The sequence below is a fragment of the Trachurus japonicus genome, chromosome 22 (assembly GCF_045865225.1).
Source record: "Trachurus japonicus isolate A0001 chromosome 22, Traja_1.0".
NCBI lineage: Eukaryota > Metazoa > Chordata > Actinopteri > Carangiformes > Carangidae > Trachurus > Trachurus japonicus.
Window position 1 is genome coordinate 4930507 of NC_140928.1, and position 288358 is coordinate 5218864.

At 40.1% G+C, this 288358-nt stretch overlaps 13 protein-coding genes across 27 annotated transcripts; 7 read left to right on the plus strand and 6 right to left on the minus strand.

Moving 5' to 3' along the window:
- Positions 1-1291: 1291 nt before the first annotated feature.
- On the minus strand, positions 1292-17150 carry LOC146963299 (protein LBH). The gene is made up of 4 exons (XM_085766655.1): positions 16894-17150; positions 7983-8061; positions 6642-6834; positions 1292-2261 (listed from the first exon to the last, which is right to left on the minus strand). Exons 2-4 carry the CDS (start codon positions 8058-8060, stop codon positions 2194-2196), a joined length of 339 nt encoding a protein of 112 aa, XP_085622781.1. The 5' UTR covers position 8061; positions 16894-17150; the 3' UTR covers positions 1292-2193.
- A 922-nt stretch (positions 17151-18072) lies between these two features.
- Positions 18073-44084, minus strand: LOC146963300 (uncharacterized). Of its 2 annotated transcripts, none has more exons than XM_085766654.1 (7): positions 44027-44084; positions 34019-34068; positions 32739-32843; positions 31659-31772; positions 31387-31540; positions 30593-30750; positions 18073-30502 (listed from the first exon to the last, which is right to left on the minus strand). In XM_085766654.1, exons 1-7 carry the CDS (start codon positions 44082-44084, stop codon positions 19034-19036), a joined length of 12108 nt encoding a protein of 4035 aa, XP_085622780.1. In that variant the 3' UTR covers positions 18073-19033. The 2 variants fall into 2 exon arrangements, with proteins under 2 accessions (XP_085622780.1, XP_085622779.1); XM_085766653.1 differs by lacking the exon at positions 44027-44084 and having other exon boundaries at positions 19248-19533; positions 19673-30502; positions 34019-34118.
- Positions 44085-63761: 19677 nt separating this feature from the next.
- Positions 63762-67774, minus strand: LOC146963301 (uncharacterized). Its single transcript, XM_085767918.1, has 2 exons — positions 67636-67774; positions 63762-65451 (listed from the first exon to the last, which is right to left on the minus strand). Exon 2 carries the CDS (start codon positions 65445-65447, stop codon positions 64548-64550), a length of 900 nt encoding a protein of 299 aa, XP_085624044.1. The 5' UTR covers positions 65448-65451; positions 67636-67774; the 3' UTR covers positions 63762-64547.
- A 9451-nt stretch (positions 67775-77225) lies between these two features.
- cdca4 (cell division cycle associated 4) lies at positions 77226-83014 on the minus strand. Of its 2 annotated transcripts, XM_085767189.1 has the most exons (3): positions 82869-83005; positions 78897-79034; positions 77226-78540 (listed from the first exon to the last, which is right to left on the minus strand). In XM_085767189.1, the coding sequence occupies exon 3, from the start codon at positions 78529-78531 to the stop codon at positions 77467-77469; it is 1065 nt and encodes a 354-aa protein (XP_085623315.1). In that variant the 5' UTR covers positions 78532-78540; positions 78897-79034; positions 82869-83005; the 3' UTR covers positions 77226-77466. The 2 variants fall into 2 exon arrangements, with proteins under 2 accessions (XP_085623315.1, XP_085623314.1); XM_085767188.1 differs by lacking the exon at positions 78897-79034 and having other exon boundaries at positions 77228-78540; positions 82869-83014.
- Positions 83015-89284: 6270 nt separating this feature from the next.
- Positions 89285-96646, plus strand: LOC146963303 (activator of 90 kDa heat shock protein ATPase homolog 1-like). Of its 2 annotated transcripts, none has more exons than XM_085767064.1 (9): positions 89285-89543; positions 91015-91205; positions 91303-91385; positions 91490-91607; positions 92662-92753; positions 92867-92995; positions 94017-94118; positions 94601-94652; positions 95500-96646. In XM_085767064.1, the coding sequence occupies exons 1-9, from the start codon at positions 89464-89466 to the stop codon at positions 95670-95672; spliced, it is 1020 nt and encodes a 339-aa protein (XP_085623190.1). In that variant the 5' UTR covers positions 89285-89463; the 3' UTR covers positions 95673-96646. The 2 variants fall into 2 exon arrangements, with proteins under 2 accessions (XP_085623190.1, XP_085623191.1); XM_085767065.1 differs by having other exon boundaries at positions 91015-91202; positions 91300-91385.
- Positions 96647-96897: 251 nt separating this feature from the next.
- On the minus strand, positions 96898-99827 carry LOC146963304 (dr1-associated corepressor). Of its 2 annotated transcripts, XR_015034709.1 has the most exons (7): positions 99622-99755; positions 98958-99030; positions 98359-98452; positions 97942-98064; positions 97751-97847; positions 97022-97441; positions 96898-96982 (listed from the first exon to the last, which is right to left on the minus strand). XR_015034709.1 is itself a non-coding variant. In XM_085767066.1 (6 exons), exons 1-6 carry the CDS (start codon positions 99646-99648, stop codon positions 97415-97417), a joined length of 456 nt encoding a protein of 151 aa, XP_085623192.1. In that variant the 5' UTR covers positions 99649-99827; the 3' UTR covers positions 97304-97414. The 2 variants fall into 2 exon arrangements, 1 of the variants encoding a protein (XP_085623192.1); XM_085767066.1 differs by lacking the exon at positions 96898-96982 and having other exon boundaries at positions 97304-97441; positions 99607-99827.
- A 933-nt stretch (positions 99828-100760) lies between these two features.
- LOC146963305 (phospholipase B1, membrane-associated-like) lies at positions 100761-110365 on the plus strand. Its single transcript, XM_085767434.1, has 16 exons — positions 100761-100889; positions 101011-101051; positions 101911-102001; positions 102273-102331; positions 102783-102850; positions 103522-103565; positions 103765-103885; positions 104945-104996; positions 105097-105177; positions 105815-105880; positions 106562-106653; positions 108070-108151; positions 108530-108631; positions 109375-109470; positions 109634-109705; positions 109799-110365. Exons 1-16 carry the CDS (start codon positions 100835-100837, stop codon positions 109916-109918), a joined length of 1242 nt encoding a protein of 413 aa, XP_085623560.1. The 5' UTR covers positions 100761-100834; the 3' UTR covers positions 109919-110365.
- Positions 110366-112802: 2437 nt separating this feature from the next.
- Positions 112803-151730, plus strand: larp1b (La ribonucleoprotein 1B). The gene is made up of 20 exons (XM_085767437.1): positions 112803-113774; positions 116846-116910; positions 119392-119448; positions 120145-120400; positions 121712-121924; positions 123244-123369; positions 123592-123760; positions 128360-128504; positions 129987-130164; positions 131294-131496; positions 132953-133075; positions 135464-135823; positions 141119-141233; positions 142693-142862; positions 143461-143567; positions 144714-144874; positions 144988-145132; positions 146335-146444; positions 148334-148461; positions 150008-151730. Exons 1-20 carry the CDS (start codon positions 113297-113299, stop codon positions 150293-150295), a joined length of 3597 nt encoding a protein of 1198 aa, XP_085623563.1. The 5' UTR covers positions 112803-113296; the 3' UTR covers positions 150296-151730.
- Positions 151731-154408: 2678 nt separating this feature from the next.
- pgrmc2 (progesterone receptor membrane component 2) lies at positions 154409-164290 on the plus strand. The gene is made up of 3 exons (XM_085767630.1): positions 154409-154805; positions 158562-158717; positions 161319-164290. Exons 1-3 carry the CDS (start codon positions 154424-154426, stop codon positions 161414-161416), a joined length of 636 nt encoding a protein of 211 aa, XP_085623756.1. The 5' UTR covers positions 154409-154423; the 3' UTR covers positions 161417-164290.
- Positions 164291-165557: 1267 nt separating this feature from the next.
- asmt2 (acetylserotonin O-methyltransferase 2) lies at positions 165558-173861 on the plus strand. Its single transcript, XM_085766967.1, has 8 exons — positions 165558-166036; positions 168246-168420; positions 169735-169864; positions 170688-170756; positions 170844-170962; positions 171457-171594; positions 172590-172712; positions 173610-173861. Exons 1-8 carry the CDS (start codon positions 165956-165958, stop codon positions 173819-173821), a joined length of 1047 nt encoding a protein of 348 aa, XP_085623093.1. The 5' UTR covers positions 165558-165955; the 3' UTR covers positions 173822-173861.
- A 4741-nt stretch (positions 173862-178602) lies between these two features.
- jade1 (jade family PHD finger 1) lies at positions 178603-204063 on the plus strand. 2 transcript variants are annotated; one of them, XM_085767212.1, is made up of 13 exons: positions 178603-178789; positions 181306-181388; positions 181768-181905; positions 182695-182762; positions 184959-185116; positions 186306-186490; positions 191110-191321; positions 192034-192201; positions 193094-193210; positions 194944-195312; positions 196913-197257; positions 198328-198445; positions 202363-204063. In XM_085767212.1, exons 2-13 carry the CDS (start codon positions 181340-181342, stop codon positions 203427-203429), a joined length of 2994 nt encoding a protein of 997 aa, XP_085623338.1. In that variant the 5' UTR covers positions 178603-178789; positions 181306-181339; the 3' UTR covers positions 203430-204063. The 2 variants fall into 2 exon arrangements, with proteins under 2 accessions (XP_085623338.1, XP_085623339.1); XM_085767213.1 differs by lacking the exon at positions 181768-181905 and having other exon boundaries at positions 178634-178789.
- Positions 204064-209744: 5681 nt separating this feature from the next.
- Positions 209745-233725, minus strand: nsd2 (nuclear receptor binding SET domain protein 2). Of its 3 annotated transcripts, none has more exons than XM_085767406.1 (23): positions 233557-233725; positions 231118-231803; positions 230264-230438; positions 229948-230114; positions 228807-229046; positions 226828-227056; positions 226234-226296; positions 225774-225886; positions 225562-225670; positions 225344-225462; positions 224199-224288; positions 223258-223384; positions 222933-223133; positions 221249-221428; positions 218002-218158; positions 216961-217163; positions 216185-216288; positions 215806-216078; positions 214639-214755; positions 213190-213331; positions 212993-213099; positions 210785-210983; positions 209745-210165 (listed from the first exon to the last, which is right to left on the minus strand). In XM_085767406.1, the coding sequence occupies exons 2-23, from the start codon at positions 231772-231774 to the stop codon at positions 209834-209836; spliced, it is 4104 nt and encodes a 1367-aa protein (XP_085623532.1). In that variant the 5' UTR covers positions 231775-231803; positions 233557-233725; the 3' UTR covers positions 209745-209833. The 3 variants fall into 3 exon arrangements, with proteins under 3 accessions (XP_085623532.1, XP_085623533.1, XP_085623534.1); XM_085767407.1 differs by having other exon boundaries at positions 229948-230111; positions 233557-233710; XM_085767408.1 differs by lacking the exon at positions 233557-233725 and adding an exon at positions 232349-232825 and having other exon boundaries at positions 229948-230111.
- Positions 233726-237390: 3665 nt separating this feature from the next.
- Positions 237391-267165, plus strand: letm1 (leucine zipper-EF-hand containing transmembrane protein 1). 8 transcript variants are annotated; one of them, XM_085768495.1, is made up of 16 exons: positions 237391-237781; positions 245400-245457; positions 246560-247055; positions 252204-252347; positions 253053-253190; positions 253862-254065; positions 254754-254873; positions 255772-255903; positions 256993-257151; positions 257256-257375; positions 258544-258576; positions 260542-260676; positions 262504-262697; positions 264256-264288; positions 265528-265684; positions 266916-267165. In XM_085768495.1, exons 1-16 carry the CDS (start codon positions 237697-237699, stop codon positions 267066-267068), a joined length of 2361 nt encoding a protein of 786 aa, XP_085624621.1. In that variant the 5' UTR covers positions 237391-237696; the 3' UTR covers positions 267069-267165. The 8 variants fall into 8 exon arrangements, with proteins under 8 accessions (XP_085624621.1, XP_085624622.1, XP_085624624.1 ...); XM_085768496.1 differs by having other exon boundaries at positions 265546-265684; XM_085768498.1 differs by lacking the exon at positions 264256-264288.
- Positions 267166-288358: the final 21193 nt, after the last annotated feature.

Here is a 288358-nt window from a genome sequence, read left to right on the forward strand (position 1 = left end):
AGGCGGAGGCGGCGCGAATGGAGCATCTGGAGCGATGAGACGCGGCGCGAATGAAGCGGCGCGTCTGAAGCGGCGCGAATAAAGTTGAAAATATTGAACTTTTCAGGCGGCATCGCACCGTGACATCCAATCAGCGACGAGTTCAAGCCGACGACGTCACTTCTCTGTACGGTTGTTTACACTCAGAACAACATGAAGGAGAAGCTAATTGTATATGAGCTGTGTGTGGGCACCGCTGCCGTCTTCTACACAGAGTGGACAAAAAAAACAAGAACAACACACACACACACACACACACACACACAGTGAACCCAGACACGACGGCGGGTGGTTTTCCGGTGTTTCTGAGACTTGTACAGCAGTAGTACAGTGCAGCAACGGTGGTGATATCAGCCACGATCGACGTGGAAAGAGAGCAGGTTGAGATCACCGGTTTTCAAATGAACGGGCGGAGCGTCTAGCGCGAATGACGCGAATGATCCAAAATGACCAAGCGGCGCGATGGAAGCGTCTGGCGCGATTATATTCGCGTCTATCGCGTCCGGTGTGAACGCCGCTTTATGGTTATTTCATATGTCTTCATGGACATTGTTTATTAATCACTTTGTGGATATTTCATGTGTTTTTGTGGATATTTTTATATCTATCGAAGGTTTTTTGTGTCACTTAAAGGTCGTTTTACATTTTGCAGTGATAATTTTTAAATCTCTTTGTGGACATTTTTGTCACTTTGAGATTGTTTTGTGTTTCTTTCTGGTCATTTTGTGTTTTTGTCACGTTCATTTAATATCTCAAAGTGACATTTTTGTCACTTTGGGGATGTTTAGTGTCTTGTTGAGGTAATTTAACGCCTATTTTTGGTTATTTTGAGATCTCTTTGTGGAAGTTTTGTGTCTCTTTGTGGTAATTTTTGTCCATTAACTCTTGTGTCTCTTTAGTTTCATATGTTTGTGGACATTTAGTGTCTGTCTGGTTGTTTTTTTTGACTCTGTATTGTTTTATTTTTCATCTCTTTGTGGGTCAGTTGTATTTTATTTTGAAAGTCTCAGCTGTTTATTAACATGTTACAAGTTAGACCACCATACAGTTAAAAATGCAGTGATGATGATTTCCCACCATTATCATCATAATAAAAACCTTCACATGGACCAGAACAAAACAACAAGGACAAAGAATTAACGAGCGTTGTACGAACTTTGAAAAGGTTTATTACTTGTGCAATAATTTAGGCTTCCAGTATTTTTTTAAAAATATGTCTGTGACAAGCGACATCAACATCTAAAATACTCTGTTTCTTTTTTTTTCTTTTTTTTTTTACTTGTGCGGTCTGTATAACAAAGTGGACGACCTTAATTAACATATTGCTCCAATATGTGAAGTAAAACAGAACACAGTCACATTCCCTTTAACACCTACTGCTGCATGAAGACACCGCTCACATGTTAATAGAATATATTAAAGAATAAAACATCGAATAAAGTGATGGGTTCGCTCTTCATCAAACGCTGCTGTTCAACACATCGTAGCTCTACATCGTTATATCAAAGTGAACAAGTGAGACCAAGATCACCAAACTACAGCAGTGAGCACTCGACAAACAGTGATGTCATTTACATCTAAAAGTCAATGTAAAAACTGTGCACAAAATACAGTAGCTACCATTAGTAGTAGTAGTAGTAAATATGGCACACATGAGCTAAATACTTTTAAGACAGCATTTAGGAACATCTGTCCGGATCAGATGTGCAGACGATACTGTGGGCATCTGGACGGCGACGGCTTGGAGCCAGAGAGAGAAAGAAAAAGGGAAAACGACTTAAAAATATCAAATTAAAAATGTGGTTTTGGATTTAAATCACAAAACTGGAATGTCATGGGGAAATTCTCAAGTTAAAAACATTACGGCTCATATCGGGTTGTGTTTTTTTGTTCATTTGAAGGTTGTACAAACTTCTGTGCTTTTATTTAGAAGGTGTCGACTCCTATCCACTCGGGCTCCAAGCCGCCGTCAGCTGGGGTTTGGGAATCTTTTGTTTTTCTACCCTCACTCCTCCGTCTCTGTGATCTCTCTATCAACAATGTGCTCTTCTTCTACAGGACTCTCTTTCTTTCTTTCTTTCTTTTTTTCTAACTCATCCATGTCTGGACGCACTCACAGGTAAACAGTGGATTTCTCAGGGAGGAAACTTCGGCTCAGTTGGAGTCCTGCGTCTCCGACTCTGAAGCCTCCTCGTCCATGTCGACGCCCGACTGCTCCTCATCTGGAAGAAAAAGGAGAGTTCAAAGTTCAAACAGTCTTTATTTTCTTTAGGAGACGCTGGATTAATCAACAACTTCTAGTATTAGTAAGACAAAACATTCACTGACCGTCAAAGTTACCAAAAGTTTTTCCCGAACCTTGACCTTTTATTGGTTTTAATGGACCCCAGGAAGAGTAGCTGCCACCAGGTGTAGCAGCTAATGGGGATCTTAAAGGGACAACGAGGAGTTTTGGAAAGCGAAGTGTTTTCACACTACATTTACCATGAGCCACCGCGCGCACGGTGAAATTCTTTGACCGGCGCAAGACGGACGTCTTGCCAAGAATGTTTTCATTCATCAAGAATTAAAGTCAGAGGTTCGAAGACGATCAGATAGGGGAGAGCCGGGTCGATTGATACACTTTTCATTTAAACGTCTTTTTCAAAGATGACGTTATGTACACAAACATTTTTATCATGTGATCAACAACTCACATGTGTATTCTCTTAGTTACAAGTGTAATTTAACACATATGTTGGATGATCGCGCTGTTTTATAACTTTGAACGTAAGTTGAAATTTGTCTCAAACGCCCCACCTATGCGGGTCGTTTGAGACACAGAGGAGGGACGGTTGAAACAGCATGTTTTAAACAGAAACTACTGACATTACTCTAGTTTTTATGCAGCATATCGGACAACATACTAGTGTACTAGTTATTGCCAAAATGTCACATAATTTCTCACAATATAAATAGGTCAAATAAATATTTTTGTCCCGTGCGGAATTGTCAAGATCCGCATTTCGATTAAACTCGCCTTTCTTCTTTTGTACGAGTTGTTGGACAACTGCATTTTCATTTCATTTACTTATTTCCCTGTCCTAAGTCATGTTTATGGATACACAGTTGAACATATTGTCATTTTACCCTCGGCATTTTCCCCTCACTTTGCTGAATATCTGTTGATTCATGTCATAAACACGAACATTAAAAAATATGTGGTGTTTATTAAAAATACATGTTGTTCATTCAAATAGGTTGTTGTTTATTGCAAAACAATTAGGCTATTGATTTGGTGATTTATATACAGATATTGATCGCGCAGTGTGACCACAGTCACTACGCACGGTGGCGTGAGGGACATTTGAAACAGCTGTATCAATCGTCCCTGCAGCGACTACTGACAATAAAACCTGTTTTGCCTCTAAACTTCAAAACTATGACATTTCATAATTTAGGACCTGTTTATGTACGAATTCATCTGTTGTTAGGTCATATTATTATTGCATGAAACACACAATACAACTTTTGATCACAAAAAAACTACCGCACGTAACATTTTACTTTCCGTAGTCAAAAACCGGTTCGCGCTAATAACTTTTGAATGGCGTGACGTAATTTCACAAGCTTTCCCAGGATTGGTCGGTGTTGAGTGCTGAACATAGTGACAAAATCTGACGGCTCAAGCTTGTGTGGTTTTCGAGGAAATCGCTGTGTATCAATCGTCCCGTGTATCAATCGACCCGGCTCTCCCCTAGGCTACCGTCGTAGTTCCAACCACAAACGGTGATTCGGCGGCGTTATTCTCATGACTCGCCGGGCAGCGTCCGCGAAACCGAAAGTAAGGAAAACTGGTCGGCTCGACCAGCATTTCCACCACCACTAATAATAACAAAATAACGATAGAGACAAAACGATATATTTATCGAAAATGGAGCCATTAACAAGTGGGCTAACGTAGATTCATCCACATTAACATGAGACTTTTTTTATTGTCGCAGAATTTTTGGTTCTGCCGATGGAGAAACTCCTCGTTGTCCCTTTAATAAAATCAAATCAAATTTAAAGGTTGAGTCTGGAGTTTTGTGCCCAAAAATAAACACTAGACTTATACAAATGAAATCCGTCCTAATCATCACCTATGGGCTTCTAGTCCTGTGTGGTGGGGGCTGTGTCTGAAGCGCCCCCCTGCCTGTATTTTGGTCTTTTGCTTTGTTTTGTTGTGCACAAGGACGTTTCTGGGCGGAGAGCGAGAGAGTCTGTGTTTTCTCTCCAGCCAATGACAGAGCTCAGGTGAAGCTACGTGCAGCAGAGTAGGAGGCTCAGAGCTGCTAGCTACACTAGCTGTCTCTGATGTTAGCGAGTGCCAGCACGTCTCTCTCTCTCTCAGCAGCAGCAGTCAGGACCGCAAAGAAAAAGAAATACAGTCTGAGTGAAGCGCTGGAGCCGCGGACCGATTCCCGACTGTCACCGACAACTAAAGCCTCGACCGGTAACAAGTATTAGGACTGTTGTGGTGAGCTAGCTCGATGCTAACTTCGGCTAGCGGTAGGGGTTAGCATCCGCCGCTAACACCGTTTTCCCAGCTCACCACAACAACATAACACGGAGGCTCCCGGCGCTTCACTCGGACTGTATTTCCTTTCCTTTGCGGTTCTGAGGCAGGAGGCTACACAGCTTAGCCCGAGAGGCGGGGCCGAGTTTCAATGTTTTGTTTACAAACTGCAACCAATAAAACTCCAGACTCTACCTTTAAATTCATATATTTATTTTTGGCTAAAAGCATCTTTTAAACATTTGGTAAATAAAAAAGTAACTAAGATATCTGCTTCCATGTGAGTCCTTTCATGGTTTTATTTGCCTTAACTGTCGCTGTCATTGTTGGACTTTAAAGCAGATTTTCATAACAAGAGTTTCTTAAATCAAATAAATCAAGTAGATGAACATAAAACTGAACAGCAGAGTAAAATAATATACACATTATGATGAAAAAATGTTTATATATTTGAACTTTATCCAAGCATGAAACACAAAAGTTTCACAAAAGTGAGCGTGAGGAGGCCGACGTCGCCTGAATGCAACACAAAGACCCACCGGGATCAGACAGACAGAAAATAAAACTTCAGATCTTTGGCTCTTCGGTTCATCTCATGTTTAGTTGAAGTGAAACCAGATAAAAACACTGAGACAGAGACGAGCAGCTAATTAAAGTAAAAAAAGAAAAGAAAAAAGAAACAACTGAAATCTGAGTGAAGAAGCAGGAAGTCGCTGCCTCCACCCACAGGGTCACTGAACGGTTTAATGAGCAGGAAAACGATGCCTTCACTGACACCAGAACTTAAGTCTCTTCTCTTTGTTTCAGCTTTTGGTTGAGTCCTATTTGTTTTTTATTTTATTATTTTATCCCCATTATTGTCTCTACATTTCAGTTTAAACCTTTTACTTTAGATGTTTTTATGCTTCCAAAACTTTTCTTTTGCGCATTTGAATGCGTGTTTTGTTTTATCCAGTTATTGTTGCTCCCATTGAAGCTGCTATTAGTGCACATGTTGACCCAACAGTTGATTAATCTCAGAGTTTCAGATGTTTATGTCCAATGTCCTGCAGGTTTTAAAGGGATAGTTCAACATTTTGCCTATATTTAGCCTACACTCTCAGCCAAGACCTTCAAAATAAAATACAACTGACCCACAAAGAGATGAAAAATAAAACAACACAGAGTCTAAAAAACAACCAAACTGTCCACAAACACATGAAACTAAAGCGACACAAGAGTTAATGGACAAAAATCACCACAAAGACACAGAAAAGATACGTTAGCCTATATGTCCACAAACAGACACAAAACTTCCACAAAGACATGTCAAATAACTAACCAAAAATAGGTGTTAAAATGGCCAGAGAGAGACACAAAACAATCTCCAAGTGACATGATTATTTCATAGAGTGGTGAATGTGCAGGGGGACCTGTAGCATCATGTGAGCTAAAGGTTTTCAATCTTATTCTGGAGCGTTTTTCACTGAATTGCTTAAAATCCTCTTCATACTCCGACTGCAACCAATTAATTAAATGCTTTTTTCACAAAAATGAAAAAAAAAGTCAGTCGCCTGTGGGACGGACGAGTTTGTAAAAACCAACGAACCATCCACTCATGTTGAACGCCACGTTAATAGTCAATTGGATCGTGATGTGTCAATCAAACCAGGGTTCACACTCTTTTCCTAAAATCTGTTTCCAGGACATTTTTCAGCTGCTACTGTTCAGAGTTTTTGCTTCATGTGTCGTAATGTTACATGATTATCTCAATCTTGGAGTTGTTGGATTGTGTATTTGATGAGTTTGATGACCTGTACCGTTCACCTCCATTGTGTTCACTGAGCAGCTCACGTTTCTGCCCCGCCGATCTCAAAACAACATGCACCGATAATTAAAGGTAACGAACCTACTGCTATGGCTATAGGGATTATAGTGAGAGGAGGATCTGCCAAAATGTTGAACTACAGTCAATGTTGAACTATCCTTTTAACCCATCCATCACATGCTGGTTGTCCTGAACCTGAAGGCATCACTCAACCTTTTCCACTGTGGCCTCAGACTGAAGACAGTGACTCCTCCTCACCTGCAGTCTGCTCCTCCTCCTCCTCCTCCTCCTCTTCGCTCTGTCGCTCCGTCTGAGCGTCCGCGGAGCTCGGCTCGTCCGGCGGCCAGCGGAGCTCCCCGCTTTCCACCTCGGCTCCGTCCGTTGGCTCCACCACGATGGAGGGAAGCCTCTTGGACAGCTTGGGATACCGCTCATGGGTGTCTGGAAAGAGCTGGTGGCAGGAGCTCATGTAAGGTAAAAAACAACAAACAACAAAAATGTGGTGACAACTGGGATTAGTGTATCAGATGAAAGCTGCAGCGGATCAGCAGCTGGGAGGGAAGATAAGATAAAACGTGCACATGCTTGTCACTCTGATATTTTACATTTCTAATTATCTCATGTCTAGACACAGCAGTGATCTAGGCTGGAGTTTAGAAAACCAGTTTGATACTGGTCTTGAAATATTGGATCTTGCCTCAAATGTGTTTAATAATATTTCTTCTGCATTTATTTAAACTCATCAAATACACAATCCAACAACTCCAAAACGCTCTGGTGGACAAGTTGTGACCTGCACATTCACCACGCTATGAGATAATTAGAGAACGAGAGTTGTTTTAGAGGTAAATGCAGAGACTGCTTGATGAAAAACTGTCCCTGAACAACGCGCATCAGCGGTTTAGCATGAATTTACCTCTAAAACAACTCTGTCTGGTAACGTTGTGTTATATTATCTCATAGCGTGGTGAATGTGCAGGTCACAACTTATCCATTGGAGTTGTTGGATTGTGTATTTGATGAGTTTGATGAGGGAAACCAAGAAATCCCATTAGCCTCCGTAGAGTAGTGTAGCTCTGAGCAGCTCGCGGCTCTGCTCCGCCGCTCTAAAAATAGCTTGCACCGACAATTAAAGGTAATGAACCTACTGCTATGACTGTAGGGATTATGGCAATGGGCCAATTTACCAAAATGTTGAGCTATCCCTTTAAGCCTGAATACACAGTTTGCAAAAGTTAAATGTGGTTTAATTTTCACAGTGATATTTTTGGAAGAGATTGATCAATAAAGTTTTGAGAAGATATACACTTTATCTATCAAGAATAAACAAAAACATATTTTATTCCAACATTATGGGCAACAGTCAATGTATTATGTTTATATAATAAATGTTTCACAGTAGACGATCGATCACTCGTCTCAGCAGCAGAAAAACACTCATTTACTCACAGCAGGAACCAGTCCAACTTATTATAATAATAATAAACCTCAGTTGCTTAGTCAACCTCCAGTTTTACTCTCACTCGCGCTCCAGTCCTGACTCACTAATATTTGAAGGTTGAAATAATCTATAACACACACACACAGCTGTAAGGATACTGTGTCCTGGTCTCCTCCTGCTCCTCCTCCACTGAAGTCCTCCGTCCCCGGCTCCAGAGAGTTCATCACCTCGGTCATCCTGGGAAAAAAACAAACAAAAACACCACCAATCAATAATAATAAGTCAATACAGTGTTCCTTATTGCTCCTATTGGCTTCATTTCACCTGAACATCTGGATTAGATGCATTAGGGCATCAGGATGTTATTCATTGTTTTGTACTATCATTGGCACCGTTATTGATGTATTTCTTACACTTAACATTTTCATTTACATCAGAGTTTCAGTTTCTCTCTCTCTCTCTCTCTTTCTCTCTGTGTCGAGTCCTCGTTAAACATCTGCAGCGACGATATTTTTGAATACTCTGAATCCTGCATTATTTGTTGTGTGCTGTGTTTCCTGGTGAGCTGCTGCTGCTGCTGCTGCTGCTGCTGCTGCTGCTGCTGCTGCTGCTGCTGCCGGGTTTTTTTCTAGATCAGAGACACAGAAACAGTGTGAAACCATTTGCAGGAATCGTGCACTGATGAGCCGAAGCATTACGGCCGCTCCACAGATGAGGCAAATAACAGTGATTATCGAGGTTGTTATGGTCTGTTTCACTGGGTCGCTGGTCTCAGTGGGATGTGAGTAGCTGGTGTTGACAGGAGGATTGTAACTGTGGATGCGATGTGTTAATGCCACAGGGCTCCTGCTCGGGCCTCTGCAGGTTTGAGCTGCTCACCTCATCAGTGGATGTTGTTACCTGCACAGGATCCTTGTGCAACGATATCTCATCTAGTGTTAGGGTTGCCATATGTCTGGCTTTAGGTTGAACAGTCCGAAATTTAAATTGATTAAAATACAAGTGGACTGCTGCTGCACACACACACAGACGCTGCAGACAAGTCCCCAAAAGACCCAATCACTGCAGAAATACTTTTAAATACAATTGGAGTAGTTTAATATTCACCAGTTGCATTTCTTTTGTTTGTTTACATCAAACAAGTTATTTATGCTTGTTTAAGGAATAGTTCACCAAATTTCAAGTCATTATTGACTCACCCTCATGCTGATGAATACTCCCGAGTAGTTTTTTATTCCTCAAAGTGCATCTGGAGACCCGGGAGGCCGGTTCGTAGTCCAACGAAAACTTTATATGAGAAACGTAGGGCCCAACACAAAAACATCAATAAAACTACACAAAAACCTTGTAATATTCCTCCACACTGCTCGTCCGCTGTAATCCAAGTGTCCTGAAGGGATATAGTCCAGAGTTTACTCGAAACAACGTAATTTAGGACATTTTTACAGCTTAAACAGTCCTGAATTGCGCTCTGATGTTCACGCGCCCCACCCAAACTCAATACAGGACCATACAGTTTTCGTTGGACTAGGAACCGGCCTCCCGGGTCTCCAGATGCACTTTGAGGAATAAAAAACCTACTCCAGAGTATTCATCAGCATGAGGGTGAGTCAATAATGACTGAATTAAATTTTTTGGTGAACCCTAACCCTAACCCAAAAAAATAATTGTTGACATGTTTTAGTCAGGAAATATCGGAGCAAACAAATCTGAAGAAGAGTCTGAGCAGGTTCATGATTAGTCTAAGATACACTGAAATAAAGTTCAAGTTCAATATTCACCAGTACTGTAACTTCATTATACAGGCAGCAGCATGGACTCAGCTTTCTTAGAAACAAGTTGACTTGTTGAACTCATATCCACACATCAGTTATGGAGCAATATGGCCTTTAATTTGGAATCAAATTTGGGTCCGATGATGAATCTAAGTCCAATATCTCCTCTCTTTTAGCTCTGATTTTCGTCTCCACCACCTCCATTGACCATATTCACAGCGTCGCCATCTTTCCTCGGGAGTCTGATAAAACTGCTTTCCTTTCATCGCTTCCCGGTTGATACAGATTTGAGGAAAGCATGGGTTGTTAACGTCCGAAGGGAGATCGTACCATATTTCAAAGTAAAACAACATTTAGGTTAAACTGATTTGAATTAAGTTAGCTGCAACTGCTAACGTTAACGGTAACGTTATGTGACGGCGTTGAATCTTTCCATCCCGAATGACGACGTAAGCAAAGATGGCGACGCTGTGAATATGGCTAATAGCTGCTAAACACTGCACTATGTTCACCAGCTGCTCTCTGACTGGTTCTGCTGCTGAATAGGAAGTTGGAACCAGACAAAAAAACCTGAATTAGAAAAGCTTCCAGGTAGTTTTTACACTTACAAGGAATTTTATTCTATGCACTTGTGCAGAGAACAAGAAAAAGTACAAAAAAATACAAAAACAACTGAATATAAACGACAAAATAAAGAGTAAGCTGTAGTAAAGTAAGTAGTAAAGCTCCACTAACAGTGACCCCCCTTTCACCTCTGTCACTGTCGTATTGATTATACGACAACAGCTTTAACTGATGTTAATAAGCTCATCCTTTATCGTCCTGTATCTGAACACCTGTTCGTTGTGCATTATCATCAACCTACTTAAAGTCACAGCAGACACAGAATTATGATGATGATGAATTATATTGATTAGATCTGTTTGAAAAGCAGCTGTGACACCATCAGCCCCGATGCTCGCTCGCGTGCGATCAGAAACGCCACTTTCCATACAATCAGAAACAGGCGGCAGTTGCTGTTGCCATGGGGACGGGCGATTGAGATTTTCATGCCTCTGATTGTCTGAATAGTGCACTTTTGCCTGAGAGCTGATTTTTTTTTTTAGTAGCTATTCATGTGTGTGTGCGCCGTTACGCAGCAATTACCGCCGCCAGGACGGGTCGGTGGGGGCCGCGTTGTTGTTGTGAGACTCCTCTGTGAAACCTGGTATTGCTGCTGCCCTTCATCCTCGCAGCGAAGAGACAATACGGCCTTTTTATTCCTCATCAGAGGCCGGCATTGTCCCCCCCACCCCCCCACCGGAGGGGATCTGTGCGGCCACTCAGCTCGGTCTTACATCCGTCCGTCCGGCTGCTGCTCTGAAGGTACAGCGACAGGAGGAGACGAGGCCCTACACAGGATTTCAGTCTGAGCTGCTTTTGGTTTTCAGAGAAGTGAATTCACTCTGCTGCGGTGACGTGAAGCGTGACAGACACAAGAATTTAAATGTTGATGCCAGGCGTGACGCTTCACTCAAGTCTTGTCCTCCCCCCCTACTCCCCACCTGAATTATAATAATAACAATAATAATGGTTTATTTGAGCCATTAGGTATGAACAAGGTCCTCAGTGGTTGCTTGGCCAGTTTTAGTTGTGGCAAGATGAAGCAGCAGGTGTTTCCACTTGTGACCAAATGTTTCACATCTTGTGCTTTGAAGGGACTACGAGGAGTTTAGGAAAGCGAAGTGTTTTCACACTACATTTCCCATGAGCCTTCCCAGCGTGCACGGTGAAATTCTTGGACCGGCGCAAGATGGACGAAAGCGAAAACATTTGCCAAGAATGTTTTCATTCATCAAGAATGAAAGGAGGTTGGAAGATACGTCGTAGTTCCAGCGATTCGGTGGTTATTCTCATGACCCGCTGGGCAGCGTACGGGAAACTGAAAGTAGGAAATGCTGGCAAGCCGACCACTAAATAATAATATCAAAATAACTATAAAGACAAAACAATATATTTATCGAAAATGGACCCATTAACAAGTGGTAACGTAGATTCATCCACATTAATATGAGACTCTTTTAGAACCCAAAGGCAAACTCCTCGGGGTCTCTTTAAAATATCAAATGTTAAGGCTGGGGTAGGCAGAGTTTATTTTTAAAAACAAAATAGCCTATTCACTTTTTTTTTTTTTTTTAAGAAAATTGTGTCTTCGCATTCAGCTATCAGTAAGGAAAGGTCTGTGTGTTTGGGGCGATCACAGTGAGGTCTGACTGAGGTTGCGATAAATTTCTAGCCTAGAGACGCATTTTATTTTAAATTATTCTCACCTGTTTAATCAAATGCCATTTAAATTAAAAGTCCATGCTCCTTGACTCATTAGTTCTTACCCAATCAAGGCTGTAAATCAGTTAAAATCTAAATGTATCTTGATGAATAACTGTTTTCAAATCCTATTAAATTTTTTGACCTTTAGAAAATGTCCAAATTGATGATGCCAGGAGTCATTTTAAGACACTTGTTCCTACTCAGTTAGATGCAACATGATAAATTAATCTATATCTGATGTTTCCTTCTCTTTTATCTCCGTCTTTGGTCTCCACCAGGAAGTGGACGGTGAGTTATTAATGTTTTTAGAAGCTGCTGTAGCTGACAACAACACCAGCTGTAAAGGTCCGACCCTTTTGAACTCGCAAGTCGGATTTCCCAGTCGGCTAGGTGATCATAAACGCCTCCTGAAGTCGAACTTCAGTGGCTGCCAGGCATGGATGTATTATATTAACTGGATACCGGACCGGAAAATGGCCGCCGTTCATTTCAATGAAAGTTGCTCGCCTGGCGCATACGCCGAAAAAGTTTCTGACTTCCGGGTTTACTTCCGCGTTATCGGGCCCATAGAGCATGCGCAGTTGAGTCACCCCCCATAATGCTCTGCGGTCTCCCATCATGCCCTGGGGCAATGAGAACGAGCAACCGCCGTTCTAGTTTTGGCGCTGCGCGTTCATGTATGTGTTACTTGTGGATTTAAGGAATGAGTATTAAGACTTTTACAGGACTCACACAGACTTTAAAACAAAGATAATGATTTCAAATGTAAGACGGCCGATCGTAGGTTTACTACGGTCGTTTATATGATCGTTAAATCGTTTTGACAGTTAATTAATATACGATGTTACACTGAAAACGAGTTAGTCCGAACCTGTAAGCTTAAATCACAATGGAAAATAAATCATAATTAACTGTATTTTTGTTAAACATGACAGATGACCCCAGAACACCTCAAATAATGTAATGAGGGCTTTACTCTTACCTTTTTTATATATTTAACTTGCTGCACAGTTCACCAGTTGTTACAGGACGTTGGTGGAGGTATTTAAACTTAGTCACACGTGTTTTGTTTTTATCAACCACACTGTGATTAAAGAAAGTTAGAGCTCTTTGGCAAATGCATCTTCCTTTTAATAATTGTCTGTACTGGCTGTGTTCATAGTTTCATCATCATCATCATCATCATTAAGCCTTCAGGTGGATGAGACTCTTTGTAATTCAACAGTTTAACCTTACAATATTTCCACAACACGCAGAATATCAGTGTCCACTAAATACAGCTGTTACAGAACCAGACATTTGAATTAAACACGATGCCCCAGACACAGTTGATGTTGGATTTGGTAGAAGAAGAAAAAAGTCACAAGCATGTTTGTTTTTTTCCGAACAATTTAATAAGATGATTATAAGTTTAAGTGATCATTTAGCATACTGACACTGAACAAACACACACTGACGACGGTGAGGAGGAGGAGGAGGAGGAGGAGGAGGATGAGGAGGAGGACGTCCATGGTTCTTCCTCCGGCCCCGGTGGAAGACGGGGAGCAGCTGCACCGTCAGGACACACACACGACACACCGACCATGGAGGAGATGTCTCGGTTTACATTTTACCACCGTGGCATTAATTAAGCCGTAAAATAAATTAACGTGGACGTTGTGAACGGAGCAACAGGTGTTGAACATCAGCCGCGATGAGACACTGTTGACACACACAAATACAGACACATACAGACATCATTTGACACACACAGACACATACAGACAGCATAAATGACTTATCAAGCTAAAATTACTGAAAAATATGGGTTTTACAGGAGCAGCAATGTAAAACAGTCCGGTTTCACGTCAGTAAATGCAGTCATTACGAGGCGATCTCATCAATTAAAACGTTACGTTTAAGAATACGAGTTGACAAGAGACTAATAACAGACATTAATATCATAAAGTTGATGTGACCAAACAAAAACTCACCTTTGAGCCGTGTTTTCCACTTTTCTGAGTGATTTTAGCTCCGGACAGAGTCTCATTAGTTTCAGGCATCCTCGGTCCAGAGACACACACGACCGCGCACTGCTGGTGCACGGACACAGCCGTGACGTCACGGCCAGAAATGAGACTTTTCTGTGGCTTTTCTGGCCGTTAGAAAACATTTTGACGGATAAAAAGTCCATGACTTAAAAATATAGAATACAAAGATTAGTAATTAACGGAGGTTACAGCCGGAGGTGTCCTGTGAACAGTTTTACAGGCTTCTCTTTTACTATTGCGGTCTATGGGAAAAATCCTTTTTGGGCCCCATGGGATTTTTTGTTGCAGTACCACGGGTGGCCACTGGGAAAAATCGGCGTGCCTGCTGAGAGGATTACAGGGGGGCTGCTGCCAGGTTACAATCCAAGATGGCCACCCCGTGTGACAACAGTGAGTAAAAGATGAAGAATACACTATTTATCAGCCACTTAGTCTTGTTTTAGTGTCATTAAATTAGTCTTACCAACAGTATTGTGCAACTTAAACCTGTAGACATGTTGTTATGTTGCTCTCAAATGCAAACTATCACGTAGTGTGTTGTTATCGACTGGTGTTAGCTAACAATGCTAACAACATTAGCTAACAAAAGGGTTGCTTTTCTGACTTGTTACTAACTTGTAATTGGAATAAAACCAACTAAAGTTCTCTAATCAACACCTTGTACCTATATTTTGTATAATATGTTTAAAAAGCAATGAGTAAATTCAATAGTTGCTGCTTTACTAACTCTTGGCTGGAGGCTACAACTTCTCCAACAATTTCCCACAGAGACATAAAAAAAGGAAGAAAAAAAACATAGCTACCATGGCACAGTGTTATTTTTACACTCTGGTTTTTGTGGTTGTGCAGTTTTTTTTTTTTTTTTTACCCCCACAGGTTGAAAATCTTCCTTTGAGCAGAAGTAGCAACTGAACTTTCACAGTAACTGGAAACTACAACTTTCAGTCTAAATCGAGTAGAAAAAAAAATAGCCTACTAGTGAAGTGAAAGTGTCTCAGAGGAGTTTGAAATGTGCTGCAAGAAACTGCTGGTTTCATTGTTTTGTTTTTTCTACAGACAGAAAACTGAAAAGCAGCAGCTAACAAACCCCTGAGTCAACAACAACCACTTCTACCATCAAACATCAAAACTGTCATGTTATTCTGACATATTAGGACAAATCACCAAGACAAATTTGACTAACATTAGGCCTAGTTTAAATTGGCTGCCATGCAAAGGACAAGTTATTTTTGTTGTTCTTTTTTCCCTTATGTGACAGTAAAGTGAATTTCACTGAGCTCTGGAGAAGAAGTCACACGAACAACAGGTGTTGTTATTGTTAATTGATTGATTGATTGGTTGATTGGTTGATGCAGCTGTTGTCTTTGCTTGTGCTTTTGCAGTTGCAGCGTGTTGAACCCTCAGGGCCACCATAAACATTGAGTTTTTATGATTCAACAAGGATTTTTCATTCAATTTTTCCACATTTCCATGAGAAACAGTCGGTAGATTAATCGACGATGTAGTTATAATTAGCTGCAGATCTAAAAAAGACAACTGGAGCCAAAAATCCACAGAATCACCCTGTTGCACTGTGAAATCACTCTAGACTTGAGTTTGGAGCCAGATTCTTGCATCTACTACGGTTTTATAAAAACAAACCACAAACCAAACCTCCATTAAAGCTCCGAGCTGTTTCCTCTCCCTCGCTGAAGGACGTACATCTGCTGTGACCTCACACATTATAAAATTCCTCCTCTCTCCTCTTCTCTGTCCATCATGATGACATACATCATGGTAGAGAGGAGACTATCCATTTAAAGGCACAGCAGAAAATAAAAAATAAAAAAAGCTCCACTGTTTCATTTTGTGCAGCTTCAGTTTTTTGGACTGACCACCGCTGCTGCTCCCTCTCCCCTCTTATCGCCCCTGCTTCACTTCAAACACTTTTTTCCATCTCTGTTACTAAATCAGACCCAGCAGCAACAGCACCACCACCACCACTACCACCTCCTCAAATACAGGAGCCTCAGATAAACCCAGGAAGTTTTTACTGCCCAAGGACATAAAAAAAAAAAATCCTATTTATAGCCAAAAATAGTGATATTCTTCTTCAGGAGAAGAATATTTTACAAGGCTGCTCTACTGCTGTTCGATTTCTCATTTGCTTGTTGCCCTGATTTACATTTCCTGTTCTATTTTTGACTCTTTAATGCCACACAAACTTATATTTCATGCACCTTTTTTTTAATATACACATGTGAATGCCAATAATTGTATAATCAAATGGTGCAGCTTTGGAGCAGAGGTTCACCTGCCTGGTGGTGCACAACAGGTAGGCACTATAAATAGATTTAAATACCGGTGTATAGAAAACATATCAGCTTCTGCTACACCTACACTTACACACTACAGTGCACTGGCTGATCTGAGCTCTACAGTGCAACACCAAACCCACACACTCAGACCATTAGCAGCAGCTGATGAAATGAAATCACAATAAAAAACAACATTTAAATAAATTCCCTTGAACCTCTGAGGTGCAGTTTTTAAAAATGTTAAACTCATTAGTGGTTTGAGCTTGGCTTACTTATATACACTGCTCAAAAAATAGAGGGAACACTTAAACAACACATCTTAGATCTCAATTAATGAAATATTGTAGTTTAAAATCGTTATTCAATATATAGTAGAGTGTGTTGAGAACAACATAACATAAAAATGATCAATGTAAATCAAAATGATCATCCCAGGTTGATTTCACACGGATGTGATATACTTGGAGTTACAATGTGTTGTTTAAGTGTTCCCTTTATTTTTTTGAGCAGTGTATATAGGCTATAGCTATATAAATAAAAAATATGAGTAAAGGCAGCTTTTAGTTAAGAGTTAGAGGAGAAGAGTAGGAGTCTCAGTGTTTGCAGAGTGGGTCAAATACATTTAAAAAAGAAAAAAAAAGCGAATAAAAAGCTCCGTACCTGTCAGCGAGCTGATCCAGTGTCTCAGAGCAGGAAGGTCTCCGTCCTCCGCTGCTTCATCACACTGATGCTGCTGCTGCTGCTGCTGCTGCTGCTGGTGGTGGTGATGATGATGATGGTGGTGATGATGATGGTGACGATGATGCGGGCTGTTGTGGGCGACAGGCGGCGGGGCGCGCGGGGCTACCGGTGAAGTTGCCGCTCACAGCAAAGTGTTCAGAGCGTGCGCAGTGGCGCGGGACCCGTGCTGCCTTCAACGACTGTCGGAAACTTTTCGATTAAGAAGGGGATGGGGGGTGGGGGGGGTGGGGTAGTGTGCCCCAACGTTTTACAGAGATGTAAACACTTCCTAAATGTTTACAACATAATGTACTTGTTCATTATATTCTATAAACTTAATCATACCCATGTGCAATTATCGGATAAAATTGAATTGAAAAATAATTCAACCTGTAGCTACAAACTGACCGTAAATGGCATGTAAATAGTGTAGTGTTTATTATTGACAATGTATATTTTTTATTCCCCATGTTCATTTTTGAATATGAAATGTTGTAATTATACCATCATGTTAATATTATTAGTAGGCTAGTAACTGTAGAAATAGTAATGATCAAATATACTGATGTAGTCGTTTTTCTGCATTGTCCATAGGTTTTGAGCTCACTAAATAAAACAATTGGCACTTATAAGGACCATTGAAAACAAAGTGGAACTCACTGTCTTCTTCCTCCTGATTGGTAAACAGGTCAGTTTAAACAGTAACTGCAAGTGAAACTGTTCAAAGGTTTCATGCACTTTTAGATGGTTATTAATCATCAATACCACAATGAAGTCGTCTGATTGGTCCTAAATTTAGCTGAAGTCATTAAGAACCATCGACTCTTGGAAAGCTCTACTTGGATAGAGAAATACCGGTGAAGTGTGTCTCCCTCTAGTGTGCAAATACATGCAGTGTTACATATGTCAATCTTGTGTTGTCAGGAAATGATCAATTCATGTTGAATATTTTTCTACATACAGTAGTATCCCATATTTGCTTTTGGTAGCACTGATCAATATGTGAATTTGACTTATTAACATGAATGAAATGAATCAGACTAAACACACAACAACAACAACACCACTATAGTCAAAGTGAGGTCACACACCAAACAGCTTTAAGATTTCTTCTTTTTTTTTGCATATAATATTTATTTATTTATTTATTGTGTATATCTTTGCAAACACATTGAGTTAAAGCCTATTAGAATACAAACAGGAGCAGTAATCAAATAAATCTCCAGAGGTCATTAAAAGCTATTTACACGGCCAGTTAAATATTCCCACTTTGTACAGTGATATTGAGGAGAAAAAAAATAACGATGTAATAATCTTATTGTAGCAAATTAGGCTCTAAGTAGCAAAGTATTACTGAAAAATATAGTTGTTGAAGCAGTACATTTGCTGTTTGATCATAAGCGTTTCATCTCAGCTTTGCATTGCTATTGTTTCTTTACATTTTAGCTCAACAGGAACATCTTAGTGTTACATGTACATATTAATTTGTGACATATACTGCGCTGTTATTTTGAAGGAGTTCTCTACTGTCAACTTTACAGTGAAATTACAGTAAAAATATTTTTGGAATGTCAGTAACATTGATTGTTTTTTGCACCAACCACCGTTTTTGAATCAAAATGCAGCTGGTTGTTATCCTCAGATTAATAAGAGCACAAGTTATTTGGATCAAAATTGTACATTTAAAAACTACGAAACGACAAAGATATTGATAAGTTTCGACAGGCAAAAGACATGGCTTACTTTAGTTCTGTACCATAAGCAAAGATATCTGTTGAAGCCCTGACATAATTTGCAGTAAGGGCACTCGGTTACACAACTTATTAACAACTTGATCACATTGTCAGCATCAATTACATTAATCTCTCTCCTTATTGGATAATGACATGCAACCAGATATCAAAGTTAACCCCTTAAGATCAACAAATTCTTTCCTGATTGATAAGTTAAACTATCTTCATCCAGTTGCCAACATGATTTCTCTTTTTCTTTCCTTTCACATGACTACAACCGGTGAAATTCGTAACCCACCAGCCAGCGATTGTACTGCATCTTTAAACATAATTTACATCAAGTTATTTCACTTCTCGGCTCCATCAAAGAACCTCATTTTCTCAGAGTGCACAGAGTCTTTCAGGCGTTGTATGGATGAGGCTGTCTCACCTGAGATTGGCTCAGAAGAGCGTGTAATTTGTTTAGTTATAACTACTGTTTCTTTGCTCTCAATTCTCTCAGTTGATGTTTCCCTTGTGAAATACCTCCCAAAAATCGACTTCTTGCTGCTCTGTGACTCTTGAACAGTCGATGATGCAGCTTTGTTGGCCTCCGATTCTACAGTAAGGCCTCCACCTGATTGGACTTGCACAGCAGTCACTATCTTGGCGTGCTGTGCCTCTGGGGTTGCTTGTATATTTGATGTTATTACGTGTATTTTCCCCGACTCCAGTCGGAGCGTGTCCTCTGATGAAGATGAAACTCCAGACGACAGTATGGTGATTTTCTCAGGCAAGTTGGGCTCAACCGAGATCAGTCCAGTGCTTGTTGTGGAGGTGATGATTTCTCTGTGTATCTCCCCAAACCCTGAAGAAACATCAGGACCAGTGTATTTAACAGTAACTTTGGTTGGAGAAGATAAGGACAGACCAACATGTTCACTTGTCATTGCAGAGCTAATATCAGCAAAGGCGTCAGATGACTGGACAGAGCAGGTGGGGCTTACCTCATCACCCGTTTCCCCCACTGGGCTCTTTTCATCCTTCTGCTCGTCTTTCTCGGGAGTCTTTGCAGGTTCTGATGGGGAGGAGAGTCCAAACCTGGGGAATTTAAACCAACCTGTCCTCTCAGGACTTTTAATAGTATCCTGCTTTGTGTCTTTCGTTTCTAATTGCTTTCCACCGGGCTCACCTGTTTCCTGAAGATTTTCTTCTACTTTTGGAACATCAAATTCAACATCAATGTTTTTCAGGATCTCGCCAAATGATGTCAAAGTTAGCTTTGGTGATTTAGTCTCTTCTTGTGGGTCAACTTCAGTTTGTAGCTGATCATCTTTGGTTTCATCTTCAGCAGGGACATTTTCATCTTCAGCTTTGGCTCTTGAAAAACTCAGCTTAGGCATTTTAAAAGATGGCATTTTGAATTTACTTGGAGATTGCTGACCCACACTATCAGTCTCAGTCGTTGGTGGTTCAGAATCTAATGTTGCTGTGTTGGACGTGTCAGTTTTAATATCAATACTTGGACCTTTGATGTTGACTGCAACAACCTCTTTAGGTGCCTCAGTTTCAACTTTGTCTGCATCAGGTGCCTCTACGGTGACATCGTAGGACGCACTTCCTAATTTTGGCATTTTCAGTGTTGGCATTTTAAATTTTAATGGTGACCCTCCACCATCTTTCATCTTTACTTCAGTCTCCACACTAGCTGAGGATTCCTTGACTTGAACTTCAGGAAGTTTGACTTCTGCTTTAACTTCTGGCAGTGTAGCATCTCCATCTTTCATTGATGCATTTAAATCAACTTCAGGTCCTTTTGCTTTTGGTAGTGTAATGCCAAACTTTGGCAATTTAAATTTGCTTCCTTGAGTATCATGTTCAGCTTCAACCTCAGGAGCTTTAACCTCCACTGCAGGTTGTTTGACTTTTACTTCTCCCCCTGGAAGAGAAACATCGACCTGTAGAGGCTCAGCACTGACTTCTGGTACTGTTGCACTTGTCTTTGAAAAAGAAAATTTAGGTAATGAAAATCTTGGTTTTTTCAAGTTTGCATCAAGTTCTGCAGCAGATGGTTCCTCCACTGAAATAACTCCTGATGGTCCTTTAACTTCAACATTAGGTAGAGAGACCTCTGCTTTGGCCTCTGGTAATGTAACCTCAGCATTTGGTGTTTCAATGTCGACATCAACATCAGGGGTTTTACCACCTGTTCTTGAAAATGAAAATTTAGGAAATGTCCAGTTTGATCGTTTCATCTTGCTATCAACCTCAGCTGTAGGGGTATCAGGCACTGAACTGGCACCTTCAGGTTCTTTGACTTCACCACTAGGCAGTGTGGCTTCAACTTTAGCTTCTGGTAGTGTCACATCTACACCTGTTTTCGGCATTGTGATTCCAAACTTTGGCATTTTAAACTTGCTTCCTGACCCCTCTACAGACAGGCCTTCCGTGTCAATGCTGGGGCCTGTGACATCAACTGTAACTCCCTCTTTAGGTACTTTGTCCACATCAGGTACTTGCACATCGACCTTTGGAGTAGCAGATCCGAATTTAGGTAATGTGAATGTTGGCATTTTAAGTTTTGATGGTGATACTTCCACATTACCTGTTTGAGCCTCAATTTCTACTTTGGCAGATGGCTGTTTTGTTTTAACATCTGGAAGTTGAACTTCACCTTTGACTTTTGGAGGTGTAACATCTATATCTTTCTTTGACAAGCTTAAATCAATTTCAGGTGCTTTAACTTTGGGCATTGTAATGCCAAACTTTGGCATTTTAAACTTGCTACCTGATCCCTCTACAGACAGACCTTCTGTGTCAATGCTGGGGGTTGTGACATCCACTGTAGCTCCCTCTTTTGGTACTTGGACTTTTGTGCCATCAATTTTGATGTCTTTGTCCACATCAGGTACTTGCACATCAACCTTTGGAGTAGAAGTTCCAAATCTTGGTAATGTGAATGTTGGCATTTTTAACTTGGATGGCGAAGCTTCCACATTACCTGTTTGAACTTCAATCTCAGGAGCCTTAATTTCCACTTTGGCTGATGGTTGTTTTGTTTTTACATCAGGAAGTTGAACCTCACCTTTGACTTTTGGAGGTGTGACATCTATATCTTTCTTTGACAAGCTTAAATCAATTTCGGGTCCTTTAACTTTTGGCATTGTGATTCCAAACTTTGGCATTTTAAACTTGCTTTCATGTCCATCTGTTTCTACACCACCTTCTGGTTGCTTAACCTGTACTTCAGGTGGTTTTACTTCCAAATTTACTTCTGGAAGAGAAACATCAGCTTCTGGGAGATTGGCATCAGCTTCAAGTTCCTTTGCACCCTGCTTTGAAAATGAAAACTTTGGCAATGAAAACCTTGGCTTTTTCAGTTTGGCATCTTCGATTTCAATATCTGGAGGATGTATTTCTGCTTTGACCTCTGGTAGGGTAACATCAACTTTTGGGGTATCGAGGTTGACATCACCCTCTGGGCTTTTAACGCTTGTCTTTGAAAATGAGAATTTTGGCAAAGTCCAGCTCTTTTTTGCATTTGCATCAACTTCAGCCAGTGGTGCCTCTGGTGTTTTGATTTGAACATCAGGAAGTTTGACTTCAGCTTTGGCTTCAGGCAATTTTAAATCTGCTCCATCCACCTTGATGTCTCTGTCCACCTCAGGTCCTTCCACACTGATCTGAGTGGTAGCTCCAAACTTTGGTAATTTGAATGTTGGCATTTTAAACTTTGATGGTGATCCTTCAATATTAGTTGCCTGAACATCAATTCCAGAAGCTTTCATTTCCACTTTAGCAGAAGGTTCTTTTAGTTCAACATCAGGAAGCTGAACATCAGCTTTGACCTCTGGCAGTGTCACATCTACATCTTTCTTTGATAAACTTAAATCAACTTCAGGCCCTTTGACATGAGGCGCTGAAAAGCCGAGACTTGGTAGTTTAAACTTACTCCCTTTTCCCGCGTGCTCAATTCCTGTAGATTTCATATCTATTGATGGGCCTTCACTGTCAATGGTAACTGCAAGAACCTCTTCATCTCCGTCGATTTTAATTTCTTTGTCCATCTCGGGTACTGTACCAACTCCAAACTTAGGTAATTTTATGGTTGGCATCTTAAATTTTGATGGTGATCCTCCTGTATCCTTTCCCACAACTTTAATCTCAGGAGCTTTGACTTCTACTTCAGCAGAGGGTTCTTTTACTTCAACATCAGGAACTTTGATTTTGGCTTTGACTTCTGGTAGTGTCACATCTACATCTTTCTTGGATAAACTTAAATCAATCTCAGGCCCTGTGACCTTTGGCATTGTGATTCCAAATTTTGGCATTTTAAACTTGCTTCCTTGCTCGTCAATGTCTGCTTCAACCTCTGGTGGTTTCACTTCCACTTCCCCTCCTTTCACTTCCACCTTTGGAATTTCAACAGTGATATCCTGGGGACCAACAGCAACCTCTGGAGCCTTAACATTTGGTTTTGAAAAAGAGAACTTGGGCAGTGAAAACCTTGGCTTTTTAAGTTTTGCATCCACTTCAACACCTGCTGGTTGCTCTATCACAACCCCAGATGGCTCTTTGACTTCAACCTCTGGCAGACAGACCTCTGCTTTAACTTCTGGTACATCAACATCTGTTTGTGGTGCAGATATGTGCATGTCAGTTCCATCAATTTGTATTTCTTTGTCTGTATCAGGTACTTCAGCAGTGATGTTTGGAGCGGCAACTCCGAATCTGGGGAATTTGAATGATGGCAGTTTAAATTTTGATGGTGATTCTTTCACACTGCTTAACTGTGCTTCAATCTCAGGAGCTTTTACTTCCATTTTAACAGAAGACTCTTTTACTTCAACTTCAGGGAGGTTGATTTCTGCTTTGCCCTCTGGTAGTGTGACTTCAACATCTTTCTTTGATAAGCTGAAATCAATTTCAGGTCCTTTTACTTTTGGCATTGACATTCCAATCTTAGGCATCTTAAACTTGCCTCCTTGTCCTTCAAGTTCACCTTCAGACTGCAACTCCAGCTCAGGTTGTTTAACTTCAATCCTTGCTTCTGGAATTGAAACATCTATTTTTCCAAGATTAACATCAACTTCAGGACCTTCTGGGAGTTTAACATCAGCCTTGCCCTCTGGTAATTTGACAGTTACATCTTTCTTGGACAAGGTTAAATCAATCTCAGGACCTTGTACTTTTGGCAATGATATTCCAAACTTTGGCATTTTAAACTTGCCTCCTTTTCCCTCAACTTCTGTTCCTGCCATTTTCACATCAAGAGATGGACCCTTGATATCAATATTTGTGCTGTCTTTAGCTCCATCAACCTTTATGTCTTTGTCGAAATCAGGTACCTCTGCACTAACATTTGGAGTTGCAGCTCCAAATTTAGGTAATTTGAATGTTGGCAGTTTGAATTTTGATGGTGATCCCTCCACATGACCTTCCAAAGTCCCAGAACCTTTAATTTCCACTTTAGCTGAAGGGTCTTTGAATTCAACATCAGGTAGTTTGGCGTCAGCTTCTGGAAGTGTAACATCTATGTCTTTCTTTGATAAGCTTAAATCGATTCCAGGTCCTTTAACTTTTGGCATTGTGATTCCAAACTTGGGCATTTTAAACTTGCTTCCTTGCCCATCAATTTCTGCTTCACACTCCAATGATTTCACATCCACAACAGTCTTAGGAACTTCTGGTATTTCAGCCTCAACTTTTGCCTCGGGCAGTGTCACATCTGCATCCTTCTTTGTGAAGCTTAAGTCGATTTGAGGTCCTTTTACTTTTGGCATAGAGATTCCAAACTTTGGCATTTTGAACTTGCCTCCTTGTCCTTCAAGGTCAACATCAGTTTGCAGCTGTCTGATTTGCATCTCAGGATTTTTAACTTCCACTTCTGCCTCAGGTATCAACACTTCTGCCTTTCCAAGGCTGACATCAATTTTAGGGGCTTCTGGGAGTGTGATCTCAGCTTTGGCGTCTGGGAATTTGACATCTGTATGTTTCTTTGATAAGCTCAAATCTATGTCAGGCCCTTTTACTTTTGGCATAGAGAACCCAAAATTTGGCATTGTAAATTTTGATGGTGATCCCTCTGGAATGTCAATCTCAGGGGCTTTAACTTCCACTTCAGCATCTGGGAGTTTCACATCAGTTTTAGCCTCTGGTAGGCTGGCATCCACATCTTTCTTTGACAAGCTTAAATCAAATTCAGGCCCTTTTAACTTTGGCATTTTAATTCCAAATTTTGGCATTTTGAACTTTCCTCCTTGGCCATCAAGTTTACCTTCAGTCTCCAGTGCCTGAATTTCCACTTCAGGTTTTTCAACCTCCAATTTTGCCTCTGGAATTGAAAACTCTACTTTTCCTAGATCAGTTTCTGGAAGTTTGACATCAGCTTTAGTCTCTGGTAATTCCAAATCTACCCCTTTCTTCGGTAAGCTTAAATCAATTTCAGGCCCCTTTATCTTCGGCATTTTAATACCGAACTTTGGCATTTTAAACTTTCCACCATGTCCATCCATTTCTGCCTCATACTCAGGTGATTTTATTTCCACAGCTGTTTTAGGAAGTTTGACTTCAGCTTCCAGCTCTGGAGCATCAATCTTAGTGTCTGGAATGGAAACATCTCCTTTACCAAGATTGACCTCTGGAAGTCTGACATCAATTTTAGCCTCAGGTAATGTTACATCAACATCTTTCTTTGACAGGCTTGAATCAATTTTAGGTCCTTTCACCTTTGGCATAGAGAACCCAAAATGTGGCATTTTAAACTTGCTTCCTTTTCCGTCCTGCTCATTTACTGTGGTTTTCAAATCAACTGAAGGTCCCTCGATGTCAATACTGGGTGCTGAAATGGTAATTCCAGACCCCTCATCTGGGATGTTAATGTCAGCTTCATCGATTTTGATATCTTTGTCGACATCAGGTACTTCTACTGAAGCTTTTTGAGTACTCATTCCAAATTTGGGTAGTTTGAATGACGGCATCTTAAATTTCGATGGTGAGCTTTCAACATCCTGTTGGTGAACTGCAATCTCTGGAGCTTTGACCTCTACTTTAACAACAGGTTCTGAGACATCAAGAAGTTTGACATCTGCTTCAGGTAATGTCACATCTACATCTTTCTTTGATAAGCTCAAATCCATTTCAGGACCTTTTACTTTTGGCAGCGATATTCCAAATTTTGGCATTTTGAACTTGCTACCTTTCCCATCAAGTTCAGCTGCTGTTGTTTTCACATCAAGGGATGGACCTTCAATATCAACGCTTGGTGCGGTAATATCAACTGCAACACCTTCAGGTGATTTCAGCTGTGTTTCAGGAATTTGAACATCTTTGGTTTTGCCAGATACTTCAACGTTCACACTTCGAGTTGAAGCTCCAAATTTGGGTAGTTTGAAAGATGGCATTTTAAATTTCGATGGGGATCCTTCGATGTCCTTTTCTGCACCTTTAATCTCTGGAATTTTGACATCCACTTTGGCAGATGGATCTTTTAATTCCACATCGGGGAGTTTGACTTCTGCTTCAGCCTGTGGTAGTGTCAAATCTACTTCTTTCTTTTGGGAACTGAAGTCAATTTCAGGCCCTTTTACTTTTGGCATTGTGATACCGAACTTTGGCATCTTGAACTTGCCTCCATGTCCATCAAGTTCAACTTCAGTCTCAAGCCCTTTAATTTCAAACTCAGGTTTTTCAACTTCCACGGCTGGCTTTGGAATAGAAACATCTACATTTCCAACACTGGCATCAACCTCAGGGGCTGTAGGAAGTTTCCTCTCCACTTTGACTTCTGGTAGTGTAACATCTACATCTTTCTTGGATAAGCTTAAATCAAATTCAGGCCCTTTCATTTTGGGCATTTTGATTCCAAACTTTGGCATCTTGAACTTGCTTCCTTGTCCATCAATTTCAACTTCAGTGTGCAAAGGTTTTATTTCCAATTCAGGTCTTTCAACTTCCACCACTGGCTTTGAAATGGAAACATCTACACCACCAAGACTGGCATCAATCTCAGGGGCAGTAGGAAGTTTCCCCTCAGCTTTGACTTCTGGTAGTGTAACATCTACATCTTTCTTCGACAAACTTAAATCAAATTCAGGTCCTTTTATTTTTGGCATTTTGATACCAAGCCTTGGCATTTTGAACTTGCTTCCTTGTCCATCAATTTCAGCTTCAGCCTGCAAATGTTTCAGCTCGGGTTTTTTAATATCCACCTTTTGCTCTGGAATAGAAACATCTATGCTTCCAAGAGTAACATCAGCCACAGGAGCATCTGGCAGTTTGACTTCAGCTTTAGCCTCTGGTAGAGTGACATCAACATCTTTCCTTGATAAGCTTAGATCAAATTCGGGCCCTTTTAACTTTGGCATTGTGATGCCAAGTTTTGGCATTTTAAACTTGCTTCCTTGTCCTTCAAATTCAACGTCAGTCTGCAGAGGTTTGATTTCCAATTCAGGCTTTTTGACATCCATCCTCTGCACTGGAATAGAAACATCTACGCCGCCAACACTGGCATCTATCTCAGGGGCATCTGGGAGTTTCCCCTCAGCTTTGACTTCTGGTAGCGTAAAATCAACATCTTTCTTGGACAAGCTAACATCAAATTCAGGTCCTTTTATTTTTGGCATTTTGATACCAAGCTTTGGCATTTTAAACTTGCTTCCTTGTCCATCAATTTCAGCTTTAGCATGCAACGGTTTAATTTCCAGCTCAGGTTTTTCAATGTCCACCTTTGGTTCTGCAATAGAAACATCTAAGCTTCCAACACTGGCATCAATCTCAGGTGCATCTGGGAGTTTCCCCTCAGCTTTGGTCTCTGGTAGTGTAACATGTACATCTTTCTTGGACAAGCTTACATCAAAGTCGGGCCCCTTAAACTTTGGCATCTTAATTCCAAACTTTGGCATCTTGAATTTGCTTCCTTGTCCATCAATTTCAACTTCAGTCTGCAGAGGTTTCACTTCCAGCTCTGGTTTTTCAACCTCTATTTTTTTCTCTGGAATAGAAACGTCTATGTGCCCACGAGTAATGTCAACCTCGGGGGCATCTGGGACTTTGACTCCAGCTTTAGCTTCTGGTAGAGTGACATCAATGTCTCTTTTTGATAAGCTGAAGTCAATTTCAGGTCCTTTAACCTTTGGCATTGTAATACCCAATTTTGGCATTTTAAACTTGCTTCCTTGTCCATCAAGTTCAACCCCAGTCTGCAGAGGTTTAATTTCCAGTCCAGGCGTTTTGACTTCCATCCTTTGCACTGGAAGAGAAACATCTACACTTCCAAGACTGGCATCAATCTCGGGGACTTGAGGGAGTTTCCCATCAGCTTTAGATTCTGGCAGTGTAACATCTCCACTTTTCTTGGACAAGCGTAAATCAATTTCAGGTCCTTTTATTTTTGGCATTTTAATACCAAGCTTTGGTATCTTGAATTTGCTTCCTTGTCCATCAAGTTCACCTTCAATCTGCAATGGTTTAATTTCCACCTCAGGTTTGTCTATTGCCACCTTTGGCTCTGGAACAGAAACATCTACATTTCCAAGAGTAATGTCAGTGTCCATGGCTTCTGGAATTTTGACCTCAACTTTAGCCTCTGGTAGAATGACATCTTTTTTAGACAGGCTTGCATCAATTTTAGGTCCTTTCACCTTTGGCATGGATATGCCAAGAGTTGGTATTTTAAACTTGCTACCTTTTTCCTCACTTTCAAGTATTTTTACATGTGCTCCATCAATATTTACATCCATGTCTGCATCGGGCACATTTAAACTGATGTGTGGAGTAAATCCTTCACCCCTAATCTCTGGAGAGGAGATGTCAGCCTTTGGCTTTGTAGCATCAATATCAACACCAAATCCTGTCAGTCTAATGCCACCATCCTTTTTGGTTGATATAACACCTGCAGAATCAATGTATTCAATGTTATCAACTCCGGGGATTTTGATATCAGTTATGACTCCTTCAATCTTCCCCTCGCTTTTCTTTGTTTCAGTTTTTGATATCACATCTTGGAGCAGTATGGTCCTCTCTCCTTTAACTGTAGAACCTTTTTGCTCAGAGGTATAGTGTCTTGGGAAGTCAATTCCAATGTCAGGGATTTTTATGTCTGGTTTTGAAATCCCAAAGCTAGACGCTGTTATCTTTGTCTTCTTCTTCTGCGCCTGAGGCATTGCTCCTTCTTGTGCACTTTCTTTGCCAGGTATTATAATATCTTCTCGTTTATAGGCCTCAGTTTTCATCTCTTTGTCACTGTGTTTTGGCTGAGTTTTGAGTTCTATTTCAGGTCTTTTCAAATCTACCGTGGTCTCAGTTAAAAGTTCATGTGAGGTCAAATCAGCAGTGATCTTTGGGAGCTTGATTGTGGTCTTTGAGAGTTCTGAAGAGGCATTTATATCAAACTCACTGAAGTGTGCTTCATGTTTTGCTTTGGTATCCACCACTTTAGTAGGTGTTTTCACTGTTATTCTTTGTGCATTTGCATCTATCAAAGTAATTTCTTCAGGAATAGGCATTCCAGATGTGTCAACCTTTGGCACTTTAAAACCAGGTAATTTAGAAACGGCCTCTTTCACGCTGTTAACATCAATTGACATTTGTACAGTTTCAGATAGACTGTCTTCATCATGTCCTGTCACAGTAGCTTTTGGTCCTTTAATCCGTTTGACTGTAGTCTTTACAGACTTGTCCTCCATACCTGGAATCTCAATCTCTTCACGTTTGGGAAGTTGTGTTCTTGAAAGATTGCCTTTTGACAGTTTGTCGTAAGGATCCCCTTTTGCCTCTGTACTTTTAGTTGGGCATTCTTCAACTTGTTGTTGTATAGTTTCCTCAGTTGTGATGTCAGTCAAGCCTACTTTAGGCAGTTTGAATATTAAACCTGTCTTTTTTTCTTGCTTTTGTTTGGTGTCCTTGCTTTTCTTTGGTTTTTCTTCGCCTTTCTTTGGCGATTTCTGTACAAGTGTGATATCAGAAGTATTAAGTTCGACCTTGGGCAAAGTCAGTGTCATCTCACTGCTGATTATTTGGGTGTTGGCATCAAGTGGTACCTGATCTCCTTGTACTTCTGTGCGAGACGCAACAGCTATGGTGACATCAGACTTTTCGTTTTCAGGCTTATCTGGTGCTTCAATACTTGCCCCCAGCGTTTTTAGCCTTTTTGGTGACGCTTTTGCTTTTGCGTCTTTCTTGTGTGATTTATCTTTCCCCAAAAGTTTCATTTTTAATTCAGATCTTTCTTTCTTCTTCTTCTTGTCACCGGGGGACTTGATTTCAGGTGGGCTTTCTTGATTTGCCAAAGCCACAGTTATATCTGCTGTTTTCAAAGTGTTGTCTATACTGATGAGTTCGACCTTGTGTTGGCCAGTTTCAGGTTCAGTCATTTTTTGATCATTTTGCTCAGGTCTTAAATCTTCCACTCCTTTCACATCCTCTGTCAAATGGATATCAGGCGCGTCTCCTGAGAGGCTTTCAAGGCATTCAGGTGAAAGCATGTCAGATGCCGTCTGGTAATTGTCACCACTTGTCTGCCCAGTTGTTGGTACATCCGTGTCCTGATCTTCAGATGAACTTATGCGGCCTCTCTTTGTCAGAACAGAAAGCTTCATTTTGTGCCTCTTCTTGCCTTTGAGAGCATCCTGAGTTTTTATAGGTGACTCTGTGTCACTCGTGGTCGGACTAAGCTCCAGCTTCCTCTGCTCATCAGCCTCTGAGGAACTGTGAGACCTTGTAAAGCGAGATTTCCGTCCTTTTCCAAAGGAGGGAAACTTTGGCCATGAAATGCGAGCATCCCCACGCCTTTTGGTTTTTCCTTGCTCCCTCATCTCTGCAGGATAAATGTCATCTTCCTGTTGAGCAACAGAAAATGCAAAACATCAGTTTTAGCCAAAACATTCCCCATTGCAAAGAGTCTGAACAGACAACTTAAAAATAGTTACAGGAATAATGTCAGAATCGATGGCTCCTTCAGTCTCTGCGTCTTGCTTGCGTTTCAGGCAGAGCTTCACTTTGTAAGCCTGAGCGTGCTCCAGAATCTGAATGGCATCCTCATATGACACGTTGTCAAAATACACAGTGGCACTCAGGACCTGATCACCTGTAGAAATACAAAAATAATATTTCAGAGGCACTTAGAGGAGAAAGATTATCTGTAGATGAAACAAGATCAAGGTAAGTGATCAAGTGGCATTCGTCTGTGAAAATGGAAATAACAAATAAAGTATTTATTTATTTGGATCCCCATTAGCCTCTACTAAAGTACTAAGTGCTCTTTCTACATTACATCATTGTTCAAAACAATAATATAAATTTTAAATCGATACCATAGGTAGTAAGAAAACAACAAGAACATACATAGTAAAAAATAATATCAATAATAATAATAATCACAATAATTAAACCCCAACAGTCCATAAAAGCTTTGATACGCAGCTACAGAAAAAATAGTGAGTACCAGTGACTGATGCAAGATGAATACAATGAGGTAAAAAATAGAAAATGAAAATTGAAGCATTAGTCATCATATAAATATATATTAATGTCCTATTCATAGAAGGACTGGTCTTCTGCGTCATTAGATATTTAGTATGATCAGCCATTAGACTAGAAAATACAAAAGTGTTTGAAGTACAGTAGAGATCTTTTTGAAATCTCAAATTGGCAAAAATATAATGCAGGACTTTTTAATCCCACATCTCTCACTCTGATTAGTAATTTTTTGTTTTTATCTCACCTTCTTTCAGTTTCAGACTCTTTGAGGCCGGTGACTCAGGAACCACTTGCTTGATGAAGATCCCCTCCTTCCCTCCTCCGCCATAAATGAGCCCCTCTGCACATCCATCTTTGGCTGTTTTCACAATCACCCCAGACTCAGGGCTGTGAACTTCCTGTCAACACATCAAAAATAAAGCATGCAATCATTTCACCTTCGGCTGTGCAGCGAAGCTCCACCTGGCACTGATTCACAGATACGGTACAGACGAAGAGAAGCTGCGAACGTCTCACCTTCAGTTTACTCATCTTTGGAGTTGAACGCTTTTCAAACATGGATCCAAGCCCAGACTTTTTAGATTTCTTTCCACTCCCACTTTTGTGTTGTGGGTCATGCTCTGCTTCACACTGGGAGGAAAACACAAAGAAAAAATCTTGAAAGTCTGACTACACCTCATATTTCTAAACAGATCAACATGCCCGTCTTGCAAAGCTTCAGCTGTAACAGGTGTTTCATCACATCCCACAGGATTTGCAAGTATTTACACAGACGGGGAAGAGGGCTAACATGTGGTGCATACGCTGCACATGCATTCATACATGGGAGTAGCCCAGTCTATTGCAAACAGTAACAGTAAACAAACCAGAGATCCCGTCTTACAACACACACTCTGCAGAACATCTGATAAGTTCACATGGACAAATTGCTGATGAATTATACACTCACAAAACCAATTTGTCATCTCACTGTGTTTATTTAATTCCCATTAGCTCCAGCAATGTTGATATTTCAATGCATTTATTTTCCCCCATTGATTCAGGCAACTTATAGTATTTGTCAAACTAGATCAAAACTAAATCTGTAATCTGTCCAAGTTGCAAATGTTGAGGGGAAAAGAAAAAATAATGGTAGTAATTCTTACTTTGATGGCATTAATTAATAAATCAACAAGCTGTGAGCCAAGAAAACCTTTTCCTCTATTAAACACTTTAAAGGTGCTGACATTTAATATGTATTTTACACTTAATTAGATATCTCCGTCAACACCTGTCATCAAATACAACCCCTTATACTTTGATTTGAGCTCCATGTGAGTACAGATAAGACAGATACACAAGCTCTCTGCTCTTGGTCACAAGCTTATCCCTCTAATTTTATTTATCCACAGAGCAAAGTTGTGTTGAGTCGCAAATAGGCAGCTGAATGACTCAGTTTGTTTTCAAGTGTTTACGTAACCAGCTCGAAGGATTTCTTCAGTGTTATGTCAAGAAGAAACTCCGATACAGACAGAGATAAAAACTTAATTTGTCCTGTTTAGAGTTTAACTGTATATCCAGGTGCTGCAGGTGCATGTTTAGTGCTCTGCTCTGTACCTCCAGGTCACTGTCGGTGTATTTTTCAGGAAACTCCTCGACGGGCGACGATCCCTGAGGGCGCGGTCTCTCTCCCTCTGTGAACTGAGACGGCTCGTCACATATCTGCAAGGACACGAGGTCGGTCCAACACAGAAACAGTCACATGGGGACATTTGTTGAACTTTCCTGAACTCCATTATCTTGTCTTGTGTAAAAAAAAAAAAAAAAGGAACTAAACAAAACTAAATTAAAACTTGTTTGGAGAAATAATAAGTGTGATCACACCTCGTTCAGCCAAACACAGCTCTGTCTGTTTGCCTTTTGATAAATGTCACATTATTGCTGATGCTGGACGATGCGTCGGTCCAACACTTTAACACACTGAAACATAATTACATCTATTGTCATAAAGTTTGTCACATAAATCCCTGAGGATGAATCCTAATGACTGAGAACTTCAACTTTCTATTCAGTTTATTAAGCATTAGCATGTTTCAAATGCATTAGTAAACCAGGAAGTGAAAGCATGTTTGACCTAGCTGCACCTGTTAACACTGAAATTTCTTTAACTTGTTTTTAAAGGGACGAAACAGTCCAGTGTTTGACTCGGCTTTTATTTTCCAGATTACTGGGATTTGATACCAAACTATCCGCTTCAGCCAGTTACTACTCTGCTTGTTAAATGTTCCAAATCAATTACAAAAAGTAAAGAGAAGCAGCTTTTTGTAACTTTGAAACAGCTCCTATTTTGAATTGATTCAACCTCCACAAAATCATTCTTTTAATGGTTTATATCCTAATATCACACTTTTACACTCACCATTTGTTGTTTTTTACCTTCTTTTTGGAGTTAACGATTTTACTGTTGTAGCTATTTCATGCATTTAATGTGAAATTTCTGTTTTTTGTTCATATTTTATCACTGTTATTATTATTTGTCTTCATGTAAAGCACTTTGCTGCATTTAATATTACAAACTATCATTATTATTTTTAGTAGTCCTATCAAATAATAATTTGACATGCATACATTTATATATGAAATATAAAAACCTTAAAATATGTCAGAACTTGTAAATTGATCATTGTTGATCTCTAGGGGAAACAAATGTTAAATACAACAAACTAACACATTTTATATATTAAAAATACATGTTATACAATAATAATAAACAATTTTATGATGCTAACTATGTCAACACATCTAGACAGGTAGATCCTTTTATTTTATTGGCAGATTTGACTCCATTTTTCAGCAAAGTGAAGCCACTCGGAGGTGAGGATTTAAAGTGAACTCACTGAGTCGTCCTCGGCCGGTCGGTCCTCTGGTCCTCGCAGCCTTCGACCGGCTCCTGTAGAAAACAGACAAAAAAGCTAAAATACCAAAATAACATCTGACTTGACTCCATAGCTGCTTATTTTAGTCAATAACAGTGGCTCATTCCTCCACGTTCTGCACACACAAGTGAATAACTTAATCTCAAAACTATGTTGCACGGTGATGCACGGCTAAATGGAAAAATTGCATTAGGTAATTTTAGCCATAGCAGCCACAGAAGTGCTGAGTCTCAAAGTCTCTGGTGCTCACTGTAACTGCAGCCAAATGATGCAGGTTTTCACAATGTGTTTACAAACACATCTTAACATGCATTCAGATAGATTAAATATGTAACCACTTCATTATATTTTAGTGAATTAAACAGGATTATCTCAAACTAGGCCCGATGTTTCAGCTCGGATGTTTATCAGTAAACCGAGCCTTCCACCCTGCCCGACTCCCTCTCTCTGTTGTTTTGAGGCTCAGAGAGACACCGGAGCCGATGATGAGACTATTTAGAGGTTCTTCCTGGCAGTAACTCCCTCAGGGAACCGCCGCCTCCTTCGTCTGTTAAGTGCTGCACCGTTATCGACCCACAGACTCTGCAGACCCTGAAGGCCACAGCAGCAGCAGCCGCCGCCGACGATGATGAAGAGGGAAAGTCTGACTCCAAGTGAATCTGGTTAGTCAGATTAGTGTTATTACTCATAACTCACCTCTATTTCATTTTAATCTATTTTAAAGGGATAGTTCACCCAAAATTGAAATTTCACTCATTATCTACTCCCCCTCATGTGGACTAAGGGCTGGGAGAAGTTTCAGAGTCCTCCGTGGCTTCTCTGAGTTACAGGGGGTCTCGGCGTAGCAGTGCATGTCCATATAGGCTAATGGTTGTGAATGGATACCACTTTTCTTCGTCCAAAAAGACACACCAAAAAACATCCAAATACCTCCATAGTGCTCGTCTGTAATGTCCCTCTTGTATTGAAGCCCCGACATGAGAAATTGTTCCACCGGTCAGTGCAAATCACGCGAGATTTGCAATGACAAAGGAAGAGCAGTGAACTGAGACACTGGGAGCTTCCGCTACAAACAAGCTTAAAACATAGACTTATTTAATTTTTTTCTGAACAATTTTTAATGTTGGGGCTTCAATACAAGACGGACATTACATACGAGCAGCATGGAGGTATTTGGATGTTTTTTGGTGTGTCTTTTTGGACGAAGAAAAGTGGTATCCATTCACAACCGTCATATGGACATGCACTGCTGCACGAAGCCCCGCTGTAACTCAGAGAAGGCACGGAGGACTCTGAAAATTCTCCCAGCCCTTAGTCGACATGAGGGTGAGTAGATAATGAGTGAAATTTGAATTTTGGGTGAACTATCCCTTTAAACTAAGACTCTATTCAAAGCCATTTCAATGTCTGACAGTCAAACACTTGGAACAAACTCTACACCTGATAGATCGCTGTAAAACAAAACTTGACAGCCTTTCTTTTATCCTAATTAGTAATTTGATAAATGAATGTCATCAAGAGCCCAGCTGATGAACAGATGTTGTGCTGTCGCTGCAAATTAGGTCATTACTGAATGAAGAGTAGACACGGTCGCGCACATCCAGTTCGTCAACGTCTGATGAAGACTGATGTGTGCGGTCTCCTCTTTTTGCTTTTCCTGTCATTACTGAATGAAAAAGCTGTTCACAGTCAACACTCAAATTCAAATTATTTACATTGCCGATAAAAAAAAACAATGTCCCAAGCAGCTGATTAATCTTTGCTCTGTTGTGAGATAAAGGGAGCTGATAGGCTGAGGTCGTGACCTTTGTAGCTAAAGCAGGAACCTCCTGCATAAAATTAAGCACATAATGCTTGTGTCAAGTCAACATGTGATATGGAAGTTGTAATTACAAGTGTTTATACATGTTATAATACTATTTCCTGTTTTCCTGTTGTTAAAATCAACAAATGTGAATCAAAATACTAACAAGAAGTAAAAAACTGAAGTGAAAACTCATCATATTCCTGCAAATCTTCAAATTAAAATTACATAACAATCCTCCAGTGCCAATAAAACAACTGTAATAGACACTTTCTGTCACTAGTTGCATGTATAGTAGCTATAGTAGTAAGTTAACCCTCTGTGATGACACTCCACCTACTGCCTCACAGTAATATGTGTCATGTGAAGAAGAGCTTGTGTAAGTGCATTAGAAGACAGTTAAGGAAAGAGACTGATGCTATAAAACCTCCTACTGTATCAGGGTGTGTCACCACCGCAACGATTGATCACTGCAGAATAGATGATCAAATTACTTATTATATAGCTCCATAAAAAATAAAGAAATAAATATATATCTAAAGTCACAACCTGCTGTGTCATCGCAGACTCACATTCCCCTGACGCCACCATTAGAAGTAATAATAATAATATAAGACAAAGAGGGAGGAAGCCACCACAGTCTGGACATGTTGTCTTCACAGATACTTTTAAACTAAGACCGTCCTGCTTTTTAAAACTAGGTTTGACTGTAAGAAATAATTTTAAAAAAAGATAACTTTGGACATTTAGAAGATGAGCTCTGAGTCGAACACCTCACCTACCTGTCGCCTGCTGCCGCTGCTGCTGCTGCTGCTGTTTGTTTAACTCTGGGAAATGAAGCGAGGTGTTAACGACACGTTGTCCAAACTGCCCTTAAACATTCCTGGTGTGAGTGTGTGACTGAGCCAAAGTGACTTAAAGTGATTTGTTCAGCCACCGATGGACGGAGGAGGAAGAAGAGGAGGAGGAGGAGGAGGCGGGACGCGACTCAGCTGTAGTCCTTCGTACCTTTTTAGTGTCACTCCCAAATTGAGTTAAGTGTTTTCTAAAGGGGCCTCGCAGTCACTTAACTCTTTGCACGACTGATTCCTTAGAATAAAACAATTCCTTTAGAATAAACTGACTCTCAGGAAAGTCTCATGAATGGATCAGAGAAGTTGGTAACACGTTATAATAAGTACACACTGTTAAGCATTAATTAAGATTTAAATACTGAATTCATCATTTATAACACATGAATACTCATTAGTATGTAGTTTATAGTTTAAAATGTTTTACCCATCATTGATAAGCACTAACTGTATTTATAAACTACATACTAGTGAGTATTCATGTCTTATAAATGAAGAATTCAGTATTTATTAATGCTTAACTAATGCTTAAAGGGATAGTTCAACATTTTGTCAAATTGGCCCATTGCCATAATCCCTATAGTCATAGCAGTAGGTTTGTTACCTTTAATTGTCGGTGCAAGCTGTTTTTAGAATGGCAGAGCAGAGCTGCAGAGCTGCAGAGCTGCTCAGAGCTACGATACGGAGGCTAATGGGATTTCTTGGTTTCCCTCATCAAACTCATCAAATACACAATCCAACAACTCCAAAACGCTCTGGTGGACAAGTTGTGACCTGCACATTCACCACGCTATGAGATAATAACAGAACGTTACCAGACAGAGTTGTTTTAGAGGGAAATTCATGCAAAACCGCTCATGCACGTTGCCTTCAGTGACAGTTTTTCAGCAAGCAGTCTCTGTATTTCCCTCTAAAACAACTCCGTCTCGTAACGTTCTGTTATTATCTCATAGCGTGGTGAATGTGCAGGTCACAACTTGTCCACCAGAGCGTTTTGGAGTTGTTGGATTGTGTATGTGATGAGTTTGATGAGGGAAACCAAGAAATCCCACTAGCCTCCGTAGCGTAGCTCTGAGCAGCTCGCAGCTCTGCTCCGCCGTTCTAAAAATAGCTTGCACCGACAATTAAAGGTAACGAACCTACTGCTATGACTATAGGGATTATGGCATTGGGCCAATTTGCCAAAATGTTGAACTATCCCTTTAACAGGATTTTGCAAAATGCTATTCAGCTAATTATCACTGGGCTCGGAGCAGCAGGGTCGGTGGTCGTTGGTCGCCAGTGGCCGAGAGCTCGTCCTGGATCTGGATCATTTTACTGTAAATTAGATTTTATTTTTTTGTTTTGTTCTATTGTATTGTTTGACTGAGGCTGTGGCAGCGCCCTGTGTTCTCTGAGAGCCCTTTTTTCTAATTTCTAATGCAATAAAAACTTGAACTGATTTGATATAAAATAATTTACGATTTAAGGTCATTCAAGATTATTTCTCGTCTCCTCCTCTCCTGAATGAAATACAGTTTCTCCAGGTTTAAACAGCAACTGAAGTATCTAAAACAATAACAAACTGTTTAAATATTAAAAATGTAAAGAGTAAAAATAAAGTGTCATAAAAACTGAAAAGAGAATCAGTGCATATAATTGAATTACTTTGATTTACAGAAATAAATTAAGCTCTGTTGATTAGCTGATTGAGCACAATCGAAAGTAATCAGTGCCTAATTAAGCAATGACAAGTATTTCAAAATAAAAGCCCTTTGCAAATTAACAACCGATTAATAAACACAAACAAAAACACACAGCTGCACAACATCTGTTGGATGGTTTGCATGAATATTTTGTACAGATGTTTTCATGATCCCCAGAGGATGACTTTAGCTCTAGCGCCGCCATGAGGTTGATCAATTTTATAATTTTGACTGAAATATCTCGACATTTATTATATATTTCAATTTAATTACACATTCTTGTTCCCCGGTGGATAAATATCAGTAATAACTTTGTTGATCCCTGAAGTTTTTACTTGGGTTTTATGACAAAATATCCTCAAAAAAATCAAGATCAAGATCAAGCTGAACATTTACTGTCTTCACAAGTTTCCTCATAGTCAAGTTTCAGAGGAATTCCTTTCACAGCTTGTTCTGCATCTGTCAATTGAACGGCAGATTAACCGGACTAAAATAGTACATTTTTATCATTTTTTCTAAAGTTATTATTATCAGTAATTATTCACTTTAGAGGCCCGCACAAACCGGGACATTCACTATTGTGTCGTGGCCGTGTGTGTGTGTGTGTGTGTGTGCAGTGAAGTGGAGCTCAGTGTTTCTACAGGAAGTGAAGCCGGACAGAATTAGGTGGATTCATTGAATTAACCGCGGCGGCGAAGGAAGGGTCCCTCAAGGCTAAAAACTGTCATGTGCCGCGTCTCAAGTCCCACACAGCAGCAGCCATGAAGCCATGAAGCTGCTGTTCAGTAAATGTTCAATAAAAGACAAAGCTATTACAACTTCAGAGGAGTGTTTAGTGTACAGTATTTAGAAAGTCAACAGTAACAGCTGTCAATCTAAACTTGTTTAGATTGACAGTATTTCGTTTTTTCATGTCTGTCCATTACGGCATTACTTTCTTATTTATTTTTTACATGTCCGAAATAATCTTCTAATTGCTGACTGACTGACTGACTGACTAAGTAGCTAATTAACTAACTAAATAAGTAACTAACTAACTAACTAACTGACTAACTAATGGAATAATCTGGAGAATGATTTAAAAACATGCAGGACCATAATCTCTCTTTAAAAAAAAAAAAACTCAAATTAGGATGATCAATTCATATAAATTAGAGTAATGAACTGTGATGCCTGCTATGCTGTAGAGCTGGGTGGGGGGGGGGTTCTCTCTTTTCTCTATATATTTTTTTCTTTTCCTCTTTTTTTGACTCTGTTATTTGCTGATAAAAGAAACAAGCAGATTGCATAGTTTTTAATATAACTTGATTTATAATAAGCAAAGCTTCAGACTACACTTTTTCGGTCCAAATGTCTACTGTACACTTTCTTTATTTACTTATTGTTTTTACTTTGATTTGCATATTTTCTGTTAATCTAAACTAAACTAAACTAAAAAGTCAGTGAGTCTCCACTTCACTTCATGATGCATTTCTGATCTTATTTATTTCCCACCTCGTTCAGGCGGATGTCCAGTTATTACTCCGGCCCTGAACTGAACTACACACAAACTCCCTTCTCAAATATTTGTCATGTGGGCGTTGCAATCGGCCGTGATAACGAACTCTCACCGCCGATTAAATCTGTCAAAAAAGAAAAAAAAGAAAAACTAAATCACTTGTAGATCTACAGTATTTACCTTAAGAGTGTGACTCATTATAGATTAGGTTATTATTTGCTGCTGCCTCATCACGCTCTGCTCGGACTCATGGGCGGTGATATTATTCCTGCAGATATATGAGGAGTGCTGCAAAGATCCTGCATGATTCATATTTTTGGGTGCAGCAGCAGCAGCAGCAGCAGCAGTTTTGGGTTTGGGTGTGGCTCGTCCCCTCGGTGCTTCTGGTCTAATGTGACGATGAATTAGGTTTTACGACCTGCAGCAGCGGAGCGGCTGATGATGCAGGTACTTAAACGCCTCAGTGCCGGCACTTTTCTTTTTTTTCCAGAGACAGCGAATGCCTCATCATCATCATCGTCATGGTGCTCGTTTCTTTCCCCCATGCAGCGGCCAATGATTTAATCAAATCACATAATAATAATTTAAAAAATACAGAATATATAAAGTTTTAAACCCTCCTGTTGTCCTTCTGGGTCAAATTGGCCCAGTCTGTTCCCTTCCTCCATCCTTCCTTCCTTCTTACAGTCCTTTTTCCTTCCTTCCTTCCTTCTTTCCTTCCTTCCTTCCTTTCTCCCTTCCTTCTTTCCACAATCCTTTTTTCCTTCCTTCCTTCTTTCCACAGTCCTTTTTTCCTTCCTTCCTTCCTTCCTTCCTTCTTTCCAGTCCTTTTTTCCTTCCTTCCTTCCTTCCTTCTTCTTCCTTCCTGTTTTGATCCAACTGACCTGATCCGTTCCCTATCCCTCCATCTTTCTTTCCTTCCCTTTTCCCTTCCTTCTTTCCTCCCTTTTTTCCCTTCTTCCTGCTTTGAACAAATCTATTCCCTCCCTCCTCTTTCTTCCTTTTTCCCTTCCTTCTTTCCTCCCATCTTTCCCTTCCTTCCTTCCTTCCTTCCTTCCTTCCTTCCTTCCTTCCTTCCTTCCTTCCTTCCTTCCTTCCTTCCTTCCTTCCTTCTTCCTTCCTGTTTTGATCCAACTGACCTGATCTGTTCCCTATCCCTACTTTCCCTTCTTCCTTCCTTGAACAAATCTATTCCCTCCATCTTTCTTTCCTTCCTTTTTCCCTTCCTTCTTTCCACAATAATTTTTCCCTCTCTGTCTTCCTTCCTTCCTTCCTTCCTTCCCTTCGTCCTTACTTCTTCCCTCCTTTTTGACCCAATTGACGCAATCTGTTCCCACCCTCCTTCTATCTTTCCTTCCTTTTTCCCTTCCTTCTTTCCACAATTATTTTTCCCTCCCTGCCTTCCTTCCTTCTTTCATTCCTTCCTTCCTTCCTTCCTTCCTTCCATCCCTTCATCCATACTTCTTCCTTCCTTTTTGACCCAATCTGTTCCCTCCCTCTTTCTATCTTTCCTTCCTTTTTCCCTTCCTTCTTTCCACAATTATTTTTCCCTCCCTGCCTTCCTTCTTTCCTTCCTTCCTTCTTTCCTTCCTTCCTTCCTTGACCCAGGAGGAGAGCAGGAGGGTTAAGTGTAATTTTGCTGTCTGTCCTCAGCTCATCTCTTACGTAACCACCTCTCCTGCTCTAGTTTGTATTTCCTGTTGAAAAGCACCTACAAGCCCCCTCCTCCCCCTCCCTCCCTCCTCCCCTCCACCTCCTCCTCCCCTCTTCACTAAACTAATATAAAGTAATACAGCTCATTATTTGTGCTCTCGGATTTGGATTCTGCTCATTTTTGTGTGTGTGCGACGGAGACGGAGACACAAGCTCCTTTCACTGGAGCCTAGTTTGTTTGTTTGCATCCAAATTATAATAAGATTTGAGAGACGAACGGGAGGGGGGAGGGGGGGTAAGGGTTGGTGGGGGTTGGGGGGGTGGGAGGCAGAAAAAAAAAAAAAAAAAACTAAATTAGATTTTCTGCATGGATTATATGAACATGAGACCGTAAAGGCGCATGGTTTCAATCTATTAATCTGCTGCGAACTCACAGAGTTTCATCACAGCGCTGGAATTCGTGTCTTAATCTGCAGGATATTCCCACGACACGCACGATTACACCGCAAACACACAACACGCACTATCACAACCAGGTCACAGACCCACACACCGGAGGTCACCTATCAATTAAATAGGAAGTTGATTAAACTGTATTGATGTATGATGCATTGACAGCCAAAAATATGTACATTTTTCCATTTAATTCACTTGTAATTTCTGAGAATTAATGGAAAGTAGCTGTTAGTTTGTGTTCAGTCTGTTGTTTAATGGTCTAAAATAAGTTTATCTTCCTGTCAGATAAGATTGGCACCAACATGAGGACACGAAACAGGAGAAACGTAGTTAAAGCATTGAGCTTTTAGATCGTCTAGGGGACAAACTGACGTCAAAATCCTCACTCAAAACGAACAAAAAGAGAAATTCTGCAACAACAAACTTCTCAGATGGAGACTTGGTGAGTGAAAGCAGCCGTTCAAGCTCTGTGATATCGATTTAAGATCAGGATTTGTCCGACTGAGGCTGATGGATCGTTAATGGATCAGGATTGTCTGCTCCGTCCGTCTGTCCGTCTGTCTCTCTGTCTCACTTCCTCACAGTAAACCAACCTTTACCTCTCTCTCTCTCTTCTCATCACTCTCTCTTTCTCTGACCTTGAGCGAACACAAAAACCCTCTCAACCTCCTCAGGTTTAATTAGAAGTAGCAGCAACAGCAGCAGCAGAGATAAAACGAAGTAGAGGTGCATTGTGGGAAACGAGACGGACAGAGGACTCCACACAGAAACAGAACCAGTGTTATTTTTAAATGAATAATTTACCACATGGCAGAAATCAGCCTATTTCTTTCTCCTTTTTTTACTGCCCCATGCAGACAATAACATGGTATAATAAAACACAGTGTGATGATGTAGCTACACAAACGCAGCAGTAAATCCATAAACTTTATATCATTGTAAACAGAGACACACCTGCACTTAAAACGCAACGACTTTCATCAGAAATCGTTGCTCGTGCGTCATAAAAACGTCCATGAGAAGCAAAAACAGGGACAAACTACACAAACTACACAACTACACATCGTTTTAAAACCAGAAAAGCTTCTTACATAAGAACACAATCACGCATCTTCACAGATTTCACAGACTTTCATCATAATAAACAATAAAACATCTATTTTTTTCCAGTTTTTCCACTGCCTGCATCATTAATAATCAATGTCGCACAAACTGCGTTAACTGTGTAACTGTGTGTCCAATGTGGTTTGTTTACATGGTGTGTAAACATTAACGTTTAAATGATGCAAACGCGTCATCAGGACCCGTCTGACGTGACGCCGGCTGAAGACAGAATGAATTTGCACCGACTAATTTTCCATCTGACGCCTTTTTTAAACGCTGCATTTGTGATGATCAATCTGGGATCAATCAAAGCTGCACGGTGCATGTGATGCTGCAGCTTCCTAAACCTCAACACAGGTGGTTCTTCTTTTTCTGTCACATTTAAACCTACAGCTGTACAGTAGCTGTTGCACCTATAGACCTACATCTGGGGACAGTAGTTTAGTTCCCGTTTCATCATCATCTTTCAGCCTCAGGACGCGAACGTGACTCCTTTTGCTGCTATTTCTGACTTACTTCCTCATTTCTGCTTCACTGGGCTGCCACGGTAACTGAGTGTGAGTGTGTTTGACTTTCAAAAACCAGAGAAAAAGAGGGGGGGGAGAAGTGCAGAGCTGCTTCAACATCCTTCCCCCTGCCAGTGATGATGATGACAACATCATCCCCCCCCCCAAAAAAAAACACTCTGCAGACACAGACACACCCAGCTCACTCAGTCAGTCTCTCACTGCAGCTCAGCATCAGCACCATCATCCGCCTCAAACACACTCAAACTCCGTCACCGCTGCTCTACTGAACCCTGCTGCTCAATCTGGGAATTGCTCTGGGAAACACACACACTCATATAAACATACATAGAGAGCGTAAGAGAGAGAAGGAGAGAGAGGGAAGAGACAGAGAGAAGAGAGAGATGCCCACCCGTCCCTGAGGAGGCTGCGTGCCAGTTGGGGAAGGCCAGGTGGAAACAGTCGCACATGATGGCAGCGGTGGAGGAGACGGAGGAGACGGAGATGAAGTCCTAGGCCGGGATGGAGGTGAAGGAGGAGGAGGAGGAGGAGGGTTAAGCAGGTGCTGCTGCTGCTGCTTCTTCGTCTTCTTCTTCCTCCCCCGGTGCGTCCTGGATCGAGGGATGAGTTGCAGAATAAACCAGAGAAGAGAGTGAATGAGAGCGAGAGCAAGTAAGTGAGAGTGAGAGTGAGAGCGAGCTCGCTGCTGCCTCAGAGCTGTCCACCGACTGAAGGAAACTCCCTCGCCTGCCCCGTAAACATGGACCTCCAGTGCAGCACACTAACTTAATTATGGGAGGAGCTGCCCCCCCCTCCTCCCTCTTTCCTTCCCTCCTTCCTCCTCCTCTTCTTCGTCCTCCTCCTCCTCCTCCTCCTCTGTTCAGTCTCATTGATCAGCCCTAATCGGACAAGGACAACCACGATGTCAGCTTCTGGCTCCAGCAGTGAAGTGAGTGAGGAGAGGAGAGGGAGGAGAGGGAGGAAGAAGGGGGGTGAGGAAACAGTTTACTGACATGGAGCCATAACTCAATTTGACGCTGTGTATACTTAGTTTAAAACCCCTCATTGTGCACAGAGAGGGGGGGAGGAGAGGGCAAGATGATGAAGATTTCAGCTGATTTCAGTTCGGAGGAAACCGAGGAAAATCAAAACACAACAGCCACAGAGTTCAGTTTTACAGTCAGGACACAAACAGACGAATATCATATTATATCATCCCTGAAAAATGCCATTTTCCCTTTCCGATTTTGTGATATTTTGCTTCCTAAACATGTCTTCTTTCAATCTAGTGGCAATAAAACGTCAATAACACACAATTAGTTCTTTATTTTTATTTCATTTTGCCTGATTGTGTGACAGTCAATACTGTGTTTCAGTCAGTGCAGTAATCAGTTGTGTTTAGTTTCTCGTTACTACACTAGTGTATGTGTGTAGTTCTGTTCATTTCACATGAATAACTTCATGCTGTGTTGTTCAGTCATCAGTCATGTGTTGAGGATGTCTATTACTAATGGTTTGATTAGGTTTTGTGTTTGTAAATAGCAGTTTACAGAACTTTCAGGCCGTTTTCTCAAAAATGAGTTTTCCTTATACACCAAGATATGAAATACACATTTCCTTAGTACCTAGACTCACCAAACTTTCCACATTTCTTCCTATCTATATCTTGCTTCTTTTTACAGATGGGTTTGTTGATATATCATTCATAGCCGGGTTTAAAGTACATTTTATACCAAAAACATGGTGAAAATCGATTTTTTTTTTCATGACTGTAGACTGTATTTCTTGATGTATGGGCTGATAAAAGGATGTAGTCACAATCCCTTCTGTAAAAGGTAAAACGTTTCTTGTGGAACGTATCAACAAAATGAAACCAAGCTTTTGAATCTGGCATCATCCAAATTCAGAAAACTTGCAATACATTTTTTCTTAGTTTTTATGTACATAACAAACTGGGAAAGTTTCATAGTGATTTCTATTGAAATATTTTTTTTGCCTATTTACTTATAGGCTGTCTCGCAAAACATCCAAATCCAAATATTCTACGATTCCAGCTCTGAATTTGATGATCAGCTGCTTTTTTGGAGTCGTTATTTGGACATTTGAATACGTCTCCATCTAGAATGGGAAACTGATGCTAAAACCGCAGATTGATTTGATAAATGAAAAAAATCTTTGGTTCCATCGCGGCCACAGACAAAAAGGCAGATTCTGTGAAGATAAAGCCGAGTGTGAGTGAGTCATGATTCGCTCTGTGGGGAAACTCTCTTTGGTCACACTTTGGTGGTGGTGTTGTCACGGCTACAGTCATCGTGTAGCCCGTTAACTTTTACAGTGCGAGGCGTCCATGTCTCTGCACTGTGACCACATGTAGCTAAAAGCACCAACAGTGAGTTTGTTTGTGTTCACATGGCAAAAAGTCAAGAAAAGTGGTTGAAAAATGGAGCGTTATGAATTATAGATAGATACCAATGTGGGAACAGAACAAATATGGGCCACAAAAAAAAAAAAAGACATCAGTCTGTTCAGTTTCCTCTGTTTTTATGTTATTTATAAAGTTAATATTTTGTGGTTTTGGACAGAATAAGAGTTTTAAAGAAGTCGGTTTGAGCTGTCAACTTAGAAACTGCAGGTTAACTGATAGCCTAATAAAATAAGCAGTCAAAAAAAAACTGGTCATTTTCTAAAATCGTTTCTGTGAGCGTAAAATAATCTGTCGATGAACTGATATTGAAAATGATCATTTGTTCCAGCCTCATCCATGGTTACTGAAGTTCATCTGAGTTTCTGATGGCGGAGCCGACAGGGAACTTGGAAATTCAAATTTCCTGTTTCTACTTGAATGCAACATTTAGTAGCCTAACCCTTAGCTCAACATCCAAGATGGCCGCTCCATACATCAACAATGAGTAGAAAGTTGAACATTACAGTGTTTACCCCCCGACTTAGTCTTGTTTTTATGTAATAAAATTAGTCAAACAGACTTTATTAGTATCATAATTGACATTGTGTCATACACAAACTGTCACGTAGTCTAGTTTTTATCGGCTGGTGTTAGCTGACAATGCTAACAACAACATTAGCTAACAAAAGGAATTGATTTTCCAACTTGTTACCAACTTCTAATTCGGATGTGATGTAATTCTCGATTCAAACTTCTGAGGTAAATGTGTTGGAAGTTTTATGCGTTAGGCTACTTCCCAACCAAAACAAATTCTGTTTCTAAGTCACATGACGACAATCTAACCAATCACAGGCGAGATGAGCTGAAGTGTTAGATTGATTGATTGATTGTTTTTATTTCGTATGAATGACAGACATACGAAAAGGATAGGTAAGAAGCCAAGGCTTATGAGGAACCTAGATTCAGGATGTTAGCTAGGCTATCTGTTTTTTAAAGACACAAATGTAAAAATGTAAACTTCTAAATGTGTATTTATGTAATTATATGTATTATAAGTATTAATATAAGTAGGCTTATATAGATAATTAACTGTATAAACACTAACATAGGGCCTACAACATGCACCAGTGTCCAAACTTTAAAAGAAGTGAGAAACACTCAGTGTCATGGCTGCAGCTGCAGTGTTAACATTGATTTAAGGTGGATGATTCCTTCAACAGGCCAAGTGGCTGTTTTGCACACATCCCCTCCGTCAGCATCAGGGTTTATTAGAAAATCTATGAGGACGTTTTTTTCCTGCACGTCGACCGATATCCCACAAATCTGAGCAAATCATCACAGCCTCCACCCTCCACCTCCTGTGTTGTGTTTGATGGTCAGTGCTAAGTGATATTTGGACCTGAGAGTGAAGCTTGCAGTGCATTAGCCCCACTGGAGCGAGCACACAGATCAATACCACAAAATTGCACGGCAGCAGCAGCAGCATCGCGGTGACAGGAAGGAAGCGCAGCCAGGTATCAGGTGGCCTCTGTCGTCTCGGACTTGTGTTTGTGTTGTTTCCTGCTCTGTGCACAATGTTTAGGCTATATACATGTGTGTGTACAGAGCAGGTATAAAAACACAAGTGAGTGATGTGGAGGATGGGTGTGTCCCACTGCAGCAGCAGCAGCACACACACACACAGAAATAACATCATCAGGTATCAGGACAAATATTTTTAGCCACATTCTCAAACTCTGGTCAGTTGACGTCTCGTTCCTCCACTCGGTTGTGCAGCGATTCAATCTGATAAAACAAACTGAAGACTCATTTAATTTCGAGGAAATAATTAGTTAGTTTACCTCATTAGACGTCGCATTTAAACTTCATTTAAATTCATTTAAAGATCAAGTTTCCCCTTTTTTTTCAGCCTTTGTGATTCTATAAAACGTTCTTTCCCAGAATCTGCATTCAAGTCTGGACTGGTCCAGACAGATGAGATAATCTCTTTACATCTTTTCTCTTTTTTTTCATCTTCTTCTTCCTCTTATTCTTGGCTTTGAGCAGCCAAAGTGACACAGCATTTAGTCCTGGCTCAAGTTCAAAAAAACATTTCCAAACCTAAATCAATTTCTATCCACAGAGACGGAGAAAAAAAAACCACTGGCCCACAGGCTCAGTGGGCTGTTTCCTCTCCGCCACTTGTCCCAAACACCACGTTCATGCTTCCTGTTCTTTTTTATTTTTCCTGATCATATATGTGTGAAATTAGATTTGTGAAGCACTGGTGGTGAGAAAGTGTGTAACACGAGAAGGCGAGAAGATGAAACGATACGAGTCAGAACAACGCAGACATCAGGTCCAAAGACTCAGAAGGAGACGGATTCTGCTGCTCTGAGGTCTGTTGTTTATCCGTCTCAGGTAACATGTCAGACTGTGACCTTCATGAAGTTTTATTGTCCGTCTGCTTCAGAGTCTGTGTCATTTTTAAACTCGATGGCATGAGGTGCAAAAATGTTTGCATGCAACTGTCTATAATAGCCTACTGTTCAATGTTTCATGAAGATAATCGGCAAATATGGCAGAGTAAATGTATGGTTTGACTCTTTGTAATTCAACAACAACAGCACAAGTCAAACCTCTCAGTCTGGCAAACAATATAATCAATATTAATTGTTTTTATAGACACTTATTTCAGTAAACATAAAAGCTGCTTTAATAGTTTACAGTCACACTGTCACTTTCAAATATCCTCCAGGAAGGTTTTTAAAAACTTTGATTTTACCTGTGTGCTAAGGGCTGGTCTTCAGACATCAAACTGTTTTAGCCGCTGGTTTAGTTTGAGCTATTTATAACTTATTAAACCTTTTTTCATCTATACATCCCCATAAATAGAACATCCAACATCTCACTTACTTTTAATTTACTGTATATTTAATTTCATAGCAGGTTAAAGTCCACATACAAGACTTGACTGTGATTAGCTGGACTGTTTGTGGAAACTCCTCTGTGCTTTGTTGGAAGGCACTAATATTTGTGTGACATTGAATTTAGGCCCATTGATCAGTTGCATCCTGTTTGCATTACTGTACTTTAAGTCACTGTGTTTACAGCCACATCCGAACCTAATAGAATTTGTCAGTGAGTGTGCACAGTCACAGGGTAAGAAGGGCCACAACTACCACAATGGTTTCCAAGTGCCGATATATACATCAAAAAACAACTAAAACCAATATTTTACATAACAATTCAGTTCTGTTTTCAATGTAAAATCCTCTATTTCCTCCTTACAGCAGCAAATAGCCATAGCCAGAGATAAGCTAGTGAACAGAGAGCAACATTTAGCAGCTAATGAGCCAAATATTTCTCTTTTAGGAGCTGGTGGAGACCAAACACTGGGCTAAAAGAGAGGAAACATTTGAATTAGAATCATCATGTATTTAGGTACTCTGCAAAATTTTATGTTTTTGTGTATTTGAAGCTAAAAGTCAGTTCTTTTAATCTAATCAAGTGCACAAAACACATTTTTATTGAGAAAATAAATGAAAAATCACAGAATTAGCAAACAAAAAGGAAGAAAAAAGTCTTGCATATTATTTCCATACAAACTTGAACATGTTGACAAATCTTTGCTAAGACAAAATGATAATGTTCATCACCATCATGTTAAACCCAGTCATTCGATCATGTAAAAGATTAAGATCAGGTAAAAGTAACACAACTATTTGCGTTAAAAACAGACTTTCCGTGTTCCACGTCTACATGAAAATAGCATCATATTTTCCTGTTTTGGTGACAACAGTGTTTTTAGCTTATAGTGGCGGCGTCGATCGATCTGTTGCAGTTAAGCTGCCGTGAAAATGTCTGGAAAGGTGAGCGGCGCGGTGAGAAGGACGAGTACACTGCAGTTCCCAGAGGAATCGGACCTGCGGAGCGTTCCGCACAAACACGGTGTGAAAAGCAGACCTGGTGATTCCAAAGTGGGAACAGCGTCACAAGACACCGAGGCCTTGCCTTGTAAATGCACATTCACATACACAACACACAACACAGGCATGCAAAGACATACCACAGGCTTATTATTAGGATCTTTATGCTTTAAGTTTCTATAGGAATGTGTGTGGATAAGGCTGTAAGCGAGATATACGTGCCACCAGAGTGTGATTTTAATTCAAAAGAGTGAGGGAAAAACTATGGTTGACCTCAGTTGTGTGCATCAAAGAGCAAAAAAAACAAAAAACACGTTCATTACAGATGAAAGGTCTCAACATTGAGAGAGTGGATTGTCTGGCTTTTCATCTTTTGAGAGAAACACACCGCGGCTATTTTTGGATGCGTCACCGTTAAATGTGGTGAAAATGTTCGTGTTTCCCTCTCTGAGAAACTGTGACTCTTAACCTTGAAACTGACATTAGCATGTAGCTCAAAGCGCTGTTCTCATGTGTCACTGAGCTGCTAATGAAGGTGGAGGCTGTTTTTTTTACTTTAACTGACACAACGAAACAGCACAGCATGTTAAAAATACAGAGATAAAAACCAAGGTAATTAGCTATTCTTTGCTGATGATGTGACACTCTGTTTTACAAAGTTGAATCTGTGTAAGTGTAAATTTCAGCTTCACTGCAGTTTTAATAAGACTTTTATTTTATCACCTTGACAGCAATGTTTTCTTTGCAGTGCAATGCATGATGACCATGCAATGTGGGATACTATGGGTCTGCTGTATAGAGTATAATCACTAGTGGCTCTCACAGCATGTGCAAGATTTGCTGCGAGATGTTCTTCCGTGTTTAAATCATACATCCAATCGTTTACAACGACGAACTAACATCTCGCAGCAAATCTCACGCATGTGGCGGCTTCAGGACACTTGGGTCAGTACGGACGAGCAGTATGGAGGTATCTGGATGTTTCATAGTGTGTGTTTTGGACAAGTCAAAAGTGAACTCTATCCGCCGCCATTATATGAAAATCTATTGCCAGCCGGACCCCCCCTGGAACTCCAAAAGCGTTTTGGTGACTCTGAAAGTTCTCCAAACCCTTCCTTGGCATGACGGTGAGTAGATGATTGGTGAATTATCGATTTTGGGTGAAGTATCCCTTTAAATATAATATATGGTGGTACATATAGCTCCATAAAGTGGACTATGTGGAGACTATATTGCCTGCTACGTTGTACCTAGAGTAGAGAACGCACTATCACTAGAACCGCCAAGACGGTCTCACAGACCGTTTGCGTTTTTCTTATGTAAATTACTTTGTTTACATTAAACCTACAGGTCTTCCAATCCGTGACTTTTCCTAAATATATGTGTTTAAGGGTTTCTGAAGCTTACAACTTATTAAAATGAAACACACTCGATTTCTGAGCAATTATAGCCTACCTCGGACCGCCAGCAGCGGTCCCACAGACCGCTGCATATAAACGGCAGTTATAGATCGCTGTGTCCAGCTGTGATCACACAGCAATTATTACATTGTTTCCATTTTCCGTTATCGCGCTTCTTTTTTTCACTTATTGTTTTCCTATGTGGCTATATTTATTTTTATATGAGGAGAGAGAGAGAGAGAGCGAGAGCACGAACGAGACACCGGGTGTATATGGGCAATAACTGAAACAGGCCGGTTAGAAAAGAAAAAGGAAAATCAGAGAATACAGGATATGTCCAGGAGACTCATCGGGACGTGAGGGAGGGGGGATCGGTTGGTGGCTCAGGTAGTGATGAGGAAATTGTAAGCTGCATCTGTCAGATATATGCATCTGTCAGCTGTCAGCTCCGTGCAGATGTAACGGAGGTGCGCGGACTGTCTGTGTAACGGAGGTGCGCGGAGCTCCGTTACACAGACACTTCACAAACTTTATTTTGTGGGCTCAGGACAGACTAGATCATGATTAGTCTGTGTTAGATATAAAGCGCCATATATATAGCCTACTCACTCTCGTTTATAATGATTATTGAATTATAACGTAACAATAGCCTAATTATCTCGGCTGCAGCTGTCCAGTCCGGTAATAACGGGTTTCTGTGGGCGTGGAGCCTAAACTACGTAATATCCAGGTAGAACAACTGTAAAACACTGGAGTTGATAACAAACTGACCTAGAAAAAATAAAAATCCAGTGAACAGCGACATCGTCTCTTGACATGAAAGCAGCACACGTGTCCAGATGCGTCACTTTCAGCTGTAGGCAGAAGTGTGTGCTGTAGGTGCAACAAGCGGTGCTGTAACATCACTCAGTCTAACCCCCCAACCACATCCAATCAAGACCCCAACACAACATAATATGAAGAAGGACTAACACTACTAAAAATTAAATCTTATTTTTTCCACTTACAGAACTGTTTGCGACTGGAAACAATGTAATTACACGTGACGGTCTGGGAGACCGCTGTGGCGTTTTAAGGGGGATTAGAATGTTGGCGGTTCTAGTGCTATAGGCTATATTGTCTCATATACTGGTCTATTTAGTTATGGACAATGTAGTCGCATACAGTGGATATGTATAGGTCTATTTAGTGCCATATAGTGGACTATAGGGACTATGTAGTCCCAATATAGCGAACTATATAGTCGCATACAGTTGACTAGATAGTGAACTATATGATCCACTATACTGTATAGTGAACTTTATAGGGACTAATAGGGTGTAGAGAGAGTTCATTAGTCTATGATTGACAGTCACCATCAGTTGGCACCGCCCTCAAGAACAAGCATGATGGAGTTTTCGAGTGTCTTTATCTTAGTCATTACTCTTTTTTTTTTATAGATGGAGGATTTAGTGTCAAAGGACGAAGTTACTATGGAACTGGAATGTGTTTGAAAAGCACCAGCACAAACAGTCCCACCAGCATGAAATACCAATGTTCTCATCTTTATATGCTAGTCATACCCACGTATCGTCATTCATTTGAGATATGTTGATTGCGGTCATGTTGCAGCCCTCTGGTTCCATGTTTTTTACCAAAGCTCATTGGTCTCAGCTGTGTTGAAATGCCAGCGGTGGTGGTGAGTTGTGTAACAGGGGGGGGTTGAATATCTCCGCTGGTGATTCTGATGATCGTCACGCTCTCCGCTCAGCAGCGTTGGAAATGGATTAGGTCTTTATGCATGCAGCATGATTTCATTCTCCATGGGCATGAAAACTCACCAAAGGTGGACACACAGGAGATCAAATCATTGAAAAACGGTGCAGAGACTGAGTGGCTTTACATAATCTGAGCTGCAGTGATTATTTAAAAGAGAGAAGAAAAAGAACACAGATTTATCTCTCTTCTGTGTGTGAATGTTCATCACATGGTTTTTTTGTTCTTTGTTTTATTTCCTGTTGCTCACAGACAGTAAAACATGATCAGTATGTGGGTAATGTAAGGACAACCGTGACGTATGCATGTGGTAATATGGATATAGCATGGACATTAGCCAGAGGCCATATGTGGTTGCACTGAGTTTACTTCTGACTTCTGTTTTTCTTCATGTTTATTTCAGATTTAAAGAGATAGTTAGGGATAGTTCAACATTTTGGCAAATTGGCCCATTGCCATAATCCCTATAGTCATAGCCGTAGGTTTGTTACCTTTAATTGTCGGTGCAAGCTATTTTTAGAACGGCGGAGCAGAGCCGCGAGCTGCTCATGAGATTTCTTGGTTTCAAACTCATCAAACTCATCAAATACACAATCTAACAACTCCAAAACGCTCTGGTGGACAAGTTGTGACCTGCACATTCACCACGCTATGAGATAATAACGCAATGTTACCAGACAGAGTTGTTTTAGAGGTAAATGCAGAGACTGCTTGCTGAAAAACTGCCCCCGACGGGAACGCACATCAGCGGTTTTGCATGAATTTACCTCTAAAACAACTCTGTCTGGTAACGTTCTGTTATTATCTCATAGCGTGGTGAATGTGCAGGTCACAACTAGTCCACCAGAGTGTTTTGGAGTTGTTGGATTGTGTATTTGATGAGTTTGATGAGGGAAACCTAGAAATCCCATTAGCCTCCGTAGCGTAGCTCTGAGCAGCTCGCGGCTCTGCTCTGCCGTTCTAAAAACAGCTTGCACCGACAATTAAAGGTAACAAACCTACTCCTAAAACTATAAGGATTATAGCAATGGGCCAATTTGCCAAAATGTTGAACTATCCCTTTAAGAGCAACATTTTGCAAAGTGACAGACGTGGACTGGAGACAAGTGATGGTAAAGACGTTACACCTTCAATCAGTGCATCAGCGTGTGAAGGCAGGTAACCGCAGATAAGTCAAACATCCAGACGTGTTTCGTTTTTACAGTCGAGGTTTGTTGTATTGTCTCTGCAGATTGGTTTTGTTGTTTTAACAGTGCAAAACAGTCGTTACATGGGTTTCAACAGCAGCCAGAGGCTTTGTGTGTTTCACAACCTGCTAATGAGCGATTAACTGCACCTAAACATGTTATGTGCTTGTTCCACACTGACTCCCTCCCTGAACTTCCGCCGTCGACTGTCACTTAGCGGTTTAATATCCTGCTACAGGTTTTAAATCAGAGCAGAGCGACCTGCCTGCCAACACTGACTGAGGCCCTTTTTTGCTAATTAACAAGTTGAAGGAATTATGGATCATTGCATTCATCATCTTAACATCATATCCTCGTATAATCAACTTTATACCTTCAGCCACTTTTCTGGCTCTGATCAGCATTCCTCATTGTATTTGTTCAGACTTTCCCATCACAACCACACATGTTTCACCACTGAGTGTGTCGGTGCATTTCTCATCTGCATAATACAATTTGTATCTTCGTCAGATAGAATAACTTGATACGATGCAATTCATTTTATCAAAATCCAAAAATTGCAAGTACCAAGACTTTAACAGTAAAAACTAATCTAAGCGCACTCAGTCAAGTACTTACATCAAATGCCAAACACTTTTTCCACAGTAGTAATTTTTTGGATAAACCTTATTCTGAAGATTTTCTTGTCTTTTAAAGGCCTACATATGTTAACATTTGCATTGCTGGGAGGGGTTAATATGAAATATAGTTGTTTTTCCAACATCTCACTGATTTAACTGGAGAATAGTTTTGTGTTTGAACATTTAAAAATCTTTTTTTTTTGCAGTAAGTGAGGTTTTGATCAAAGTTTTTTAAGATTAAGATTCAACAACTTTGCAGGTTTCGATTAGGTAACATGAGCACATTTCTTTCTTTTTGCACATGTGAGTTAATGTAAAGAGAAATGCATGAACTGTTCTGAGAAATGCATGCAGTAAGGCGTGATGTTTTTCTGATATGAGAATTGCATCAAAGTGATAAAAAAAACTGTGATAAAAGATAAGAAGGAAGACGAGTATGACGTGTTGGAGGGTATAGACTGTAGGGACGAAACTAATGGAAACAAACAAGGCATTAAAGTTCCTCTTACGCTCTTCTGCTTCCTATATCTCTGTATATCTGCTGCGTTGAGCTGCTATATTCAATTATCCGCACAGGGGTAAATAAAGTGGTATTGATTTGGATTGAATCTAAATGAAATGCTTGACCGAAAAGCCTATAACTAATACCTATAATCAATTTAATCACAGCATACGAGTCAAAAATCCGTCCCTCTGTCATGTGATGGCCACATGATGGACCGCCATGCGTGTTAGCGAGCTCACGTCTGCCATATGCATGTGTCTCATCTACATGCGACCAGTGGCAGACATGACTAATAGTTTCTACTCTGCCTTTAATTACCCACATTTATAATTCATTTGGGAGAAAATTAGATTGAACCATGCAAACAGCAGCAGCAGCAGCAGCAGCCACGTGGTGCACTGTCACTCTTGTTGAGGGGCCATCGGCTCGACCACAGTCTGTTTTCTGACGCTCTATAAACTTAAAGGGAGAGTTCACCCAAAATTCAAATTTCACTCATTATCTACTCACCCTCATGTCGACTAAGGGCTGGGAGAAGTTTCAGAGTCCTCCGTGGCTTCTCTGAGTTACAGGGGGTCTTGGCGTAGCAGTGCATGTCCATATAACGGTTGCAAATGCTCTGAAACTTCTCCCAGCCTTGGGTGAAGTATCCCTTTAAATTACTCATTGATTAATCACATATTAATTAATAGTGAAAACTATAGATGGCAGACGAGGCACCAAACATGACAAGAGATGTAATTTTTCCACATTTAATCTGTTTCTCTGCGATTGAGAGAGACCAAGTTTAGAAATTATCTCATCTCTCCAACGTCCTATTATTATATTTTGAGTCGACGACGGGGTCACGGGAGGTCAGAGATTTTTCCAAGAAGGCCTCGTCGTCACAGATATGATTAATGGATTAATCTCGTATTTGATAGTTTAATCCACTGCAGATCATCTTGCGATTAGATCACGACAGCTGAGACGCTTGTCATCATGTTGATGTTGTGATTCAGTGGCTTTTATTACATTTCTTCAGTTGGCCGTCCTCCATCTTTGGTCTCCACTTTCATCTCCACCCCAGATACTCACCTGTTAGGTTTCATTGTTGTTTCTTTCAGTAGGGGTTGCATGACTTCAGATTTTTTAAAGTCGACTCTAATGTTATGAAAGTCGAGTCGACGTGGACCAGTCGCTGATGACGTCATTCATATTTTTCCTGTCATAAATGAAATCACAGGAGGAGGGAAACGCTTTGCAACAATCTGTATTCGCTGACAGACGCTCATGTACAGAACATACATTGGTAACATACACTCCTATATAAGTGCAAAAGAAAATATTGTAGCTACTGTCCGTTAAACAATTAGGGAGGAAAACGACACACAGGCCTCGTCACCATCACAGTCATTTCAGTCACAGTTTTTGTTTTTCGATCCTGGTTGGTTGTTGGTTGCAGCATTTTATATAATAACAGGCAAAAGTTATATTAAGACTTAAAACTTTATAACTATACACCATTAATCATGAATGCCTAATTCATAATTTATAAAGCATTCTTCCTACATTGATACTTAGTATGTAATTTGTAAACAGTTGTAAATGTTTTATAACTGAATCATTAAACTCATTTAAAATGTGTTAGGTACATTATTGTTTTTCAGAGTTATATCAACTACAAACCAGGTGTCAGTGGTTCATAAGATCATTTAAAAAGTGTCTATTTAGATGAACATTTATTTATGCTGTACTTATGTTTACAATGATTTAGACATGAAGTAATAGTCAGTGAGAGTGTTAATATGCATTATATTATAGATGAGCTTATTAATCCATGATTAAATAGTTATAACTGTTACTTTTCAATGAATATGCTTAATTATGATTATTATGATAATTATTAGTTCTTATCTCATTTATTTTTTTATTCGGAGTGATGTTGAAAATAGAATTACTACTGTTGTGCCATATTTTTCATCGCGTTGTCAAAAAAATGATCTCGTTTGCCAAAACAGTAATTTCTAAAACAAAATGCGATTACTCCCACAATTCCTCACAGTTAGTTACTGTAGTTTTCAGTCAGTGGGAGAGATAAAAGTTTGGCAGCAGCTGTTTGGAAATGACCTCGTCTCAAACTTCCCCTTCTTCCTCCTCCTCCTCCTCCTCCTCCTCCTCCTCCTCTTCCTCTCAATTAGCATCTCCACGTGGTCGTAAGGTCACAGCCTTTCCAAGAACGCCTCTCCACACTGTCCATCCCTCCATCCGTCCGTCCATCTTACAGTCAGTCAGTGTGTGTCCACTCATGAAAAACAACATACCAGCAGTTAATTCGTGTCCCTGTGAAGAATGAATGATGCCGGGTCAAATCCATTTCCTCCAACCAGCCGAGCCGAGTTGAACGCCGGAGCTCAGGTCACGTCTCTGTCTCTGGGACCTGCGCCTGAACCTCCACGCTGTCTGGAGAAGGAGCTTGAGAAGAATCGCTCAACAGATAATCTATCAGACGGGGAGGAATGTGTTTCTCTCTCTGGGTTGTTGTCGTTGAGACACATTTCCACTGTCTTCATCACACACAGCTGAGACGTTATAGTAACTCACTCAGTCCTTTTTTAAAAACCATACAAGGATGAACTGACTTGAATTTGGCCGCAAAGAAGTTAGTAAAAGATCAAGGTCACTGTGATCCCTATCTTAAAGGGATAGTTCAACATTTTGTCAAATTGGCCCATTGCCATAATCCCTATAGTCATAGCAGTAGGTTCGTTACCTTTAATTGTCGGTGCAAGCTATTTTTTAGAACGGCGGAGCAGAGCCGCGAGCTGCTCAGAGCTACGCTACAGAGGCTCATGGGATTTCTTGGTTTCCCTCATCAAACTCATCAAATACACAATCCAACAACTCCAAAACGCTCTGGTGGACAAGTTGTGACCTGCACATTCACCACGCTATGAGATAATAACAGAACGTTACCAGACAGAGTTGTTTTAGAGGGAAATTCATGCAAAACCTCTGATGCGCGTTGCCTTCAGGGACAGTTTTTCAGCAAGCAGTCTCTGTATTTCCCTCTAAAACAACTCTGTCTGGTAACGTTCTGTTATTATCTCATAGCGTGGTGAATGTGCAGGTCACAACTTGTCCACCAGAGCGTTTTGGAGTTGTTGGATTGTGTATTTGATGAGTTTGATGAGGGAAACCAAGAAATCCCATGAGCCTCCGTAGCGTAGCTCTGAGCAGCTCACGGCTCTGCTCTGCCGTTCTAAAAATAGCTTGCACCGACAATTAAAGGTAACGAACCTACTGCTATGACTATAGGGATTATGGCAATGGGCCAATTTGCCAAAATGTTTAACTATCCCTTTAAATCAATTGGGGGCCTGGGGGTTTTGTCCAACACAGTGTGAACCAGGATCTAAATACTGAAGTTGAGTCTCTCAGCTGCAGCACTGCTTTATATTAATATATAATATTTAAAACGTAATATTATTTGGTTTAATTGTTTTGAATGCTGTTGTTCTGTTGTTTTACCATTTCTATGCACTTTATTATGCACAAACACGATTATACTGTATACAAATATATATAATAATATATAGAAAATATTAATAATTATTATCATTATTTATCAGTTATCAGCTCCCACAACTTGTATAACTTCACACATAGAGACAGATCTCACACCAGTAAACACACTAAAACATTTTTCTGTCTCGGTGTTGATTAGTTTTTCCACCAGTTTTTTCCCCCAACATTTCAGTAATTTCATGTGGGGAAAACAACATGTTGCTATGGTAACCAAACAGAAAGCCGTGGCTGCTGCTGTCCGCTCATCCTGCAGCTGAAAGTTTTATTATCGATGCATAAAGAGAAAGATATAATATACTAACTGACCTCATTACTGTAATATCAATAAATGTGATTATTATGGATGAAAAACAGAAACATGCGCGTTTTAATTTACTGTAAAAAAAATATGTTTGTTTTATTTTCTCCAGTGGATCCGTCTCTGTCCATCCATCCAGTTAGTCCACGCCATTGTTTAGCTACAGCAGAGGATGTTTGTTCAGTGTGTGTGTGTGTGTGTGTGTGTGTGTGTGTGTGTGTGTGTGCTGAGTCAGCCTGGTAGACGGAGGCTTCCTGAGCCAAAGCTCAGCTGCAGAGAAACATTAAACCCAGACTAATGCACTGCAGATGGATAGATGGATAGATAGATAGATAGATAGATAGACAGATAGATAGATAGATAGATAGATAGATAGATAGATAGATAGATAGATAGATAGATAGATAGATAGATAGATAGATAGATAGATAGATAGATAGATAGATAGATAGATAGATAGATAGATCTGCTCTCTTCACATGTTTAAATAGCAGCAGTCTTTCTTCTTCCTCCTTCACGTGTTGCTCCTCCTCATGTCTCAGACCACTCCCTGGATTCCTGCTACAGATTCTCTCACAACAACGTCCACTGCAACTGTCTCACTCTGTTTCACTCTGTCTCTGTTTCTGTCTCACTCTCTGTCTCTGTTTCTGTCTTGTTCTCTCACTCTGTCTTATATATTGTCTCACTCTCTGCATCACTTTCTGCATCTGTCTCACACTCTCACTCAGTACGTTTACATGACGCTTGAGAAAACCGAATCCCTACGTCACCACATTCACGCGCATCCCTTGGCTGCACACACAGAGAGGACCGCCCCTTTATGCCGTTCTCTCTCCTCATTGGATAAAGGTTGTAGGATACAAGGAAAGTTTTCTCCTCGGCTTACAGCAGAGCAGAGTGACTGACAGACCCGTGTTTCAGACCAAACACTCTATATAAGTGATTGCTGTCGGAAGATAGAACTATTTAAGACTTATATTAACACAAATATTCCACTTACTTCTGCATCCTATTCTATTTATTTACCTTATCTTTTATATTATTGTGTGTACTGTGTTTTTGTGGACTGTGCAAGCTGCTGAAATCAATTGCCCCTGGTGGGATTAATAAAGTTGTTTGAAGTTGAAGTTGAAGTTTAACTCTATGTAAATGTTTTAATACAATTTGTATACATCTGCAAAAACCAATAAGAAAAAGGGAACAGAAAACACCATTTCAGTTTCATTGATTGACATTTAATCAGATTTAATCCATTTGAGGAGTTTTTTGTTTTTGTTGTTAAAGCAAAACTGACACTGAAACAAAAACTCCAAGTCCAAGTTTGACTAAGTGTTTTTTTATTTGATTGTTTCTACTGCAGTGTTTCTCTGACTGTTCACTCTCAGGTTGAGGATTTTTAATATAAGTTGGAAATGTCTCAATTGATATGTTTTTTTCTTTCTCTCTTTAATTTGTCTGATGATCCTGAGTGTTCACTTCACATGTGGAGGTGCAGATGAAACCTGCTGCTCTCTTACGTGACTGGGATCGTTTCCATTGAACCCAGTGACACATCCTCAGAAACCTTCTCCACAACAACTACACAACAACCTCCTCCTCTGGTATTTATTTATTTCTTATATTTATTTATTTATTTATTTATTCATGTATTTCTTTTATTTTTTTACCCAAAAGCACAGATGTCGTCTTTTGTGCAGCAGGACGGATCCGGTTCCTGCATCTGACGCCAGCTGTTAGTGATGAAGCTGAGAAACACCAGACAACAACAACTACAACAACACCAACAACAGACACTACTGTGTACACACACACACACACACACACACACACTGAATATGCAACGTCATGCTCCCCATCTGCACACATCTGCTTCTCCACCACGTGGCCACCAGAGGGCGCGCGTGTCCTTCATTTCCCCTCCTTCAGCCTCAGCACGAGGGGGAAAAATAATTAAAGGGCGCTGCTTCCCTGAGTTGTGACTTACAGGCTGTTTACTGCCTAAAGCACACTCTACCTTTCAAATAATATAGATTTTTTCATTAAAAGGATTCATATAATGTTGAAACTTTAACATGAGGCAAGAATTAGTCAAATCTAAGGGGAGTGTTTCCACCTTGCAGGCAACGCTCAGGGTGTAAAAAGCCCATAAAAGAGAAAAACAGTCCTACCATAAACCACATGCAGTCGGTCATGTATTGACCAAGAGCTCATTGTGTATGCATGGCTGCTGTGTAGTAAGGCACCGTAATTATCAGCTTCATGATCTGCGGACGACGTAGCGTATGAATCTTTTGTCAACATCTGTGTGTGGTGTTGTTGTGTAACCAGGTTTGATTTACAGTTAAAGACAGGAATAAAACACACAAACACACTGATTTTTTTTTTAAACTTGTATTATTGAATAAAATCTATAAAATATTCCACAAAAAATACATTACATTATCAATTATCATCTTATTACCCAGCAATCTCATCATCATCATCATTATCATCCTTCAGTTACATTTATATCAGGATCAGCATCATACAACAAAAACAACAACACAGTTTGTGCTTTATAGACCCTGCAGCTGACAGACAGACAGACAGACAGACAGACAGACAGACACTCTTCCATACAATTATAAATAACACTGCAGCTTTTTCTGGTTTATTATTGTCGTCGGTCAGTCCCGTCTGATAGATTGTAGTAAAAGTGGAAGATAAAAAACAAACAAGAGAAAGAAAAAAGAAAAGACAGAAAAAGGGGAGGTGTTGTACTTGTTTGTTATATTATTTCACATGTGGATGTCTGTGCAGCAGAGCCATTACAGGAGCAAAAACAAGTTGTTGTTGAAGCAGCAGCAGCAGCAGCAGCAGCCGTGCCGTGCGCTCCTCTCGTACACCTCATGTGATTGGTCCGTGGTCTGAGTCTGGGCAAAACAAGCTCTGAAAAAACAAACTCCTCCTACTGAACGAGTGACGCAAGCTGCTTCCTCCCACCCCTCCTCCTCCTCTTCCTCCTCCTGCTGCTGCTGCCTCCACCTCCTCCTCCTCCTCTTTTTTTTCCCTCCCGGCTCTGGCTGCTGCCACCTCCTCCCTCAGCTAGTTCACTGTCAGCCTGTCAGGATGCATTAAGCTCATATGCCAGTGGTTGTTCACTGAGCGCAGAAGAGGAAAAGAAGAACAAGAAGAAAAGAGGAAAAAAAAAAAAGGCCAAGAGAAGACGAAGAAACGATGACGACGGTTCTGTGCTTGTATACGTACGTAACACCAACAACACCTTGCGATCTTTCTTCTTTTCTTATCAGTGAAGCTCAAACTGGGCCACAAACACACAAACACCTCGACCTGGGTTCAATCAGTAGTAAGGCACGTTCACGTCCACACGAGAAAGACAGAGCGAGAGAAAGAGAGACGAGACGTGGAGATGAGGACGGATCGCTTTGGCTCCGTTGGATCAAGAAAAAAGAACAAAATTGAAATTAAATGAAATTAAAGGAGACGTGAGTGTTGTTTTCTTTTTTTCTATCAGTAACAAGGAAAATGTCTGTGGCTCAAACAAACAGGAGTGTCCAAGTTCACTGACGACAAACAGAGGAGGTAGAAACAGGAGTAAAAACCACAGATAATAGTGAAGGTCGAGCCGCGGGTTTTGACTTCTTCCAATATGGGACAGGGACAAGAACACATATAGAAAGAAGAAAAAGAAGAAGTAGAAGTAGAAGAATCCCAACATTGCAGTAAAAACTCACACCATCAAAGGCCATAAAAATAGAAATACATAGGCGTCTGTTGTCGTTTACAATTCTTGGGACATGGCAAGTGTTGCGTCCTCAGTCAGAGAGAACCAGACTTGGATTTTTTTTTTTTACATTTACTGCTTTGAAATACATTGTTCTGTGCTGCGTTCAGGTCACGCCGGATTCACTGTAAATAAAAAATACAAAGCTGCCGAGGAGGAAATAAAATAACTGTTGCGTTGTGTGTGTGTGTTTTTTGTTGGGTCGACGTAAAAAAACAAAAAAACAAAATAAAGAACAAACAAAAGCACAAGTAAAATATCTGCTGCAGTTTGTGGTTGATTTTTCATTCATAAATAATAATAATAATAATAATAATAATAATAATAACATAATAATAATAGATAAAAGGCAGTTCCAACAGGTTCAACAGTTTTCTCTCTAGATGTTGTCCCATGCAGTCGTAACGTGAGTGTGTGGTGTTCAAGTCCCGTTGGGGATTTGGAGCTGTCTTCTTTGGCCAGTAAAACAAAAAATAATAATAATAATAATTCAGTGGCCACACAAGCCGGTAATTTCAAAAAAGATCCTACACGGTCAGCGCAGTGATAATAAAAAGGGAAACCCAGGCCTTTGCCCTCTCCCGGAGCACAACCTCGTAAGTAATTGAAGGGATTTCAATTAATAATCAACCCAGCAGCTCAGGTTCCTCCTGTTCCTGAGCCGTGGATTCACTCCGAGGCCGGAAACACACCTGAGATCTTTAAGGCTCCACCTGTTTGTTTTGTTTTTTTTGCTTTTTGTGGGAAGTTTTAACAGGTTTTTTTTTTCAGTTTTTTAACTGAAATGTCGTCAAGTCGTCGTGACGTCCTATCGAAGTCTGTTACGACACGACGAGTTGCTGTTGCGACACGCCCGAGTGAAGCAACGTGACTGATGCTCTGTGTTACTACACATCATTCACAGGTGACTCAAGACCAAACCCCCCTGTTCTTCTACTACTACTACGTGATGAACGTCCACAGTCAAAACTGCAGATAAAACAGATATTCTCATTGATTGGTTGATTCATTCATTCATTCATTCATTAATCTGCCAATTAATCTCATGATTTGGTCTTTAAAATATTAGAAAATACATTAAAAAACATTAAAAGAAAAGCAGCAATTTGTCTTTTGTGTTTTTTAAAGATATAATCTGCATTTTTTTCTTCACAGACGACACAACTTATTGATTGATTATTGAAACTGCTGCTGTTCTCTGTTCCTGTCGTATTGTCTTACCACAAAACCAACGTAAAACTGTTTCAAAAGTAGATTTTTTTGCTGGATTCTTCTTCCACTACGACAAATATTTCATGTTTTCGTGGTTTCTTCTCAATGAGGTAAGAATTAGTGTTGTATTCTGTTTAAAATCAAATGATTTTAGTCAGATGGAGCCTTAAAATATCAAAGTTCTTCGGCCTTAAACTTTGTCTTTGCTCCGACTCCGACTCTGAATCCAGATCCTCGTTGAACCAAGTGCAGTAAAAAAATAAAATAAAATAAACGTCTTGTGCGACCGATCAGGACTTCACCAGAATCTCCATGATGTGGTCGAGCTCGTTCAGGTCCATGAGACACGACTGGAGCGTCGCCGGCGAGCCGTGGCCGTGGCCGGGCGGCGGACGCATCTTCACGTCCTCGTCCGTCCAGAGCGAGACGCTGACGCCGGCGGGCCACAGCGAGCCCGACGGCGCCCACGGCGACGGCGGCAGGTCGGACGTCTCGTACATCGACGTGTCAATGTCCTCGAAGATGTCGTCCAGGGCGAGGTCGCTGAGGTAGCCCATGGCGTTTACTGCATCGCTAAAAGTGGTCGCCGTGGCGGCAGCGAGCGGCGGTTTCTGCTGCTCCGGCGTCGGCGTTATCGGCGTCGTCGGCGTCTCCTGAGACGGGAACTCTGGCGGCGACAGCGGCGGCGACAGAGTCAAACCGTCGCCGTCGCCGTCCGCACAGCCGGGGCACGTGACCGGCATGTCATCCCTGAAGTCGTCCCGGAGCAGACGGGAGTCGGGGTGAACGCCGTTGAGGAGCACGCCGCCGCCGGGGCCGCAGGTCGCCGCGGCGCCGCCGTCGCTGCTCCTCATGTCCTCGTGGATCCGGCGCAGCGTGTTGATGAGCAGCACCGAGCGGCGGAGGCTCAGCTCCACGCCGGCCTGGTAGCGCTGCAGCTTCTCCAGACACAGACCCAGGACCCGCTGCCGCTGCTGCAGGTGGTGGCTCATCTCACACCTGGACGGAGCCGCGAGGAACCCGCTGCCGTCCTGCTCCTCCTGCTCCTCCTCCTCCTGCTCTCGGACCTCCTCCCCATTCTGCTCCTTCTCGCCCGGGGCGGCAGCGGCGGCGGCGGCGGCAGCGGGAAGCTCCTCAGCCTCCAGCTCCTCCAGACAGCTCCACTTTCGCTTCACACCGCGACCCAACATCGACCTTCAGCAGCAGAGAGAGAGAGATGAAGAGTTCATTAGTTATGTTGTGATAAAACACAAAAAGATCGAAGAGTTTAGAGACAAAACCAATAAAAAACCTGATCGATTAAAGGGATAGTTTAACATTTTACCTTTAATTGTCGGTGCAAGCTGTTTTTAGAACGGCGGAGCAGAGCCGTGAGCTGCTCAGAGCTACGCTACGGAGGCTCATGGGATTTCTTGGTTTCCCTCATCAAACTCATCAAATACACAATCCAACAACTCCAAAACGCTCTGGTGGACAAGTTGTGACCTGCACATTCACCACGCTATGAGATAATAATGAAACGTTACCAGACAGAGTTGTTTTAGAGGGAAATTCATGCAAAACCGCTGATGCGCGTTCCCGTCGGGAGCAGTTTTTCATCAACAGTCTCTGTATTTCCCTCTAAAACAACTCTGTCTGGTAACGTTGTGTTATTATCTCATAGCGTGGTGAATGTGCAGGTCACAACTTGTCCACCAGAGCGTTTTGGAGTTGTTGGATTGTGCATTTGATGAGTTTGAGGAGGGAAACCAAGAAATCCCATTAGCCTCCGTAGCGTAGCTCTGAGCAGCTCGCGGCTCTGCTCCGCCGTTCTAAAAATAGCTTGCACCAACAATTAAAGGTAACGAACCTACTGCTATGACTATAGAGATTATGGCAACGGGCCAATTTGCCAAAATGCTGAACTATCCCTTTAATCACCAGATCGATCATTGAGCTTGATCAATCACAATACTGTCGGACTGTGACAGTGAGTCATTATTAATTAGACACTTTTCACTTTTTTCTACTGATTTCAATTAATTTTATTTACATTTTCCATGAGTTTCCTGCAGCGCTGCACTGAGGACAATTGGAATAATCCATAATCAATCAGTTCATTATTATTTTTTCCCTCTACAGATTTGCAACAAGTATTTGAACCAAAATTGAGGGATTACTGCAGAAAATATGTGTTTATGTATCATTTATTAACTGGTTATCTGTATATATTTTACTCTCCCACATTGGTATCAGCCCTACAACCAATTAATTAAGTAGTCCTAGTAGACTAATCAATAATACCAAAAATACTGTTTCATGGGTTTGATACAACTGTGTGTGTGCAGGTGTCGACTGTAGCCTACAATGTGTATATGTATTGGTACTTTAATATTGATCACTGGAGAGCAGCCTCCAGCTAAAACAGAGACACACACACACACAAACACATCAACAAATTGAAAATTTCATCGTTTTGCTTTTTATAAACACATCATAAACCACTTATAATCAGAATTTTGCCATTTCATTTTGCACAAGTTGATTAATTGACTCATTGATTGATCGTTTCAGCTCTGACAGACACCGATCGGAGACTCTCTGTCTCTGCTACACTGGTTATAAATGAGAAACTAACTTTTTACAGTGTGTTTGTGTGTGTGTGTGTGTGTGTGTGTGTGTGTGTGTGTGTGTGTGTGTGTGTGTGTGTGTGTGTGTGTGTGTGTGTGTGATCCCTGCAACCTGTGTAGTAAAACCTGCATCCAGTTTATGTAAGAGCACCGAGCCTGCAAACATGGCTACTTCACTTTTCCATCCACTTTCACTTCCTGGGCAAAAAAAACTACAAAACACAAAGTCGTCCTGATATTAGAAATAGAGTTACACACTAAAACTGCATGAGTAGGCTTATACTAGGTGTGTGTTGTTGGGTTTCTTTTTTCATTTCAGACATATGACAAGAGAATATTTCAGCTGTCATGACTCAGTGTGAGACAACTCTGCAGCCTCAAACGCCTCACTCATCCACACACACATTAAACACCATGTTACAAACAAACCTCCTTCTTCTTATAAAACACTAAACCTTTGATTTGATAAGAGTTTGACCCCTGAACGAGGAAATTAAAGCTGCTTGTTGTTATTTAGTCATATCTACGAGTAAACAACTTATTGGTGCGATTATTTTTCTTTAAATCAATAAAAACAATACAATAATTATTCACCTTTATTTTACTTATTTAACCGAGGAGAAACCCCCCCTCCTCAGATCATCAACAACAACCCCCACTCACCCCTGCCTTGACTTCACTGAGCCGGGTTAACAAACACCAAGTTGAACAAGGAAATATTCAGAGAATCATAATAAAGTTGATGATAGATCATTTAAAAAATAACAACCTTACGTGTCCTTGGAAAGTGTCATGAGCCGGAGAAAACCGTCGTGTTTTCGGGGGCTGCTGGTTCTGGTTCTTGACGCCGCGTTCCTCCGCTGTCGAAGCCCAGGAATATGAGGAATGTTCAGCCAGTCGTCGGTCCTCAGCGGCGGAGGAGGGGGGCGGAGCTCCGGAGCGGCAGAGGTGGCCGCTGATTGGTCCGCTCGGCTACGGAGCAGCAGCGCGGCCGCTGATTGGTCCGTTCGGCCGGTGATCAAGCCTCCGCCTGCGCCACTCACGGGGCAGCGAATGTGCGGCGGTCTGTTCCGGCGGTGCGTTCAGGGGCGGCTCGGAGAAAAACACCCAACAACGATTCACCGAGCACACGTGAGCGGTTGCAAAGTGGTTGTAACGAATGAATCGATCGGGATTTTATGGATTTGATTGGAACCAAATTTGATTGGAACCAATCAAATCCATTTGATTCATCGAGAAATGGTTATAAATTTGCGGTAATGTGCAGTGCAGCCTTCCAGATCATAGTCCTGGTGAGCCACAGAGCTCCAGTTTTAGTTAATTACCTCACTAATCTCATCCTAACTAACTATCTAACTGACCACCAAACTAACTACCCTCCTAACTGACCTCCCAACTAACCAAGTAACTAACTAAATGACCTCCTAACTACTTAACTGACCTCCTAACTATCTAACTAACGTCCTACCTAACTGTCTAACTAACTACACCTCCTAACTAGCCTACCTACAGTATCTAACCTCCTAATTATCTACCTACCTAACTAACCTCCTAGAGAAAAATTTTTACTACAGAAAAATACCCAACAGCGACTTACCGAGCAGACGTGAGCGGTTGCAAAGTGGTTATAAAGAATGAATCAATCGGGTTTTAATGGATTTGATTGACCAAAAGCTGGATTATGAATAATTACTAGTTTATGTACAAGGATTAATCGAGAAATTGTTATAAATTTGTGGTAATGTGCAGTGCAGCCTCCAGCTCATAGTCCTGGTGAGCCACAGAGCTCCACCACTACTTACTAACTACTAACCTCCTATCTAACTGTCTAACTAACCACCAATCTACCTAACCTCCTAACTAACTACCCACCTAACTAACTAACCTCCTAACTGTCTAACTAACCTCCTACCTACCTACCTAACTAACTGACCTCACCTCCTAACTACCTACAATACCTATCTAACCTCCTAACTAACTACCTACCTAACTAACTAAGCCCCTAACTACCTAACCTCCTAACTATCTACCTACCTAACTAACCTCCTAACTAACTACAGAGAAAAATACAGCTGAGTTCAGGGGCGGCTCGGAGAAAAACACCCAACAACGATTTACTGATCACATGTGAGCGGTTGCAAAGTGGTTATAAAGAATGAATCGATCGGGATTTTATGGATTTGATTGGAACCAAAAACTGGATTATGAATAACTACTAGTTTATGTACGATGATTCATCGAGAAATGGTGATAAATTTGCAGTAATGTAATGTGCAGTGCAGCCTCCAGCTCATAGTCCTGGTGAGCCACAGAGCTCCAGTTTTAGTTAACTACCTCACTAATCTCATCCTAACTAACTATCTAACTGACCACCAAACTAACTACCCTCCTAACTGACCTCCCAACTAACCAAGTAACTAAATTACCTCCTAACTAACTAACTAAATGACCTCCTAACTACTTAACTGACCTCCTCTAACTAACTACTAACCTCCTATCTAACTAACCTCCTAACTAACTACCTACCTACCTGTCTAACTAACCACCTATCTAACTAACCTCCTACCTACCTAACTAATTGACCTCACCTCCTAACTACCTACAGTACCCATCTAACCTGCTAACTAACTAACTAACCTCCTAACTATCTAACTAACACCCTGACTAACTATCTATGTAACTACACCCTAACTACCTAACCTCCTAACTAACTACAGAGAAAAATACCCAACAACGATTTACCGAGCACACATGAGCGGTTGCGATCAGGAATTTATGGATTTGATTGGAACCAAAGATGGATTATGAATAACTACAAGTGTATGTACGAGGATTCATCGAGAAATGGTTGTAAATGTGCTGTAATGTGCAGTGCAGCCTTCAGCTCATGGTCCTGGTGTCCTGGAGGGCCCTGGTGTGAAAATGTGGCTCAGTTTTGAATCTGTAATGAGCTCATTTGTTCTAAATTAATGTTTTATTAGATTATTTAATCTTATTTTTCCTGTCTCAATTCATTAGCATCATGAACGTTAGCATTAAAGGGTCAGATCTCATGCATCCATATGAACAATACTGTGACTTTTTTATGTTGAGTAAGTATACACCAACCTGATGAAACTCTTAAACTTGGTATATAAAAATGTATTGACTCCCTTTACTTGATTATTGTTTTTTATTGTTTAAAACCCAGCCATCTCATGATAATAGTGATGGTCACTCTTATGTCTCTTATGAGTGACAACATTAGAAATATTATTAATGCTCAAACTAAAACTGACACTTTCATTCACTGGTGCAGTTCACAATAACACCAGAAACAGTTGTTATTTGAGTAAATACTCAAATAATGCACTGAAATACATTTTTTTAAATGTTGTACTTGTGTATTCAAATTTTATGTTACTTAAAGGGACAACGAGGAGTTTTGGAAAAGCTAAGCTTTTTCACACTACATTTATGAGTCTCCGCGCGCACCGTGAAATTCTTTGACCGGCGCAAGACGGACTCATGTTTTCATTCATCAAGAATTAAAGTCAGAGGTTCGAAGACGATCACATACCGTCGTAGTTCCGACCATAAACGGCGATTCGGCGGCCTTATTCTCATGACTCGCCACGAAACCGAAAGTAAAGAAAGCTGGTCGGCTTGACCAGCATCTCCGCCACCACTAATAATAACAAAATAACGATAGAGACAAAATGATATATTTATTTAAAATGGAGCCATTAACAAGTGTGGGTAGTGTAGATTCATCCACATTAACGTGAGACTTTTTTTTATAACCAAATAGAAACTCCTCGTTGTCCCTTTAACACTTTTTTTTTTTTTTTTTTTTAAGTATATTTTTCGGCTTTTTGCCTTTATTTGATAGTGATGACAGTAGAGATAGACAGGAAATGGGGAGGCAGAGAGAGGGGGAATGACACGCAGGAAAGGTCTGCCCGACGCGGGATTCGAACCGGGGACGCCTGCCGCGAGGACTGTAGCTTCAACATGGGGCGGCCGCTCTACCCACTGCGCCACGCACCGCCCCGTCCCTTTAACACTTTAAACATTACATATATTTCACATACGATTTGATTTTAAAACACTACATTACAAACATAATGATATTAAACCATTAATTACCAGCCTGTTGGACTTCTAAACTATCAAAGTGTGTATAAAAATATTAGTATTAAGGAGATTTTCTGAAAAAACAAGTAGTTTTTACTGGTACTAATAAATGTAATAGATATTGGAGGCCATAATTTCAGTATTGAAGATTTTATTCACAGCTGTATATTAGTTTGACAGACCACAAACCATGTTACATTTACAGACAATCAAAGGCCTTTTTGAGGGGAGCAGAGATAAAACTGGATTAACTAACAGCTTCTAAGGCCCTGGCACTGTAGTAGCAGTGGTTGGACCTTTAACCTTTTTAACCTACATGGAAACAGAGGAAAACCAAGACAAGATTATTCTGTTAACAGAGGCCAAGGTCTGATTATTCTGATTAACGACTTATTTCCCCCAAAATAAACGTTGACGATTGAAAAAAAAAAACAGGATTTAAACATGAAAGCAACATCCCACAAACATCAGTACATCCACATTGGAAATATCTAGAAGTCAGTCCCTGTGAAAAGCTGCCGTGAGCCCCTGAACGCAGCATTTTAAAGGGACAGATGACTCAGAAAGAGGAGGAGGAGGAGGATGATGGGGGAGGACGTGAACGGAAAGACGAGGCCCAGCACCAAATAAGGAAACCCTTCATTCACGTTTTTCCGCCTCTTCCTCCTGAACCTGTCACAGCGAAACTTCCACTTCTTCTTTCCTCTTTTTTTTCTTCTTTTTTTTTTAACAAACATTAAATAAACACCACTGGTTTGTCTGATGACCTACATTTAGTAGAGATGACAGAAAAATACATCTTTAAAAAACACAAACTGCAAACTTTCACATTAAAAAACACAATTTTACAACATTTAAACTTTGTTAAACAAACAGAATTGAAACATCTGAGTTTATTTTGTATTTTTATTTTACATTATTTCCAACCACAATGTTAAATTTGACTGTGACAAATAGTTCTCTTCACGTTCAGTCCTCAAGTGTAAGAGCGGCCCCTGAAGGCAGCACGAGACCAGTGGCCTGTAAGAAATTATTAACCCTGAACTCACTCACGTTTTTAAATTCTGTGTTGCAGCTTCCTGACGACAAAACCAACTAAACACACGATTAAGTCTCAGTTAAACACATGCATTATGAGTAATAGTATCTTGCATATTGTACAACACACATAAACTTCATGGTGTTTGCTCACAAACCTGAACACACACACATAGCTACACACTTTGTAAACTTAATTCACTCTGCACCTCTGCAAACTTATGCACAGATCCTCCTTCTCCACTGCTGCTTTTTAAGACTCGACCGTCTCTTTCTCCGATGACTCGCTTTTTCCTCCGGCTGCCTTCCTTCTTTCTTTCTTTCTTTTTTTTTTTTTTTTGCTGACTCACCAAGAGGCCATTAATCTTTAACTATAGACTAACCAAGACTAGGCACGAGGCCAACATGCAGAGTAAGCTGCAATTTTATGCACAGATAGCTCCTGACAGCTTCAGAACAAGACTTCTGTTTTGTTTTAATTGCTGCATGTTTGAGAATATATATTTAAAAAATACAGGCCTCTCTCTTCATTTGACTGAATGGTGGCATTCATTATTAATGGGGACATTTAAAGAGGGCTCAGGTCGGACGTCTGCATCGTGTCGTCGTAGCTGCAGAAAACAAACAATAGTCCTGTTCTAGTGAACCGAGTGTCTCTCTGCAAGTCGTCTGCAGGACGGATCTGAACATGTGAGACAGCACGTGAGGACAAAGCTCCCACTGCTGCTCAGTCACATCGAATTCATTTTCAGCTTGTTCTTCTTTTTTTTCTTTTTTACATTACATTTCATTTCATTACACTACATTACAACGAACACTCAGCAAGACAGAGAGAGAGAGAGACAGGATTCACCTCCTTATTCAGAGGGAGGACAGGTTTTTGCACGTACAGTGAAACAGCAGCTTCACATCTGTGTCATCCGTCTGTGACACAGTTGTAGGTCAGAATGGTTTACTGATTATATGGTCCGATGTTTCCCTGATCAATACAGAAGTTTGGTCTAAAACTATTTCATTCATATTTTTTAAGTTAAGTTTAGCCTATATACTATATTTGACTTAAATCATTAACAACCAGTGATTTTTGGACAAGAGATGGGATCCAGTTAGTGTTTTCTTCCTCCAACTACTAACTAACATGAATATCTAGGTCGTCACACATCTTCTCCTTGTGAGCCACAGAGCTCCAGGTTTAGTTAGCTGCCTCACTTATCTCATCCTAACTATCTAACTAACTACCCTCCTGACTGACCTCCTAACTAAATGACCCCCTAACTACTTAACTAACATCCTAATTATCTAACTAACCTCCTAATTAACTATCCAACTAACCTCCTAACTAACTAACCTACATACCCAACCTCCTAACTAACTAACTACCTACCTACCTAACCTCCTAACTACATAACTAACCTCCCAACCAACCTACCTCCTAACTACCTAACTAACCTCCTACCTACCTACCTAACCTCCTACCTAACTAACCAGCCTCCTAACTACCTACCTATCTAACCTAACCTCTTAACTACCTAACCAACCTCCTTCCTAACTACCTACCTACCTGACTAACTGACCTACCTCCCATCTACCCAACCTCCTATCTACCTACCTAACCTCCTAACTACCTAACCAACCTCCAACCTCCTAACTACCTACCTAACTAACCTACCTCCTAACTTGAGTATCCAGGATCTCCTTCTGAGCCACAGAGCTCCTGTTTTAGTTAACCTCCCCACTAACCTCCTAACTATCTAACTAACCTCCTAACTAACTACATAGGCTACCTACCTACCTACCTAACCTCCTAACTAACCACCTACCTACCTAACTAACCTCCTAACTACCTACCTAACCTCCTAAATACCTAACCTCCTAACTAACTACCTAACTACTACCTAACCCTCCTAACTAACTAACTTCCTAACTAACCTCCTAAATACCTAACCTCCTAACTAACTCCATAACTAACTAACCAACCTCCTAACTAACTATCTAACTAACCTCATAACTAACTACCTAACTACCTACCTAACTAACTAACTAACTCCATAGGTAAGTAACTAACCAACCTCCTAATTACCTAACTAACCTCCTAACTAACTACCTAACTAACCTCCTAAATACCTAACCTCCTAACTAACTAACCTAACCTCCTAACTACCTAACTAACCTCCTAACTACCTAAATATCTATCTAACTAACTACCTACCTACCTAACTAACCCACCTCCTCACTAGAGTGTCCAGGCCGTCACACGTCTCCTCCGTCTGAACCTCGGAGCTCAGTGTTTCCAGTCGTTTCCAGTCGACTATTACAAACCCATCAGTGAGTCACTCACTCTTGTTGCTCGGGGCAACAAGCTGCTTCGTTACAACAAACACGGTCACTGTAGTTTCTTTATTTAAAAAACAAACCCAGCTCATCACAACAACAGAACAACAGTGCTTACTGATGGAAATACAACTAAAAACTACAACTACCAGCTGTTTAATGACAAGTTAATTTTTTTAAATAAACTTTTACCCATTTAAAAACCACTTAGTGACGTATATATTCATGTCTGTCACCTACTGTGTCTTCTACAGAAATGACTCAACCCGGCTGCTACACATCCTCACATGTTGTTGGTTTCAGTTTTGTTTTTTTAACGTGTCACTATAAAGAAACGTAAAGTGTGTGTGTGTGTGTGTGACAGCTGTAAAGGTCAGTGGTAGTCTACCTTTGGATTTGCAGTAAACAGCAGTAAAAGTATGGCAATATGTTAACGGCTGCTGTTAGCATGTTTCTATGGCAACAACGGTAGTTAACAGATGTTTACAACCTCCTCTCTGTTCTCTGGAGTCAAAAGTGCTGAGTAATAATGGCCAGAGGTGTTTTTTGGCAGAACACTGTGTCACAGTGAAGTTGACCTTTTGATCTTTTGGGTATAAAATGTTGTTGCTGGTGTCAAATAGTGTCACAATGAGACTGTGTTTTCTGAGCTCGCACTGACTTTGACCCCATTGGTGACAATTAGGGCAGCAACTAACAATTATTTTCATTATCGACCAATCTGTTGAGTATTTAAACGGTTAATCGATTAGTTCTTTGGTCAATAAAATGTTGAAAAAAAATGTTGAAAAATGTCCATCAGTGGTTCCCAAACCACAAGATGACATCTTCAAATGTCTTGTTTTGTCCACAAACCAAAGAGAGACTCAGTTCATTGTGATAAAGGAACAAAAAAGCAGAAATATTCACATTTAAGAAGTACTTTTTTCTTTAAAAAACGACTTAAACCAATTATTCAATTATCAAAATAGTTGACGATCAATTTAATAATAGACTATTCTTTAATTAATCAATTAATTGTTGCAGCTCTATTAACAATTTTAAATAAAATTCCCTTAAAAATAAAATGTGATTAATTTTTTAAAACATATATAAACATTTATAGCAGAAAAAAAAGATACAAATGACACAATCAATAGTTGCACCTTTTATTATAAAAAATATTTACAAAGATGCTACAATGTTTTTTTTCCTTAATATAAAAAAATGCATACATTTTACAACGGTAATTAGTCTTTGAAGTTCTAGCTCCCATTCAGACCAGAGTGACATCCTTCAGGAGTGTTGCGGTAAGGTATCAAGCGTGTCGTAATACTGTATTTTAGTCAATACATTTTGTTTTTGCCTGAGATAAATTTCTTCATCACGATGATAAGGAACAATTTTGAAAAAATGCATTTGATTTTTCCACATCTTTAGGAGAAAAGGCAACTGTTTGCATAAAAGGAATTAAAGGACATTTGAGTCATATACAATCATTTTTGAAACATGTATGACAGAGCTGCATAGTGATTTGAATAGTAACCCGGTTGTTATCATCATTATTATTACTAATGATAATAATAATAACAAAAACAAAAAAAAAGTGTGAGGAATAAATAGGTACTGCATTCAAAAACGGAGGGCAAAAATTTGGATAAATATAATTTCATAGGGCCAAATGGAGTTGATATGGCGTTGTCTGTACCTAGATATAATAAATACAATAAATAAAAAACAATAAATTAGATGGGTTAACAGGAAAAGGACTCTTCATTTGTTGATCTAACAAATGAGAGAAAGAAATATGGCTTCTTGATGCAGTTATCACCCCGGGGTTTCTCCAAATGCTTCGGAAAAAAGAAAAAAACAAAAAAAGAAAAGCTGCTTATTATCATTATTATTATTGTTGTTGATGTTATTAGATCTGTAAAGAAGAAAAAGAAGAAGTAGGGCAGGAAAATTCACTCGGACAGATTTTGTCTCACTGGTTTCTGTAAAAACGCACCAGAAACGAGACAAATCTTTAACCAGCGTCCTTGTTATTGTTGTTTGTAGTAACGTCCCTGCCCCGGTGTAAAGCTTTAGAGAAAATAAATGAATGAACAGCGCCTTTAAAAGTGTGACGGTGCCCGACATGACACCTGTTACAGTCGACTTGTTTTTACCAAACCATGGGAAGACACTGTCTCGAGTCTGGCTACATTAAAATTTTTAAAAATCGCCTGGGAGGGGGGAGAAAAAAAAATTATAATAATAATAATAATATCAAATGATACTTGCAAAAAATCCCCCCCAGCTGTATAATGCAAAAAATATATTTCTATATACACATACGTACATATACATATATTCCATTCATAATTGCTCAAATCTTTAGGAAAATATGCATTGATTCATAGATTTGGATTTACAATTTGTTCTGGTTTTCTGATGCATGTAGTGTGAAGAATTGTTCCTCAGTCCATGTAACAATAAATAGAGATGGACAAAATGGCAGAGAGAGATAGAGAGAGAGAAAGAGAGAGAGATAGAGAGGATAAAGAGAGAGAAAGAGAGAGCGACCAGGAGGAGCTAGTACGACAGAATGGATGACAGACGTAAACATGGAAAGTACGTAAATAAGAATGCATCATGGTATAGGTAATTATCTTTGCCTTCTCACGGATCACGTCGGGTTTTTTCGGGGGGGGATTTCAGCGACAAAAGTTGGGAAACTAACTGCTTCGCCTTTGAATTTATTGACCCCACCCCCCCATTCAATGCTCAAATTGCCAATTAGTTAATTTTCTGAATATAAAAAGACGAAGCTCCCGACTACAGCTGCCGACTACGTGGCCCGTTAAGAGTACGACGACTAACTCTACACCTCAAAACAGCCGATCCCCCCTCAAAAAAAAAAAAAGAAGAAAAATCTACTCGGCTTTGCTGTTAATTTCCCAAAATTGCCACCACCCGTGCCCCAAAAAAAATAAACTCTCCGACAATGTCCGTGCGTAACAAAACGCCACATTACAGAACATGCACGGTGTGTGAACTGTGCATAGTCTGGACACGAGTCTGTGGGATGATCAGTTCAGTTCAGGCCGGAGGAGGAGGAGGAGCAGGAGGAATGGGAATGGGAATGTTCTGGGTTTCAGGATCCCACGATGATCTCCATGATGTGGTCCAGTTCGTTCAGGTCCGACCGGCAGCTCGAGCTGGAGCTGAGGGCCGTCGGCGCGTGCGAGGAGAGGCTCTCCAGCAGGTCGTACGGCCCCATCTTGGGCGCCGTCGACGACTGCATGCCCGTCAGCACCGTGTCGAGGTCGTAGTAGGACGGGTCCACGTCGGAAAACAGCTCCTCCAGCGCCGGGTCGGGCGGCGGCGGCGCCGGGTGCTTGATCTCAAAGGTCCCAAAAACCTGCTCGCCGCCTGTCCTCGAGTCCGCCGCCGCTACGACCGCCGCCGCGCTCAGGTGGTCCCGCTCGGCCTCCTCGCTCTCCGACACGCACTCCTCGCTGTCCTCCTCGTCCTCCTCCTCCTCCTCTTCGCACTCGCCGTCCTCTTCCTCCTCCTCCTCCTCCTCCTCCTCCTCCCAGCACGGGCCCATGCCGAATGGCCCGGCAAGGTACGAGGCGGCGGCGGCGGCGACGGAGGAGGAAAGCTGCGGCGACACGGGCGACAAGGTCGACATGGTGACCTCGGTCTCGACGTCGCCGTCCATCACCACCTCCTCCTCCGAGTGGTAGCCTCCTTCCTCCAGCCCGACCACGACCGAGCTGAACGGCGGCTTGGGGCTCTGGCCGGCCGCCGCCGCGTCCGTCTGCCGGCACAGCACCTCGGTGGCCACCAGGCGGTCGGCGGGACACTGCGCCGCCGCCAGCGCCTGCGTCATGATCTGCCAGGTGCCGTCCTGGGTCATCTCCTCCTGGATCTGCCGCACCGTGTTAGCGATGAGCACCGAGCGGCACAGGTTGGGCTCCACCAGCATGTGGCAGAGCTGCAGCTTGATCAGCGACATGTCAAGCAGCGACTGCCGCTGAAGGCTGTACGACGACGACAGCGTCCGAGCCGCCGCCGCAGCCGCCACCGCCGCCGCAGATGCAGTCGCGGATGCAGATGCGGACGATGATCCCGCCTGGCCCTGGTCGCCGCCGCTGGAGACCGCCGGCTCTTCCCCGGAGTCTGAGAACTTGCGCTTGGTGCCCTTCGGGAACATGTTGTCTCTCTGTGGTGGCGGCGGCGAGGAGAGGAGACAGAAACACAAAGTCACAACACGGCCGACGGCAAAACACTGGTGAGCAGCATCAAACAAATGTATCACAACAACACTAAGACAAACACACAAAATGCCTACTGTTCTGAATCTCGCTAGCTAAGTCGTGGTGAGGAGAGTTAAGTGCCATGTAATTAATAATGTATACATGTGTGATGTAATGAGGCTATGTGAGTGCGGACATGAGGGAGCTACGTAGCGCTACAATCTGCTGCACAAACTCTACTACAGGCCTAAACTCTCTGTGAATGACAGTAAACAGTAAATTGTTTGTTGTAGTTGGTGTTTTTTTCTTAAAGTTTCTATACCTTTCCTGTTGAGAGGCACAGGCAATAGAAATGCAGCTCGGTCCCGGCTGCAACGCTTCAAGTACTTTTGTACGAGCGACAAGCAGCTTTTGTTCAGCACCATTTCTGCCCATTTTAGGCCAGTCTGAGGCAAGACTCCTGCTGGGCGGAACAACCACACTTTTAACAGACCACTGAGCCACCGAAAATAGCATGGTTACCAACTAAATGCGGACGCTGCATCAAAGTAAGCACAGACTAGAGAGACCTTTTGTCAGAAAACAAAAAAACAGCACTCAAGTTACATGATCAGTGCACTTCAATATATATACTCTTTTCCCCCACACTTCCACTTCCACTGCCACCTGTGATCAAGAAAATTAAAAAATAATAATCTAAATCAATCAATAAGGTGCTTTTAAGGAGTAAAAAAGTGATAAGAATGTGAAAAATAAGAAGCATAATTCACAATATTCACATTTACACCATGAACCGCTAATATTTACAAGGGGTGTCAGGTTTCCTGGTCTACACACACACACACTTATGTACACACACAGACACACCGTAGGCCACGCTTCAAAACTAGTAGAACAAGATTTTCACTTTCTCTTCACTGAGGAGGGGAAGGAAGAAAAAAAAGTAGAGTCAACTTCCTTATCACACACACACACCACTTTGAATACACAGATGTCTTACAGGAACAAAACAACACTGCTGCTGACATTATAGGCCGTCTGAGTCCGAGTCCACCCACCCACCACCCGAAATGAATGAGATACAAGTAGAAGAGGAGACTGAGCTCTGAACAGCAGCTTGTGGCATTTAATTTTCCATCAGACAGTAAAAAAAAAAAAAAAATAGAGCGCAGTGTCCGGCTGTGTCTCCTCAATGTAAAACCTGTGGGCAGGGCATTTTGGGTGAAAAAGATTTCCACTTGCTTCAAAATTTCTATTTGTGATACAGCTTTTTTTTTTTGTTTCATTATAATAAAAACATATCACAAAAACCAAACCAACCTTACAATGGAAATATAATATTCACACAGGGTCAAATAAACAACAGCAAAAGCAGCAGCAGCGGAGAGTTGTTGACAATTTCACACAAACTGCCCCCACTACTTCTGTGGAAACTGAAATGAAACTAAATTCACTCAGACACTGCGGTTATTGTCAAAAAATCATCATCATCATCTGCAAAAAACAACAGCAACAACAAGGCAGAAATTGTTTTTTTCCAACAACAACAACAACAACTAAAGGGGCCCTGTAATCTGTATAAATTCATATAGCATTTTTTACAATAATACATTAACTCGGGGGGATGTAAAGCAAAAAATAAAAAATAAAGTGTTTACAGCCACAAACTGTGATGACAAAACACCACACACTTCATGACATTTAATCAACATGTGATTGATCAATGCTGGATCAAAGCAGAAACTGATTATACATCTGTTCTTCAATAGAGGGAGGTACTGTGCTTCTTTTTAAACACATCAAAAACGCAGCATTAAAGGAGAAAAATGACACCTACTGTCGTGAACTAAAATCAGCTCCACATTTATTTTATTTTTTTCCAATAAAGACCATCGTTACCAACAAATACCACAAAAACAAAGACTTGATCTAAACTGGAGTCTGGCGGTCCCTGAGTCCTCGCTTTTCGCTTGCATAGAATAACATTTCCTGACAGTGGGACAGAATAAAGGAAACAAAAAAAAAGTCATTTATGAAGGTGTCTGTCTGGCTGCAGATCTAAAATACAAAGAAAGATCAATTATGGGCAAGTGTTGTCCTCTGATATATGTTGTCTGTCCCCCTGTTAAATAAGAGACACTAGAGAGCACTATCTCCCTGAAGGAAAAACAACAACGTGTGATAGATGGATAAAGAAAAAAGAAAAAATAGAGGATCAGATACAACCAGGGAGACCTACGACCTGAGAGAGAGCACACTGCACAGAGAAGAGAAAACAGTTTGGGACATGAGAACTTGTTTCACATGTATATATCTATGTAAATGTGTTTTTTGAACACTATATATTTTAGCATTTTGGGGTTGAATCTCAGGGATTTTATTTGAATTAAGTTAACGGTAAATCTTAATTTTACAGGTATACGTTTTCTCTAAAAGACCAAGTTCAGATTGGAAATGGTTTAAAGCTTAAATCACTGTAATTAAGCACCTGTAGCAGACTCATGTTACATCCTACAACAATACTATTCTTAGTTAATGCCTTTAAAGTGATATTTAAAGGGATAAAGCTAGTGATTGATTGACAAATACACCCTTTTCCAGCTAGAAATATTTTTTAAAAACCAAGAATCTGTTATTTTTCTTTGGGTTTAATCAATGGAAACTGAATATCTGTATTTTTTTGGCAGATGGTCTGGCAGAGTAAAACATCTGTGATCACCTTGGCCCCAGGGAAGCTGCAATAGTCAATGTATCACTGTTTCCTGACATTTAAATATCTTAAAAAAAACACCCAAAAGGAATCACCAGGTTAATCAATGGTGGAAATGATGTGCAAAGTCCCTTAATTTCCAATGAATTAGTCATTTCCAGCGGAAAAAATAACTGATAGACACAGTAAATGAACCTCTTTTTAGACAAAACATTAAAAACTTGAACAAATTAACACCAATAAACGGCAACTCAATGAGAATTTAACCTGTTTTACGTTTTTGTCTATTAGAAAATTACCTGTGCTTTTTTTAGGACCCAGGTTAACATAATCACAGACTCATTTTAGCGCATTTCCTGTCTGTTTTAGGTGCTTTAAATGCCATGCTTGAGCTTTAAATCATTTCCAGTACAATTAAAACCAACCCCAAGGTTCATTTTAACACTACACGGAAACAGTAAAATTTAGTCACGAGATTTAATCAGAAAATGCTGACATATATATGGTGTTCAAAAAAACTTGTCTGTAATAAATCAGGAAATAAGAAATCAAGTGCAGAGAAACAAAAATGAAACTGGTTGAACAGGACTTCACTTAGATTCCTACTAATACACATTGATTATTATTATTTATAAATATGTATATAATGTGGATATGTGTTTATGTCAGAAACAGTGTTTGGTGTTTAACATTAAGGCTAAATAAACCAAGCACTTGTCTTGTTCTATGCTAGGAGCCAGAAGCCAAACAAAATGCAGCCTCGCTTTACGTCAATGGCTCCTAGCATGGCCCATCCCCCACTGCTCACACTCAAAGCCCCAGCACTTCCACATAGCTCGCCGTACTAAATTAATAATTTAACTTCTACATTCAATAAATACATATATATATTATTATTATTATATTCATTGTTTTGGTTTTTTTAATCCCCACCAAAAACATACTGTTTCCGCTAACTTTAAAGGGGCCGTGATAGTAGAGCAGCTCGGAGCCGTGACTTGCCGCATGCTTTGTCTTTTCAGCATCAGAGGCCATTTTGTGCTAGTTGCTAACGGCTAACTAGCAGGCTAACAGCTAGATAGCCGTTAGCCTGCTAACGTAGCTGCCGTTAGCTGCCGCATCAACGGGCAACTCCGTTAGCAGGCTAGCAGCTAACTAGCCGGCTAACCGTGCTAAAGCGCTGTTCAGTGAAACGGAAAAACGATGCAACAAAACAAACCAAAACGCTTGGCATCGTTTCACTTTTATTTTTTTCACTTTGGCTATTTCCTTTTTTATTTCCACCACCGACCCCCCCACCACCACTACCACCCCTCCTTCCCTCTCTCCCTCCCTCTCTATTTCGCCATCACCAAAAAGGAAAGAATGCTAGCAGGCTAATTAGCCAACAAAAAAAAGCGCCCACCCATCCTCCTCCGCGGTCCTTCCTCCTTTTCTAAGCCGAAAAACAAGAGAGTTTTCGCCGCGGCTCGGCTGTTAACTTCCCCCCCCCCCTCCTCTCTCTCCCTCCTCCTCCTTCTTCCTCCTTCCTCCTCGTCAAATACAAAAAAGGTTAAAACGACTGATCAGTGTGGCCGTACTCACCTCGTGTTTGTGTTATTTTATTCCCGTCTCCTCGCTCATAGGATCGACGGCGGCAGGGAAAAAAGCGGAGATCAGGTTCAGATGAGATCATTCATGCCACGGCTTCAAAAAAAACTGAACTACCTCCTCTGTCCTGCTGCTGCTGCTGCTGCTGCTGCGGAGCGGACAGGAGGGGGAGGAGGGGAGCGGAGAGGACGGGAGGGAGGGGGGAGGGGAGCCGACAACAGCCGAGCCAGGCAGCCATATGCCCGGGATTCCTCTCTAATGATTTCTCCCTCCTGCTTTTATAATGCTTTTAATGTGGCAAACAAGTGAAAGCCCGTGGAGATGTATGGTATGGAGGCAGCAACAACAACAATTTATTTAGAATAAATGAATTAATAAAATAAAAAAGAAAATGTGATTTAATTAGAGATGGCGTCAGGAACAACAATTTTTATAAAAAATAAAAAGAGAAAGTGATTAAATTAGCTCACATAAGCCTTACATGAATGACATTTATATGACTGACATTAACCAAATAAGATATGAATAATGATAATGGTGATAATAATAAAGTCGTGGAGGAATTATTTATTCTTATTTTATAGAAAACGCAGGTATAAGTGGTATTAATGTGAAGTGACGTAAAATTGTAAACATTGTAGGCTACAATAGTATAATATTGTCAGTCCAATTCTTATTGAAGTTGTGTACATATTATGTACAAAAAAGCAGAATAATCTTTGAGCAGCCCCTCCTTTTTAGTAGGTTATGATTGGGGGATTGCACTTACATAATATTGTTTTTTAACGTTCGTTTATGGTGTTGTTTTTAATGTTTCTGTATGAGCCTGTATCTATCTATCTATCTATCTATCTATCTATCTATCTATCTATCTATCTATCTATCTATCTATCTATCTATCTATCATAGCCTATGTACCTTCAAACATGAGAATTTTTTTAATAAACATTAAGTTTAGCTTATTATGCACTGTCAAAGATCAATATTTCAAAATTTGTATGTAAAGTACACGGTTTCCCATAAAGTTGAAATAATGACACATTCCTCTTTTTATTATTTCTCTTATAAAGCTTAATTGTGGTTGAATTTCCACAGTGATATGTTTGGAAAAGATTGATCAATAAAGTTTTGAGAAGGTATACACTTTATCTATCATGAATAAATCACGTTGTCACAATCATTTCATGAGAAGAGGTTAAAAAAAAGTGTATTTTTCCAACCTTATGGACAACCGTGTAGTAATACAGATAGTACAAGTACAAATATATTAGAATCCAAATATACTTTCAGTACCAAATGTGAGAGTACTCATACAGAATGACCTGTTTCAGAATAATATGTGTTCAGTCTGTTATATTTTGTTGGATTTATGTATAATTCAACATTGCAGCAGCTGAATAACAAAAACCCACTGACTGTAACACCAAAATCAATATACATCCACGCCATTAAAGACATTACAAACCCTATTGTGTGTGGTTATTGTGCTGTACTATTGGTAGTGCTGCTATTACAGCATTTTAATAGATATTTTATTATGATTTTAATATATTTTGTCTGCTGCAGACGCTTTTGTTGTTGCTGTGATTGAGATGAGATGGGATTGATTTTAATACATTTAGCCTAGATAGTTTAAACAAGCATATCCCTGTTAGTTTCTCATTGAAAAGCCGTCACACTTACTGTAGTTACGCTGTTTACAAGAAAAATCTCATTTATTTGACCCTGTATGTAGCATTAATGAGTCAACAGTGAATAATATTGGGGCAGGTGCACTTTACTTGGGTATTTTTTATGTTACGCTACTTTAGACTTTTGATATATTTTACTTTTTCCAGATTTCTGTGATTTGAACAGATCAACTGAGGAGAAGTTTCCTCTAAACTTCTCAGATAGCAACAACAACTTTCTGAGGCACAGGGATTAAAATTTCCCCCAAAATTTCATGAAAAACTTAAAGATTATAGAAACTTTTAGCATGAAAAAGAGCAGAGAGGACATTTGTGTTGCTTCGGACTAAAGGATCTGTACAGCCTTATCAGTATCTTAGATTAAGATCTGCATAAACTACACATTATTGATATAATCTATCCATATGTGGCGACACACAGGTTAAAAGTACACATGGTTTTCACCGTCAGAATATGGGTCAGAGCTTCCAGATGACGTCTGAGGTTTAGCTGAGTTCACATCATGTTCAGGTCTCAGTCGTTGTCGTCAGCAGGTGTGAGTGTGGTTCACAAAAAAAAAAGTTTCTTCTCATTCATGAAACCACAGCCACATAAACATCAGGAAATCCCCAGTGTAACATGGTCATATGTTCGACTCACATACACTGAGAAAATCAACTTTACAATCCTCTGATAACAATTTGTTTATGAAAAGAGCAAAAGCAAAAAAGCTTACTCAAGGCACTCCGACCGAGCCAAGGAATTTCTTTAAAAAGCCTTTATTTTAATTAGGGCATATCTCTTATTAAAATATGAGATGCCGACCGGTTTCGACCAGGCGGTCTTCTTCAGGGCATGTAGAAGTGATAATCAGAGTCAGGTGCACTGATTGCTTTTGTAAGTCGCAACAATTTGTTTATGTTTTTTTCTTCTTACCTTTCTTATCATACAAATTTTGGGTAATGATTTTTATTGATAACAAGATTTTAAAGTGTCAATAACAGATACAGTAGATGTATTGAGATCTATGAGTTGTGGGACCGCCTACACACCATGTTAATGTCAATTTATGTTATTTACTATGATGTTTTTAATGCCTGATGTTAATTGGATGTTGATTATAAACCAAAATACACAGTTTATGTCTTAATGACACGTCACCCTTTTAATCTGGCTATAATTATCAGTGTTGCTGATACTTATAATCGCTGCCATGGAGTTTTTTTGTGATTAGTTTAACATACTCTACCTTCCTATCGATGATATGTTTCAAAAACTTGTTCGTGAAATACATTTTTGCATTGTCAGCCTCAGAGTTTGCACTGAACAACACAGTCGAGTCTCTCCCTTCATTTCCCTGCTCACTGTCTATGTAAATTCTTAGGGTTACGTATTTGTTCATCGTAGGTTATATGTAAATGTGTTGGTCATGTCACTATAACAGTGTAACCTGCTGTGTTTTTAATTGATTTATCTGACAACGTTTATATCCTTATCACTGCAGTAGCACTATCTGGATCCGATACAAATGCATTCTTTTAATATTTCCATTTTACAACCTCTTGTACTGCAAGTTTTGGTTTCTGCATTTCTTATTGGGTTTTTCAGCTCTGGGATGATTTGCTTTTAATCCCACTAACCTTGTTTCAACATCTTCAAAGTCTACATGAGCTGGTCACAATAGAAATGCACAATTCTTAAACTAATCTCACTATTTTGACAAAGATTACATGTTAATATGTTTCTATATGGTCAGTTACCCTCGTTGCAACCTCAATATTCAACTTTCTTTCTAAATCCAGTTGTAAATATGCTCAGTTTGCAGTTTCTTAGACACACTTCTATAAAACTACTGAACGTCCTGCAATAAATCCTCCATTCATTAAGTTATAATGCTCAGTTTAAATTGTTAAGAAAGTTTTTGTTATTGATACAGAATTGTTCTCCTTTAGGTGGACAAGAAAAATGCTTGAAACACTTGTTGGTGCACATACTGTCCATACCACTGCTGCGTGTTAGTGTTCACTTACTTCTTCAAAACTGAATTAGTCTGTAAAAGCATTGACTTGCATAACAAAGGGCTTTTATAGGTATTTATTTGTGTGTCCCGGTTCAGGTCATATCATCCTCACTCCTTTTCATTCCTCAGCTGGTATGACAGAGAATCATAAAGTGGAATTCATTATTTATTATATTTACTTGACATCAGGAAATAGTACAATATGCAGGAGTATAGTATGAATATTGGGAAATTCTTGTCTATTATTTTACTTGATTGATTGATTGATTGATTGATTGATTGATTGATTGATTGATTGATTGATTGATTGATTGATTGATTGATTGATTGATTGATTGATTGATTGATTGATTTGTTTAAGTGCATGCACATTACTGTGCCCAGCCCACATGGGGTAAGAAGACACTAGATAAGATGGGTCGGGTCCGGGCTAATTTTAGGCAAATTTAGGCAATTCTGAGCAACAAACAGGAGAATAGGAAGACAAGACAGTTGACCTTATAATGTTCAATTTGCACCAGTGGAAGATTGAACCCACAACCTCTGGAACCAAAGACCGTTGTCTATCGCACTGAGCTAATTGACAAGTGGCATTGCAACAGTGGCTTCACAAATTGAGTAAGCCATTCACTATCGTGCAGGCAGATTTGACACCACAGTAAAAAGAAAAATCAGTTTTTGAGGTAAAATAATGATATGTATTTGTCAAACATCTACTGTGACTCTAAGATGTTAGGAGCCTTCGCACATGGTCCAGTCCAAGCTATTTGGATTTTTAAATTTAGAGGCTTACTGTGATGCCACCATCAGTACAACTGTCTTGTATTTCATGTTGAGGACATCTGACATTTTGATCTGTCATCATCATCATCACCCTTGCTGGGTCTCAAACTCACAATCTCTGACACCAAGAACCAGCTCCTAACTCGCTGAGCTAATTAGCTGTTAGTGAGACCTGCTGTGTAGCTTCATTTATCCACTCAGGGAGTCAGTGCCCGGGCAGCTGTTGTGATGAAATGGTCAAAATGTCAGAAATTCAGTCATCTAAACAAAAATCTGAAAATACATAAATTGCATCTTGACAGCATGGAAATGTTGGTGATTTGTTTTTAATGATACGTGTTTTGCTTCATAAGAGAAAATATGATGTTTAAAAATTCCAGTCTCACATTGACTGCAGTTGTTCCCATGAGAGCAGAATTCAAAATGTTCTCAAAAATTCAGTTTTTGAGTTAAAATTCTGATATTTGCCAAACTTCATCAACCATGACTCCAAAATATTGTCATTTTTTTTCAGGAAGATTGAAAATGTATTTAGCAAGAATTTGATGGTATATGTTTACAGTACTGTTTACAGTCAAACGTTTTCATGCACTGTAGGCTCAATTTTTGCTTAATCAAAAATCCGAGAAACAAGTTTTGTGGAGGACAGTCTGGAGATGCTCTCTAGCAAGTTTGGTGACAATTGAGCAAAAATTGTGGGAGGAGATACATTTTAAAAGTTTAGACTTCATAATTTGTAATGAGTTTAAGTGGACAAAAGTTTCAGCAGTATTGAGGCGACATTTTGGTGAAGTTTCAAAACTTTAGCATCTACCGTTGGTTTGGTAGGAATTTTTAAAGTTTTTTAATTTAAACGCTTATTGTGCCCCCCCTAGGAGGGGGAGGCACATGTCCTTGGAGTTGAGTTAATCTGGCATGGGCTTGGATGTTTTTGTAAAGTTTGGTGAGTTTTCGCCCATGGGAAGTATGACTTCCTTGGAAGAAGAAAGAAAGAAGAAGAAGAAGAAGAAGAAGAATTCCTAGGAATACAATAGTGTCAATACATATTCAAAGATGGCTAACAAGTCTATTGTGTGTGCAACAAAAAATTCTGCTTTTACAGGCAGTTTTTCAAAATAACCAAAACAATAAGGATATATATCCACGCTAAAAAACAACAACAAACAATTTGATTACGTAATGTCGAAACTCTGACTCTGAAACACTTCTTAAATCCTTTGTTGTATCTTAGAAATGTAATTATTATTTTTTTTAATCTACAGTATATATCGATAGATAGATAGATAGATAGATAGATAGATAGATAGATAGATAGATAGATAGATAGATAGATAGATAGATAGATAGATAGATAGATAGATAGATAGATAGATAGATTTGGAATAGAATTGGACTTGCAATATTATACTATTGTACAATATTTACAATTTTACGTCACTTAGTACGACTTATACAGTAGTTGACTACAGTAGTTACATGTTTTCTTTACTGTAATATAAGAATAAATAATTCCTCCACCACTTTATCAAACTATTATTATTTTTTTTAATATAAATTGTGTGTGTGTGTATCTATCTATATCTACATATCTATCTATATATAGATGGACTGATATGTGCCACACACATTTATATATTTATATAATGTGTCTATACACTCATACACAGATAGATAGATAGATAGATAGATAGATAGATAGATAGATAGATAGATAGATAGATAGATAGATAGATAGATAGATAGATAGATAGATAGATAGATAGATAGATAGATAGGTTACATTTGGCCTCCCCTCTTGACGCGGAACTACTTTTCTGAATAGGAAGAAAAGGAAGGAAGGAGGGACATTTTTCTTTGTAACCCTCCTCCTTACACTTAGGTTCCGTTTCCAGCACTTTCCGTCGGCCGGACGACATTCCGAGGAGCACCGCTCCGCCGAGCAGCGGCCAGAAGAGGCTTCTAGAAACAACGTGCACCAACCACCGGCGGCGGCGGCGGGGGGACCGACTCAGACAGTCAGCCAGTCAGTCACCGGCAAACACACACACACGCCAAGAAAACCCCTCCATCCCAGAACTTTTTTTTTTAATTAATTAACATTTAGCTGGCTAAATAAATGGCGAAGTGGGGAGAAGGGGACCCTCGTTGGATTGTGGAGGAGAGAGCCGACGCGACTAATGTCAACAACTGGCACTGGTGAGGAGCTGCTAATGCTAATGCTAATGCTAACGCTGCTGTGCTGCTGCTGTGGTGGAAGGACGTTAGTTAGCTCGCTAATGCTAATGTGCTAACATCACAGACAAACACACGCGGCTCATATTACTTTACCATAATGCGGCTGTAATTTTTGGATTTTGTCCACAGACACGAGTCCGTGTGACTTGTTGAGTATTTTTTCAACTAATAGTGTCACATTTGAGGTAATTAATCCGAGCTAACCACCAGTTAGCTTCACTCGCTGCTGCTGCTGCTGCTGTAGCTTCAAATGAATGCGTGCTGTTGGCAATTTAGCAGGGATTTCACAACATCCTGTGCCACTTAATCAGCTAAAACACGTGTATTTCACTGTATTTATATGTAAAATAGTATGTCCAATGTTATTGTGGTTAGTAGTAGTAGCAGGAGTAGGGTTTCGGGGGCTAATTGTGTTACACCTGTTTAGAAAACACGTGAGGGAGCCCCACTTACAACGTGACTATAGATTTTATCGTTTAGTTTAGTTTTGCAGCAGTTCCCTTGAGTTGAAGAATCAGATTTAGGTCTTTTGGCAGCTGTTTCTGTCTCTTTGTGCTTTAAACGTGGACACACATTCAGGTTGCTGCACTGTCTCCATACTGAGCTGTAGACACTTTACTTGAATTGCTCTAACAGTGCGGTTGGTGCACAACAATAACAATGCAAATCAAGTCTGTAAAAGCATTGATTTCAGTTTAATTAAAGCTTTTTAATGGATTGGTTTCACTTGCATATGTGTTGTAGGGTAGTGCCAAATATAAAATGTTTCTAGATGGGATTGGAGGTCTCTACTACAATTAGATCAACCATAAATAGACAACTTGCTCATCCATCCATTCATATCCTGCTCTATATCCAGGTCCAGATCGGACACAGACACAGACAACAGTGATGAAAGATGAATAAATTAGTCTAAATCACCAGTTGTGCTTATTGGCCATATCATCTCCACTGTTTTTCATTTATAATTTTCATTCTTTTGCTTTTATGACTGTGAAACAAGAAGTAAATTATAGTTTACATGCTAATAAAAAGTTATGTTGAAAGTCTTGGGGAAAAAACCTGCTGTCAAGAAATTGATTCGTTCACCTGAAAGATTCAGTGATAACTCAAAAAAAAAAAGTGTAGGTCACCAAGGAGCTAATATAAATAAATGAATACATTTTGCTTTGTAGGATTTAACCTGTTCTTTATAAATGAATGTTATCTAGGATCCATCTGTTGTCAGATTAGATTGTGATCATCATTGTTTAGTTAATGAAACCAACCACCAGATCTAAATATGATCAGTGTAACTGATAAATAACACACGATACTCACTGAAATGATTGTTTCCATAGCACAATGAAAATCTATAAAAACCAAAGTCACAGCTGATTTTCTTTCTGGTAAAGTCTCAACAAGTTGTGTATTTTTATTTTTTACTCCTCAGGACTGAACGAGATGCAACAAACTGGTCGTCGGACAAATTAAAAGCGCTGCTCATGGGGTTGAGCGTGGAGAACGAGGAAGGCTCGTGTGAAGTGACTGAAGTGAGCAAGTTGGAAGGAGAAGCGTCGATTAACAACCGCAAAGGAAAACTTATTTTCTTCTATGAATGGAACGTGAAAGCTGCTTGGACTGGTGAGCGGGAGAAGTTTGGTTTAGATTGTATTTAATAAATATAATTGATGATTCTGCTAACAGTGACCGTGACTCCCTTTGTGTTTGTTTTTACCAGGAACATCTAAATCAGGAGTCAAATATAAAGGAACACTTGAAGTCCCGAACCTGTCTGATGAAAACGACATGGAGGATCTCGATGTGAGTTTGTGCGCTCGACTCCACACATAAACACACACGTGCAGAGGTGGTAACAGAAGCAGAAGCGTTGAGCTGAGGTCTGTCCTGTGATTGTTTTTCTGCAGATCTCTGTATCGTTGAACAAAGACGAACCCGAAACGCCGCTGACCAGCCTGATGAGGACAAAAGGAGCCGAGAAAGTGCGCGAAGCCCTGGGGAGCTACGTGGGCTTCTTGAAAACAGGTGAGTGAAACCGGAGGAGATTTTAAAGTTCAATCAGACAAAGAGAGACGAGTTCAAAACAAACAGCTACATTCAGAGATGAGTTGTGTTAACCTGTAATAAATACGATCATAAAAATGACCAGTTCACGTCTTTAACAGCGTCTCTCTTAAGTTATAATCAATAGTTGTTTTTTGTAGTTTGTAGTGATAAAACTGAACAATATTTTTCTTTTTATTGGCAACACACACAATACTGAATCATTACATGTCTGTTTTTATCATATGTACAAGAAAAACAAGAGCTTAGGTGAAGATATAAAACCTACAGGTTCAAATCAGTTTCCATTAGACTCATCAACATTGTTTCTGTCTTTTACTCCACCTGTTCAATCTGCAATTACATCAGTTGAGTCACTACAGGAAAAAAGCATAAAGAAAAACTAGAGAAAATAAAAAAGAACTAGTTAAAAACTTGTTAAATTCTTAAAGTGGTTTAAAATAACATCAACCGTAAGAAAAACTAAAATCTTTTAATATAGATTTCTTTTATATTCTTCTTCCCTATTAGTTACTTTTGCAGGCGTCAGTTTCTGGCACCAAAGTGTCCAGTAGATTTTATGTGTTACTAAGACAATTGAACACATTTCCAGAAGCAAAAAACCATAATAGATGTAAAATGTAAATATGGAACATGAACACTTTTATTTTTAATTCAAAGAACTGTAATTTTGAAGATGTTAAAATGATCTTTTGAACAGACGATGGCATAGTCTGTATTTTATGTATCGACGTATGAGACACTTTACATTACTCAGTGTATCATCCACCTATAGAGAGTATCATACGTTTGATATCTGATATAATGTATTTGCACATGGCTTCTAAGTCATGCAACAGTGTTTTCTGTAGTTAAACCATTGCTTTTATTTTTTTTATTTCAGATTCTCAACAACTTCCTGTTTAGATTTTTGTAACTGACCTGTTTGTCTTTGTCTTTAAAGCAGCACTGTTGAACTCTGTGAAGCTCAGTAATAATGAAGTTAGTGAATGTTTTTCCTGTTCTTTGCCCTCAGAGTTCACACAGGGAATGATCCTGCCCACGGCCAACGGTGTGGCCAAGCAGCAGTCGACCTCTCAGTCCAAAGCCAAGCAGGACAAAACTCAGGTTTGTGCCGACACACGACAGAAAAAAGCTCCAGTCACACAATCACTGACTTTTTTTTATTTCATAGCAGCAGATCTTTTCCTCACCAGACGTTTGTTGTTGTTGTTGGACAGATTTCCTCCTCAGGCAGCATCACCGCTCCGGCCAACACCGGCGTCAAGATCCCCACCTGTAAATTCAGCATGAGGGAAAAGTTCCAAACCTCACCGGCCGATCTCTACCGGGTGTTCCTCAACCAGGAGGTCAGCTCACCGCTTCACTAGTGTTGTTTTTGGCGGCCTGTTTTAATTTTAGTCTTGTCTTTGTGCCAAACTGTCATTTTAGTTTTAGTCACATTCATACTCTTTTTTTTTTGCCCAGTCAAGTTTCAGTGGATTAAAACTCTTTTAGTCTTGTTTTAGTCAGAATAATCCTTTTAGTCAATGATTTTAATCTTTTTCTAGTGATGTAATTATATTAAACCTAGTCAATATTGTATAATTAAATAACCTAGTCTAGTAATTATGGACGAAACCACATTTTCCTTTTAGTCAAACCCATTTCACAATTCAAACATAGTTATATTATTGTTACCTAACCTTATAGACTCAAAAATACATCCATTCCAGACATGGAAAATGCTGCTTAACATATTTATTTTCAGTTCTCACGCACTATTATTTAGCAGATATTTTGGAGAAACCCACTTTACTCTATCTCTCGCTTCAAGAATCAATGAAACAAAACAAATATAACTCAAAGAATCAAATATATACAAGTGTATATATACATTTATACTGTATACTCTGTGTGTGTGTATGCGTGCTGATGAAGTGTTCTCTCTCTCTCTTATACACAGATTGGGTGTCATTAGGCAGTTGCTTGTTATATACAGTATATAATGAAAAATATCTATACACATAGTTCATATTAAATTGCTGCCTAGGAAACAGAAATACTGCAAAATAATAATAATAACGCCACTAAACATTATAACGTTATTTCATTTTGTCTCGTTTCGGTCAACGAAAAGTAAGAGACATTTTAGCAGTTTTTATTTCTAAACCACATTTAGTCTCGTTTTTATTCGTCAGCAATATTGCATTATATATTTCATTATAGTTATCGTCACATGACCACCATTTACGTTGCGTCTCGTCTGGTTTTTTTCATGTGATAAAGGTTCATTGACGACGATAAAGCAACACTACTCTTCATCTGGCTGCGGTTCTGCTTCATGTTCAAATGACGTTTATCTTTAACGTGTTATTGTTCTATGTGCAGATGGTTCAGGCGTTCACACACGCTCCGGCCTCCGTGGACGGAGAGAGAGGAGGAAAGTTTCGTCTGCTGGAGGGAAATGTTTTCGGTGAATTCACAGAGCTGGTGAGACGACGTTTCTCCTCTTTAAACCTGAGAATCATGTTAAATATTTAAACACTGTAGCATCAAAGATGATTATTCATATTAGTTGTTTTTATTCTGAATTAAGTTATGAAATATGTTAAATTTAGTTGTGTTTTGAACCCGTCCAAACAAATTTCCCTGCAGCTATTTTCATTTTAGTTTTACTTATTTTTATTTGCACATTATATAACCTGCATAAACAATGAAAATAATGAAATTAAACATTGTGCAGGAGAGGTGGAAGCCAAAAAAGGCTTATGAAAATACCTCCCCTATGTAAAAACAACAACAGCAGTGGTCTTCAAAGTAAGAAGATATTGAAAACGGAGCAGATTGTTTAAGTTTATTCTTCTGCCTGCTCCGTTTCATTCAGGATTTAGTTTGTTTTGTTTGATAAATGAATGAAATAAACTTGTATATAAACTAAAAATCTCTTCTTTTTTTTCTTTTTTAACCACCAGATTCCTGATGAGAAAATAGTGATGAAGTGGAGGTTTAACAACTGGCCCTGTGGTAGGTTCATCTCCTGGTTTTATATATGTAGTTTTCAAACATGTGTGAGATTGTTTATGCTCAGAATGTGAAGAGCTGAAATGACAAATTAATATTTTAGATTATTTGCTCAATATATTTGCACGTTATTTGCTTTAAAGGGATAGTTCAACATTTTGGCAAATTGGCCCATTGCCATAATCCCTATAGTCATAGCAGTAGGTTTGTTACCTTTAATTGTCGGTGCAAGCTATTTTTAGAACGGCGGAGCAGAGCCGCGAGCTGCTCAGAGCTACGCTACGGAGGCTCATGGGATTTCTTGGTTTCCCTCATCAAACTCATCAAATACACAATCCAACAACTCCAAAACGCTCTGGTGGACAAGTTGTGACCTGCACATTCACCACGCTATGAGATAATAACAGAACGTTACCAGACAGAGTTGTTTTAGAGGGAAATGCAGAGACTGCTTGTTGAAAAACTGTCCCTGAAGGCAACGTGCCATCAGCGGTTTTGCATGAATTTACCTCTAAAACAACTCTGTCTGGTAACGTTCTGTTATTATCTCATAGCGTGGTGAATGTGCAGGTCACAACTTGTCCACCAGAGCGTTTTGGAGTTGTTGGATTGTGTATTTGATGATAAAATACACATCTTTAATGGTCCTTTTTTAATTATTTAAATATATTTGTTTTATATATTAATTATTTGATAAGACAGTGTGTTATTGTTGTGCACTTGATGATTCATGAGTCGAGAATCAAACCATTTTAAATAAGCAGTTTGGTTGTTTTTTTTTTGTTTTAAAAACTGAAATGAAACTGTCTTTTTTTTTGTTCTAATAAAGTTTTTCTTGAACTCCACACAGAGCACTACGCGACCATCTCCATGAACTTCTTGGACCGGAGCAGCGAGACGGAGCTGAAGGTCGAGTGTCGAGGCGTCCCCGACAACGAGGAGGAGCGGACGAAAGAGGGCTGGAAGAGATACTACTTCGAAGCTATTAAACAGACATTTGGCTACGGAGCGCGACTCTACTGAAGACGGTGTGTCGCTGTAGTAACTGTTTCTCTTTTTCGGATTTTTTTTTTTTTTTCATTTTTTTCTCGATTTTTAAACTTCCTGTCCTTCGATATCTTTCTCTCTCTGATACGAGACGTCCCGTTGTGTATAAAAACTCATAGCAGCGAGTTAAAAGAAAGAGATGAATTAAGGTGAGGCCGACCTGTCACCTGTCTGTGTGTAAAACGTGTAAATGTTTTCATTTCTCTACATATTTAAATCTCGTTTCTTCGCCCCGTCAGTATTCGAGTCAAGTTTTTCCACAGGAGCGTCGACGACGGACCGTGCCTCTGGGACTCTGGATGAAAAAACACGCGAGTTTAATGAACCACTAATGCAAAATTGGCCTTTTTACTTCTATAAATATTGTAATTATTTGCAAGAGTTAAAAATAAATGTTGCTTTTTCTTTTTATTTGAAAAAAAAAAAGAAATTCAGTTGCTTGCTTTTTTTTCTTTTTTTTTGGAAAATGAATGTTTATTTTTTACTTATTTTACTCTTTTAAGTGTAACTGTAGTGACGCTTTCAGCCTAGATGCATGTTTCCATTTCAGACGAAAAGGAGAAAAGAAAAGAAAAAAAAAATCACCACTGGACTTGAACGTCTCAGCAGATACTGTACGTTCAGATGCTTTCAATGACACGTTGATCTCACGCACATTAAGAAGCCGTCGTCTGTCGGGGGGGGGTCAGATCAGAGCAGCTCGGACCTTCAGGCAAACGTCTGTCAGTGTTTCAATTATTATAAAACCAGTTTGAGTCTCTTATGCAGGTAGCTATAGCGTAGCAACTTAAAGAGAGATGGTTTTTTTTGCTATATTTGGCTTCAAACTGTAAATTTCGAGTAAAAAAAAAAAGAAAAAGCTTTTAGAACAAAATGCATCTATTTATTCCTCATTTCATCCCCTCACGATGTAAAAAGATTAGTTTCTTGGAATAAACCAGTCCCCATACGTTCTGCTCTCGATTTGTTTTTATTTATATTATGTGAGCACAACTTTTAACTTCCTTCATTAAACCTGTCAAGCAGAAGTCTGGAATTGAACTTATTTATTTATTCACATGTTATTATTTATTTTCACATTTCATATGCAGGTATGTGTTTTTTTTTTTTTTTTTTAACCTGTGTTTTAAAACATTAATTTACAAGTGCTTTAAAAATGAAACCACAGACGAATCTATTCAGCTGAGGAAGCACTTTCTTTTTTCACAGATGGCTGCAGGTCACATTTTCACATCTTCCCTGTCCAGAAAACTAAATTTAATTTAATAAAGTTGAAAAAAAAAAAACTGAATTGTACCTATATTACAAGCCTGTAGTCACATCACAAACAAAAAAAAGAAAATAACAGACTTAGTCGTTACATTACTAGATCAAAACAAAACCTGTTAAATGTGCTTTATAAATAAAAAAGTTGAACAAAAATTTCCTGATCAACCAAAAACATTTAAACTTTATAATTAAACTTCTTTTTTCAGTGCAAACTTACAGCATCCTTCATGTTACTTAACGTCCTAAAACACGAAGATAAAGAGGATAAGAACAAAAAGCTACGTCTCTTCTTTCTTTTTTTTCCCAAGAAAAACAAAAAAATATGAATTTTAAACAACACATAACTTAAATATTTTCCTATTCTGTAATAGTGAATCAATTTTTTTCTGAAATAAGGTAATAAAATAAACAAACTTTCAACAAAAAGGACTTCACATCAGTTGATTCAGTCACAAACAGATGTAAAGCTCCGACTCCTGAAACAGAAAGAAAACAGAACAAAAAATAATAAAATTGGGAAACGAGTAATAAAAATGATCCTGTGAGTTTAATAAACTTCTAATAACTGAGGTTATTAACTGTAATATTAAACTTTCAATCCACATTAACTTGTGTAATTAAATTAACATTTCAGCCTCATGAGGTCACTGTTGTAACTCAACACCCTCCAACAACAAGAACATATTTTATTTCTAACCTAATTAAAGGAGGTAAAATAATAATATTAAAGTTCTTGTTTTATCTGTGTAAAGAGATATAAACTTAATTTGAGTGTTTTCACGTACGCTGGAGTCGGAGTCGTTGTCCAGTGAGTTGCAACTCCTTCGCGGCGCCGTCTCCACGTCAGTCGACTTTTTAACAGAGAGTTCATGACACCTCGACCTGGAAAACACAACGATGAGTTCAATTGTTCAGATAATCATTTATCATTTTTTAACCTAAAGGGAGAAAATAACCCGAGTGTTTCAGTCCCTACCTGTATAACGGCCACATACTGATACTCATGCCTCTGTTGTCCTTCTGGGCTGCCGTAGACGTCGCTCGCTCCACCAGGTCCTTCAGGAAGTGGAAGAGCCTCTCTGACTCTATGCACTGCTTCCTAAACAATAACAGAATCAATGCATTTCCACTTCTCACATCAATGTAAAACAATTTCAGGAAAAAAAACATGACTTTATATATATTTTTTACTTACTTTACTAAGTAAATGGACATTATGTGCATGCAAACTTCATTTAACCTAATAATTTCATACCAAATAATCACTATACTATGAAGAGAAGTGTGAAATGACTTTTGTGTACCATTATTTTGGCATACAGACAGTGAATGCATCATGTCTGGTTCATACAGTGTGGTGCCTGTGTGAAGGTGGAGCAGCAGAGCTACTTACATGTGAGCCACAGACACGACGGCGCTGCGTTTGGACTGAGTTATCAGACAGGTTTTGGTCAACAGAGACTTCAGGAACATCTCCAACGCCCGCGCTGATCTCTGTGGTTCAGGACTCATCATTCTGGTACATTTCATTAAATTATTTACATGTTGCATGGTTGTGAATTAATGCAAGATGTAGAAGTTAACAGTGTATTAAGCTGATATGGACTACAAGCATAAGTTCTATTGAAAAATATGCTTCCAAAAGGTATATTCAACCTTAACTCTAATGCACACTTTCATTGTAATGTTTTTAATTGTTGCTGCCAACAGCACATCTGAGTTTAATTCTCTAAAAACAACATAAATATGTGACATCTACCTCTAGAAATTTTCAAAAAAAATTCAAAATTCAAAAGTCCAACTTCCATCTTGGTTTTTGAACTGGTCTGTCTCCCAGATGTTGCATACCAGAAATTAAGAGGGGCCAGACCATGGATGTACATAGGTCGGTATTAATGACTACAACTCCCAGAATGCCTTGTCAGCGCTGCACTACTACAGTCCTGCACTTAAGCTGCAGGTTTTGTTTTTTTTTGTTTTAAAAATGGATACAGATGATCACAGGAACCGCCATCGCGATCCTCCCCACCTCTGTGTCCTTCTGCATGATCTTTTTGACACGATTCTGGGAACGAAAACAACAGATTTCACTCCAACACACCAGAGGCATTTCCAAATTAAGATGCTGCATTCAGGTGCTCCTCGTAAACTCGTACCTCGTTGAGCTAAAGCACAGTTTTTAACAGTGTAGGAAACTAAAATAAAACTAAAATCTTGTAAGGCCGAGTGGTCATACTCGGAACTCGGAAAAAACAGTTCTTAACTTTACTTTCTCTTTCTACTTGTGAAATCGTAGCTTTGTAAGCAAACTTCCAACACCCGAAAAAAAATGTATATGTCACATATGTAGTTTTGTTCTGTAACGCACAACAAACATGGTTCTTTCTTCTTTCGTTATTCTGATTTAACTTCATTGAATGTCTCTGAACAACGTCAAACTTTAACAATGTTGACAAAAACATAGATATAACGCGATGTTTACCCTCACTGTCATCGATATCCAGACTTTCCGAGCGTCCCTGAACGCATTCCTACGCTCCACGCTTTACGTGAGTGGAGTTAGCTGTTAGCTGTTAGCATGTAGCCCGCGATGTGGCTTGTTATCGGCTTTATTTCACAGAAAAATAACATTTTTACTCACCGGGGGGAACCGTACATTATATCTCCTCTTCTGTCCGGGCATTTTACTCGCTTTAATCCGCGCCGCTTTATCACATTTTTCATGTTTTTACCGCAAAACGCCGCGGAGTCCATTTGTTTACCTTGAGCAGGAGGAAGACACCTGAAAAAGTGACGTAGGGGGGGAAAAAACGCACCTGACTGAGGTCAACGCGCGTGACCCCGGCGAGCACGTAAAATGACCTTGCACTGTGATAATTAACAACAATGCAAATAAAATAATATTTAAGGCACATTAAAGTACTTTTTTTTTACAGTCTTTTATTTGTCTGACAACCTCAAATAGTGAAACAGTGGAAACAAATGTGATCTATTATACAAATAAAATGACTTATAACAGTGTACACACACAAAAATAAGGACAAGAAACTGTCCAAGACCCAATGTTTTATGTGCCCACATAAAAAAAAGGTCAACATTATAATCCCAGGCTGAACTTTATTTCAGTTGATCTTTTATTCCCATATTATTTCTATTAGGACTTGCCAGTGCACATAAAAATGTATGCCTACTTTATTCAAATAAATCTGTAAGTCTGTGTGAGTTATTCAGATCGTTAAGTTGGAATTTAGTTATCACACAAAATGAGACCTAACATGCTGATGTGTTGAGAAATAAACAAGCCAAACGAAAATTAATATAAAACGGTAGACTACGAACTTTAAAATGACTTTGCATTGGGTTACCAATAGTTTTTTTTTAAATAGAATAAACTTAAGTTGCACCAGTTTTAATTAATCTTACTCATCCAAGTCCAAAGTCAACCATTTATTTACCTGAGCAGTAAACAAACAGGTAACAACAGGTTTATAACACATTATAAAGCAGTCATAGACAGAGATATTTGTTAATGTGCAGTGTTTATTAATAATCATAACATCTCATTTGAATTATTAGTGTTAATAAACCATTTATTACACATTTATATGGTGTTGATAACGACTAATTTCTGTATCATGTATCATGTTTGACATCTTAATTTGAACTCGACGTGTTTACGATCATCAATCGATTATAGATTACTTTATATCACCGTGTGTGGTAAGCTCTGGCGTCGATAATGGATGCAAAGGTCAGAGATAAGATTTGCCATTTTTCATTTCAAAGGTTGGTCGCACTAATAAAGCTCCAGAGCAGCAGGAAAAAACCCTGTCTCATTATTTCTCTTTTTCTCATTGGGAGACGGAAACATGCTGCTCTGTGCTGCGTTCGCTGTCTGTGTGTTTGCCACATGTCATGTCAGTGGTAGGTGATAAATCACGCTGTACTTTTTGTATTTAATGTGAAATTCACTGCAGCTCTTTTAATTCATGTTTTATAGTTTCTACAGGATCTGAACAAATATATTTCTTCTTTTCTGTTGCAGGCGACACATTAAAAGGAGAAGAACAAGACATTTTCAACCAGGTAGCCTATCGTCTCTGTCTCCAAGACATTAAACACATCACAACTGAACCATTTTAAATCACTGCACCTGTTTATACTCTCACAAATTAAGATCAATATTGTCAGTGGATGTTTTAAATACATGTAAAACAGTAGGTTCGTTACCTTTAATTGTCGGTGCAAGCTGTTTTTATAACGGCGGAGCAGAGTCGCGAGCTGCTCAGAGCTACACTACGGAGGCTCATGGGATTTCTTGGTTTCCCTCATCAAACTCATCAAATACACAATCCAACAACTCCACAACGCTCTGGTGGACAAGTTGTGACCTGCACATTCACCACGCTATGAGATAATAACAGAACGTTACCAGACAGAGTTGTTTTAGAGGTAAATACAGAGACTGTTTGCTGAAAAACCGTCCCTGAAGGCAACGTGCACCAGCGGTTTTGCATGAATTTCCCTCTAAAACAACTCTGTCTGGTAACGTTCTGTTATTATCTCATAGCGTGGTGAATGTGCAGGTCACAACTTGTCCACCAGAGCATTTTGGAGTTGTTGGATTGTGTATTTGATGAGTTTGATGAGGGAAACCAAGAAATCCCATGAGCCTCCGTAGCGTAGCTCTGAGCAGCTCACGGCTCTGCTCCACCGTTCTAAAAATAGCTTGCACCGACAATTAAAGGTAACGAACCTACTGCTATGACTATAGGGATTATGGCAATGGGCCAATTTGCCAAAATGTTGAACTATCCCTTTAACACCATCACATCAGGATCATAACATGTTTTAATAAACATATAAATCACACACTCAAAGTTTGGCCTTTGAACGCCTCATTAATGATGTGAATGTGCTTTGGTTGGTTTATGTTTTTCTGCAGGATGTTTTCGGGGCAGATTTCCTTCAGCGTGATCGACATCCTCTGTTTCACTGTCCTGACATGAGCCCGTCTCCAACCGTCCCCACATCAGGTCTCTGTCATGAGCTTTTAAAGACGCATTAAAGGCAGAAAAGTTAAATTCATCAGGAGAAAAGAGGCACAATGTTTATTGTTGTCCGTGGCCATTAGAGGAAAAAGAAATACCAAGAAAGATAAAGAAATGCTGCAAGTCTGAGAGTTTTTTGAAGCAAAATGAGACAATAAAACTTTAAAATAATATAGAAAATATAAATGCATACAATTTGCATTAAATATATACGTATACTTCTGGCTATTAACTGTTGTTTTTTCTTCTGTTTTAGTTGAACATGTCAGAGCTGCAGACGTGAAAGTCATCGCTGCTCTGGGCGACTCTTTAACTGTGAGTGAGCTGGTGTTAAACTATTAAAACTTTATTTGTCTCCTTGTTGATTTAATTGAAAACTTTATTAGTTTACACTGGCAGAGAATCACTAAGTTCTTTGGGTTTTTTTATTGGCAGATAAAAAGTAAAATAATCCGTTAAGTGTTTAAAACTCAGTTGTTATAATCTAAAGTGTTGTTTCAGTTGCGTTTTATTTTGAAAAGTCCTTTTCATTAATATATGTTTGTGTTTTATGGCTGTTTTTTACACGTTGCTGTTTTTCTTTATTAAATCTTAAACCATCAGTGAAAACAAACGGAGTTAAGTCTCTGTGGTTCTGTTCTGTTTCAGTATTTTACTGATGCTGAAATAATCTTGTTTTAATTCAACACTGCTTTATTATCTGTGTGACTGCAAAACATATTAATATTGTAACAGATTTTATTTTGGTGAAATGTTTTTGTTGCAGACAGCGATCGGTGCCAATGGATCAACAATTTTGGCGATACCTTTTGAATTTCGTCAAGTGTCGTGGAGGTAAATGAGCCTTGCCTTTCACCATTAAAGGGATACTACACCCAAAATCAATAATTCACCAATTTTCTACCCACCGTCATGCATCAAGGAAGGGTTTGGACGAACTTTCAGAGTCATCAAAACGCTTTTGGCTGGCAACGGGTTTTCATATGATGGCGGCGTAACAGAGCCACTGGGAGCTACTACTACAACAAGGATAAAAACAGAGATCAAATTAAGTTTTTTCAGAACAACTTTTCCATGTGGCGGCTTCAGGACACTTGGGTCAGTACAGACGAGCAGTATGGAGGTATCTGGATGTTTCATAGTGTGTGTTTTGGACGATTCAAAAGTGAACTCTATCCGCCACCATTATTTAAAAAAAAGCGTTTTGATGACGCTGACAGTTCTCCAAACCCTTCCTTGGAATGACGGTGAGTAGATGATTGGTGGATTATTGATTTTGGGCGAAGTATCCCTTTAAATTACTGACATTAAATTAGTGATATCACTATATGACCATAACCTGTTTATTCAGTGATCCTGTTTAACTTTATCTAGGCTAATCTAATCAGTCACATGACGACTTCTCATTGGCCCAATTACATAGATTGGGCCAATAATACTGTTATTATTGTCATAGCAACCTGTTGCGTGTTTTTACTGTGTCTCTTCTTTTTCTTCCTCTGTAGCATCGGAGGTTACGGCACCTTTCAGAACGTCATCACTCTGGCAAGTACGTTTGAGTTCACTGCAGCTTATAATAAAAACTTAGCCAGTTGCTGTAGTGTGTTAGCTTCTCCTTTCTTATGAGGGTTTGTGGGAAATGATTCTTTATCTGAGACTAAATCTACAAGTAAAAACTCTTTATCCCAACAACAATCTGTGTCATTATACAACATTTTAACGATGTTATCATCTGTGTCTGTCTGTAGACATCTTTAAACTCTTCAATCCCAGCCTGCTCGGTCCGGCCCCAGTGATGACGTTCCACAATCGACCCACGACCGTCAACGAGACGGGTTTTAACTTCGCCGTCACCGGACACAACACGCTGTGAGACCGACGATGTGGACACACTTCACTGTTTCACTTTGACTCTGTGTTTTGGGGGGTTTTTTTGCACTCTGCATTTTCTCTCGATGTGTTTCTCTTTCATTGCGACTCTCACTGTTGAGGTTTCAGAGCAGAGTTCACAGCAGCAAAAACTAAACTAAACTAATTAATGCAACTGTAGCACTAACTAGCTACATGCGAATAACCAAGCTACTTCAGAAGCAGAGCAGATATGATCTAAAATGTGTTTTATAATAATGCACATAAAACAATAATCATTTTTCTCACATTACTCTAAATGGTTTGTTCCTTTAAAGTTTGTTGGCGACCCTCTAATGTCCTCTTGTGGCCCCCCAGGGGACCTCGGCCCCCACTTTGAACATCTCTATGGTAGAAAATCAACTGTGCAGAGCTTTTTTTTCCTTTTCTTTTTCCTTTATTTGTTCGAGAGGGACAGTGTACATTAATGAACATTTTAAAAAGATAAAATGTAAATGCACCCAATTATAGCCAATAGGTGTAGCTGTAACTTAGTAACTCATTTTCCAAAGCGCATAATGTTTTTTTTTGTTTGCTTTTTTATTTTCTTTCTTTTTTCACCAAACCAAAACCAAATTATTTTCTATTTTCTTTTTTCTTTTCTTCTCTTATTAAGGAAATGGAAATATGAATAATAAGGAGGCAGCAACATACAAACAATCAGCATCACAAAGGAGGGCAGAAACAAAACAAAACAGCATAAAACCACAGAAAAGAAGAGTTCATTTGCAAAAGCAGATAACTAAGATGATAAATAAGACTAACAAAACAGACGTAGCTCAAAAAAGTAAATCTTTATTGAAAACAACACTATGCAACGAAAAATTCAAAAGCATCAGCTCATCTTTTTCAAAATGGCATTTATCTGCTTTTGCAAATGAACTCTTTGTATCCAAACAACAAACTAACATGTTTGTGCCACAACTTCAATAAGTTTAAATAATAAAATGATGAAAGCTGAATTTGATTAGAAACAAACATGAAGCTGTTTGATTGATCCCAACGTTTGTTCTCCTGCAGGAACGTCTCAGATCAGATACGACACATGATCGACACCTTCAGATCTTTTCCAGTGAGTCTCTTATCTGGTTTTAAATCATCATGTGCAGCAGCTGCAGTGAAACCAGAGTGACCCACATCTGCTGCTTCCTCTTCTTCCTCTTGTTCTTCAGGGTCTGAACTTCCAGGAGGACTGGAAGGTGGTGACGATGCTGATCGGCATGAACGACATCTGTGACTACTGCAAAGACAAGGTGAGGAAGGAGGAGGAGGAGCCAGGCTTTTATTTTGAAATCTGCATCTGTTGCATGTGTGCGCTGCATTTCAAGATGAGACATTTTAATTTGTTACTTGTTGACGTCCGGTGGTTTTAACTTCGTGGGTGTGTCGGCGCTGCATGACATGACGCTGCTGGTTCAAGGTGTAAACAAAAGACAGTCCACACCCAGACACACCCTGCAGCTGTGCCAGATGTGGTCAAACAGAAACTCTGCAGGAGGATCGACTTTAAAGGGATAGTTCAACATTTTGGCAAATTGGCCCATTGCCCTAATCCCTATAGTCATAGCAGTAGGTTTGTTACCTTTAATTGTCGGTGCAAGCTGTTTTTAGAACGGCGGAGCAGAGCCGCAAGCTGCTCAGAGCTATGCTACGGAGGCTCATGGGATTTCTTGGTTTCCCTCATCAAACTCATCAAATACACAATCCAACAACTCCACAACGCTCTGGTGGACAAGTTGTGACCTGCACATTCACCACGCTATGAGATAATAACAGAACGTTACCAGACAGAGTTGTTTTAGAGGTAAATTCATGCAAAACTGCTGATGCGCGTTGCCTTCAGGGACAGTTTTTCAGCAAGAAGTCTCTGTATTTTTATTCTCTCCACAGAGTTTGTTTTCTCCCGACAGCTTCATCCAACACATGACAGAAGCTCTGGACCTGATGATGAACGAGGTAAAAATAAATTAAAATGAAATTAAACAAGGTCAGAAATAATAAGACTACAAAATAAAATTATATATGATGAACTTCATGTATTAGTTCCCTTTTTCATCTTGTTTTAGTGCACTGCTGTTTTATTCAGCTGCACACATCTGTTTACTTTTTGTGCTTTTATTTGATTTAATTCTCTCTTTTTTTTATCTCACTTATATTATTTCTGTCTGGTTTAATTGCATCATTACATCATCTTATATCTCCTCCTCTTGTCATGTTCTTGTCCTGTCTGTGGCTTTTTGGCTTTTTTTTATGAGTTTTGTTTTGCTGCTGTTTGACTTCTCTGGCTCTTTATCACCTTTGTATTTAAAGGTGCTTGAATTACTATTATCATGCGGGTTGTTCAGTACTCTTTACGTTTGTGTCTGAACCAGGTTTCATGACGGTGTTTGTGCAGGAATTTCAGTCTCAGTTGCTGAAATGTAAAACAAAAAAAATCTAAAAATAAATGGAGAGTTTCTTTTTTTCTTACACAACTGTGGGTCTGTTCATTCAACCTGTTCCTCAGATAAAACACGCACGTCAGCCTCGGTGTGTGACTTTTAAAGAGCCACAAACGGCAGCATGACCCAAACTCCTGAATGTGGTTTTCTTTTTCTTTATCTGATTCTTGTTAATCTTCTTTTTTTGTGGTTTCAGATTCCCAGGACCATCGTGAACGTGGTGCAGATTCTTCCCATGAAACCTCTGAGAGAAGTTCAGAGGCCGACACTCGGCTGCCAGCTCCAGAAGTACACGCAACATTTTTATTTGATAACATTAAACCTATCGGTATAGGGATAGTTCAACATTTTGGCAAATTGGCCCATTGCCATGATCCCTATAGTCATAGCAGTAGGTTCGTTACCTTTAATTGTCGGTGCAAGCTATTTTTAGAATGACGGAGCAGAGCCGCGAGCTGCTCAGAGCTACGCTATGAGATGCAAAACCGCTGATGCGCGTTGCCTTCAGGGACAGTTTTTCATCAAGCAGTCTCTGTATTTCCCTCTAAAACAACTCTGTCTGGTAACGTTGTGTTATTATCTCATAGCGTGGTGAATGTGCAGGTCACAACTTGTCCACCAGAGCGTTGTGGAGTTGTTGGATTTTGTATTTGATGAGTTTGATGAGGGAAACCAAGAAATCCCATGAGCCTCCGTAGCGTAGCTCTGAGCAGCTCGCGGCTCTGCTCCGCCGTTCTAAAAATAGCTTGCACTGAGAATTAAAGGTAACGAACCTACTGCTATGACTATAGGGATTATAGCAATGGGCCAATTTGCCAAAATGTTGAACTATCCCTTTAAAAAGAGATATGACATCACAACATACAGTATTTAAATTTCATATAATCTGCTAATTAATCCCCAAATCTAAAAACTAATTGTTGATAATATACTGTAATATTTCATTTTAAATACTGTGTAGTGTTTCAGGATATATAAATACTATAGTACTACATCATATTAGTGTAGTATTTCATCATACATACTGTATTTCATCATGTTTACTGTAGGATTACATCATGGTTGCACTGCGGTATTTCATCATAGTACTTCACAAAATATGTTACTGTAGTATTACCGGTACATCATTAACTAGTGTATTTCATCATATATGTAATGTAATATACCATTATTTATAGTATACTGCAGTATTTCAACATGTTAACTGTAGGATTACATCATATAGTGTAGGATTGCACTGCAGTATTTCATCATAGTAGGCCTACTTCACTAAATATTTTACTGTAGTATTACCGGTACATCATATTTCATCATATACATACTGTATTTCATTCATTACTGTAGTATTACATAATATTTACTGGAGTTTTCATCACATAATGTAATGTATCATTATATATAGTATACTGCAGTATTTCTTCATGTAAACTGTAGTATTTCTTCATATATACTGTAATATATCATCATATTTACGAGTGCTTTGTCATATTAATATAGTATTACATGATATTTACTGTAGTATTTAACCATATTCCTGTTATATATCATATTTTATCATTATTATATCATAAACTGCTGTGTATATTGTCAGTGCTGTAGTGAGTACCTGTGTGTACGTACAGGTCTGATGAGATTAGGAGTCACAATTGATCTGATAATCTCATTATGTGTTAATCTGATAATCTGATAATCTGACAATCTCAGGAGTTTCTGCTCTTGTCTCGTTCTACCTGAAGAAAACTCCACTGAGCTGCAGGAGCTCGTCCAGATTAACTATGAGTTCCAGGTGTGTGTGTGTGTGTGTGTGTTTTAAAACATTGAACCTGATCGATATAATCTGATCGTAATCTATCTGTAAATATAGTGAAAAGAATCCAACATGTCAATGAAAAAAGCAGAAGATCTTCTCCTGCTGAGGCTAAAAATACCAAATCCTTTTTTTGCATGTCAGGTTGAAAATGACTAATCACTGCAGCTCCAACTAAAACAGAAAGTCTGTGGTTTCTCATTTGCATCTTTTATTTGGCCGATTGAAGAGTTCGTTATTCTCTGCAGCTGAGATGCATCAGTGCATGTTTCATCAATGTGTGTGCAGCAACATTTAACACAGAAATTATTAACATTTATTAATTAACATTTATAATTTAACGTGTCTTGTTCACAGAGGAGATTAGAGAAGCTTCTGCACAGCGATCGTTTCTTCAGAAAGGACTTTGCCGTTGTTCTTCAGCCGTATCTAAAGAACGCAAACCCACCCAGGCTTCCTGTAACTCACACACACACACACACACATGCAATGTCTCATTTTAATGTTTTAATCTTAAAGGGATAGTTCAACAATTTGGCAAATTGGCCCATTGCCATGATCCCTATAGTCATAGCAGTAGGTTTGTTACCTTTAATTGTCGGTGCAAGCTATTTTTAGAACAGCGGAGCAGAGCCGTGAGCTGCTCAGAGCTACGCTACGGAGGCTCATGGGATTTCTTAGTTTCATTCATAAAACTCATCAAATACACAATCCAACAACTCCACAACGCTCTGGTGGACAAGTTGTGACCTGCACATTCACCACGCTATGAGATAATAACAGAATGTTACCAGACGGAGTTGTTTTAGAGGGAAATTCATGCAAAACCGCTGATGTGCATTGCCTTCAGGGACAGTTTTTCATCAAGCAGTCTCTGCATTTACCTCTAAAACAACTCTGTCTTGTAACGTTCTGTTATTATCTCTTAGCGTGGTGAATGTGCAGGTCACAACTTGTCCACCAGAGCATTTTGGAGTTGTTGGATTGTGTATTTGATGAGTTTGATGAGGGAAACCAGGAAATCCCATGAGCCTCCGTAGCGTAGCTCTGAGCAGCTCACGGCTCTGCTCCGCTTAAAATAGCTTGTACTGACAATTAAAGGTAACGAACCTACTGCTATGAGTATGGGGATTATGGAAATGGGCCAATTTGCTAAAAATGTTGAACTATCCCTTTAATATTTTCCCCCCTCTTAACTGCAGAACGGGACGATCGACTTGAGCTTCTTCACAGCAGACTGTTTCCATTTCAGAGTGAAGGGACATGAGGAGCTGGCGAAGGGACTGTGGAACAACATGGTGAAGTTTTAGAGGTTTAAAGTTGTAATTATAACGATTAGGTAGCTGTTAATTACATGGTAGTGGGGTAAAGCTGTGGGTTATATAGATCTCGGCCTACAACGACTTAAAACCTCCATGTGAGGTCTATATCACTGTGAATGAATCAGGATGTTTCTCTCAGTTCCAGCCTGAAGGAGCGAAGCAGCTGATCAAGACGTTTGACGAACCGGTGAAACTGATCTGTCCATCCAAGGTACGAACGACACTTATAAGATTTTAAAATGTGAATGTGTCTCTTTATGAATCACTGTGTTTCTGAGCTTGTCGTTGTCTCACGTTTCTGCAGGAGCATCCGTTCATCTACACCAAACCTCGAGCTGCATCGTCTGCAGTGAAACATCTGGAACATCTGTCCTTGATGCTCATGTCTCTGCTGTCTGTGTCTGTCCCATTGCATTTACTGTAATTCTAATCCAATGTACGTACACCCAATGTAAACTCAGTGTAAAGATTACATAACTCACACATATTCTGTGTTTGTTTGTACCCACTCTTTCAGAATAAAATGTATCCTTCCTCTTTCAAAATAAAACATATTCATCCAATGTCTCGATTGAATCGTGGCTGCAGCATTTATAGAAGAATTACAGACATTAAACTCTGATTTTGTCCCTTTGTGTCCTGCAGATGTGGTTGTTGTGTCTGTGTCTGTTATTATTTTGACTTGACGTGAGCAAAGGAAATGGTTTTTAATCATATTCATGTACAGGCCATCAAGCCAGTATGGTGCATTAACTCACTGCATTATTAATGTCACAACCTCCTTTGTTACATGGACCAGTCTTGCAGCATTCTTGTAACATTGCTGTTTCTTTACTCTTGTGCTTGTGCATTTGTTTCTTGAGAACTGAATTGAATGAATGAATTCCCACAACCAAAACACAGAGACGACAGGACAAAGCAAATAAAAAACTGATGAAATTTGCATCTGCAAATAAAAACTAAAAAGAATGCATTTTTGTAAGAAAGTGAAAGAAAAGATTATCTCATAGCATGGTGAATGTGCAGGTCACAACTTGTCCACCAGAGCGTTGTGGAGTTGTTGGATTGTGTATTTGATGAGTTTGATGAGGGACAGGGGACCTGTACTGTTCACCTCCATTGTGTTCACTGAGCAGCTCACATCTCTGCCCCGCTGATCTCAAAACAACATGCACCGATAATTAAAGGCAATGAACCTACTCCTGTGACTAGGGATTATGGTATGGAGGCCCATTTCCGGAGAAAAATGTAATAACTCCAAATAATGAGATACTTTCTTCTATTTTGACTTGGTATCTCATTTTGAGAAAGTTTCTCATTTTCATTCATTCATTACTGTTCTGTACTGTACTGTACTGTGAATCATTATTTTGATTTGGTTTCTCATTATTTTTGAGTTACCAGATCTTGTATTTTTGTTGCTCATTTGCATATTCAAATTCATTTTCAAAGAAACTTGTAATACAAAAAATGTTACATTTCATGAATACTTTCATTGTGTGAAGTTTCATTGTGATAGCAGTAAAGAAAAAAAAATCCCCATTGGGGTGTATTGTTTTCTGGCCTTATTGGCCCCATAGACTTTATGTAAATCAATCTTGGATTGATGAGAATTAAACATATTTCCCCAACTAGGATTTCTTAGGACTTTTAGTATGTTGTTCTGGACACCTCATAGAAATGGTGTATGGTGAAAAACATTCTGTTACAATTAGTTCTATTTTTGGGTCCAAAATTAGCTAGATTGCCTGGACTATTAAATTCCTATTAAAATGTGTGTTTTTAAAAGTAGTAAATCATGGTATAAAATTCTGGTTAAAATGTTTATTAAAAACTAAAAATATTTAAAATCATGTAGGTTTAGAAATAGTTAAAAATGTAATGTATTTTAAAAGACTTTAAAAGGTTAAAAAGCTAAAAGTATGGATTGTGTGTGTTTAAAGCTGCTAAGGTTAAAGTGATAAAAATGTCTTTATTTCATTTTGTGTGCTTTAAATATGTTTTTTCCCCCTATATATTCTCAAGATTAATTTCTAGTAGTTTAAGATTAAGTTTAAAATTAATTATTTGATCTTGTGTTATGTTGATTTGTTATTGGGGTATATTTTCTTGATCTATTTGTGTTTGTGTTTAAGGTTTTTCACCTGCTTTTGGCCATGATGGCAACTTTTCAATATAAAAGAAAGAAAAGAAAGAATTGATTCCTGGTCATTGAGTGAAGTCCAGTTGAAATCTTCTGAAGCAAACTGCCCTTGCTTGCTTCCATATTATGGCAATAGGGGGAATTTGCCAAAAAAATGCCGAACTATCCCTTTAAAAGGTTAAAAAGCTAGAAGTATGGAGTTTAAAGCTGCTGGTTAAAGGTTAAAATTATCATTGAATAGTGATAAAAATGTCTTTATTTCATTTTGTGTGCTTTAAATATGGTTATTTTTCCTACATATTCTGAAGATTAATTTCTAGTAGTTTAAGATTAAGTTTAAAATTAATTATTTGATCTTGTGTTATGTTGATTTGTTATTGGGGTATATTTTCTTAATCTAGCCTATTTGTGTTTGTGTTTAAGGTTTTTCACCTGCCTTTTGGCCATGACAACTTTTCAAAATAAAAGAAAGAAAAGAAAGAATTGATTCTTGGTCATTGAGTGAAGTCCAGTTGAAATCTTCTGAAGCAAACTGCCCTTGCTTGCTTCCATATTATGGCAATAGGGGGAATTTGCCAAAAAAATGCTGAACTATCCTTTTTTTTTTTTTGAACAAATGTCTTTATTGATATTTCAAGCTTTACATACTTAAACACACTTACAGAATTGTTCTTGTTAAAAGCTTTAAATTCTTTTGTTCCATATCTGAGTAAAAAAGTAGAAAAAGCCAAAAATAGGAACAGCATGAACAGAGAACCTATCGGCAAGGTGATTCCATATTCTTATGACAGTGTCAGAGGTCTGAAAGTTAAAATAAATGGTTGAATAGATAATAGAAATATTGATAATTATGTAAAAGTCAAATTGAGTAGAATTTCCATGGTGATTGATACTCATGAAATGAAATAATATAGAAACAGAAATACACCCTTTTACTTTTGAGGGTCCAGGCCTGTAGGTGTCTATGCTGAATCATCTAGGTGTCCTGTAATGTTAGTAGTCCAAAGTAAGTAATTAGTGGATTCCACCTCGTCTTGAATAGGGCCATGTCAAGGTTGAACTATCCCTTTAACGTGGTGTTTGTGGTGCAGTAGCACACCGCGGCCGCTGGGGGCAGCAGCGGCTTCTGTTTACAGGAGCAGCAGCAGCTTCAGGCTGCATGAGCTCGTAGCTGCCTGGTAGCGTGGAGTCAGAGAGAGGAGGAGGTCGGTGCAGGACTTAGTTAGTTAGTTACTTTAACACTAAAGTTGTTAGGAAAAAAAACTCGCAACAAGGTGAAGAAGCCGTTCAACTCGCGTGGTTTTCAGACGGTGACAGCCTTCACAGAGACGCGGCGGTTACGAAAGGAAGAGTCGACAGGGCCGTTAGTAACGTTTACATTTAGCTCGTGTGCTAACGGTTAGCCTAACGTTAGCTTCGGTTGGTTAGCTGTGGGGCTAGCGAGGTCCCCTAAAAAAAAAAAAAAAAAAAAAAAAGTTGGAAGTTGTTTACCTCAAGTTGTAGTGGATGTGGTCACCTCACCCTCGCTTTGAGGTGTTCTCTCTCTCTTTTTTATTTTCTTTCATTTTTTAAGCGTTTTTTTTTTTAGGTTTAGTAGAGAAAGGACCAACGATTCACACTGGATTTAACACCGTGCGCTGTTAGTAGGAAACTAGCAGGATGTCCACAGAGGTTGAGACGAGCAGTCAGAGTTTGACAGCGGTGGAGGTGGAGGTAGAGGTAGAGGAGGTGGTGGAGAGGAAGAAAAAGAACCACCAAAACAAGTCCGAGACCGGGCAGAAAGAGCAGAAAGAGCAGGAACAGGGGCAGAAAGTGTCAGAAGACGGGAAGAAATGCAAAGAAAACGATAAAGAAAACGACCAAAGCAGCAGCAGCGGTGGTGGCAGCAGCGGTGTTGGTGGCAGCAGCAGCGACTCTACTACGGCGGTGGAGGCGGTGAAGAGGAAAGTGGTGGAGGCTCCTCCGCCGAAAGTCAACCCGTGGACCAAGAGGACCACGGGCAGAGTACCGATCAACAACAACAGCAATAGCAATAGCAGCAGCAATAATACCACCAGCAGCAGCAGCAGCAACCACCACAACAACAGCCACAACATCAGCAGCAGCAACAGCACCACCACCACCACCCAGGAGAAAGGTGAGCTTCAGATATATATATATATATGTGTGTGTGTGTTTTTATCATCACTTTTTTTAGTAAACTTTTTCGAGCTGAGCTGAGCACGCTGTTGCAGCAGCTTTGACAGCTTCACCTACTTAAAAAACCCCCACTGCTGGTCCCAACAAGGCCCTGTCAGACAATCCAGTCCAGACCCTCCCATCTGGGTTTATTCAGACCTGAATGAAGTGCATATTAAAGTTGAATGTCAGAGGTGTTGGTGGTGGCATAGCATATACAGTATTTGCTGTCCTGCACCCCCCACACCCCCCCTCTCCTCCATATCCCATCCCATCATATCCCATCCCCCCTCTCATCTCTCTCTTGCTGTGCTCGGATTGCTCCGCAGCACCACGTGTTGATTGCTGACAACTGCTACTTCTTTAGCCTGTAACTTAGCTTTCTACCCACACGGGCTGTGGAAATGACAGTGACACACACGGAGCTAGGCTCAATCTGGGCTTTAAAAAAAACAAAAAAGTCACAAAAGCCTTAGTGCAGATTTTAGAAGTTGTTTGTGAAATGAGGCTAAAGAGAGCCGAGCCGAGCCAGGCTAACTCTTGCTGCTGCTCTTGCTGCCTAAAAGCACGTTTTGCATGTCCAATGGCCTGGCAGCCTGCAGTTCCTCCCACCGAGCTGCTGCTGCTCCTCACTACTGTCACTACAAGTGAAAGCTCAAGTATGTAGGTGAACCAGGTGACAGGTGGAGGAGCTGGAGTAGAAATGTGTTTTTACAGTAAAGGATTTAAAACCATGAAGGTTTTGTAGTTTTGTGGCCCTCAGAGTTCAAATTAACCACTTAAATGACCAGATTGACAGCTACAAAATCCAAACTTTTCAATTTTAAAGAATCTTTTTCTCTCAATTTTTTAAATCATGTGTTAAATTCAGCTAATAAGGGTTCAGAATTAATCTTTATACCTATTACTAATTGATTCCTATGTGTGAAAATGATCGAAAACTGAAACATGTTCAGTTCCCACGGTTTTAAAACACAGGAAAGTGACAAAATCCTTGTTTTTTTTTAGTTGTAGCCATTAGCCAGTAGTTGACAACAAGGTGGAGGAGTGTGTGTTTAAACCATGAAGGTTTTTGTAGTTTTGTGGCCTCTCAGAGTTCAAATTAACCCCTTAAATGTCCAGATTGACAACTTCAAAAACCAAACATTTCCAATTTAAAAAGTCATTATCTCTTCTTTATTTTATCATATGTGTTAAATTCAGCTAATGAAGGTTCAGAATTAATCTTTATAGCTAATTCAAATTGATTCCTAGGTGTTTAAAATGATCCAAAAATTAAACATGTTCAGTTCCCACGGTTTGAAAACACAGAAAAGTGTTTTTTTTGTAGAGTTGTCGCCAGTAGTTAACAACAAGGTGGAGAAGCCAGAGTAGAAGTGTGTTTTTTATAATAAAGGATTTAAAACCATGGTGGTTTTTTTAGTTTGTGGCCCCTCAGAGTTCAGATTAACCCCTTAAATTACCAGATTGACAACAACAAAAACCAAACTTTTCCATTTAAAAAAGTCATTATCTCTTCTTTATTTGATCATATGTGTTAAATTCAGCTAATAAAAGATGATAATTAATCTTTAAACCCAATTGAAATTGATTCCCATGTGTTTAAAATGATCCAAAACTTAAAACATGTTCAGTTCCCACGGTTTTAAAACACAGGAAAGTGACAAAATCCTTGTTTTTGTCGCCAGTAGTTAACAATAAATTGAAGAATTTATGAATGTGTTGTATTATTAAATGTTCAGTTATCGCGTCATGATGTTGTCGGTGTGTCACCAAAGTTTATTTTCAAGTCAAACTGTTAAATTTACACCTGAAACTCAGGGTGTAGCAGTTTCTGAAGTAGTGAATGTTTTTCAGAAGAGGAGGGGGGGGTCAATGGAAGGCACTGTTGCATTATGGGAAATGTAGGATCCAAGGTATGTAGTATAATACAGTTTCTCCTGCTTTAATGTTACATATCCTTCTTTAATTCTTCTGTTTTCTTGCCACGTGGAAGTTTAACAAACAAATACAACCTAGTATAAGAGCTGCCCTTTTTAATTATTGACTATCAGACAGATATCAGAACTGGATTGATTATTAGCCTTTCTGTTTTGTTTTGTGCGATTAGCTGAACTGAATAATAATCTAATCGTTTCGTCAGCAAGTTTAAAAGTCAAAACAAAAACACAGACGACGATCCGGTTTAGTTTACTTCACTTCACAACTTGGAACTAGAGACTTTACTGACGGCGGCTTCATGGTCTGGCCACATTTATTTGAATTTAAGAAACAAAACAAAACAAAACCAGAAGTCCTGTTGAATTCAGACTGTTCAACTTCTAGACCTGAGGTTGTGAGTGAATGTGTGTCAGAGCCCAGAGTGTGAGAGAGCAAAGTGCGAGGGGGGGGGAGCTAAGCTATATTTGAAGTGTTCGAGCACAGGCATCGTTTTACAGCGTTACTGTACAGAGAGAGGGGAGGCGGCTCAGTTTTTGGGTGGACTGTCTGGTCGTCTGCAGGCTCAGCTCGGCTCAGCTCGACTCGGCTCAGACACACACACACACACCCATTCATGTGGAAGCCCTCGGCCCAGTGTGTGTGTGTGTGTGTGTGTGCGTCTCTTATCAATCGGACCATCCTCTCCCGGAGCGATAGGGACTGTCAGTGCTGCAGCAGCGGGCCACTCCCAGCCTGCAGCTGCCTGCGGAGACGCCGACACATACATACCTCCCTTTCTCTCTTTCTCTACACAAAACAAACCCCAACTAGTTAAGTTGCTCAGTCGCCGGAGGAGCGAGTGTATTTATTCTTTCTGTACTGACACATTCCCAGTCGCACACACTGATACAGAACACCAGGAGAAGAGCATGCAATAAGTGTGTGTGTGTGCACGAGTTGACTTTTTGACTCCGCCGGCGTTGAGCAACCCCCCCCTCAACCCTCAACTCCCCCCACCTGCTCCGGGCCGGGGAGGTTGTTGAATTAAGAATTAAGGTCGGCGACGGCGCATGATGTCACTGTCACTCATCATTGGTGTTTTATCTGCAGATCAACAACAAAACGCTCTGAAAGTCGTCCGAGCCAGCAAACCCAGGACGAGGAAATCCAGCAAGGTAAATGTTTTTTATTTCATTTTTAACACCTTTTGTGTCTTTATTGTGGATGTTGGTTATTAATTACTTATCCTTATGATAATAATAAAACGCTGCTGTGGTCAGAAGTTATCGCCCCTTTCTCACGACTTTTTTTTTTTCCGCGAAGCTATCACATGTTCACATTTCATCACAGCTTCTGCCAGGTTCGTCAACTCTCAGGATGGGAAATTAACATCTGTGTCGTTCGCTGGCTGGCTGCTACCGTACTGTAGCTGAGCGCTCGCCGCTGTGATCCGCTGACTGTTGGTCTTGTTTGCTTTTCCAACCAGTTTTTCCACTGCAATTTGTGTCAAATTATTGGTTGGAAACCGACCAAATCATGTCAAAATGTCAAAGAGCAACTTTTCTTTTTTTTTCTTTTTAACTCACAGTGTCAGCTTCAGATCAGACAAGAAACACAAAAGAGAAGTTGTGAGAAGGAAAATAAACCATTAATTATCATTAAACCTATAGATTATTATTATTATTATGTGTTGCTATAGTGTAGACAAGCTCACTTTGCTGGTTTTGACCATCCCACGTACAGTATGTTGTGTGTATACGTGTGTGTGTGTGTGTGTGTTTTCCCTCTCTTTACATTGTACCCTGATGACCCAGAATGCAACTTGTTGCCATTTCCATGGTCAAAGTCAAGTCAGTCACATGCCCGAGGTGACGGGTTACATTAAAGCTGCACAGCATTCACATACTGTCAAGACCAGGTGCTACTGTATACTATAGTTTATATTCACCGAAGCTTTAACATGGACACGTTTCCTTATAGATGTTTAACACTCTCTGTGTAAATAACTACTTCTGTTCTCTAATTATTCATTAATCTGGAGATTTGAAGTTCAATTTGTGAAACTTTATGTCTCCTAATTAACATATAAACACAAACGCAACCAATGTAAACTAATTGCACATTAAAAATAGCGACACTGACATGAAAAACAACAACTTGTAGTAATATTATTTAACGGTAACATGGTAAAATGATAAATAAATGATGTTTTGATTTCGTTTTACACCATTTCATTGTTTAGTTTATAAAAATTCACACAAAATTGACTCCAAATAACCACTAATAGCCCAAAGATACTCTGTTTTTTTATACTGATTTAATTTCTCAATTAATAAATGAGTCATTTGTTTATAAAATGACTCAAAACAACTAATCAGTTATCAAAATTGTTGCAGATAAATTTCCTGTGAGCCGTCAAATCGATTAACTGCCTGATCGCTGCAGCTTCAATCCAGTTTTTACCACCATTTATATTTAAAACAACAACAAATGCTCCCATTAAGAATCAAATAGTTTGTATTTTTACTAGAATCAGATAAGCGATAATCAAATTAGTTGCAGATTAATTGTCGTTGCAGCTCAAGTCAGTTGTGTAAAATGCAGGAAGTTAAACTCACCACATGAATGAGATGTTTTAATACATTGTCATTATAATGAGTTTCTCACACAGATGTCACTAAGCCAACTGGATTTAACATTAGTTTAAACAAAAAAAAAAACGGGCGGCGTTTCACTAAATGTTTAATGAGGATGGAAATCCATTCATTACGTTTGTGAGAACACAACGTGTCACAATGTGAGTGTAAACAGAGGCCGTGTTTGTTTACCACAAAACTCCAGAGGGCGGATTTAATTCCCTGTGAACCCAGAGTAAACAAAACCCAGTTTAAACCAGGAGATTTGTGCCTCTTGTTTTAAACACCCACTACTGTCACAGAAAAAAAAAAACCAAATATAAACTGTAATCTTTAAAGAAAACAGCAGTTAAAGCTTGTAAACAGAGCAATATATTCTTTTAAAGTCCATTTTCCAGCTTTAAATTAAACTCTTTAGTGATATTTGTTGGTTTTTACTTGAAAAAAATGGCTTTTAGCTGCTGTAGTTTGTCTTTTATGTTGATTAAACAAACTCACTGCTCTTCTTTTGGTTCCACTAATAATAAACAGGAAGTAGATTTTTTTTTGCCAGATTTTTGTGACACATTCCCTTAAAGCTTATAATTTAACAAGAGAACGAAAGAAGTCAGGACATTGTGCATCAGTGAGAGTTGGTTTGACGCCAAAACACCCTGAAGGATGAACTCATTTTACTTTTTTTTTTTACTCGTATCCAACAACCCTGTCAGATATTTACTTTCAACCTTTAATTTTCTGTGCAGCTCCAAGTTTCGCCGTCTCTCTCTAACCTTGATCTCATATCAGATTGTCCAAATTTACAAAATTTGCGGTGGTGGAAAAGTGACTGTGCCTCCTGTTTATCGTCGTTGTTTGCAGTGTTTCCACAGACGGAGCACTGACCTCCTTTTCTCTCTCAGGACACACACACACTCAGAGCCCTCCTGCTGCACACACACACACACACATAGACAATCAACTTTATGATGATTTGTCGTCGTTAACGTCTTTGTTTCTGTCTTTTTTCTTTCTTTCTTACAGTCAAGCGACTTCAGTGACATCACAAACTGGCCCACACCGGGTGAACTGGCCAAAGAGGTATGACACGTGTGTGTGTGTGTGTGTGTGTGAAAGAAAAAGCCAGAGAGAAGTCTTTCTGGTTTCTGCTCACTAGATGGAGCACTGAAAACATCTTAACTCGGCCTCAGCTGTCAAGATGGGAGGAAAAAATATTTGAAGTCGACATTTTCTTAAAAAAAACAACAACAAAAAAACAAAATTGCAGATTTTCAAAATCATTTTTATTTTATCTTACAGGTTTTAAAACAGGGTAGAAACAGTAAAAACTATGTGATGGATTGATTTTAATAACCAGTCGTCTTCTTTACTGCTTCTCTCTTGATAAAAAACCATGCAAGGTTTAAATATGTATGTAAAATTGGACAGAAAACTACAAATTGAACTGCTTCAAAATGAAATAGGAAACTAGAAGCAAAGAAACTAGTTCTGTTATGCAGTGGGATTATTATAAATCTTCAAGAGCTGACAGTAGTAGAGAAACTCACTAATATATATCATTTTTACAACATTAAAGTTCAATTTTTAAGATTTGAGGACATTAGAGACACTAAAAAGTCCTTGAATTTGCTCTTAAAAGAGAGTTATATGTTATTTTATTTTAAAAAGTAGCAGATGCAACCAAATCAAAAAAGAGAAAATGTATTTAAAAAAGATAGATCGTCCTTCTAAAAGCCATTTTGTCTCTCCGTCCGTCCCTATCGGTTTTTTCCGCAGCAGCAACAAAATGTCCTCAACAACAACGGGAAGAAGCCGTCTTCCTCCTCACGCAGAGACAAGGAGAAGAGGAGGGAGCGGCCGGACAGGAAGTCGGAGAGCAGCCACGACGGCGGCGGCAGCGAGAGCAAAGAGAACCAGGAGGCTCAGCAGCAGCAGCAGCAGCAGCAGCGCGATCCGCTGGGGGAGCTGCCCAAGGACGGAGAGCTGAAGACGGGACAGGACGCCAAGAACGCCGCCCTGAAGAAAAGAGGAGGTGAGGAGGAGGAGGAGGAGGAGGAAGAGGAGGAGGAGGTTTCTTCTCTCTGGGTAAAGCATGTTCAGCAGCTTTTTTTTTTTTTTTTACACATGATCAAAACGAGGCTGTGATCCTGATTGATCGATTGATCGTTTGATTGATTCGCTTCTCACCTCTGTGCTGTGAAAAGACGATTTAAACAAATTTTAACGAATCAAATGAGCGTCTTTTCACCGGACAGAGTTGATCTTCTGCATCGTGGGAGCATGCGTGTCAATAACTGTATTGATCATGGTTTGATTGATTCAGACTTCGGTTGCATGTTCTGCTGTGATTGATTGATTGATCTCATTTGTTCACACATTTCCAACTGATTCGCTCCAGATGTTTCACACCCAGAGCGATAACAGACACCAACATCTGTGGAGACTGAAAGAAAAAAAAAAAAAGACAAAACCCACTTCATCATCGACCAAAACAAAGATGGATCAGATTTAGTTTTATTACTGATTTAAAATAAACTAAATTATAAGTCTTTGAGGTGTATAAATAAAACTATAGAAGGATAAAACAGTGGTGCAGAGTCAATAAAAGGTCCATTTAGTAGCTTTTAATCATATCACACAGTTTAAGTTTAACCGCATAGTTCATGATTTCAATTGCTTCAAATTTCTCTCCTTAAATACAAAATGTTTCCAGCTCATAAACGGTAAAATAAACAGCCAGCACAGGAGACCTGGGATCCGCAGGGTTTTCTTGATTTGACTTGTAATTTATATGTTAAATTATATGACAGTGAAATGAATAAAATGGTGATGATTGGCGCTTCTTGTCAGGAAACAAGTCGTGACTCGGTCGGCTCCTTTTGCCCTGAAACCAAATGGTGATTGATTTAATTTAACTGGTTCTGAGCCACTTTTTTTTTTTAAACGAGTTGGAGCTTGACTCACGGTCTTAAAAAAGGTTCACAGTTATTATTATAACCAGGGTTTCACTTTGACTTGTGTGTGAAGAGTCTTTACATCACAAATTAGCTTGAATTTTAATAATATTTTGCCATAAAACACCTTAAAACATTAATATGACCTTTAATTTCATGCAACACCCCTAAAAAATAAAGGTTTTACTTTAACTTGTGTGTGTAGAGTCTTTAAATCACAAATTAGCTTAATATTTAACAATAATTCACTATAAAACAGTAATATATGATCTTTAATTTCATGCATCAACTCTAAAAGAAAAGAAAAACAAATTTAAAAAAAAGAAGGATTTCCAGCATTTTGGAACAAACCTCTTGAAGCTGTGTTCTCGGTGTGCAATCATCGCTAGGTAACAAACGTAAGTGGGTTTCTCTGCCGCTGGAGGAAGCGTCCCGGGACGACAGCAGCGGCGACGGCAGCGGTGGCGGCGGCGGCGACAACAACAAGGCGCCCGGCGGCGGAGGCCCGACACAGTTGGACGCGGAGCTCGGCGGCGACTCGTCCGACCCCATGTCGCCCAATCACTCGCTCCATAATAACAGGGCGCATGATAGCAGCAGGAGTAAGTGGCCTTCAGTGTCTTCACTCACTCGGTGTTCATTTTATTTTATTTTATTTTATTTTTTTAGCTTTGCTGTTGTTTTGCTCCCGGCCTCTGATTAATATCTCTTCTTTTTCCTTGGTGTTTGCTCTCCACTTTAACCATCTGTCCCTGAACGCATCGTCTTTCTGCACTAACACGTGAAGATGAAGCATGATGGTGTAAAAAATACTAAGCTGTGATCACACACACACACACACACACACTGACAAATTGAACTTGAAACTCCTTTTAATGAACTTTATTCTGAAGTTTTGGTGATTTTAAATCCTCTCTGTCTTTGTTACTCATGAGATTTTCTTTTATTTCAGTCAGTTTTGAAAACGTAGTGACACACAAGAGGCGTCGTCGATCTCTTAAGAGCTGTACTGGGGGCTTCACTGGAAAAAACGAAGTTGTTTAAAGACGATTGTGAACTTTAACATCCTCATTTCAGGGGATTTCAGTTGCATGTCGCCCCAACATTTTCTGTTTCCTGTAATTTGTCCGTTGTCGTCGTCTAAAAATGTGCAAAATCATGGAAAAAACAGAAAAAACAAAACTCACAGTTCTGCTTCCTTTAGATTGGAGCTAAAAAAGCTGATCAATTAATTCAGTGGTTCCCATTTTAACATTGCAAATTTTGCAATTTTGATAAAGTGAAAGTATAGAATACAGTTGTTTAAGATTGTGTGTGGTCTTTTTAATTATAATTGTAAAAAGAATAATAATTAGTTAAAAAAAATATTTTTACCAGTAATTTAAAAGACGACCCCATTTGAAGTCCAGGTGACCCCACATGTGGTCCCGACCCCAAGGTTGAAAAACGCTGAATTAATTGATTAATCTGCCTTTAATTAACTCTTAAAGTCAAGAACAAAAGCCAGAAGCTTAGTGGTTTCTGTTGCTGCGCCTTCATATAGAAGATAAAAATGTTAAAAAACAGAGAATTTACAAGCGAAACAAATAAGATAAATAACATATTGGAGACTTTTTTCTTTTTTTTAAGATGAAATATTGTTGAATGATCAATTTAGTTGGTCTCCTCCTGTAATATTTGTGCCATACTTAAAAAAAAAAAAAGCCCTCATAATCGTTTGATAATTAGGAGGAAGCGCTGTCTGTCTCTGCTGCACCTTCTGGTAAATAAAGTTGTTGTTAAAGGACGGAGGCTAAACGTGGTTAAAAGTTTTATTTTATGAAAGTAGAAGCGTTAACCAGCTCCCAGTGAGATATTTTTAACACAAAAAAGAACCGATCTGACTCTTCTTGTTATCCTTTTTGTGTTTTCTTGTCGACAGGTTGGAGACGAGAGCCGCGGGACTTTGGCGACGACAGCAGCAGCGTCAGGAGCGACGGCGGCAGCGTCCGAGGAGGAATACGAGGCCGAGGGAAAGGTCGCGGGCGCGGGAGAGGTCGTGGACGAGGCACGTGATGGTGTTTTCAGCTTAACGACAAATTATGAACCACAATTTATTCACCATGCTCTGAGTCGGGCTTTTACTTTGAAAGAATGTCTTCCTTCACTTCCTTTTACTAGAAAACAATAAGTCCGTAAAACTACTTTTTTCGTTTTAATTTCCAGAATGCTCAAACAGTCTCTCACGTCTCCTCTCTGTTTTATCCGTCTCTTCCTCTTCCTCCTTCAGGACGTTACGAATATTCCCAGAGCTTCCGCGACTCCCAGTCGTCCGACGGCTCGGCTCAGGGCGGCTCCGACTTCAGCACCAACATGGTTTACTACTACGACGACGGCAACAAGGTCCAGATGTATACGGTGGACGAGAAGCTGCTGAAGGAGTACATCAAACGTCAGATGTGAGTAACCGGGACAACATTTTAGGAGAAGAAACGAGTTTTCCGTCTCCAATACCTCCTGAAAAGTGCAGAGCATCAACACACAAACACATAAAAACCAACTGTGACCACTTATTCATTAATTTTCCATTGTTTTCTATCCATTTGAAGTAATTACGACAAGTTTGATTGACAGTCGACCTCCAGTAATATCCTATTTTATCACTTTTACACCAAGAATTAGAATAAGAAATTCCTATAATTAGATTTCACCCTATACGTGAATGCTCATATAGCTGTTATCGACATGTTAAATTGCACATTAATCAGTTTTTTTAAACTTTATATTTAGTTGGTGGAAAAACAGTTACTTCATGATTCAGAGACAAGTAATCATTTTTTAGTAAAAAAAAAACACACACACAATATATCGCCTTGTCTTTCATCAAACTCTGTTGATCAGTTTAAACCGTAAGATTTAAAAACTGTCTCATTAGACAGGAGTGGAAATAATCAGTAGATGCAAACAAAACAAATGATCTATTAATTATTTTAGCATATCAGGTAAAAAAAACTTTTGAACACACATACATGAGGATTTCAGCTGATACCAGTTGGGTTTATTTCCTCAAAGCCCCTAGAAATGAGCTGTTAACGACCCACCACTGAACTGTAATAGAATATAACAGTAGTAAAATTAATAGACAGTAAACATTTAAAAAACAATAAAACAATCTCTGAATCTAAAATACCAATCTAGAATAAATATGAATAAAAAAACTAAACTCATAAAGCAGCTCAACAGTTTCTGGCCTCAATGTTTTTATCAGCACGTTGAAGGTTTTAGAGCTGAAAAGGTCGAGGTGGAAAAGTTAAAGTTTAACCTGAAGCTGCTGCTGCTACTGAGTCAAACAGGTGAAGACCAGCCATCAGAGGTGTGTGTGTTAGAGTGTGTGTTTGTGTGTTCTTGTGTGTGAAGAGTCTTTAAATCACAAATTAGCTTCAATTTTAACAATAATTCACTATAAAACACCTTAAAACATTAATATATGATCTTTAATTTCATGCATCGCCCCCCCAAAAATTAAGGTTTTATTTTAACTTGTGTGTGAAAAGTCTTTAAATCACAAATTAGCTTGAATTTTAATAATAATTCACTATAAAACCATGCGTCCTGGAAAATCTGGAAAACCTGGAAAACGTTTGACCAGTTTTCCAGTCATGAAAAACACATGGAAAATGAGAAAAACAAGTCAAATGTCCTATTTGACTTTTTCAGACCCTGCTAAGGATTTCGTTTCCAAAAAAAAAAAAAAAACATGGTTTGTGCTGTTCTATGATAAATTTTTCATAATTTCTTAGCATTTAAGAGATTATTTCAGAAATTAGAGCCATAGACTGCACATCTTTAAATCACACTTCTGGGAGAGAGAATGAGAGAGAGGAATAAACATAGAAACAAAAACTGATTAAATTTACAAAATAAGGTACCATTGACGAAAAGAACACAGTGTATCCCGTAAAAACGAATGTCTCTGTCAGAAGCTGCTGCTGCTACTGAGTCAAACAGGTGAAGTGTTTTCCATGTGGTGTGTGTGTGTGTGTAGATGTGAGCTGCAGGGGGCAGCAGCGTTCGCTCTGCATCCGCTGACTGACTGACAACTTTGGCCTCATTTACTGAAGCAGCAGCAGCAGCAGCCTCAGACTGGAGGAGGAGGAGGGGGAGGGGGAGGGGGGGGGGGCTCCTAAAAATAGTCCGGGTGCCTTGGAGGGGACAGGGGATGAATTATGTGCAGGCCGGAGCGAGGAAATGTTAAAAAAAAAAAAAAAAAAAATGTTTCAGGGAGGAGGAGGAGGGAGGAGGAAGAGGGGAGACATTCTTGTCGTCTCCTCTCTCGTCTCCCTCAGCGTTATTCAGGCCGCTCAGTCAGCCGGCGTTACTCCACATGAAAAGACCACCACACACACTAGACACTAGACACTAGACACACACTCACACACACACACACACACACACACTCACACACACACACACACACACTAGACACTAGACACTAGACACACACTCACACACACACACACACACACACTCTGCCTGCAGGCTGAGCTCATGAGACGTGTGTGTGTGTGGCGGTGACTTTAAGTGGTGTGACAAGTAATAGACAGAGATTTTCCAGTCTACAGATTTGCTGCTCCACTCAGGAGATTTCTAAATTTTTACTGAGACTTTATACTTTAAGATTTTATAAGAAATCACTATTATTATTATTACGTTTTAATATGAATTTATAAATAAGTAAATGAATGAATATGTCTGTCTTTTCTCTCACTGTCTGTCACGAACCTCAGTACTTGAAATCTAGATATTGTTTGATTAGATAGCTCCTGAATTGAATTAAATATACAATAAAAAAAATCAATTTTATCTTATTCTAGATGAAACCAGACAGTTAATGTTCATATTTCCCAGTAAAATATTAAAAACTCACAGTTTAATATTTGTTCTGGAGCTTAAATAACAATAATGAACAGTTATTGTTGAGATTCCCATCATGAGCTGTGGCCTCAGTGTCTCTGGTTCATTCCCTTAAAGTGTTTGTAGTTTTTCACACGTTGCTCTTCGCTCGACATTTTAAAAAATTATTTATTTGTTTTTCTTTTGAGGCATAAATAAATATATAACACCTTCAGAGGTGCTGCTGCTCCGTCCCAAACATCGATGTAAAATCAGATCAGATTAGAGTTGCAGATCCTAAGATATCCTGACTGTAAGTCTTCAGTTTATATCAAGCTCTAAAAGAACTACACTTCCCATAATGCAACTGGGCAGCTCCTTTTATCACAGCCCTGTCTGTCTGGTAAAGCACACATTTATTTCATTCTCTGTTTGTTCTATTATCTATCCTTATATCCCAACATGACTTTGACATTTTGGATTAAAAGAGGCTTTGTTCTTCTTCAGATTATTGATTAACTCATTGAGTGCCAACCACGTAATTTCTCGTTTTTCGTTCCCATGCGTTGAGTGCCAAAAACGAAATTTTTCGTTTTTTGCTTTTTTTTTAAATTATGAAAATAGACACTTTAATACACATTATATGTAAATATGGGGACTCTACGACGAGGAGAACTGAAATAGATGACGATCAAAGTCACATGACAGCTCATGATCTGGAAGTTTTTATCATAACTCAGCTTCTGCAAACGGAGTTCTGCATGCAGATGCAGCGCAGCTGCGCCGCTGCTGCTCTGCTCTCACCCGCGAGGCTGCAGCAGCTGGGAGCTGAACCAGGAAGCTCTCAGCCCACTGTCCCGCCCGGTCTTCATCTGGAGCAACACCGTGTCCTCCCCAAAGTCCTCCCGCGGTAAAATCTGATGGTCTCTGGACCAAAGCAGACCGGCACCACCGACCCGTACCACAGACGGACCGCGACCACCGGCGGGACCGGTGTTCGCGAGCCGCTGTGGCCGGCAGAGCCTCACGTTCCGCGGCGAGAGGCTGTGACACGGCACGGTGCGTCTGTGTTATTGCTGTTTAGTGGCGCCCCCCCCGCCCCCGATGGTGGTTTTGTGAATAGAACAACAATTGTTGTGTATATTTATCTTATACGAGCCCTTTGATCCAGAAATGCGAGTGTCTGAAGAGCGACAGACACAAACAGCGCACCTTTCATAAAAGACGCTCTATCTCCTTTTCTAGAAAAAAAGGAGGGATTTTGGTGAAACCCAGCCATGTTTAGCTTGACTTTTCTCAGGAACGGAGGCACGTAGAAACAAACGGTTTGTGGCCATTTGAAGGATAAAGTTAAACCTTTCAAATGAGCTACAGTATGTGTTGGTGGCAATAATATAGAATACACTATGGCTCTAAAATAAAAAGTCAAATATGGTCTAATTTGCCGGTACACTTGACTAAAACTTTGGAAAGGAGCGCGGCACTCAATGAGTTAATAATGGAAATTGTTTGATTACTTAATTTTTTTAGTATAACTAGTTAATTTCATAACAACTAATATGATTTTCAGGTAAAGGGTTAAATTTGGATTAAAATTTTTTTTTAAAGTTTTTTTCTACTACTACTTTTCAAACATTAGTGAGTGTTTAGGATTGAGTTTCTTTGCTTCATGCTTCTCATTGTCTGTAGTAATAACTACTACAGTTAAGTTTTATTTTTCTTTCACAATTAAAAAAAAACATAAACAATCACTAAATGATTTTCCAGCTGACTGTATGACCACTCAGCAGCCACATTAATCCTCATCTTGATGCAGCTCTCCTGATATAATTTGGGTAACATTTAATTTACAGGCCGTTAATTACATGATAATGTCAAGAAATAACGACAAATTGCATCATAATGTCTAGAAATAGCTTAAATTCTGGCCTTTTCCAAAAATTCAAAACAAGAAAAACATGTGTAATCTTTTGCTTTTATGAAAAACATGACATTACTATGAAACTGACCGTTAATTCTTGGTTATTTCTTGACATTATCAAGTAATTAATTGTTATTTCTTGACATTATGACCTAATTAGTGGCCTGTAAAATAAAGAGTTTCCATAATTTGTAATAAATTAACTATGATAAAGTTTTAAATGTGTGTTTCTGTCTGTCCTCAGCGAGTACTACTTCAGCCTCCACAACCTGGAGCGAGACTTCTTCCTGCGGAGGAAGATGGACGCCCAGGGCTTCCTCCCCATCTCGCTCATCGCCAGCTTCCACCGAGTCCAGGCGCTGACCACCGACGTCAGCCTCATCATGGAGGTAACCACGGCGACGTGACATCATCATAGGAAGAGTTGATCTAAGCCTGAGATTAATGCTGCGTTCATAACAACTCAGAGGTCGGGATTCCCAACTTGGAAATTTCTGACTTCCGACATCATTGCGTTCACGCTGCAGGAACTCGGAAGAAAAAAAACATGGATAGCCTACCTGAAGGAAGTTTGACTCATTGCTGAATATGAAAAAGAAATGCAGCAGTAAATTATGTTTATTTTGGAGGAGAGGAGACGCCGCAGACGAGTGCACATATAATGTTACAGCCTTGATAGTTGAACGTTATTTCCGTCACATACAAGGACCGCAATTTCACACCATACAACAATCACAGCTTAATATAAACGTATTTCATATACTGCAATAATACACAAAAATATGCACTAAAACCTCAACAAAGAACTTCAAATGTCTAAATTCTAACCGTTTAAGACGAGGGCTGCCATGTTTTGATGTTGTCGTGACGTCAAGTCGGAAAGTCGGAGCTCTGATATGATACCCGAGTTCCCGACCTGTAATTTCCGAGTTCGACGCCGTTCAATTAATTTCTTACAACTCGGAGCTCGTTTTTTTCCGACTTCCGAGATGTCTTGAACGCAGCATGAGTTCAGTTTGTTTCAGCACAGTGTGGTCGTCCCTGTGTTGATGAATCTTCTTTTCCTTCTTCCTCTTTTTCTCCTCCTACTCCTTCTCCTCCCTCTCTTCCTCCTCCTCCCTCTCTTCTCCCTCCTCCTCCTCTTCCTTCCTCCTCCTCCTCCTTCCTCCTCCTTCTCCTCTACCTCCTCCTCCTCCTCCTCCTCTTCCTCTTCCTCCTCTTCCTCCTTCTTCTCCTTCTCCTCCTTCTACATCTCCTCCTCCTCTCCCCCTCCTCCTCCTCCTTCTTCTCCTCTTCCTCCTCCTCCTCCTGCTCCTCTTCCTCTTTCCTCCTCCTCCTCCTCCTCCTTCTCCTCCTTTTTCTTCTTCTTCCTCCTCCTCCTCTTCCTGCTCCTCCTCCTCTCCCCCCTCCTCCTTCTTCTTCTCCTCTTCCTCTTCCTCCTCCTCCTCCTTCTCCTCCTTTTTCTTCTTCCTCCTCCTCCTCCCCCCCTCCTCCTCCTTCTCCTTCTTCTACTTTTTCTTCATCTTCTCCCCCCTCCTTCTCCTCCTCCTCCTCCTTCTTTTTCTTCTTCTCCTCCTCCTTCTTCTTCCTCTCCTCCTCCTCCTCCTCCTGCTCCTCCTTCTCCTCCTCCTTCTTCACCTCCTCCTCCTCTTCTCTCCTCTCCTCCTCGTCCTCCTCCTCCTCTCCTCTCCTCTCTTCCTCTCCTCTCATCTCCTCTCCTCTCCTCCTCCTCCTCCTCCGTCTCCTCCTCCCCTCTCCTCCTCCTCCTCCTCCTCCTCCTCTCCTCTCCTCTCCTGTCCTCTCCTGTCCTCTCCTGTCCTCTCCTCCTCCTCCTCCACCTCCACCTCCTCCTCCTCCTCCTGCTCCTCCAGGCTCTGAAGAACAGCACGGAGGTGCAGCTGGTCGATGACAAAGTTCGCTGTAAGACCGACCCCGAGCGTTGGCCCATCGCCGTCCCGCAGGTCGTCGGTTCCCCGCGAACCGACTTCTCTCAGCTCATCAACTGCCCCGAGTTCGTTCCTCGCCAGACGCTCGGATCCACGAACTCCGGTCAGTGCAATAAATAAAGCTTTTATTTATTTATTAATGTGTTTATTTAGCCCATTTTAATAGGAACCAGGTGGTTTTGTGGCAGAGTTGAAGGAAGTGAAACACGACTCGTGGTCTCATTGATGCTTTTGATCTTATCATGAGGTTTGTCAACAATAAAAGTTATTTATAGACTATCTTCTATTCTATCCACTGGGTAATTCAGTGATTAATAATTACAGATTTATGGACACAAGTGGTTGCAGGAAGGATGTGTTTATTTACATTTCTTTGACTTGATAATGGAAACAATCAGAGGTTGTAGACCCGTTATATAATAATGATGATAAACTTTATTTATATACTGTAGCATCTATTTGTTTTAACAAAGTTGCAAAATAAAAAGAATCTAAGATGCATAAAACAAGGAGAAAACTGACAGATAACAACCCATCACATGAAAAAGTAAAATCCTGTGGCCCATGATAATTAGTAATTAGTGTCCACATAGGCTGCAAGTAGCATTTATGTTTGTTATTGATTAATTTGCAGATCGTTTCCTCGTCTAATCGGTTAACAAAGTTGCAAACATTAAAACTTGTGTGCAACTTCAACACTTGATCAGTAGTTTATCAAAATTGTTTCAGTATAAATTGATCCAACTCTAGTGTTAAAGATTTATTTAACCTCTGGTTTCTGCTGGTTTTCATAGAAACAAATATTCACAATTATATTAATGATGATAATAAGTCGAGATTCAAGATAGTTTTATTTGTCACGTACAATAATACAAGAAGACAGTTAAAAACATGACAGGACGACAACATTAATCGGACCGAAAAGAAAACTAAAAAACAAAGAAATGCTTAGACACACTAATATATTCTGAACTAAGTAACGCACACTTAACAATAGACGACAACGAATATTCAACAGTTCATTAAAAGGCAAAATGATGATTAAAAAATGTATGTAAATAACATAATAATAAATAATGTTAATGATAATGAATGTAAAGACTCATGGTTGACCAGATAACACGATGCAGAGTCTCGAGCAGCGTCGAGGCTCCAGACTTTAGCGCCTTGTTACCTCGATGCGAGCCGACGGCGTGATGAAGGTTGTGTTCACTGTCCCTGTGATGTGTCAGATCTCTCAGCTTCATCGCCTGTAAAGGAGACTCCTCTTCCTCCTCCCGCCAACGCCACCGTCGACTCTGTTGGACCTCGGGACTCGGCTGAGCCCGGCCGGGACTCGGCCATGAACGCCGTTAAAGACGCCGCCCCCAAACCGGACCCCGACGCCTGGATCCAGGTGGAGAAACGCCACAAACAGCCGTCTGCGAAGGCCAAGGTACGGACCGAGGCGTCGTTAATAAGCTCCTAACACATCTGAATCTGAAATAAATCATAAACACAGGAACTAATAGGTTGATTATTAGTTAATAGACAAGACAAGACCATGATGTCTTATTCCTCCTGTTTCCATGTATTTGGATCCTCACAAAGACAAAAACAGTAAAAAACGAGTGCAAAACAAGCCAAATATACGAGTTAAATTGTTAATTATAAAAAATTATGAATTTATATGGCACCAAATCATAACATAATTAATCTTGTGCTACTTCCTGTTTTAGAGCATGAGGAGACTTTACTCACAGCTGGAACAATTAATCGATTAATCGAACAATAATGGATTATTAAATTCATCGTCAACTATTTTGGTAGTCGAATAATCGATTTTTTAAAGAAGAAACTTCTTAAATGTGAATATTTCTGGTTTCTTTGTTCCTTTATGACAATGAACAGAGTCTCTCTTTGGTTTGTGGACAAAACAAGACATTTGAGGACGTCGTCTTGTGGTTTGAGAAACACTGATTGACATTTTTCAACATTTTTTAACATTTTGACGACAACTAATCGATTAATCGTTTTGGAAATGTCAAATGGTGTAACCACAAAACAATAATGAATATTAAATATCTTATCAACCTACAGTAGATTTAATTGTACTTATCATCTTCTTCTAAAAACATTAAATTGAAATACTGTGTTTCTATATTTGAGCAACACCAGGCAGGACTCATCCAAAAAACACCACTTTTTTTCTGAATAAAGAGTTACAAATTATGTAAAATTTGTCAAAAAACATAGTGAAAAGTAAATTACATTTATTCCACATTTGAGTCCAGATTTATTTTCCCTGTCTGTAATCAGATTTTTATGAAAATATACCGGTTACATCACTTGACATTGGGTTGCATGACGTCATTGACCCTTAAATAATCGACAGATGAATCGATAATGAAAATAATCGTTAGTTGCAGCCTTACGTAACTCCTTTTAAATAAAGTTTCATAATTCAATTTTAGTACAGTTTTACCATAAATAATGGACGTAAGTGTGAAAATAAAAATTTTGTAATTCAAGTTTTTTTTTTAACCTGCAGTTACTTGGAAATCAGAACCATTGTTCAGGTTTAGTGTAAGTCAGTGTAAGTCTGAGAACAGGAAAAGTCCAACGAGTGTCCAAGGAGTTGTGTTATTGTCTCAGGAAGTGAAACAGGAAGTTTTTAAACTCCAGGATGAAGAACTAAAAAGTTAAAACCATTAACAACTCAAATAGCTTTATTTTTCATAATAAAAACTTGTCTGAGCTTCATATTTTCATCTTTTCATCCTTTATTCATCGCTTTTCTGTTTCTCATTAATTGATTTCTTCCTTCCTTCGTCTGTCGTTCCCTCTTTATCCATCCATCTCTTTCTCTCTTTCTCTCTCTCCGTGTTTTCCCTCCATCTTTTCACCGGCAGCACGTCACTGATGATGTGTGTGTCGTCGACTCTCCTCCTCCTCCTCCCCCTCCTCCCCCTCCTCCCCCTCCTCCTCCTGCTCTCCCCCCATCATCGCTCCCACCTGACCTCCTCCCCTCTACAGTTGAGTACTTCCTCCTCCCCTCACTCACTCACTCATTCACCCGTCTCACCTTTTCCTCCCTCTGCTTCTCATTTTACTTCTCACATTTGCTGCCATGTTTCCTGCATGATGTGATGTCATCTTTACTCATTGATCATTATCAGATCTTAATCAATCAGCCTTTAAAGCCCCAGTATGTAGGAATTCCCCCCATCTAGCGGTGCGGTTGCATATCTGAACGTATTCTTGATGTTGCATTCACGTGAAATTGGGCAGACGTCAGACAGACAACAGACGCTGCATGTAACAGGATAAACAAGCGTCTATGTAAACAAGTGGACAATATGTTGTCATGGTGATGTCGTATTGTTTACCTGACCCACGTTTTACCGTCTTTCTCTCGTTGAGTAATTAATGACATCCGGTTGGTTTGCCGACGGCCGTCTGCCTGACTGCACCTGAATGCAACATCAGTGCCTCCGTCCTTCCTCACACTACACAGTGGTGACAGTTTTAACAGGCCGAGCCGATAGCTCCGCTGAGTTTCCGTGGTTACCTACGGTCACGCTGCCACTCAACGTAAAAAATGGCGATGCAACATGGCCGCCTCGGTTCGGTGCGTCGCCCACTTATGTATTTGTAACGACTTGTAACAACTCATTCTAAGGTATGAGAAAGCTTTCATTTGTATGCGGGTGTGAGTTGACTTCAGTGAAATACGTATTTATGAAAGACATATTTGATTTCTGCTAATAAAAAGCCAAATAAGTTACATATTGTGACTTAAACTCGTCTGTTTTAAGTCATTGATCATCTTTGTGTTTCCTCTGACGGCTCCGTTCAGACTGTGCAGCTTTATTTTTGGATCTATATTTCCATTGTGCAGCTTTTCGCCCTGCAGTCTCACGTCAAAGAGCTTTTCCTGGAGAATGAGGGAAATAATTATTGATTTATTTTCTATCATGTAGTCTCCTCTGATCAATATTAAGTTTATATTATATTAGTTCTAAGAAAAGCAGCTCGATGATGTGTTTGAGTGTCAGGAACAGGTTTTACAGTCCTCATCAATCATATTTTGGCTCTTTCTGGGAACTAAACATTGATATTGACAAATATTACATTCTGTAAATCGTTAGGCTGAACATTAAAAAGGTTTTTACTCACAACAATAAAAGCAGAGTCGAAAACAAGGCAACACAAAATCACAACGTGATGCAGAAAAGGTTTATATATATCAACCAGAACACCAGACTGAAATAATAGATTACCTTCATTATGCTGTTATTCTTACATGTTATGATATTAATAATGATGAAGTCACTGTTTATCTAAGCTTTATTTTTACTGCACTTTTCAAAAATAAAAGCATCTTCACATTGAGAGCTGACCCTTGGTAAACAAACACAAATATATTGAGTTGGTAATTAATTATTAAACGTTTATAACAGTGTGTTATTATATAATAAATTGTCAGTTTGTAGTTTTTTCATTTAAAATACTGGTTTATATGGTTTATAGTGGTAAAAAAAACGAAAAAAGTCTGAAGGTGAATGTTGGATTAAAAGAAAAAAGGCGTCATGTTTGTTTTATACGGAAGCGTATTGCATTCACTTGAGTAATTTATTTTTTGGTTTGTTTTTTGGGGTAATTATTTCTGTTTTTCTGAGTGATTTATTTTTTCGTTTGTTTTTTTGAATAATTCTTTCTGTTTTTCTGACTTATATTTTTCTGTTTTTCGGGTTACTTTTTTCCTGACCTAAGGAGATTTCAAAATCCCACGAGAAGCTGCAACCTGCAAGTAACGTTTAACCACTGCAGTCAAGTCTCCACTTCATCACGGATCTATTAGATCTTAGATCCATGAGATACATCCATGGATATGCTCCACAAAAAATAGTCGGGCTATCACCGCTCATTTTTCTAATATTCACTGTGTTCCCAGTAAATTCAGAATTATATTGAAAGGAAACTACCTGTTATACAGAACACCACCTCACAGAGTGTCACTCAGAAAATATCAGAGCAGTCTGATGTAGCACCTTTATTTTTAAATCAGTCCTTACGTTACTTGCAGGTAGGAGCTTCTTACAGGATTTTGAAATCTCTAAGCTAACTCAGAAAAAAATTACCCCAAAAAACAGGAGGAAAAAATAACCACGAAAAACTGAAAATAATTAGTCAGAAAAACTGAAAAAATTATTCAAAAAAACAAACCAAAGAATAAATTACTCAGAAAAACAGGATTTTTTATTATTATTCAAGTGAATGCAATACGCTTCCGTAGTTTTATCAACATTTTGCAACATTATTAGATATTCACCCGTTTCTGTTTCTTATCATTAAACCGTCCACATCTACGTCTTGTCTGCTCCTCCGTTAACGCCTGTGTTCTTCGCTGTGTCGTTCAGGGCGACGGGAAGACGCCTCCTCCCCGCCACCAGGCTCCGGCGCAGGAAGCGCCCGACCAGGAGGAGCTGGACTTCCTGTTCGACGAGGAGATGGAGCAGCTGGCGCCCAGGAAAAACAAGTTCACCGACTGGTCGGACGAGGACGACTCGGACTACGAGCTGGACGACCAGGACGTCAACAAGATCCTCATCGTCACGCAGACGCCGCCGTACATCCGCAAGCACCCCGGCGGCGACCGGACGGGAAACCACGAGTCCCGCGCCAAGCTGACGGCGGACCTCGCCAAGGCCATCAACGACGGGCTGTACTACTACGAGCAGGACCTGTGGAAGGGCGAGGAGCAGATCGAGTGCAGCAAGGTGAGAGGAACGACTCGATGCCACGATCACTTGTTTTCACAGTTAATCGCAGTATTAAAGGGATAGTTCAACATTTTTGGCAGATTCTATTGCTATAATCCCTATAGTCATAGCAGTAGGTTCATTACCTTTAATTATCGGTGCATGTTGTTTTTAGAACGGCGGAGCAGAGCCGCGAGCTGCTCAGAGCTACGCTACGGAGGCTCATGGGATTTCTTGGTTTCCCTCATCTGACTCATCAAATACACAATCCAACAACTCCACAACGCTCTGGTGGACAAGTTGTGACCTGCACATTCACCACGCTATGAAATAATCATGTAACATTACGACACATGAAGCAAATACTCTGAATTACTTCTGCTTTTCAAATCCCTCTGCCCAGCAGCCGTGTCTGTAATGTAGTTCTGGCTGCATTTACCTCTAAAACAACTCTGTCTGGTAGCGTTCTGTTATTATCTCATAGCGTGGTGAATGTGCAGGTCACAGCTTGTCCACCAGAGCGTTGTGGAGTTGTTGGATTGTGTATTTGATGAGTTTGATGAGGGACAGGGGACCTGTACCGTCCACCTCCATTGTGTTCACTGAGCAGCTCACGTCTCTGATAATTAAAGGTAATGAACCTACTGCTATGACTATAGGGATTATGGCGATAGGAGGATTTGCCAAAATGTTGAACTATGCCTTTAATTCACTAATCCGATCAATGACATCATCGTCGTGTTGAAACATTTTGCAGATGGCGTCTTGCGTTTTATCCGTCTCATTTACTCCGAACTTCCACGGCACGGACATGTTTGTTTGCTAGTGACGATGTTGCTAGCTAATGATTCAACATTCAAAAAACTTTATTGTCCATCACATAGTGACAGGGCTCAAAACATAAACGCCACAAAGACACATTATACCAATGAACACCACAAAACGTACATGATAAACGGTACATAAGTACAGTGTTTCCCCCAGAAAATTTGTTAGTTAAGGTGATGTCTGACTAGCCTCGTAAACCAGCCTCTCGCGGAAGTGCATTTCATTTCATTCCGAGGGAGAGTCTGGCCTCATCCCCATTCTAAGCGTTTGGCCTGAAACCCTCAGAAGGCCGAGCCAATCAGCGTCGCCCGCTATGATTGACACAGCACGTTGGCCAATCAGGGACCGACTGGTGCAAAGCCCCGTCACTACACCAACTTGCTGATTGGCTGAATGGGATTGTCTGTCAACGCTACTACCAAAGATATTAAACCGTCTTTGCTACTACTCCCGCCCTGCTGCCGCCCACCCCAAACGCTTAGAGGGGGGATGAGGCCAGACTCTCCCGAGAAATGAAATGAAATGCATTTCCGCGAGAGGCTGGTTTACGAGGCTAGTGTCTGACCTGTCGACGGGGGGGGGGGGGGATGGAGCGGATCGATCGTCGGGGGGGGGGGGACGCACCGCGCCGTGCCGTATTAAGTTTCGCTTTCAACACGCGCTGCTGTTATGCATGCGCGCTTCTCTGTGGTGTGTATGTGTGTGGGAGGATGCGGCCATCGTCCGACGGGGGGGGGGGATATCACTACATTTTTTTTTTTTTAAGACGTTAGTTTAGGCGGCAGCTCTTTGTTGTTAAGGCGGCCGCCTTAACAGGAAAGCGCTGCGGGAAACCCTGAAGTATGTACAGTAAATAAACAAGTTATTTAAATAGACTTGTTGCTCCCTCATGTTGGTTTGATTTGGTTATCGGTTTATTTAAACTCATTACTTGGTGATCGGCCCCAAAAATCCTGATCGTATACTTACTTTACTTATAGTTTAGGGAAACTAACAAGAAAAAGGAGCACTGACATTAACAAAAACACCACCTGGGCTTAAATTTGCATATAACACACGTTTTAAGTCGTGTCTAAACACGAACATGCAGAGTTTCATGTCACACCAGCAGCTCGTGTGTCACAAGATCCTCACTTTATCTTTTATTTCTGCTTTGATGCACAAATATTACAGACTGGTCATCTTCCTGCTTCCTCTTCCAGGCTTCATGTTGAGCTAATATTGACTTAATCCAACTTAATCCAATCCAAATTTTTCGTCGGCTGCAGGTTTGTCTTTCCTGGAACAAAGTTTGTCTTTAAACCAGATGAGCTGCATCGACAAAACAAGATAAAATGTGTCGTATACGAAACTATAACACAGGTTTAGATACTAAAGGTTATTCCAGATGTTGGGAAATAACAACAACAGCATAAACGTAGGCGTCCAGATCTCCCAACAGTCAGTGAACTCGTCGTCGAGGTCGTTCGGCCTTTGTAACATTTGATTCACTTCCTGTTATTGAATCCGCTGCTGCTGAATTTTTCCGGCTTCATCCAGCTGTGGTCACTGGGCCAGTGGGTCGACAGGGTAAACAACACTGGAGCGACAGAAATATTCTTACTTTACAGACGAAAAACACGAAGCAACTTCTTGTACTGTTACTTTCTTAAATGTCATTTGTTTCAGCAGCAGGAAAAATGTCTTCTTTAGTTAATCTCCAGTTGTTTGATATAAATGTTTATAGAGACTGAGCTGGATAATCCATCTGCAGTTGTTGCATAAACATAAAAAACACTCAGTTCTCCTCAGATAAGCTGCCATACTTTGACTCAAAGTGGATTTTTGTGTCTGTTGTAATCACAGTTTATACACTGACTGTGTCTTAACTGGAGAAATCACATCTACACTTAACAACATGTAATGCAAATCAATCAATCGATCATTCAAACTTTATTTATAGAGCAGCATTCATGCAGGAGGAAGCAGTTTAAAGTTCTTTACATCATAAAACAGACAATAAAAGATATCTGCCCTCCTCCAGTATTAACACACACACATTTATACTCATTAAAATCAATAATATAAACATTGAGTAATTAAAAAATCAGAGGAAACTCTGTCTTACACTCAAAAATTTGAAATGAGGAAACGCTAGAGAACAGATAAAAAGAAGAAGATAAGAAATACAACAAATAGAAATTAAGTAAAAGTCAAAAGAAAAAAGTGAAAAACTGTTCAGGTCATAAAAGGATAGAAAAAATAGCATAAAATGATAAAGAATAAATATATAAGCGAATAAAAAGAGGAAATATTATTTAAATATCAGTAATTAAAAGCAGTTCAAAGCAAAAGAAAAACAATAAATAGTGCTAATAATCTATACAAGTAAGATTAAGACTCTAATTATCTGATTTTGTTAAACTCTGAAATAAAGTTCATAGAAAATAAATTTTAAAAAAACTACAAGTTGCTCTCTGCCGGTCTCATCTGCTGCTAAAGCGCTCAGAGGTCGACACTTTGACGACGGAGCTGTTGAAGCTCACACCGTGTGTAGTGGGACAAAAATAAACCACTACTTGTAAAAGCCTGCAGACGTACATCGTGTGTGTGTGTGTTAGGCGCACACACACACACACACACACACACACACACACAGCTGCCTCCACAGCTGAGTGACCTGCTTTCTGGAAAAAGCGTCGTCGTCTGCAGAAAACACGGCGTCTATATGTTACACAGCTGATATTTAATCTTATTGTACAGTCGAACTTCATACGCTGCAGGATCGGATTACATCGACAACATCCTCTGTTATACGTTAAATGTTATATAATAAATAAGGGAAATTTAAACAGAACTTTGAACTCTTTTATCAGCAGTTTAACTCGTCCTTGTACCTTTTTTTTACTTTTGCGGAGGTGGAAAACGCAACCAAACATCCGTTATTCCTCGAATGTGACTCATATTGAAAGTTCAACACAATGGAAGAATACTTAAACATACTATTTGATGTTTTATTGTATTTTTTTCAGTGTTTGATGCTATAACTTGCTCCGAAAAGTGAGGAAAAATGTGATTTAGTATTAAAAAAAGCTCATTAATTGAAAGGTCAGACTAAATTGAGTCTCATTTGTAAATATCATTCACACTAACGATGTTTACGCTGATTAATGCTGAAGAGTGTTCGTCCAGGTGTGACGCTCCACTCGTTTCAAGGCTGAAAATACTCTACTACTACTTTTTTTTTTTTTTTTGGTTGTTTGGTTTTTTCGGCACTGTCAGCTCGTTCTTGGGGCTCAAAGGTCGCCGCTAATGTCTCCACATGTGGGAAATGTCACGCCTGAACACACACTCTTCCAAGGTGAACCTGGTTTTTTCTGGGTCTCTCTCCTCCCTCTGACGTCGCTGTGTAAAGTTTAAAGTCCGCTGCACAGCTGCAGAGTGTCACACACACTCACACACACACAGGGGGCTGCAGCCGCTGGCACGGTGTGTATTTTTACCACCACGCTGCGTCGTTATCAGGGTTTAAACAACCTGTAACGCAGCCAGAGAAGTCGAGTTATTACGTATCCTACTGTAACTGGATGTGGAGCAGGAAGACTCAACTAAACTGTACCACGGTGTCAGTGATATCAATAATCATTAATACCGTTACATATTGTTAACATTTTCTGATCGTTTTGTCATAAAATGTCTAAAATTAAAACAATGTCGATTGTATATTGATTGATATAGTCATACAACGTCAGAAAATGGTGAAAAAGTCACATTTTAAAAATCTTTAAAAGTCAAATATATGGATTTTCTTGAATAAACACAGTTAAAATGAACACACACACACATCTCAGCTCATTCTGCAATAAAACATGTGAAATGTGCTAATTTTCCTTTTAGTCAAAACATTTATAGGTTTATTTAACATCTTTACATTTGTTGTTTGTCTTCTACATGACTGGTTCAGTAAAAAATCAACTGTTCCACAGTGTCATTGATGTTAATACCTCTGATAATGCAAAAAAACAAGAAAACGTCACTTTTACATTTTTACCTTTGCATATTTTTAACATATTATGATTATGTTGTCACAAAATATCTAAAATTAAAAGGATGGTTGCAACTGAAGATTATGTTTATTGATTGTTTTAGTCATAAAATGTCAGAAAATGGTGAAAAAGTCACAAATTTTAAGTGAAAAATATGGATTTTCTTTGATTAAACAGTTAAAGTGAACATTTCTTTAATTAAATTGTTGAGGAGTTGACTTAAATCAACTATAATGTAGATTGAAATGACAATTAAATGATTAAACTGGGGTAAAAATTGAACAAATGTTAATTTTCTCAGCTCATTTTGCAATAAAACATGTGCAATGTGCTTATTTTAATCTTTATTAAGATCTTTACATTTGACTTTTGTCTTCTACACGACAGGTTCAGGAAAATAAAACTTGAATATCCTGTTTATTTACAACTCTTCTGACTCTTTTGTCCTCGTCTTTCTCAGCAGGAAGTAGAAAACTTCAAGAAGCTCAACGTCATCAGTAAAGATGAGTTTGAGACCCTCGCCCCCAAAGTGCCCGTTGACCCGAACCAGGAAGTCCCGCCTCCTCCGATGCCAGGTGCGTTCAGGGAGCTTCCTGTCTGCTGCAGCTTCAACCACATAATCCACTTTATACATCATACACTTCTGCTTTTGTCTGTTTCTGGTGCAATTGTGAATTTATTCCACTTAATAAGACAAATTAAATCAGATTTCACTCCACCTGAAAATATTTAAAGGGATAGTTCAATATTTTGGCAAATTGGCCCATTGCCATAATCCCTATAGTCATAGCAGTAGGTTCGTTACCTTTAATTGTCGTTGCAAGCTATTTATGGAGCGGCGGAGCAGAGCCGTGTGCTGCTCAGAGCTACGCTACGGAGGCTAATGGGATTTCTTGGTTTCCCTCATCAAACTCATCAAATAAACAATCCAACAACTCCAAAACGCTCTGGTGGACAAGTTGTGACCTGCACATTCACCACGCTATGAGATAATAACACAACGTTACCAGACAGAGTTGTTTTAGAGGGAAATTCATGCAAAACCGCTGATGCACGTTACCTTCAGGGACAGTTTTTCATCAAGCAGTCTCTGTATTTCCCTCTAAAACAACTCTGTCTGGTAACGTTCTGTTATTATCTCATAGCCTGGTGAATGTGCAGTAGTGATGCGCGGGCTGACCCGTAGCCCGCGGGTCCCGTGGTCAACCCGCGGGTCAAGAAATCTTTACTTTATTTGCGGTGCGGGTGGGGGCGGGTCATTAAAAAAACTGATGATGAAGTCCAGAGTGTGTTATCAGGGCCGCGCTGATGTTGATGGGAAAGCCGGCGGAGGTGTGAGGGAACCGGATGAGACGGCGGCTGGGCGCATCAGCAGAGCTGGGTTGCTTTCACAGAGAGCAGGGACTGGGGAGGATGAGAGGCGGCGGCCACCGCAGCTGCTGCACGCTGCACTGTGACTCTCCCACTCCTCATGAGCTCCACACAGTCCACACTGACAAGCTACCGGCAACACAGCACCTCTGTCTGCCCTTTCAAAGTAAAAAAGCCCGCTGTCTGGCGTTTAATAGCGGCCGGGCGGGTCGGGGCGGGTTGTGAAAATAGATGCGGTGGTGCGGGGCGGGCTGGGGCGGGTCAAAATACTTCATAGATGCGGGACCCGCGGGTTGGAAAAAAACCCGGCCCGCGCATCACTGATGTGCAGGTCACAACTTGTCCACCAGAGCGTTTTGGAGTTGTTGGATTGTGTATTTGATGAGTTTGATGAGGGAAACAAAGAAATCCCATGAGCCTCCGTAGCGTAGCTCTGAGCAGCTCACGGCTCTGCTCCGCCGTTCTAAAAACAGCTTGCACCGACAAATAAAGGTAACGAACCTACTGCTATGACTATAGGGATTATGACAATGGGCCAATCTGCCAAAATGTTGAACTATCCTTTTAAAACCTATAAAAACATTTTAAACTCAAAATCATCATCATGACTCTGTTGATGTTTTGTGACCGTTGTGTCGTTGTGTCGTCTTGTCTCCTCCTCAGTGGACGCTGGCTCCGACCTGGCCCGCTCGCTGCCCGCCACAGTCCCAGAGTCTCCCGTCTCCCACCAGCCCCGGACCCCCCGAACGCCTCGCACCCCCGGACGCCAGGACCCCAACAAGACGCCGCGCTTCTACCCCGTCATGAAGGAGAGCGGCGCCATCGACGGCCAGGTGAGAGATTCCTATTCTTGTTCTCCCTCTTGTTGTTGTTCTCCTCCATTTTCCTCCTTCTTCCTCTTCATTTTCCTGAATATAGATAGATGAATATTAAAAAACAAAACAGCCAGAAGAAATGTATTTCTGATGCTCTTCTCTGACATTATTAACCCGTAGATATCTGTGTAATTTAAAATCCTCAGGCCTCAAACAATAGACGCTTTTTTCCCCCTCATTCATTTGTTGCGTTCAGATCGTTTTAGTCCTATATGTCTATTCTATCTATCTATGAAAGAAAGTTTTAGTTTTTTCAGTCTGTTTTTTTTGTTTTGTTTCGTTTGTTTCCTCTGAATGTAAGCTGAACTGTTTTGCATGGAGCTGACTGTCTCCGTCCTACCGCCCGTGTGTTTTGCATGTGTTGTTTGAGTCAAATTTGCAAATGCTTCACCTTGCTTACACCTGATGAAAATCAAATGCAGGTTCAACGTCTCATTTTATATTCCAGTATTTCTAAAAATTTTCTTGTGTAAATCCTTCATTCATCATTTTTTTCCCCCTCCCTAACGTAATGTAACGTAACGTCTGAATTTCATGGATCTGTTTCCGTTTCCAGATGCCGAGGAAGAAGAAAACCCGCCACAGCTCCAACCCGCCTCAGGAGGCGCACATCGGCTGGGTGATGGACTCCCGCGAGCACCGGCCGCGCTCGGCCTCCATCAGGTCGGTCCGACAGCCGGAGCTTCAGCCTCCATCTGACACTTTCTGTTTCAGCGTTGTAGATGTAAAAAAAAAGAAAAAAAGAAGGAAAGCGGAAGCCGATCTGTTCACTTCCTCCTTTGGTTCTGACAACCGCCAACAGTTGACCTTTTATATTTAATCGCTTCCTCAGTTCCCCAGAGAGCTCAGACTTCCGCTGAGTCAGATTTATGATAAATAATCCAGATCTGCCTCAGACTTTAATGTGGTTCTTTAGAAAACGGCTCAGGACCCGTCTCCTGTCTCCGCTCCTCTGTGCAAAGCAGTTCAGAACTTTTTACATAATCCTCTTTGGCCGAGGATTTTTGCAGAATTAAAAAAGCTTTCACACATTTTAATCAGCTCAATTTCAAAAGTAGTTTCTTACCCAAGACTTTCTGTGACAAAAAAACAGCATAGCACACTCAATGTTTTTTTCCTTACCACTTATTTTGTCATTTATTTTCCTAATAACTAACTATGGGATGCACGATAACAAGAGGTTTGTGCTCAAATCGTTTTTCCAGGATCTCCTGCTCTACCTTTTTAAGAAAGGCAAAAATTTAGTGAGTAAAGATAAATTTAACTTCATCACTCTGCCATCATCATGCACATGGAGGAGAGGAGGGTTAGCAACACTGGACTTGGAGAGTTCAACTTTAACAAAATAATATAACTGACATCACTAATGTTGTAACCACAACAAAAACAGAACTATTTTTTAACAATTTTAACATTTGTAGTCATCTATTTGTATTTATTTTGTTTAAATATGCACCGTCGCTCTTCACAGATGAAGTTCCTAACGGAGAAATAAAGTTCTTTGAATTGAATTGAACAGTCAGGACTCTTCAAAAATCAACTTTTATTATTGTTTCAACTCAATGGACTGAAAATGAGCGAAATCAAGGCAACGTTGCCTCATTATAATTGTCCCTAGTAATCGGTAAAATATTTAATTATCGGACTTATCTGTGTATTTTGGATACGCTGGTAATTATTAGTAAAGTTAATTATCATACATCCTGAGGCCCTGTACTAAGACGTTAACCCTAAACAATCTTTTAATATCAAAGATGTGTGAGTTTTTAAACATCTGGACGCTCAGACTCCTCCTGTTTGCCTCCACAGCAGCTCCAACGCCTCGCCGTCAGAAGGAGCTCCTCTCTCAGGGAGTTACGGCTGCACGCCTCAGTCTCTGCCCAAGTTCTGGCATCCATCCCACGAGATGCTGCGGGACAACGGCTTCACCCAGCAGGGATACCACAAGTACCGCCGACGGTGCCTTAATGGTACGCAAACAGGAAAAACCACAAAACAATTAAAGATAATTTTTTTTCAAATAAAGTTTAAGTTTCTTCTTTGAAGTGATAATAAATGAATGCTTTTTGTTTGTTTGTTGCAGAGAGGAAACGGTTGGGGGTCGGCCAGTCTCAGGAGATGAACACTCTGTTCAGGTTCTGGTCCTTCTTCCTGAGGGACAACTTCAACAGGAAGATGTACGAGGAGTTCAAACAGTACGCGGTGGAAGACGCCAAAGACAACTACAGGTGAGCCCCATGGAAACGTTGGCGTCGAAATGGAAACAAACAAACATGAGTCGACTCTAATTATCTATTTTAAGCTTCTTCTCTCTGTTATTACTGGTGACAATTGATCTTAATAATTATTATAATTCACTGGGGCTGCAACCAAGAGTTATTGTCAATAATAAAGCAAAAGTAAATTCACTGTTGATCAGTGGAGAAGCTGCAGGAACTGATGTTTGAGGTCATTGTCGTCAGGATGATTTAAACGGGGGCACACAGAGTTTTAGATCGTATGCTAACAGATACGTTTTTAGTGTTTTCATTAGCTGCGTTTCCATTGCAGGGTTTTGCAAAATAAAGGCGATATTTCTAAAATTTCGAAAAAATACAATTACTATTTCCATTGAAAGGTGTTTTTTGTGAATGAGGCGTAATTCTTGTTAAGTCTAAAAGTCTCGCGACTGTAAGACAGAAGGAAACTTTTGTTTGGTTATTCACACGGACGTGTTATTGTGTGACGAGACGGGGCGACTCAAAACAGACGTGAGAGCGAAGGGAAACAGAAAAAAACTACCAACGGGATCAGATCTGATCAGACCTGGAATGACGTGTAAATGCGAAAAAAGTGTTTCCATTACGCTTTTTTTCGGTTACATTCGGTTTATTTTTCTGATTCAAGCTGACAACGTCGGAGCAGAATAAAGTTTTAATTTCCCAGACGGCATTAGAATAAATAATAAATCACCCAGAAATAACGGACCGCAGAATGCATCGATGGACCAATCAGAGAGCAGCATTCAATAGAGCCGTGTAATAATATAATAACAATTTACAGTAGTGTTCGTTCGACAGCAGAGGGTTAATGAGAGTTTTGCCAGAAGCACCTTCACACACACACACACACACCTGCCAAACCCACATTCTTGTGTTGTGTGTGTGTGGGGGAGTGGCTGTAGTTTCAGGGTGTGTGAGCATCCCACACTCAAACGAACCCATCAGCTTGAATTTAACCAAAAACAGTCGACTCGTCCGTCTGGTCGTCAATCATCTGAGTGAGAGACACGTTGGAGACGCACGTGTTGTTCAGTCTATAAGTGCAGATATAAGAGTGTTGCATAAGAAAGAAAAGATGAACGACCTGGAGCCAGATTTGTGATTTGAGAGTTTTTTGTTAATGAGGTCGGAGTTCAGAGTGAAATGTTTGTGTTTGTTTGTCCCTGCAGATATGGACTGGAGTGTCTCTTCAGATACTACAGCTACGGTTTGGAGAAGAGATTCAGGTTAGATCTGTTCAAGGACTTTCAAGAAGAAACCCTCAAGGACTTTGAGAAAGGTAATTAAACGTCAAAGTACATTAAGAAAAAAAAAAGAAGGTACCATGCTGCCAAAAAACTGTCAACTGGTTCACCAGGATTTTCAGAATAAAAGCACATGAGTCCTGCTCACTGTTAACACTTTTATTTCCCCCTCCAAAATTACAAATATATAACCACACAAATTGTTTCATCATATATTTTATGACACAACAAACTCATAATAGAAGAAGTCGACCCTTTATATCAGAGATATTTGGATATGGAAGTGAAACAAAAGAAAGATTCAAAGAGAACAGCAACAGAATTAAAGTGTAATAAATTAAAAAATATTCTAAGCAAACAGTTAATAAACACTTAAAAATCAATGCTTACGTATTTATATAACTTGTACAAACATAATTTTGTATCCTACAGAAGTTAAAATATGTAATAGATTTAAAATAAATGGCAACAGATGATTATTACTGAGTTGTAGTAAAGACAAAAGCTTAAAGGTCCAGTGTGTAAAATGGGGGGAAAACCGTGATATCCATCGTTCAGATTGAGGGAAAACCCTTGCTATATGTAAATATAAAAGAATAATTATAAGGCTACGAAAACCAAACAGATTTTATTTTATAGCGATTATATAAATACATTCATGGGTAGTATATTCAGATTTTGCCGATAAACCTTGACAATTATTACGCACTGGTCCTTTAAATTAAAATACATAAATATAATAATATACCAAGCTATAGCTTTGTAACACACCCATATCTTATTAACAATTACAATAAAACTGTATGTTATAGGTGCTGAACGTGGAGGGTTAAACTGCGTCTCACTCCTCTGAGCTGTGAACGTGTAGTTGTGTGAGGGAAAAAAAAGAAAGAGAGAAAAAAAAAACAGGATTAAAGTCGATTTCTCAACCTCGTCCTAGAGTGACTCAGTGGAGCAGAAGTGGAGCCGAGCCAGCGACGGCCTCAGCCTCTTTTTATTTCCAGCTGATTTATTTTGGTGCTCGCTAAAACGTTTTACTGCTCGACCGACCCCCCACCTCTTAAACCCCCTCAACCCCCCACCACATATCGGACCAGAGACGTGTCAGAGCACAGAACAAACACGACTAAAAACCACAAACTGTACTCATAATTAGCTCAAATAATCGCTGTAGTAATGAGAACAGCTCACAGATTCAGTTTCAGATACAGTCAGTAATAGATTTACAGCTTCCTGTTCTTGCATTTCCCTAAATTTCCATTTTAAATCCTAAAATAAAAGCTGTGAAAGGGCAACACTAGGTCAATAAGAGAAAATCAAAGCATTGCATACCTGAGGAACAATGTAAAACTGAAGAATAATGAAATATCAACATACTTACAATAAACAATAATGATAATAATTAGGTCAAATAATCACTTTAGTAATGAGAATAGTTCACGGATTCAGTGTCAAATACAGTCAGTAATAGATTTACAGTGTACATTTTTTTCTAAAAGAAATCCAGTTTCTGGTTCATTTTAAATCCTAAAATTTAAAGCCGTGAAAGGGCAAAATCAAATAAGTTATAATCAAATCATCACATAACAGAGGAATAATAGAAAACTGATAAAGTAAAACATGAGAATATAATGAAATATCAACATATTTACAGTAAAGATGAAATAGAAAAGTGGTGAAAGTAAAAGGAAGCAGCCAGATGTGTCTTTTATCATAAAGAAATTAGACATCAAATATTTGTTTTGTCTTATATGCAAAATAAATACAGTTGCATCATCAGTCTTGATTGAAGGTGTGTATAAGGAAAAAAACAAACAGACGGCCAAAGACAAATAAAGTTCTGATGCAACGTAGCTCAGAAACAAATGAAAGTGAATAAATTATGAATATTAAAAACCTTTATTATTATTATGATTATTTCCAGGTCAGCTATACGGGCTGGAGAAGTTCTGGGCTTTCCTCAAGTACTCGAAGATGAAGAACCAGCCCATCGACCCGAAGCTGCAGGAACACCTCTCCCAGTTCAAGAACCTGGAGGACTTCAGGGTGGTGGTGAGTGTCAGTTAGTTAATTAATGAAGATATGGATCTAGAAAAGTGAAAAATGTACACAAATGTTGGCTTTTTCGAAGTTATCTCATATTTTCTTAATCAATTAGAACAGAAACACAGAAGATTTGTATTTGTTAATGTCAAGGCAACTTTATTTATACAGTGCATTTCATACCAAGGGGCAACTCAGTGTGCTTTACATTAAAACAAAACAATTAAGAATTGGAAACGGGGAAAAAAAATAAAGAAAATAGTAAAAAATTGGAAACGGTAAACATACAATTAAAAGCCAGAAAAAAGAATAACCGAAAGTACAGGAAAAAAGAGAGAGAGAATAATAAAAACTAGACTAGAAAATAGAGCATATTTATGAGTTTGCAGCATAATTGATGTAATTAAAACCTCAACAGTCAAATGAACATGTTTAATTTCAAGTCAATGACATTTTAACAATGTTTATCAATGGGAAGTGAAACTGTTCAACAACTCAGGCTGAACCGACACTTTAGGGTTCAACAACTTCCTGTTTGTACTCTGGGGTGTTTTTCTTCTTTCTTTTTTTTTCTTATCACAGCTTGTCAAAATAAATATAAACACTCACTAAGATTTTAATTAATCACTGTGAAAACAGAGTCTCATTAACTCACAGACACTTCTGGGTCACTGGGCTTTAATTACTGTGTAGTAGTGGTTTTACTCTTTAAAGTTGCCCCGTGGTAAACAAACAAAGAAACAAACGAGCCTTGTTTACATTCGGTGTTTCCCAACAAAAGCTATTATGTGTGTGTCTCTGTGTGTGCGTGTACCTTAGGTCTTGTTGTGTGAATTACAAAACAAGGACCCACCCTGAGTGCTGCTAATAGATCGTTGATACTAATTAATTAACTGCTGATGTGAAACTTAAAGGGATAGTTCAACATTTTGGCAAATTGGCCCATTGCCATAATCCCTATAGTCATAGCAGTAGGTTCGTTACCTTTAATTGTCGGTGCAAGCTATTTTTAGAACGGCGGAGCAGAGCCGTGAGCTGCTCAGAGCTACACTACGGAGGCTCATGGGATTTCTTGGTTTCCCTCATCAAACTCATCAAATACACAATCCAACGACTCCAAAACTCTGTGGTGGACAAGTTGTGACCTGCACATTCACCACGCTATGAGATAATAACAGAACATTACGAGACAGAGTTGTTTTAGAGGTAAATTCATGCAAAACCGCTGATGCGTGTTGCCTTCAGGGACAGTTTTTCATCAAGCAGTCTCTGTATTTACCTCTAAAACAACTTGTTGGATTGTGAGTTTGATGAGGGAAACCAAGAAATCCCATGAGCCTCCGTAGCGTAGCTCTGAGCAGCTCACGACTCTGCTCCGCCGTTCTAAAAATAGCTTGCACCGACAATTAAAGGTAACAAACCTACTGCTATGACTATAGGGGTTATGGCAATGGGCCAATTTGCCAAAAATGTTGAACTATCCCTTTTAAACAAACTAACCATGTGGTTTCCCTAATATAACGAGCACTTTCCTTGTCCTTGTCCGTGTCCGCAGCCCCCCATGGGAGAGGAGGGAGGCAGGAGGAGACGTCACTCGTCCTCGGCCGGGGACGAAGGGAGACGTCGGCGACATCCTTCCAACACTACCTCAAAGCCCACGCAGGCCTCCAAATCCTCCGCCACCGCTGCTGCTGCTGCCGCTGCCGCTGCACCTGCACCTCAACCTGCAGCCGCCAACGCCACCGCTGCACAGAAACAACCCAAAGACAACAGCGCCCAGAAAACAGCAGCTGCGAAGAAGACGGATGCTGGGAAGAAGGAAAGCGCTGCGCCAAATAAATGAAAAGCTACTCGTCGCCATCATCGGGTTGCGGAGGTTTTTGGATCGAAGAGATGCAGCGGCGGCGGCTGCGGCGGCTGCTGTGAGCTCAGCGTTCGCTCTTTTTTTGTCAACGGCAAACTGTTTTGGTATGAAGAGAGACTGAGCGTGGTTGGTCGACTTAATTTGATTGTTTTTATCAGTGCATTTCATTTTAAAGCAAGCAAGCAAGCGTAGGCAGTGAGCTTGAATCTGTGCGCCTCACAGCTCATAATGTTTACAAAAAAAAGAAAAAAAAAGAAAAAGAAAATGCATTCCCTGCATTTTTTCGCCTTTTTTTTTTTGTTTCTCTCAGATGCCAAAACTTCTTCAACAAAACAAACCGCTCTGGTCTGTAAAAGAGCCTTTTTTTTTGTTTGTTTTTAAACTGTGATTCTAGTTTGCCAAGATAAAGACGTAACGTCAGAAAGTCTTGTGGTGCCTTAATCTGACTCACCAGGACGACTGGAGAGCGATCGGTGACAAAAAATAGTCCAAATTTTTATCATACCTTTTTTTCTTTTTTTTTTTATTGAAGTCTTCCCAATTGATTCTTTTGGGGTTTGAATGTTTAAAACTGACACCACTCGCAGTTTTTCTTTCTTTCTTTTTTGTCTCGAGACATGAATGTCTTCTGTTTTTCATCATGACAATCAAAGTTGACAGTTTCAGTCATACATTTGTGAAGGACCCTTCCCCTCCTTCTCCTCCTCCTCCTCCTCCTCCTCCTGCCCCCGAGGCTGCTGCTTCGTAAACAAATGTGCCCTGATGTTCTTTAGTCCGACTGACAGGCATCACAGCTGAACTATCAACATGTTTTTTTTTTGTTTTTTTAATTAAAACCAGGAGCAAAAAAAAAATAATGACACATTTTATCTGGGAAGCTTTACATTATTATATTATTATTATTATTATTATAAGTCCCGTTTTACACCCAGAGGTAGTATAATTTATTGTTTTATTTTTGTTTTTATTTTTCCATTTACTTGATTGATGGAATAGTCTTAGGTAATCAGTGCAGTTTTAAATGGCTTTTGCTATTGAATATGATATAAAAATGAAAAAAAAATGTTTCTGCTGGAATTAAGGGTGTGCGCTAGCATCATAAAAACTACAGTATATTTTTTAGTTTACTTCATATTTTACGTTTGAGGCTTGGTGCTCTAGAGCACTTTAATCGTTAACTTTCCTTTTCTTCATGAGTTGGACTTAAAAAAAAAGAGGTTTTAGAGTTGAATTTTAAGAAAAAAAAATGTAAATACTATAAAAAATCATTTGCTATTCAATTATCGTTTTGATTTTAAGAAGTGATCTGTTTTATCGGTAATGTGGTTTTTTTTTTTGAGTGTGTTTTAGCCTAAAGCAGTGCATGTTAATGAATTGTAAAATGCAAAAAAATATAAAATAACAGTTGATTGTATGAAGCTGTGTTTGTGTGATCTGTTTTTTCTTTTATCTACTTGGCTCTTGGCTCACTCCTCACGTCTCCCGGTGTCGTTGTGGTTGTTGTCGTTGAAGCAGAGTCATCGAGCCTGATCAGCAGGTTTTTGTTCCCAGCAACAGTGAAAGTCGTCGGCTGTCATCGCCCTTATTACAACAGGCCGATGATCAGCTGTAAATCTAAAGTGAGATCAGATCTGCTCCATTTAGTGCGTCTCACTGCTTCAGTCGTCCTTCAGTTACAAAGAAGTGTTTACATTAAGTGAGCAAATAGCAGATAGGTAACAGCTGCATGAAAAGGAGTGACATACAGGTGGTGAGAAGAGATGGAAAAAGTCACCAGAAAAGGCAAAAAACAATAATATAAGTATATAAAAGAGGAAAATACCTCTAGTTGTTTAATCAATGCACTTTTTTTTTGTATCTTTATTACAAAATCACATTGACACCACTCCACAAAAAAACATTAACCGATGAGTAAACATTGAAAACTATTCAGTAAACAGGTGAAAAGATTTGTGTTTATTTTGGTTTCGTTATAACTCAGTGCGTTTGTTTTTTACGCTACGGGTACAAAACGGGGACAAAAATCCCCCAAAATCCCCTTTCGACCAACTCGACTCATGGCAGTTGGGGGCGGGTGCTGCGTTGCCTTCAAGGACGCCTCGGAAAAACAAGGATTCCAAACTTTACTGTCACTCCAAAGAAGGAAGAAGAAGCTTCACTTTTTAAATGTGATGCAACGTCAAACAGTCATGCCGTAGTGTGTGTGTTTTTGTTTTTTATATTTCAAATAAGAAATTATCTTAGGTATTTAAAAAAAAAAAAAGAGGTCTCAGCCGTCTGTGTAGTTTATGCAAATGTCCTGGTTTCATTTAAATGATTTTTTATTGGATAGTCAGCCAGATAGTTATACCGTTATCTCAACAATTTTGAGATTTTGGGCTATTTTGCTTCCTTAACATGTTTTCTTTCATAATATATGGAAGAAATGGTATAAAATCCACATTGCTTTTACTTTATTTTGTTTTCTTTCATCTGTAGATTTCACCAAATTAGCCTCCATATATCATGGAACAATGATGTTGGCTCCAAAAATTGTCATGTTCTTTCTATCAGCAACAAATCCTAAAATTGACAATAACAATCTATGGAATTTGACAATACAAATCTTTAAAGGCTTTTTCTCAAAATGAATTTTTCCTTATACTCTGAGCCAGAAATCTCGACTTCAGTGGCACTTACAGACACCAAACCTTCTAGTTTTGTTCCTTTATATATAATGACGTTTTTTTTTTTACAGAGGGGTTTGTTGATATCATCATTCACAGCCTGATTTATACAGCTTTTTATTCCTAAAAAACTGGCGCATGACCTGCACATTCACCACACTGTGAAATGTGTATTTGATGAGTTTGATGAGGGACAGGGGACCTGTACCGTTCCATCGTGTTCACTGAGCAGCTCACGTCTCTGCCCCGCCGATCTCAAAACAACATGCACCGATAATTAAAGGTTATGATGAACCTACTGCTATGCTGCCCTACAACGGCAGAAAGGGGTAACTCCTCAGAGTGCAGTTCTGAGAAAAATTAGTTTAAAGTATTTTCGTTGTCCAGTCAACTGTATTGAACTTAGGATTCTGAAAATTGGTCAGATCCTTGCTTTTGCGAGTAGTAGTCAACTCAAACTTAATATTTTTACCCTTATTTCAGAGTTACTGCTGTCTGTTTGTGCATTGAGGCAAAATATAAGCTGGCCATACAATGCAAGAAATTGGTAACTCCCATTGGTCCGTAAAATGGTAGTAGCCTGTTGTACAGTAGGGCGTGTTGTGCTTTCTATAGCCTACACAGACAGAATAAGGAAACTTGTGTTAAGGTGATCTCTTGTTGTTTCACCGCAGTTTTTGGGAGTTACTGTGAAAACCACCCACAAATATATCCCAAATAAGATAACATTGAGTCAAGATATTTTTATCCACATGATGTAGCAGACCTTTAATATCCCAAAAATGACAAAATTTCATTTTTGACAGAAAGTGAGTTACCCCCTTCTTGCGTTGTATAGGGATTATAGCAATAGGAGAAGTTTCAAAAAATGTTGAACTATCCCTTTAAAGTATGCCCGACACGACAAGAACCAAAAACGCAGTTTTGGCATTAAAGCGGGTTTTTATAACATTTATAGCGAGAAATATGCATTTTTTCATAATTATATCTCTTCATTTAATGTATATAATGGCTTGTTTGTTTAGTTACAGAGATATTTGCTATTGTTGCTATGGTTACCATCAACACTTGACCACACAGCCAGGCTGGTGGAATTTGTTCTCAGTACTTGGTACAGTTTAAAACATTTAAATATTATAAAAGATATTTTTTTCTAAAATAAAAGTTTTCAACTTTTGTGTTTGAGGGTTCATATTTTAAAGATTTGTGTTCGGCTTCCGGTTTTGACCATAGATGACGTTCGGAAACTTGTGGATAGGGAGGATTATTGCAATAGGAGTATTTCCAAAAATGTTGAACTATCCCTTTAAAGTATGCCCGACACGACAAGAACCAAAAACGCTGCTCAGCTCAGCTCGGCTCAACTAGTGGTTCCCTTCTTCCGACGCGCCGTGAACGCAGCGCCAGGCCAGGGGCGGGTAGTCGGCGCTAGCTGAGCAGTATGGCGGACGATGGAGACAGTTGGAGCGGACCAGCGGACACCAGCGGCGGGCAGCAGCAGGGGCCAGCGGCGGCGGCGGCAGCAGCAGCAGCAGCGGCGGACGAGTCGGACGGGCTCGGCCTCGGCGGGATGTTGCTGAATCTCGGCATCGTGGTGGCGGTGGCGGCGGTGTGTCTGGTGCTGTACCGGCGCTGGGGCAGGCGGCTCGTCGCGGACGCGGCCCGGGGCGGCGACGAGGCCTCGGCTCTTCCCAAGATGCGGAGACGGGACTTCAGCCTGGAGCAGCTGCGGGAGTACGACGGCATCCAGAACCCGCGCATCCTGATGGCGGTCAACATGAAGATCTTCGACGTGACCAGCGGGAAGAAGTTTTACGGGAAAGGTGAGAGGGAGCGGGTGGTTTCTGGGTTAGAGGAAGAAGCCCCATGTTCGCGGACGTGTCCTGCCGCTTTGTGATGACTTGTCCCGGGTCAAAAAATTTGGGCGCAAACCGTTGACGTTAGCTTAGCCTAGCCTAGCTTAGCTTCGTCTGTGTTTTTGAATGGGGATGCTGCTAGCTGTCAGCTAACTAGCTTAGCTGTTTTTAATCAAAGGGGGTTGAAGGGAGGGAGGGAGGAAGGTCGCTAACTGTTGCGGTGACGTTGTTGAACATGTCTTGGACTTAATATTAGAAACTTTAAAAGTTAAAAGCTGTTATTACAAAAACGGTTTTTCACAAGAAGCTAGCCTGTTAACGTTAGCTTGTTGACGTGCACACAGAGACACACACACACACTGCACTGTCTGGTTTTGGTCTGGACCTGGTCTGGCTTGTTTACAGTGATGGGACGGGCTCACCATGAATGGATATGAGAGTCTGTGCACGTAGGTTGTTGTTTTTTTTAGCCCTTAAATGCCTCATATCTTTGTGTATCTGTTGCGTTTTGTTGATATTATTGTGCAGAAAAGACGCGTCTTAGCACCTGGGCTCAATGTGCACAGTTAAAACACATGCCTACAGCTCTAGATTGGCTATAATTACAAGGAACAAGCAAGGAAAAACAAATAATAATCGCACAAGCTCTTATAAAACATGTTTGGAGCCCTACATGTGTTTTAAATGCCTCTTATCTCTGTGTTTTTGTTGATATTATTGTGCAGAAAAGACACGTCTAAGCACCTGGACTCACTGTGTACAGTTGAAACACATGCCTACAGCTCTAGATGGACTATAATTACAAGGAACAAGCAAGAAAAAACAATGTCTGGAGCCCTTTATGCAGGGCTACAGACTAACTTCTTTTACCAGCAGCACAGTGCCCCCCTAACTTTAAACATTTTAGGAGCACAAGCAGAAAATTTAGGGGTGCAAACTGTAAATCATCGTCTTTCATGATCCTCACACACATTGTCCTGACACCTGTACTGACACATACCAGATCCTTTGAGTCATCCATCTCACATTTCATCAGTGTGTCTAAAAACTAATAATACTTGCACACTCAAATTTTAGATTTTAAATGCCTCCATTTAGAGGCGGCCTGGAGCCCTGCCTGTATGTGTGTTTAAATGCCTCATATCTCTGTGTATTTGTTGCATTTTGTTGTTGTTATTGTGCAGAAAAGACGTGTCTAAGCACCTGAAATAACAAGTTCAACACATACCTGCAGGCTTTGCCCCTAAAATTTGAGACAGTGCAAGTAAATATTTCACCTACGTGCACATGTGCAACCAGGAAATTCACTGGATTTTTTTCTTTTTAAAACGCTGGTGAAACGTGGAAGTGGCGACTCAAAGACTCTGGTTTGTGTCAGTACAGGTGTCAGCAGGCCAGTGTATGTGAGGATCATGAATGAAAAGGAAATGTGAATATTTGCTTTGCAAGTTGATTTTATGCCTCTAAATCTTCTCTTTGCACTCCTAATATTTTAAGTTTAGGACTCGGGAGCCACTGTGCTCCTAGTAAAACAAAGTCAGTCTGGAGCCCTGCACCTACAGCTGTAGATCGATCGACTATAATTACAAAGAAACAAGCAAGAAAAACAAATAATTATGGCACTAGCTCTTTATAAAACATGTCAGGAGTGAGTCCTGTATGTGTGTGTGTTGTTTAAACTAAGCTGTAGCTGCTACTCCACATTTTCTCTGACCTGTCTGACTCACAGATCACCTCTGTAATAAACTATTATTATTCAAACACACTCCCAGGAGACTCGCGTGTCACGTCTGCCATCCCATACCGACACACACACACACCCACACACACACACACACACCCTCAACCAAGTAGGCAGCTCTCATACAGACACACACACACACACACAGAGCCATGCTGGAGTTGGCAGAGTCGTGTCTTGAAAGTTTTGTTTGACTTGTTGTTGGAGGTAAAAGTGTAAATATTTTCAGTGTTTACAGTTCTGGAGCGTGAGGATGGGTGTGTTATGTTGCGTCTGTACAAGTGGGGAAACTTTTGGGAGGATTTAATCAGAGAAACAGCTGAAACAGGCGTTTGTTGTCGATAGTTATGAACTCGTAATGAAGGTATTTGTGTGTTTGGAGCCGGAGCAGAAGCAGGAGAGCTGACATTTACAGCTGACACACTCAAGTTTTTCTTTCTCCCTTCAGACATTATCCAGACATAATTCTGTCTCTTCTTTTGTTGTGAGTGATTCAGGACATTAAAAAAAACACAACAACACAATGTGGATCTAATAATAGCCTGTTGGACCGACTGAAGTATCAGTTTGCTGCTGTGTTCTTCTCAGGCTCTCTGTGTGAAATAGGATTAGAAACCGCTTTTTATCTATAAAACGCTTGTTCGTCCAGTTGTGCAAGGTTAAAAAAGCACATCTAATCTTGGAGGTGATAAGGCGTCTTTGCTTCATGGACTCTTTAACACAGCGCTTTGAACACTGACTGGACTGAGCTGCTTTTTCTTTTTCTTTTTCTTTTTTCTCCTGCTTTTCTGTTGCACAATTAAAAAGCTTGAGAACCTGAGGGCCTGCAGAGCGTTCACATGCTGGTCAGATGTTGTTCCTGTCGGAGGATGATGAACGATTTAAAGGACTTCATGGCAGGCCCGGGGCGTTGTCAGAGAGAGAGCGAATCACCAGCTCCTTTTTTTTATTTGAAGGGGAAATTAAACGATATCATCCAGAGAAGTGGGAAATTCCTGAATAAAACAGACGAAACATGAAGATATTTCAACAATTTTTGGCTGAATATTTATCAGAAGAAGTTGCAGAAACAAACCACAGTGTTTATAACACTGAATATCTGTGGTGTTGATAATGATGAGACTTTATCTAAAGCTGCAGATTAACTCCTAAACAAAGCACCGATTGATCGCACACACACACACCAGAGGTTTTGATTAAATTAAGACGAAAACTGTCGACGCAACAAGTCTGCTTTTGTTTAACCAACAGTTTGAAAAGCAAAGTGAATCTGTTTCCACTTTTATAACATCTGGATTACACTTTATGCATTTATCCAGTAACATTTCATCCACATAATCATTATTTTTATATAGTTTATTTTTTGCTGTGGAGAGATGAGAAGCAACAGAGATCTCTAAACTAAAGACAGATATATATACCTCTTGGATTATTTCTAACTCTGAAATATGAACATCAGCCGTGACAGCCGTCATTAAGAAACAATCAGCTGTGATGTGTTTTGTTGCCGTTTTAATTCTCTGCTGATGAACCAGTCGATCGCTGCAGCTGTAAGTGAACTCTAATGGAGTTTTTAAGACCAGTCTGAGTTGCTGTAACGTCTGCGAATCCCAGACCACATCACATTTCATGTTGTAATATCACTCTCATGGTTAAAAAAACAATCTGCAACTCTGATTTGACTTTAGTTTAGTTTAGTTCTTGCTGAATCTGCAGCAGCAGCGTCACCTGACGGAGGCTCGCGTCAGTAGGTGAAGGGTTAAAACCTGCTGCTCAGCTGTGAAGTCGTATTTGTACAGTTTAACCACTTTTCTCTCGGTCGATCGGTTTAAAACCTTCAGTGAAGCGACACTGATCCTTAACCAGGACCTCACACCAGTTCATAATAACCAACACTCCCACACAGAGTCTCATTCAGAAAACTAAAGTCATTCATCCTGACGTTTGTGTTGTTTCTGTTTTGTTTTTTTTTAAATTCTCAGATGGTCCTTATGGCATTTTCGCGGGCCGGGATGCTTCGAGAGGCCTGGCCACCTTCTGCCTGGAGAAAGACGCCCTGCGGGACGAGTACGACGACCTGTCGGACCTCAACGCCGTTCAGATGGAGAGCGTGAGGGAGTGGGAGATGCAGTTCATGGGTACGACGATTGAGTTTAGGACTCGTCTCAGGATCAAAAAACACAACATTTTGTCATCCTCTGCTGTTTTTTTTTCTCTCTCCTGTGTTTTACATCTTGAACAACATGATTGTTATGATTAAATTAGGTCAATTTAAAGCAGCACAAAAGGCCTCAGTTTGCATCCATGTGTACTTTTAGATTTACTTCATATACAGAAACAAAAACCTGCTTCTACTTGTAGATGAAATGAAACATGTTCCAGATTAACTACAGGGCTGCAAATACCAGTAATAATCATCCATTTATATCAATAAATCTGATATAGGATCAAAAGAAAGTAAAAAATATTGTTATAAAGTGTCTTATATTATCTGACCAACTGAGCAAAACTAAAGATATTCGGATTTATATGATGTTAAGAACAAGAAAAGCAGCAAAATTCCACATTTAAGAAGATTAGTCAACGACCTAATTAAATATCCAACCGAAAATTAATCAGCTATTTTTCTAATGAGAGAATTAACTGTCAGCAGCAGTTTAATATCAGATCAAAAGAGAAGCAGAAAATCTTTAAATCCAAACTCTGAAAACTGAACAACATCAAGTCAAGGGTTGATCGACCAATCACTTCAGCTCCATTTTACAGTTGGGTTTTTTTTTAAAAATGTGCTGTTGAAACAAACTCTGAGAGAATTTGACTGAAAAACTAAAAATATCTGAAGCTGAAACAGGAAACGATGAAAGTGGACGTGTCACAATCCAAGTGTCACAATGCAGATGTGCAGATGTGTTCAAGTCCTCACGGGACAGTCTGTAATTTCTAAAATGCACTTCACCTCGAATCACCTGGTGTTTGATTTCAAAGTCAAAGTGTTTAGGTTTTGTTTTCAGTCTGATTTTGGACAGAACTGTCTGAGCGAATCAGTCGACGTGAGTTTAAACGTAAAGTTGGACTGAGCTCTGAGAAGCAACCAAACACTTGGTCTGTGAGGGAAAAGTTGTGCAACTAATTCTGATTCTGCATTTTTTAATTTTTAAAAAAAATGTTTTTATTCAGCTTCAACTTTTAATTGGACTGAATTTAAAGATGAGACAAAGATTTTCTATCTCAAAGTTAATTCTTGTGCCAGATTTCTCTAAATTACAGAAACAAGACAAGTGACAAAGACGAGAGTAACAATATGAAGAAAAGAATAAGTGAAATGTAAATATATATGAGAAAAATATACCACGATAAGATACAAGATGTAACTATTTCACAATTCAATGTAAGAAAAACATTTTCATTTAATTGTTTTACTTAAAAAATGTCAGAAAATGGTGAAAAATATTTGTCACAGTTTCCCCAGAAACAAAGTATAATAGTCGTTGATAGTTTTAATGAATCAAGTGACAAGTTTTATCAATCGCTCTGGTTTTAATGTAGAAGTAGATTAACTGTGGCTCTGGCCTGAGGCTCAGAAGTTGCCACAGCAACTTGAGGTGGTTGCCACGACGATAGAGGCACCCCAGGCCGAGGCAGAGAGAAACGTTGAGGAAAAAGGGCGATTTTCTGCCTCAGCGCTGGTCTCACATTTAGGCTTTTTCTGACAAAACTGTAGCTCCTATCAGAAAAAGAAGCAGACCGTGGTCATCATAAGGACTTCCTGAACAATTTGTTATGATTTTGTTGTTTCTACAGTAAATATTTTGGAAAACTTTGCAAGTTATAAACAGGGGTCACTTCTGCTTCTCTCAGAAAATCTTTGTATTAGAGTCAATGAGGAGCAGGGGGAGACGTGGCCGCACTCAGAGGCTCACAGTTTAAATTCTGTAAGTCTCTCTGCTTTGATGAGCACATTGTTAGAGAGAGGACAAGCTTGTCTACAACTGTGGAAAAATGAATGTGTGTAGAGTGTAAATTGTGGCCAGGAGGAGTGTGGAAAGAGAAAAGTTTTAGACGATTTCAGACAACTCCTCCCACTCTAGTCGATGATGTCACCCACTCTAGCCCGAACATTCCGCGCGATACACACCCATTATAATCTCAACATTTCTCCAAAAATGATCATGGTATGGTCATTGAACCGTGATTGATTAAAAACTACAATACCGGGTGCGTGCGTGGCCATGTAGAGGCTACAGTCCTCACTGCAGGCATCCCCGGTTCGAATCCCACGTCGGGCAGACCTTTCCTGCATGTCATTCCCCCTCTCTCTGCTTCCCCCTTTCCTGTCTATCTCTACTGTGTTCTATCGAATAAAGGCAAAAAGCCAAAAAATATATACTTAAAAAAATAAAAAATAAACGTGGATTAATACACTAATAGACAAGACTTGTGTCTACATTTTACAGTTTAAATAGAGTCTCTAGGTGAAAGTATGCCGGAGTAGCAGGCGTTTGAAGTTATCTTTTGAGAAACCATGATGTCATCATACCACCCTCTGCTCTCACCTGTAACCTGAGCCACACCGATTCTTTTAGACCTAAAATATTAGGAAACTAGAGCCCAAGGTTGGATTTACCTGGAATTGTCCTTTAAGGAGCTTATTGTACATAGCAGAACAATTAAATAGAAATATAAACTAATGATGTTTTAAAAACTATAATAACCTTGGTAACTCAATGTTGTCGTTGCAGAAAAGTACGACTACGTGGGTCGGTTGCTGAAGCCCGGGGACGAGCCGTCGGAGTACACGGACGAGGAGGACATCAAGGACCACCTGAAGCACGACTGAGCGGTACCATCACCCCGCCGACCAAAGCCAGGAGCCCCAAACAGCTGCGACAGACCAGACCAGAACCAGAACAGACCAGACCGCCCCCAGACCACCACCACCTCCACCTCCTGCCACCACCTTCACCTCCTCCTCTTCCTCTTCGTCCAAAACAAAACCTTCTTCCTCACCTGCTGAGTCTGTCCGGTGGCGTGGCTCCTTCTCCTTCTGGAAGGACGACGGGAACGCCCGGAACCTCCCTCCTTCCCTCCCTTTCCCCGTCACTCATCCTGCAACACGATGACCACCGACAGAAAAGTAAAATTGGATGGAAACGGCGAGACGAAGAGCGAGAAAGAGGAGGAGGAGGAGATGGAGGAGGAAGAGGAAAACAAGGAAAGGGGAGGGGCTTTTTTTCTAAACTAAAACAACATCTTTTGGGGGCGAGGTCGAGGTCGGGTTTGAGTTGTGCCACTTGATGTATTTGAAACAGAATCCTTTTAAAAAGAAAAATGTCCAGGGGGGAGGGAGAGGAGAGGACGAGACGAGAAGATGAGGACATGTGTGGTCGTCGTGGTCGCCGCTGAGTGCTGGACGGAGGTTGAAGTTAGAGAGAAACACGCTGGTCAGAGACGACCAGAGAGTCGGGACGGATCGATGGACGGACGGACGGACGGACGGACGGGGAAACAGATTTCTCTCCTTTTCTTTTTTTTTTTGTTTATGTGTCTGTTTAGTCACATTGCAACTGAAACTGCTTCAGCTTCGGACAGCTTATCTATCTATCTATCAATCAATCAATCATCTGTTCCTGTTATTTGTTTTTCTTCTTTTTTTTTCTTCTGTTCATCAATCACCCCCCCTCCCTTGAAGAAAAAGAGAGAGAGAGAGCGAGGGCAGTGCTGTGGCCTAACCAAAGGTAATTGGCAGGGCGTTGCATCTTCCTGTTGTGTTCGTTTTGTAGTGTATGCACTACTTTAGTTTTCTTTGTTTGTCACCATGTGATTGTATTTGTTGAGTAGCAGAGAAAGAGAAGAGGCTGTAAAGGCTTTTTTTTGTTTTGTTTTTGTTTTATTTTTTGTTTTGTTTTTGTTATTTTTTTTCTTTTTTTGGGATGGGTTGGGGTTGAGGTCCTTGCCATATGAAAACCTGTTTTGAATCACATCAGACGGACTGGATCGCTACTGATCGGGAACACAAAAGGGAAGGAAGATGATGACGATGAAGATAAGGCAGTCCTAATCAATCGACTCAATTGTTTACATGCCTCACAAAGCCAGCTGCAAAGTCTGTAGATCCCCCCCCCCCTTTGAGAAAACAAACAAACAAAAAAGAAAGAAAGAAAGAAAAAGAAAAGAAAAAATGGTCCAAGTATTAATAATTGTGCCTTATTTTGTTTGTTGTGTCAGTCCTGACTGGTCGAACAGAGGAGGCGAGCGAAAGAGAAAGACAGAGCGAGCGGATTGGTCGGTTTCTCCTAGACTCACACCCCCATCCCCCCCTAGACTTTTAACGAAGGTAAAACAAACAAACAAACAAACAGTCGTCCACACACAAGACAGTAACATCCACCCCCCCCTCCCCGCCGCCACGTCACAAACTCTGTAAATAAAAAAACGTATGAATTACTCAGTGTTACTGCCATATTTATGTAGATGATGAACTCCATATACGTATAATGCTATAATGTCGTATCGGCCAAAACGCGCCGGTCAGTGTATCTTTTCATTGGTCATTGGATTTTTTCTTTTGATGAATAATAGGAATTAAAAAAAAACAGAAAACAATTGGTTTATTTATTTGATTTTCATTTTTGAAATACAAAAAGTCAAATTGAAACACAAAGCATTCTTCTTTTTGAGTGTCAAAGAGCAATTAACTAAATTTAAATAAATAATAAAAATCTCTAGACAACAGAAATTAAATTAAAAAACAGACCAAAAACACAGATTTTTTTCAAGGCAAGAGCGTCAATGAGCCCGACAGTACCTGTGTGTGTTGTTCTGTAGGCCAAAAAAAGCTGCGCATATCACACAAAAGTGGGTGCAGAAGTCTGAGGATTTTCTGCAACAAGTTTGAGGAGAAAGTTTGAGCTGAAAATGGCAGAAACTTGATGTATCTGGAGTTAGAGGTGGAAAAAGTCATAACTGATCCGGAAAATGTCAACTTCTGGTGTTGGAACATGGAGAAAAAAAAAAAAAAAAAGGTTGTTTTTGGTTTGTTTTTTAGTTTCTGAACATGAAAATCAAACTGTTTTTAAAATGTAGTTATGCTCTTTGATACTCAAAAATAAGAATGCTTTGTGTTTCCATTTTATTTCTTGTATTTCAACATGAAAATCAAATAAACTCAATCAAATATTTTTTGTTTTTTAATTCACATTCATCAGAAGAAAAATCCAATGACCAAAAAGATACACGGACCCAAAACCCCCCATGGTTTGTGTGTTTTCGTTTTGTTCTGTTTGTTTGTTTTTCTTTGTTTCTTTATTTCTTTTCTTTTTTTTTTTCCTTTCGGTTCTGAACTTCTTTTTAAATGTGTGAATTTCCAAAAAAGAAAACAATACACAAAAAAAAACTAAAAAAAAGAAAAACAAACAGGAGTGTTGCAAAAAGTGCTGCAGGGCGGGACCGGGAGCTGTTCTCTTGCGATTTTTTTTTTTTTTTTTTTTTTTTCCTTTCTCGGAGACGTTGCTTATCCTGTAAATATTATCTATCATTTTATTAAAAGCATGTGCAACAACCAAGCAAGTGAGCTATGCCGAATTCCCACCACGTCATGTATTTAAATGTTGGGTGTGTGTGTTGGTGTGTGTGTATGCGTGTGTGTGTCTGCGTGACCGAGGCAGGAAGGGATTTGTTCATGCATAATAAATCGATTTGGTTAATAATTGAAGACATCTGGAGTTTATTTGATGACGACGAAGAAGACGTGATTGGATCAATACCAGAGTTCAGACAGACGTTTTACCAGACGGTGTGTTTGCTTCAGGACTGTTTACACACAAACAAACAAATCAAACAAACACATTTTCTCCTCATTTGCAAGTAAAATCAACTCCACGTTTCAGTTTCAGTAACAGTAAGAAGACGAAGAGTCGTGGTGAGATGATGAGGTGGAGCTGCGGGCGGCTCCCAGCTCCTGGATAAACTGTTATTATTGAAACCAGATGTTGTTAAGCAGCACAGAAGAAACAGAAGGAAAGAAAAAGAAGGTTGAACCAGAAACAAAAACAGATGAGAAGAAGAAAAGTTTTGAGAAAAGAAAAAAAAAATCATATGCAACTAAATATAGATTTCAATACATAAAATAGCATTTTTAACATCAGCAGAGATTAAATATTTATTATATTATTTATTATATTAGGATCAATAGGAAAATGAGGAACAGGACAATATAGTAGAAAGAAAATGAAATGTTTAGGCTTGAGAAATGCAAGCTGGTATGTATGTAGCATAATTTAATTGAACAATAATGAATAATCTGAAAAAATACAAAAATTCATAGAGTTAAAATAGATAGAAAGAGAAACTTGTGCAGTGGTTACTCTTTATAGTTCAATAAGTTGATTATTGATATTCACTGGGGAACACTTCAATGCACATTTGTGTTTTTCTTTTTTATACTAATAATAGCCTCCACTTTAATCTGCTTTTTGAAGTATCTATCTATCTATCTATCTATCTATCTATCTATCTATCTATCTATCTATCTATCTATCTATCTATCTATCTATCTATCTATCTATCTATAAATAAATGTGGAAATGTATTGATAAGGAACAGAAAACATAACTTTTTTTTCTTTTTTTTGCATCCTGTTTATTTGTCCCTTTTGAGCCAGCGTAACATTTTGTTTGACTCATTCATATTAATGTCCGTACACTTTTAGGGGACATGGATCTTTCTTTCTATGAACCACAACTGACTCACTGAACTGTGCACAGACATGAGAGAGGAGGTTGTTGTGTGGTCACTGCACACACACACACACACACACACACACACACACACACACACACACACACACACTATAAATAAACCGACTCGACATGAAAACTTCAGCGGCTCGACAGCGCCCCCCGTTAACGCTCTGGTTGATACCGGAACTGCAGCTGCTCACTAGTGTGTGTGTGTGTGTGTGTGTGTCAGTGTGTTTCAGTGTGTTGAAGTGAAACTCGTCTCCGTTGTTTCTTATCGACCTACAAAGCCACAGCAGCGGAGGAGAGATGCGTTCAGGACGACCGACCATTTCACCGCCGGTACCTGAACGCACCACCACCGACATCTTGGCTGCAGTTTTCGGCTAAAACCAAAAAATCTAAACCCGCTCCTCCTCTTTCTCCTCCAAAAAACAACAAGACAAAACCGAAACAAGAACCAACGTCCATCTCTCTCGGACCAGGACCACCATCTTGGCTCCTCTCCGTTTCTCTTTCTCTGTGTGTGTGTGTGTGTGTGAGTGATGATATCCGGAGGTCACGGAGATTTGTCCACTTCCACGGAGACGAGACCGTGAAGTGAAGTTGGAGTGAATTCCTCCGGTGTTGATCCCCTCGGGATGGCGGAGCACCTGTCCCAGAGCGAGCTGGACTACCCCTTCAAACTCCTGGAGTATTTCAACGGCTTCAGGGTCTCTAAGGTAAAACAAAAAAACACCACTTATATTAATTAACATATGCATTAACATTTACATTAATATCTTTAGGATAAAAGACTATTGAACAGGCTGCAGCTGCAATAAGATACACTGTGTTGCCAGGTTCATCCTCCAAAAACTAGCACAGACTCAACACTGCAGCTGCTACAGTGGATAATATGATCCTTATGTTGTCTTTTTAAATCCTTATTTTATCTCTATATTTGTTTGCAAATACACAAATAGCCTAATACGGATTAACATACATAAGGATAATAAAATGGAGGGGGGAAAAAAACCCTCAGAGGTTTAATCTGTGCAAAGATTACATCACTTTAATCTGTGACAAAAGAGAAGTGAAGACTGAAGAAAGAAAAGAAGCAATATAAAAGTGGAGGATTATCATTTATGAACATAAATAAGTAAATAATGATGCTCAGTTTGTGTTTAGTAGACATATGTTTCTATTATTTCCTCCATCCATCAGGCTGTTTTTTATTCAGACCTGCCTCTGCATCAAACAATAACATTTAATAGAGTATTATTACCAACTGCACAGACTCCCTATGCGCAAATTAAAACAATTAAGCACTTAACTGAATAAATAGATGATAATTCATCCAGGTCCCCACGGGGATCTTGTGCAAATTTGCATAATTTTACAGTTTGTATTCAGTGTGATAGCAGCTGTCTGGAGTTAAATGTGTTTTTATAGTGTTTTAATAAGGTGGCACAGCGGTGCAGTGGTTAGGAGCAAGGTTTTTTTGAGGGGGTTGAATCCCTGGTGCTGCACTGTGATGTGTCAGGAGGTGTGAGGCTGTTGCACTGATGAGTTCTGTCACTTTTCTGAGAGAGAGAAAGCAGAGAGGAGCCAACAGCAGCAGCAGCAGCTCTGTGTATGTGCTGCAGTATTTAACTCAGTGTCACCGGCTTCTTAATAGGTCAGACAGATGGTTCAGACTCACTTCTCTTCACTGCTCCACTCTTCTGTGTGATTTCATCCTCTCTGCTCTGCACCATCGAGTTCCTGGCTGCACATTTAACTGACCCATTGCCCCCGCTGCCCCCACTGCTCCCCCTCCTCACCCGTCAGCTCCAGTCTCCTGGTTTCATCTATTACATGCAGAGTAATCCACTACCTGCAGCTACAAGTGACGAGGCTTCATAAAGAAACACCAAGGCTCAAATTAATCTGTTGCATATTGAGAAAAAAAGACATAGGATGCACGTTGAAATTATTATTGGTAATAGTTAGGGCTGCACCTAACGATGGTTTTCATTATCGCTTAATTAATCGATTAGTTATTTGGTCAATACAATGTTAAAAAATGTTGAAAAATATCAGTCAGTGTTTCCTAAACCACAAGACAACGTCCTCAAATGTCTTGTTTTGTCCACAAACCAAAGAGAGACTCAGTTTATTGTCATAAAGCAACAGAGAAACCAGAAATATTCACATTTAAGAAGCTGAAATCAGAGAATTTTGCCTTTTTTTCTTAAAAAAGAACTACTTAAAACGATAATTCGATTATCAAAATAGTTGACGATTAATTTAATAATAGATTATTTTGCAAGTAATTGATTAATTGTTGCAGCTCTATTAGTAGTAGTAGTTGTTGCACAAATTGTTACAGTCAGGCATCAATCAACATTCAGTAATGCATTCATTAATTCTTAATTCATATGTTACATAGATCTAAAAGGTATAGTGCCACTGCCTACTAGTACGCTTTAATTCTTAATTTCAGTTAAACCTCTGGAGCTCTTTATGGTTTCAGACAGTAGAACAGAAAGTAGCAGAAATCCCAGTGAGTTAAAATAAAGGTTTAAATAAAAAAAGGGTTAGACATGAATACACGACATGAATACAAATAGAGATAATGGAAACTAGTGAAAGAAAAGGAGGGAAGCCAGACAACACCTGAATCTCCCTCTTAACAAAAAGAAAGAATGAACAATCAAAACGCTAGGTGAAAGAAAAGATGTCTACCAAGGATCTCCTGCAAACTGAATCAAGAAAACAAACAAAACAACTGGAGCCTCCAGCCTTTTGTAGCTGAGTGGTGGCTACTGTTCCTGTACAGAAGACAGAGACAAAGATAATGTCCACATGTAAAAAACAAAAAACTACAGCGTCTTTAAAAAAAAAAAAGAAGCAAAGAAGAGTGCGTTAAATTAAAGAGGTGTGTTTCTGTGCCGTCTGTCCCTGCAGGTGATCTTTTCGGCCTGTGAGCTCGGGGTGTTCGACCTTCTGCTCAGGTCCCAGGAGCCCGTCAGCGCCCGCCACGTGGCCGAGGAGCTGAGCACCAGCGTGGACGGGATGGAGCGGCTGCTGGACGCGTTGGTGGGCATCGAGATCCTGGAGGTGGAGACCACAGACGGGACGGGTAATCAATTTATTTTTATAATTTACATTATCTCAGAGTACTTTAACAGGGGGTTAGGTGAAGACTTTACTTTATTATACAGAGAATTATGAAGTAGAAAATGTATGTGAACAAAAACTGACAAAATATGCAGGCACACAGGTGTCTAATAATTAATTTCTCACCTTAATTAAAGCAGAAGTAAGCAGAATGTTTGTGTTAATATAAGTCTTAAATAGTTATATCTTCCGACAGCAATCACTTACATAGAGTGTTTGGTCTGAAACACGGGTCTGTCAGTCACTCTGCTCTGCTGTAAGCCGAGGAGAAAACTTTCCTTGTATCCTACAACCTTTATCCAATGAGGAGAGAGAACGGCATAAAGGGGCGGTCCTCTCTGTGTGTGCAGCCAAGGGATGCGCGTGAATGTGGTGACGTAGGGACGAGGGCGGGGACTGCTAACTCCATCGGCTGACAGGAAGTTAGCCAAAACGACCGGATCGCTTACTTCTGCTTTAAATCAATTTATTTTTATAATTTACACTATCTCAGAGTATTTTACAGGGTGAGGTCAAGACGTTGCTTCATTATACAGATAATTATAAAGTAGAAAATGTATGTGAACAAAACCTGACTTGACAAAATATGGAGGCACACAGGTGTCTAATAATTAAAGAGGAATTATGCTTCATTTGCAGCTTAATTAACCAGCTTCAGAGTACACTGCAAAAACTCAAAATCTTTCCAAGAATATTTGTCTTATTTCTTGTCAAAATGTCTAATTTCTGGTCAAAACTCATCACTTTCCACTTAAAATAAGACTCATCACCTAAAAATTAACTTGTTTTTAGATCATTTTCACTTTCACGATAAGTAGAAAAATCTGCCAGTGAAAGCAAGTTTTTTATGCTTGTAATAAGAAAGAAAAACTTGCTCCACTGTCAGATTTTTCTACTTATTTCAATTGAAAATATACTTTAAAGAAGGAAAAAGTGTCTAAAAACAAGCTGCTTTTTATGTGACGAGTCTTATTTTAAGTATAATGAGATTCGTTTTGACTACAAATGACATTTTGACTAGAAATAAGACAAATATTCTTGGTAAGATATTTGAGTTTTTGCAGTGTACTAGTGCATGGTAGATGATAAATAACGTTATCCACCGCTCCATGGACTGATTTCTCACCGGCTTTGTTGACAAAACAAATGCACATGGAGGAGAGGAGGGTTAGAGACACAGAGGAGGGGAGTTCAGCTTTAAGATTTTTACCTTACAGGAAGTGGAAATATCCCATAATACTTTAATCTTTGTTTCATTTGTCCTCTGTTGAAGCAGCTGTGTACAGCAGCACCGACGTGGCCAACCTCTACCTGGCCAAAGGCAGCGCCAAGTCTCTGCACGACATGATCATCTACCAATCACAGACCATCTACCCTCTGTGGAACAACATGGTGGACGCCGTCAGGTCCGTGGCTTCGGTTCATTTATTTTATAAGAAGCTCAGTGAAACCTGTTCATATCTAATGAGATCAAAATAGATGAAAATGCATTAAAGGGATAGTTCAACATTTTGGCAAATTGCCCCATTGCCATAATCACTATAGTCGTAGCAGTAGGTTCGTTACCTTTAATTGTCGGTGCAAGCTGTTTTTAGAACGGTGGAGCAGAGCCGTGAGCTGCTCAGAGCTATACGCTACGGAGGCTCATGGGATTTCTTGGTTTCCCTCATCAAACTCATCAAATACACAATCCAACAACTCCACAACGCTCTGGTGGACAAGTTGTGACCTGCACATTCACCAAGCTATGAGATAATAACAGAACGTTACCAGACAGAGTTGTTTTAGAGGGAAATACAGAGACTACTTGCTGAAAAACTGCCCCTGAAGGCAACGCGCATTAGCTGTTTTGCATGAATTTCCCTCTAAAACGACTCTGTCTGGTAACGTTCTGTTATTATGTCATAGCGTGGTGAATGTGCAGGTCACAACTTGTCCACCAGAGCGTTGTGGAGTTGTTGGATTGTGTATTTGATGTGTTTGATGAGGGAAACCAAGAAATCCCATTAGCCTCCGTAGCGTAGCTCTGAGCATCTCATGGCTCTGCTCCGCTGTTCTAAAAATAGCTTGCACCGACAATTAAAGGTAACGAACCTACTGCTATGACTATAGGGATTATGGCAATGGGCCAATTTGCCAAAATGTTGAACTATCCCTTTAAAGTTGTCTAAGTCGGATAATTTTCCTCTGTGAGAATGAAACTCACAACAACCTGGTTCCTGGTCGTAGGGAGGGGAGGAACCAGAACGAGAAGACCTTCGGCCTCCCGCCTGAGGACGTGTTCCAGGCCATTTACAGGTCGGTTCTGCAGTTTTTGTTTTTGTTTGATTGAATCATTTAATCAGAGGACGAAGTTTCAAATTCTGTGTTTGACGGACACCGCAGGTCGGAGGAGGAGATGCTGAAGTTCATGGGTCTGATGAACTCGTCGTGGGTCCTCGACGGACACGACATCGCCACCGCGTTCAACCTGTCGAGCTTCCAGACCATCGTGGATCTGGGAGGTGAGACTCTTTTTATGAGCCGATATAAACTTTATAATGAAGATCAGAGATTTAAAATTTTATTTTATTATTGTATTATTATTTTCTAAATATGTCTGAATACTTTCCAGGATGCACTGGTGCTCTGGCCCGTGAACTAGTGACCTTTACTGCTTTGTCTCATTTCATTATCTATATGTCTGGTATGTCACCTCACATAATAAATGGAAAGTTAGGAGGAGGAGAGAAGGAAGGAAAAGAGAAAGGGGGGGAAAAGGTGGGGAAATGGAAAAGAAATGAAGGAAAATGGGGAAAAAAAGAGAAAGGTTTGTTCTGTCTTAATTATTAAACTCTCTTTGATTGGCTGCTGGCTGCTGTGTCATGTCTTGTTTTCGTCATGTTTGTCACTTGCACAATATAAAAAGAAAAAACAAAGAAAAAATCTTCACAGACACAAAAACTGAGAGATTTCAATTTTTCATTTTATCTGCTAAATGTGTCTGCATATTTCCCAGGATGCACCGGTGCCCTGGCGCGGGAGCTGGTGAAGGCGTATCCCTCCTCCTCCGTCACAGTGTTCGACCTCCCGCAGGTGGTGGAGTCGGCTCAGAAACATTTCTCTCAGGAGAACGATGGCGTCGTGTTTCAGTCCGGTGAGCTGCTCACATTCACTACAATGATAATAAAAAAACAACTAAAAAGCTGTTCTTTGAATTACAAATCAAAGAGGAGAAAGAATACAATTGATTTCTATATTTTATGATACACACAAAATAAAAAGACAATAAAAAGTTTGTCTCAGGGATATATGGAGGTATACAAGCCTCGAAAAATCACTCTACGATCCCGATCAAACAAAAGGAGGAGGTGGCTACTGAAATAAACCAAATAATGGGGTTAGAGTTAAATTAATCTTTTGTTACTTTCTATCTTGGCTTAATACCTATGTTACTGTGTGTTAAAAGTCTGGAGCTCAATCTTTTATTTATCTTCTCGCACCGTGAAACTAAAACACACAAACGCAGGTTCGTATTACAAAATCGTGAATTTATAAACTACATAATAACGAGTATACATGCATTATATGAAGGATTCAGTATGCTTAACTAATGCTTCATAGTGTGTACTTATTATGAAGTGTTACCAAAAAAAAAATGTTTGTGTTAACACTTTGAATAGTTTGACATTAAACCATGATGTATGTGGAAAAATATCTTGTGATTTTAACTGTAACACCCATTAAGACTTCATGTTCTTTGCTTGTACATTTCATATAAATAGATAGATCAATATCTTTATTACAGACCTGGGTCCATTATAAAAGCAAATAAAATAAAATAAGATACAAAGACACAGACAATACAAAAAACAATACAACAACACATAAAAGCAATTATCCCAGTGTTTCCAGAAGCATGACAAACATATCATATCACTATAACTTATGATCCCATTACTTAAACATATAAATCTATATATACAATTTCTTATAATGGCATGAAAAGTGGGCACATTACTCGACTGACTTGCACTTGTAGGATCCGAAATGCGACATCATATAATTTTATATGAAAATAAAATTTAAAATTTATATAAAATAAATTTTTTTTTTTTTTTTAAATTAAACTGCCAACGCTCGTCATCACAGGAGACTTCTTCGGCGGCGACGTCCCGGCTGCAGACCTGTACGTCCTGGCCAGAATCATTCACGACTGGCCGGAGGAGAAGTGCCTGACTCTGCTAAAGAAGATCCACAACCACTGCAGACCAGGTGAGCCTGAAGGCAGCACGAGGCGTTAAATGCACTGTATCTGATTTAATCCACATGGGGATCTGCAGGAGCTTTAAAGGGATAGTTCAACATTTTTGGCAAATTGGCCCATTGCCATAATAATCCCTATAGTCATAGCAGTAGGTTCGTTACCTTTAATTGTCGGTGCAAGCTATTTTTGAACGGCGGAGCAGAGCCGTGAACTGCTCAGAGCTACGCTACGGAGGCTCATGGGATTTCTTGGTTTCCCTCATCAAACTCATCAAATACACAATCCAACAACTCCAAAATGCTCTGGTGGACAAATTGTGACCTTCACATTCACCACGCTATGAGATAATAACAGAACGTTACCAGACAGAGTTGTTTTTGAGGGAAATTCATGCAAAACCGCTGATGTGCATTGCCTTCAGGGACAGTTTTTCATCAAGCAGTCTCTGTATTTCCCTCTAAAACAACTCTGTCTGGTAACGTTCTGTTATTATCTCATAGCGTGGTGAATGTGCAGGTCACAACTTGTCCACCAGAGCGTTGTGGAGTTGTTGGATTGTGTATTTGATGAGTTTGATGAGCGAAACCAAGAAATCCCATTAGCCTCTGTAGCGTAGCTCTGAGCAGCTCGCCGCTCTGCTCCGCTGTTGTAAAAATAGCTTGCACCGACAATTAAAGGTAACGAACCTACTGCTATGACTATAGGGATTATGGCAATGGGCCAATTTGCCAAAATGTTGAACTATCCCTTTAAATCTCTGACCTCTGATCTCTGTTTTATCCACATTTCATTCGTTGTTTGCAGGATTTCATGAGAATATATTTTGAGGATCATGAATTTGCTTTGTTTTTTTTTGTTTTTTTAAATATTATCTCTCTTGCTTTCTGCCGGTTCCCTCGGTGCAGGCGGCGGCGTCCTGCTGGTGGAGGCCATGCTGTTCGAGAACCGGCGGGGGCCCGTCATGGCTCAGATCTTCTCCCTCAACATGCTGGTGCAGGCCGAGGGCCGCGAGCGCCGGCCGTCCGAGTACACGCACATGCTGAAGACAAGCGGCTTCCACAACGTCCAGGTGTGTCGGACGGGGAAGTCGTACGATGCCATCCTGGCCACCAGATGAGCTCAGAGCCACCGGCCGACACCGCGCGCGCGTGCACGCGTGTGTGTGTGGGGTGGGGGGGCATAAAGAGGGGTGGGGGGGGGGGTCTGGGAAACTCACCTTGAACTGTTCAAGGCCAAAGATCAAAGGTGAGGACCAGACTGAGCCTTGTGCACATGGATCTCTGTTGTTTTCTCTGTTGTGGTTCGACCCCAGTGACCTAGTTCCTCACCTCACTCTTCACTCTGGTGACGTTCAACATTTTATGGAAAAACAATGGAAATACAGGTGCATCTATCCACCTTTTTCCGAACGTCAGAAACGTAAGCCGGTGTAGGTACCAAATGTGTCCGGGCTGCCAGATTTGTCCGGGGGACGCGACTGGCAATGACGTGGCACATCGTGATTGGTCGTGGTGGCGTAATGCAATTACGCGGATGCTACCGCGGATGTTGGTGAAGTTAGTCACTTCGCCCCATAGTAAACATTGGACTCATCTGTCACAAAACCACATCTCTTCTGAACAGTTTGACACAAAAATGGCAATTTTCAGACGGACAATTCAGGAGAAAATGAACTTTGTTCAAGACCTGTCTCTGGCTCAACAACACACTCTCGCGAGATTTGGCACAGATCTCCTAGGCAACGCTAAACAAACGTTTGTGAACGCCCGCGCTAATTACAGTATTTTAATCATTTTCGTCACTGTTAGTTGTGTAGTAAATGTTTAATATTATCATAAGAAAATATAAATAGCTCACTTTCGTCTACCTACAACTTTTATAAATCCTCACGACCAATCACGATGTGCCACGTCATCGCCAGTCGCGGGCCTGGACAAATCTGGCAGCCCGGACACATTTGGTACCTACACCGGTTTTGCTCTTCCGGTCGAATTTTAGGTCCCCATGGTTTCGGTAGTCGTGGTAAATGCATGGATTTTTTTTTTTTCAATGAAAATCTGAAAAACGCATGGATCATCACACCAGCTTTTAATAATGGATATTATCACACAAATGGACATCCGTGTTAAAAGCCAGTGTTAATAGATCCATGCGTTTACCGCAACTATGACAACGACTGAAAACCATGGAAACGTAAACGTATAATTCCACCGGAAATGCAAAACCGGCTTCCGGTTTTGACCATAGATGACGTTCAGAAACTTGTGGATATATCAATAAATTAGAATATCATGGAAAAGTTAATTTATTACAGTAATTCAATTCAAAAAGTGAAACTAATACGTTATATAAGTCCATTATTACACACAGAATGAAACATTTCATGTCTTTATTTATTTACTTTGTTTTAATTGTAAAGATTATGGCTCACATTTAATGAAGCTCTAAGATTCAGTGTCTCAAAAAATTAGAATTTTACAAAAGATCTATTTAAAAAAGCATTTTTAATTTGGAAATGTAGGTCTTCTGAAAAGTGTGTCCATCTATATGCACTCAATACTTTGACTTGAACTACTGGAAATAGACTTTTCCATGATATTCCAGTTTATTGAGATGCAGCTGTATGTGAGCTGATCGGTACAGTTAGTAATCAATACAATCGATACCTGCCTCTGTAGTGACACTGTGAACACATCTCTGCACCCGACTCAATCAAAATCAACTGATAACGAGCTGATTTGTCGTCTTTCTGGGGGTCAGACGTTTGATTCCACTTTCATGTCTCTGTGTGTTTGATATGATACAAAAAACAAACTAACACGTCCTTTAACCTGCACTAATAAAACTTATATGGTACAATTTGTTTTATTCAATAAACTGGGATTCATCTCCTCTAGTTATGCCAAAATAACTGGCTGCTGGCTTTATAGGGAAATACGTTTATTGTCATTTTATATTTACAACAATATTTCAACGATCTCTCTCAAAAGTCACGAGATTAAAAACAAACCAACACAAGATAAAACGACAATGAAACAATAAATCAGTAAAGAGGACAAGCAGAGCAGCAGAACAAATGTATTGAACAGATATGAGAGTGGTATCGATTTCCTCATCTCATTTGTTTCCCAAAATATCAAAACTATTCCCTGAACTTATTGTTCAAATCCAGTTAGAACTGGTGTAAAACAACAGGTTAATGTTTTTATTTGCATTGTTATTAAGTGACATGAAGAAAAAAAAAACACATCACACAAACAGTAAACACAATATTCCTGGAGATTATATCAATATATCAATCGAAGTGTATTTCAAAATGATAAATCCATTATTAATAGATTTGAGAAAATATTTTAATGATATTGATCAATATCAAATAAACGTAAATATTGGAAGATATATTTTTATGACAGATGTTATATTTATAATCCTGGATTCATTTGGTTTTTCACTTGTTTTATAATGAATTTCATTAAAATGCACCATTTCCATCTAATCTGCAGAGTGACACGACTCCGTAGGACTGTGAATAAGAGATAAAATAACATGTTTACAGCAACAATGTTATCACTTCACACGCCACTATGTTTGTGCATTTTTTGGGGATTATTTAATATTATTATTATTTTTTTTAATCTGCTTTAATCTGTCACCCATGTAAAAACAGTATAAAACTGGCCAATGTCTCTAAATTATCCATGAATGAAGAAAATGTTTTTTGTTTTACCTGGAAAAAAAGTGAATATGAGTGTTTCTGTATGTCGTGATGCGTTCAGGTTCCCTCGTAGATCAGACTCATGTTTACCTCACATGTTACTTTTCCAACAGTCAAAGTCTGGAAACTGTTTAAGGGCAAATCTCTCATCATGTTTGTGTGTTTTCTTTTTTTTTTTTTATATATATCCCTGTGGTGATGTGTTACAGCATCTTGTGTGTGAGTTTACACCATAAATCAGTTTAAATCATCTCAAACAGCTGCTAAACAGTGTGAGAGGAGTTTCTTTCTTTAACTTGAGAAGAGTGTTGATATTTGTGATTTGCATGTGTTGTGAGGTGCGAATGCAAAAATATCACAATGTGCAACAGAAACACATTAAACTGTTTTTTTTCTCTTCTGTATTAACACATGAAACCGTACGTTGACAGCATGCATCCTTCAGACTAAATCACAGAGACACACCGTGTTTATTCTCTGTGAATGGTTCAGTTTTTTGTTCCTTATTAAAAGATTTGCATGTGTAAACAACATCATGTTATCGTCTGTACTTAACTCTCTACTGACGGCTAATTACAACCATCCATTTTCATTCATTCTCATTTTAGCACTATCACTAAAAAAAAGTTGATGCATCTATGAACTGGATGAATTTCATGTTCATTGTAAGTATTTGTTTTTTAATATTAATTGACCAATATAATAACATTACTAAAATTCACACTGTGCCTCTCCAGCCTAAAAAATACTTTGGGTTCATACTATGTAGACAAAATATTGCTCAGACCCACTGATCTTAATTTTAGTGGAAATGTTTCCAGAGCCTGTCAGACTGAATTTAGGGCAAAATGTGGATGAAATGAATTCAATATTGTTCTTGGGCTGTATTTTCTTACCATACTTTATTTCTGGACTTTACTTAAATGATTAAACCCTTTACCGTAACATTTAATAATAATAATGATAATCATTGTCTGTTATGTTTTGTTTATTTTCTCCAGTTAAAGTCATACATTTCTGTAAATTATGATAACTAAAAAAAAAAAAAGAGCTAAACTTGCGATAAATTTGACACCCAACTGTCAGATGTAGAAATTAGATGACTGTGTGTTTCTTTTTCTTTTATTTGGAGAACAGTTAATGTATTCTTTTCTTTGTATTTATTAGTTTATTTAGCAGGGAGAGTTCACATCAATTAACACTGCAGTAGATGTACCAGAGTTAGCCAGAAAGGCTTATTTTTCATCTGTAGCCCCTGGACAGATGTTACAATGTCATCCTAAAACAGAATATAAGAGGAAGGAGGTACAATAATACATGCAAACAATAAAAGGAGATAAAAATTTTAATAAAATATAGGCCATGGACAACGTATGGTAGACAACAAACATTATTAAACACTCAACAGTCATGCAGAATAAAAGCACGAACATAAAAATATTCATTTAAAGTTTTATTTTATTTATTTATTTTTAAATATGTAATTGTCTGTTATTGGCGTCATTAGTGTGTTATTGTTTATTATATCCTGTGGATCCCTATTAGTCTTCATAGAGATGAAGACTATTCTTCCTGGGGTCCACAACAAACAAACAATTATTACAACAATTACACAATTACAGCATTTATACAAAGAAAAACATAAAATCATTCATCCTGAATATATTAACATGATTATAGAAATGTATATAGTACAATGTAAATGTGTTAACATGATCAAGGAGAATAATATAGTTTTTTTTTTTTTTACATGATTATAGAAGAGTATACATGAGGTAACCTGAAGCATAAAATATAACAAGTTGTTCAACGCAGATGTATTGGATTATGCTTGAGTTCAATTTAACATGATTTCCTAATTTAATTATTGATGTGTTATTGACGTGTTAATGGTGGCCTGTCCCTTTAACAGATGAACCTGTAGTTGCCATATAAGGAGTTTTAGTAGTGTCACTCAATGGGACAGTTACGTCATCCCCATTTAGGATTGAATCTGAATGATTCATATAAATTATGTTTGTTGACAATTAAAAACTTAGCCGCCGGGCAACGCTGCTGCTGCTGTGTATCCACGGAGCTGGAGGAAACCGAGTGATAAAGCAGTTTTTTTTTCTCTCTCCCCCCTCCACTGCCTTTTTACTCCTTCCTCTCCAGCTCCAGTTGGCTCCAGTGGCTCCGGGGGTTTCTGCTGCCCTCAAGCGGCTCAGACGCGCCGCTACAGTCCGGGCTGAGTAACCTCCTCCCGGCCACCACCACCGCTCCTCCGTGTGTTTGTGTATGTGGAATGCGGGTCAAGCGGAACTCACGGCAAAAAACTGCGCTACACATCAAACTCAAAAACACCGGCTTGCATCGGCCCTGACGTGCTCTGTATGTACTGTCCACTTTATTTACAACTTGTACACGGTTTTTAACTCATGTGCATATCCCGCCGGACGGTTGTTAACGGGCTAAATTTTAACTCGAGTTGTATTAATCTACAGTAGTCTAGTTGTATAGTGCGGTCGCTCGCACTTAGCAGCAGCAGCCCGCTAGGAAAAGAAAACGCGACATCGTCATTTAAAATGGCGCCAAAGATTAACCTCATCCAACCTGCTGCCACATTTGTGTCCCGCTAGGCTAGCAAAAACACAACATTAACGTATTAATTAACACCTTTTAAGTTTATTTGTTTGTCTTGTTTTCACGTTTGTTAAGTTTAAATCAATTATTGACCCTTAACCCTTTGACAGTAAGCTGGTTGTTGTGACTAATTAGCGGCACCCGCAGGAGAAACACCCCCAGTTAGCAACGTAGCGGTGTCGGCTAATGCTAAACACAGCTACGGTAAATTACATGCAGTTTAGCCATATGCTAACTAGCCTAGCCACATGCTAACTAGCTTCTACGTCATCTGTATGTAACGTGTGTGGGCTGTCACTCACTATGCCTGTCGGGAAAATAAATGTTATTAAGTGACATTTAAAAAAAACACACACACACACACACACACACACACAAATCACAAAAACAGAAAAAAACACAGTATTCTGGGAGATTATTATATCAAATAAGATTATAGGTACAATATCCCTGGAATATTATTAGAAGTGTATTTCAAAATTACATGTAGCTTATCCACATGCTAACTATCTTAGCCACATGCTAACTAGCTTCTACGTCATCTGCATGTAACGTGTGTAGGCTGTCACTCACTACGCCTGTCGGGAAAAAAAAAAAACAAACACTGACGTTGACTTGTTTTTTGGGGAGTGGAAGTTTCTAGAATGACACACTTGAATATTTAAAGTAAATAATTTAATTTTGCAAATTATGTTATCATTAAACAAGAGGCGCCGAGTGTGGTTGTGTTGGCCCGCATGTTGCATAACGGTAGGAGGGGGGAGATTAGCAATCTAGTGGCTAGTTAGCATTAGCCAGCTAGAGTGTGTGCAGCAGTTTCGGGTTTAAAAAAAAAATGCAAACTCCATGTTGTGTTATCGCTTTAAATGAAGAATAATGATAGACAGACGATCTCGCCTTGTGTGTGTAACTTTATTTAAAGAGGGTTTGCTTCAGTCAGCTGTTAGCTCAAGTTAGCCGCTAGTTAGCTCCCTGCCTGTCTGTCGGTTGGATGTTAGCCTAGCCTGCTAAGTCAGAGTTAGCCTCCTCCTCCCCTCCGTGTACTGTGTGTGTGTGTGTGTGTGTGTGTGTGTGTGTGTGTGTGTGTGTGTGTGTGTGTGTGTGTGTGTGTGTGTGTGTGTGTGTGTGTGCTGGTAGAAGAAGCAGACCCTGGGATATTTCCACCTGTCGGGATTTCAGAGTCCACGTCGGTTTGTGTGCGTGTAAGTGTGGGTGTGTGTTTTTTTGTCTTTTGCACGGTGCACGCGGAGCTAAAGGCGCTGCAAGGCGTTGTTTCCTGTCAAGTGTTGCATGTGGTAACTTCTTGTTGTCATCATAGGAGCTGTGTGTGTGTGTGCGCATCCCCTCAGGGCTGGTTTGCTGCTGTCAGATCAGAAGGAAACAGGTGGATTGTGTGACAGGTGTTGTGTAGTTGTGCATCACTGTGGTGCTTCACCAGGGGCTGGGTCTGTTTCTCAGAAATGACCCTGTAGTTAAACACAAGTAGAGTAAACTAACTTTTTTTAACACTCCTATGTAAGGATATATAATATAAACCTTTAATTTTATTGTTGAGGCTGAAAATGAATTTTCAGTTTAGTGTTGTCGTAGATAGTTGAGGGTCAAATTTGCCATTTTATGAATTGTTTTCATATGTAGTATAACTTTGCATCATCTTTGTGTGTGTGTGTGTGTGTGTGTGTGTGTGTGTGTGTGTGTGTGTGTGTGTGTGTATGTTCTGAAGCTGGGGATGTGTTAACTTATGTTCCACTAACATATTATTGATTTACAGTATCTAATAATCAGTATTTGCTGTTTGTAGCTTCTCAGCTGTGAGGATTTGGTGCCTTTATTTGTCAGTAAATTAATTTTGTATTGTCAGGCAGACAAACAACAAGACATTTGATACTGTTGATGCCATTTCTTTCCCCTATTTTCATTTTTTTAAAAAGACAAATACTTGATTGAAATTGAAAATAACTGTCAATAATAGCACAGTCAGTCTATTAAATGTCACAAACTGAAAAATGTCATGATAATGTCATTAAATATCTCGTTAACCCTTAAAATATTTATATATTTTTAGTTATATAAGACAATAAAAAGCAGCATTTTAATTAATTAATTAATTATTACAGGTGTTGCATGTTAAAAGTGTTTCAATGGATTCATTAACTACTGGTAACTGTGTTTTTTTCCATGCCAGTTAATTGAGCCTGAATTCTTATCTAATTTGCAAGTGTTTGGGTTTTTCTTTATCTCGACCCGCTGCCTTGTCTGTGCAGTGTCCCCACGCCGGAGCGCCGCACACAGACGACGATGAAGAGGAGCAGGCACCCGAGCAGCAGCGACGAGTCCGACAATGGAAGTAAGCACCAAAAAAAAAAAAAAATTAATTGTCTGTGCTGCTGACTCACTGACACCACCAGGCCCAGACACTGAGCCGAATGAGGTCAGAGCAGCTTCCTCAAAACTCACGAGAGAAAGTGCAAAAGCAGAAAAATGTGGTCAGCAGGATCAAAGGGAAACACCTCCTTTTATTCTTACACACACGTTGTGGCTTGAAATAACATATCACATAAATTATGGTGGATGTGTTGTTTTTTTTATCTGCAGTAGTGACATCATTTCTAACAATTATTTCATTTTCAAAACACAGAGTTGAGTTGTTTTTGTGACATTGATTGAACCTTCTTCCCTGTTTTCCCACTGCCAGTGTCAGTAAATCTGTCGCTTCATGTTCAAAGGGAGGAAACAAAGAGGCAGAAAGAGAAAGAAGGGCGGCAGATGGACAGAGAATAAGGAAAAGGCAAAGGAAAAGACGGTCCGCAGGAGACAGAGTAGGGACAGGAGGCGCACGTGGACCTGTAAAGACGTCCTGGCAGGTCAGACAGACAGAAAGACAGACAGACTGAACCCAGCGTCCATAAATTCTCAGGACGTGTCGGCCTGTTTTTATCACTTTTATGCAGAAACGGCGGGGTAAGTTGTTAATTACAGAGAGAATAAGAAAGCACAGAGCAGAGGACGCATCGATGCTTCCCCCAGCGATTGTTTGGATATTATTTCTTATCATCCAATTTATCCGATGTGCCATCTGGTGTCACCACAAACCCAGAGAGCTCTTAGTGGAAACTGCTCTCAGCCCTGCTCCCTCTAAGTGAGGTGAACAGCTTTTATAAAAGAGTTAGAATAAAAGTGCCTGGCAGCTTTTAGACAAATTTTAAAGTAGGAAAGTTTTCTGAACCTGTTTCAAATGAGATTTATATATTTTTTTGACAAGATAAGTTTGGGGAAACGTTTAAAGAATGATCCCTGTGTGCACAGATGCATGTATATAAACTGACTTTATAATAAAAGTGTAAAAGTAGTGTTTTCATTGAGTGTAGATGAATGATCCAAGAGTTGTGTACTGTCATTTTAAATCGGAACAAACTGGTTACAACAAGTAACTGAAACAGAAACAGAAAAACAGTTGCACCATTTTGCAAATAGACAAATGAGCGGACAGGGGAAATCCAGACAGATCTTTAGGATGTGAGGTCGTTCATTAATGCAGCAGCAGCAGCAGCAGCAGAAGAATAAGCAAAATAAGAATAAGAATAGGAAGAAAGAGACAGAAGGCGACATGATGCTCGGTCCTCCGTTAACAACCTGTGCTGTCTCTCCTCCAGGTAACTCGACCTGCTGGTCCCAGCACTCGTCACAGCCGAGGAGAGGCACCGGACAGAAACCCTCCGAGGTAACATCATCCACCAACACCCCACTCTCAGATTATATTAGACTTTCATATCCTCTGTCTACATCTTGTTTTTTTTTTCAATTACACATGTACACATGTTCATTCACATATCAATTCACCAATCTCATCCATTCATCTGTAAATTACAACTGAATTGCACAGTGATTCCACTGACAATACAGATAGGGATGATTGGTCATCCCTATGAAATAAATAAAATCCAAAAAATCAGAACGTAACTCCTTAGGCTTAGAACAAGAATGCTGGGGTGCACATCTGTTATACTAGAGAAAAAAATTCAAATACTGATGCATGAGGGTTGAAATGGAAAAACATAGATGAAAAAAGGAAATGGATATAAGACCTGGCGCTAGACACATCTTGTTTTTTTTTTTTAGTTCATTTGTTAGTTTGTTATTTCATTTCTGTGTCAATGTCAGTTTGTGATCAAAACAGAACGTGTGTCACCTTCCACCTCTACAAATATGAGCAATAAAATAATGTGGAAACAACACAAAAGAAAACTAAAAATTAACACACAATTTAATATCTGTGTTTTATCTGTATAATAAATCAATATCTGCTTTTATTTGACTCAAAAAACCCTGCATAGTCCATTATTTGATCAAAGTTTTACATCTTTATATTTGCTCAAAAAAAAGAGACTTTGATGAACGTTTAAAAAATGAACATAAAACCTCATAAATTCAGTTTTTATGTGTTGAGATCGTTCTGTATTTTTTCCTCGACACTGGAAACAATTTCTGGTGTTATCAGCTGCTCAGTCTGTGGACTCGGCCCCTCCAGGCAACCGTACCCTCCCTCTGACCGGGCGACCAGTCAAATTAAAGCAAAACAATGACTCGGGGCCTGAGCTGCGTGCTGATTGGCCGATCCCCCGACCCCCCCCAACCTCCTCTGTTCAGCTGGCTGCGCCCAGCCCGGTAGTTTTTTTAACCTGTGTCAACACTGATAAAACCGTGTTTCTGTGGGACAAAGACACACGTCTCACAGCAGATAAATGGGTTTATTACTGCTGCGGATGTTTTCACTTTTCATAATGATCCATTTATCAAACGGTCACGTCATTCATTAATTAATTACAACAGTTTCCTTTGATTGTGAAGTTGTTAAAACGTGTTTTTAGCCTCTCAGTGGACAGAAATATTGAAAAACTAAAATAAAAAACAGCAAATTCTCCCATTAAAGGATCTAAAAACTGTCAAATATTCACATTTTAGTGTAAAAAATTACTTAAAGCAGAAGTAAGTGGTCCGGTCGTTTTCGCTAATGCTGCGTTCCAGGCAGGCTTTTGAAATCGTAAATTACAGCTTCAAGTCACAACTTACGACTTTGTAGCGTTCCAGGCAACCCACTCGTGTTTTTCCGACCTGTTTTACCTGTGAAAGTCACTATAACGGCCACTCGTAACTTCTGACCGGTGAACTCGTACCAGATCGAACTGGTATGACTTCACGGTTGGAAAAATACGAGTTTCCTTGAACGCACCATAACAGTCCTCGTCCCTACGTCGCCACATTCACGGCGTCCCTTGGCTGCACACACAGCCCTGCATGCCGTTCTCTCTCCTCATTGGATAAAAACTGTAGGATACGATAAATGTTTTCTCCTCGGCTCAGAGCAGAGCAGAGTGACTGACAGACCCGCGTTTCAGACCAAACACTCTATGTAAGTGATTGCTGTCGGAAGATATAACTATTTAAGACTTATATTAACACAAATATATCACTTACTTCTGCTTTAAATTACCATAGTTGTGTTTGTATTGCAGCTCTGTAACTCTTCTAGATAAAATTCAGATCATCCAGATATTTAACTGGACTGTTGTTGATGTTGTTTTCACTTCTCATGATCCATTTATCAAACACTAACTTTATTCATTAGTTAATTACAACAGTTTCCTTTGATTGTGAAGTTGTTAAAACGTGTTTTTAGCAGCTCAGTGGACGAAAATATTGAAACACTAGAGTAAAAAACTGCAAATTCTCCCATTTAAGGATCTAAAAACTGTCAAATGTCACATTTTAGCGTAAAATATTACTTAAAATACCATGATTGTGTTTATATTTGTTGTTGATTAATCATTGCAGCTCTGTAACTCTTCTAGATAAAGGTCAGATCATCCAGATGTTTAACTGGACTGATGTTGTTGTTGTCGTTGTCGTGGCGATGCAGGTTTTCAGGACGGACCTGATCACGGCCATGAAGGTGCACGACTCGTACCAGCTGAACCCCGAGGACTACTACGTCCTCGCCGACCCCTGGAGGCAGGAGTGGGAGAAGGGCGTCCAGGTCCCCGTCAGCCCCCAGTCCATCCCACAACCCGTCGCCAGGTAGGATAACGTTTCAAACTAGAGCTGCAACTGACGATTATTTTCATTATCGATTAATTGATTAGTTGTTTGGTCAATTAAATGTTAAAAAATGTTTAAAAAATGTCAATCAGTGTTTCCCAAACCACAAGATGACGTCCTCAAACGTCTTGTTTTGTCCACAAACCAAAGAGAGACTCAGTTTATTGTCATAAAGGAACAAAGAAACCAGAAATATTCACATTTAAGAAGCTGAAATCAGAGAATTTTGACTTTTTTTCTTTAAAAACGACCAAAAAACGATTATTCAATTATCGAAATAGTTGAAGATTAATTTAGTAATCGATTATCGATAATCGAAGTCTCACGTTAATGTGGATGAATCTCCGCTACCCACACTTGTTAATGGGCCCATTTTCGATAAATATATCGTTCTGTCTCTATCGTTGTTTTGTTATTATTAGTGGTGGCGGAAATGCTGGTCGAGCCGACCAGCGTTTCTTTACTTTCGGTTTCGTGGCGAGTCATGAGAATAACGCAGCTGAATCGCCGTTTATGGTCGGAACTACGACGGTATGTGATCGTCTTCGAACCTCTGACTTTAATTATTGATGAATGAAAACATGAGTCCGTCTTGCGCCTGGTCAAAGAAATGTACGGTGTGCGTGGAGGCTCATAAATGTAGTGTGAAAACGCTTCGCTTTTCCAAAACTCCTCGTTGTCCCTTTAATGTAATGCCATTGCACTGTTACACTGTTTACGTCTGGAGTGGGTCAACTGCTTTTTGGTCAATTTAATATAAGCATGAATATTCTAATAATACACCAGGTTAGAGAGTTTCATCTTTGTACAATTTGCAGCATAAGTTCTGTGAAAATCTCTTTCATTACCAAGCAAATCGGTGTTAAAACTAAAATATCTCTCAATGAATCAATATCGAATCAAATCAATATTGATCTGAAGATATATATTGGCTTATTGGAGATCCATTGATATCGGATAGAGCTGCTGCACAATTGATCGCAGTGTCATCGAAATTGCAATATGACAAAATATAGAAGCAGTATCCAAAAACACAGGAACTGCTTTTGATATCTGTGTGTCTAAGGTTAAAAAAAAAGAAGATAATCAATCAATACATTGTTATGAAAGCGTTAAAGCACCGACGTCACTATCAGACTCAAATAAAACGTGTGTGTGTGTGCTGCAGGGTTCTGGTGGAGAAAGGGAAGGAGGTCATGTTCGTGAGGCCAAAGAAGCTGATCCGGACGTCGGGCGCCGAGGCGCTGGGCTACGTCGACATCCGCACGCTGGCGGACGGGATGTGTCGCTACGACCTGAACGAGGAGGACGCGGCCTGGCTGCACATCATCAACCAGGAGTTCACAGAGATGGGTGAGTCCAGCGGGACGTCGGAGGCAATGCTGTGGATAGACGGACTAAACGGACGGATTATTAACAACAACGCATAGAACAGTCGCTCCAGAAAACCGCGATTATGCGATTGCATAATTCAACGCATAATCAGCCAAATTCTGCACTTTTTGCCGCATAAATCGCCGATTTTTCGCACGAAATATGCAAGGCTTGCATGATTTCATAATCCCTGCATTTTTGTTGCAAAAAAAATCAGATATATCTTCGCATAAAGTAATTCTGTAATATTCGCCTATCCAAGGCGTACCCAAAGTAAATTGAATGCTGTTCTTGAACTGTTTGGAGAATATGGATGGGCTTGGTCTCTTTTGAAAGGTAACACTCTGAAGTTTTTCCCCAAACTGAAATAATCACTAAGGCTGGATTGCACCAACAAGGTTTAATTTAATCTAAGATTAGCTCTAATCAGAGATTAGTAAAACTCAGTTTAAAATGAGTTAATCCATGTTTAAAATTAAGCAGAGCTCTGTTGCACCATTTAAAATTAATCTCAGTTTAGTAAAACTCAGTTTAACTGAATTTAAACTGAATTTAAACTGATTTAAATCAGTAGGGACAAGTGTGTATAAAGGAAACTAATTAAATATGCGAAATGGAGTTTTGTTCGTTGCAGTTTGTAAACAAAACATTCAAGCTGGGCAGGCTCAACTGTGTAGACTAGCCTCCTGCCACTGACAGCAGCAGTCAAGACCGCAGAGGAAACGAAATACAGTCTGGGCCGATACCCGCCATCACCAACACGGAGCCTCTGGTTTTGTTTTGTTTTTTAAACAGGAGAGCCGAGCTGGGAAGACGGTGTTAGCGGTGGATGCTAACCACTACCACTAGCCGGCCGGATTTAGCATCGAGCTAGCTCCCCACAACGGTCCTCATACTTGTTACCAGTTGAGGCTTTAGTTGTCAGTGACGGTCAGGAATCGGTCTGCAGCTCCAGCGCTTCACTCAGACTGTACTTCTTTCTTTTGTCCTCCTGACTGCTGCTGAGAGAGAGAGGGAGAGACGTGCTAGCACTCGTTAGCATCAGAGACAGCTAGTGCAGCTAGCAGCCCTGAGCCTCCTACTCTGCTGCAGTAGCTTCACCTGAGCTCTGTCAGAGAAAACACTGTCTCTCTCCGCCCAGAAACGTCTCTGTGCGCAACAAAACAAAGCAAAAGAGAGAAAATTGAGAGACAGAGCTGCCTGTCTCTCAATTTTCCTCAAGGAACTTCATAATTTTGCTCACTCCAGCTCAAAAATGCAGCCATTGAAAAAATTAAACCTCCTCCACTGTCAGTTTAAAATTAACCCTAGATCACAGTTTAAACTGGAGTTTAAAGTTCTGGTGCAACAGGATTAAAATTAAACTTAGTTTAGAGTAAAAATTAAACTGAGCAATCCAGCCTAAGGCTGGATTGCACCAACAAGGTTTAACTTTAAAACCAGATTAAATCATGGTTTAAGTTTAAATTCTGTTGCACTAAACTTTAAACCTAGTTCAAAATTAAGACAGATTAGATTTAAACCTCCCTTTAAACCTCAGTTTAATTTTTACTCTAAACTAAGTTTAATTTTAATCCTGTTGCACCAGAACTTTAAACTCCAGTTTAAACTGTGATCTAGGGTTAATTTTAAACTGACAGTGGAGGAGGTTTAATTTTTTCAAGGGCTGCATTTTTGAGGTGGAGTGAGCAAAATTATGAAGTTCCTTGAGGAAAACTCTCTTTTGCTTTGTTTTGTTGCGCACAGAGACGGTGTTTTCTCTGACGGAGCTCAGGTGAAGCTACTGCAGCAGAGTAGGAGGCTCAGGGCTGCTAGCTGCACTAGCTGTCTCTGATGCTAACGAGTGCTAGCACGTCTCTCTCTCTCTCAGCAGCAGCAGTCAGGAGGACAAAAGAAAGAAATCCAGTCTGAGTGAAGCGCTGGAGCTGCAGACCGATTCCTGACCGTCACTGACAACTAAAGCCTCGACTGGTAACAAGTATGAGGACCGTTGTGGGGAGCTAGCTCGATGCTAAATCCGGCTAGTGGTAGTGGTTAGCATCCACCGCTAACACCGTCTTCCCAGCTCGGTTCTCCCGTTTAAAAAACAAAACAAAAACATGTGACACCAGAGGCTCCGGTGTGGGTGACGGCGGGTATCGGCCCAGACTGTATTTTGTTTCCTCTGCGGTCTTGACTGCTGCTGTCAGGGGCAGGAGGCTAGTCTACACAGTTGAGCCGCCCAGCTTGAATGTTTTGTTTACAAACTGCAACGAACAAAACTCCATTTTGCATATTTAATAAGTTCCTTTATACACACTTATGTCCCTACTGATTTAAATCAGTTTAAATTCAGTTAAACTGAGTTTTACTAAACTGAGATTAATTTTAAATGGTGCAACAGAGCTCTGCTTAATTTTAAACATGGATTAACTCATTTTAAACTGAGTTTTACTAATCTCTGATTAGAGCTAATCTTAGATTAAATTAAACCTTGTTGGTGCAATCCAGCCTATAAGTGCTATTATCATTGAGTAATCTAAGTTGGAACACACTGAATTAGAATGTTTTTATTCTCGCCTGAATTTTTTTGTTGCAATCAGATGCCTGAAGATGAGTGTAGCTGAGAATTTTAGCTGGAAAACACAATGGGACCACAGCATGAAGCCTTACCTGGCCCCAGTTCAAATTTGATAACAATCCTGCTAAAAATTAGTATTTTACACATGTTTTTCTAAGTGTATATCTAGGCGTTTTCCTAAAATTGCCATTGAGAAACAATACATGCGCCAAAGTGCACCATTTGCACAGTTACGCATGAAAATGGTAGTGCTGCCTTTTCCCAGGGACCGTGAATGCAGCACATCGTTTTTTTCGGAATTTCATTGGCTATTCAATGCATCAGTTGCCATCGGGATCGGTTCCTATTGGCTGAAGCCATTCAGCGCTGTCGGAGGGGATGTTCCTCATCAGACACAGCCACTCATTCGCTATTGCAGGCGGCAGCCGGGGACAGGGAGCTTGTGATTGGTCGAGTGAGCTGTCAATCGAAAGGTCAGAGTGCAGCGCCATTTTGTGAAGTGAAATAAACATTGTTTTCATGTAAACGCCGGACTTATGAGGAGAAATAAACGGATTTACTGGATATACATTGCGTAATTTCATAAGATGCAGCAGCGGGATGAGGCTATCTACCGGTACAACCGTGTGTTTTGGACTAAATACTTTACTGGATTGGATTTACTGGACTTTTCTGAATGTAACGACACCAAGTTTGTGGGGAAACCCTGTGATCCTGAGCCTGCCCTGACACAAATCGTGAGTTATATCGGCTTTTTACGAACTTTGTTAGTAGGGGTGGGAGAAAAAATCGATTCACATAGATATCGCGATATCTTTTTTGACGATTTTTAAATCGATTTTTTTTTTCAAAAATCGATTTTTTTTTTTTTTTGAAAAAAAAATTTTGTTTGAATTTTTGAAATTTTTTTTTTTGAATTTTTTTAAATATTGTGCAATGTGTATTTGTTAGCCTCTTTTACATACAGAGAGTACAGGCTTTGAAAAGGGTTTAAGTTCATTTTATAATGGAGTATGTTAATTTATAGGCTCCTACAGTGTTTGTGTGCAGATAAATGTTAAAAATGCGACTAAAAATCGAGAGAATCGGCAATATCGTAGAATCGCAATTTAAATCGAATCGGCATCCAAAAAATCGTAGAAGAATCGAATCGGGAGAAAAGCATATCGTCCCAGCCCTATTTGTTAGCATGTTTATAGTCTGATTCGAGTGTTGCTGTGATGATTATATTTAGGAATGGTCGGCATATCTTTAATCACAAGAGTTAGCTTTCCAACGATATGTGGCATGACTATTTCAAGTGACTGGTGACATCCTCTATGACACCTCCCTGTTTAAAACCCCCCCGGGGGCCCGTGGGCAGGCCGTTGGAGCGGTAACAGGTTAAAAAAAGGTTGCGTTTACTTCACACGAGAGCAGCCATTTTCCCCCTGTTGCCTTGGGAACGTTATGAAGTGACGTTATGGGAAAGCTGCAAATGAAGTCCGCAAATCTGTCTCATTTGCCCCAAAAAAATAAGCGCAAAAGGAGACGGAGGAGGAGGATGAGGATGGCGAATGATTGGCCGGTTACAATAACAGTTTTCATTTTCTTTTCTTTTTTAAATTTAGCTTTTTATTGACATTCTGCAACAGATATGACATGTACATCCATTTATGTTATATTTTTTTGTTACTAGTTGGTTAAATCATAATACAAGAAGCATTAGAAATTCAAATCTGATTGTAGGGGAAGACTCTCGGCGTCGGTCCCGACAGGAATGGACGACATGCAATCGACTTGGTAACGAAGTACCGGAAGCCTCCATATTGTGTTTGGATTATTATGCAGCTCTGTTTGTGTAGTCGTTGTGGTTGGATGACTCACAGTAATTAAGTGTTCTGTGGCTGTTTGGTTAAAGACGTTATCTCCAACTTTGCAGCTGCAAGAGGAAAAAGGAAACGAGCCGACAGAAAAACATTTGATATAAAAGTCAGAAAGAAGAGTGAAAGCGTGAAATAAAGAAATTACCTCCGTCCGTTTGTTTGTTTCTCCGCAGCCTTGCCGCCGCTGGACGAGATCACCATGGAGCGGGTGATGGAGGAGTTCGAGCGGCGCTGCCACGACAACATGACGCACGCCATGGAGACGGAGGAGGGGCTGGGCATCGAGTACGACGAGGATGTGGTGTGCGACGTGTGCCAGTCGCCCGACGGCGAGGACAACAACGAGATGGTTTTCTGCGACAAGTGCAACATCTGCGTCCACCAGGTGGGAGCGAGGGGCGACGCACCTGAATGCACCACAGACAGTTCATTCAGAAACTCAGATTAAATACTTTTATTGGTTAGTTATCGTATAGACCAGTGGCTCTCAAAGTGGGTCCCCAACTTTTTCTTGAAATTTTTACCTTTTTTTTAGAACTTTTAACCTTTTTTTTTTTTTTTTTTGAGATTTTTTTTTTGTTTGAAATGATCACCAATTTTCTCTAGATATTTTTTTTGAAAACCTTTTTTTTTTTTTGAGAATTTTTACCACTTTTTCTACAAATGTTTAAATATTTTTTGAGAAATTGTACCAATTCCTCTACAATATTTCCAAAAATTCACACCATTGGCCCTAATTTGAACGTACATTGACTAAAAAAGTAACATTCTTCAGTCTCAGAACAAATATTTGTGTATTTCTGGTGTTTGCTTCAAAATTTTGTCTAATTAAATGGGGTCCGTGGTCTAATTTGTGTCATTTTAGGGGTCCTTGATGTAAAAAAAAGTTTGAGAACCACTGGTATAGACCCAATACAGAGGTGATTCATTGAACGAATCGATCAGTTTAAACTTTATTTCCAGTGTTGTTACGACTAAATGTGACAGAACGCGTCACAGCGAGATCAGCTGTTTCTCTTTTTCACTACACATCTGTCTCCGTCCGTCTGTCTGCTGCTGTGCTGACGTGTGTGTGTGTGTGTGTTTTCTGTCTCCAGGCGTGTTACGGCATCCAGAAAGTCCCGAAGGGCAGCTGGCTGTGTCGGATCTGCGCCCTCGGCATCCTGCCAAAGTGCCAGCTGTGTCCCAAGAAGGGCGGAGCCATGAAGCCGACCCGGAGCGGGACCAAGTGGGTCCACGTCAGCTGTGCCTTGTGGATTCCTGAGGTGACGACGAAAAAAAACCCCACCTGCACAGTCGTATATAAATTAGGGCTGTTAAAAAATGTTAAAAATTAACTTGATTAATCACATTGCGATTAAAATACTAATGTTACTTCTGTTTTTCCTTATAAAGTCTTGAAGGGTGCAATTTATGTAGCTACAGTTAATCCATTAGAATTCAAGGATGCAGTTTTACAGATATGTAAAAACAACAACACATCCCAGTTGTTTTTTCACTTTATCACTATATTTTTTATTTATTTATTTCGAACATGTAAGGTAGTATAAAAGAAACTGACATAAGACAAAGCAAACAACAAAACAGATTAATGGGAACAGAAGACAAATAAATTGATCAACAGTCTTTACATGTAGGAGGAAGTAAAACACTTACATGATCCTACCTCTTGTCCTTTTCATCATATTATCTTCTAATAATGTCAATATGTCTTTATCAAGATATCAAACAAAATAATAATAATATGTATAAAATATGGAAATCTATTGTATTTTGATTTGCACACTGCAACCCTAAAACACAAATCACATGATGCACAACACTTTTTACCTTTTTTTTTAAAAACAGAAGTTGCATGTAATATTTTTGATAACATTTTGATCACATTTCAATTAACTGTGCAGCTCTGATATGTACTGTAGTTTGTGCTTTCACATTTTAAAACTGATAAACAACTTGAGCTTCTGTCAGAAAATATGATTCATCGCAGCAGACGAGAAGATGACAATCAACATTTTACAAATTTTGCATCATGTGTAAAAATCGACTTATTTTATATTTTTCAGCAGCTCGTCACAGATTTTTGTTTGACTAAAAGCAGCTGTTCCAGCCTCGTTTACATTCTTCTAAACACCGTGCGTGTCCGACTCTGTGCAGGTGAGCATCGGGAACCCGGAGAAGATGGAGCCGATCACCAACGTGTCGCACATCCCCAGCAACAGATGGGCTCTGATCTGCTGCCTGTGCAAAGAGAAGACGGGCGCGTGTATCCAGGTAGAGACGCCAAACACAACAACACAAACACACTATACAACACAACACAGAGAGAGAGAGAGAGTGTAGATTCAATGAGACGCGACAACTGGAGCTGGAAGCTGGAAGGTGTCAGGTGATACAACACGCTGCGTCTGTTTTACTGAAGCTCACAGCTCAGCAGAATGAACATAAAAGTGTTATTTTTTAACATCCATTACCATGTTTTACTAGTTTTACCTCCTTAAGGCAAAACTACAGGCAAAACCATTTTTTTTTCATGCTGTGATCAATTTTGTTGTCTTCCATCCAAATAGAGGAAAGAAACGGTGCCGGTGCCGGCATCATTTAGGTTTAAAAAAAAAAAAAAAAAAAAGCACGGTTGCACTGCCTGGCTCACCTGCAGCTGAGCTGTCAGAGCAGCTCTGCTGTCCCTCTCTCTTCAGCCTTGTGTTTGGCTGCACTTGTACAAAAAAAACCACAAGCACTTTCAAAATGTGAAAGCGTGTGTTTTATTATTTCTGTAGCCAACACACGGCGGAGCGGCGCTCTGATCAGCGCGGCACAGAAAAGAGAAACAAACTATGCAGGATATTTACCTTCAGTTTCATTTTAACCGTCGTTAAACAGCTTCGGACTAATTGTGATGTTAGATAAATGACTTGTAGCTTGTAACTTACAGAGAGAGTGGAGGCTGCTGGAAACCAAACCTGCTGATCAGAGCGGGCGGAGCCGCGCTGTCACAGCTCATGTCCGCGACACAAGCGCGCCGTCATATTTAATGAATTATTTCACTCTTAAACCATGTAATAATAATAATAGGCCTGTATAATAATACTTATATGGAGTTTATTGGTTGTTATGAAAAAATAAACCCGTGGTTTATTTCTCCATGACAACCTCTGCCCTCTACATGATCCCTTATAATAAATTGATAAAAATTTTCCGTGATCGATAAAATTCTTAATGATCAATAATCGATCATCGATTAATCATGCCCATCCCTAATGCCAGGTATCATTGTAAAGCTCTCTCTCTAATTTAACTTCCTCAGTATCAGCAACCAATCATTAAAGTGCAATTGACAATAACAATTTATTGTTCAAAGGCCGTTTTCTCAACATGAATTTTTCTTCACACTCTGAGCTAGAAATCTCCTCTTCCATCAAACCCTCCAGTTTTATTCCTTTCTATATTCTGAACGTTTTTACAGAGGAGTTTGTTGATACATCATTCACAGCCTGATTTATACAACATTTTATTCCGAAATTAGATTTTTTAGGGCTGGTGACAGTATTTTCTCATTTACAGAGTGATAAAAAGAGATATCCAAAATCCCCTCTGGAAAAACTTCTGACTCTAATGTGTCAACAAAATGAAACAAGAATTTTGAAAGGGGCTTTATCCATTTTTCAGATTTCTGTTCTGGAAATATATGCAAATGAGTGCATATTTAATTAGATGTAGCCTCATTTACATATTTAAATATCAAATTTGACAAAACTTGTGATACAAAAAATATTTGTGATAAAGTTGGGAAGTTTCATGGTGATATGTTAGTTTAATTTTTTTCCCCCTATGCACCTGTTGTGTCAAAACGTATTTCCACATGTTAAACAGGTTTAAAAAGATGATTTTTCATTAGATATTTAACGAGTAAGTTGAGTTAAGTCGTTTCTCGTCTTTAGGAAACGTTAAAGTTTCTTCAAATGTTTAAAATTTGCTAAATCGAACTCGTTTCGTCGTTCTTTCAGTGCTCAGCGAAAAACTGCCGGACTGCCTTCCACGTGACGTGCGGCCTCCACGCCAGCCTGGAGATGAACACCATCCTGACGGACGACGACGAGGTCAAGTTCAAGTCGTTCTGCCCCAAGCACTCGGGGCTCGAGGGCGCCGCCGCCGAGTGCCGGGACGGCGGCGAGTCGGGCGGCGAGGAGGAGAGAGGGGAGAGGGAGGCGGCCGTCGTCAGGGACAACAAGAAGGGCCGGAGGAGAGGACGGGTGAGAGGAGAGGAGGAGGAGGAGGAGGAGGACGCCGATAGAGGAGGATCGCCCTCGCCGTCGCCGTGCTCCTCCTCCTCTCTGTCGCTGGCGGCGCCACGGCTCTCGGAGCGAGCGCTAGGGGTGGGTATTGCCAAGGACCTCACGATACGATACGCATCACGATACTTGAGTCACAATACGATACGATATTGCGATATCCAAATTTTGCGATATATTGCGATACTCTACGATATTCTACATAGAGAGCCTAAGCGGAAGCAGGAAGTAACGTCGCCATGGGACCTCAACTCTGAAAAACTATCCATGCAAGTGAACGGGACTGAAAGTTTTATTTCGTGATCTGATTGAATTATGCCATGAGAAAAAAATATGAACTCTACCTGTTTAAAACATCGCATTTCATCCGGGAAAAAAAGCAGTTTATCGTAAAACGGCAACGGAAGAATGTATTTTGTGTGAAGATGCTCTACGGACTACAGATCTGGTGTCCCACTAAAAATACGTCACCAACTGACACGGGAAAGGGCGCCATGTGGTGAAGTCACCTACGCGACTTGTAGTCTTTCTGGTTATGGACTCTTCTGAATTTTATTCTACAATAGTTTTACGATAAACTGCTGATTTCTCTTCATGAAACGCAATGTTTTAAACAGGTAGAGGTCATATTTTTTTTCTCATGGCGCAATTCAATCGGATCACGAAATAAAACTTTCAGTCCCGTTCACTTGCATGGATAGTTTTTCAGAGTTGAGGTCCCATGGTGACCGTTACTTCCTGCTTCCGCTTAGGCTCTCTATGGTTCACTGAAAAATGTAAAAGGCATTATGCATCTTAAAATCCGAGTTGTATGTACATCAGATGATAGTGATAATTTATGGGACAAACTGAGTCAAAACAATGTAATTCAAATTATCCATGCCATTTTATACAAGTGCAAGTTACAACAACATATTGGCATGAACAACACACTGTCTGAGGTAGCAGTACAGTGACACCTCGCGGAGCAGAGGTGCGGAAGTCGTACTGGATTTACGTCTGAAACATGATTTATTATTTGAAAAAAAAATGTGAATTTTTTTTTTTTTTTAATTCGATATTTAAATATTGAATATCGATATCGTATCGCGATATAAACAGGGTATCCGCGGGGTCTTGAAAAGTATTAAAAGGTGATAAATCAATTTTGGGAAAATTAAGACCCTTAAAAAGTATTAAAAAGTATTTTCGGGACTTTATAAAGTCTTAAATTTTGAGGATATTTTTTTCTGAATTAGCTGTCCAAGAGTTTGAGTCCTAAAAAACATTGTGAAAGTGTGTGAATTTATTCATTTTATCAAAAAACAAAGATGAACCAGTACATAAAAAAGAAAAGAAGATTGTTGTTTTTGTTGAGAGTGGAGCAATTTTTTATTTTTATTTTTTGATAAACTTTGCCTTTGATTTATTATCCCAGCCTATTTTGAATTCTGTTGAATGATAGTGGTCTATAGTCTTTATCACAAACTAAAACTGTTACGTTAAAAGTGTCACTGATGTTACAGCTTGAAGTGGCGGTGAGGTGTTAAAAAATATTGAGAGGGTCTTGAAAAAGTTTTAAAAAGGTATTAAAATTAACTTCAAGATTCCTGTATAAACCCTGTATTATTTGAAAAAAAAATGTGAAAATTTTTTTTTGAAAAATATTTGTATTTATTTATTTTATATTTTTGCCCACCCCTAGCGAGCGCCCGGCGGTGGCGGCGGCGGCGGCGTGGAGCTTGAGGCGCTGAGCAGCCGCCAGCAGCAGCAGGACAAGCGGGTGAGCCAGCGCAAGCAGAAGCTGCAGGAGATGGAGGAGGAGTTCTTCCAGTTCGTGGAGCCGCGCGACGTGGCGGCGGCGCTGAAGCTGGCGCCGGAGACGGTCGACTTCCTGTTCCAGTACTGGAAGCTGAGGCGCAAGGCGAACTTCAACCAGCCGCTGCTCACGCCCAAGAAGGACGAGGAGGAGAGCCTGGCGCGCCGTGAGCAGGAGGTGCTGCTGCGCCGCCTGCAGCTCTTCACGCACCTGAGGCAGGACCTGGAGAGGGTAGGTTCCCACGGCAACGACGTCGTCAGCATCAGCTGGAGGAGGAGGAGGAAGAAGAGTCGGCACCGAGCTGTTGGATAAAAAAAGAGTCAAATAAATGTGAAGAGTAAAAAGTCAAAGCAGAAGTTTTTATTATTTATCAGACTGAAGGTTAGAGAACAGAGATCAATAACATGATCAATAGTTTGATCAGAGGACGGTGAACATACGGTTCATAATGTTAAAAGGCTTTTATTTACACCAGTCATCAAAGTAGTGAAAGAGGAAGTAAAGAGGTTGAGCTTTAAAAATACAATGAAGAGTGAAGCTCAGTGTGCAGAAGAGAAGGAAATAATCAATAATCAATAGTCGACAGGAAACTGATCGATTGGAACAAACAGAAAACAAGACAGATTCATTAAATCAGCCTGAAACTGAAAAAGTCTGACACAGAAACTTAAATGAGAGATAATTAATCTATCATTTGTTCTTCAGCTCATTAATAATAATAACAACAGTTCAGGGTTCCTACACAAGTACGGAAACGTATGGAATTTGATTTTATACATTTCCGGGTCTGGAAAAGTATGAAAAATGGAAATATATTTATCATAACCCATTTACATGAGACAGATCTAATTACCTACTCAAATGTCACAAATTATTTGACCAAGAAGTCTGAAAATTAGGGTCTGGAAAAAGTATGAAACAGTTGACAGTTGATAATCAATCAATCAATCAATCAATCCTAATTTATCTGATCGAGAGTTGATCAGTCTGTATCAGAGCAGAAGCAGAACATTTACATTGATCCTCAGCTGCTGTGAAGTGATGATGATGATGATGATGATGATGATGATGAACTGTTTGCTGAAGCTCCAGATGTTGAAACATCAGTCTGAAGAACAGGACAGATGTTCAGTCTGATCAAACTGATCAGTTTTTATCATTAACGTCATTGATGAAGTTTACATGAGAATCTGAAGCAGGAGTCAGTGAGTTTGAGAAATGTGTGTGTGGTGTATTTAACTGTGTGTATATATCTATCTATCTAACAGTGTATTAACTGTGTGTGTGTTGCTGCTGCTCAGGTGCGTAACCTGACCTACATGGTGACTCGGAGGGAGAAGATGAAACGTTCTCTGTGGAGAGTTCAGGAGCAGATCTTCACGCACCAGGTCCGACTGCTGGACCACGAGCTGCTCACAGGTCAGAACCACAACTACAACTACACAACAGGACAGATTTTTTATTTTTTTATCAATAACTTTAACTCTTTCCCCCATAAAGTCGACATTTGACGATCTCCCCTGTATCCTTAATGACGAGTTTTGACACGTCCGGTAAATCAATAAAGACGTCATTTGACGACCATGACAACCGGTCCCGGGTTTTCAAATATAACAAAGGCTGTGATAGGTGGGGATGATCACAACCCATACTAGACCAACCAATAGGGTTAAACCTCGGAGAAAACCGCCATTTTCGGCGATTTTCTCCGATGTTTTCTCCGAAGTTAGTCGAAGTGGTGACGATCGAGAATACCGGGGGGGGAAATGTAAGCTAGGCTATGGAAAATGACAGCGCGCAGATTGAGCAGGGAGGAGCGGGATTTTTTTAGAGATAATTTTGGAGATAGTGACTCTGACTCTGATTTCCATGGATTTTCAACTGATGATGGAAGTAATTACTCACCGGAAAACAGTGACAGCGACGAGAGTTCAGCGAGTGAAGCTGCGGAGGAGGATCATGCTCGTCGTGACCCCGACCCGTCTCTATGGAGCCGCATTATATCCGAGCAAACTATCGTCAACTTCACACTGGATCATGGACCTAAATTACCCCGAGACCTGGATGTTGCCGAGGCTAGTCCTCTGAAATACTTCAGCCTTTTTTTCTCTGACTCGATGTATGAAAAAATCGCCGCGGAGACAAACGCTTATGCGGCGCTCTGTGCACGTGAAAGCAGCCAGGCTGACAGGCACTGGACACCGACAGACGGAGAGGAGATGAAAGCCTTTTTTGGTTCATCAATACTCATGGGTGTAAATCCAATGCATGAATATTCGTATTACTGGTCCGGAGATCCATTCCTGGGTGTCAGTGGGTTTCAGCGCATCATGACCATGAACAGGTATGAGAAGTTGTCCCAGTACTTACACTGCAATTGCGCTGCAGCGCGTCTTGAGAGAGGTGACCCTCGTTATCATCCTATCGCTAAAGTTGCTCCTGTGGTCGACATGGCACGTCAGAATTTCAAAATGTACTACAGACACGGCCGTGACATCTCCATTGATGAAGCCATGAAAGGCTACAAAGGCAGAACAGAGCTCCGCATGTACATGCCTGGGAAGCCAGAGAAGTTTGGCATTAAATTTTGGGCAAGGTGTGATGGCAGCACAGCCTACATGTCTGACTTTGAGTTATATTCAGGCAAGCGTGATCAGACTCCTGTTCAGCAGCTTCATGGACTAGGATATCGAGTGATACATGATTTGACACGAGATTTAATTGGTCTCAACCACTGTGTTTACTTTGACCGTTTTTTCTCTTCAGTTGCATTGATGCAGCATCTCCTATCAGACCACATATATGCCTGTGGGACAATGATGACAAACAGAAAAAATGTCCCCCCTGCCATCAAACAAAAGAAACAGCTAAAGAAACAGCTACCCAGAAGAGGTGACACCATGGCCTTTCAGAAAGATAACATCACTGTGACTGCATGGAATGACAACAACATTGTGGTTGTTGCTCACACTTGACTTCCTCATCCAAGTGAAATGACAGTCTGTGAACGGCAGGTGGGCAGACAGAAGTTGACTGTGCCACAACCCCAGGCTATCAACAGGTATAATCAACACATGAATGGCGTTGATGTCCATGATCAACTGAGGAAAAAGAACGCAGCATCACGTGCCAGCAAAAAGTACTGGAAGTACATCTTGTGGTTTGTGGTTGACTGCTGCCGTGTAAATGCCTGGATCCTGTACAAACTGACATCAACCAGACAGGTGGGAAGGAGGAAGCGCTACTCCCAGAAGGACTTCATCCTGGAGCTGGGTAAGGAGCTGATCAATTCATTCTCCAGCAGGAAGCGAGCTGCCATTCGCGAGTGTGGATCTCCCATAGACATTGATGTGCAGAAACGCAAGGTGACACATGCCTTTGGGCGACTACCTGGAAAACACCGCAGGTGCAAAAGCTGCTACAAGAAGGAACGCCGCCATGAAACTGTGTTTGGCTGTTCAACATGCAACACACACATGTGCAATGACTGTTTCCGGCAGTTGCATCCTCCTGAGGACTGATTTGGTGTAACCGAGTGACATTCACCTGACAGACACCTTACTGATAATTGAGTCACACCTTTCAGGTTAATCTGCTCTTGCAGATGTTCAAAGATGTTCCTATATTGAAAAAGACAGTTCAGAGTTTTAGAGTTTCTTCATACGAAAAGGAAATAAGCTAAATAAGCTAAATGAAAAAAAAAAGGATTATTTAGAAATAACAGGTGCAATGCGGACCAGGTACAAACAGATGTACACATGTCTATACTGTATCTGGTGATATGAAATCTGTCTCAATACTTTGACAAATATATCTGTAATGTTTTTAATGAATACAGTGTTTAGAATTTGCATTTATCAGATGCTAAATGATTTTTGGTTTTTAATTTTGCACCTGACGAGGTAAACTTGTATTTTTAATGACCTGTTATATACCTGTAAATGAGTCAAATCCCATTGAAACCTCCATAAATGCATAGTTCAGAGTCTCAGGTTTCCAGAGATATATAATATGTCTATATTTCAATAAAGTTTATGAGTGTGAAAGTCATTTATAACCACTCGAGGAGGTTTGTTTTCTTTTATGCAAATTCGTTCCATGGGTAGCCCTAGTAACATATATATGGGTTGTTCCTAATAGGCGTTCAAGGGGGAAAGAGTTAAAGGAACACTATGTAGTTTTTCAACCTTAAAATAATGTTTCTAAACTCATGGAAGTGGTAGAAAAACAGTTTATTTTAAGGTCGAGAAACTACAAATTGTTGCTTTAAAGTCTCTCAGGATGATGAGGGCTCTGGCTCTTTATTTGTTCCTCCCACTCATCTCAGTCTGTGCTGTAGTAATATTTATGATACATAATATAATTTAGTTTTATTGTTTTCTTACTGTTGTTGTTGTTTTGAGTTCAACTACATAATAATAGAGAATATACTGTATGTTCACCCCAAAAAGGTTTAGAAATCTAACAAACATACACAAAGTATTTATGTATTTTGGATCAGATGTGTCCTGAATTCATCAAGTATTGATACATACAGATTTAAGTAATCTCTTGATTTAATTTAATCAGTTTTGAGCCGTTATTATTCATAAATTCTTTCTGATATCACATGACAAAGGAAGTGATTGAAACAGTTCAGCATCAAAACAAAAATGTAAAATGTAAAAAAAAAAGTTCAATTAAAGCAGAAGTAAGTGATATATTTGTGTTAATATAAGTCTTAAATAGTTATATCTTCCGACAGCAATCACTTACATAGAGTGTTTGGTCTGAAACACGGGTCTCTCAGTCCCTCTGCTCTGCTCTGAGCCGAAGAGAAAACATTTATCGTATCCTACAGTTTTTATCCAATGAGGAGAGAGAACGGCATGCAGGGCTGTGTGTGCAGCCAAGGAACTCCGTGAATGTGGCGACGGAGGGACGAGGACTGTTATGGTGCGTTCAAGGAAACTCGTATTTTTCTGACCGTGAAGTCGTACCAGTTCGATCTGGTACGAGTTCACCGGTCGGAAGTTACGAGTGGCCGTTATAGTGACTTTCTCCGGTAAAACAGGTCGGAAAAACACGAGTGGGTTGCCTGAAACGCTACAAAGTCGTAAGTTGTGACTTGAAGCTGTAATTTACGATTTCAAAAGCCTGCCTGGAACGCAGCATTAGCGAAAACGACCGGACCACTTACTTCTGCTTTAATAGTTTATTTATACAACAATTAAAACAGTGACCGTAAAAAGTGTTTTACATGAATTCTGAAAACAAAACAAACAGTAAACTACATTAAAAACAATAGAATCAGGTTTAATGTGATGACATCATCATCTCTCTATGTGTGTTGCCAGGCGACCCGTCGGCGAAGGACCTGGAGCGGCTCTTCTCTCTCGGCTCGTTGGCGTCTCCGGGCTCGAACCCTGAGAGTGCCGGACCCAGAACCAAGCGAGGCTCGTCGTCGTCGTCGCGGTCGGAGAAGAGGAGGAAGAGCGGCGAGCGGCGGCGGCGGCGGAGCCCGTCGGACTCGCCGCACGCTCACAGGAAAGACAATCTGAGCAGAACGGACATCCCGAGCGAAGCCGACGCCACCGCCGTCGGCGAGGAGGCGGAGCTACGTAGGCCAGAGGTCGCCATGGAGACGGTCGGCGTGAAGCTGCACAGACTGGACAGCAGGAAGGTTCCTCGCCGGGAGTCGTCGGAGCACGAGGCGCCGCCGCCGCCGAGCAGCGGCAGAGGGAAACGAGACGTCGTCGACCACGAGCAGCAGCAGGAGGAGCGGAGGAGGAAGAGGAGGAGCGAGGCGGCGGCAGCGACGACGGTATCAGCTGCGTCGGCGACGGCAACGACAACAGACGGCGTGAAGAACAAGCTGATGACGTCCAAACACCTGGAGAAGACGGTGTCGATCCGGCTCGTCGACATCAGGAACTCCGACACCGACGACTACTTCTTCGACGAGTCGCTGAGCGCCAACGCTAAGTTTAGCAAAGCCGCCGTAGCGTTGGACGCCACCGCCAACACCGTCGTCAAGGCCAACGGCTGGCTGAGGAAACCCCATGGCAACGCCAACGCCAACGGACACCTGAAGGGCTGGGGCAAGTTCAGGATCCCCAAGAGGAGCGAGAGGCCGGACGACGGCGAGGAGGCGGAGCCGCCGCCGCCACAACGCAAACCGCCGCTCAACAACACGACATCATCATCGCCCTCGCCGTCTCCATCGCCGTCGTCGTATCCGAGGACGCGGCTCCGCACGGGGTCGGAGAACAACGACGGCTACGCCTCCGACTCCAAACCGGGCAGCGATGGCGACGTGGAGCCGTGTCTCAAGCGATGCCACTCCCACCAGCTCCGCGGCGACGCCTCGCTCGGACGCCGCTACGGCTCCGACATCATCCGGCGCGGCGTGCTGGCCTCGTGATGTCAGGAGGAGGAAGAAGGGAGAAGCGAGTTTTGAGAATATCCACAAGTTTTTTCCGAAAGTCATCTATGGTCAAAACCGGAAGCCGGTTTTGCCGGTTTGGTGGAATTATACGTTTCCGTTTCCATGGTTTTCAGTCGTTGTCATAGTTGCGGTAAATGCATGGATCTATTAACGCTGGCTTTTAACACGGATGCCAATTTGTGTGATATCCAAGCTGGTGTGATGATCCATGCGTTTTACAGATTTTCATTGAAAAAAAAAAAAAAAATCCATGCCTTTACTGCGACTACCGAAACCATAGAAACGTAAACATAAAATTCCACCGGAAGAGCAAAACCGGCAAAACAGGCTACGTTTTTGACGTTCGGAAAAAGGTGGATAAGCTGCACTGTGTCGGAGCGACGAGGACGACGGCGGCGTCTCCGGTTGTACCTTTATTTTTCTGGATGAATCATGAAATGCCTACGGAGTTAAAAAAAAAAAAGAAAACACGAAACAAAAAACAAAAACAGAGCTGATATTTATTTTTTATTTGTAACATATTGTAAAAGTGGGAAATATTTTACTTTTTACTTTATTTTGAGCTAGTTTTAATTTTAGAAAGATGTCAAGTTGCCACTTAAAAAAGAAAGGAAGAAAGAAAGAAAAACGCTTAATTGCTCAGATATTTACAAGCACGTCGTCGTCGCTGCTTGGGACCATAAGCTTTGCAATGTAATTAGTTTTATTTCGTTTTTTATTTTATTTTTTGTTGTTGGAGTTTAGTATTAATGAAAAGTCAAAAGTCGGTCGCACTTAGTGGGAAAAACACAGACACAAAGGATTCAAGGCGCCACGGGAAAAAAAATCAAACAAAACAAACCGACGACAACAAGAGAAGAGAAGAGGAAGTTGGACTGATGTTCGATGCCCCGTCATCAGCACTTAAGTGTAATTGAACTTGCGATCGTATCGTATCCATCATGTGCCTAACTTTTATTTGAAGCGTTTGCACTACGAAGAGGACGGCGCAGGTGTGAGGTACGAACAGAGTTATTTTTACACTGAAAATAAAAAAAATAAAAATTACAAGGAAAAGCGTTTTTTTATGTACCCTCGGCCCGCTGCTGTACTTTAACTACTGTTATGCAAAAGGAACCTTGTTTTTGTCTTTTTTTTTGTCTTAAAAAGAGGAAATAAAAAACTTCTCTGGACGACTTCACTGTGTCGAACTGATCAATGTTGTTGTTGATTTATAGGTCGCTGTACTGTATCGATACTTGACCACAGGTGATTCAGTCGATTAAAATAGTTCTTTACACACTCTTACATGAAAGTTTGCAGCTTTTTTCTGTTTTATAATTAACAATCAGTCAATTTATTCTGGATTTATTGGACAAAACAAGACAAGAGGCAATAATTAAATTTATAAAAATAACCCTAATTGATAATCATTAGTCGCAGCTGTGCACATTTTATGACATTTTCTTTCTTTTGACTGATTTCTTTGTAAAACTGTGGAGGACAAAAAGTGTCAAATTATAAATAAATGCAACATAATTTTTAGTTAATGAAAAATTCTGTTTCTGTTTCTGCATTTATTTGTTTAGAGATTTCCACCAACATTTCTGCTTTCATGTATTTCTGGGTAATTAAAGCAGAAGTAAGTGATATATTTGTGTTAATATAAGTCTTAAATAGTTCTATCTTCCGACAGCAATCACTTACATAGAGTGTTTGGACCGAAACACGGGTCTGTCAGTCACTCTGCTCTGCGCCGAGGAGAAAACTTTTTTCGTATCCTACAGTTTTTATCCAATGAGGAGAGAGAACGGCATAAAGGGCTGTGTGTGCAGCCAAGGGACGCCATGAATGTGGTGACGTTGGGACGAGGACTGTTATGGTGCGTTCAAGGCAACTCGTAACTCGTGTTTTTCCGACCTGTGAAGTTGTACCAGTTCGATCTGGTGCGACTTCACGGGTCAGAAGTTATGAGTGGCCGTTATAGTGACTTTCACCGGTAAAACAGGTCGGAAAAACACGAGTGGGTTGCCTGGAACGCTACAAAGTCGTAAATTGTGACTTGAAGCTGTAATTTACGGTTTCAAAAGCCTGCCTGGAACGCAGCATTAGCCAAAACGACCGGATCACTTACTTCTGCTTTAAGGTCTGAAATGAATAAAAACAAAAAGTTACAAAAATATGAGCTTTAAATTAAAATTTTTTAAACTGAATTCTTCAAGTTTAAAGTCACAAATCTGGAGAAAAATCTCAAGATATTATGCGATGTGAGGTGAGAAATGTGCAAGAAAAAATAAATGTTACCAAAAAAATTGTTCAATGTTCAAATTTGTGAGAAAATTGATAAATTTGACGTTTATCTCGTGACTTGCAAATTTACAAATTACTTTTTACTGACAGATTATCTTTTTTTTCTTTTCTTGTAAATTTGAGTTTTCAATTGAATTTTTTTTTTATTTTTAAATTTGTAAATTTAAATTATTCTTAAAATGTATATTCAAAGTGATAAATCTGTCCTCACAGTTTTCACCTTTGTCGTCCTCTGTACATAAAAGCTGCCTTGACACCTTTATATACAGTCTCTGCTTGACACCTTAGAAACTTAAAATGGACATTGTGTAACTTCTACTGTTGTCTATTCAGGAAAAATCGATTATTTGGTTCAAAAGTCTGTTTTTTATTAATCAGTAATCCCCCCCCCCCCCATATCAACAAACTGAAGTGTTCCTTTCAGCTCTGAATGAGCCATTCATATCATTCATATCTACATGGAGGGGTAAGCTCGGTGCTGGCTGCCATGTGGTGTCTCCATGTTTTTACGTTCAGTGGCAGTGTGACGGTAGGAAACCACGGAAACTCAGCGGAGACACCGGAGCTGTTGGCTCAGGTCGAGGTGGCGTCTGTGAAAAGTCACCGCGGTAACGCAGTGAGGAGGAATGGAGCGTTACACTGATGCTGCATTCACCTGCAGTCGGGCAGACGGCCATCGGTAACAAACCAGATGTCATTTTAGTCACAGAAGTCCAGAGAAAGACAGTAAAACGTGGGTCAAGTAAACAATACGACATCGCCATGACAACATTTTGTCGCGTGTATTGTTTTGCCTCGTGCTGACGGACCACTTGTTTACATAGAGGCTTGTTTATGCCGTTACGTGCAGCGGCTGTCGTCCGTCTGCCCAATTTCACGTGAATGCAGCAGGAAAAATACGATTGAGTTGCTTGCGATATACAACCGCACTGCTAGATGGGAGGAATTCCTACACAATGGACCTTTAACTCGTACTAAATATGTTTAAAGTTCATATTAAAGTCATCACGTGCATTAAAAAAAAACAATGATGGAGGTGAGTCAGAGCGGGGTGGATGCACGTTCGACCAACTTTTATTGCACGATTCAACAGACGTGAGATCCTGCACACAAAAGTGTTTTAGCACTGCATCAAGAAAAAAAACAAAAAAAATCATACAATGTCAGAGAAATTGTATGGTATTTACAATAGATGCATCACTATTACCACTTATACATTATGTACATATTAGTCTCTGGTTTTACTATGACAGTAGTTACAGAATGAAACCCCTACGCACACGTTATACACTTCAGCTCTACAGGGAATTACAGTGCTTACAAAATAATAATAATAATAACTGGCTGGACTACATTCACTCAACACAAATCAAGGTTAGGATGAAGATCGTTACTTAGAAAGTCGCACAATTACTCATCATACACACTGACGCTGCTGCACCTCTGGACATGGCCTGTTCAAATGCCCTGGGAAAAATGACAACCAGATTGAAAAGGAAAAAAAAAGGTGCAGTTGTTATAAACTAAGAATTATTTTAAAAACTGCCCCCTGCTGCGTCTGTACAAGTCAAATCTGTGGTTGTTTTTGGAGACGTTTCAGATCCCAAACTGAAAAAATAAGAGCACAGATAGTGGCTTCAAAATAAAATATTAAAGAAAAGAAAATAAAACATGCTTGTTTCGGCAGATTCAAGGTGTAAATAGTCCCAAAGCTTTGTCAAACAAATTAAAAAGGCACGAGAAACGTCTGTGGCCTCAGTGACACTGGAAATAAAAACTCATAACTGACCTGAAACAAGAGACGACGACGACATGAACTCTTCAGTGTTTGTTTTGTTTATCACGACGAGACAAACTTAAATAAAAGCGAGTCGGTCAAACCTGCAATCATCACTCCATGGTTATTTTTTCCAAAAGCTCCAGATACGGTGGCCGTTTGAGGACATTTTTTTCTTTTTTTAGTGTCACAGCTCCTGTTTGTTTGCTAACCATCATGGGAAAACAGGAAGTGAGGCAGAGGAGGATGCTGAGCTGACGCCTTCAAAATAAAATAAAGTAAAATAAATCCTCATGAACCGGCAACAGAGAGAGAGAGAAAAAAAAAGGAAAGGGGTTTAAATCTGCAGCTGCATGATTGATCGACTGTTACATGTGAAATGAGGATTTAAAATAACAAGAAAATCCCTGTAATGACTAAATAGCACCGTGTTTATTAGCACTAATATTGACTCTCTTGATTCACTGACTCAGAACGTGAAGGAAAAAAATGCCCAAAACACAAAAAAGATGTTCACTGATTAAACAGTTTGAGGATATTTATATATTTTTTAAATGATTGATAGATTTTTTTTTTCCAGCTTTAACAACCTTTAAGTTTTATCTGTGTTGTTGATGACATGAACTAATATGAACCTGAATCCCAGCTTTGATGTGATGGGGATAACACAGTATTTCCCAGCCAGGAAATGGGACTTGAACGCAACACGAACATCAGGAAGCCACAGACAGATGTTGACTTGATGCTTGGTGCAACATCTGTGCAGCCTGAGAAGAGCAGAGCTGAGCAGCAGAGTGTTATGTCCTAAACAGGCCACCGTACCTCCTGGTTCTGGTGAAGCTTCCTCCAGCTGAGAGACTTAAAAAAAAATAAAGAAAAAACAAAAACTCCTGAGGATTAAAAACGAGTCGAAGTTTCTTTTTCGATCGATTGATGACTGAAGAAAAAAAAAAAAAGGGGCTCAAGACAGCGACAGCACAACGACGACGTGTTCATACGTTAGATTCAAGAAAAAAAAGATCTTTGTACCTCAGGTTTCAGAAACTTCAGTGAAAAAACAAAAACAGCATCTTTAAAGTTTAAAAAAAACAAAACAAGAATCGCAGTTGTTCATTCGTTCGTTTGTTTCCTTCATTGATCTGTTTTTCAAACCTCGCAGCAGTAGTGTCGTCACGTCGTTTCACAGCAGCTCTCTCTTGCTCTCATTACATCGTTTCCTTATCTTTTCTTTTCTTTCTTGTCTGTAAAAATCCCTCGTTCCTCTGGACAGGCAGGTAGATAAACGGTTTGTTGTAGAAAGTTCAGCATCCTGATCCCCAAAAACAAAACAGATTCAAATCTAAAATAAAAAGAAGTAAAAACTGAACTAAAACAAAAAAAGAAAGAGAAACAACAACAGGTTGTAAAATAGCAAACACGTGTCTACAGTTACATGTAACCTACGGCTACTGAATAAAACGCTCAAGAGGTCGAACCATAGTGTCTTCTTTTTCTTCTTGGTGTTGTGTGATATTACATCTGGCATATATATACTATATATAAAAATAAAAACAATCCATTTGGCAACCTGTTTTTGTTGACGTCTTACACTGTTCCAGTAATCATAATTTTGGTCTTTGATATACACATATATAGATATAGCTATAAAAAACTCTGCTGTTCACAAAAAAAAAAGAAAAAAGAAAGAAAGAAGTCGAGGCGTCGGTTGGCGGTGGTGGAAAAGATTCAAGTGACGGACGGAGACGCTGCCGCTGCCGCTCAGCATCCACACGTCCGACTGCTTCTCTGCAGAAACTCGCTGGTTTCTTTTGTTATTTAGAAAGAAAAATAAGAAAAAAGTCAAATCATCAAACCGGAAAAAGGCGATAAAATAAAATAAAATAGAAATAAAAAGGCAGTCTGGTTGGTGGAAGAGCTGCTTTGTGCTTTTTTTTTTTTTTTTTACCACAGACGCTTCGCCTCAGTGCACGCGAGGACAAAATAATGAACCTGAAAACAAAACAACGCTCAAAGTTTAAAAAAAAAAATAAAACAAAAAAATTAAAAATTAAAAACACCAGAGGAGTTGGAGCGAGTGGCGAGCTGGAGCTGGAGGTCGTTGAGATCAGCGGCGTTCCCTGATGACGGATGTACAGTGACTTGGTTTTTCTGTTTTTAGTTCTTTTTTTTTCTTCGTTTGTTTGTCTGTTTATCGTGATCGTGGAGACAAAAAAAACAAAAACAACAACAACGTGGGGTTCAACATTTGTTCAAGAGGTGTCAAGAGAGAAGTTTGGTGTTTTTGTTTTGGGCTCCGAGGTCAAAAGGTCAAAGGTCAGGCCTCTGCTGCCTTCCTCTTGGAGCCCTTCGTCTTCCCGGAGCCTTTCAGAGGACGACTAGCGGCGGCGGTAGTGGTGGTGGTGGTGTTGGCGAGGGACCCGGTTGACTCCAAGGCGGCGGCGGCGGTAGCGTTAGCGGCGTTGTGGTCGTGCGTCTCTGTGGCGTCAAGCTCGTCGTGCTCCAGACAGCAGAGCTGCGCGGTGGCGGGCCACGGACGCAGCGCCCCCTCCTGGTGAGCCTTGCAGAAGGAGTTGGGGCAGAGCTGGCAGAACGCCTCCGAGTTCTTCCCACAGACGTCGCAGTGGTGCCACGGGCAATCCCAACGGCCTTGGGGGAGGGGGGGGAGAGGGGGAGACACACAGTTAAAGGGATAGTTCAACATTTTGGCAAACTGGCTCATTGCCATCAAACTCATCAAATACACAATCCAACAACTCCAAAACGCAACAACACAACTTGTCCACCAGAGCGTTTTGGAGTTGTTGGATTGTGTATTTGATGAGTTTGATGAGGGAAACCAAGAAATCCCACTAGCCTCCGTAGCGTAGCTCTGAGCAGCTCGCGGCTCTGCTCCTCCGTTCTAAAAATAGCTTGTACCGAGAAATAAAGGTAACGAACCTACTGCTATATGACTATAGGGATTATGGCAATGGGCCAATTTGCCAAAATGTTGAACTATCCCTTTAATTGTTGGTGCAAGCTATTTTTAGAATATTAATATTAATAGATACTTGAAATATTTTGTGTATGATTAGTAATGTAATTATACCCATTCATAGTGTTTTGAAATTAATGAATGCATAATAATCATGATAATTGTAACACAGTGATTATTTCTCTGACAATAATCGTACCAAGAAAATCTATACTCCTGACATCCCTGGTCAGAACTTCAACCAGTCTCACTATTGATTAATTGATTGTTAATTGGTCAGTGGTTTCTTACCGAAGGGCCTCTTGGTGAGGTTGAGGCAGGACAGGTGATAGGCCTTGGTGCAGGTCTTCTTTCCACACAGCACCAGCTGTCCTCCGTCTCCACAGCGGAAACACTCGTCCTCGGACTTCTTCTTCCCCTCGCTCTTCCTCCTCTTGTACTTCCTCTTCATCCTCTTCCCTTTGGGCTCGGCCGTCGGACCGTTCGAGTTCTGCAACGTCAAGAAAAAAAACGACACGTCGAAAAATCAAATCAGGCCGAGCAACAGGAGCTGCAGCTCCAACAGCAGATGGATTTAATCAGACTGACACGGATTACTGACATTTAGGGGGGAAAAAAACTCCAAGGTTCATTTTTTTAAATGCAAGAAAGAAAAATAGAAACAAAAACAACATTTTTCCATCATTAAACAGTGTAATTATTTGTAGAAATAAATAAATTCAGAATTAATTTTGGAAACGAAAGACACTGTTTCTGTCTATTTATTTCTAGATTTCCACAATGCTGCTTTTATCCGTTTTAGGGCTGCAACAACGAATCGATAAAATCGATAAAAATCGATTATTAAATTCGTTGGCAACGAATTTGATTATCGATTCGTTGGGTAGCGATTAACTTGGCCCAGAGCCAGGGAAAAAAAGGAAATATTTCTTATCTTTACCCGCGTGTCCAAAACAGTCAGCAGCAGCAGTCATCCAGCTCCAATAATCCACTAATATTATTTCCGTTTACATCGCGTTCCTGGCGGCCAGCCTGTTTCATTCATTTGCATCATGTAAAAAGAAAGACGTGTTTTTAGCGGCGACAACAGCCGTGTTTCTGATCAACCGGACCTGTGTTGTCCGGTTCCACCGCGTTGTTTGTCCGCGCGGCTCGGACGCGGTGTGTCACGGACATGGTCACGGACTGTCTGGACCTCTGGACCGGTGGTCTGGACTCGGTACCGGCAGCAGAGAGGCTTCACTGTCTCCTCTGTCAGCCTCTCCTGTCAGGACGCTGAAGCTAAAGCTAAAGCTAAAGCTAACGTTAGCGAAAACTTTTTTCTTTTTGTTCACACAATGCAAATGAATGAAGCAGCTGGCCGCGAGGAACGCGATGCAAACGGGAATAATATGGATTATAAAACTGTTGGAGTTTGATGACTGCTGCTGCTGACTGATTTGGACACCTGGAGTAAAGGTAAGAAATATTTCTTTGAGGTTTGATCAGCTGTTCCTCTGCCCAGAGCTCGGTGTGTGGAGGACTCAGATTAGAGATTTGATCATCATTTACCCGTTTTATTTTATAGTGATGGGCGCTATTACAGTTAATACCGATGTTTACATCAGATCGCTGCTGTGTGTGTGTGTGTAACGTTGTGGGTGTGTGACTGGAGGGTCCAGCCTGTCCCCCCGCGGTGACTGATGTTTATCACGGTGTGAACGTGGGCCGGTCGGGGAAACGGGCTGTGAGCGAAACTGAAAACTGGATGTAAACATGCTGCAGACTTCCACTTGTAAGCAAATCAGGCAGTGCCCTAATGAATTTTGTCTATTATTATTAGTTTAACAGCTCTGGGCCGTTCAACTAACTTTAAAAAAATGTATTTGTGCAATTTTTTGCACTAATATTGTCCATTTGGAATAACATTATGTTTTTGAATAAAGTTAGGGAGAAAGAAATAAATGATACCAATGACATGCTGGATCAAACTGAGAAACAACTCCTCCTCTCATTCTTCTCTTCCGTACAACGTAAATCAAATTTGAGCCTTTTTTTTTATCCGATTAATCGAAGAAATAATCGACAGATTAATCGATTATCAAAATAATCGTTAGTTGCAGCCCTAATCCGTTTCTCTGATTTCTCAAATAAATATATAAATAGTTTTAGAATATGAGTTGGAGGAGAAGCTGTGTGAATTTAACAGTTTAAAACTGAATATTCAAGGTTAACATCACAAATGTAAACCCATTATGTGACAATATACAGTTTGTGAGCAAAAAACTCCCACAAATAACAATTTTGTTTTTGCAAAACCTGTAAAAATAAATCAATTTAATGTTTTTTTTCTTGTAAATTTGTGATTTTATAATTATAATACAATATATTTCATCATCTATCGCATTAACTTGACACACTTCCCGTCTTTCACTGATGGAAACACAACTTCCCAGATTAATACTTGGATTAATTAACTAAATTATTCTGTTTCTGTTTGACCCTGATAATAAAACTCACTTTGGGACGGTCACCGAGGAAACCGCTGCAGTTGGGGGCGCCGCAGCGACAGACCGTCTTCTCGTTACCGAGACAGTCCAGGTTGTAGTTGAAGGTCAACTCGGTCCCTGTCAACAACAAGAAGGTTGACGATGAAATAAAAACATTAGAGGCGTCTCGTCTCTCTCTGGTGTCTGTGATGGACGGCTGCTCTTCACCTGCTGGGATGTCGCAGACGGCGAAGAGTCCGACCCGCGTGTCGCCGTTCACCGTCCACTTCTGCGTCTCACAGTTGGGCTGACAGCTGTGGTTCATGAAGCGAGAGTAGTTTCCCTTCGGCCCGGCGTCGATGATCCGGTCCTTCACACAATAAACACACAAAGAAAAACGTCACTTTTATACTTTTTATTTTTATTTTATTTCATTCATTTATTTCTGTTAGGGATGAACCGAATCCTGATCTTTGGGGTTCTGCTGAGATACCGAATCCGAATCCTACTTCCATCATCGGCCCACACAATAAACACATTATACAGTAAATGCACTAAACAACGTCACACTGTGTTTTTCCTTTGTTTATTCTAACTGTCAAAAAAAACAAGGGCAATAACTTTCACCACTATTTTGCATTATGCTCACACATCACCGGACATTTCAGCTTCAAGTCAAAACAAAAAGGGAAAAAAAGGAAAAAGTGAAATTATTTCCACAGAGCAGAGGAAATATTTGCCTGTAAGAATTATTGTATGCATTACTTATGCCATGTTTATGTTATAATAACTGCTGTTTGCTGGTTTAATATTACCACGATAGCGATGCTAATTTCCAATAGCCCGTCTATGATGTTTCCTATATGTTAGCATCCAGCTAGTGGACTTTATACATTTAGTTTGTGATAAATGACAGTGATGCTGGATGTGCCGAGTGATTTGAAAGGTTGGCGTTCAGGGAGAAAAGGATGTCGTTCGTAAACCTTCATGTAATCGTTTCAAAGACTCATATTCATTATTAATTGGACGATTCTGAAACGAAGTTATGTCACATAATTGATTTTCAAATTCAAATAATTTATTCAAGTTATTTATTCACATGCTGAGACAGTGATTTATTTTATTTTAAACCACAATGCCAAGATTTACGAGTGCACCTTTAAATAGACTATAGGCCTTTTCTTTTTCTTTGTGTGTTCAGACTCCAAGGAAGCCGCTGTGTTGTGGAAATGCATTTAAATTATATTTTCTTTTTCATTTTATGTACATACAAAGTTATCATATTCATCTGACTATTTATGTTAAATAATGAAAAAGCCATGTGCGCCAACATAGAAAACTGAGGATGTGATGCATCAAGAGGCATCATATAATCAAATTGAATCGTGAGGCCGGTGAAGATGCAACACCACTAGTTGACGTGCGTGGGGTTCGGTTCAGTTGATGCGCTGAGGTTCGGCAGAAACTGAAACCTGGATTCGGTTCATCCCCGGTCTCTGTAGTATTGACTCCTGTAACGCTGCAGTCATCTATCGTGCAGCGTTCCCAATGCAATACCAGCGTGTTGCTGTGGCTCCCAGTGGAAACGGTGCTGCTGCGATGAGGAAGCAGGACCCTGACACACTGAGGAGCAGCAGGACAACGCACACACACACACACACACACACACACACTGACCTTGTCGATGGTGAGCATGTAGAAGTCGGTGATGTTGTTTTCTTGTGCGTACTTGATCCTCGCCCTGCACTCCTCCTCGTCGATCAGCTCTCCGATGTATTCGTTCACAAACTCGCCCTGTTGGAGAAACGCCACCGTCAGTGCCAGTGTGTAACACGTAATAAATACACAACTTATTAACACTGCTTGTGCTCATCCTGAAAACACGTCTGAGATGTTTGAGCTTTGCCTCCGTTAGACAATGTTTTTCATCCATTTCTCAAACAACCCAACAGACAAACTGACCTATAATTAAGATCAATCTTACTTTTTATCTTCTGGGCTTCTACTTTTATTCCAATTGTTCAAAGCTAAGTTTGATTGTTCATCAGTCTGATCCAGATACAAACTTTTCAAGATTTCAAAATGTCTGACTAAATTTCATTTAATTATCCAGTAGTTTGATACAATCTCTTCGTTTGTGGAATAATCAAAAGTTAACTAACTGAACTAACTTTATCACTGTAGTGGTTTAAAAATCAGGTGCAAAATATAAACCAATAGATTTGTGTATATATAAATATATACTACATCAGTGGTTCTCAAACTTTTTTACATCGAGGACCCCTAAACTGACACAAATTCAACCAAGGACCCCCCATTGGACAACATTTTGAAACAAACACCAGAAATACATAAATATTTGTTCTGAGACTGAAGTACGTTACTTTTTTTAGTCAATGTACGTTTAAATTAGGGCCAACGGCGTGAAATTTTGGAAAAATTTGGAGAAATTTCTGGGAAAAAAGTGGTAAAATTTTGAGAAAAAGTTGGGGACCCCTTTGAACCACACTTGAGAACCACTGTACTACATTATATATGCTGTTTTTTTTTTTTACAAGTTTGAATTAAACTGAAATGATAATTTGTTCCTGAATCCAAACGACTGCTAGGATCAGAATAAAAGTTATCCCGATCCTACTAAAAGTTTTGAACAACACAAACTGTAAGATTGGATCACGTGATCTAATCCGATCTCGGAATCCATTTTTTTGTTTTGAATGACCCATTTTCAAGATTTGATCCAAAATCTGATCAGATTACTTTTTGAACACCTTGGCCTTGGACATTTAACCCATTAATCTGAGATATTCTCCCCTCTGTTTTACGGTCACACCCCCTCCTCACCTTCTTGATGTCGCGCAGCGCGATGAGGCCCCAGCCTTTGCCGGGCGTCTTGATGATCTTGGTCTCCGGGTAGAGGCGTTTAGTGAAGTCCTGGTTGCAGCAGCGTTCCCCGTTGGGACAGACCTGAGGGTGGCACTCGTACTGCAACATGCGGTTCAGACACTCGGACTCGAACCCGCACGGCCTCTCGTCCGTCGGCTTGCAGTTGCACTTGGGGATCTCGGAGATGTCGGCCGCAGTGTAGACCTGGACTCTGCCGACGGGTTTGTTCACCTTAGGGGAGGAGGAGGGAAACGTCAGAAAAGGAAATCGTTGATTAAGATTTTTTTTAAATGAGTCAAACTTTGAAGAAGTTTTGATAAAAGCAGAGATTTCTCACCTTGATGAACTTGTATGGAGGCGGTTTTCGACTGTTCTCCTGAGCTTCCTTGGCTTCTCGTTTCATTTTTATCACCTTGAATCGAGCTTCAGCCTCTAACAGAGCTGAGGAAACAACAACAATGTTGTAAAGGTAATTTCATTTATTATCAATTAGTTAAGAAATGGTTCGACGTTAATAAGTTGTCCCTAAACACGCGCAAAACAAAGTTTATGATTTTTGGAAAAGGCAATGTAAAGAGGTTAAAGTGAAGAATCGATGAGTGAATGAAACAGCATTTGGACAGTAGCAGCAGCATTGTACATGTACTGCCTGGAGATTTGGGAAATGCATACAACACATATACTCATCAGACTTAAATTCCAGGATTTAGTGGACTACAAGATTGCACAGACAATGTATAAAGTAAACAATAACTTAAAGCTGCAAACATGTTTAAAAAGAGAGATTGCAAATTTGAATTTAAAGGAATTTATATGTGTAAAAAATAAGCTCGGACTAATATTAAATGTACATCCATCTCTGTAAAAAGGGCTGCAAAGGGTGAAATTAAGTGAGGCTCTACAGAGATTTAAAGGTACAAGATAATTGATAAATATAAAAAAAAATGGTTTGATTTCTGGTAATGTAAGTGTTGTTCAGTTGTTGCTTGGAATATTTGTTTAATGGTGTTGTATATTTGGTTGGTATCGTTACGTATGCAAAAAAAAGCAAAAACACTGGAAGTCGCTATGATGATTGACCGAAATACATTTTTTAACGCCTAAAGACGTTACCGTTCTTGAAGACTTTGCCGATGCCGGTCCTCTGGTGCTTGCTGCCCCGGTCTCCCTCCATGTAGGGAAACACTCGGCCCTGGTGGGTCCAGAAATAATCCTTGGAGCCGAAGAAGAAGACGGGGAACTCTCCGATCTCGTGGCGAAGGTGCTGGATGTTGGTGGGGATGTTTCGCGGGTGGTGGATCTCTGCAGGCCACCACCTGAGGAGGAGGAGAAGAAGAAGAAGCAGGAGAGCAAGTTAAAGGAGCAATATGTAAGACTGTGGCCAAAACCGTTGCTGCGGTTAAAGTTAAAATGTTGCAGCGCGTTACATGCACTGGGAAAACAGATTATTGTGCAGGAAGCTCAGAGGTGTTCTTCTCCGCTTTCAGCCGTCTTCATCTTTCAAACTCATCTCTTCCTGTGCAGATCCTGGTTGTTTCTGCTTTTGTCAAAACGTTTCTGAGAGTCAGAGCAAGGTCTTTTAACGTTGGTAACATCAGATATAGTAATCCACAATGTTTGTTGTAGCTGCAGCTCAGAGGGAACTGGATCTGCTACAAATAAAATGTTTAAATGCAAATATTCCCTCTGTACTATTGTTGTTATTTAGATCAGTGTTTCAGATTAACACGATTCCTTAGCCGCAGAGACGAGAGCTGGGACACCGGGTCGGAGGCTCTGATCTTACAAGGTTGGTTTTCAGACCAAGAGACGCTAGGTGGAAGGCAGAGAGCCTCCATTCTCCCTGGAACTAGTTACAAGTCATTGATTTAACCAGCACTAGGACTCTGGAGCTGGTTAATTAAGGTAAAATTAATTAATGTTCAACTTTTTCCCTGTTAAAAGGATTTTCTTGGGAGTTTTTCCTCAGTCGTTTTGAGGTTCTAAGGGCAGAGGATGTTGTTATGATGCCATGTAAAGCCCTTTCAGACAAACTGTAAAAATGGGCTACACAAATAAAATTGCCTTGCATAAAAATCCTGCATAGTTCCTCTTTAATGCAGGAACTCAGTGGTTAAATTGCGTGACGGTTCATTAACAACCTCAGTGTCTCACCTGTACGTTCCCAGTTTGACCCAGATGATGTCTCTGTATTTCGGCTTCTTCCCGGCTCTGCAGTCGTTGCAGAACCAGCTCCCGTCGGGCATGGCGATGTTCAGGCAGTCGGGGTGGAAAGCAGCTGGACAGGACTCGCAGCAGAGCAGCTGTCCTCCTGCAACAACAACAACAACAACAGAGACAAAACCCGGTTAAATTAAGACGTTACAGACTCAGACGTGCAGCTCCGACTCAGACTGACGGGTGTTTGGACTCAAAGGCTGTCTTTACACTGCAGGTCTTGATGCCCAATTCCGATTTGTTGCCTATATCCGATTTTTTTGACGGTCTATTTACATGTTCTATCAGAAGTGACCCAGATCTGATAATCTGCATTTACACCTGCTGTGCCTGCATGAAACGACCCGCTGGAAATAAACTAGTGATTTCAGGAAATTGTCACGTAATAATATAAGAATATTTTTAAACAAAGGTGAGTCTGGTGTTCAGAGTTTATATCCAACAAGTCACTTACAAAGTGAACGTTACAAAATAACGTTAGTGAAGTGGCTGCGTGGAGCAGAGCTGCTGTGAGATGAGCAGCTGAGTGACAGTGACAGTTGTGCCACCGTTTGATCCTCCGTCGCTCACGTCGTGAGGACGGGGACAGCCTCTTGGACACATTTGTATACAATGTTTGTTTTTCCTCTCTTGATTTCTTATCGGCTCGGTTCAGTTTTTGCCGGTAGGAAAACGTGAAATCTGGTGTTTATCTCGCGCTCCCTCGCTTGCCCTCGTATCGATCCGCATAGAAATGAATGTTACTGCAGTGGCTATATGAAAACAAGAACTAGTGAGGGGGAAAAAAACAGACGCGCGGACACCACAAAAATTATTTTTTTATTTATTCAAACCTTTATTTTAACTCGTTGGTCACTGAGGTTTCCCTCATTTACAGGGACGACGAGTTTATTAAACACTGTAACGCCTGTGACAGTGATTACAGCTGGCCACAGCTGGCCACGGTAGTCCAGGTCAGCCCCACGTGTCAATCACGGACTACAGAGGTTCAGCGAGACGCGTGAGCACGTGAATTAATATTATCATTGATGACGTATGACACGCATTGCCAGGGAAGATCCGATCTGTCTGTTTAGACTGCAGACGCATTGGCAGAGATCCGATTTGTATCTGATTTATTTCCACATATAACGGGGGCCTGAATCTGATCTGACAATATCCGATTCCATGCGCATTTGTCCCGTTTACACATTCATGTTACAGATCCGATCTGAGCCACTTGAGAGAAAAAAATCGGAATTGGGCCACTTGAACCGTGCAGTGTAAAGACAGCCTAATTCACAGTTGAGTCATCCAGTGCAAGGCGATAAAAACAAGGCCCAATAAAGTGCAAATGTTTCGTCTGCCGTGTGCCCACTCTTTCTGTGTGTTGTGGTTCAAAACAACCGATGCTGTGATTCTGCAATTAAAGGGATAGTTCAACATTTTGGTAAATTGGCCCATTGCCATAATCGCTATAGTCATAGCAGTAGGTTCGTTACCTTTAATTGTCGGCGCAAGCTATTTTTATAACGGCGGAGCGGAGCAGCAGGCTGCTCAGGGCTATGCTATGGAGGCCAAGGGAATTTCTTGGTTTCCCTCATCAAACTCATCAAATACACAATCCAACAACTCCAAAACGCTGTCGTGGACAAGTTGTGAGCTGCACAATCACCACGCTATGAGATAATAACGGGACGTTACCAGACAGAGTTGTTTTGAAGGTAAATTCATGCAAAACCGCTGATGCGTGTTGCGTACAGGGACAGTTGTTCAGCAAGCAGACTCTACAAGACTACAACTTGTCCACAAAAGCGTTTTGGAGTTTTGGGATTTTGTATTTGATGAGTTTGATGAGGGAAACCAAGAAATTCCTTTAGCCTCCATAGCATAGCTCTGAGCAGCTCACGGCTCTGCTCTGCCGTTCTAAAAGTAGCTTACACCGACAATTAAAGGTAACAAACCTACTGCTATGACTATAGCAATTATGGCAATGGGCCAATTTGCCAAAATGTTGAACTATCCCTTTAAGGTAAAAACTATAAACAGGTTAAGATTAAATCAGAACAAACAGCTTCCTGCACCCACATGACGACGTTACAGCCGTGTCCTACATGTCGGAGTCTCAGCAGCAGCAGCAGCGGCGGCGGCTCCATGTGTGATTAATGACTCCACAGCAGCTTTAGTGCAGGCGGCCGCGCCAGGATTATTTCACTACCACACTTTTATAGAGATTAAGGGGATAATAATTTTCTAGTCTACACGTCTCGGCTGCTCTGGAGTCAAAACCTAAAAGTGCGTGTGAACGGCGAGGAAAAGAAATGGTGAACAGAGATTTCAACGAGTGCACAACAACGAATGATTTAAAAAAAACAACTAAAAATCAATGATTTTTAAGATCAATAAATGGAAATTAAAACCAAACAACTCCTTTTACTCAGAGTTTTTGTTTTTTTTCTCTTATAAATGTTTTAAAATGGAATAAATTCAGTCTGCAACACAACTAAGCAATAAAACTAAAACCTAAAACGCCTGCAGAAGCTTTATTGAAGAAAAATTATTGAATTAATAATTGTTATAAATGCTGATCCAGCTCCAGAATTCACACCAGAGAAGATTTAAAGATGATTAGAGGGAGAAACAAAATATTAAATTAGATTTTCTTTACTCATTCAAAATGATTCAATTATACCTGCACTAGTTTTAATTATACCAATCAATTAGTTTAGCATCACCACATCATAAAAATTAAATTGTGTGACTGTTACCAAAGCGTCAGCAGAGCGCACAAAACAATTATTACACACCATCTGCAAATTTAATAACTAACAAATTTATGATAAAAGACAAGACAAGACCTTTATTAATTGAAGATGGGAGAGATCATGTGTTATTTAAGCATTAAGCAAACAGTCATAGATGAAAACTGCTCATGTTTAATCAAAGTTTAGTAACAATAAAACTGCAGCTTTAGGAATAAAATCCATCTTCAGGGTTAAACATCATCTCTTGACTTTTAGATTTTACTGTGTTTATTTCCTGTCACTTTTATACAAACTCTAGGACCTTTTAATTCATCTTTTGCTCGGCCACATGATAAATGAGGTCTCGAGTTAAAATAAAGGCTGAATGAATGAATAGAAAACCTTGGTTACACGGCTCCTCCATATTATCATTAAACATGGTGTGGAGAGAATTCACAAACCTTTGGAGCAGACGAAGCACCAGCTGACGTTGACGTGGCTGTGGTGGCTGTAGCCCTTCTTGGCGTTGAAGTGGTTGGTGCAGACGATGGCCGTGTTGGTGATCATCTCGCTGCCGGCCGCCACGCACTGGTCGCCCACGTGGTACGCCACCGGGCAGCGAAGGCAACGCATTAACCTGCCTGCAACGCAGCACACAAGAGCACGACAAACACACCGGGGCGTTACAACACAGACGTATAAACTCTGGATGGATGGATGCTTGGGTGGTGAGTCTTTTATTTTGAAAAGTCTAGAGCTTGGTTTATTCCTGCTGGAGGAGGATTTTCATCACAGATTAGTCACAAACTGGCAACGCAGGACGACTGCATCGTGTTTCATTAGTGTCCTGTTTTCATTGTGACTAGATCCTAGTGTTGTAATGTGATCATGATTCGTGCATCCAAGAAAAAACAGAGAGGGGAAACCGTCTTTGCTGAGGCTTTGCTGAGGCTCCAGAGGACGAACTCAAGTTGATTTTTTTTTAGGCAAGGCAATTTTATTTGTATAGCCCGTTTTTACAAACAGTTTGTCTCAAAGGGCTTTACATGGCATCGTAACAACATCCTCTGTCCTTAGACCCTCACATCGACTGAGGAAAAACTCCATGGAAAACCCTTTTAACAGGGAAAAATCGGAGAAACCTCAGGGTGAGCAACAGAGGAGGGATCCCTCACCCAGGACGGACAGACGTGCAATAGATGTTGTTACAGACAAGACAGTTTACAGTTTATGTCACAGAATGTGCGAAATATGGAAATGGAAATTCACATTCCACTCTTGTATCTCCAGCTGCACTTGCAGGATCCGTGCAAAAATGCATTGATTTTTACATCCTGTGCATGAAAAACTTTACTTTGCATCAATTTAACAGATTTTTAAGGCAAAAAACAGCCATTAATCCTATTTTAATTGGGATATTAAACTGTTAATAGCTGTTAACATCAGTTCTGAAACTGCCAACAACTTCCTAAGCGATAAGGGTGGTTATGATGATGTTGTTGATGATGTTTCCGTCACAGTTGGACAGCTGACTCATATCATTCCTGCTCAGACGGCTTTTAAGAAAACCACAATTACGGTTTCATCCTCTGGTCTGACGTTCAGCCAAGAGAAAGACATCAACATCCAACAACACCCTGATTTAATCTGGAGATTTAAAAAAATAAAATAAACGTCTAAAGGACTGAACATCTCAGAAACACATGCAAAACGATCTGAAGGAGGGGAGGATGGGTAAATGAAGGAAATATAAATTAAATTATACAGTTTGTAAGATATCACATCGACATCCTACTTTCATCCTTCTTTCTTTTTTACTTTTACAATTATTGACTTTATTATCACTATTATTGTTATAACTGTTATTATTGCTGTCTAGCTATTGTTCTCACAACTATTATTATTATTATGACGACCGATATTACTATTACTATTATTATTCATCGCTTTCTTTTTTTCACTATTATTGTTTTGACCACCATTTATATCATATATTACACTTGAATTACACACACACCCCCTTGTTCACACTTTGTATATACACCATGTATGTCCACTATGTTGTTTGTTTTGTATTTCACAATTTAAAAAAATAAAATAATAAAATAAAATAAAACTGAATCTGAAGCTGCAGCTCTTCTTCACCTTTGGTGGACTTCTGCTTGGTGCGGCAGCCGTAGTGGCAGCTCAGGCAGGTGTGGAGCGGGCAGCGGAAACCCTTGTTGTCGAAGGAGGTGAGCGGGTTGAGGCGGACGCACGCCTCGTGGTAAAACTTGCCGCAGTGCAGGACGTGGCAGCGCCGCACCTCGCCGTCCGACTGCTTACAGGTGAAACACGGGTGAATCCCTGATGAGAGAGAGAGAGAGAGAGAAGGAGACAAGAGAGTCGGTCGGTGAAGAACGGGACTCGGAAGGGACGAAGTAGAGCTGCAGGAAGTTGGATCGTGACGTAAGACGCCTGAACGCCTCACCTGTGCTGCACTCCTGACACAGCAGCTTCTCGTCGGGCTTGAAGGACGAGCCCAGACAGTCGAGGTGGAACATCCCACAGCACTGACCTTCACAGGGAACCAGGTCCTCGCCGGCCAGCTCACACCTCTGCAGATACAAAAGAAAAATTCAGGAGGACTAAAGCAGTTATCACCATGGAGCTAAAGCTAAAAATGCTTCTATTTCAACGTTTTTGTCTGTGTTCATTTGTTTCTAAACACTAGTGATGGGAATAACAGTGTTATAAATAAACTGCATTACGTTTTCAAAAAAGTTACTGTTTCCCCCGTTACCGGCTTTCACCCAAACAGGCTCTCTCTCTGTGATGGGAGCTCTTAAAGGGATAGTTCACCCAAAATTTCACTTATTTTCTACTCACCCTCATGTCAACTAAGGGTTGGGAGAAGTTTCAGAGTCCTCCGTGCCGCTACAAACAAGCTTAAAATATAGGCTTACTTAATTTTTTTCGGAACAACAACATTCTCATGTTGGGGCTTCAATACAAGAGGGACATTACAGACGAGCACTATGGAGGTATTTGGATGTTTTTTGGTGTCTTTTTGGATGAAGAAGTGAGCCCCGTTTGCTACCGTCATATGGACATGCAGTGCTGCACGGAGCCCTCCTGTAACTCAGAGAAGGCACGGAGGAATCTGAAACTTCTCCCAGCCCTTAGTCGACATGAGGGTGGGTAGAAAATGAGTGAAATTTGAATTTTGGGTGAACTATCCCTTTAAAGGGATGCCCCTTGGATCTCAAAACAACATGCCCCGATAATTAAAGGTACTCATATGACTATAGGAAATGATGGCAATAGGAGAATTTGCCAAAATGTTGAACTATCCCTTTACGTTTTTCCCCTTTAGTGAGGGCTGGTGAGGGGGAAGTGACGGCGTGACAACAGAATAAGTGATAAACCAACCTGACAGACGAATTCTTTCTTCCGTTCACCTTTCTTCGTCCCGTCCAAACTGTCGCTCGGAGAATCAGGACGTCCTTCGCTCCCAGAGCCCTGCAGCAGACGAAGAACACCCAACTTTTTAGTAAGACGATAGACCAGTGTTTCTCAAACTTTTTTCAGTCAGGGCACCTTTCAAAAGTGCATAAAATATCACGGCACCCCTGTGTAAAATATAATTCAAAATGACACTGCATAGCCTAAATGTAAATGTCCTGTTTATTTAGACGGGACAGTATTACAGTATTTATGCATAGGTGCCTCTGTAGCCTACATATGCACACACACACGCACACAATAATCCACAATGTGAGAGGAAGAGAGAAAGGTCGCGCAGTGCAGGCACGCGTTCAAATGAATATCCACCGGCGGTCTCCGCTCCGTTCTGACTCTGTTGCGAACAATCACAGAGTTTCCACCGTGTGCAGCAGAGTGTTTTCATACATCAAACGCACCGGAGTCGGAACAGAGCGGACACAGTTCCACTGGAGAGAGGAGGCTGTGACTCACCATCAGTGGGAGACGTAGCCTGGTATGACGCATTTTTTTCATAGCATCCGGTGTCCGCTGGACACGGCCCCTACTACTCTGAGCGCCCGTGACCAACGGCCGTGTCCATGGAGCGGTCTCTCTCTCTCTCTCTCGCTGCCGAAACGAGCCGCCTCACGTCCGAGCCTCTTGATAAGTGCAGCGCTGTTCCAAAAGTTGAACATATTTCAACTCTGAGCGCTCTGAGCGCCGCGACAAAAAAAGAAAGCGCCGAGATCTTTTTTCCGAGCTCCATAGGATCTGAATGGAAAGTAGACGCCCAGAGCGCTAAAAGGGCGTCCGGTGGACACGGCCCCTTTGCGTATGTAAAGAGAATGTATTCTATGAAATGTCAGAAGAGGTATTTTTTTCAAGGCACCCTTGACGCAGTCAGATGGCACCCCAGTGTGCCACGGCACCCACTTTGAGAAAGGCTGCGATAGACAACGGTCATAATGTTTTACGCTGAATCGATTTCCTCCGCTTGAGCCAGCTCTAAGCTTTATACTTGAAAATGTCTTCAGAGATGATGCTGGATGTTTCGTACCATTTATAATAATAAGTGTGAGGTCATGTCTCACCTCAGGATCCGGATCACAAGGGGACGACCTCCTCTTCTTTGCTTTAGCAGGCGTGGCCTGGTTCTCTCCATCCTGTTTCCTTTTCCTCCGATACTTTGGTTTCTCTGCGACTTCTTCATCTATGTGGAGTCAAAAAGTTTTAACTATAATTTACCCACAACCAGACGAAACAACACGATAAAGCAGAGTTGTTTGTTTTGTTTGGTTTTTGTTTTTACCAGTGAGAGGATCTTTTGACTTTTTCTGTCGTCTTTTGGTCACTTTGACGACCTCGTCGGTTTTCTTCCTTCGTTTCCACTTTTTCTCCGTTCCCTCTGAAGCTGAAGCCTGAGACGATAAAATCTTATCAGTGTGTGCAGATAATAGATAATAAGTAAAGTTCATGTCCATTTTGGGCACAAAAACTACATTTCATTGCATCAATGGTCACCTGTTTCTCAGCATCTTTATTCATTCTGCGTCTCTTTTTCGGCTGCTGATCCGTCTCCGCTGCGGTGTCCGCCCGCTGCCGTTTAGCCGTCGGCTTCTTCCGCTCCCTCTTGACTGAGGACAGAAATGTTTCAAATATGTGTTGCCGTTTTGTTTTTTTTAGGATTTGACATTTTTATTGGTTTAGAGCAAGAATTTCTGACATTTCCAAGAGGATTGCTTTAAATGCTCGGTTCCACCTTGTTGCCAAGCCCCTTAAATCAGCCCAAAATAAACCATCAGACTGTTTGTTTGTTTATTACTTCCTCATTAGCTTCTGTATAGCATCTGCTATTCTTCCTGGGGTCCAAACTAATTATATAATGACAATAAATAATACGCATTCACACTAGACAACTAGACAGAAGCTTTGGTTCAGTTAAAACGAGACCATCTCTACTTTAAAGTGTCGGCTGACTCACCTGAGGAATCAGTCGTTTGCTCCTCAGGAGTCCGTTTCTTCCGCCTTTTCTTCACTTTGTCAACTACGACGACAAAAAATTTAACAAAATTAAATAAATTATCAAATCTACACGGATGCATCAACAGCAATTTCTACAAATCAAGCAAAGACGAGGACAAAATTATGAGTCTCGCTTGTGGTGAAGTAATTTCGTTCATCGACTCTTATTTTGAAGGTGCACCGTGCTTTATAAATAGAGAAATAAGCGCTTAAAATTTGGTTTTCTACAAAAATTAACTGTGCAACAGGGATAATGTGGAGTAGACAACGATCAAACAGCATCTTGGGATCATTTTTATGTGCATTTCTTTTCAGAATAAAGCAGCCTCGCAGCAGACTAACAAGCCACATTAACTGATACATTCCCCATTAATCCGCCCACTGCAGGAGTTTACAACCCACATATGGCAACTTTAAAGCAGGGGATCCCCACAGCTCTGCTCTGCTCGGCTCTGCCTCGGCGTGTTTTACCAGAGCTGCCGGGCCGCAGCCAGACTCGCAATGCACCAACGCTTCGATCTGGTGAGCAACAGGTTTCAACTCTCGAACCGACCTGGAACTGAAACTGGTGGCGAAGAAGAGTCTGGATCCGAAACGCCGTCTGTCGAGGAAACCAGCTTTGATTTCCTTTTCCTCACGGGGGCAGAGGAGTTGTTGTCCGCTGCAGGTTTTTTCCTCCTCCTCTGTGTCTTGGCGGGAGCCTGGGCGGCCTGTTTGGGTCTCCTCTTCCTTTTCTTCTGAGGTGCAGCCGATTCAGCTTCGGCCTTAGGAGTGGTGGCATCCTGCAACGAAGAACCACCAATGTGATTAAATAAAAAGGTGCTTTTCCTTTTTTTTTTTTTTTTTTTTTACAGTCTTTCACTCAAACATACGTAGCTCATTTTGCCAAAACTTGAGTATACATATTAAATGAGAAAGAGTGAGTGCTAAGAGAAAAGGCTTTCACTGTGTAGCTGCTGCTTAACGTACATGATTTTCTGAATCAATTTGCTACCGATTCACAAGTTCCCAATTCAGTTCAATTTCCAATCTGATTCGATATTGATTCATTTAGAGATATTTCTGTTTTAATACCAATTCTGCTCAGTTATTAAAGAGATTTTCACAGAACTAAAAAAGGTGAAACTCTCTAACCTGGTGCATTATCAAAAGTGTTTTGATGACAAATCAAAGACGTTTTGATAACTCTGAAAGTTCTCCAAACCCTTCCTTGATGCATGACGATGAGTAGAAAATTGGTGAATTGTCGATTTGGGGTGAAGTATCCCTTTTAAAGGCTCTAAATGTCGATTTCAATTATTTTTCGATCAATTACCCAGACCTCCTTTGACTTAATTACTACCACCATCATAATTTGAAGGGGTCGTGCTGCATTTTACCTGTGTGTGGACATGAAAAAATAAACACTCTACAGTCCTTACGACAGTAGATTGGGCTTTTTAAAGATGATATACTGCAGTAATTCTTTTTTCAGTAGAAGAGAATGTGGGTAAGACCACTCTTGCATAAAAAAACCCCTCAAATAGCGTGAAACCGATATGATTGATAAAAAAAATGTGATATGAAAACCACCCAGAACCTACAACATTAGCAGATGCTTCCCATTTTCCACACGTATAACTATCAAAGGGGGATGTATAATAATAAAATATATACGTACACATATATATATATATATATATATATATGGATTGTGATTGATTGTGATTAAATCGACGCATTAATTAAGCAGGTGATGACAGGAACGTTTACAGAACCAGAGGGCGTCCTGCTCTCTGAGGTTTGCTTCAACTTCCACACTGAGTTTCACAGTTTTCTCCGAGCGCCTCCACACTCATTAGAGGATGAGGCGGTGCTCACGAGTGCCGGGTGCCGCTGCCCCTCCACAGGCTTCTGGACGCTCAGCCAATCAGGAGACAGAGAGCCGTTAAGGAGGCCCTCTTAAGGAGGCCCACGCTAATATCGCCCCACTTTTTCTTTTTTTCTTTTTTTCTCTCATCCCCACTCAGAGGCTGAACTGAGGAGCTGCAGAGCAGGAAGTGTGAGATAAAATAAGGATTTTTTTTTGTTCTTTTTTTGAACAGTGAATCTTGCAAAGCTACTCTAGTGGAAATAAGTAGTAAAGTCTCCTTTAAAGATGCTATCTGAAGGTTTTTTAAGGCTCTTTGAGTATGATGAAAGTGTTATCTGATTAGGTTTTTGAAGATTTTCCACTCCACATCATTCTGTATGTTTTAAAACCTTTATGTGTTTTTGCAGCAATTACAAATATCAGATTATATTTAAAGTTCAAATACGACCCTGAGCCGAACACGTATATTTTATCATTTTTCCTCTTAATTTAACATATAACAAAGGATGTAATCTTTAGATAAACTGTGTTTCTCACATTACGGTTCAATAGGAAATTCTTCACGTGGCCTTAGACCCTCTTCCGTTTTTGAGTTTTCTTCTGGGTGCTTGTCTCCGTTTCCCTGTTGTGTGTCCTAATTGCCATCTTGGGAATAGTGTGTGTGTGTGTGTGTTGCCTACCAGCATGGAGGGAATATCTGGACTGAGCCGTGACTCCGTTTCCTGGCTCATCTCGTTGTCGTCGCTCTGTCGTGGCTTCAGCTTGTCCAGGATGTGGGGGTTCAGACGCGGCCCGTCGTCGTCGTACTGAAACGCAAAGTTCGTCATGCGCTCCTCCAGCGACATGCCGACCGCCTCGCTGGCCTGGATGATGCCCATATTCCACTGGGCCTGGAGTTTACGGGGCACGGAGGGACCGGTCTGCGGGAAAGAACAAAGTTATACAAACATGTTACAACAAAAAAAAGACATTATAGATGTGATTTTTAAGTCTCTATCATATAGAGTCACACTGCAGGTTCCCTCTGTCAATACTGAATTTGGAAAGTCCAGTTTTTCTTACTGTGCACCTGCAACCATCTAAAACTTACCACACTTTTATCATTAGCACAATTTAAATCCATAAATGCATCTTATTTTACCTCCAACTGCTACTGTTTTTAACTAGACTTCTCTGTTTTCAATTTATCTTTGTCACTTCCCTTTTGGTATTTCTTTTCTGGGCAAATTAAATCGTAGGCATTGGCAACTGGACTTGTATTTGTCTGGGAAGACGTTTCACCTCTTATCCAAGGGGCTTCATCAGTTCGTACGCAACAAGTTTCACTAGTCCGCACTAGCTAGACTCTGATGAAGCCCCTTGGATAAGAGGCGAAACGTCTTCCCAGACAAATACAAGTCCAGTTGCCTACGATTCAATTTGCCCAGAAATGAACGATGACCTGGATGAATGAGAATATTATCCATAGACCTTTGGTATTTCGTATTTCGGATATGCTTATGTATGTTTCAAACGTTTTGTGTTGTGTCTTGTCCTCAAATGTTTTGTGTTTTGTTTCGGCTATATTGCAAATGTGAGGTTGCTCCTCAATATATTTCAGAGTTTAAATAAAGGTTGAAATAAAATAAATAATCACGTTGCTGCCAAGAAGACGCAACAAATGCACTTTAAAATCACTTTAGAATCATTCATGACAAAAAGTAGTAAAAAAAAAAGTTAATCAGATTACATCCGATGCTCTAATGGGAGAATGAGTGTGTCGATATGAGGCCTTCAGAGCTTCTAGGGTCAATATCCAAGGGAAAAAAGAGACTAATTTACCTTTTTATGGATGGCACGGGAGGCTGCCTGCTTGTTGCCCTGGCTCAGCTCCTGGTATTGATCCTCCCCAGTGAAGGACACCATGTTCTTCTCAAAGATGTAGCCTCGCTCTGGGGCGTCTCCGAAATACTGTACATGGTAGAGGAGGCCGGACCTGCTGTTGGCTGCTAAAAATAAACATGATAAAACCAGGAAAAAAAACAAATATAAGTTCTTAAAATCAGTGGCAGCATAAGAAATAAAAAGCACAGTTATAATAGTTGCAATACAAAAGTACAAGGGATTCTTCATCGTGGTGGTTGTGAGCGTATCTCACCTTTCTGCTTCTGTTTAAAGTGATTGCTGATTTCCGGGTCGGTGGTCACCATGCAGGGCCACCAGGGATATCCCGACACCTTCGTCCAAACCACGTCACCGACAGAGAACCGGATCAGGAAGGACAGAGTCTCCGCTGCAGCTTCTTCCGTTGTTGACTCTGGGATGAGATCAGGCTGAAGAGGAGACACGGCAATCAGTTAATCAATAGATGGATAAAAATAGAAACTAAATCAAGGTTCCCGACACCTTTCCCTCCCCAATTCCTAAAAAAAAAATCAATAACTTTACTCAAATCTCAGTTTCAAAACACATACACACGCTGTCAGTATTTATAAACACATCCAATAGACTGGACCTTCTCCAGCTCTGCATCTGGGTTTAAAGACTTACAGATGTTCTGTCTATTCAACATTATCTGTGAGAAAATTGTTTATTTGTGTTAAACATCAATTTCCCCAGTTTGTAAATGCACAAATATTTCCATGTCAACCAGTCAAACTCATTTTTTTATCACCATTTGCAAACATTCACTGTAATGTTATTATCTATGTTATTTATTGATGTTTTCTTTATCTTTTTAACCTTAAGTCTGACTTCTCGTGGACTCTGCACAAAAATTCCTATCATACGCAGCTCGTCTGTGCACAAAATGACGATATAACCTTCTTGAATATTGAATTTCAGCTGTCAATAAGAGTTTTGGTGCCTTGCTGCGTATCTGTATTACAATACTGTATGCCTTTTAGCGCCAGTCTGAGTGAGACACACGGCTTATAACGCCACAGACAAAGCGAAGGTCAAGCTTAAAAAAACCGCTTTGCTGCTTAAAAAGTTGGAATAAAGCAAAAAAACCTCTTCAGCTGCTCCGGCTTCATCCACAGTGTTTGTGTGGTCGGCTTCCTCCAAAGAGACGACTACAGAGGAGGAGGAGGAGCTGAGGTTTGGTTGAGGTTTTGGTTTGTGAGGTCTCCCCCTGCGTTTCTTTGCGTCCTCTCTCTTGTCCGGTCCAGAGAGTACGGCGGTGCCGTCGGTGGCCGTGGCCAGACTGGTCCCGTCGGCACAGCACGGCTCGAACGGCGGCTGCTGCTTGACCACCTGGGGTATCGTCGCCTTCAGCTCGGGTTCTGTGTGCGGCGTGCAGTTGTGCTGATGGGTACCGGTGGCAGCGGCGGCGGGGGCCTCGGCGCCCTTGAGCATCGGTGGTTCTGGAGCACAGAGCTTGGGCAGCACCGCGTCCTGGTCGCCGTTGTTCAGCACGCGGGAGGTGAGGTCTTTGAGCCTCTCATGGCCATGGTTGTTGTGGCTGTGGTTGCCAGCCATCTTCTGAAGGACGCCGCCGTCTTGTAGCGTGGCGGCCAGCTGGGCAGCAGCTTTGTCCATTAGCAGGGCCGGGTCGCTGCTCATGTCCACCCGACCTTTCCGAACACTCAGGGACTCTGGCGGCTGCTTCATGCTGATCGGGTTGGCTGGCTCGGGCATCGAAGGCAGAGAGCTACCTTTAGTGTCCATCCCATCTAACCCCCTCCAGGCTCACTGAGCTACAGCAGGGACAGAAAACACACACACAGAAACTTCTTACTCCACAGGTTCAACCAGAAATCACAAACAATTATCATGCAGTCAAATTTAAAGCTCTTACTCCTGGCTTTCCCCCCCCCCTTTTCTCCCAAAAATGGTATTCTGGGATATGAATCCTATGAGGATAACGTTACACAGTTTACAAAATGGCACTCACTTGCTCCAGCGGAGCATGCATGAACACAGACTGGGAGGCAGAGAGAGAGGAGAGGAGAGGAGCTGCACCTGTCACATAATGTTCTCGCCGCGTAGTTTTTGCGGTGTTTTCTTGCATAAAAGCTCGACTGACCATAAGTCTGAAGCAACGATACAACACATCTCTGTGCACAAGCCTCAATGAAATGAAGTGAAATGCAAAAACCTATACGTTAATCACAACTAATGCACAAGAGGTGAAGTCAACCGCTATTCCTCGGTTTGTCCCATGCATATGAAGAAGAAAGAAAGAAAGAAGAAGCAACCACAGGGCGGGCGGAGACAAAAAAAAAACACACACACATCTTACCGCGACAATTTCAAGTTGGTTTTCTTTCTCCTGGGGAAAAAGGGGGATAGCTAGCTGCTGCTGCTAGCTGCAGCCTGTGGCCAAGCGGTACGGAGAAAGCAGGCAGGCTGCAGGCTGCAGGCTCCACCGCATGCAGCCAATGCCCAATGAGTGGGTGGCTCACCGCGCCGCGTAACCACCGCATCACCGGCTAGAAAAGCCGCGGAAATGGAAGCAGCTGACAAGTATATAGGAGTAGATATAATGCATCTGGAGTGCGAATAGTTGCTGGAATCGAGTTGAACACCAACGTATTACATATGCATTTACATTATACTTGCATTAGATTACACTGTATTGTTGGGTTGTGTGTTGGCTTTGAGCTGCAATGTAATAATGTTAACGACAAGCCGGTTTCAGCTCATCAAGCCTTGTAACAACCGGTTCATTCATTTTTTGATTGTGCACTACTCCGCACTCCGGCGAACAAACATACATCTATCTGTCTATATAAATATATTTTATGTATCACAGACTGATATATATGTATCACAGGCTCAGGCTAATGACTGTTCTGTAATGTAATGTCATACAACGAAACGAAACGGGGCGGCTGGCTGCGACTATAACATGGTGTGGAAATGGAAAGCCACGATGTGTGTGTGTATGGGGAATCTCATGGATTTCCAGCTATGGATGGAGAAGCGGACTAGCATTTTCCCCCTATCCATTCAGTAGCAGCACAACCGCATCTCTGTCAAGTCAGTGCTACAGTCAGTCCAGTCCAGTCCAGTCAGCCATTACATTCCAGCAAATAGACAAAGCCGCTAACCGCAAAAGAAAAGCTAAACGCGAGCAAAGCGCCCCTATACTGAGGTAAATACGTGGGTAAATAAACAGGCTGTAAGACTGGACCGTTGTTGTAGTCTGTTAAAAGTGTTTTCCCCCATTGTTTCACTGATATATACTCAATTTGTAGCCGCTATGACAGCTCGTTTTAAAAAAAACGGCTGCTAACGGCGCTAGCCAATGCTAACCAGCGTTCCATTGAAACCAAGCCAAAATGCACGGCTAGTTAGCTTAGCTCGAATGCTAACTAGCGGATCCCCGTCTTGCTAAAATGGATGGTCGGACCAGAACAAGTGTAAAAAAAAAAAAAAAAAACACAACAACCTCACACCGGCGGGGCTGACAATAACATTAAAAAGAGCGTTTCTTTTTACAGTTACCTGTTGAATCTCCCGTCGGTCGGTCGGTGGTTAAAGGTGGGAAATATCCGTATTCATCCTTGTTTAAAAAAAAAAAAAAAAGACGGAGGCTTTTTTCATTCAAGTCGAATCAAAAAGCTTTGCTTGCGGGAAACTCAAACTCTCTGGCCGACCAGCGCGAAAAATGCTCACTTCCGATTGGTCGGGAGCGGAGAGAGGATCCAACCCGGTCCTTTCAAAAAAAAAAAAAAAAACCCAACCGTAGGGAGGAAGTATCTGACCCCGGTGTCTCCCGTTTCTCTTGGTTCACACCGTTTCTGCACTAAACTTTAATCCTCTAGCATTTACAGCCATGTTATATGTAGCCTATGTTTATTTGTATATACTACACTACTGCAAATAGACTGTAGCTAGTATTGTTCCCCCTACAGTTCTAGATGCATATTATTGAGAAAGGGAAATATGAGAAGTAGCTATAATATAATATAATATAATATATATGGGATCAATAAAGTATTCTGATTCTGATAATATAATATAATATTGTATTATATTATAAACTTATGTTATGTCATATCATATCATAAACTTTATATAGATAGCACCTTTTTTAACAAACTTTTAATGAGATTAAATGTAACATAAGATCAATAAAAGTCAAGAAGAGAAAAGAACAAACAACAAATGCAAAGAAAGAGTCAAATGCTGTGACCGTCTGTTTATTTTCACACTGTACTTACTTAATACTTTAATCCTTAGCATTAAATTGCAACCATGTTGCATGTATGTTTATTTGTATTTCACTAACAGCCAATATGTATGGTAACTTCCCCGGGCCCTAACTAAATAATTTCAGTAGATATACAACCCAAAAAGTTAAATATGGGAAGTAAATACTGTATGTATAATAATATGATATAATGCAATATAAAATATATAGATATATAGAATAGAATATATAGATTTTAAAATCAAGAAGAGAAAAGAACAAACAACAATTGGAAAGAAAGAGTCAAATCCTGTGACCAATGCTATTTACAACGATACTTTACATCATAAAAAAGCCCAACAGGGAACAAAATAAATTGTAAATAAGGGGGCAGATAAGGGGTTAAAAAGGTTTTTAAAAGATCTATAAAATTTTGTTAGTGAATTAGTTGACCTCTTGACCTCCCACAATCACCAGAGGCCTAACTTTCATTATTGATACCATCCTCTGAAAGTGAACCCTGCCACCCTCCGATGGCAGAATGAAACTTCTGGCCCTAATATAAACCATATGCCCATACACTTACCACATCTGGCCTGATTCCAGCTGTTATCCCCCTGTGTGTTGTCTGACAGCATCCAGTTGCAGGATCTCAGACCAGATGTGGAAATAGCATCTGACAGCCATGCTGCATGTGGGCCACACTTCAAGGGTCAAGGAGCTGCATTGGCTTTTATATTGAGCCAGACGTAATGTTATCTGGTTCTCTCTGTGCAACCATGGGCCTCCTGTGCTGAAACATTACCTGAAATGTCTTATTTGTGGTAATTTCATTACACAAAACCTAATAATTTTCACTATACCTCAGTGTAATGTGGTCCATAATATACTTAGTGCCTCTGTGTAGCATCTGGTTACCTCATTTATATACTATATATTTCCACTCTGTGGGTCGTTTATTAGGCACATCTGATTAAAAAAGACTGTACTTTGTGGTGCCTTTCAACTGCAGTTTTTTTCTATTATGTTGACCGCTCTATTTATAATCAATGAGCATTATATGGAAACAACACTGGTTTATATAGCACAAACTGAATATTTGAACTGTCATGGTGGTAGAAACTATAATTGGACTGTTGTATTAGTCATGCATTAGTTTTAGGCCAGCAAACTGTTGCTCTTGTTAAGGTTTAAAATGACTCTGTTGTATTCTAACTAAAACCAAATGATAGATGATGAAACAAAACATGGAAATGGCAGCTGAAGCACAGGACAGGCCCTTTATGTTACCTTGTTTTACATCTACATGAACACTGTGCTGTAACTAACAAGCATAAATTGCAGTACCAACAAAGGAAGCTAAGGGGCGTGAAACTTACTGCAAGAACACAACTCACTTCCGGTAAAAGTTTGCTTTTTCAAAATCAAAGCCTATAGCCTTTAACCCTATGATACTGAGATAATGGTATGAAATTAGTAATCAAAAAGGAATGAATTTTTCAGTCAGTGCCTATTCTATATTAATGTATTTGTTGTGGACACTACGGTCTGAACTTTCATTGTGAAACATGCTTAATTTATGTTTTTTGGACTTAAACCTCGAGGGACACATCCCCAATTCAAATCATGTGCATGAATATACTTTTAGAAGTAGGTAGCCTACACATCCAAAGACAAAAAGAAAAGCTATGTTAAATCACACTTCAGGGTAGGCACATAAATTTAGGTGCGCAATCATAAAAAGTTAGGGGCGCACACCATAAATCGACCTGCAAAGCAAACATTCACATTTCCTTTTCATTCATGATCCTCATACACATTGGTCTGCCACCTGTAATGACAGATAATGATTCTTTGAGTCGCCCCTTCCACATTTTACCAGTGTTATAAACAAACAAACAAACAGCAAATTTACTGGTTGCACATGCCAAGTACAGATGAAAAATTTACTTGCACTGTCACAAATGTTAGGGGCCCTGTTAGTCACAAAAGATAGATACCGTATTTCCTCTAATAGAGGCCGAGGCCTTTATTTACTTTAGCTGCCCAGGGGAACCGGCCTGTATTGGAGACCGGCTTATATTTGAGAGAGGCTATTATTTCTTCCTCTGTTTCATGCTGGTGCTCAAATTTGACAGTTACCGTGCTCAGTTTTCATTCTGCCTACAATTAATTATATTTTTTTACACATTACTGTAGCAGGTACCGCAACAGCAGCGATCAGCTGGACAGGATTAGGCTAATAAACGCTGGAGCACAAGTGACCAGTTTTGTCACAGATCGGGTAGCGTCGCAAATCGGGTAGTGACACGCCATGCTGCTAAAGCTCTCTTCGGTCGAGTTGTCAGTGACTGTTTCCTTGAAGCGTGGGTTCATGTGGCACTTCAGATCTAGCTACTGCCATCTGCTGGCACTTGTGGGTTACTGCATCCGTGTTTGGCCGCCTGAGACCAGTGCATCCACAGTGACTGAAATTCAGGTTTTTTCTGTTTGTTTGTTTTTTTCCCATTGACCCGGCCTGTATTTGGGGCCGGCCTTTATTTGTTCGTGTAAACCACGCCCCCGGCCATTATAACAGACCCGGCTATTAAATAGATACCGGCTACTATTAGAGGAAATACGGTAGATAGATAGATAGATAGATAGATAGATAGATAGATAGATAGATAGATAGATAGATAGATAGATAGATAGATTGATTGATTGATTGATTGATTGATTGATTGATTGATTGATTGATAGATAGATATTTTTATTTGTTACATGCATGGCTAAAACCAGGGTTAAAAAAACAGTGCAGTGTATTGCAAAAACCAAGTGCATGACTGTACCAGTAAAACACAACAATCAATAAAAAAAAAATTATATAATATGCACACATACCCATACACACACTCATATAAAAGGAGAATGTCAATACAAATAACATACAAACGATACATTAAAAAATATACAAATAGATAGAGGTTTTTAAAAAAGGGATAAAAGGCAGAGGATTCACCAACAGACAACATATGCCACAATATTTATTTATTTCCAGACAACATGCTAGATATAAAGTTGAGTTTTATTTTGTAAAACCACCGGAAGTTGCCCTCCCCGCACATCACGTGTCACTTAACACAAACACCGTCACTGGGATTGACGTCACTCCGCAGCCTGGCCCGGCTACTAGCTGTCATCATCAACGGAGCAAGGAAAGGACATGACATGACATGGAGCCGCGTTTTCACATGTATAGTTGTATATTCGTCCTAGCCTGATAAAAACAAACGGGAAAAAACAACAAAAACGAAACAAAACGAGGATATCTGGATTTTCTTTGTTTTCCTCTCTCTCTCGCGGTCCTTTCTGGTGTCGACGCCTGGAGCTAACGGGGCTAAGTTAGCTTAGCTCGTAAGTTTACTGTAACTGTAAAAGCCAGAAAGAAAAAAAAAAAAAAGCTCCTCCGCATGGCGTTAATCCTGTTTACCAGGTCCCGGGCACCTTTAATGAAGACATCCCGGTCTATAAAGAACGAATTCCGGAAAGGAAAAGGTAAGTTTTTATTTTTCCTGTAAAGATTTACCGGTAATGTTTATTATTACCTGCTACCTAGCAGCTTGTGTTGTATTTAGAGGTATAGTGATGCGTTCACGGTCGGTGGTCGTGGTGGATTGGCCTGTGTTTTGGTTTCGAGGGAGGTGGGTGGTGGATGACTCAAGGTGACAGACATAATTAACTCCATGAATAGTCTACCATTCATTTCTATTTATCCGCTATAAATCAATATGTAGGCTATAATCAACTTCACTATGAATGCATGTGAAGTTTTTAGGGGAATCGGCTCTGGTGAAGACGCCGCACCTTGCTGCTGAGAATTAAACTAGAGGCTGAACATGATTTGGGTTATCTGAGGACAGCCTGGTTTCGCTCCCCCCTCCTCTTTCCACTGCAGTGTGATGAGAGGATGATGATGCTCGTTGCTATGGCAGACCGGTCCCCAATCTGTTTATTCGGCATACATAGATGAAAAGAAAAAGAGAATAAATGGGATTTGAACACGAATAAATGAAGCAATGTTTGCATATATGATTTGCAGATTTGGATCATTTAATCCAAATGCTTTTGTTAGCTAAGCAGTTCACTTTGGTTGACTGTTTGGACAAGGTTGGGAAATAAGGAGCTGCAGGAATGACTGAACTGCAGAGCAATGTGGGGATTTTCTTTTTTTTTTTTTTTTTTTCCTAAACTGAAGCTGCTGCTGCTTTCATTTGACTTTCAGTTTTGGTTTAAATGCAGATACACATGTCATATACTAAAGCTAAAGCACTACTAAATTTCACTCATCTAATTGTTAGTTCGTTGTAGATCTAAATTGACTATGAAGTGTCAAAGTTCTTTCCATCTATAGCTCCTGATCTGTCTCTTTTAATAGCTCCTGTGAGGCTGACATCAATGAATCACCGTCAGTCATTCATTGAGTATTTTATAGACTGGATTAACGAGGAGCTGACACTCCTGCATGGTTAATCCATTCGTAGTGTCCCATTTAATTAGTCACATATTTATTATAATACATATCATGTTATAAGAGTAGATAATGACATAGGTTTTTATATGTGCTGCTCGTCATAATGAATAATATATCCATAGAGTAATCACAGCACCGCCTTAAACATTCAGCTGCAGTTAATTCATTCATTCATTCTTATTCCGGTCCACCTTCTTGCTTATTCTGTCCAACTTTGTCCACTCGTTTCCTGCTCTTGAACTCAGTGTGGCTCCGGACCAACTCACTCACTTCATGTCCATGCAGGTATTTAAGATAAGCCTTGTTAGTTAGTTACTCGTTGCATAAGCAGTGTGCAGATGTAGAAGGTGATATTAGGTCTTTGCACTTTCACTGTTTTACATTTACAGTTGTTGTGCTGCAGACAATCACTGACTGGAGTTTCTTTTTTAAAATTAGACTACTACAATACTACAGGAGCAGTGGTTAAATGTCTTTATAGCTGAGAGCCGGTGCATTAATGTTGTGTTTATAAATAGATGAGAGGGTCGTGATGGGGATTTGTCTGTCTGCGGTGGACGGATGGAGACTGAGGTTCTTGGCTCCAGGCCCAGAGAGACTATCAGACAATTTGCAGTGAGTGCGTCCATGAAGGAAAGGTCAGCGGCGCCCGCTATGACTCCACACCTGAGACAGACTGGGCTTTAATTTGCCCATTAATATGTGATCACGTCTGTGTTGCTGGCATGAGCACACTGTACTGCTTCCTTCCTGTAATATGATGGTGGGTGGACATGAGCTTATATCCACACAGTGTTTCATTAATAGCTGTGATGATGAATTAAAAATGTGTAGTTCAATTCCCTCAGTCAAAAAAATGGTTAAACCCCCCCAAAAAGTACAAATCAGGTTTGAAAAAGAGTGATACTGACTTTTATAAGATGAATGTAGCTGAAGATGCTCTTTTTTCTTTTGTATTTTTGCACAAGCTTCAGCCTAAACCTTTTAAATTAGCTCCATTACTCATTGTATTTTCTTTATATTGCAAGTAAATCTCATGTGTTGAGGGATCACATCGAATAAACTAAACCAAACTGAAAAAACAACAACCAAAAAACTAAATCTAAACGTAATCGTAACCCAATCATGAATTTCCCCGTGTGCAAAGTTGGCTGTGGTGTATATAGCATTAATAAGTAAATAAATAATAATCCCAGCTCTGAAAGGAAATAAACCTGACTCAAGTTTTGAACATTGACATTACACTGTGGATGTGTAGCAGTCATCAAACTAAGGCTGGAAGGTCGGCCGTAGTAAAGATTATCATTATCTAACGACCTGCAGCGCCAATAAACTATCAAACAGTGAAGGTCCAGTTGTCGTAAAGTGAAGGAACCAACCACACAGACTTCCAGACACTAGTCACAGAGCAGTGTTGAAGGGAGCGTTTACTCTTTTATTGTGGTTTGTCCAGCTGAGACCACTGAGATTTAGACTCATCTCACACTTACACTACAGGCCCAATGCCTGGAAGCAACTTTAAGTTTCTGTTCACCTTAAAGGGATAGTTCAACATTTTGGCAAATTGGCCCCATTGCCATAATCCCTATAGTCATAGCAGTAGGTTCATTACCTTTAATTGTCGGTGCAAGCTATTTTTAGAACGGCGGAGCAGAGAGATTCATGCAAAACCGCTGATGCACGTTGCCTTCAGGGACAGTTTTTCATCAAGCAGTCTCTGTATTTACCTCTAAAACAACTTTGTCTCGTAACGTTCTGTTATTATCTCATAGCGTGGTGAATGTGCAGGTCACAACTTGTCCACCAGAGCCTTGTGGAGTTGTTGGATTGTGTATTTGATGAGTTTGATGAGGGAAACCAAGAAATCCCATGAGCCTCCGTAGCGTAGCTCTGAGCAGCTCACGGCTCTGCTCCGCCGTTCTAAAAATAGCTTGCACCGACAATTAAAGGTAACAAACCTACTGCTATGACTATAGGGATTATGGCAATGGGGCCAATTTGCCAAAATGTTGAACTATCCCTTTAATTACACTCTTGACTCTTTATTGCAAAATCATGTTTATTTTGCTGCAAAGTAAACCAATGAAACTATGATCTTTTTTGTACAAATTTGATCTTGCATCCAAACTTTTGGCCGGTAGTGTGTGTATGTGATGTGAGTTTCAGTTCAGTGTGACTGAGTGTCTTAGTCCGGGTGGGAGGGGAAATGACCTAAAAATGTCAGGTTTTACGAGGCCGACACCTAACACTCACGAGACCTACATACTGAGAAGGCCACCAGGCATAAACTCAGTATAGCAGCAGCTTGTGTGTTTGTTAGTTTGTTTACACGATGTGGCCTCGATCATCTGAGTATATGGACACGATGAAGTCAACACGTCTCACATCAGAGCGGCCGTGGAGTCGGGGCTGACGTTTGTTCTGTTCGCTGTTCTGGATCTAATGTAAAGACACATCTGTGACGGGAGGCATCCAGTAGGTAAACCAATTATAAAGCCCTACCAGCTGTCCTCCTCCTCCTCTTCCTCCTCCTCTTCCTCTTCTCTGGCCTCCATTTAGGTTAAATGTATATACACATTAACTCACATGTTTGTTGAGCTAAGTGTATTGTTAGATAACAGTATATGTGTAGCGTCTCTCTGTGCAGGAGGACAGACTATAGTCGTACCTGTGTTGACATAGTAGCTGAGGCTTTAAAAGGATAGTTCACCCAAAATTCAAATTGCACTCATTATCTACTCACCCTCATGTGGACTAAGGGCTGGGAGAAGTTTCAGAGTCCTCCGTGGCTTCTCTGAGTTACAGGGGGTCTCGACGTAGCAGTGCATGTCCATATAGCGGTTGCAAATGGATACCAACTGTCTTCGTAACAAAAAGACACACCAAAAAACATCCAAATACCTCCATGCTGCTTGTATGTAATGTCCGTCTTGTATTGAAGCCCTGAAATGCGAAATTGTTCTAAAAAAAATTAAATAAGTCTATCTTTCAAGCTTGTTTGTAGCGGAAGCTCCTCTTCATGGTCAGTCCAAATCTCGCTCCAAATCGCTTCAATACAAGACGGACATTACATACGAGCAGCATGGAGGTATTTGGATGTTTTTTGGTGTGTCTTTTTGTTACGATGACAGTTGGTATCCATTTGCAACCGTTATATTGACATGCACTGCTGTGCCGAGACCCCCTGTAACTCAGAGAAGCCACGGAGGACTCTGAAACTTCTCCCAGCCCTTAGTCGACATGAGAGTGAGTAGATAATGAGTACAATTTGAATTTTGGGTGAACTATCCCTTTAAAGTAACAACTGATTTGTGTGTGTGTGTTCACAGGAGCATGTGAGAAAACTGACCTGAGGCTCTCACACACACACACAGCATGGGGAAGTGTTACTAGACTGTTTTACAGTCAAACCCCTGCAGGCTGAGAGTCACACATGAGTTAACTGTTAAAGTTTAAAGTCAAGCAGGGCAGGACGTGACCTCGCCGCGACCTGGCAGAACCAGACCGAGCTTTTTTTTTTTTGTAAGTCGAGATGAAAAATCAAAGGCTGCTGCTGCTGTAAAGTCTTATCTGATACCTAAAGGCCAGTAAAAAGCTGTACGTTACTTCACAGATGCAACAGATACAGCAGGTTTGGTTTTCCAGTTTTAGTTAATGCCAATCGATCCCCAGGTGTTTTCTTGGGTGGAAAAAAAATTCCCCAAGTGCACAGACATGTATAATTAAACTGGAATGACGACATTTGCAGGTCACCAAACGAGAACAAACTGTCTCTGTCTCCGTCTCTGTCTGTGTCACAGTTGTTGTTGTTTCTTTTGGTTCACTGAGAGGTCGACTCAGGTTTGTTATTGTTTTCTTCTTCTTCCTAACTGAGGTTTTATGTGCATCATCGTATGAAAACCACATCACCAGAGAAACAAAAAATGAAAGTGCTGCTGACTGAGCTGAATACACCTTTACATGATGTCTGTACGTGAAAGGTTTTGTGTTGCCCTCATGTTACACTGCCAGACATTACATAAGATGAAGTGTTTCATCATATAGGGAGTGTCTGACGGAGGTTGAAGACACACACACACGTGCATTGCATCACCACTCCATACCGTGACCTTATATATCTGAGTTATTTTAATGCATCTCTTATGTTATTTCACAGCATGTTTCCTGTAGTAATAAGGAATATCTGTGCAGCCAGAATTAGAAAATTATCCACCTTCATCATCATGTAATGTGTAACTTTGTGTACCGCGGTATTAAACGCCACAACTAATTAATTGCAAAGATTCCTAAATACCGTCACTTTCCAAAAAAGATTATGTCCGACCCGTAGCGGCAGACCAGTGCAACTCGCACGAATGAAAACAAAGTTACACAACAACAACAACCGTCTGTGTAACTTTGTACGTCAAAGTAAAGGTAAATGCACAGTAACCGGGTTAAATTACGTTAATAACGTAACGATGAATTGGTAGGAATTTAAATGTTAGCAAGTCATTTATAACAAAAACAAACAAAAAACGATTAAAATAAACTTAAACAATTGGTATTGATGACAATTAATGACTTTAAAGGTCCAGTGTGTAAAATAGGGGGGCAAGTGTTCAGATTCTAGATTGCAACGCTTGCTCGCACTCATCCCTCCATGGAGCAATGAGGTGAAATTCTAAACTATTTTGTGATACATCTGCTGTTTCCTTCCTCCTTCTTCGTTAAGTTATTTATGAACGCGAAACTCTCGAAACGTGCTCTCTGACTGGCTGGATTTTCTGTTCGGGCTGCCGTACAAACAAAGATGGCGACACTTGCTATATGTATATATGTAAAAGAAGAATTATAAGGCTACTGAAACCAAACAAACTTTATTTTATAGCGATTATACAATTATATTCATGGGTAGTATATTCAGATTTTGCCAATAAACATTGCCAGTTATTACACACTGGACCTTTAATATTTCAAACATTTCCCCTGGGAGATGAATAATGGCTCCTATATTAATAGATACTTGAAATATATTGCGTATATAATCAGTTGTGATTATATTTTGACTTGATTCAATTCATAGTGTTGTGAAATTAATTAAAGCATAATAATTGTGATTATTTCTCCGGCAAAAATCGTACCAAGACAATTTATAATGATGACATCCCTAACTTGGACAGAATGTGAAACCAAAAAACAGTGGAGGGCAATAAAAGCCCCCAGAGGAAACACAGCAGCAGCAGCAGCAGGGTTTAGATGTGTAGTAGGTACATCCAGTCCAGGCCGAACAGCACAGGGTGAGATAATCTACTGTATTTCCAGGGTTTTCTTTCTGTGCCGCTGCCGGCCACTCGGCCACAAAGGTGACTCTGTTCCAGTAAACTCTGCGTCCTCCTGGCCGCTCGCCGCCACGGCCACCGTCGCCACGGCCACCGTCGCCACGGCCGTGGTCTGTCATGTCCAACCAACCAGAGGCCTTGCTGCTGGATCCGCGCCAGCCGGCCATGTGAGAGCAGGAGAGGAGGGGGCGCGGCCAAAGCCATCTGCTCTTACGTGATTGGTCGGAAGTGTCTCGCCACTCCGCCCCCTCTGTTACATGCACATCGCCCCCTCCTCTCCCTCCAGAGCAGTGTGGGCCTCCCTAACGGTGCGAATATCATGGCCACCAAGAGAGAGATCAGTCAGTGTGGAGATATTTACACAGAAACGATGCACTCACTGTGTCAGGGAGAGTTTTAATAATCATCTCTGAACTTTACAGAAACAAACTGCACATATTCCACTTTATATATTGATAATATATTTATATATTTATGGAGCACAAACATTAGAAAAGATCAGTAATCAAGCGTAGCAAGAAGCAAGGCTGTACATGCTTTCCATTTCTGACAATCGGAGAAAAACAAAAACAGAATAATCATAAACGCTCTTCAGAAAGGCACCTAACTTATAAATAACTTTTGCTTTATCAGATTGTAGTAAAAACAAATTAGTTTAAACATAGATGAGCGACTAACATAATACTTTGGAAGATATTCTTCTCTGAAATGTATTATACTTCTGTTCTTGCACTCAAATAAAATATGAAACTCATCGCCACAAAGAATGTATGTAGGCCTTTATACCTTCCAATGACTTTTGTTATTCTGGTCTTATTCACTCTAATATTGCAGATACCCTGTCTAAACTTTGGATTTGGACAATTTGGACGTTTTAAATGTATTTAAAAATGAGTCTTTGACCTGCTTTCTTGACCGAGCTTCATGCAAATGCAGAGTAGTAACAGTTCTGCAGCAACAGGTCTGCTGCTTGTCGTCTCTTTCTTTCTACATGGACCGTTACATAAGACACTGGGAGTGACTTGACTTCACTTGACTTCCCTTCCTTTTATAAAGTTATTGCATAACCCTGTGTGCTGTTCTTTTTTTTTCTAATGGTGTCACGGCTCGGTCAATGAGTTCAGGAATAAAAATTGCGTTAAGGCGTCAGAGCAGAGCAGAGGAGATAACCCGTCCTCTGCTGATGTTTGATCTCATTCACTCGTCATTAGCAGCAGCAGATGACCATGCTCTGTGTGTCCCTGTGTGACTGACGCCTTATCATCATAACTCAGCTGCTGCTCAAGTTGTGTTTTTTTTGTTTTGTCTCTTGTTCTTTCAGGGAAACTACAAGATGGTGCCTGTTTCAACTGCACAGCCCTCAGACTCTCCAGCCAAAAGTAAGACAAATAAACACGAGGATCACACACAGAGTCCCTAAAACATCCAGTCAGCGCCTCGTATAAAGTTACACATTTAGAAGCATTTAAAGCCTTGTGGTTTCTAGATGTTAGAGACAAAACCCAGTTCAGCTCTGTTCTTTTCTTTTCTTTTCTTTTCTTTTCTTTTCTTTTCTTTTCTTTTCTTTTCTTTTTTTCCCATAAAAGTCTGAAAAAGATTTCACTTTGATGGCTTTTGACATTTTTTGGTTTTAATAGTTTCACTGCACATCTTTTTCTCTTAGATGTTTTTATTGTGAAGCATGAATCAGCAGTCAATAAGATCTGTTATAGGATGTTCATGATGCCTTATTACACTGTAGTATCAATGTTAAAGGGATAGTTCAACATTTTGGCAAATTGGCCCATTGCCATAATCCCTATAGTCATAGCAGTAGGTTCATTACCTTAAATTGTCGGTGCAAGCTATTCTTAGAACGGCGGAGCAGAGCCGTGAGCTGCTCAGAGCTACGCTACGGAGGCTAATGGGATTTCTTGGTTTCCCTCATCAAACTCATCAAATACACAATCCAACAACTCCAAAACGCTCTGGTGGACAAGTTGTGACCTGCACATTCACCACGTTGTGGAGTTGTTGGATTGTGTATTTGTTGAGTTTGATGATGAGGGAAACCAAGAAATCCCATTAGCCTCCGAAGCGTAGCTCTGAGCAGCTCACGGCTCTGCTCCGCCGTTCTAAAAAATAGCTTGCACCGACAATTAAAGGTAACGAACCTACTGCTATGACTATAGGGATTATGGCAATGGGGCCAATTTGCCAAAATGTTGAACTATCCCTTTAAGACAGAAAAAACAAAACTTCAAACTGAAAAATTGTAGCAAAGACAGAGGTTTCACTGTAAATAATTTCTTCTCAGATGTTTTTATTGTGAAGCATGAATCAGCAATCTGTTATAGGAAGTACATGATGACATGACGCCTTCTTTTACACCATGTTAAGACAGAAAAAATAAAACTTTAAACAGAAACATTGCACCAAAGACAGAAGAGATATCATAGATGTCGTGTCCTGAAGCTCCTCTTCCTCGTGTCTCCTCCTCAGACTTGATGGACTTCGACTCGGCACTTTGGCCCAGTTCTCCTCGTCCGGCCCCTCCCTCCCCCTGTCAGACGGATACGCCGGCGCCTGCCCGGCTCTGGACTCACAGCGACTCTACTGCGCTCTGGTGCTGGGCGCCGCGCCCTCGGGCTGCCCCGCCATCGCCTCGGGCGGCGGCGGCCAGTGGACGATAGCGCGACCGCAGGACATCTCCGGCGTCCGGTGGATACACATGTCTCGGAGGAGGTGGGACGACTCGAAGGTGGAGAAGTCGCTACGCTCGCTAAAAGACAAGAAGAAGCTAGAGGAAGGGGGGCCGGTGTACAGCCCCACGCTGGACGCCGAGCCCGTCAGACGGACGCTGCGGCAGAGGGTCATAGACGAAATCAAGCACTACTACCACGGCTTCAGGCTGCTGTGGATTGACACCACCATCGCCGGCCGGATGTTCTGGAGGGTGCTGAACGGGAACGCCCTGTCCCGACGAGAGAGGAGACAGGTGAGGCTCAGAGACGGTGATTTGAAGTAGTTCGATGGGTTAAATGTGGCGTTTTCATTCCTCCGTTAACGGCTGCTCTTAAAAGATACGATCCCATTAAGTGAAATGGGAGAAAGTTTGTTTTGTTGCTGAGAAACAAACCCGAGAAGAGCTCTTTTCCATCGTTTTTATTCCCCTTTTGCTTTGTTAATAATGATAATGCAACACTGAGAATTCAAAATCAGATAGATAGATAGATAGATAGATAGATAGATAGATAGATAGAACTTTATTCATCACAAGGGAAATTCTTACATCAGGTTGCTCCAAATGGAAAAGTGCAAAGGAAATAAACAGAGGAAATATATGATAAAATATATCCTACAATGTCTAAAACAGTAAAATCTTGTTTACTTTTCCTGCACATGCAGCTTTTTGCCTGAGTCTGTTAGCATGTATGTGACCCTGAATAGTTTTAGAGAATTTCTATTAGTTATTCTGCAGATTAATACAGGTCTTTGATTAACTGATTAATTGCACAGTTTGTAAAACAGAAGAAAACTGTGACAGACGTCTGTCCCTATATCCTAAAACACAATATGGTGTCATCAAAAACCTTGTTTGCTCTCCAGAACTACAACATAATTAATTTACTGCAATAAAAGATGGAGAAAAACAACTCATTCTCACAATTTAGAAACTTTAAACATCAAATAATTTGCATTTGTGTCTAAAAAATAAAACTAATCATCAGACTAGTTGCCACTTCCCAGTTATTTAGAGTTAATTGCACCATTTTCTCGCATGTAGCTGCCTGATCCTGCAGCCTGCATGGTTGTGTGCTGTTTTGCAGCCCTAGCAACAGTAACCAAGGGGTGTGGCTTAGGAAACTGTGAATTACTGGTATATTATTTCCATATCTGGATTGTTTATGTGCTTTGTGGGTTTTTTTTGGTTGGTTTCTGTAGCAGGAACCATTCAAATGTTCCTCTCAGTTACAGATTATAATTTATATGTGAACAGAAACAGAAAGTGGGAGAACTGGTCTGTTCCCAGTGTGAGGACGAGGAGGAGGAGGCGGCGGCCATTTTTTCCACTCTGACTCATATAGAGTTGAGTTTACACAGCGTGAGTTTTAGAGATCAAGGATGACTGAGCAAGGATTTAAAAAAACAGACGTCTTGTTCTGTAAACGTTTTAATCCACGGCTTCTCAAACGTAATGGGATCAATTATAGAAACTTGGCTGCACGCTGAGTGTTTACTCGCCGGGCACTCAGCAGATTGGACTGATGGATCAAAGCTCTTTAGGGTGGAAGCTTTTTCTTACGTGTCACAGCCTTGATTAGAAAACTGGTCCAACATTTACATCCAACATTTACACTTCTGTCCAAACATGAAGAAGCTGCAGCTCTGTGATAAAATACCTTTAAAGGGATAGTTCAACATTTTGGTAAATTGGCCCATTGCCATAATCCCTATAGTCATAGCAGTAGGTTTGTTACCTTTAATTGTCGATGCAAGCTATTTTTAGAACGGCGGAGCAGAGCCGCGAGCTGCTCAGAGCTACGCTACGGAGGCTAATGGGATTTCTTGGTTTCCCTCATCAAACTCATCAAATACACAATCCAACAACTCCAAAACGCTCTGGTGGACAAGTTGTGACCTGCACATTCACCACGCTATGAGATAATAACACAACGTTACCAGACAGAGTTGTTTTAGAGGGAAATACAGAGACTGCTTGATGAAAAGCTGCCCCCGACGGGAACGCGCATCAACGGTTTTGCATGAATTTCCCTCTAAAACAACTCTGTCTGGTAATGTTCTGTTATTATCTCATAGCGTGGTGAATCAGCCTCCGTAGCGTAGCTCTGAGCAGCTTGCGGCTCTGCTCCGCCGTTCTAAAAACAGCTTGCACCGACAATTAAAGGTAACGAACCTACTGCTATGACTATAGGGATTATGACAATGGGCCAATTTGCCAAAATGTTGAACTATCCCTTGAAGACGTGATAAAACTTCACTTGGCTGAGATTTGTTGAACTAGTAAAACAAGTTTAGGTAACGATATCACTAATTTAGACCAGATGCAGAATAAACCAGCTCTGTTGGTATTCTTCAACATAATCTGCTTCTTGTTCTGAATCCACTGTGCCGCGGCCGCTCAGCTCGTCTGACATTCAGAGGAGCTTCCTGGACCGCAGCCCGGAGCTCGCTGCAGCGATCTCATCTGACGCAGGCGGCGGCGGCTGGCACTCAGGTGTCAGTTCACTCCAGTTCAGTTCAGGGAAAGTGACCCGGTCAGCTCAGGCCTCATTTACTTCTTGTGACACACAGGATGGGAACAGACTTAGTGTTCAACGACGTGGTTGGCGAGTTGTGAACGCTCCACTTTCAGGCTGCCAAAGTATCGAGTGGCAGGATGACCGGGCCACGGGCCGCGAGCCGCGAGCCGTCCTTGTCTGGGAATCACAGACGTTCGGCCAAGTTTGAAATCCACCAGCTCACGTTGTTATTTACCAATACGAAGATTAAAGAGCAAAAGTATGAACCTCCACTTAATCCTGAGGTGGAAAAGAATGAACGGCCATCTTTTTATATCTTCTACAGCCACATGAAAATACAGGATTATTATAACAGTAATAATTTAAAAGAAAAGCTGGAGCAACATATCTAACAAAATTAATTTGTAATGGGCCATGTAGTTTTTTTTACATGGCTCACACAATAGAGGTACATTTCATTCATAAAGTCGTCTGTATTAACAATTCAGAAGTGTATGGATCCAAATAACAGTTATTTTCATAATTGATGATTGATTTCTCTATAAAAAATGTCTTGTTTTTTATGACAACTATGTGTTGATTGTATTTTATCTATTCTTACTTATTTTACCACCTCATTCAGTGTTTTACTTTTATTTTTCATGTGTCACAGTTTATTCTAGGTGTTTTATTGTGCGAAGGGCAATCAAAACAGAGACAAACAGAACGTATTCACAATTGCAGAGGCTTTAACAATGTTTTTATCATGTAATGGATGATCATTTTTCAGATAACTCATCGATAAGATAAGATAAGACTTTTATTGCTTCCACGTATGGGAAATTTACCTGTTGCAGCCGTAGTAGCATAAAAACCCAAAGGTAAAAATAGAAAATAAAAGGATATTCTCCACACTTTTATATAAAGTACTGAAGAAAATAGCATTGACAAAGGCTAAAGATATTGCACGGTATGGAGCGGTGTGGATACAAAATTATTCAGACCATTAATGTTTTAAATTTCACCTCTTTTCCCCTATAATCTAGATAGAATAACAATTTCAGTCAGTTTCTCTCCCAAATGCATTAAAATGAATCAGTCTCTGTTTAACAGACGCAGCAGTGAACAATATAATGTAGTTATATTCCCTGTTACATCCGGCGCTCTGTGATTTACACTAGAGACAAAAGGAAAGGGAAATGGAGCTTCATTGCAGTGCTAATAGCTGATGATGATGATGACGATGACGACCCCCCCCCCACTCCCTCATACTCATTCATTAAACCCACACCCACCGACCCATCTGCACCTTTTCAGATGCAGCCGACTCCCTCGGAGCGCACGTCCCGAACCCATCCACCTCCTCCATTCATCCGACCTGCAGCTCTGCCTCCTTAATCTCCTCCTTTCATATTCACTCACCATCGCTCAGGCCGCCGTTTAAGGCTCCTTCTATTTTAATCTGTAACCCCCCCCACCACACACACACACATATACACACACACCCTCCTTACTCCTTTTTTTCTTTTGATGTGGAGCTCTGGGAGATGATATACATGTCAATGGGCCGGTGGACAAAAGGCCCTTTCACTCAGCCTGGCTCCTAAATCCTTCACCCTCCTGGTCGACTGACATGCAGGTGGAAAAGGGTGGAGGAGAAGGAAGGACTTTTTCTGTTTTTTTATTTTATTTTTTATTTTATTTTTGGGGGGTGGAAGGAGAGGGGATTGTGTCGGTCGCCGCGGTCAGTAAGCCACCACAGTCCGACAGACAGCTGTACAATGAGGTTGGACCGGTGTCTGCCGATGCCTCTGAGGATTGTTCAGGTCTGTGCTGAACAAATCTGCTTCCTGTTTTTTAGCTCAAGTCAGTGTGTAGGTTTTTTTTTTCTTTCTGTTTTTTTTGGGGACCCTTGTGAGGCAGAATGTTCACTTTGGTCCACGGCTCCATGTGAATAATGATGCTGCGGTGAATTAGGAGGTTTCTGTTGCTCTGGGGATGTATGGGCTGCGGGGGTTAAAAGTGCTGACTGCTGGATTGAGCCGCGGTGATTGTACCAAGAGACAAAGGAAGATGGGGGGTAAACATTTTCACAGGTTTACCCCCTCTCCCTCCCTCCCTTACCAGTGGCTTTTTTTTACCCTCCCTACCTCAGTGCTGCTCTCTGCTGGACGTCTGCATTAACTACAGCCTGGTGCACATGAACGGCACCTGGAGGAGGACAGTGTATAAGACATATAAGACTTTATTGATCCTACATGTGGGAAAATTCACTTAAGATACGTAAAGAAGTAAAGAATAAAAATATAAAGAATTTACTATGTATAAAAATATATATATACATAAAAAACAAAGATATGTACTGACATAAGACTGTTTATTTAATCCCACACATGGGAAATTTGGTTGTTACAGTAGCGTTTGTAACATACAAGGTAAAAAAGTACACAGTGTTGGTAGTATGGAGGTGTAAACCAGCAAGGTGTGCAGTTTGTACACAAAAGTTGAACTGTTGGACATAAATAATCAATAAATAACAATTGGAATGAGAAAAAATGTGTCAATGGTGCAAAAAATGACAAAATAAAAATGTGTTATGTTAAGTTTAAGGTTTTTCTAGCGAGTCTTCACACTTTTTTTTGTTTGTTTGTTTGTTTTGAATTTAATTATAACACAATTTATTTGCTGTTGTTAGTCGTATTTGTAGAAGATATTTCTTGGCTCTTCCTTCAAATACTTCATTAAGCCTTTCAAACGCTTCTTCCCTGAATGGGAATTTTCAGTTTCGGGGCACAACCAACATACTATGTGGGTCTGGTTCCCAATATGTGGAGCAGAAATTCTCCAGCATTTATGTCTTCACCCCTTTTTTTAAAAACTTGTCTTTCATTTTTTCTCCCCAGTTTCTCAGAACGTGCGCCGACGTCTTCAGACTTCTCCCGTTCCTCGTGTTCATCATCGTCCCCTTCATGGAGTTCCTGCTTCCTGTCGCTCTGAAGCTCTTCCCCAACATGCTGCCGTCCACCTTCGAGACACAGTCCAAGAAGGTAGAGACAGACGGCCGGCCGGACTTCCTGTTTGAACCAAAGCTGCACGATGAAATTATTTTGTCAGCTGTTTGTAATTAAGATGTATTAGTCTAGTTTTAGGTTAATATGGTTTTAAATACAGTTTCCAATGAGGGTTCATATACATTTCTTTAAAAGAAAATCACAAAATGATTTTAAATCTACCACATACTAATGTCATAGCTTCAGTTTGAATCCAAAATCTCAAATAAATTCAGTTTATTATCACGTGAACTCACTCTAAATAAGTTTTAATACCAGAAAATGAATATCAGGATATACAGGTACTCGTGTGTTAAATGATATAATGACAGTTCGACTCTTCATCCGTCACGTGACCTTCGTCCCAGGCAGCAGGGTCTCATCCTGACAGGAGTTAATCCAGATTACAGTCTAATCCTGATCATAACAGGATCCCTGACCTGTTGTTCCACATTGTTTATGTCTGGCAGGGCTTATAATTATGCAACGTAAACGTCTTTTCACAAAGTGTTAATTACTATTTCATGCTTTTTGTTTTCCTTTCACTTTGTTTTAATCAGTTAAAGCGCTGACAATAGATTATTCATATATTTTCCTAGATGTTTGTTTGTCGCAGTTATTTTGAACAATTTGATTTTCTTTTTCTAGTTTTTTTAATTGATCCCATATTGACCTGTTGTTGTTGTTTGTTGTTGTTTTCAGGAGGAGAGGTTGAAAAAGGAGCTGCGGGTCAAACTGGAGATGGCCAAGTTCTTGCAGGACACCATCGAGGAGATCGCTCTGAGGAACAAGGTCGCCCAGGGCGACGTGACGGAGGAGTTCTCCACTTTCTTCCAGAAGGTCGGTGTTGGTGTCGGGGGCGAAAAAACAGAATCAGGACTATTTTATTGTATTTATTTATCTTTTATTCAACCAGGTACCGTAAAATTCGGTCTATAAGTCGCACTTTTTTTCCCTTTTTTTTTCATCTAAAAAGTTGGGTGTTATACACTGGTGCGACCAGTATTCAAATTACCCCGCAGTCTCTTTTTCTTTTTAAAATTTAAAATAACAAGAAGGATCCACAATGCAGCAAAGAAATTTCACAATTTAAAAACCTCTTTTACAAAAGCGACCTGGCTAAGAAAGCAGCGCACAAACAACTCCACATAGAATTATACAAACAGCATAAAAATGTAGAGCCGATAGATCTCCTTTCTCCATCCCTCAAAACTGATCTGAATTCCTTCAGGTCCGTAAATTCAGTCGGTCCTAAATCCTTCTGCAAGTCGTTCTAGCTTCCGGGGGGCAGAAGATTTTAACTCAGTACTGCCCCCTGATGGTGAAACGTTGCTGGTTCGGTGTGTTATTCACTGTGTGTTTCAGTCAAAATGGCTGATTCATGAGGTCATTCATGTCATTGATAAATGTCAGATCAGTAGAAACGACCTTAAGACACCAGAATCTGCACAAATACAGAAAATATTCAGGTTTCAATCAGAGAATTTAAATGAAATCCTTCCTCTTTGCAGATCCGTGACTCTGGCGAACGTCCCAGCAACGAGCAGATCATGAAGTTCTCCAAACTGTTCGAGGACGAGCTGACGCTGGACAACCTGACCCGGCCCCAGCTGGTGGCGCTGTGCCGGCTCCTGGAGCTCCAGTCCATCGGGACCAACAACTTCCTCCGCTTCCAGCTCATCATGAAGCTGCGGGCGATCCGCGCAGACGACAAGGTGCAGAGACCTTTTTTTTTTCCCTAGGTTTTATGTTTTATGTTTATTTGCACGATTATAAAAGCAAACAATTAAATTGAAAAAAAGACATGTGTGCAGGTGAGGTAGAAAACCCACTACAGGCTTATAGTTACACCTCACCTATAAAAGCAATTGCACAAATAACAAAGCAAAACAAACAAAAGAAGCATTAATATATCTTGAGTAGCATTATAAACAGAATAATACAAAATAGAATTAAATAAAAGAGAAAAAAATAATTTAAAAATAAATAAAAAAGAGAAAAAAAAATATATACATACACATATACACAAATAATAATAGGAACAAACGAACCAAAAAACAAAACAGATTACAAGGTATTACAGAAAGTCAGTATCATATGCAACAATGTTTTGTGATCAGAGTATTTTTTTGTCTCGTTTTGAATCTGGGTAAAGACAGAGAATTAGTAAATGAATGTATATTTTGGTTCCATAACTGGGCCATAACACGGTATCTTATTGAAAACTGTCCACGACGAGATGTATGATACAAAGGTAGATATAGGTTATTGATTTGTCTAGTGGAATATTGATGAACCTGAGAAGTATTCAGTACAGGTGACACAGTCGGAGGTGAATTGATTTCGCTGAGAAGCTCCGTGTGAACTCGTTCTCTCTCTCTGTTTTTGATGTGTTTTATGCAGCTGATCGCAGAAGAAGGCGTGGAGAGTCTGAACGTGAACGAGGTGCAGGCGGCGTGTCGCGTCAGAGGGATGAGGTCACTGGGAGTCACAGAGGAGCGACTCAGAGAGCAGCTCAGCCAGGTAACGACTATAATAACGAGAACGAGTGGAGACGGAGGGTATTTTTCTACTTTACAGGACACATTCGGGTTGTTGTTACTGTTTTTTTTTGGTCTTATTATTTAATTTATTAATACAGCGGTTCCCAACCTGTTTGTCAAACCACTAGTAACCCCTCACTCATACAGTACGTATTGATGATTCTCCAAAAAGTGGTCATACAAAACATAACACAACTGATTATGAAAAGAAAATCGTTTTAATTTCTGTCAAAAAACATTTTATTCTTATAATGTATTGCATTTTAAATAATAATTCTCCGTCATTTTTGTTCTTTTGAACTCATATTAAATATAAAAATAAATAAGAATCTGTCTGCATTTCAAAATAAAATACATATTAAATACACATACGCACCACTGGTTGGGAATCACTTTAATAATATGTTGATCCACATCGATTCAGTGACCAACAAGTCAATAGCATGAAGATCAGAAATTGATACATATTATCATTTGTTGGGAGCGCCTTTATTTTGAAATTCCCCATGGCTTTTCCAGTCCGTTACACACACATTCCCCCACACTTTGATATATTCTGCATTTCTGATTTCATTATTTTGATTATAATTACATTATTTACATTATAATGATAAAATTACAAATTATAAAAGTGCAAAGATCAATAGATTTAGAATGTGGCACTTTTTAAAGAACAAAGGAAAAGTTTTTATGAAAAATAATGTTGTTCTGAGCTCAGAAATGAACATCATGTGATATTCAGTTTCCTTTTGTGGTTTGATCTGAATGGAAGTGATTGGTTTTGACTGATTTGCATTGGAAGAACATGCAAAACGAACTCTTATTTCATGGAAGTCATTAAATTAAACTTGAGGTTTTGTTAATTATCCCATGTGCAGTGGCTGGAGCTGCACCTGAACCAGCAGATCCCCACCTCTCTGCTGCTGCTGTCCCGGGCCATGTTCCTCCCTGACACCCTGTCTCCCGCCGACCAGCTGAAGACCACGCTGCAGACGCTGCCTGAGATGGTGGTAAGTTGCACCAGCCACACAGCTGGGATATGTCATGATTTATTTATTTATTTAAATATTTATTTATATATTTATATCCAACATGTAACACAAAATAAGGCACAATTTCAGTTTGTTCCTTGTTCCAAAAACACAAAAGCATTATCATACATATTCGAAAAGGAGTGAGAAGAAGCTGGGCTCATTGAATCCCACACCTTTTCCACAAATCATAAATAAATCGATTACTTGTCCCACTTCATTAAAGTTAGGGATGTACTGAATCCTGATTTTTGGGGTTCTGCCAAATATTAAATCCACTGTTTAAAGATTCAGCTGAATCCGAACTGAATATCAAATCCTACTCCCATCATCGGCCCACACAGAAAACATATTATAAATGCAGTTAACATAACACAGTGTGTTTTATTCTACCTGAAAAAAGGGCGATAACTTTCACTAATATTTTGCATCGTGCTCACACTCAGAGAACATCACCCAACACTTAAGCTTCAAATAATTCAGGATTCAGGCTTTAGTATCTTTTCTCATTCAAAACAAGAAGGAAAAAAACAAGTAAACTTCAAACTTTATTTATTTATATAGCAGCTTTCATACATATAAAATGCAACACAAAGTGCTTAGTAAATAAGTAAAAGAAAGACATCTCTTCTACCATGTTTATGTTTAAATAACAGCTGTTTGTTGGTTCAAAATTACCATCATAGAGATGCTACTTCCAGTTAGCCCATCTATGATGTTTTCCATTATATGTTAGCATCAAGCTAACAGACTTTAGATTGAGTTTTTTTGATAATGACTGTGATGCTGGCTGTGCTGAGAGTGATTTGAAAGGTTGTCGTTCGTTAAACTTCCCGTAATCGGGGCGGCCTTGTGGCGCAGTGGGTAGAGCCTTCCCATTTCCTTTCTCTCTCAGCTATACTATCAAATAAAAGCAAAAATGCCCCAAAAATATCCTAAAAAAAAACAAAACAATTTGGCCGAGTCTGAAACAAATCGCTACATCCCCAATTAAAGAATATAAAAAAATACATCTGCATAGAGATAACTAGAGTTTTTTTAAGGACTTGTTTCCTCCTCCTCCTCTAGACGAAGGAGGCCCAGTTGATCGCCGCGGAGATGGAGCTCTCCAAAGTGGACAACAAGACCAAAGTGGAGGCGACGCTGCAGGAGGAGGCGGCCATACGCCAGGACAACAAGGACCGGGAGATGGAGAGACTGGCCGACGCCGCAGAGAAGGTTGCCAGGGTAACGACTCCTCCTCCTCCTCCTACTGTTCGATACCTGTCTTCGTTTTCAGTGTTAAGTCAGCGGTGTTTAACTAAAGTGGGCGTGGCCACGTGTTCCTACAGGAGGGTGAACTGGAGCTGGAGGCGGAGCGCGCCAAGCACAGCGAGGCCATGTCCACGGCCGACAAAGCCGCTCACGCCGAGACGCTGAGGGACACCGCGCCGGTCATCGAGGGAATCAAGGTAACACACCTGAAAACACACACACAGCTGCAGAAACACACTTTAAAGGAGAATTCCAGCCATTTTTGACCCCTAAATTGTTGGGGGGAGCAAAAAACGCGACTAAAATTGATGCAGGCAAACCCGAGTTACACCATGGCTACCCGGCGCTAGGGATAGCGACAACGCTAACCCATGGGCGCAATTCTTTCAACCACAACAAACACTCAAAAAACAATCAAATATCTATGATACATGACTGGAATCCTTACGACACACCACTGAACTCATAAACTGTGCAGTATAAACCGGTATAAACAGTATACACTTTACTATCCGATCGCAGAGCGCCTTCTCCCCACCACAGAAACAAACACTTTTTCCTTGTTGTGATGATTTCTTTACAAAAATAAACGGTCGGACATTTTTTGGACATTACCACTGCACTGCTCCACCGTTTATTTTTGTAAAGAATTCATTGTTTTTTGCTCTCCTCAACACTCGCACGTGTATGTATAAATACATATATTTTTGTTCTATCTTATGCTTTTTTTTTTTTTTTTACTGTCTTTGTCCCACCCCTTTTTTTCCCCCTTGTATTATTACTATTATTCCCTTTTTTTCTTCTTTCTTTCTCTCTTTTCTTTTACCATGAACTTTTTTTAAAATTTCTTTTGATGTTTTTCACTACAAATTGCCTACATTTTGTAGGAATGCTCCAATAAAAAGATGTGTAATGGAACATGAACTAACGACTTGTGCAATCCTGCAATAAAGTATTAAAAAAAACAACAATAAAACATTGGGTGACCATCAGGACAACGATTTAGTGGTCAAAAATGGCCAGAATTCTCCTTTAACAATCACACAACACTGAGCAGTTTCAAAGCTTCTTCTCACAAGCTCTTTATGTTGTTGTTGATGTTGTCGCTGCCTCTAAATGCTGCATTTAGTTTCAGGTATTTGTATGTAATATTTTCTGGATTTAAAACCATGTAACATGTTTTATCAATGAGTAGAATTTGAATTTTCTATTCTTTTTTTTGTAGATCTCCAACTTGCAGTTTGTCTTAGATAATTTTCTTACTCTTTCCCCAAAGATACTGTGACTCTAAGAAACATTTTTACTGATTTATGTGTCGCCACTTTTTTTCATTGTTATCACCTCTGTGTCGTCTGGACTGCACAGTTTGAACAGTGGCAGACTTTCCTGCGTTACCAGGTTTGGTTTAACGACATTTCCTCCTTAACGAACCACTTTATTTACCCCTGCACGCACACACACTCTCCGGTCTTTCCTTCCTTGCAGACTCCAGATGTGGGTTAAACACGACTTTGCTCATAACAGTGGCATTTGTTTTACTTTTGGACGCTGCTGTTTCTGATCTTAACATTCATAAAGAGTGGAAACATTATCCCAATGACAGGAATTCACCTCCAAACAACAAGGTTTTTATGGGAACGATGAGGTGGACGCTGGAGAAAATGAAGCGAGGTCAGACCACAGACGCTCATGTTGCACTGAACTGTGTGTTCTTAAGCGGGATGAAAAGCAGACGAGATAAATTACAGTAAAGAGCTCAGAAGACGAATCACAGAAGAGTTAAAACCACTGAGAGCATGTAAAGCCTGAAACACCCGGGGAAACACTGCCTCACTGTTTGCAGAAGGAAAAACGGCTGCAGTGTCGACAAACCAGGAGATTTTCTTTAGTTTTTGAGTCATAATATATTATTTTTGCTGAAATACTGAAAGATTAATCTGAAATACACAGGGAATTATAAAGGAAATAAGCAACACACAATGGAAAGAGAGAGACAAAGACAAAACCTCCAGTTAAGTTATGTTGAAATTACAAAATTAAAAAAACACAAAGTGAACATGCAAAAAAAAAAAAAAAAAAAAGATTCAAAATAATGTACATAAAATCGACTGCAGTAATGACAATGATATCAAAATAGGAGCAGAAAATGATAGTTTACCTTCATGTCAATACAAGCAAAATAAAACAGTGATATATACAGTATGTATATAAACAGTAATAAAAACACTTAAAACAGCAGTTAAATTATCTTTTAAACAGCTTTTGTAATGTGTTATAGAGAAATAAACAGAGGAAGCTTATTTTGCCTGTCCTCTGCATGTGAGAAATCACCTTTGATTGAATGTATCTTATAAAAATCCATCTTTTTTTGTAGTTACAGAACTAGATAAGTATATGTGTACTCTCTGCATGACAGATGAGGCCCAGTTGCCAGATGTTTCTTCTTTGTCTTATGATTTTAATTGCCTGTTAATGTGCACTAAGGCAAAAAAGCATACATTTAAATTATAGTGATATAATAAATAGTTACAACATCTATAGTTTCTGAAATATAGAAATAAATAAGATAAATTAGACTCTGATAAAGAATAGAAAGTGAAACAAAAGCTGAATATGATTTAGTCAGTTTGACCCACATCTGTACAGACCCTCCCTCTTCCCTCCTCTTCTTCCTCTTCTCCCCTCACAGACACCGTCACCTCTTCCTCTTTAGCTCCACACTCCTCCCTCCGTCCCGGGGTAACATGTTATTGAGAAGTTTCCCAGCATCCTTTGCAGCTTCCCTTGTTTTACCCCCCTATGTCTGTGTTTGGGTCGACGAGCACACTTAACCTCAACCTACCTGGGATGTATAGTGATAAATATTATGTGTTAGCGGTGAAAGTATGACTGTGAGTTACTGTGTTTAGCAGTTTGTGTGTTTTTTTTTTTTAGAGGGATAGTTCAACATTTTGGCAGGTTTCGAGGTAAATGCAGAGACTGCTTGCTGAAAAACTGCCCCTGAAGGCAACTTGCACCAGCGGTTTTGCATGAGTTTATCTCTAAAACAACTCTGTCTCGTAACGTTGTGTTATTATCTCATAATATCCAATATTTGATGAGTTTGATGAAGGAAACCAAGAAATCCCATTAGCCGCCGTAGCGTAGCTCTGAGCAGCTCACGGCTCTGCTCCGCCGTTCTAAAAATAGCTTGCACCGACAATTAAAGGTAATGAACCTACTGCTTTGACTATAGGGATAATGGCAATGGGCCAATTTGTCAAAAATGTTGAACTATCCCTTTAAAGGATATATTTTATGGTTAAAAAAAAAAAAGTGTGTATTTTGGGGTAAATTTATTGAGTTATATGTTCATGTTTCCAGGGCGAGGAGATCACCAAGGAGGAGATCGATCTGCTGAGCGACGCCTGCTCGAAGCTGAAGGAGCAGAAGAGGCTGTTGACGCTGGAGAAGGAGGAGCTGGAGGAGCTGAAGGACGACGTCCAGGAATACAACGAGGTGAGTGTCAAAAAGGCAGCTTGCTTCGGAAAATAGGACTGGAATTCACTCAATGACCAAAGTCAGCTTTCTTTCTTTTCTTTCTTTTATTTTGAAAGTCGTAAAGGCCAAGAACAAGTGAAAAACCTTAAACACAGACACAAAAAAGGAAAATGTAACCCAAGAAGCCATAATTAATCAGCATAACCCAAGATCAAATACTTAATTTTTAACTACTAGAAATAAATCTTGAAAATAAATAGAAAAGTAAATGAAAGACATTTTAAACCACTGTTCAATGATGATTTTAACTCATTGAGTGCCAGACCTTTTATAAAATGGTCAGTGCCAGGTGCCAGTGTTTTGGGGCATTTTGAGTAATATGTCAAGACCCAGAGAATATTTTGTACTATGACTCTGAAAACACCAAACAGCTCACAGGAAAGAGGAGACTCTCTATTTAACTAGGGAAAAAAACATTTGTTTGTACCTTGTTCCATTCTTGATTTATCTTAAGTTGAATAGAGCCTGGTTGCACCAAAAAGACCACTTTTTTTCTAGAAAGCTGAGAAAAATGCATTTTTGTGAAAGAGAGTCTCTCAAGAAAAACAGTGATTTATCAGTTTTAATTTTGGCTTCAAAAACATGTATGAGATCTGAAAATTTCATTTCACATGTCCCCCCCCCCCCCCAAAAAAAAAAAAGACTAAACAAAAAACAAAACAACAACAACAACAACAACAACAACAACAACTAAAATACAACAAGTACGAGCAGTTGCTGCCTCTCCTACGCCCCCCTCCCCCTCCACCCCCTCCCTTCCCCTCCCCTCTCCTACTTCTCCTCCTGCTGCTTCCCCTCGTCTCTGAAGGAGGGAGGGAGACGTCGTGGCGTCTTCAGCCTCTCTGCTGGACGCGGCCGCGGCAGCGACGCACCGCACTGATCTCTCGGTTCGTCGTCACGTCGGTTTACAGCAAGTGGTGAAACTGACTCCGCGATCCGCTTTCGCTTCGGCATTTTGGTGCTGATCATCTAGATGAGTTTACCTTTCCTGCCTCCTCCGATCACTTCATACTGGAGCTATGCTAATAGCATCCGTGGCTAAGCTTTCCTCCAGCTCCACGTTACACTTGTTCCAGGCTCTGCCCGTCGTTTTTCTCTAGAAATAGAAACTTTTTCCGACTTTGTTATCTCCGTACCGATCGCGCTCGTCTTCTCCTTCTTCTTCACTTCTTGCTCTGATCTACAGTCTTCTTCGTTCTACACATCCCAGAAGTCCCAAAATTACTCACAGTGTGCGCGAGAGCGTCCCCATTTACCAGCCGCAGAAAAGTGCATTTGACGTCTATGGACGTCAATGGCACTCAAGCGTTGGATTTTGATTGACGTCCATAGACGTCAATGGCACTCAATGAGTTAATCTTAACTTTAGCACATTTTAATTCCTGTAAATACACAATATCACATTGCTTTTAGCATGAATACTCTCTCTTAAAATACACTACATTTTTAACTACACTCTTAAACCCACATGATATTAAATATGACATTTTACTACACACCTTTTTACCTGAATTTCATCACATGATTTACTAAATGCTCAAGATCACAACCCCAAACAAACCACACGACACAACAAAGCTCACCGGCTCCTTCTTCCTTTTCAAAACAAGTCTCAGTCTTGCAGTGTCACTTTTCCAAGCCCACTGTCTCCAAACGTCTTCATACACTGATGCAGAACTCGTCTCTAGATTTGGACAATAAAATTGTGTTTAAATGTGATTTTATTTTATTTTTTTTTCTGAGATCTCTTTCTGAGTGTTTCCACTTTGGGTTTTTGTCGTTCAGGATCTGGAGGAAATAAAGAAGGAGCTCTCCAAGAGCGGCCAGGAGAAGACGGTGGAGGAGTCGAAGGCGAGCCAGCGTCTGTCCAAGAGAGTCAACCGCATGATCGGACGCATCGACAAGATCATCCTGGAGCTGGAGAAGGACAAGGTCATCCTGGACGGGCAGATGGACAGCGGGACCACGCCACCCGTCGGGTAAGAGCTGAACACATCGAACTCCGTCTGTCCCGCTCAACGCTGAAACGTAGATCGGTTCGCAAACGAAACCAAACTGCTGCTGTGTATCGCAACTCGTGGCTTTTTTTATTTTTTTATTTCATAGTGAAGTCAGATCTGAGGAGTTATGATGTTTTTATTCTTTAGAGCAGGCATTCCCAAACTCACTTATTGAGTGTTTGAATGTGACATCAGGACAAAATGTGATTAATCTCACACATCCATTAACATCCATGATAATTTATTCATTAAAGGGATAGTTCAACATTTTGGCAAATTGGCCCATTGCCATAATCACTACAGTTATAGCAGTAGGTTCGTTACCTTTAATTGTCGGTGCAAGTTATTTTTAGAACGGTGGAGCAGAGCCGCGAGCTGCTCAGAGCTACGCTATGGAGGCTAATGGGATTTCCACTCCACAACGCTCTGGTGGACAAGTTGTGACCTGCACATTCACCACGCTATGAGATAATAACAGAACGTTACCAGACAGAGTTGTTTTAGAGGGAAATGCAGAGACTGCTTGATGAAAAACTGTCCCTGAAAGCAATGTGCATCAGTGGTTTTGCATGTATTTCCCTCTAAAACAACTTTGTCTGGTAACGTTGTGTTATTATCTCATAGCGTGGTGAATGTGCAGGTCACAACTTGTCCACCGGAGCATTTTGGAGTTGTTGGATTGTGTATTTGATGAGTTTGATGAGGGAAACCAAGAAATCCCATGAGCCTCCGTAGCATAGCTCTGAGCAGCTCACGGCTCTGCTCCTCCGTTCCAAAAATAGCTTGCACCGACAAATAAGGTAACGAACCTACTGATATGACTATAGGGACTATGGCAATGGGCCAATTTGCCAAAATGTTGAACTATCCCTTTAAGGCCTATGCATAACAAACTTTAAATTTACTAGAGATGCACCGATCCGGCTTTTTCAGTCACAGTGAGCTAAAGCAGACAGACCCTCTTCCCTAAATGTTTCTGTCGGGTGTGAAGCTTCTGGTCTTGTTGCTTCTGCTCCATCGCTCAGTCTGTGCTGTTTTGAAACTTGTGAACGTGAATGATGCAAAGGCAGCGTTTTGATGTCGATGACAGGCTAGTCTCTGTTTGTACAAAGAGATAAAAAAAAACAAAAATCTTGTTTCTTGTTCAAGTATTTGAACAATAAAACAGTCAAAGCTTCAGTTTTGCTTTTTTTGTTTTTTAACCCAAAGCGTTGCCTCTGAATCTTTAACTTCAGCTTCTTCATGACGTCAAGTTTGTATCTTTATTTATAGTTCATTATAATTTCAAATGAGTTATGTGCTTTAATTTGTCAGTTTTATGTTGGTTACTGGATATATTCATTTTGTTTAACCATCATCCTCATCTTCATCATCATCATTATTACTTTCATTGTAAAATGGTGGTGGAGATAAAACAAGGAAGAAAAGGTTTCCCCTGCAAAAAACAACAAAAACTAAAAATTAAACTAATCCAAACTGTTCTAGTTTACGTTGTTTAAAACCAAATCCAGATCCTAATTTATCTAAAATTTTTCAGATTATTCTTTACTAAAGCTAGCGATGCCACAAGGTAAGACAACACTGTGGTAAACCGCCACCTGCTTGCAGCTTTTGCCTGTCGCTAACTTTGCATCGTGGTTGTTGCAACAAAAAAAAAACAAAAAAAAGTCAAAAATCAGTCATTTGCTTCTTTTGCATCTTTTTGTCCATATTGCCTCTTCACCCCTAAGATGCTGCTTCACTAAACAGCTTCAATCATTAAATGAACAAAAATCAACTGTAGGACAAAATATCTGCTTGATTTGAGACAGATATGAAAAGCTCTGTGACCCTTATTGGAGCTTTATATTTAATTCTAACTTAGATAAATGCACCCTTAAAGGGATAGTTCAACATTTTGGCAAATTGGCCCATTGCCATAATCCCTAGTTTTAGCAGTAGGTTCGTTACCTTTAATTGTCGGTACAAGCTATTTTTAGAACGGTGGAGCAGAGCCGCGAGCTGCTCAGAGCTACGCTATGGAGGCTAATGGGATTTTTTTGGTTTCCCTCATCAAACTCATCAAATACACAATCCAACAACTCCACAACGCTCTGGTGGACAAGTTGTGACCTGCACATTCACCACGCTATGAGATAATAACAGAACGTTACCAGACAGAGTTGTTTTAGAGGGAAATGCAGAGACTGCTTGATGAAAAACTGTCCCTGAAGGCAACGTGTATCAGCGGTTTTGCATGAATTTACCTCTAAAACAACTCTGTCTGGTAACGTTGTGTTATTATCTCATAGCGTGGTGAATGTGCAGGTCACAACTTGTCCACCAGAGCGTTTTGGAGTTGTTGGATTGTGTATTTGTTGAGTTTGATGAGGGAAACCAAAAAAATCCCATTAGCCTCCGTAGCGTAGCTCTGAGCAGCTCACGGCTCTGCTCCGCCGTTCTAAAAACAGCTTGCACTGACAATTAAAGGTAACGAGAACCTACTGCTATGACTATAGGGATTATGGCAATGGGCCAATTTGCCAATGTTGAACTATCCCCTTAATAAAAGACTAATTAATCCCTGTGTCTTTGAACACGTCATGCACAGACTAAAACTAAGTCAGTGGTAGTTTGGAGTGTGCTGCATGATTCAACCTCCATTTTTTTATCCCAAATTTAACCCACTGTGAATTAAAAACAAAAATAAACGATCAGTCTGATTGGTGTGATCTGACCCGGGGACCTTTGAGCGTGCTGAACTCTCTCTGTGTCTGTCTCCACCGCATTTTACCGCCGGTCAAACCTTGTAACCGTTTCCTGTATGCAGTCTGTTCTACACCTTCAGGGAGAACCTCATCAGCATCGACGAGCTCATCAACGTCATGAGGCAGATCCAGAACATTCCCGAGCACAAGCTGCAGAGCATCGCCGAGGCGCTCGACGACAACAAGGACGGGAAGATCGACATCGACGACGTCATCAAAGTACGTATGGGTTGTGTCGTAGTTGTGTGTTTTGTTATATTTGTATGTTGTGTAGGTGGCATTTGATCAGCTGAACATCAGAGACAGAGAGGGAACATTAAACGGGAATTGCCGTTTTTTACAATCTGGACCTTATTTCTAGCATAAAATACGATCATTTACTCACCCAGATAACTTTGGTGTCATTACAAGTCGTTCCAGCGGAATTATATATAATTAATTGTAAAATAAGTAAAACAATCTTTTCTTTTTTCCCCTTTTTTTTTTCTCTTTCACCTTCTTTTTTTAAACATCTTCTTACACTGAGATATACTTGTACAACTTTTCAGCTCCTTGCTTTGTGAATGCCATAGTTTTACACCTGCAACAGAAATACACATTTGTTTTAAGCTTAACCTTGCAAATGTGTATGTTTAAAATCATCGTCCGTCAGAACAATCCTGTCCTCAGTCTCCAGAGCAGACGGGACAGGAGACGACAGAAAGACGCTATCATCATGTTAAAAATAATAAAAACAGTTGCATTAATTCCTATTAGAACTTAACATATAAAGACAGAGCTGCTGTAATTACGACTCTTGCTCTGTTTTAATCCTGTGATTAAAGGACAATTCCGGACAAATTCAACCTGGAGCTGTAGTTTCCTAATATTTTAGGTCTAAACAATGGATTCTGAAGATTATCTTTTTAATTGCTCCTGTTTTGCAGCAATTCTGTCTGCTCCCATTCATCGCCACACCAAACCATTTCTATAAATCAAATGGGAGAGCTTCAGACGACCTGTAAACACAGTTAGCCGTCAACTTGATTCTCACGTGAGACTTCATGAGACTTGTATTAGCTCTCCGTTTACAAACATGTCAGCTTGCTTGAAGTAAACAAACCCTTCTCTGTGTGTTTGAAGACATCTGACGTTGTCTGTGGAAAAAAAATGTGGTTTTGAGGGATGTAAAGAGTCGAAACAGTGTAAGATCCGTCTGCTCTCATTATACTGTGGCGATGCGGGGACAGACACAACTACTGCAGAACGGGAGACATTAAAAAAGAAAATCTTCAGATTCATTCTTTTAGACCTAAAATATTAGGAAACTAGAGCCCCAGGTTGAATTTGCCTGGAATTGTCCTTTAACAGTGAACTTGAATCTCACGACCCACAAGATTAAAACATTGTGAGCCTGTAATCTGTATTAATTCCTCTGTGTGTGTGTGTGTGTGTGTTTTTTTCTCTCCAGGTGGTGGAGCTGATCGACAAGGAGGACATCGACATCTCCACCACTCAGGTGGCCGACATCATGGTGATGCTGCAGAAGGAGGAGAAGCTGATGGAGAAGGAAAAGGCCAAAGAGAAGGCGGAGAAGGAGCAGGCGGCCACGCTCAACAGCTAACTCCTCTCTCTCTCACTCTCTCACTATAAGGACACACAGCGTTTGTAGAAACACAAAACAAAACAAAACAGAACAGAAAAGATAATAATAATAATAACGTCGAGAGGTTTGTGGCTGGTCACAGAAAAACTCTGGACGTCAGACGGACGTGAAGGTAACAGCCTCCGCCTCCTTGCAGCATTTCACCAGAGAAGAATAATTTAAAAAACAACAAAACAAAAACTAAAATGCACAAAAATCAAGACACTTAAATTAATATAATGTTAAAAACTCTTCTGGACTGATCATGTAACATGGATTTGTTGAACGGGGAACAGAAAGTTGAAAATAATCAATCAATAATCATGTTTGGGTAAAATAATAGACAGTATGAGGAGATAATAGATATATAGTATATAATTTAAGGTTTGAGGTGAACCGTCTTGCCTTTCATTTCATTTCATTCATTCATTCATGTCGTCATCTCTCAGAGAAATGAGAAATCGTTTCTGAACTTTGCACAGTTACAAACACATAAATCTTCGTCATCACCGTCATTCCGATTTTTTATTTTATTTTATTTTATTTCATTATTTCTCCATCAAAACTCCCGTGTTGTTGTGAAGTAACTTGTTATGTTCTCTGACAGGAAGCTCCTTGTTGGCTGTATGTAGGGTGGCTGCAACCAAAGATGAACATAGGAAATCATGCAAATTAATTAAAAAAAAAACCATTAAATTATTAATTTAAAAATGAAAAATATGCACAAAATCTGAAATTTGGGGACGTTATCCCTCTAAATAAAATGCACAATGTTGATGTTTTATCTTAGCTGCACAAACATCAACTTTATTAAAAAAAAAATCACTGTATTCCATCTTGTATTTATTAATCTTGTCGTCTCTTCGTGTTAAATCGTAGCTTTTTTTCCTCTAAAACGCCAAAGTTGCACTGAGGCACATTTAAACACAAAACAGATCCACATTATTCCAAACAACCCCGATATTTAAACAGAATAAAACTCGAATCAAACGCACCCAGCAGATATTTTACAGCAAAGTCAGTGAAGTGAAGTGGTCACAGGTCGGTCGTTAAGTCGTTAAGTCGTAAGAGTTTTATTTTTTTACTGGTGAAGCGGCGACAAACCTCCACAGTGGCCTTCTCTCCACGCCGATGGTTGTGTCACATGGATCGTATAACCAACTGGTGTTGTGTATTTTATAAGAAGAAGCTCTGGTATTCCTCACACTTGATGTAGTATTACTATTATAGTGTTTTTTTGGTTTTTTTGGAGACGTCTGGATGAGTTTTTCGGCACATAAACGACCTGAGCGACTCTCTCTGTCTTTGCACTGTGGCCGTGAATGTGTGGTTATTATAAGGAGATGATATTAGAGTATTAAAGGCTCGGCGCTGTGTTCACACTGCAGGCAGCTGGTTTCATATTTAATTTGGATTTTTAATTATTTAAACAATAAAATAAAAATGCTCAAGGTGGCTTTTTCAAATTGTTACCCACCCAAAAGGGAAATACACACAGAAAATAATCAAATCTGATGCCGATGCACTGATTAATGAATGAATTAGTATCAAACACATCATAGAAGTGAATTCTTCTGCAGCTTTTTCTCCTGTAATTGATCAACAAGAGGCTTAAGGAGCCTTTGTGATCAGTTTCATGTTTGTTTATTCATTCCAAAATAAAACTAAAAACTGTTTGGGGTTGATATTTAATTTTTTTTATTTATTATTAATTAAACAAACACTGACAACAATGCTCAAGGTGGCGTTTTCAGATTGTTACCTACCGTCTATCTTCAGCTTTATTTGCAGTGAGAATATGTTCACTATTTTTGCTTTAATAAAGGAAATACACACATTAACAACACACAAACTCATTAATGTATTAAGTAATATGGAAAAATATAATAGAAGTGAACGATTTTGTAGCTTAACCTACCCCATGTTTAGCTTTTCCTCCTGTAATTGATCAATAAAAGGCTTAACGAGCCTTTGTGACCAGTTAAACATGTTTATTCATTTCAAAAAAACTAAAAACTGGTTGGGGTTGATATTTAATTTGTTTTTTTTAATTATTTAAACAATAATATAATGACAACAACGCTCAAGGTGGCGTTTTCAGATTGTTACCCACCACAAACAGTGATAATATGTTCACTATTTTTGCTTTAATAATGGAAATACACACATTAACAACACACAAACTCATTAATGTATTAATTAATATGAAAAAATATAATAGAAGTGAATGATTTTGCAGCTTTTCCTCCTGTTATTGATCAATAAGAGGCTTAAGGAGCCATTGTGATCAGTTTCACATAAACTAAAAACTGGTTGGGGTTGATATTTAATTGTTTTTTTAAATTATTTAATCAATAATAATAAAAAAAACAACATTCAAGGTGCCGTTTTCATATTGTTACCCACCGTTTATTTTCAGTTTATCTATCAATTTCAAAATAAAAGTTTGGTGATAAATATAGAAAGCCACATGTGATGTTGCCGTGTCGCTGCCTGCAGTGTGAACAGATCGATCCGCCTCTCGTCTGCTGAACTGAACCCACTGGTAGTTTATAATGCTCCCCTCCACCCCCCCACTCCCCTCACCCCCCCACCCCCACCCCTCTGTTATTCCTCCACGGTAACCAGAGAGGAGCTCAGGCGTAAACACAGACGACAGAGCGGTACTTACTTGAGATAACTGTCGTAGCATCGCGCCGATGACGAAGACAGCGTTCGTCAAGGGGGGAGAGGGTGCTGGGTATAAACACTCGGGGCCATACATGGAGGCCAAAGCTGCCCAAAGCGGCGGCGCCGGCGGCGGTGGCGGAGGGTTATGTTTAGGTTAGAGACGCCGTGGCACGCTCTCTCCAACGCATTAATCAGCGACCGGTGTAAACACACGCCGCAGGAGGAACGAGGAGAGGAGACGATGCCACTATGCAGTGTTATGGCGTTTTTTATAAAGGCCTTGAAATGCACTGGTTGTTCAGCTCTGGTCTGAAATGAGTCGACTGTGATTCTGATAATGAATTAATCTTCATTATTCAAACTTGAATGATTGAAATATCGAACAAATTAACCACCTTTTCTTTGTTTTACATCACAGTGAACTGAGCATCTTTATCTTTGGGCCACATGAACTCATTTTTTCCACATTTTCTACATCAATTAATCAAGAAAACAATCTCAAGATTGACCAATAATGTAAATATTGGTTCCTCTAGCTCTATAATCTGGACACTTTTTCCTCAGACAGCACACCTGCTGTTGTGTTTCTGGTGTCAACACCTGCAAGACAAGTGAAGTGGAACATATAAAAAACTATCAGACTCATTTAATCTATAAAATAAATGTTTGTTTTGTCCAATAAATCATGCACAGACCAACATATTTACTCTACAGTTATGTAAAAATGAATCAAATCGGTAAAAACTCTGATTTGAGAAGCTGAGAAAATAATTTTATATTGGTTTAATTTCTATTAATGGACAAAATACCTGTTTATGTTGTTTGGCCAAAGATGTTTGATTTCACAAGTGACAGGAAACAGAGAAAATGAGGAAATCTTCATCATTTAGAAGCTGGAAACAGGAAATACAGTATTCTGCATTTTTCTTTTGATGAATGACTCAAACAAAAGTCATTTTTGTATTCTGGTATTTCACTGATATGACACGACCGTCATGTCTGCCCCCTCGTCCTCCCCCACGCCGTCTCATGCAGCCAGGGCATACAAGAGTGTGATGTATGAAAACCTGTCAAAAACCAACATAATTATAGGTTTTTGAAATAGAAAAACCCGTAGAAACCGTGAAATGAAAAATCCTAAAAGAGCGGCCGCACATCAGTCACTGTAGAGAGGAAAAAAAAAAAAAAAAGTAAAGCAACCGAGCACGTATCTGCACAAACCAACAGCACTGTTGTTCTGTAAGAGGAGGAGGAAGAGGAGGACAGTGAGCTTGAATCAGTCGTTTTTCATTGTCAGCCATTTTTCTGCCTTCGCTTTAATTCTTCTAGTGATTTGTCTTTTTTGACAGCGGGAAGAAAAAGAAAAAGAAATAGAAACGTCTGATTGTCACTCACTGTGCTGCTCATCGACTGTTATCTGCCACTTATGTAAATGCACTATTTTGTTTTTGATACAGCAGTGTGTGTGTGTGTGTGTGTGTGTGTGTGTGTGTGTGTGTGTGTGGACTCAGGGTGTGAATGTTGACGCTTCAGCAGAGAAACTGAAACCGTGTCGTGAAAAAAACACACAAAAAAAAGAAAAAGTTGAAGACACAAACCGTCCTGACAGATTCCTGCTGCTGAGTTTGTAAATCAGAAAGAACAAAGATATTTAAAGCAATAAGTCATTTATGCATCATGTATTTTTTCTTCTTTTCTTCTTTTTTTTTTTTAAAAAGAAAATTTAGTTTTTTCTCTTTTTGAGGTGTTTAATTTGTTAAAGAATATATTGTAATATATGTAATTTAGATCCTGCTTGACTGATGTTCTGCTTTGTGTTATTTGGGAGAGGGTGACGTGCTTCTAGTTGATTATATCAACTCTTTTATTTTATTTTATTTAATTTTTTGCACCAGCTACTTTTTGTAGAATATATAAAACGTTTTTTTCTTTTTTTCTTTTTTGTCTCTCTTTCGGTGGTAAAGTAAAAGGAGGAGAGTTTTAGGCAGCTGGAGACCGAACACAGGATCAGTAACGTTTTTATTAACGCTCACTCAGGCTCATGCAAAAAGTTATTTATTTAACTATTTAACTGCAGGTCATAGTTAAAATAACAGCAGCCACCATCGTTTATAAAGATTTAAAAAACTTGAACTAATGTTGAATTCAGGCAGAAACTTGAAGCCTCCCACCACACAGACGGTAGCTATAAAACTAGCTATAGCACTAAGCACGGCGGCTATGTTTGTTCGTCTTTACATCGACACTGCGCCATCGAGTCGGGTTTAATCTGAATTAACGACTCTTTATAAAAGATAATTTCACTCTAAAATCCCAAATAAACTGATAAAAAATAACATTTTCCACTTAAATTGTGTAAAAATTAAAATTAAAAAAAATCTGTTCCCAGTTTGAAAGGCGAGACGACACGTTGCAGTTAAATCTCTTCATTACATTGAGTTTAAAAATTTAAAAATAAAAAACATAATAATGAATACTAGTCACTGACTCAGATATGAGATAGAACCTATATTGGACTTTTTTGTTTTGAGATAATTGTCATGTTATTTATTTATTTATTTAATCAGATTTTTTTTTGTTTTTGTTTTCCATCCGAATGTTGAAACGAGCGGAAAAACTGGATTTGATTTCATTTTTAACTTGAAGCTCAAATGTATAAAGAAGAGCATCAGTTTTCTTTTCTTTTCTTTTTCTTTTCTTTTTTTTTTTTTAAACACACAAATCAAGTGTTGATGTAAAATATAAAAAACAAACAAACATCATTTACTAAATTAATTAATCCTCAGTGTTGAATAAATAATGGTTGATCCTGAGTTTCAGTTTGTTTTTTTCTGTTTTCCATCTCATATTTCCCATCATTCACTCTGTGTGTGTTTGTCTCTCATTATTATGACTTAGCTATCTCATAATTTTGACTTAGTATCTCATAATTTTGACTTAGCTATCTCATAATTTTGATTTAGCTATCTCATAATTTTGATTTAGCTATCTCATAATTATGACTTAGCTATCATAATTTTGATTTAGCTATCTCATAATTTTTACTTAGCTATCTCATAATTTTTACTTAGCTATCTCATAATTTTCACTTAGCTATCTCATAATTATGACTTAGCTATCTCATAATTTAGATTTAGGTATCTCATAATTATGACTTAGCTATCACATAATTTTGATTTAGCTATCTCATAATTATGACTTAGCTATCTCATAATTTTGATTTAGCTATCTCATAATTATGACTGAGCTATCTCATAATTTTGACTTATATCCCATAATTATGACTTAGCTATCTCATAATTTTGACTTAGTATCTCATAATTTTTTTCATCAAGTGGCGGAAATGAGCTTCCATACATTGCTTACACACACACACACACACACACACACACACACACACACGGCCAATTTGGGTTGTGTGTGTGAGCTTCATTCCTGGGTCATTACCCAGCTCACCACACCGGCTGCCACTCCCCGCGCTCAGCCGCTGGAATTCAACCAGACGTGTTTTTCCAGCGACCGTTTTAATGTCCGTTGTGTGTGTGTGTGTAAACCAGTTATTTTAACGGACAAAACGCACAAAAAAAGACATAAAAAGTTTTTCAACCACCCACCAGTGCACACAGGAAGTGAACGAAGCAGAAAACATCTTTGTCACGGACGATTTTACTTGTTTGAGACAGTTTTAGATTCAACCACAAGAGTCGAGTCGTGTCGTTTGGTCCCGAAGTCGTTTTCTGCACCATCAGTTTCTTAAATATAACTGTTTTAAAGCTGCACTGAGATTTTTTTTTATAGAAAACGCTGCAGCCTGGTTTCTGACGCCGCAAAGTGCAGCGGATGTTTTTCGAGCCGGTGGAAGTTAACGCCAGTTTTTCTCTTTCTTCTCACATGTCACAGTTAAAATGATGTATAAGGGACATTGTAGGTAAAAGAGAGGAGGAGGAAAACATTCAGAAAGAAAAAATTCAAATTTGCAAGAAAAACTTAATGATCTGCTGATTCTTATCATAGTTTGGTAAGAACGACTGAGTTCTGTCCAACTTTATGAACGAATTTTAGATTTTTCCCTTGAGATGCACCATCTCGTTTCTGCTCCCTGTCGTCACAGATGTTTACACATCGGTGGGTCGGGCAGGTGTGTGTGTGTGTAACCAGTTCGTTGATCTCAGGAAGTGTGTGTAAAGTGTCTGTGTTGTGAGGCAGACAGAGGAGGAAAATGAAAGTTCCTTGGCGCCATGCGAAGACGACGCCGACGGATCCTCTGACATCAGCGTGTGATGATGTCAGAGGTCTAGAGGTCAGACGTCTCTAGCTCAGGATCTACTGTGTGTGTGTGAAGTGTGAAGTGTGTGAGCGGCGATCACAGTGATCGAAGGTTTTTGAACTGAACTGAACTGGAGATAAAAAGTTTTTACCTGAAACTGATTTTTACCGAAGCACAGAGTTATAGAGCGTTAGTGTTAGAGCAGCACATCGCTGTCCGAGGACGATGCCTTCATGCGTTTGACAATGGATTTCAGAAATGTAAATGTTTGTACGTGTCGGAGGAGAGGTGAAGTTGTATATAAACTTAAAGGGATGGTTCAGTCTTTTTTTTAATGGGGTTGTATATGAGGTACAAATCTGCAGTAGACGGCTGCTCTCTGCTCTCCCAGCACCATTTGACATTTACTAGTAGATGAATCTGGCCATTTTATTTCAACTTCGCAACACGTTTAGAGTTGCTAACAGGCTACTTTACACAATCCTACACTACACACAATGTAATAACACAACCACAGACTGAGCTTAGTATAAAAGATACTCTATGGCCGATGAGAAGCTGCGCCGATTATATTAAATGGTATAACTTCCTGTAACATGTGTGGATTTATAAAAGTTAGATGTTTATATTTTCTTATGATAACATAAAATATGTACACAGCTAACAGTCATATTTAGCATAATGAAAGTTACCACCAAACGTTAGTTGACGTTGCCTAGGAGATCTGTGCCAAATCTCGCCAGAGTGTGTCGTTGAGACAGGTCTCGAGCAAAGTTCATTTTCTCCTGATGTGTCCGTCTGAAAATTGCCACTGTTGTATCTAAATGTTCAGAAGAGATGTGTCTTATGAAAAATTAGTCCAATATTTACTTCAGTGACTATGGATGCAAAAGAATTGATCATAATCTGAGCCCACGTTCACTTCTCTCATTGGAGTCAATAGACTCAAGGTCTGCTGCTGCCGCTGGACGGACTGAGACACTGTGTCACAAAACTTTACAAACACAGAACAAGACGAGGACAAAAAACAGCCGGTTCAATAATGATCATGTACTTACACATCAATGTGTGCAGAAACACAGCTCGCATATCTTGGCTTAGACCTGCAGGCCTGAATCTGAAGCCTCCGGTTCTGCAGAGCCTGACGCACTGTACAAAAGTTTGTATATAGCACTATAACACTTAAACTGGTGTGTTATTTTGTGATGGGAGTGAAAACACGCTGTTAGTTTGTGTCCGTTCACAGCCGTTTATCTTCTGTTGTACCTCATACAACCCCACTTAAAAAAACAAAAAAACAACTGAACTATCCCTTTAAAAGCTGCATGTTCTTGAAGATATTTAGAGATGTATTAAATGTTTTTGGTCGGAGGAAGCTCCTCCCATCAGGGAAGAGTCAAAGACTATTATCACAAGGTTTAAAGGTGATTCAGAGAAACCGAACCGGGTCAGTAAACGCCTCGGTGCGGGGTCGAGCGTTCAGGCCGCGCTCGGCCACTCGTGGAGAAAAATGAATGGTGTCTCAGAGGTTAAAACTGCAGCAACAGAAGAACGTCTAATAATAAAGTCCTTCTGCATGAGTTTCAACCTTCTGAGATGTTTTTATTTTATTTTTTATTTCCTTTCTCCGTGGATGTAGGAGGTGAAGTTGAGCCAGAGGCCACTCAACCGAACTAAAATGTGAAAGAAGAGTTCATGCACTGAATAATAATGATGATATTAATAATAATAACAATAAAAAGGGGCCAAGTTTTAGATGCACAAAATCATAATTAACTGGTAGTTTTGAACGTCTCCAGCATCAGGAGGACCAGTGTAAAATGCAGTAAAATGTAAAATGCTGGATTTGCTTTGAATGAAAACACTTTTTTTATTTTTCTATTTAAATCATTTTTTTCCCCCTTCACTTATCAAACTGATGCACGAGCACCACAGTGGTCCAACGTACAGTACTTCTGGTCACCTGCAAAGCATCATGGGATGTCAGGTGGTGCTCATGCAGCAGCTGTTCCCTGTGTGGAAACATCTGCGTCCATCTCATCTCATCCATCACTTGTCTGTGTGTAAATAAACAACATAACTGAGATATTAGAGGGTTTTTTCCACTGATTAAACATTTTCTAAAAATATGAATGAATGAAATAATAATAATAGTAGCAAGAGGCCATGTTGGGTTCATAGATGTTTGATAAGGTGATCAGATGTTTACATGAGTCTCAGTGTGAAGTAATAAACACACTCCATGATTAAAGGGATAGTTCAACATTTTGGCAAATTGGCCCCATTGCCATAATCCCTATAGTCATAGCAGTAGGTTCGTTACCTTTAATTGTCGGTGCAAGCTATATTTAGAACGGCGGAGCAGAGCCGCGAGCTGCTCAGAGTTACGCTACGGAGGCTAATGGGATTTCTTGGTTTCCCTCATCAAACTCATCAAATACACAATCCAACAACTCCACAACGCTCTGGTGGACAAGTTGTGACCTGCACATTCACCACGCTATGAGATAATAACACAACGTTACGAGACAGAGTTGTTTTAGAGGGAAATTCATGCAAAACCGCTGATGCGCGTTGCCTTCAGGGACAGTTTTTCAGCAAGCTGTCTCTGTATTTACCTCTAAAACAACTTGTGGCTCTGCCCCACCATTTTAAAAACAGCTTGCACCGACAAATAAAGGTAACGGACCTACTGCTATATAAACTATAGGGATTATGGCAATGGGCCAATTTGCCAAAATGTTGAACTATCCCTTTAAATTATGAAGCTGTAATCTGGTTACAACAAACTAATCAAATCAAATGTTTAATAAAATAATAATGAGACAGGAGTTTTAGTTTTCCCACAGGTCCTTGAAGTGGCCTCTTAAAACAGCCGATGGGTCGTTGTGAGGTTCTTCTAACAACTGTACAAACTGTATGTAGGTCGTCTTTTAAAGTTAAAGCAGTTTAATGTAAATATGTGAAGGAGCTGTCTCTTTCTGTGTGTGTATGTGTGTGTGTCTGCAGCAGATTAACCACCTCAGCCGACTGCATGCAGTAGTGAAACACAACAGTGTATAGAGCTGCATGCCTCTGTAATCTCAATCTAATCTAATGTTTTGTGAGTTTCTTTGCTGCTGCCGAATAATATCATACACACACACACACACACACACACACAGACTGTCACACCTGTGCACCAACTCCTCGTTAAAGCTCCAAAACTCAAGAACAGTGAAATGTCTTTTCTGCTGAAAATGTATGTCTTAAAAAACAACTACAACAACAACAAAGGTGCTTCATGATGATGATGACGTACTGTAACGTTTTATTCTGAAAGTCCAGTGTTTCCTTTACTTTACTGTAAAATCAGTGCCTGGGGATTATTTTAACTTCACTTCCTTGTTTTTTTGCTTAAAACAAGTTGTTGTTATTATTGTTCTTCTGCTCTTTTACTGTTGTGAACACATTTAATCGTTAACATCTTGTTTTGTTGCCTAAAGGAGATTGTGGTTTCAGAAAAAAAAACCCAAAAACTTTCTTTTTCTGAGTTCCCTCGGTGCAGGACGGATGTTTTTCATTCAATCGGGGCATTTAATATATAAAAACAACAACAACTCTGATTTTCTGCTCAGTTTTATGCATCACAAGGATTAAAGAACAACTTTGAGGTTGTTTTTTTATTGCTGTTTAGACATTGGTTCAAATACAAAATCATAATTTCTGTAATTTTCCTATTCAGCTTTTGAATCAACATTTATTTTCTAGACTTTGCACCAGTTTAGTAGCACCAGAACATGAAAAACACAAGGAAAACTAAACTGAAATAGAGTAATAATCATGAAAATTATTGTTATTAAACACAGTGCTGCCTTCAGGGCCTCTGTTTGAAAGAAAAACAGTTATTTGCATCCACTTTTTCCCACTTCAGTGGCTTAGTTTTGATATCTTGTTTAATTTTAGAGCATATTATGTCATTTAAAGCTGCATTAATTGATAATTTTGGCCACATGGGGGCAACACAGTCATGACACATTAACCACCTTTTAAAGTTATCACAGTGAAGCAGACAGATGTTTTTTTTTTTTAATTCACACATCCAGCTGACTTGATTTGGAGTCTTTTAGCTCTGACTTTGGTCTCCACCTCCTCTTACAACGCTACGATTAATAACGTTTTACTGAGTTTAGGCTCAAAGACGACTTTGGTTAAGTTTTGGGGAAACAAGATGAGATGAATTGGGATACATGATTATATTGTGGTGCATTCAAGTGTTGTCATTGTTACTGTAAAACACAAAACAAGTAAACAAAAGCTGTGATTAATTGTCGTAATGCTTAAAAAAACAAAAAATGAAAAGACAAAAAAAAGACAAATATCTTCCTGGTTGAAGTTATTGATCTGCTTGTTGACATATAGGATATTGATTAATGCAGCTTTAAGATGAGTTTAAGTATTTCCAGACAAACTCTTCTAGCTTTTTAACAAATAAACCAGAGCCTGTCCACAAAAACTTGGCTCTGCTGCTCTAACACTCACTGATAATGAAACACCTGCCAGATGTTAATGAATGAATCCCCCCTGAAACATCTGTTCATTTAATCAAAGATGCTTCTCCTTTGAAACAACCCTTATAATTACACCATAATGACTTAATGATAAACCATGCAATAATAATACACAGACTAACAATGGAACAACTCACAAGAATGTACATTTCATCTTTATTTTACTGTCGGATCACGATTTAGGAAGCATTTACGTTGCTGTATCAATAACAATCGTTTCATTTTGAGGTTTTGTTATTGTCGTGTGCTTGTGTTGCTCACAGCTTCATCATTTAAGGCTTCCTGTGGTTGTTTTTTGTTTTTGTTTGTTTGTTTTCCCCAAAACCTTAGAGGTCAAAACTGTGTTAAAGATTAATGGTCACTGCTGTTCTTCCATCAGTCACGACATCTGAATGTTCAGTCACATGAAAGACTCTGTGCACCACTTCAATATAAAGAATGAAAAACACACATGAGTGTAAGAAACACGAAGTTTGGAGAAAAAAAAAAGAAATATGTATTTTTCATGACAGAAGACGAAGAAGATGTAGAAATAGTGTTTATAAAAAGAGAGAACCTGAGCCCTCTTTGGGGTGCAAACTGTTTACCACTGATAGTGAAACCACACTGTTGTCTGCTGCATTATGAAACCACACACAGCGTTGTGTTATGGTGTGTTGTGTGTGTATGTGTGTGTCTGTCTGCTCTGCTCACACTCTGATGTAGTGAAATGTGAAACGAAGACGAGCTGACGAACACATCTGAGACATCTGGGCTGTTCAGACGCTGCTGTAATCACGCTGTTATTCACATCGCTTGAAACAAAACTGCAATAAATCTCCGAACACAGCTTCACTCAGAGTCTTCTGTCTGTTATTATTATTATTTCATATATAACCCAGTTTTTTTTTTTTTAAATATTGTACCAAAGCTTTTGGGGGCTCATGTTTATCTTTTATGAAATGTTCTGCTGCTTCCTTCTAATTGTGATTTCCAACCATATTTTGGACACAGATTGTGGTTTAACTTCAAAACTGTGAAACTGTGATATTATTCTGGTTGTCACTCAAGTTCAAGTCTGCATGATTTATTTCTAGGTTTTTTTCCAGCAATAAAAAGAATATAAAAGGATTAAAAAAAAAAACTCATAATAAGATCTATTTGGAGGAGCCATGAAAGAACCATTAAAGCTTCATAAAGTTTGTATCAAAGCTCCATACAGTATAAAGGTAGATGTTTGTGTTAAAGCTCCATACAGTATAAAGGTAGATGTTTGTATTAAAGCTCCATACATTATAAAGGTAGATGTTTGTATTAAAGCTCCATACATTATAAAGGTAGATGTTTGTATTAAAGCTCCATACAGTATAAAGGTAGATGTTTGTGTTAAAGCTCCATACAGTACAGTATAAAGGTAGATGTCCATGTGTAGTGTGATTATAAAGCAGCTCTGGGTTCTATATTAATACTGTGAAAGTATCAAAGCCTCAGTCCACAGAGAAATGCACACAGCCTGTATTCAGAAACTGAGCCTTAAAACCAGCCGTCAGGACTTCCTGTCACTTTGTGATGTCACAACAAAGTAGTCATTGAACAAGCCCCGCCCCCTCGCCACCTAGATCCACCATCCATCCAACAACTTGCAGGATTTTGGTTTCTCTGAGTGTTTTATTCTGAAATCTGCTCTATTTTATATCGGATCACTCAGAAAAACAGTCGACCAATCAGAAGAGAGGCTCAGAGCCTCCTCTCATCTGATTGGCTGACACCGACCTGTTGTTACTAGATGTTCTTAAAACCACAAATGCATCTTATTATGATTCAACACTTGCAATAAACAGGAGAAGTGTAAAATATTGGGACTTTTAAATAGTAAAACATAAAAAAATAAAAAAATAAAAAATACTCATTTAAATTAAAGAAAATAAACTAAGAGCTCTTTACAGTAATCTTGAGTTACTGCTACTTTTTGCTGTTGTTTTTCATCCCACTCAGTTCAGTGCTGTTCTCCATCTGACCACTAGATGGCAGTGTGTGACAGTGTTTGGCCGAATAAACTCGTGTTGATCTTGTCAGTGATGAATGAGCAGAGCAAAGACACACACACACACGCACACGCACACACACACACACACACACACACACACACACACACACATAGGAAACAGTTTGTCCTGACTCATTGAGGGGCGTCAGTTTAATTTAACAGGTTTTTTTTCTTTTTTTTTCTGCGTCAGGTGAGTTGTTCATCACAGAAGACGAAACCTCCCCCCAAAAAACAACTCAAATTGACTTTCAGCCACTTCCCTCCCTGTGATTGTGAACCCGTTCTGGTCTCATTACGTCTCCTTGTAGGGCAAACTCACAGCTTCATGGCATCTGAGTAAGGAAAACAAACCATTAAAAGTGGTTTATGAAACTGAGCCGGTTTTCAAACTGGATTTTCTTAATGAGTCGTTAACTTGTCATTTATTCGTAAACTGGCAAAATGCAAAATGTGTCACAATGATTCAGCATGTACAATGACTAACTCTGGTCTGCAGGAAGAACTCTAATCCTTTGTTTAAAAGAGAGTTTCACATATTTCAAAGCAATATAAACCCGCTCAAATGGATATTAAGATGAATATTGTAGGTTTTTATTAATCAGTTCGGATAAATTCCTTGAGCTGTTTCCATGTAAGTGATACAGTGGGATGGTCCACACACAGTCTTGGCTCTGTTCAATGAAAATAAAAGCACGCTGAAGTCTAACTAAAGCTTAAACCCTTCAAGGTTAAACTCTGCAGTATGAAAATACATCTTTGTGGCTGCAGACAGAAGGAGAGAGCAAGAAGCTATATGCCACAGGAACGGAAACTTAATAAAGTTATTACAAGAAACAGCTGAAAACATTGTGGATGACACCATCAGATAAACACTGTAGAGACTGATGCATGAAAAAATGTGAGCTTATATCGACTTATACAGACAATTACGTGACTTGTAAAGCTACAACTGCAAAATTATAGTTTAAGGACATATCTTTTTATATTTTGTCTGTTTTCAGATCAGCTTTCCTGCAGGTAAAGAAATAAAACTCATATTCAAAGCAAAGTTTTTTTAAATTGATTTCCTGAAAAGTCGACGTTTTGGAGATGTTTGTTCTTTTTTTCTCTCTCTTTTGCCAAACATTTTATCTCAAACTCAAATCTATAATCAGAAGATAAAAGGCTTTGTCAACATTTTCTCACACTGAACGAAAAACAAATCGTTCGTCGTCTAAAACAATTCAGCCCTTGTTGTCCAGATACTTGTGTATCTTTTACTTTGAAAGGAAATCATTGAGTATTTTCAGTAAGTATTTTTTCTAAAGATAATTTTCCTGCATTCATTTTTTTTATTTTAATGTTTATTTAACAGGGACGATACATACAACATTGCCACAAAAAAGAAGTCGTCTAGCTTCAGCTAATTTGCAGTCTTTGTCCCCATGGTCAGGCTTTAGAATAAGATAAAATATACTGAATACAATAAATGCAATGATAAAAATACAGTGGATAATACAGTGAATAAGTACCATGAATAAATAAACACAGCTGCAAATTTCAGATTAAAACAAAAGTTTAATTTTCATCAATCAATGAGAAAAATCTAGTTTGATGAGGAGGAGGAACTGGATCATGTCCTCAACTCAACCCCATTTGGGAAGCACCGGACCGAACCAGAACCCAACTTCATTGCTGCAGCTGCAAGTCTAGTTTCAGTGTAGTGTGTAATTAAAGGGATACGCCAACATTTTTTTTTTTCGTGTCTTGCCTTACTCCCGAGTCCATGACCAGCAGATAGACACCACCGCCGTATCGCCTGTAATTAGCTTAGCTCAAACACTGGAAGTGTATGGGTAGTGTTAGCCTGCCTCCACCTAAAGTCGTCAGAGAAACGGGTGTTTTATTGTGTGAAAGTAACCGGAAGTGCGTTGGTCACAACGGCTAGCTTGAGTAGCGCCGAATTCGTCCGAACAAAATTGTGAACGGCTGGTATTTAGACAAATTAACGACACACAGCTGATCCAAACAGCTACTTTCTCGCCTAAAAATGTTTGAAATGTCGATAAAGTGATATATTTACAGAGTTTAGAGCTAAAATGAAATCAGCTTCTGACTGCTGATTTCAGCTCGGGTAGGAGGCAGGCTAACACTACCTATACACTTCCAGTGTTTGAGCTAAGCTAGCTGGCGGGCGATATGGCTCTATCTCCCTTGTTACTGCACGCTCGAAAGGATGGTGTCTATCTGCTGGTCATGGACTCGGGAGTGTGGCAAGACACGAAAGTAAATGTTGGCGTATCCCTTTAAATTTTCATCAATATGAGATAGATCCAGTTTGATGAGGAGGAGGAACTGGATCATGTCCTCAACTCAACCCCATTTGGAAGCACCGGACCGAACCAGAACCCAACTTCATTGCTGCAGCTGCAAGTCTGAGACGTTTCAGTGTCCGTATACTTCTGGCCATGTATGTAGTGTGTAATTAAACTAACAAATGTTCAGGCCTATGTGCAGCTTTGATGTGGAGCAACCACCAGACCAGTGAAGTAAAAAAAAGTAGCAGAACGGACAGAACGCGCGTTCCTAACTAACTATAGATCTTTACAGCTCTGCTCTTTGTGTAGGACTCAGTTCAGTTTTCATATGTCAGTTAGTGGGCGAGCTACACTGAGCCCTTAGTCAGTCAGTCAGTCAGAGAGACTTCAGGCCTGTGTCTCTTCCAGACCAAACACAAATCCATCTCCGTTTCCCCGGCTGCCGGTGACCTCTGCTATCTGGCATCGAGCTGTAACCTTCACTCTGGCTCGTCACCGGAGGCCACCCAGCCTCTGTGGTCGCTCACAGGAATCGGTATTAGCGGGAGATGATGATGATGATGATGATGATGATGATGAACGTCTTGGAGAGCTGCTGCAACAAGCCCCCACAGTCACCCAGTCAGTGTACATACAGTACAGGAGCTTTTTAAAAAAAAGGGAAAAAAGGAGGTAATAAAACTTCTCACAGTGGAGCTGCTTCTCTCTGACGGACAGACGGACGGAGACGGAGTCGTGAGGTTTATTTCAGACTTTGTGGCAGATTTTGACGGGGAACTGCTCACTGAACAGTTACAGCCTCAGCCTTCAAAGACGAGGCTGTGCTTTCCCCCCACCGTGTCCTTAATTCACCGCACACACTTAACCTGACGGCCCCTCCTCCCTGAGCAGCAACATCGGATTGGACCTGAAGGAGGGTCTCCCCTACTGAAATAGTGGCGGTTAATGCGCCAGAACTGGTTTGTTGTGGTTGCATTAACTAACACACTGGTCCAAGGGTCATTTTAAAGAGGAACTAAGCAGGATTTGTCCCGTGTGGCTATGCTACATTTTTACCTTAATTAAAGGAATAGTTCACCAAAACTATTATTTGGTTATTGACTCACCCTCATGCTGATGTAGTAGGAGTAGGAGTAGACACAAAGACATCCATAAAACTACACAAAAACCATCTAATATTCCTCCACACTGCTCATCCACTGTAATCCAAGTGTCCTGAAGGGATATAGTCCAGAGTTTACCCAAAACGACGTCATTTAGGCAAGTCTGGTCACATCAATAGGCTACAGGGCTGTTTAGGCTGTAAAAATGTCCTAAATGACGTCGTTTCGAGTAAACTCTGGACTATCTCCCTTCAGGACACTTGGATTGCAGTGGACGAGCAGTGTGGAGGAATATGAAATGGTTTTTGTGTAGTTTTATGGATGTTTTTGTGTTGGACCCTATTACTCTCATATACCCTCAAATTACTCAGAATTTCATTTTTTGGTGAACTATTCCTTTAAAACACAAGAATGATAGGGAAGAGTTAGAAAAGATCGCAGTCTGGGTTGAAATAAGTACAGTATACATCCCCAATTAATTAATGAATTAACAATCCGATAGATCTCACTCTACTGTTTTTGTCTACTAAACCACATCACAGCACATTCTCCTTCACTCTTGTTATAACTTAATGTATCTACAGCAACGTCCCACAGGCTCAGTAGCCTAAAAATAAATCGGTTTTCTGTCTGTTAAAAATCAGCTGCAAATCCAGGAAGCAACACCGCCTGTCAGTCAATGCAAACTCGTCCTTAAAAGACGACATTCCCTCCTCCTGGATGAACAACCACATTTTCAACAAACACACACACACACACACACACACACACACACACACACACACACACACACACACACACACACACACACACACACACAAATCTATTTGGATGCAAACAAGATTTGTGTTTGGAAAGGAGCGACTTTCATCCAGAGAGTCGGGGGAGTTCCTTCATTCTGCTCCGTGTAGCCGAGTCTATATGAACCTGCTCTTATTGTTGTGTTTCTGCATAATGTCTGCATCCACTCTCTGCATGCTGATCTCTCTTCGCTGCCCATTTTAAGCTCATTCATCAAAAACCCAGCCGAGGACAACCACATAAGCCCCCCCACCCTCCACCCACCCCCCAAAAAACAGATTCCTCTTCTCTTTGCTGTCAGTCCAAACATCCTCCTCTTCCTGCGGATCGTCTTAATGAAACACGGCGAAGCTCTGCAGTGAAAATGAGTCACCAAAGTGAGTTTTTAATTTAAATGCAGATGATGTTTTCAGGTGACTGAGGGCCAAGCGTTCGGCCGGCTGTTCAGGTTCATGGTTTAGTGCAGAGAGAGAGAGAGAGAGGGAGAGATGAAGGGATGGAGGGATGGATGGATGGATGAGGGAGGGAGGGAGACTGCAGCAGCATCGTCTGGCAGGTGGCGAGGCCTGATGCAGGTTGCAACGTTGGCGTGTCTGGAAGCGAAGTGGATGAGCAGCAGCAGATGAAACGGCAGTGTTTTTAAACGGGGTTTCCTGGCCGCTGCACAGCTGGACGCTCCTCAGAGACTCGTTAAGAGTTCCTGCGGGTGCTGACGTCTGGTGGCATCAACGAGTCCAACTGACAAACACCAGAGAAACAAAGACAAAGACCCGACTGCTGCTGCTGCTGTGCTTGTCAAGAGTTGTACTGGACATTGATTGGATGGATGTCATGGGAGACGCCTACTTGAGGGTTTAAGACCTTAATGTGTAAGAACAAGCTCCAGATTGTTATATTTTTTAATGTTTAATGCAAATTTCAAGTTAACAGAATCAGTCATTTCATTTATGGTGGCTGTTTGATTCAGTTGGTTTCCTGTCAGTGGCGTCATATCCTCTTTATGCACTGTGGGCAATGTCTGACCCTTCCCAGCACTCGAGAGTGGTAGAGAAACCGATTTCTAACATGAAACTGCTTCGTTCAGTTAAGGTTCAGTTTGGTTTACGGCCCCTGAGACGATGCTTTTTAAACATGAAAAAATTGTGTTATTCAGTGTTTTAACTGGAATTTAATCACCTGGACCATTTGTCTTGGACGGGATGACACCTGTCCAGTCCAAACTGGGAGTAGACAACAACTTCAATGATCCAATTTGACTTGTTAAAGGGATAGTTCAACATTTTAGCAAATTGGTCCATTGCCATAATCCCTATAGTCATAGCAGTAGGTTCGTTACCTTTAATTGTCGATGCAAGCTATTTTTAGAACAGTGGAGCAGAGCCGCGAGTTTATAGAGGGAGATAATAACAGAACGTTACGAGACGGAGTTGTTTTCGAGGTAAATTCATGCAAAATCGCTGATGCCCCGTTGGGGACAGTTTTTCATCAAGTAGTTGCCACTTGCCTCTAAAACAACTCTGTCTTGTAACGTTCTGTTATTATCTCATAGCGTGGTGAATGTGCAGGTCACAACTTGTCCACCAGAGCGTTTTGGAGTTGTTGGATTGTGTATTTGATGAGTTTGATGAGGGAAACCAAGAAATCCCATCAGCCTCCGTAGCGTAGCTCTGAGCAGCTCACGACTCTGCTCCGCCGTTCTAAAAATAGCTTGCACCGACAATTAAATGTAACAAACCTACTGCTAAGACTATAGGGATTATATGGCAATGGGCCAATTTGCAAAAATGTTGAACTATCCCTTTAACATATTGATTGAGACACTCTTTGTGTTTTTAGGGAAAAATCAGGACATGTTTGGAAACTACAGACAATCTTATATTAACATCTTATATTTTGGAAAGTGAGAAACATATTTTCACTTTTCTCAGACTAAATTTGATCAGTCAAACAATGTTTGTTTGTTTGATGTTTGATTAGTTTAAACTCTGAACATATTGACTATAAAATGGCAGAAATTAGCCAATTAAAACATTTGGTTAAATCTGCTTTAAATTATATTTTTGGTAATTTGAGAACAACAGAATAAACTGAATACAACACAAGCAAATTAAACTTCTAAATTGAGCAGCTCAGTTCTTCAGTAGCTGCAAACTTTGTCCAAGCTGCTGAGTCGGGAACCTGCATAGTGGAGGATCCTTCAAGTTTTTTCTTTTTTCTTTTTCTGCACTTTCCTGAGAAAGCCGGCGCCCACTGAGGCTGAAAATGACTCTGAGGACTGTGAGCATGAACCAAAACAGTAAAAAAGTGAACCATAAACACAACAGTGAGCGAGCCGAGGGGAGCTGCTGCTGCAGAGTAGTCTGGTGATAACTCTCTGCAGGTTCATTATTACGAGCGACTCCGTCTCTCGTTACACAGTCGTTTTCATCCGTCATTAGAAAGATATTAAATATGGTCATGGTGAGTTTATAGAGGGAGATCAGGATCATGGTTCATAGAGATTTATGATATATGAAGGTACTTTGTGAGGACTGTGTGAGGGTTAGCACTTAGCTTTAGGGCTAAGAGTCTAAGTGCATGAACGTGTGTGAGTATACTGTAAATAAGAGTGCACATACACACACATCTGAGTAGATAAAGCTGCATTGTTCCCATTTAATCACCATCCTCTCTCTAATTGCCAGCTCTCTCAGCGAGGACTTTTTAAGAACCATCATCATCACCAGCGTTTTATCACCATTAACACTAATTCTCACAGCCAGACAGTTTCTTCTTCCTCTTCTTCTATTTCCTTCTATTTCTTTTCTTCTATTTCTTATCCTTGTGCAATTTTCATTCTGAGCAAACAGAAAGAGAAGAAATATGTATCCTATTCAGAAATTAACGTCATGTTTGTCTAACACTCACACGCACCTCTAGCTACTCTGACTTGCATGGCCAGAGAAAGGATCTGATCTCATCACAATATGTTTAATATCTGTATTTATTGTTGGCATTTACTGAATGAATTAGTGTCAAAGCTGCAACACAACACAGGATAAGTTCCTCTCCACAACTTGTGCATTGTCAGTTTTCCTCAACTGAGTCTTTATTTTAAATCTGCACGCTCTGTTTTGACAATATAACTAAATATTTAGATTATCTTGCAAATAAATAAAAGAAGAAACCAACCTCAGAGGGTTCAGATCTCTCACTGACTGCAGAGGCTGCAGAGTCTTCTTCATGTGGCTGAGTAATGGACATTTATATATATAAATATATATCTGTCAGATCTGGTCTTTTTTTTTTTTTTTTGCCTTTGAGTTTTGACGTGTTTGAACTTTGCCGGTGAAAGTCTGTGGAGATAATGACCCACATCCCCTCTCTCTGGAAGCGTCGCCAACACAGATCCTTTTGTCTCTGCTGCACATGAAAATCATTTCAAGCTTCCAACAACATAGTTAAAAGTACATTTAGACTCAGTTTGACTCACTGATTTTTATATTATTTGCAATAAAGGGGAGTTATTTTCTGTTGTTATATTGACACCATATTGAAAAGGACCGCTGACTCAGA

Bases quoted from the DNA above. Each gene is read 5' to 3' on its own strand.
- LOC146963299 (XM_085766655.1), bottom strand. From the start codon at position 8,060: ATGACCGAGGTGATGAACTCTCTGGAGCCGGGGACGGAGGACTTCAGT. The intron at 6,835-7,982 runs GTATCCTTACAG...TCCTGCCACCAG, and splicing joins CAGGAGGAGACCAGGACACA to CTCTTTCCAGACACCCATGA. The intron at 2,262-6,641 runs GTGAGGAGGAGT...TTTTTCTTCCAG, and splicing joins GGAGGAGGAGCAGACTGCAG to ATGAGGAGCAGTCGGGCGTC.
- LOC146963305 (XM_085767434.1), top strand. From the start codon at position 100,835: ATGCTGCTCTGTGCTGCGTTCGCTGTCTGTGTGTTTGCCACATGTCAT. The intron at 102,002-102,272 runs GTCTCTGTCATG...CTTCTGTTTTAG, and splicing joins TCCAACCGTCCCCACATCAG to TTGAACATGTCAGAGCTGCA. The intron at 109,471-109,633 runs GTGAAGTTTTAG...TGTTTCTCTCAG, and splicing joins AGGGACTGTGGAACAACATG to TTCCAGCCTGAAGGAGCGAA.
- LOC146963300 (XM_085766654.1), bottom strand. From the start codon at position 44,084: ATGTGCGACTGTTTCCACCTGGCCTTCCCCAACTGGCACGCAGCCTCC. The intron at 30,751-31,386 runs GTGAGATAAAAA...GTATTTCTACAG, and splicing joins GAGTCTGAAACTGAAAGAAG to GTGATCAGGTCCTGAGTGCC. The intron at 30,503-30,592 runs GTAACTATTTTT...GTTGCTCAACAG, and splicing joins TCGATTCTGACATTATTCCT to GAAGATGACATTTATCCTGC.
- LOC146963303 (XM_085767064.1), top strand. From the start codon at position 89,464: ATGGCGAAGTGGGGAGAAGGGGACCCTCGTTGGATTGTGGAGGAGAGA. The intron at 94,119-94,600 runs GTGAGACGACGT...TTTAACCACCAG, and splicing joins TCGGTGAATTCACAGAGCTG to ATTCCTGATGAGAAAATAGT. The intron at 94,653-95,499 runs GTAGGTTCATCT...AACTCCACACAG, and splicing joins GTTTAACAACTGGCCCTGTG to AGCACTACGCGACCATCTCC.
- pgrmc2 (XM_085767630.1), top strand. From the start codon at position 154,424: ATGGCGGACGATGGAGACAGTTGGAGCGGACCAGCGGACACCAGCGGC. The intron at 154,806-158,561 runs GTGAGAGGGAGC...TTAAATTCTCAG, and splicing joins GAAGAAGTTTTACGGGAAAG to ATGGTCCTTATGGCATTTTC. The intron at 158,718-161,318 runs GTACGACGATTG...TTGTCGTTGCAG, and splicing joins GTGGGAGATGCAGTTCATGG to AAAAGTACGACTACGTGGGT.
- LOC146963304 (XM_085767066.1), bottom strand. From the start codon at position 99,648: ATGCCCGGACAGAAGAGGAGATATAATGTACGGTTCCCCCCG. The intron at 99,031-99,606 runs GTGAGTAAAAAT...TTTCGTTCCCAG, and splicing joins ATAATGTACGGTTCCCCCCG to AATCGTGTCAAAAAGATCAT. The intron at 97,848-97,941 runs GTAGGGACTGAA...TGTGTTTTCCAG, and splicing joins AGTATGTGGCCGTTATACAG to GTCGAGGTGTCATGAACTCT.
- cdca4 (XM_085767189.1), bottom strand. From the start codon at position 78,531: ATGTTCCCGAAGGGCACCAAGCGCAAGTTCTCAGACTCCGGGGAAGAG.
- LOC146963301 (XM_085767918.1), bottom strand. From the start codon at position 65,447: ATGTTGGGTCGCGGTGTGAAGCGAAAGTGGAGCTGTCTGGAGGAGCTG.
- asmt2 (XM_085766967.1), top strand. From the start codon at position 165,956: ATGGCGGAGCACCTGTCCCAGAGCGAGCTGGACTACCCCTTCAAACTC. The intron at 166,037-168,245 runs GTAAAACAAAAA...CTGTCCCTGCAG, and splicing joins ACGGCTTCAGGGTCTCTAAG to GTGATCTTTTCGGCCTGTGA. The intron at 169,865-170,687 runs GTCCGTGGCTTC...TCCTGGTCGTAG, and splicing joins AACATGGTGGACGCCGTCAG to GGAGGGGAGGAACCAGAACG.
- nsd2 (XM_085767406.1), bottom strand. From the start codon at position 231,774: ATGGACACTAAAGGTAGCTCTCTGCCTTCGATGCCCGAGCCAGCCAAC. The intron at 226,297-226,827 runs GTCGGTTCGAGA...TTGTCGTCGTAG, and splicing joins GCCACCAGTTTCAGTTCCAG to TTGACAAAGTGAAGAAAAGG. The intron at 218,159-221,248 runs GTTTGTGAATTC...TTGTTGTTGCAG, and splicing joins GTGCTTCGTCTGCTCCAAAG to GAGGACAGCTGCTCTGCTGC.
- jade1 (XM_085767212.1), top strand. From the start codon at position 181,340: ATGAAGAGGAGCAGGCACCCGAGCAGCAGCGACGAGTCCGACAATGGA. The intron at 185,117-186,305 runs GTAGGATAACGT...TGTGTGCTGCAG, and splicing joins ATCCCACAACCCGTCGCCAG to GGTTCTGGTGGAGAAAGGGA. The intron at 195,313-196,912 runs GTGGGTATTGCC...GCCCACCCCTAG, and splicing joins TCTCGGAGCGAGCGCTAGGG to CGAGCGCCCGGCGGTGGCGG.
- larp1b (XM_085767437.1), top strand. From the start codon at position 113,297: ATGTCCACAGAGGTTGAGACGAGCAGTCAGAGTTTGACAGCGGTGGAG. The intron at 120,401-121,711 runs GTGAGGAGGAGG...AATCATCGCTAG, and splicing joins CGCCCTGAAGAAAAGAGGAG to GTAACAAACGTAAGTGGGTT. The intron at 142,863-143,460 runs GTGAGAGATTCC...TTCCGTTTCCAG, and splicing joins GCGGCGCCATCGACGGCCAG to ATGCCGAGGAAGAAGAAAAC.
- letm1 (XM_085768495.1), top strand. From the start codon at position 237,697: ATGGCGTTAATCCTGTTTACCAGGTCCCGGGCACCTTTAATGAAGACA. The intron at 257,376-258,543 runs GTAACACACCTG...TGGACTGCACAG, and splicing joins CGGTCATCGAGGGAATCAAG to TTTGAACAGTGGCAGACTTT. The intron at 258,577-260,541 runs GTTTGGTTTAAC...TCATGTTTCCAG, and splicing joins AGACTTTCCTGCGTTACCAG to GGCGAGGAGATCACCAAGGA.